This window comes from Schistocerca nitens, chromosome 2 (genome assembly GCF_023898315.1).
Source record: "Schistocerca nitens isolate TAMUIC-IGC-003100 chromosome 2, iqSchNite1.1, whole genome shotgun sequence".
Lineage (NCBI taxonomy): Eukaryota > Metazoa > Arthropoda > Insecta > Orthoptera > Acrididae > Schistocerca > Schistocerca nitens.
The window spans coordinates 1,106,020,234-1,106,308,591 of record NC_064615.1 but is presented as its reverse complement, the minus strand read 5'-3'; the positions used below and the strand labels follow the sequence as shown (position 1 = coordinate 1,106,308,591).

The 288,358-nt window shown below is 43.8% G+C and overlaps 1 protein-coding gene, 1 non-coding gene and 1 pseudogene across 2 annotated transcripts; 2 read left to right on the top strand and 1 right to left on the bottom strand.

Annotated features, from left to right (window-relative positions):
* The first annotated feature begins 85,924 nt into the window (after positions 1-85,924).
* LOC126235575 (uncharacterized) lies at positions 85,925-282,623 on the top strand. Its single transcript, XM_049944292.1, has 10 exons — positions 85,925-85,976; positions 86,332-86,466; positions 91,106-91,489; positions 126,760-126,882; positions 190,930-191,064; positions 235,466-235,578; positions 235,678-235,819; positions 275,189-275,376; positions 281,010-281,159; positions 282,561-282,623. Exons 1-10 carry the CDS (start codon positions 85,925-85,927, stop codon positions 282,621-282,623), a joined length of 1,485 nt encoding a protein of 494 aa, XP_049800249.1.
* LOC126238356 (5S ribosomal RNA) lies at positions 95,375-95,492 on the bottom strand (annotated as a pseudogene).
* Trnaa-ugc (transfer RNA alanine (anticodon UGC)) lies at positions 125,505-125,578 on the top strand. The gene has a single exon. It is a non-coding gene; the product is annotated as a tRNA-Ala (tRNA).
* Positions 282,624-288,358: the final 5,735 nt, after the last annotated feature.

Genomic DNA, 288,358 nt, shown 5'->3' with positions numbered 1-288,358 from the left:
GTGATAACGTGTTTGCCCACCATGCAGTGGGCCAGGGTTCGACTCCCGGCCGCGTTGGAGATTTTCTCCGCTCGTGGACTGGGTGTTGTGTTGTCCTTACAATCACCGATGCGCAAGTCGCCCAATGTGGCGTCGCCTGAAATATTCCTGCACCTGGCGACCGAACTTCACCGGATGGGGCCTCCCGGCCAACAATGCCGCACTATCATTCCATTTTTCACTGAACATTATATCAGTTAAGCCGAAATAATTTCTAAACTGGTAACTCTAGTAATAAACGAAACTAGTGAGAAGTAAAGAAATGCAATTTCTGAATGTGTGGAGTTAGTCTCTTGGAAACATTATGCGGTATCGTCCAGAGATCGCATTAGCACACGAAAGTCGGCAACCCGAATCGACAACAAAGACAATAGCGAGGGCTCGCTGCTACGCGCGACAAGGGAGGCGCTCAAGAATACCAAATGTCCCTCTCACCACAGCAGCAACCGCTGTTCTTACCTCTGAACCCAGTGATCGACTTCAGCTACGGTGTCTGCTACAGTAGTGTATCTGCTGTAATTGTTTGGGGCGTGAGCGGCCTTAGCCAGTGAGAAACTCTGGTGCGTGGACGTTGCGTACTTTGTAAGCGGCTGTAGTAGACAAAGGTGGAATGAATGCTATTGAATGTGACTGCATTTATACATCCTGAGGGAGATAGAAAGATAGAGAGAGAAAAAATGGCTCTGAGCACTATGGGACTTAACATCTATGGTCATCAGTCCCCTAGTACTTAGAACTACTGAAACCTAACTAACCTAAGGACATCACACAACACCCAGTCATCACGAGGCAGAGAAAATCCCTGACCCCGCCGGGAATCGAACCCGGGAACCCGGGCGTGGGAAGCGAGAATAGAGAGAGAGAGAGAGAGAGAGAGAGAGAGAGAGAGAGAGAGAGAGAGGGAGGGGAGGGAGCGAGGGAGAAATATACAGGGTGTTCAAAAAAGAAGATGAAGATGTAGATGTAGATGTTGATGCTACAAAGTTTTATGTTGCCGGAACTATCGATCGCTACGCCACGGCTCGGTTGCTGTATTAACTAATACAGTGTCTGATTTCTAATCATTGCCGATAGATGTCGGTTGTCTTGTGTTTGATTGGTTACCTTCGCATGTGGCAAAATGGCTACTCTGTGACCTAAATCTTTTGTGTTCCCGAGTTCCTGAAGCGTAATTCCAGCAATAAAGTACAAAGGCATTTCATACTGATGTACCAAACTGATAGTCCAAATCAGTGGGACATTCGCAGATGCTATCGACAGTTTGTAAATAAAGGAGTGAGTCATGGCCACTCTGGTGTTTCCGACGGAAATGTCACACAAAATCAAACCGCTTTACACAGTAGTCCTGTAAAATCAAATTGCCGCGGTAGTTGGGAGTTACCATTGTCTGAAAAAACAATTTGGCTTGTTTGAAACGTCAGTTAGTCGCGAAGCAGTACAATTTACAGCTGTCACAGCCACTACGTCATGATGAAAATGCAAACGTGTGACATTTTCTGATGAGCTTCAGAATGCTATTGACAGTGAAGACACTTTCGCACAACGCATCGTGATGAAGCTGCTGCACGTCTTAGTCCGTAAGTAAATAAACACATTTGAATATGTACGGCATTCACCCAAAGTCAGTGCGTTTTGTGCGATATCCCACTCGTCTCTATATGGACCATTGTTCTTTGATGGGAACACGGTTAATGGTGAGCAGTAACTTGTTATGCTACAAAACTGGTTGTTTCCGAGGCTGCACTAGGACAACTTCATGTTTAACAGCTGGCTACCACGGTCGCAATATTTGACGTCCTGTGGTTTCTTTATGTGGGGTCTCATTCAGGACGATGCTGTCGGCATTCTTAGCTGAGTGGTAATGTGTTTGCCTTCCATGAAGCGGGCCCAGGTTCGATTCCCGTCCGGGTTGGAGATTTTCTCCGTTCGTGTAGTGGGGGCTGCGTTGTCCTCATCATTCCCCGAATGGGGTCTCCCGGCCATCAGTGCCACACGTTCATTTCATTTCTGGGACAACGTTTGTGAACAAGCACTACCACAGAACCTAGAAGAGGTGAAGAAACGTATGTGCAATGCCATAAAATCAGGCTTACCAGAATATGGGAAGAATTCGAGTTTCGTTGTAATATTTTTCGTGTCGCAGGTGGAGGACTTATTGAACGTCTGTAATCTAAACTTGAGAGAATCGTAAATATGTATCCTAATTTTCACAGATGTGTGTCTTACTGTTTAATAAATATATCTGTTCGAAAGGCGTATATCCCATTTGTAACACCAAACATATTAGTAAAAGCAGCAACGGTTTTTATGTGTGAGATATTATCTTAAGATCTCTTCTCTTACAACTATTCTGGACGAAAGGCAACATTTTTTGCATTACTAATGTGGGCGAGCCATGTTGGCTTGTCGACATTTATATGGTTCAAGTATCGGATGTTGTGTCAGAGCGGCTCTTGCGACTGAGATTCAGCGGGGCAGTTTTCGTTTTGTCTATGAACAGCAATAATTTCGCAATAGGGTTAGCAATTCGGCATGTAAGTCACCAAGCGGGTTATACTTCTTAAGTGATTTTTAAAGGGACGTCGAAGAACTGGTCTTTGTATCGCTGTGCTGAGGACACCACATGTTTATGTGACTCTAGTGGGTGTGGTCTACGTTGAAAATTTTTATTCTTGAGGTTCAATAATAATTGTAAGATTTTCGCAAATCTTATACTTTTACGTCAAATTCTTATCTTTCGTAAATTCAGTTGCCGGCCATTGTGGCCGAGCGGTTCTAGGCGCTTCAGTCTGGAACTGCGCGACCCCTACGGTCGCAAGTTCGAATCCTGCCTCGGGCATGGATGTATGTGATGTCTTTAGGTTAGTTAGGTTTAAGTAGTTCTAACTTCTAGGGGACTGATAACCTCAGTAAATTCAGTTACATCAAGTATAAGTTTCGTGAGACAACGGATGTGAAGAACCGTAAGTCCTTGCATGAATACGTTGTGCCACATTAAGTAAACTAAATATTTTTCCACGTAATTCAGTCAATGTTTCACTCAGCATTACATGTAAAGAACATTCAAAGATAAGTTAGTCGCCGGCCGCGGTGGCCGTGCGGTTCTAGGCGCTGCAGTCCGGAACCGCGGGACTGCTACGGTCGCAGGTTCGAATCCTGCCTCGGGCATGGATGTGTGTGTGATGTCCTTAGTTAGGTTTAAATAGTTCTAAGTTCTAGGGGACTGATGACCTAAGACGTTAAGTCCCATAGTACTCAGAGCCATTTGATAAGTTAGTCTTTGCATTAGTGAGCTACTTTTTCATCATGGAAGGTAAGTTTGTAACGAGTTCGTCGACGAGGCAGCTACATCACATTCTCGGTCAATGTATATTGATGCCGTGGTATTAACATCTCATCACGACAGACTATAACAGCATTACATATGAATGGAACAAGTCTCGGTATATATCTTGCTAATGTTAGAAAAATTCAATTTGGTTTCAGTAATGGGAATGGTAAGCAGTAGGCAGTATCAACCCTTTCAGTCCTGAATTTTTTCTCGAGGGAGGAAAATTTCCCTTATGCGATAGTGCTCTTATGTGTTTTTTTTAACTGATTTTAGATGCATGATTTATAAAATTATATGTACCCGATTTCAGTGTCCACTTTGAAAATTTTGCTTCTTCTTATGGACTAAAATAAACAATTTTTAAATATTCACTGTTTTAATAAATAAACTTAGATTGCAATAACTGCGATGCAAAAAAACAATAGTATTAAATTGTATACTTTTGTCTAACTAACTAACAACTTCCGTGAATTCTGGCGGTCACAACCTGCTGTACACTACTACATTCACTTGAAGATATTTTCACAGTGACAGCAAACAGGTGGAAGCACTTGAACATGACGATAAGAACGAACATTCACAGATGTGTACGTGTGATCTCCATCGAGGGAAAATATTTCTGTGCATCTAATACACACTAAATATTAGTGCACACAGTTGTAGCCGGAGGGTCTGAAAAGGTTACATTATTTCAGGTATCAAACGTAAAGTCCACTATGCTACCTAAGTACGGGTGTCTGAATAACCTGAACTGAAAATAGAGTGAATTACACGTATTCATGTGGGCCTCGCTAATTTTCGAAGAGGAACCTCATGTAGGACTTAACAATCCAACCGAGTGCTGCAGCACAGGATATAACAACAATAGTCGTTATGCACACATCATACAAAATAGAATATGCTAGGTAAGTTTGTAACGAGTACTTCGACAAGGCAGCTACACCGCATTCTCGATCAATGTATATTGATGACGTGGTATTAACATCTCACCACGACAGACTATTCCGCCGTCAGTTCGCGCGCCTGAATTTCCCCTCGTTCGCGTATCGGTTCACTAGCCCCAGATCCCTCTTGTCTTGCAGATGAGGGTAACAGCACCCCGTAAATCACGCAGTAGTGACATAAAACGGAGATATAGTGCACTTAAACTGAAAAGGTACAAGATCGTAAACGATCACTATATCTGAATAAACAAGTGCAAGTGTCTCATCTTCGAATCTACGTGAAATTCTTTTTTTTTTTTTTTCGCCACAGTGGCACTTTCATGTGGTTCAATAACTTTTTCTCTATGAAACCCTCATTGTATTATACGAAACAAATTTCGATGATGTAGAGCTAATTTCCCACAGAAGATGCGGCTGAATTTTGTCTATAATTCAATGAGAGTTGCTTCTGGTGTACAATGACCTCCCTAGCGTCGAAAAATTAAATTTATTGCTTCAATTTGACATAATACGTCAGAATTACTTACACAGTCCCACTGATATTACACGGTAATAAACTGATAGCATATTGCGGTGAGTTAAGTACATCATTGATTCAATAGTGCACTGAGTTTTTTGTGTTTTAATGCACACACTGTACACGTAGCAGCACGGTACTGTATTGTGTAGCTTACGTCAACACATACAAAAAAAACACTGTACATATGTATTGGTGGCGTAGTGGATAGCACACTGAACACGCGTTCGGAAGTACGAGGGTTTGTACCTGCGTCCGGCCATCCAGATTTAAGTTTTCCATGACGTCCATAAATCACTCCAAGCAGATGCCGGAATGGTTTCTTTGAAAGGGCACGGCCAATTTCCTTCCCCATCCTTAACACTATCTGACCTTGGCTCCGTCTCCAACGACCTTGATATCGCTGGGACATTAAGTCCACTCTTCCTTCTTTCAGTTGAAATGGTGCAAAACAAACACTGCATTTACACTTTTGAACTGCTTAGATAAGTGTCAGTCTAACGTTTTAAGAAGCCTCTCGGATGTCTCAGGGCCGAAACCTTTCTTTTTACGAATCAAGCATCACATATACATATCTGCGATATTACGTGTGTGCCACGAAATGCGGCGTACTTTAGAAATGAATAAAAACCATAAAAGCACTCTATTTGGCATCGATGCCTGAGAAATCGTTTAACCCGATTGTTTGCTTTGTCTCATCAGCTTGAATTAGTTGCGTATTCCGCCGTCAGTTCGCGCGCCTAAACTTCCCCTCGCTCCCGCGTCATTTCACTAGCCCCAGATCCCACTTGTCTTGCAGATGAGAGTAACAGCACCCCGTAAATGACGTAGTAGTGACGTAAAGCTGAGACCCTGAGCTGCAGAAGGATATGTCGATGTTGCATGTGTAAACACAGTTTGCCACAAATAGCCACGGATACACGAGGCAACTTTGGTAACGCTATCTCCTTACCAGAAATAGATAAAGCGTGTCTCGTAACGAAAACGTCCCAGATATTGAATACCTGGAGGAAGACGTAGTAATTTTGACATGTACTCTTGACACGACAAAAGTGGCGGTGGCTGAAGTCTGAATTACCCGCAGCATCCAATCGAATTGGGGGGCATACAGAACTGCTTATAAAAATAAATAACATCTCTTGCGACGCTAGTAGAATGATTAAGACCTTTCTGACACTTAGAATAAGAACGCAACATATACAGGGGAACTCGGGACAGAACGGGATAGCGGGGTACAATGGGAAATTCCTCTTTTCTAGACTCGACAGTGTTACAACCTGTTGTATGGGCATGTAACTATTTCTCCGAATGGAAGTGAGGGCAGCCATTCTGCTTTAGTTTGAAGTGCGAGATCTAAGTGAATTGTTGTCCGTAACGTTACCGCTTGCGTTGTTCTAACGTTTTGTGAATTTCAACGCCAGGTAAGCTATTAATTGTTAATTTTATACCCTAAAAAGACACATTCTCTTAAAGTGCATGGAATTTGTTATACTTAAGTTATTTAATGCGTTTAAATACGTCAGTTATTACACTCCATAAAAGTTGTTAACCTCAAAAGTGCTCTTGGGGCGGAACGGGACGGGGTAGAATGGGATAGTGTCCCGTTCTGCCCCGCCATATTTTGATGCAAGCAGAAAGCAAACCCAGCCTGGATGTTGATGGATGCCAGACTCTCCCAACCAGCTATGTTCGCCGAACAACTCAGCTTTCCAGATATCGCCCGAGGCTGTCATTCCAATCCCAATAATCTGTCTAAATACTCGGCGGACTACAAGCCGAAAATGGAAAACCGTCGTATTAACACATTCTCCTTGTAAGACGGAACTGCAGAAAAGTAGGCCCACGGAAAGGAGGAGGGTGCACAAATATAAACAATGTCAAGACAGAGACGTCAGGTGCAATGCAACTTAAGGCAAAAGTATCAAACTGTACACCCAAAAAAACCAAAACAGAGGACATCAAAGACCTTAAGAAAAATAAAAGGAAGAAGACGATGGAGAAGAGAGAATCAGAGAGAGAGGATGCTGTGTGTCTTTACTGTGGGGACTTCTACTCCGTTTCTAATGAGGGCTGGGTTGCATGCCAGAGTGGGCACACAATTCATGTGCTGGCATAAACAGTGAAGATGAAGAGGAAATACTGACTTGTGACTGTTGTCGAAAGGACTGGTAGTTAGTGGTTTGGTGGTTATTAAGCACTGTACATTTTCAGAATGACATTAAAATATTTTCTTATTTTGAAGAATGATTTTTTAATTGTTAAAATTACACATTCCTTAAGCTGAATTGCCTGTTATACAACATTTTCTCATAGTTTAATACAATATTTATAACTCAGATTCAACGTTTATGCAATAATTTAACAAAAAAATACCCTTATCCCTTTCTGCCCCGTGGGTGGGGCGGAACGGGAAATATGCAAGACTTTCTTTGAAAACTTGTAAAAAATGCAAGATGTATTGTTTTAAGTGATTTTAAAATAAGGTACATTGGATTACACTGATGTGTCGGCAGCTGGGCCAACACCTTGTAGATCGAGGTGGCTTAAAGGGCACGCGAGACTAACGCAGACGGGCGTGAAGTACTGGAACAGGATACGTAATTAATGCTATGAAGAAAAGAACGGAGCTTCTCATATACTTATCTTTAATTTCTTCTTGTACATCTCTATGGTGAACACACGTGAGACTCTAATTACAATCACTGTAAGGCTAATGGCGCCTTGCTAGTTCGTAGCCATTAACTTAGCTGAAGGCTATTCTGTCTCTCGGCTAATGAGAGAGAAAGGCTTCGTACGTCTAGTCGCTAGCTCTGTCGTCCGTACAACTGGGCTGAGTTCGAGTCAGTCTCTCGAGACCTGCCTTGTGGTGGCGCTAGGTTTGCGATCACACAGTGGCGACACGCGGGTCCGACATGTACTACAGGACCGCGGCCGATTTAAGCTACCACCTAGCAAGTGTGGTGTCTGGCTGTGACACCACATACACTACAAGGTGTTTTTTATCACTTTAAAAAGTGTTTCCCTGTGTTCCCTTATTTTATAGAAATTGTTAAACATTAAGTATCCCGTTCCGCCCCGAGTTCCCCTACTGCTACAAGGTATCCATAATTGTAGTTCCAGTTTCAAAAGTTTGTAGAAACCACTGCTCAGAATGAAGTCAAACATGGAAAGTATCATTACTCACGCAAGGGGAGACTTGGTGGAAGAAAAACATTTAATGAAAATTTTACCAATAGATAGCACTGTGAGCGTCTTAACGTAAATGGGGTCGGCTACAAACGACAGATGAATCGCAAATGGTTTGTACTGCAGAGGTGTACTGTTCAATGTGCACCACTGCACAAGAACAGCAGTCAACAGTTGCGGCACTATAAGTTAGGTATTCTCATCCACCACGGAAAAGACGTACCACATCGGTCAGGAAAAATCTGTTTTTAATAATCCTGAGGCCAAAAACAGCACAAAAAGCAAAATGACATCGGTTTCTTATTGTCCTGGGACCAAAAACCGCACATAAAGCGAAATGACTTTGTTTTCTAATTTTCGTGAGACTAACGCAAGACACGTTCAATATACTTTAAACCGTTTTCTGCCTGAAGATAAAATCGAGAAACAGCATGCTCCACAACAAATCTCGTAGATCACGTTCAGAATGCGTTTCGAAATGCATGCCTTCAATTGAGCTACGTTCGTAATAGGAACACTCAACACATCTTGCAGATAACGTCACAGCCAGAAATCCCACGGTTTAAGATAAGGTGATCTGGACAGCCAGGCTGCGAGGAAATGACGGCTGACAATTCTAGCATTTTCGAAATTCCTCTGCAGCCGCCGCTTCACTGGCTGTACAGTGCGTGGAGGAGCGCCATCTTGCGTAGAAATGATCCCACACACACGTCAACGCTGTTGAAGGTTTGTAATGACCACGGTGCGTGAGACTCTCGCAGCGCAGGACTCACCTTCACAATAAATACGGCCCTATGATAAACTATGCCGTCAACCAACAGTCAGCTTTACAGAATGAAGTGGTACCGGTTGATGTGCGGATTTTTCGTTGTTCATATTCTGCAGTTCTGCAGAGTGTTTCGTAGTATTTTGCTCACCGTGCTCGCAGGCGTGTCCAACGTTCGGCCAATTTCCCGTACACTACATGTTTGCACACCACCACTGGACCTCTCATATTTGTGTGGTTACGTCTTCGACGGACTTCAGATCAACTGCTTTCTGTCATTAAGAATTTTGTAATCATTTTCTCCAGACCCTTAGCATAAATCGGACCAATACCTTTTCATACTCTTGAGTGTAGGAAATTCCTGCAAGGCTACTGGTGTACAGTCACAGTTCTTGTAAAAGAGCTTTACTAGCAGCGCGCTATCCTTCATGAAGACAGCCATGCAAACAGAGGAACAACCGTGTGCAGCGTGCCTATTGGTGTTACGGCGCCATCTATCAGTAAAATTTTTCATTAATTTTTTTTCTTGTTCCATGACGTTTCCCCTTGCGACAGGAATATGCTGTTCTGATTTGACGATATTCTGAGCATTGGTTCTCTTTCGACATCGTTTGGAATTGGAACTTTAATTGTGTACCACCTAATTATACAGATATAAAGTGACACATTTTTTAATTTACTGATTTTGCCGAGCTCCCTGATGTACATTATTTTCTCAGGACACTGCCCGTATTACATTGTGTGTCTTAGTGGCATAAATTAATTACAATATGTTTACGCTTGCCGGCCGCTGGTGGCCGAGCGGTTCTGGCGCTACAGTCTGGAACCGTGCGACCACTACGGTCGCAGGTTCGAATCCTGCCTCGGGCATGGATGTGTGTGTTGTCCTTAGGTTAGTTAGGTTTAAGTAGTTCTAAGTTCTAGGGGACGTATGACCTCGGCAGTTGAGTCCCATAGTGCTCAGAGCCATTTGAACCATTTTGTTTACGCTTCAGGATTAAGATCCCTGTGATTTACAATTAGGCATTTAAAGTTCACTCGCCATTACACAATTTTAATGCAATTAATCCACGAGCGAAATTGAATTGTTTCTACAGGCAGAGCTAGGCAGCTGCTTTAGTACGAGCGATTCCTGATAGTACTCTAGTGACATTTGCTCCTACTGAGGACAAACAGCAATTGCTTAGGAAATCAAATACGATTCTCCGAAGTAACACTTCGTCCAGTGTTTATACGTATGTGACTGAGCTGAACTGGAAGGAGGAAGTTTTGGAACACGTAGTGGGTCTGTGTGATATCAACACAATTAGCACATAGTCAGTTCCTTTCTGGCAGGCAGACTCGAATGGACAGCGATTCACACAGTACTTCAAGGCCACACTTATAAATACAGGTAGATTTAAGCGAGCTAGCGTGTCACGAAGGACTTAGTAAAAAAGGAACCGGCAGACTTGTTTGGTTCGAGATGACTGGAATATAATCTTCTCCACCGAAGTATCAACATTAGCGAATCTACTCACAAAAAAGTATTTTTGTTTCCTAATTCGCAAGCAAGGGGAAAGAGACGTTCTCCAGCGATGTTGCAGGCTTAATAAAATAGCAACTTTGGCTGTTTTCCCGCTTTATTAATGAAAGCACTCGGCTTCAGATGCAATCCACAGCAGTGGCGGCTCTTTATACATGCGGACACTCACTTGAAGATGGCTGGACGGTCGCCGGCTGAAGTACGGTACTGTGGCAAGAAGTCAACATGATCCGCCTGCAGTCCTGAAACCTCAAAGAATATTTAATACGCCGGGAAAACTTCAGGAATCACATTCTCAAATTAATTAAGTACAGTGAGCATAAATTGAAAATACGAGCAGTTTCAAAGAAATTCCGTTGGTACTGAGAAAGCGACAAGGCTACACAAAATATGTTTGATTTCTCTTCTAGTGGATTAGTCCTGACGAAAAATTCCAAAAAAAAATTGTTCAAATGGCTCTGAGCACTATGGGACTTAACTTCTGAGGTCATCAGTCCCCTAGAACTTAGAACTACTTAAACCTAAATAACCTAAGGACATCACACACATCCATGCCAGAGGCAGGATTCGAACATGCGACCGTAGCGGTTGCGCGGTTCCAGACTGTAGCGCCTAGAACCGCTCGGCCACACAGGCAGGCTGAAAATCCCACTATACAGAAAAGATGTTTGGAAGGTTACTGCCAACAGCCGTTAAGTAATGTATAAAATGCATATTTGAACTGTCAGCTGTTTTTATTTTAAACCCAAATTCTACCGGTTTCGGTCTTGGATCATCTTCACGGATGAAGGGTTAAAACGGCTTAATCCACCATACTGCACTGGTCATTACTTAAAATGTATGGTGCATGCCCTCTGCATACATTTAGTATTCGGGTGTTTGCTTTTAAAGTACTGTGTCATATATTTAAATTCATGGCAGGTACTACACATTTTAAGTAATGACTAGTGCAGTATGGTGGCTTAAACCATTTTAACCCTTCATTCTTGAAGAAGATCCAAGATCGAAACCGGTAGAATTTGGGTTTAAAATAAAAACAGCTGATGATTCAAACATGCATTTTATACACACACACACACACAATAAGAAATGACCTGAACGAAACTGGAAACAGGGTGAAGAGAGTGATATCGTCATGGTCTGGCAGCTTGTGAAGATGTCTTTCTTCCATTTATTCACAACCGACACTGTTTAATTAAACAGTATGCAAAGGTGATGGATGAAACTGGCTGAGAATCTGCATATCTGAGAAAAAAATTTCCTCGTCTTCGAGCAGCAAATTTTAAAGGTGTATTTGCGTGCCCTCAAATCAGAGAACTTCAGCTAGATAAAAATTTTTAATCATGCGCGACTGACGCAGAAGCGCGAACATGGCAGTGTTTCAAGAAAGTACGAGAAAACTTACTTGGAAGAAAGAGAGCTAAAAATTATAAGGAAGTAGTGCATCAAATGCTTTTCTTGAATTCCGTAAAATAACTTTACCTTTATATAGGATGTAATGTTTATAAGTGCAGATATTTTTATATATGGGGTACCTTCTTGTGTAGAGTCATCGGTGTGTTGGTTTTCTTTCTGTATGTCGAACAGTCTTCCCACAATCATTTCACAAATTTTATGGCCTGACGTCTTGTGCACGGTCGTTAACAGCGCCGGTAAGTGGACTACGCATGTCAGTAGAGACTAACTGTGGTGTCACCGCCAGACACCACACTTGCTAGGTGGTAGCTTAAATCGGCCGCGGTCCATTAGTACATGTCGGACCCGCGTGTCGCCACTGTCAGGATCGCAGACCGAGCGCCACCACAAGGCAGGTCTCGAGAGACGTACTAGCACTCGCCCCAGTTGTACGACGACGTTGCTAGCGACTACACTGACGAAGCCTTTCTCTCATTTGCCGAGAGACAGTTAGAATAGCCTTCAGCTAAGTTAATGGCTACGACCTAGCAAGGCGCCATTTGTACCATTGCATGTATCTCAAGATAGTCTCACTCGTATCATCAAGAATGCTGTATACCAAAGGACGATATAAAAGTTAAGTCTTCTAGTAGCTACGTTCTTTTCTTTATCACATTCATTACGAATCCTGTTCCAGACTTCGCGCCAGTCGGCGTGTGTGTACGTGTGCCCTTTCGGCTACCCGTCTCTGTGGACTGGCTGCCTTGTCAGTCCACTACACTAACCGTTCAGCATCCACACTGTCTCACTCCAACACATGACCTGCTGCCCAGGGGAAAATAAGCATGACTGGCTTTCTCTCGCCACATGCAGTTAGAGGTACTGGCCAATTAAAGCTAGTTATAATAGGTATAGTTATTTGTTTGCGAATGAAGTAAATATCGATGTCAGTACACCGTCTTAAGTCACCAATAAAAATATCTAGATCTGTACGTGTTACAGCCAACAGCAACACCGGTTGCCGTCAGATCACCGATGTTAAGCACTGTCGGGCTGGGCTAGGACGGGTGACCATCAGATCTGCCGAGCGCTGTCGGCAAGCCGGGTGCACTCAGCTCTTGTAACGCAAACTGAGGAGCTGCTTGATTAAGAAGTAGCGGCTCCGCTCTCGTAAACTGGCATACGACATAATGATTCACATACAAAGTAATTCTTGCGGCTTTTCCCACATTCAACCTGAAACTGAATATTTCTCCATTTATGTAGAGTGCTCCTTAACAACTTACGTGTTACAAAATCAAAACTTAAGCATCAAGATACCCTGACAATGCCTGTAGCCGAAACGCCATTCCTGAACTACCGTATCATTTCGTAATTATCTTCAATGCTGTCACAGACCGTGTGAAAATAATAGACAATCGAAGGTTTTTCTTCATACAACTACTTATATTTATCTGTATCATAATTAATCTTAGATATGATCACGGAAGATATATTTACATAATTCAAAATATCGTTTTTGCCACAGACGAAGGGCACACGCTACTGAACACAACGAAAGTATGACCTGAATGGACAATGACGGGCCCTAGTCTACGCTTAGCTACAACAACGGCAAGTGTTACTTCCGTAGATCGTTCAGAGATAATGTCTGCCCCCTTCCCCGCTCCTTGGTCATGTATGGCTAGCCGCAAGGCAGTTCCACAGGTGCAGTTAAGAGACAGGTCCACAAAACAATTCGTTTCAAAAACTGTACCGTTACTGACAGCTGCAACAAGTAGTCTTCTTTTGTCAAAGTCGGAGCCTGACATTTTGTCTTTAAGATCTACTATACGATGTTTCTAAAACTCTAAGATGTTTCTATATAGTGAATACTCCCTGACTCTTTCGTGTGCTATGCTCCGCGAAAGGATAAACTGAATGCACCCTTAACGAGTATTCTCTTATAGCAAGGGACTAGGCGTTCAGAGTGGCTGCGTGGTTAGAGGCGCCATGTCACGGATTGCGCGGCCACTCGCGCTGGAGGTTCGATTCCTCCCTCGGAGATGGGTGTGTATTGTTATTTGGATAAGTTAGTTTAAGTAGTGTTTAAGTCTAGGACCCGATGACCTCAGCAGTTTGGTCCCTTAGGAATTCACACACATTTGAACATTTTTGAACCAGGGCACTTCAGAAAGTAAATTACACATTATTATGGCAGTCCAAGTAACTTTTATTGAAAGCTACAGTTCAATTCAAAGTGACACAAAGACGACACACTATTTTTGAACACAGTCATCAAGTCTGTATAAATAACGGTCGGAACTTTCTACCGGCTGTTCACTTCCTCGACAACAGAAATTCTCTCCTCGATCACGGAGCCGTTGGAGAACCGCAGCATCACGTCCTCATATTTTTAAAGTCTCTTTCCTCCCGATATATTCTTTCATCTCGAAGAAAATGTGGAAATCGCACTGTGCAGGATCTAGACTTCGCCATCGGAATATCCCCAATTGGTGGGTAACAGGTGAAATAGTTGGCACCATTACACTATAGCTCGGTGCGACGCTTCATTTGGTCCAAGTACCGCCAGAGTCTCACCGTGAATCTATGTGCAGTTTTCACGCTTTGCACGCAAGAATGGCACTGAACCATGTACTTCGAGTTGGAGTACGTTTCTAGCTGCCATGCCATTTGACTGCCACACTGTGGTGCACCTGTTATGAGTACCGCACCAGAACTGCGTCCGCAGGAAAGCCGGGACAAGTACTGTCTCGCGACACACTTGTCGCGCGGTTGCCGTAACGTGGGATGACGTGTGTATTTTACTTTCTGAAGGGCCTACGTACAAGCGCGTAAGCTCGAGAATTCTACCTCTTCAGTTTGGCTGTAATCGTGAGGCAGGTAAGCGGGCAACAGGTGGCGTCCAACTGTTGCAGACGCGACGACGGCGCCGACGGCGGACGACGGCTCGGTGGAGCAGCCGCTGCCGCCCCCGGGCGGCCCCGCCCCCGCGGCCCCCGAGGAGGAGGAGGAGGAGGCGGAGGTGAGCAGCGAGGTGTCGGTGCGGCTGCACCAGGAGGCCGTGCTGGAGTGCGCGCCGCCGCCGGGCACACCGCACTGGCGCCACCGGCCCGGCGGGGGCGGCCCGTGGCGCGGCATAGGGGGCGGCGGGGGCGGCGGCGACGGCGGGCACCGCTACGCGACGCTGGAGGCGGGCCAGCTGCGCATCAGCAGCGTGCGGCTCGAGGACGCCGGCCTGTGGCGCTGCGAGCGCCGCGACGCCAGGTCGCACCGGCCGCTGCTCGGCCGGGCCGCCCAGCACCGGCTCGCCGTCACCGGTGAGTGGCCGGCCGCCCCCCATACACTCACCAGAGGGTCAGTAGACTGCACCGCAGGTACTTCTACTGTCACAGCTGACGCAGTTTCTTACGGAGAGTCGTCTCTCCTATTACAATGAAAAAAAGTACCATCCGGATTAGGACTTTTTGTTACCGGCTATCAGCTTCAAGCTGAACTCCAGACCATCTTCAGGTCTGGCGCCACGAACTGCAGTTTATCAACAGTGGTCTAAAACTCGCTGATGATAGACTGCACTTTGCTGATGGCCAACTGTACTTTGTCGATCTACAGCTAAAGATAATCGGTGGACGGTAATAAAAAGTTGCGATCCAGATGGTGTTTGTTTGTACGAGTATGCTATTCTTTTGCTTTCACAAAACACTGTGGTGTGTAAAATGTGTTGACATGGTGACGATTATGATCCATTTTACAGAACCTCTGGTTGTGATTATGTTGTAGAATTGCATACAAAAATGAATATTTAACGAAAAGGAGTGAGTCTCACTGGAAAGCATTCAATGTATGGAGTCCGAGCGTGGATGCTCTCTAGAGTGGCACCTGTGAGTTTAGGTGGTGGCTTGTCAGTGGTTGCTCAGAGAAATATTATTACTAGTCACATATCTTACTGAAGAACGAGCTGAAACACTTGTAGGGACACATTGTAGTGGCAAGAAAAGCCGGGATTTGTGCTCAAGGCAGCGAGTGAGAAGGCACCATTGTCCGGTGATCGCAGCAGGAACGCTGATATCCGACGCTTCTGGTAGTGTGAGTTCCATCTGGGGTATCTTTGCAACTCAGGACAGGAAGCATCGGAAACCGTGGAACTCTACTGTGGTCCTTGCAGAGGAATACAACCCTCAACTGGAGCCCCCACCCTTTCAGCAGAGATATAAAGCGACAGTACACCCGAACCTGCGGAGCTGTTGTCAAACACTTCAGCTCCAAGGAAGAAGGCTGATAGCGGCTGAAAGTAGACCCCCAGGTGCTTCACCTGCTGGCAGGCACTAACCCCACAGCACTGAACATAGGACCAGCTGTAGGCCTGTCGATACTGGAGGCGAAGTGTCGTGTTGCCTGCTTGTACAACGACGTCGCTTTGTGGACCGCCGTAGATCTCTCTGTGAAGATGGTGGCTCCCAGATTGCAATCACGTTGAGTAGAAGGTACGGTCTGTTATACTTTCTCAGTACATGCTTTTTTTATACTGTATCGAGTGAGGTCACTTAGGCCACAACAAGTTCACAGCCGTACCGTGAAGTAAGTGGGACATCTACACCTTTGTGTCCTTGCCTTTCTATTGAATCAAACTGATTCACATTTCACCCCGCCTGGCGACAACACGAGGTAACCACCCTCACACTTCGAAATCCACCCTCGCTACAGGCGGCCCTTGCATAACTTTTGCCCGCATCAGTCTTGATCCGCATCTCAAGCATCCTGCATTGCAGGGAATGTGTCTTATTTTATTTTCACCAGCTGCAGGCTGGCAGCAAAATATGTCTCGCTCCTTCGGGAACCGAGACTCCAGGTTTTGTCTCCTGGTTCCTCCGCAAAACCTTGAGAAGTTGACTTTCATATACAGTTCACTGAACTGCTGTTGGCCTCTAGTGTGTGTGCAGCGTTGCAAGCCGAGCAGTATGCAATGCTCATTGCTTTCGTGCAACAACACTCGAGAGTATACCATATTTATGCAGGACAAGTGAGCGCAATGCTGATAGCTTCGACACTGAGTATCAGGAGAAATTACTCATACAAGACAAGTCAATGGAATGCTCATTGTTTTGGTAACATAATACCTAAAATCGTACTGAAACAAGATGAGCACAAGTTATTGGAAATGTTCAAGGGTAGGACATGTTCGAAAGAACAAACACTATGTACATACATGCAATTTATTTTCTCTAATGACTGTAATGAATCGCAATGAGGTAAACAGGGAAAAGTTTATATGTAGTTAAATATATTAATAAAGGACACTAACATGATTGGTAATGGTATGGGAGCGTTATCAAAAAACTATGGAAGTCTGTATGGAGCCAGCACATAAGTTCTCCTTATCTCAGCATCTCGCGTAATCGAGTACAATATTACATGAAGAAGGCACAAATACACTCCCAAAAGGAGAAACAGAACTTGCAACGAAATGGAATCAAGTAGCGAGTTGTTAAGAATGTGGATGGTGATGGCAACTACGCTTGCACTTAAACAGCACGTGCTAACCAGCACCAAATGTCACCCAGAGATAATGCCGTCCCCTCGACGGAGGAGAGTGTCCAAGATGCAAGCTGACGACCCTCAATTCTTTGCTCTCATAACCCTACATGGAGGGGATGCTGCTGGCAATGTGACGGGAGAGAACTGTTGCTAAATTCATGAAAATACAGAGGAAATCACACGTAACCTCCATAAATTTTCTTACAAGATGAACGTTTTTAACACTAAGTTGGCACTTGGCGACTTCATCATTGGTCAGCCTTATGCACTATGAGCTCTGTCCATGCAGTGCTATTAGGTAAACGATTTTTTTTTTTTTTTGAGCGAACGCAACTTATTCTCCCGCGCTGGCAAGGTGACGTCATGGAACATATTTTTTGAAGCTGCGCAGAAAAGAAGGAATGCCGCTCTGATTCTGTGGTGTGGTGGTGGTTAGTGTTTAACGTCCCGTCGACAACGAGGTCATTAGAGACGGAGCGCAAGCTCGGGTTAGGGAAGGATTGGAAAGTAAATCGGCCGTGCCCTTTCAAAGGAACCATCCCGGCATTTGCCTGAAACGATTTAGGGAAATCACGGAAAACCTAAATCAGGATGGCCGGAGACGGGATTGAACCGTCGTCCTCCCGAATGCGAGTCCAGTGTGCTAACCACTGCGCCACATCGCTCGGTGCTCTGATTCTGTGTGGACTGTAGAGCAGGTGTGGGATACGCTGCCCCTGGGGGTGAAGCCTCTAGCCTCGCTTTCAGTAGCAGCAGACCTGGCTGTTGTCCCAGTCCTGCAAACGGCCTATTCTCCACGAAGTGTGCCCTGTTCACACCAATGACATCCACCGACGGTCTTTCTGCCGACGGAAGAGGCAGGTGCTGCTTTCTCACCTCAGACACTCTGCACCAACGTGCTGCATAAATTATAAATATGCACGGAAAATGAAACAATAACACTTAGCGGTATGTGAGAGTAACATTACATCATCTCATCATCAGCCTTCGTACGCAGCTCGTGGTATAGGGGCTGCCGTTTCTACCTCTAGATCACGGGGTCCCTGTTTCCATTCCCGGCCGGGTTGAGGATATTCTCTGCCCGGGGACTGGGTGTTTATGTTGTCCTCATCATTCCATCATGATTCGTAAAAGTGGCTATATTGAACTGTCTACGGATTGGGAATTTTTAGGGGCGCTGATGACCGCGCAGTTAAGTGCCACACATACCAAACATCATAACAAACCAAACATCATCACACTTCCGAAATTTTGTAGTAAAAGCATCCAACAATGCAAAACTCATCACATAACTTGGGCATTTTGAAATTAAGCTACCTCAAAAGTCCACTGAAGCGAGTAAACGACTCCTTACAGTTGTACATTAGGGCAAACAAAATTGGAAGGCATAATACTGCCTTACTGATTCCTAATTAAAGGCATGGCATGACTATGACTATGACATATATGGCTCTTATTCTCATTGTTTTTGTTGCCAAAAGGTAATAATAATTACAATTGTAGGAATCTTTGTTCCGTGTATGTGTTTACAAGATTAATACTTGGCCTGAAGTATATTGCAGGAGTGCTATATTAAACAAATGGCTTGACAGATGTAAACATTAAACAAAATTTTGTCTTACATAAGGTAAAAACACAGCAGTTTACAACGAGAAAAATTTTCAAAAAAATGTAACTTGGTTTCTATTTTTCTTGGACAGAATTAATAAAGTACTGTCTCTCACATCGGAATAGTTTGCCGATAGCTACAATAATATCAAAGTTTGGCTTGTTAATTTGATTGGAAACAAGGAGTGGAAAAATTAATTGCTATAAACGAGTCTAGTCACCATGACTTAGTGCGTAGTTAGTGACGACTACCAGGTGTTCTTGTGTGAGAAGTGAGCGTGTGAACATTCCCTGCGGTTGTCAAAATATGATAATCCTGAATAGATTCCTATGACAATTTCCAAGTATGAATTGTCTCTTCTGAAGTTGGGTGTGTGCTTTCCAACTGGACAAGTTGTCAACGACCGTGCCGAGTTGGATACACTGTTTCCCGTAATATCACTGAAGTTGTGTCGGGCATAGCCAATACTTGGATGGGTGACGGTCCGGATACGCCGGTGACAATTTCATTTTTGCCATTACGTCAGAAAAGACGGGAGGAATAGTGGCGTAAGTCCCTGATCACCAGTTTTTGCCCCAATACCGTGGATTAAATTCCAAACCTCGCCGTAGTGTTACATGAAACGATGTCATGTGACATTTTTTGTGTTGATCCGTCCATCTGATGGGGATGCTAAGAGCGGCAGTCCCCTTGGTGCTGTTTGTGAGAGTAGCCTGTGTGCCACAACCAGGAATCACCCTCTCCATTCTCTCAGCATCTCCAACATGAACATGGCGCTACATTACACACACACCATTACAGTGACCTACTCGTAAGCGATACACTTACCCACACGACTCATATTTCACGAAGGATTGGACAACCTTTCCCACCAGGAGGCTGAACCCGCACACTGGAGTCACCCAGCCATTCATGCCATAGAAGGCATTGCCGTACTAACTGGACATGTCTGGTTGTCACGCATAGCGACAGTTCTTGTGACTGAATGGTCACCTGCAGTGGTTATGAGTTAGCTGACCGGGCGGCTATCAGCATCCTAAGTTTGTCGGGCTGTCCGCTAATCGTATAGGCGCGCGTGGCCTGTTTTTGTGTTGCTTTATGTTGGCCAATGGCACCGTTAGCCCCTTGTGGAGGTCAGCGGATACCCACCATACCTGCCAGTTGACACACCTTATAAGGCTCTCCGCATCTCATTTGACTCTGAAACATTAGAAATTTCGATGAGCAGAGTACGGCTAATACATACAACCTGGGCACAGCACAGTATAATCCTGTCGCTAGTCTTTCTACAATAATAGAATAGTGCAGTGGGTGTTTATGAGCAACATTAGTACATGTTAATATAAAATTACTTTGACTTGGTTTTAGGCGCTGCAGTCCGGAACCGCGGGAGTGCTACGGTCGCAGGTTCGAATCCTGCTTCGGGCATGGATGTGTGTGCAGCGCCGGCTTTAGGGTGGGGCGACTCGGGCGGTCGCCCAGGACGCCGGGGCCCAAGGGGCGCCACGTACTAAACGCATGTAAAAAAAAATTACAATTTACAATCACCCATTTCGCGAAACTAAAATATTATTCACTCTCATTCAACATACGTCACTAATCTCACGAATGCGCGATGAATTCGGGGTAGCAGAAGAGAAATCATGCTGAATGCAATCTTCGTATTGTCTGCAACCATCCATGTTTGACGCGGGCTAGCACGGGCTCTACCAAAGCGCCTCTCTTATTTGTTTCAAGAACTGCAACAAGGCAGAGCCCATGCAGCCTCACCATCTCTCGTTTACAACAGAAACTACCGGTCGCTCCAAATAAAAGAAAATACAGACTGTGAAATATACATTACATTATGATTTAATTAATACGAATGTATTTATATCGAATATTTGTGACTTAATGACTCATGCACATTAATTAATAGATCATGCAATGCGTGCACTGCATTCATAGAGAATTCTCCCCTAACTTACTGAAATAATACAGCGCCACACAATGTTTGTTAGACTGCATATGTTGGCAGCGCTACGATTTCCACCCGCATGTCAGTAATTGTCAGTAAGAGTCGGAGGCAGCGGTCATGTTTTCGTAGCTGAATAATTGTGAGTGAAACGAGTGTCGTGACTGTGTCAACATTTTAATTTTCTGGTAGGTGCGAAAAACATTTTTATCTTTCAGTTCAGGTTTTTTTCTAGTTACGTCTACTGATAGGTGAATTTCTTTATTTGTTATAGATCGAATATTGTGGTCGCGAAATAGAGCAGTGTCCAAGCAATAATTTGTCAAATTATTAAATCATGCCAGAAAAAAACTTTCTGGTTCAGAAAATCGGAAAAGAAAAGCTGAAAAAGAAAAAGTTCTTGAAGAAACTAAAACGCACATGAATATTTATGAGTACCTTAAAGGAAATTCTAAGGCAAATACTTCAGATATTGAATCAAAAGTCCATGTATCATCAAATATTTCTTCAGACTGTGAACAATTATACACAAAAAATATACAATCACCTACTGAAGGTGATCAAATTGACCAGCGCAGTACATCTTTGCATGAATTCTCTGATATTTCTCCAAGTCAAAATCAACACATGACATCTGTGGTCGATGAAAGTATCAACGTTCTTGCAATAAAAGAATACAATGTTTCTGATGTAGGTACGTGGCCAAAAGTACTTAATGCTAGAGATATAGATCATATTATAATATGTGGACCCTCACAAGTATGTCTAAATAACTTTCCAAAAGATGAAAATGGGCGTCATTTCTCTTCAACTCATTACACAAGAAAACTATCAAACGAAGAAACTATAAGACGACGGTGGCTAGTTTATTCTGTATCAAACGACAGTGTCTTTTGCTTTTGTTGTCGACTGTTTACGCATCTTTTCTTTGTTTGGAACACGCAAAAACAATTTTCTGGAGTTGTTGTAGATGTACAGTGCAGTACTACGCAATATTTTTAGACAATTTCCCAAAACGTGAATGCCCAAACAATATATCACTGCTATACTGACTGTTACGGCAGCGACAGCAGCATGCTGGAGTGACGTCACAGGCTACACAAGACTCACATGGAGCGTCTTAGCGGGCTTTCAGATTATTTGGATTTCATTTCCATTTAAAAAAATAAAATACTCAAATTTACGATAGAAAAAACCATGTTATGATCATAAGATGACGCCATTAACCACTTAAGACGATTTCTAGAAAACAGTCAATACCGTGTTGCAAAGCACTGCCAGGTTCGCTATTTATACAATAAAGGGCGCCAACTGGACGACTCGCCCGGGGCACCTGGATGGCAAAGGCCGGCCCTGTGTGTGTGTGTCGTTAGGTTAGTTAGGTTTAACTAGTTCTAAGTTCTAGGGGACTGATGACCCAAGATGTTAAGTCCCATAGTGCTCAGAGCCATTTGAACCATTTTGAACTTTGACTTGATGATTATTTTTAATTTAGTTACTCATAATTGAAAGAAAATAGCACACAAAAGTTAAAGGCAATTCCTGATTCAGGCAATCCCATTACTTAAACCTTCAATCAAATCTCGTTGTCCCCAGAATCTTGTGTTTAACAAATTATTTCTGCTCAACTATACGCCCGCCCATATGGTGTCTGGAATAAGATGTGTTATCCATTATATCCCAAGACAGTGGCGTTATGTCAGGTTAACAATATTATTTAGTCACACAGATCACGTTTTTCGACACACTATGATTCACCATACCCTTCAAAACTCTGACAATAGCCAGAAACTAATGTTCCCCCAAAGATAGGAATTCACTATCTCACTACAAAACACTCAGCATATGGCTCAGCATAAAGAAACTAAGCAACCTAGTTAGGCACCACAAGAAAAATAGTTTTAAAAGAATGATACCATTCTTTGTTGTCTTCTTCGTATTTCTGAAACAAAGCACAACTAATATCACGATTAACTGATAATTCTTGCTGATGGTGAAAGCACTGCAATATGCTGCATTAGCGAAACAGGCATTATGCTTCTGCAATTAAAAATTACCACGCCATGTGATTTTGTGAGGCCTGGACCTGCAGAAAAGTCTAAAAATGAATGTAAATGGTTCAAAATGGTTCAAATAGCCCTGACCACTATGGAACTCAACTGCTGTGGTCATCAGTCCCCTAGAACTTAGAACTACTTAAACCTAACTAACCTAAGGACATCACACACATCCATGCCCGAGGCAGGATTCAAACCTGCGACCGTAGCAGTCGCATGGTTCCGGACTGCGCGCCTAGAACCGCGAGACCACCACGGCCGGCTGAATGTAAATGAGTGAGGTGCGTCTGTCTCCAGAGCCCTACGCATCGGCTTATTTATACTTCGCTTCATAAGAATATACATGTAGGAAAATAATACTAACCACAAATAAACTTATACTCAGATGAATTACACAAAATAAAGTAAATGTTTATTACTAATAAGGTTGTCTCTGTACATACAGGTACATTTTAAAGTGCTCAACTAAGGTTTGCGGGTGGCACGAGGGTGTTCACGAACTAGGGGACGTAGAGGGACCCTTTGCTATTTTATTCACGCTTGTGTGAATGTCACAACCTCCATGATCACGCCACAGGAGGGCGTAAAGTAGGAGGGCGGGAAGTAGGAGGGCTGAAAACCATAAAAACGTTTTGTTGCTTCGGATCAAGTTGAAGTTTCATCGAATGGTTTCCGACGGTCTCTAGTGTTTCTCCATGTATGCCACAGTAAGAATTAACGTCACACTTCACTACAAATGGGTCAGATCGCGTTCATTGGGCTAGAGCACCACGATATCCTAACTGAGTGGTTGAATCGTCCAGGGTGTGTCATAAGCGCCATTATGTTGCACGTAACACTGTAGTTTTCGAAAGTGAAATGTGTGGAAATTAACGCTCCACGGGAAAGAGTCGATTGACTGATACCTTTTATCCCAACCTCCAGAGCCGCTTTAGTGCCTATTCTGAGCGGCGGTATGTTTGAAATAATGTCCTCAACCACCTAGAAGAAAACTAAGTAATTTTGACGCTCGGCGTCGCGGTTCTGACCTCCATCACTGACGGACCAAGGAAAGGGATGGGATGTGGATAAGGGAAGGAGCTGTACAGACTTTCCGATCGTGTGACACATCGACGGTGGGGGGAGGGGGGGGGGAAGACGTGGAGGTGGGGGGGGCGTGGAGGGGGGAGGGCAGAAATGAAATTTGGTGCCAATGTGACATCGTTAACTTGCTTTCAAGTCTACATGAACTGAGCAATGGCCTTCTTTTCGCATCTTTCGACAACTTGCTATTTGAAGTGTCACGGAATCTAAGTGTGACGCCGCAGGTCTCTACGCTTCTTCACCATTACTGAGGAAGACTGGAGGAACGTTTGGGCGGAGTTTCACACTGCTGAGTCACAATGTGAGAAAATCACGGGGTTTGAAAAAAGTGACCGTTTAATTGTTCAGCGCACTGTGGGATGCTCGTCATGTAGGAACCACTACCAGGTACGACTGACAGGGAAATGTTAGTAGAGAATCCTCACACCGCTTAGTGAGCTGAAGACCCTTCCGGATATTAAAGTCAGTGACAGGTAGAATAAATGAGGCACCGATAGTAGCGGGGAAGTTTATTGTACTCTGAGTGCAACGACGGGCAACAAAATATACCCTCCCACACGTACGAAATGAGCGGAACGAATGAACGTGGGAAACTGGAGCTCAAGCACTTACCGACTGACGCCCGTCGCGAATGTATGAGTCGTCGGTCTTCGCCTGCTATCAATTAATTACTCATAATAAAAATTTGTCTACTTATGGCTACCTGAAATAATTGCACAGAATACAGTGAATAGATTTGTGGTGTCACCGCCAGACACCACACTTGCTAGGTGGTAGCCTTTAAATCGGCCGCGGTCCGTTAGTATACGTCGGACCCGCGTGTCGCCACTGTCAGTGATTGCAGACCGAGCGCCCACACAGGGCAGGTCTAGAGAGAGACTTCCTAGCACTCGCCCCAGTTGTACAGCCGACTTTGCTAGCGATGGTTCACTGACAAATTACGCTCTCATTTGCCGAGACGATAGTTAGCATAGCCTTCAGCTACGTCATTTGCTACGACCTAGGAAGGCGCCATTATCATTTGCTATTTATCTTGTAATTCATGTATCATCAAGAGCGATGTTCACCAATTATGGATTAAAGTAAAGTATTCCAGAAGCTACGTACTTTATTTGCTAGTATTCATTCCGTGTCCTGTTCCAGAGATCACGCCAGCCTGCGTGAGCTTAAACGCGTGCCTTTCGGTCTCCCGTCCATTGTGGATTGGCTGTCTTGCCAGTCCACAACAAGATTAATGTAACTTTACAGCTCCCGTAAGAGGTAATCGCATACATTAATCTAAATGGAAATGCAAGAGCATCGTTTCGATCCCACTCGCAGCATTGGACAGCTGTAACGTGACGCTGATCAATCTAAAAAATTAATGTGGGTAGAAACTCACATCACATTATTTGTACTGGTCGTGTAAAAAACATTTATAAATACTGGAATACTGGTAAAAGCTGAGTACATTGCTAAAGCATTTCAGCGCAAAGGCTATAGTGAGAGAATAGCACAGAAACCAGATGGGCGTGGAAGAAAAAGAAGCAGTGTTTCGTCAGGATTTCGCTACTCACAGAGGGCTCAGACGCGTACTGCAGCGTTGTTCGCTGCGGCGACAGCGACGTCACTGGGTCACGGGGAAGCCGTCGCAGGCAACGGCCCGTCCGTCACCTGGAGGTACCTCTCGCCTCCAGCACTGTCCGTCGCCTGGAGGTACCTCTCGCCTCCAGCACTGTCCGTCCGCCTGTGGCTCTCTCTTCCATCCCTAAAATCGTTGGCTTTCCTTCAGAGGCTGACTTCTGAGAACGTTTGCTGCCCCCAGGTCGCCAGTGTAATTGATGTCGTAGACACGAACCTCACACAGGAAAAGCAGTAGGGTTTACCTTATTAAGCTACCTGGTGAGGATAATTTCGCACGAAGCCTGACAAAGACCATACCCCTCTTGCCTTCGCTGACTTCGAACTTAACGGCCTCCCTCCTACTTTAGGTCTCAACAAGCGGACATTCCTCCAAAACACGCCACCATGCACCCCTTGTTGATAATAACTACGACACTTTTTCTGCAGTCTCCCTCGCTCACGTCACTGGCAGTTTCAATAAAATATATGTATAAATACCCCACTGCCTCAGTATAAAACGATTAAGAATCGAAATAATCGTGTCAGCACAACAGGACAAATGGTCGGATGGTTTGGGGGGGGGGGTGATAGTGACAGAAGCACGCTTGACCACACAGCGTAACTAGCGTTGGGGAATTCTGATATGGTGTAGGTGTTCTAACCAAGCTGAAAGTTGCGTAGGGCTTGCAGTTGTATAATTTATAAAACTATCTTCTGTACTACAAATGCGCAGTTTCTAAGCTACTGCTACTTAGGGTGACTAGACTTACGAAATGGGGCAAACTTTGGTTGCAGATGAAAAACTGAAAGCCCTTGACGTGGTTGACTGCGACACAGACCAGAAATTTCCTTGACATTTTGCGTTACAAATTACTAAATGCGGGATACAAGTGAAAACGAGTTTAGGAATTGAAAATCGCATTGAAAGGAAACATTCATGTGCTGAGTGTAGCCGAGGTACAACCATCTAGTATGTAAGATGAAATACTGGGCTTGGAAGTGGAAGAAGAAGAATCCGTATACAGCCATAGTAATTAATTATGCCATAACCGCTACCAGTTACAGCCTCTGAGCACAGAATTTTATTTATTTGTTTGTTTAACTTAATCAAATGGCTCAAAAGACTGAGCACTATGGGACAATTTCTGAGACCATCAGTCCCCTAGAACTTAGAACGACTTAAACCTAACTAACCTAAGGACATCACACACATCCATGCCCGATGCAGGATTCGAACCTGCGACCGTAGCGATTTCACGGTTCCAGATTGTAGCGCCTAGAACCGCTCGGCGTATCAGGCCGGCTTAACCTGATCAGGTTACGTCCTTCAGGCGCTCTCTTACATCACACCAGGGACTTGTACACAGATTATTTATTTTATCCATCATAGTTAGCTAACAAACAAAAGCAATCAAATCGATTTCATATATGTTTCTCTTCGAAGGCCGTACAGGCCAGAATCAGTAAGCCAGTCATTCAAAATCTCCGTTAGCACTGAGCCAATGATCCCACCGACGCACCAGGTTGAAGATGCTAATTTGGTAGAACACTGTGTTCTGCTGCGTAAAGAAGTTCGCAAGTGCCTGCTGCATATCCTCGTGTGTCAGGAATTGTCGACCCTTCAAGGCCTCTTTTATGATACCGAAGGCGTGATAATTGCACGGGGAGAGAACAGGAATAGAGGGCGAGAGCTGGAGTGTCCCCTACGTGAGTTGGCGTAGCTTTTGGGTTACAACATTTCCGATACTGGAACATGCGTTATCATGAACTTAGCGCAGCATTCCACAACGGTGGTTTGCGACAGGCGTGCTGCCCCATACACTTTCTTCATTCTACCTCTGCCTGTCCTTCGAGGCAGCAAAGAAAATAACAACAAAACGTTGGTCCTGTTTGGACGCAGTTGCTAACAACATCGCCATTGTTCACGTTTCCACATTTACGGCCTCGCACGTCGGACAGACACGAATTCCACACTAATTCTTTGCTTAGTGTCGGTGCTTGTATAAAAGCAACGGAGTCGCGCTACGTTGTATATACGCTGCAGCAGATTCCACTGACACGGAAAGTTTTTGATGGCCCCGTGTACAAAATAGGTCGCCTGAACATGTGTACTAAACTTAACAGTACTAAACAGTAGCAAATGGCTCTGAACACTATGGGACTCAACTGCTGAGGTCATTAGTCCCCTAGAACTTAGAACTAGTTAAACCTAACTAACCTAAGGACATCACAAACATCCATGCCCGAGGCAGGATTCGAACCTGCGACCGTAGCGGTCTTGCGGTTCCAGACTGCAGCGCCTTTAACCGCACGGCCACTTCGGCCGGCTGTTGTCAATAACAGTGGTACTGGAAGATACAAAATGGGCTTATGGTTTACAAAAGTTATTTCTGACGTAATGAGCTCCGTCGGAAAGAAAATTAAGGTAGGCTGCAGCAGCTCAGACGGTTGGGAAATGATGAAGATCTGGTTAGGAAGAAGGATGTACAGTAGAAGGAGTGCGTACAGTAATAAAGGTAGACGATATTACTGCCACAGTAGGTACGTTATTAAAGGCCACTTAAATCTGGAGATGTTATTCCATTTTCTAATATAGTGAGGATTTCTGCTGCCGAGCAGGACTTCGAGGAAGCGGCTGAGGCATGGAGCGGGGCAGAACGGATTTTTCTCTTATCGGAAACAGTATTTCTGCTATGTTGTTCAGGCAAGACCATCACGATGGAGGAGAATATCAGAGGTTGTACAGCGGAGAGCAAGGGCAGATAACCCTTCGGTGACGGTGGATGCCCTCGGACATTGACATGCCACTGTCAGTAGAGTGACGAGACGTCACGTGGCTTGCTGGCCGGTTTCTTCTGCTTCCGACATGGAAGCAGCGCTGTCGAATCGCTGACGACAGCCGTTCGGAGTCCGCTTCCATTGTGAGCTCACTACTGACTTCGTCCCTTAGACCTGTAGTGTGACTTTCTTCGCGGAAATGAGACACGCCGCAGAAACACAGCAGTTACACGTATCAGGCTACATTCCATTCAGAAGGCTGTTGCACGCAGCGACTGTTGTATTGATATACACGAATCTCGCACTAGAATTGGTCTGCTTAGAATCGACGCACCCGAGCGAATAACAGCCGCGCTTGCTCGCAGCGAAGTCGTGGCTTCAGAAATCGTTTCGTTGCACAAAGGACGGAATCGCATCGATAATGCCGCAGCGGTACTAGATTGGACTCCAACCAGTATGCGCGTAGGCAGAAGGAAGCGGGCAGTGTTTGTTTATTTCGTTTATGGATACATTAAGAAACGAAACAGCAGGTTTTTGGATTTAAAGACGGGCTAGTCCACGGGTGCTGAAACGAGCGTTCATGGCACTGTTTGTGGATTTAATAGTAGATGAATGTAAAGTCTTTGTTTTCGAACGAATGTACGCTAGTTGGATGAATTAACAGTGAAACAACAACTTTGACGCCAACTGCCCATCTTTTCCACTTACCGGGGTGGTAGCTGTACTGTAATTGACATGCATTATCAGTACAGACTCTCCCACGTAACAGTGTGTGAAATAGTAAGGAAAATCTATATCTCTGTTTGGGAAGTCTTGCTCAAAGAGTGCATACCGAAATTCGTTGAAAAAGAGGTGGATGAAAAATTCTGTGGGATTCCAAAAGCATACTGTTTAATCTGGGAAATGAAATCCCGTCAACTGAAACAGAAGTCCACTTAACAGTTGTAGAAATGTTTTCATTGATTATTTCAAAGATTTAAATACAATGTTGGCAAAGTACCACGGCAATATCTAATAGTTAAATAATCTATGTATAGATAATTTATTATTTATATTATTATAATTAAAATAATTATTTATATTAATATAATATTTTATATTTAATATAATAAATATAATAAATATTTAATCTTTTTAATGACCAACAAACCCATTTATACTGTATACCTCAAATTGGTCGGTAAACATCATAGTGAGCACTGAATTAATTTATTCCCGAATGCGGAAGACTATTCAATTTATATCGCTAATGAAGCATTATCAGTTATGTTTTCTGTGACTGCAGCACAGTACAGCATTGATTACATTCAAGTGGCTGAGGTAACAGAATTGGTTTTAAACTGTTATTGTTTTGTGAAGATTTGTTCATTTAACGAAAGGGCTCACCCCGGGGAGCAAAGCATTTGCTGCTTGATGGCAATTCGAGTTTTGTATGGCCACATTCGAGCAAAACACAGACACATATTAGTTATCTGTATCATTTCCCTCCTCATTCGGTTTCGCGGCAATACCATCATAAAACTTAACGAACACTTGAAACTATGCAGCTCTCTTCATAATCCTATTATGACACTAGTTACCACACCGGTTCAATATTTCAGGGCATTTCTTTCAGCCCTTCGATGAACGATTCCACTTCCAAACCTGCTGCATCTGTGGCAGGGTTGTGAACGCGCGTGCACTGCCCCATTCACCTAAGCTGCCTCGCGGCGATGTGTGAGACCGATGGGACACAGCAGCGGCCGGCGAGCACAAGTCTCTCGCTGTGTCCTGTCCTCGTACAGAGTTCGCAGCCTCATTGCCGTAGCACTGTGCCCGGCCCCATTCTTTCACAAACACTGCTGAAACGCTTGAGAGAAAGACGCTGGAAGCTCGCGATGATAAATCGATCGTGTGCTTCGAGCCGTAGATGTAATATCCATGTGAAAATGTAGATGAGATCGTAGAAGAATAAAAAAAACAGAGTGAATTAAAGTTTTTAAACATTTTCAATCAATGTTTAACTAAATGGCTCGAATAAAAATATAGAAATGGACTCCTAAACATAAATTCAGGTGCTAGCAAAGCCTGCATGTTGCGCTGTTGTATGTTCTGCGTAGTTCTGAGAGCATTATATTGGAGATAAGTGAAGTCGAACATAGGCAAACTGTTGGTACTCGCATGGTAGGTGCTTCCATAACCAAGATGGCCGAAGTGTTTGGTATTTCAAGAGAAGATGTATGCCGCATGCCAAAGAAAAATCGGAAGATCATCATCCGCTAAGTCACAAAGCGGACGAAAGTATGTGTTGAGCGACAATCGTAAACGGCCATTGAAGAGATTGTGACCCAAAATAAGAAGACGAGAGCTGCAAAAGTATCTGCGGAACTGAATGTCATACTCGCGAACCCTGTCAGCACTAAAGCAACGTGAAGGGAGTCCCATAAGTTGGGCGAACTGGAAATCCAAAACCACGCATTTCTGATGAAAATGTACGTGACAGGATAAAGTATTGCACAAACAACAAAACATACATTATGGTGCGATGGAAGAAAGTCATTTGGTCGGATGACTGTTTTTGTGCTCTGTTTCGAATTTCTGGCAGATGTTAGGTCCGAAGAGTGAAACATAGAGGGGGTTCACCGATGATTTAGACACCTATATCATGGTGTTCCATGGGCCGCATGATTGCTCTACACGATCGTATACTGTCAAGGATTGCCGGCCGCAGTGGTCTCGTGGTTCTAGGCGCGCAGTCCGCAACCGTGCGACTGCTACGGTCGCAGGTTCGAATCCTGCCTCGGGCATGGTTGTGTGTGATGTCCTTAGGTTAGTTAGGTTTAAGTAGTTCTAAGTTCTAGGGGACTAATGACCACAGCAGTTGAGTCCCATAGTGCTCAGAGCCATTTGAGCCACTGTCAAGGATTATGTGCCGGCCGCGGTGGTCTCGCGGTTCTAGGCGCGCAGTCCGGAACCGTGCGACTGCTACGGTCGCAGGTTCGAATCCTGCCTCGGGCATGGATGTGTGTGATGTCCCTAGGTTAGTTAGGTTTAAGTAGTTCTAAGTTCTAGGGGGCTTATGACCACAGCCGTTGAGTCCCATAGTGCTCAGAGCCATTTGAACCATTTGAACCCAAGGATTATGTGATCGTTTTTGCTGATCACGTCTATCCTATAGTATAATGATAGTTTCCCAGAGGTGATGCTGTGTTCCAGGATGGCAGAGAACCTGTCTACAGACCTCGGCTGGTTTTGTGACCACAAGAAGGAGTTGTTGCGTCTCCCCTGGGCCACCTCACTCAGCAGGTTTCAGTATTATAGAGTCTTTGTGATGCACTTGGGAGAGAAGGGTGCATGGTCGCTATTTAACTCATCGCATTCGCCTCAACTTGTCACTGTTTTCAAGCAAGAATGGTATAATATTCCCTTGAACAGCATGCAGGATTCTTATTTATCCATTCTGAGATTGTTGGAAGCTATTTTGAATGTCAACTATTTTGCTACAACCATTTTCGCACTAGTAATGTTTCTGGCGTTTCCATATTTTTGCCCAAACCTGTATATAAAGAGTATCCAAAATACTCCTTATACCGTGGTGACTAAACGTTGTCAAACGTAACGAAATTTCCAGTTTATGTCAATTACTGTACAAATTACAAGGCATTCGTGTAACGTGGAATTAAGAATAATGTATATTCGTATAATATTGCTTTCGTTAGTACGTATCTTAATATGCAGATTAAATAACATCGGGGAGAGGCTACAACCCTGTTTCACTCCCTTCCCATCCACTGCTTTCCTTTCATGTCCCTCGACTCTTATAACTGCCATCTGGTTTCTGTACAAACTGTAAATAACCTTTCGCTCCTTGTATTTTACCCCTGCCACCTTTAGAATTTGAAAGAGAGTATTCCAGTCAACTTTATCAAAAGCTTTCTCTAAATCCATGGAGAGGAAATAAAAGCTTTGAGGGTTCCCGATGGCATTGTAATTCTGTCAGAGGCAGCAAAGGACTTGGAAGAGCAGTTGGATGAAATGGACAGTGTCTTGAATGGAGGATATAAGATGAACATAAAAAAAAGCAAAACGAGGATAATGGAATGTAGTCGAATTAAGTCGGGTGATGCTGAGGGAATTAGATTAGGAAATGAGACACTTGAAGTATTAAAGGAGTTTTGCTCTTTTGGGAGCTAAATAACATGATGGTCGAAGTAGAGAGGATATAAAATGTAGACCGGCAATGGCAAGGAAAGCGTTTCTGAAGAAAAATTTGTTAACATCGAGTATAGATTTGTCAGGAAGTCGTTTCTGAAAGTATTTGTACGGAGTGTAGCCATGTATGGAAGTGAAACATGGACGATAAATATTTTAGACAAGAAGACAATAGAAGCTTTCGAAATGTGGTGCTACAGAAGAAAGGCGAAGATTAGATGGGTAAATCACATAACTAATGAGGAGGTATTGAACAGAATTGGGGGAAGAGGAGTTTGTGGGACAACTTGACTGGAAGAAGGAATCGGTTGGTAGGACATGTTCTGAGGCATCAAGGGATCACCAATTTAGTATTGGAGGGCAGTGTGGATGGTAAAAATCGTAGAGGGAGACGAAGAGATGAATACACTAAGCAGATTGACAAGGATGTAGGTTGCAGTAGATACTGGGAGATGAAGAAGCTTGCACAGGGTAGGGTAGCTTGGAGAGCTGCATCAAACCAGTTTCAGGACTGATGACCACAACAACAACAACCGTACATCTAGTACCTCCTTCCGCGGAAGTCGAACACGCGCCATAACAAATGGACGTGGTCAGCCCATAGAGGGCTGCGTCCGCGGCGGCTCTTCCGCGCAGCGAGGGCGCCACCGCTACACCGCGTGCAGACCGCGGCCAATAGCCGCTCCCTCCGGTTTCGTACATAGGGACCCGCTCTGCCCTAGTCCAGTCAGTCTGGTACTCGTTCTGGATTGCGTCTCTATCTCGGCGGTACTGCGTTCTGCCCGTTGCTCTTTGTTGACATTTGCCTGGCTCTGGTTCCGAGTGGATTTACTGTTGGTGTTTATTGTTGTGGTTTCTACAAGCCTCCGTTGTTCATCTCTTCCTTGTTGTGTCGGTCATAGTCGGCCGTTGTAGGTTGTTATCGGTTGCCGTTGGTCCGTCGTCCGACTCGTCCTCGTGTTTACCCGGTGGTGCGTGCTCCACCGCCGGCGGCTTCCCAGCCTGGCGGCTCCGATCCCGCAGGCCGAGGCGTTCCCGTGGTTGGTTTTGGTTACAACAGTATCTAAACTCATTAACACACTTTAGTTGGACTAAACTTCTGCACGATTCCATGGATAGTTTGAACCATTTTCAGACTGCAAATGTTTTACTTTTGCTACGGAGCATACTAAATTATGGAATCACATTCAGCAAGGTATTATCTGCGTGGCATCTGTGTGACAATTTCAGCGTCACGCATGAAGATTAGTTCGGACATGTCAGTATTACCAGCTTCGCAGCAAAACTCTAATCAAGTTGTAAACCCACGAATTTAAAACATTTCATCGAGAAGCTTTTGTGTAGATAACAATATTACATTTATGTATTGAGTAGGAACGTGTTACAGATTACTACTACATACCTACTTTCGAATGCAAACGTACCTATAGGGAAGAAGAACGCCATTGCTACTAGAAGTTGCAGGAACGCCGACTCTTGAACATAGAGCAGATCCGGATGGCGGTTACGAGGCGGTGAGGCGCTCTGGTAGGTGCAAGTGACGGCCGGAGCAGCGCCGCGCCTCGCCACGTGCACACACCGCTCTGAGTTATTTGACAGCAGGACAAATGACTGCTGCGCACTTGCTGTGTCGCTGCCCCATTAATTTCTCGTCGACCGTTTTAATATCGTTGACCCATGGGAGGGCGCCGGGCGACTTGGATTAAGACCGGCTGTCTGGCTGCACACGCGGCGGGCACGTGCCGCGTCTGATGAATCGCCGCCTGGTCACGTGACCGCCCCGCTCCTCCCCCAACACTCAGCTCCGCCCACGCCCAGTGACTCAGCGTGCAGAGCGCTGGCGCCCCAGGTCACTGTGTATAGGACACGGTATCCACAGCTAACGGTGCGTGGCTGAGGGTACTTCTGGCAACACTCCTGAAGGGATGTGCAATTATTTGATCCACATTTGTGTCCGAAAAGAAGTTTTATGAGTTTCAACTGCGGTATAGTATTTAGTAGTTGTGAGGAACTGCGATACTTCGTTTGTCGGCAGCCCGATGAAGATGTACCTACACCTACATCATACAAGTGAGCCACCTAATGGTGTGTGGCGGAAGGTACTTTCGGTACCACTATCTGATCCCTCCAACCCTGTTCCACTCGCAACTGGTGCGTGGGAAGAATGATTGTCGGTAAGCTGGGCCTTAATTTCTCGAATTTTCTCCTCGTGGTTAATACGCGAGATGTATGTGGGGGGGGGGGGAAGTAATGAGTCGTCCGACTCCTCCCGAAAAGTGCCTCCCTTGTAACGTCTGCCAGTGGAATTTGTTTGGCATTTCCGTAACGCTCTCTCGCCAGTTTAACGATCACATGACGAAACGCGCTACTCTTCGTTGGATCTTCTCTATCCCCTCTATCAGTCCTACCTTATAGGGATCCCAAAGAGATGAACAATACTCAAGAATCGGGCGAACAAGCGCCTTCTAAGCCACTTCCTTCGAGGATGAGTTACATTTCATTAATGTTCTTCCGATGAACTTGAGACTGGTACCTGCTTTTCCCACTATCTTTCTTATATGGTCGTTCCACTTAGAGTCTCTCTGGATAGTTAGGCATAGATATGTTACGGCAGACGCTGTCTCCAGTTGTTTGTCATCAGTAGGATGAGATGCGAGAATGACGACGTTGTTGCGTAAGTTAATTTAGCATTTAAGGCGGCTGGTCCCGGCGGAGGTTCGAGTCCTCCCTCGGGCATGGGTGTGTGTGTTTGTCCTTAGGATAATTTAGTTTATGTAGTGTGTAAGCTTAGGGACTGATGACCTTCGCAGTTAAGTCCCATACGATTGCACACACATTTGAACTTTTTTTTTTAGCATTTAAGCTTAAACACTTCGGGTAACGACACTTAACGAAAATTTGATTCCGAAATGTGACTTTATTTACAAAAGAAAATGAAACTTAATTACGAAAGATAACGTTAACACAACCTGTAGGTGAGGATAATTCAATCTAAGGACGTGATTAATGAAAATTATTCGACTGATAAAATTTTTTACTCCCACAGAAAAGAAGTGTAATTGAGTTCACAACCACTATACATCGAGACAGGTCGTAATCTTTCGTCCATTAGAAATTAATAATAATTATAATATTTATTTCGTGTGGGTCAACGGCCAGGCGCAAGTCTTTCAGTTGGACGCCTCTTAAGCGACTGGCGTTACCCTAACCTATCCTGGAAACCAACCGAAAGTTCAGCATCGAATTTGAACCACGTCTCACTTCTGGCGAGTATCCATGTGGCCGAGAGGTGAATACTAGATTAAAAACAGACTGAAAATTGCGGGGTCTACTCGGGATTTGATCCCCCGACTTCTTGGTTAGTAGGTACTAGCTTCATAGCTAGAATGCTAGGCCCGACCGTACGTTAAATTATACACAGCGCATAATACTGGGAACACTGAAGAGAGGCCAGATTTTTAATTGCATAAACATACCAACGTTCCATAAATTAAAAACTTAAATTGTATTTGAGTGATGGTGTTGAAACGAGTTGTTGTTTCCACAACTCGCAGAACCTGAAGAAGACGACTGGGTTGCAAGTAGAAACGTCGTTCGGGACATGGAGACAGCAGCTCTCCAGGATGCCAGCGAGTACACCGTTAGTCAGGAGAAGAAGACCTGAGAGGCTTTATTGAACTACCGTTGGTGGCACACCTGATTACTGATGTCAACGTACAGGTACAGGAAGTGAACTGCGTCCAGGCAATATGTTTCAAAGCGCGTGAATGAATGTTCCCGAGATACTGACGATGCCTGCCATCAGCTGAGTATTTTGAGGTGAGAAGCAATTGGTCGGAAATGGGCACCGACGTGCGGTGGTGCTACATTTTCAGGAACGAACGGCTAGTGGACCAAGGGTCTCTGTTCCGTGACAGATTACTGCCCGCTGCATCGACAGAGATCGGAATTTGGCTAATGTGGAACGTGGCGGTGGGCGCCTTGAACCTCTTCTTTCCTGTTCCATTCGCAAATATAGTGAGGCACGAACTTCGTTCGAACCACAGTTTCCTTTGTCTTCACTGTCCTTACATGATACGTATGTTGACTACTGAGGTCTACTGACTCGTTCTCCAGTCAGCTTCAAATGCCAGTTCTCTAAATTTTCTCAACGGTGTTCCTCGAAAAGAACGTCGCCTTTCCTCCAGGATTTAAGCATTTCCTCCACTACTGGCCTGTTGACCGAAGCTACTGATAAAAAATCTCGCAGCCCGCCTCTGAATTGCTTCGATGTCATCCTTTCATCCGACCTGGTGCAGATCCCAAACACTCCAGCAGTATGCACACATTGGTCGCTCTAGTGTCCTATACGCGGTCTTCTCTCCAGATGAATCACACTTCCCTAAAATTCTCCAAATAAACCGACGGCGACCATTCGCTTTACCTACTTCAGTCCATACATGTTCGTTCCATTTCACATCACTTTTCAACGTAATGCGTAGGTTTTTAATCGACGTGAATGTGTCAAACAGCACGCTACTAATCCCGTATTACCGGATTATTCTTCCTACCCATCTGTATCAGCCAACATTTTTCTACAGTCATCAAACTAACTAGAAATTTTGTCTAAGTCATCTTGTATCCTCCTACAGTCTCACAACGACGAGACATTCCAGACAACAGGGCATCGTTAGCTAAGAGCCCGTCCGCTCATCTTGTCCACAAGATCAGTTATGTTGTTGTTGTTGTGGTCTTCAGTCCTGAGACTGGTTTGATGCAGCTCTCCATGCTACTCTATCCTGTGCAAGCTTCTTCATCTCCCAGTACCTACTGCAACCTACATCATTCTGAATCTGCTTAGTGTATTGATCTCTTGGTCTCCCTCTACGATTTTTCCCCTCCACGCTGCCCTCCAATGCTAATTTGTGATCCCTTGATGCCTCAAAACATGTCCTACCAACCGATCCCTTCTTCTAGTCAAGTTGTGCCACAAACTTCTCTTCTCCCCAATCCTATTCAATACCTCCTCATTAGTTACGTGATCTACCCACCTTATCTTCAGCATTCTTCTGTAGCACCACATTTCGAAAGCTTCTATTCTCTTCTTGTCCAAACTGCTTATCGTCCATGTTTCACTTCCATACATGGCTACACTCCATACAAATACTTTCAGAAACGACTTCCTGACACTTAAATCTATACTCGATGTTAACAAATTTCTCTTCTTCAGAAACGATTTCCTTGCCATTGCCAGTCTACATTCTATATCCTCCCTACTTTGACCATCATCAGTTATTTTACTCCCTAAATAGCAAAACTCCTTTACTACTTTAAGTGTCTCATTTCCTAATCTAATCCCCTCAGCATCACCCGATTTAATTTGACTACATTCCATTATCCTCGTTTTGCTTTTGTTGATGTTCATCTTATATCCTCCTTTCAAGACACTGTCCATTCCATTCAACTGCTCTTCCAAGTCCCTTGCTGTCTCTGACAGAATTACAATGTCATCGGCGAACCTCAAAGTTTTTACTTCTTCTCCATGAATTTTAATACCTACTCCGAATTTTTCTTTTGTTTCCTTTACTGCTTGCTGAATATACAGATTGAATAACATCGGGGAGAGGCTACAACCCTGTCTCACTCCTTTCCCAACCACTGCTTCCCTTTCATGCCCCTCGACTCTTATAACTGCCATCTGGTTTCTGTACAAATTGTAAATAGCCTTTCGCTCCCTGTATTTTACCCCTGCCACCTTCAGAATTTGAAAGAGAGTATTCCAGTTAACGTTGTCAAAAGCTTTCTCTAAGTCTACAAATGCTAGAAACGTAGGTTTGCCTTTTCTTAATCTTTCTTCTAAGATAAGTCGTAAGGTTAGTATTGCCTCACGTGTTCCAACATTTCTACGGAATCCAAACTGATCTTCCCCGAGGTCCGCTTCTACCAGTTTTTCCATTCGTCTGTAAAGAATTCGCGTTAGTATTTTGCAGCTGTGACTTATTAAACTGATAGTTCGGTAATTTTCACATCTGTCAACACCTGCTTTCTTTGGTGTTGGAATTATTATTTCTTCTTGAAGTCTGTGGGTATTTCGCCTGTCTCATACATCTTGCTCACCAGATGGTAGAGTTTTGTCATGACTGGCTCTCCCAAGGCCATCAGTAGTTCTAATGGAATGTTGTCTACTCCCGGGGCCTTGTTTCGACTCAGGTATTTCAGTGCTCTGTCAAACTCTTCACACAATATCTTATCTCACATTTCATCTTCATCTACATCCTCTTCCATTTCCATAATACTGTCCTCAAGTACATCGCCCTTGTATAAACCCTCTATATACTCCTTCCACCTTTCTGCCTTCCCTTCTTTGCTTAGAACTGGGTTGCCATCTGAGCTCTTGATATTCATACAAGTGGTTCTCTTCTCTCCAAAGGTCTCTTTAATATTCCTGTAGGCAGTATCTCTCTTACCCCTAGTGAGACAAGCCTCTACATCCTTACATTTGTCCTCTAGCCATCCCTGCTTAGCCATTTTGCACTTTCTATCGATCTCATTTTTGAGACGTTTGTATTCCCTTTTGCCTGCTTCATTTACTGCATTTTTATATTTTCTCCTTTCATCAATTAAATTCAATATTTCTTCTGTTACCCAAGGATTTCTATTAGCCCTCGTCTTTTTACCTACTTGATCCTCTGCTGCCTTCACTACTTCATCCCTCAGAGCTACACATTCTTCTTCTACTGTATTTCTTTCCCCCATTCCTGTCAATTGTTCCCTTATGCTCTCCCTGAAACTCTCTACAACCTCTGGTTCTTTCAGTTTATCCAGGTCCCATTTCCTTAAATTCCCACCTTTTTGCAGTTTCTTCAGTTTCAATCTGCAGTTCATAACCAATAGATTGTGGTCAGAATCCACATCTGCCCCTGGTCTTACAATTTAAAACCTGGTTCCTAAATCTCTGTCTTACCATTATATAATCTATCTGATACCTATTAGTATCTCCAGGATTCTTCCAGGTATACAACCCTCTTTTATGATTCTTGAACCAAGTGTTAGCTATGATTAAGTTATGCTCTGTGCAAAATTCTACAAGGCGGCTTCCTCTTTCATTTCTTCCCCCCAATCCATATTCACCTACTATGTTTGCTTCTCTCCCTTTTCCTACAGACGAATTCCAGTCACCCATGACTATTAAATTTTCGTCTCCCTTCACTACCTGAATAATTTCTTTTATCTCGTCATACATTTCATCAATTTCTTCATCATCTGCAGAGCTAGTTGGCATATAAACTTGTACTACTGTAGTACGCATGGGCTTTGTGTCTATCTTGGCCACAATAATGCGTTCACTATGCTGTTTGTAGTAGCTAACCCGTACTCCTATTTTTTATTCATTATTAAACCTACTCCTGCATTACCCCTATTTGATTTTGTATTTATAACCCTGTAATCACCTGACCAAAAGTCTTGTTCCTCCTGCCACCGAACTTCACTAATTCCCACTATATCTAACTTTAACCTATCCATTTCACTTTTTAAATTTTCTAACCTACCTGCCCGATTAAGGGATCTGACATTCCATGCTCCGATCCGTAGAATGCCAGTTTTCTTTCTCCTGATAACGACGTCTTATTGAGTAGTCCCCGCCCGGAGATCCGAATGGGGGACTATTTTACCTCAGGAATATTTTACCCAAGAGGACGCCATCATCATTTAATCATACAGTAAAGCTGCATGTCCTCGGGAAAAATTACAGCTGTAGTTTCCCCTTGCTTTCAGCCCTTCGCAGTACCAGCACAGCAAGGCCGTTTTGGTTAATGTTACAAGGCCAGATCAGTCAATCATCCAGACTGTTGCCCCTGCAACTACTGAAAAGGCTGCTGCCCCTCTTCAGGAACCACATGTTTGTCTGGCCTCTCAACAGATACCCCTGCGTTGTGGTTGCACCTACGGTACGGCCATCTGTATCGCTGAGGCACGCAAGCCTCCCCAACAACGGCAAGGTCCATGGTTCATGGGGGAAGAAGATCAGTTATATGTGTAGAGAATAACAGCACTTCTGTCACACTTAACCAGGGCACTGTTACCTATACCAGTGTCTCTGATGAAAGCTCGACGTCGAGGACAACGTAATGGGCTCTTTTATTTGAGAAGTCTCTGGGTTACTCACATATCTGGGAACCTATTCCACATGCACGTACCTGCTTTAACAGTTTGCACTGAGGCGCCATTTCGAACGCTTTTCGAAAATGTAGGCGTAGGGTATCTGCCAGTTGCCCTCCATCCATTGTAGTTGAACGAAGAATATGTTCAATAGTTCTGCAAGAAATCGGTGTCAATGATATTCGCTTGTAACTTTCATGGTCCGTTTTTTACCCTTCTTATGTACAGGTGTCAGCTGAACTTATTTCAGTCGCTTGTGGCTTTGCGCTGGGCGAAATATTGGTGATATATGCTGAGTAAAGGGCAGGTGCCTTAGAGTACACTTTGTAAAAGGTAATTTGGATTCTAATCCGGCCTGGTGACGTACTGATTTTCAACTATTTTGGTTGTTCCTCGACGCGAGGTATGACTGTTGATACGTTCTCCATACGGGAGTGTGTTTGATGGTCAAACAACGGTATGTTTGAACGATCCTCCCATGTGAACGATTTCTTAAATGTGAAATTTAAAACTTAAGCTTCCTTTTACTGTGTTCTGTGGCTGCACCAGATTGGTCAACGAGTGACTGGATAGAAGCCTTCGAACAGCTTAGCGATTTTACGTATGACCGAATTTTCTCGGCAAGATCATTTGCTATGGTATGACATTACCAGTAGTTGTATGCATTGCGCATGATCTTTTTACAGACTTGTAAATCTCAACTACCTATTGCCTGTCGTCATTTGCGGGTTCTCTTTTCAACCGAAAGGGCAACGGTCTTTGCTCCCTCAGTATCTTTTGAATTTTGTTGGAAAGTGAAGGTGCGTCTTTTCTGTTCTTAATCCACTTACTCGACACATATTGTAACGTCCCCTTAGAAAAATTATAAATTTCTGTGCTGGTAAACCTCTTACGTTATTTGTTTTTCAAAGAGCTGAGAAAAACTGAACGTACTCAGATATTTCTCTCTGTACTTATTCTGATCATCACTAAACTGACACACAATATTTTTAGCGCTACGCAATCTGACTTTCAATAATCCCCACAAGAGAATGGCCCTGACTAACAATAACCTATGCCTTTCATGAATCACTCACCTCACAAACATCTTCGTTACTCGAACTACTGCAACACAGCGAGTGTTATTACTGCCAGCAAAATCAAAGATTCTAACTACGGAAGGCATTATCTACTGATAGGCATAGTTAGCAAAGGAAAGATTTTGATAGAGAACAAACAATGTATTTACCTTTTTAATCTTCAAAAGTCATCATATATATATCAGTTGATAATATCCAGTCTTACAAATTTCCTCTTTCTGACGGACACACGCCCATATCGTCCGCTCTCAAAACTCTGGCATCTCTCTCTCCACATCCACCACTGCTGGTGGCTCACCTCAAACTGCACAACGCTACGCGCTTTTCACATCCAACTTCCCAACACTAAACAAGCGAATATTCCAACAATGAATCCTACCAGCCACAGACTGCACACAGCACAGTCAGTGATTTTCGTACAGAGCGTTACGTGGCGTTACCAACATAAAAACCTAAGCAGCCTACTTACAGTATTTCTCCAGAGCATGATTTACAGTTCGTTCAAGTTGTACCTATAATTCCTCGTACTGGAACTCAATATGGCCATTCATTGTCTAAGTGGGATGCTAACAACTGCTTATCTGCTCTTTCTAGAGGAAATAATCTCCTAACACTCTTGATTTATTTGTTGGCCTTAGAAACCATCGTCTCTCATGACATCATGAATACTAATCCCTCTGTCTACACTGACATCGCCGATAAGGTCATGCTGGAAGGTCTAAAATATTTCCATTGGGTCGGCTTTTCAGCTAGCTGCTCATGACAGTTTTCGGAAAACGTGTTCTAATCAGGTTGTTAATGAGGTAATAGCAAGAGGACGGAAACATTACGTCGGGAATCTGAGCATCAGTGAACGGATGTTGACGTGATATACAATACGTTTATTTTCTTGAAAAGTGTAAAGTAAGCTGCGGAGACGCCCGGATAAACAACGTTTATCAAAGACGAATTCAAGACTGGCCGTTTACCCCGGTTTCAGAGAAGGAGTGCTACTTGGTTGCCACTCACATATTTCCTCCCATCAGCACAGTCAGCATAACTCAGTTGCTGCTGCTACCCATGGGTGGCAAGCACCTGCGGCCAGCTGCCGGCGCCGGCGTGTGGTGTTGTAACAAGGGTGCCGCGCCAACTCGTAATCACAGTCTTTGTTCGATTTATGGTAATGAAAGTGACAGCGTTTACAAGAGTCCCCGTGGTAAAGAGATCGAAATGTCGCAGATCTGTTAAATAATGTTAATACAGTGATTATTCACAGTGTTAACGTATTTCCATGATGCAAGATTATCTTGTTGATGAGAAGTAAAAACCGAGCGTAAGTTTGCGCAAGGTAGCCCCGCTTACTGTTTTCACTTACACTCGCGTTCGCATCAAGTTCCACACGTGGTCTTCTCGAAGCAGCCATCAGCAAAGCGATTGGTTTGTAGTTGCATGTCCTTCTCTCTTACCCTTCCAGCTACATTTTCTTTCAGTATTAAGCAAAAGTTAATTATCTGACGAATTAACGGAAGACTCGACCGCGTGATGACCGGAATGCAGGTGCTGCTAGAGTCTCTAATATCTTACACTTTGTATGAGATTATTTTGCAACAGTTAATGACATGCTGTGTAAGAGGTGGATCCAATATTTTAAGTTTTTTAACAGTAATTGGCAAAGGCAACGTTGTTATTGTATTCTTCAGTCCCAACACTAGTCTGAGGCAGCTCTCAGCTCTAGTGTACTCTGTGACGCCTCTTTTATCTCTGAGTAACTAATGAAACTTACCTCTATTTAAACCTTCCTTCATCTTCCCTCCATTACCAAATCAGCTATTCGTTGGTGTCTGAGGATGCGTCCTATAGATCGTTCCCATATTTTCGTCACGTTGTATCATAAATTTATTTTTTGACCAATTCCTCAATAGTTATTCTATCTACCCACCTAAGCTACAATGTTGTAGTCAAAAGCTTGCCTAAACTAGTTGTAAATAATGAATCAGAACGTGCGAACACACTTTCATTATAGGCGTTACAGCATGTACCAGGAGGAAATGGTGTCTCAGCAATCATTGCTTGTGCCATGCAGAGGTATACAAATTCTCCTGCCTGCCTACGTGCCCGTATATCCGGCCCAGTCATTAAAGCAGCTCATCCTGCCACAACGGAGACTCAAGAGAACATCTGTTCTGAAGCACAGTGGTTGAATTAGGCCAGCTTGAGTTTCTGCAACCCTGGCAAGTTTCACGGGACCCGTTCAGCCTGCTGCACATGAAAACAAGTTGCGCTATCAGTCCAACGTGACTACAGAATAGCCAGATACGTGTCCGAATAGGTAGTTTCATTGCGGATGATTTATCCTAACTCTGGGAGCAGCAAAATGAATAAACCAAACTTACAGGATGCTGAAGAGAAATTAAGATCTGTGGAATATACGTATAGCACTCACGAAACAGAGTCCAAGTACAGCATGGGAAAAGCTGTCGTTTCTTTATGACAATCATAATAGAATACAACACAATAAAACAATAAATCATAGGTATCTCGCAAATCAGATGGTGTAAAAAGTTACTAAACACTCATTCGAGAATCTCGAGTATGTTACAGCATGTTTGCAAATTTGACCACCAGTTTCTTCACTCCATAAATTTTTTGAAAGAGTACAGAAACTTAGTGTCTGACAAATGTGTGCAAATGTGTACTAAGGAACTGAGGCCATTTAGCAAACGTCGAATAACACGGGAAAAAATATGGCTCCGTGGGCGTTAAAACCACATTCTGATGGTTTAAAACATATTGCGAAGAAAGCTTGGTATGAAGAAAAAGCTTCTTCACACAAGTACTTTTTAGAGTAACATAATACGAATAACGAAGTTCGTGTTTGCTAAAATGCATTTGAGAAGTTTAGAATGAACTGTTTTGGCCACTTAGATTGTTTTCAGAGAACCTGAAATACACATCCGGGAAAAAATAATTAATACTGGTATAACTATGGTCATATTTAGCTGTAAAAGACTAATACTTTTGTTGGTGTTGCAATGTAATATACGTCTTCCGATTCTTTGGTACAAAGGATCTCGGCTTTCAGAGATGGTTCTACTTACTACAAAAGACGTGTATTAGAAGTAACGTGATGATGGTTAGAATTGAGAACAACTAATACTAGTCAAAAGAGGGTGAAGTTTCAGAGAAAACCGTTTATATTGAAATAAAAAACTAAGCCCGAAATATTCCGAAAAGGAATAAAAGGACGAGTAAAATCCATTTTCTGGCCTACAACGAGCCAAAATGAATATATATTTGATTGAGACTCGTGATACTCGGGTAAAAAAAGGACTTTTCAACGACTTCGGAGCCCTCTTCATGACACTGCAATGAAAGCGTGCAGAATAAACTGCTACACAGCATAGCGCCGTGAGAAGACGGGCATGCCAACAAGACTTCTTCATATGTAAAAGAAGGTGGAGAGGGGAGAATGGAAAGAAGGGGGTGGATTACTGATGTCTGATGCATCGGGACGTTAGCGGAATCTGCGGCGACGAGTGAAAATGTGTGTAAGAGCGGGATTATTAACCGGAATTTCTTGCTTACTGGGCAGGTGCGTTAAGCACTGCGCCATCTGCGACACAGTGTTATCTCACCTGCGCGGACTATCTGAGCACGACTCAAGGCCGATCCACACTCCCACCTACCCGCAGTCCCTGTTAATTTCATGCGTGCTCGCTACTATGACATTCCCGGCAGAGGTCGGACGTACTCGTCCACTCGCACCGAAGAAGGTGGATCCATTGTGCTTCTAGGCGAATCTATTATATGAATTCGCAGTGTCTGTTCTTTCGGACAGGCAAGCATGGTCAGGTTGAAAGCGGAATGTGTACATCTGTGGTACCATGTCAACCCTTTGGTGAACTCCATCATGAGGGCAGCCGCCACTGCCCCTGCACACCTCAACATCGTAAGTGCGACGCGACGTCTTTGAGACCGTCCACCAGGAGGCGAAGCCAACACGGTATTTATCTGTATCCGCGCGCCATGTGACAAGGAAATAGTTCTGACAGTATTCCGCAGCAGGCAGCTATGTAAGCTGGCGCAAGGACAGCACGAGTCAGGTAGGCTTCGAAGTCCATCGTCAATGACAAACGCCCCTGTCGGAAATCATCATAATTATAGAACTAAGTAAAAACAGTTTCATCCTCAGACTTACAGACCGCGAACTTAGCGTCCAGCCAGTGACCACTGTCGACTTCGTTCCGGGCGATGTTAGTTCCGAACGTTCACTTTGATGTTATTCTCTGACAAGTGTCCTCGGGGCTTGGTGCCGGTCTGACCTTATTGTAATCCACATTTATTTGGTACCTTTGTGTCACTCTCATTGCTGTATTCTTGACTTATTTTCCATACCGTCGAGGCAGACATTTTTTGTTCAATAAACTTGTTATATCGTGTACATTGTTTTTCTCTGTGTCGCCGAATGTGACACTTCAACATCTACGACTGATTGGTTCTGGTTTCAGTCCGGACTGTAATCATACCTCTGTGCACTTAGAGCAACCTCTCAGAGACGTCCATGTGGTAGCCAGTGGAGTTGACGCTTCGTGCACAGCCTCCGGACGGCTGAGCCTCCAGTCCTCGGCTTTATGTGCCAGGTTTCCACAAGGCCTTTGAGGAGAAAGGCTGGATGGTTCCTTTAAGAGAACACGGCTGATTTCTCATCCCATTCTTCCTCAATACCAACTTGTGCTCCATAACTGCTGACCTCATCACCGGTGGAACATTAACCCATAATATTCCTTCATTTTCTATTGCCACACACGGGGATTCCGGAAGCCTAGATCAGATATTTCGTTACGTCTGACGTGGAGCGTATTTCTTTGCTGAAGTGAGTACAACCAAGTGTACGTAATGTTTCCATTGCAATCTCCCGATTTTTCCCTGCATTAGGCCAGTACTCAGAGCGTAAACAACATTATGGGCTGATTTCTAACGTTTTCTCGCAGTGGTAGATTGGTCGAATGTTTTCTGCTGCTCAGTTTTGAGCGAAGTACCCTATCTATTTTCACAACAGATCAATTTTGTTCTACAGATGCTTGAAGCATCTGAACGAAAGAAATAGTTGAGCTGTCGAAGCGATGGAAGTGTGAACTCTGGCGAAAATACGGAAAGAACACAGACAGCCGAGAACTGTCACGTGAATAATCGGCCAACGATGCCGTACGATCATTTCATTTCAATCGCGCACGTGTCACGGAATGCTGAAAAGCGCGACTGCATTGGTGCTTGTTGAACGCGCCAGACGTCCACTAAAGGGTTGCGGTCAAATAGCGACGTAGTGATAGTCGATGCGTTCCAAAGCTACGACTCAGTTTCCGATAACCGCAATAACAGTTTTGGTCTTTACATCTACTTCAGTTCACCAACTTCGTGTAGCTTCAGAATGTTCATCTACTTTATATGTGAAAACACATCAGTTCTTACGCTTCAAAACAGCATTGTATCGCAGCAGTGTCTCATCGTCAAGGCTGTGAGCAAGACTAGACGAGTGGGGGAATCGTTGACATATTCTGCACTGGTTTCGTAGCGTCATACTGGAAACTAAATCGTCGATCTGTAGTGTAATCCCTCTACTGCAGTCTGTATCATGATAGTTCTCAGCATATGTTGCATCTTAACAAAACTAGCAAGGGATCCAGGCATAGCTGGCGCTCTGATACAGTCAAAACGTGGCAGGGTAAAAAAGGGTGAAAATAAAGGGACACCTATTTTGGCTTAGACGTGATCAGTCGATAGCCTCTGAGAAAATGAGGGTCGAAGCTTCGACGTCACTTTATTAGTCCGTCTGCGCAGCCTATAACCGACTTAGTTCGTATAATGGTGGCGAACAGTGCAACTTCCAAATTTTCCACTCCGTGTTCGAAACTATCCTACATTCATTTTTTTTCTATTTTGTTGACACGGAAGTATGTGACATTGATATCTTTTCTACTGTCATGAGTCCGCAGCTCGTGGTCGTGTGGTAGCGTTCTCGCTTCCCACGCCCGGGTTCCCGGGTTCGATTCCCGGCGGGGTCAGGGATTTTCTCTGCCTCGTGATGACTGGGTGTTGTGTGCTGTCCTTAGGTTACTTAGGTTTAAGTAGTTCTAAGTTCTAGGGGACTGATGACCATAGATGTTAAGTCCCATAGTGCTCAGAGCCATTTGAACCATTTGTACTGTCATGAAATACGATGGACGTATTGATAAAACAATAAGAATTTATAATATTATTAGAGTATGTTCTATCACTGACATGGATTAATACGTTCTAGAAAACAGCTTACAACAGCTTTTGTTTCTCTGTGATAAGTCAATGGAAAATTTGGATCACGATTCTAACAAGAGGTAAACGAATTAAAACTGTGGCAACAGAATGTGTACGCAACAACCACGAAATTTCGGGCACTAGTTTTTTTTTTTAAACAGTTTTGTGACCTTACATACAAATGGAGTAGTTTCTCTACATTATTGACTCTTCGGGTGGGACACATAATTATGATGAATGTTTGTCGATGAAATCGGAATACCGAAGTTTACATGAAAAGTAATTCCGCCTAATTGTAAGCCTTTATGTTAACCCTGCGACGTACACTTGTACAGACAGGTGGGGAACGGCATTGTCCTGACGCCGAAATGTTATGTTTTGATCGCACCCGCCAAGGGTAATCAAAGGACAAGTGAAGTAATTAAAATGCACTGCTTCATCTATAATTAACTGCCGGCTCCACCTTTCGAGATGATTTTTCGATGTGCGTAATCTGATGCGTAATTATCACTAGGCGTGTAGCTATTTCAACGAGGATGTTCTTCTGATTATATTCACACTGCCGGCCGCGGTGGTCTCGCGGTTCTAGGCGCGCAGTCCGGAACCGCGCGACTGCTACGGTCGCAGGTTCGAATCCTGCCTCGGGCATGGATGTGTGTGATGTCCTTAGGTTAGTTAGGTTTAAGTAGTTCTAAGTTCTAGGGGACTGATGAGCACAGCTGTTAAGTCCCATAGTGCTCAGAGCCATTTTTTTTATATTCACACTAAAGAACGTGACTATGGCGTACTTGCCTTCGCACGTTGGTCGTGGTGCACAGAATTTTTATACATTGAATGTTTCTGCGGCAGATGTCCCACTGGAGAACTCACTGGTTCCCCGGGAGCAAGAAAGTAGAAATCAAAGCAAAGAGTGGTATAATAGAATTTATATGTTTTTAATTATCCGTTACCGTTAATTATATATTATAATATTTTGTAACGATAAGCTCTATTTTGAATATGATATGAAATGCTCAGTACTTTTGTCAACAATTCCACTGTATTTCACTATGTCGCAAACATAAAAATGTTGAGAGAGAGAAAAGGAATATAAGAGTCGATTTGAACTCGGGGTGCAAACATTTAAGAACAGTGATCGTAACCACTACGCAACCGAGTCACTGAGAAACACAGCGCGCAATCTGTCTGATACAGTCCCTTTATTTTCACCCTTCCTCACAGCCTTCCAATTTTCGACTGTACCTGAAAGCGACCCAAGGCGGGTTCCCCTCGCCAGCAACACCATCAGCGTCCGCCTCACATTTACGGAATTACTATAGTGAATAAGACGCATTCGTCGCGGAAAACAAACGAGTGCAGGGTGGCTGTTTGTTAATTTCGCTTCTGACCCTTTGTAGTTTACAGTAACGAGAGACGCGGCGAATTTTCTTTAGCGGCAGTCCTCCAGCGACGCGGACTCAAAAGGAGGCGGCGACGTGCGCGATGCGCGCCCCTGTTTGCTCTCGCAAATGAGTTTCCCGGCAAACAATTCTATTTGCTCGGCAGCGGATCGGAAAGCGGACACCAGCGGCGGCGGCAGCCTCGCCCCGCCACGCGCTGACAGCGGCCGTCTGCCTGTCTGTCTGTCTGTCAGCAGAGTCTGCTCTGTCCCTCCAGAGGGTTCCACAGCGCGTGGCGTGGCGTCAGCTGCCGCCGTGCTGCGAAAACCTGGCGGCGCACTCGGTTGCCCGGCGCGCGCTGATGCCTCGTTTCCGACGGCCGAATTCCCAGTCAAACTGACTGTAGAACTGTCTGTGGACCCGCACAGTTGAGGTAATCAACCAGAAAACTGTTTAGCTAGTCTTCACATATCCGCCCAGATACTTGCAGAGAAACCTGCTCCTCATACCGTCTAATGATGTCTAGATGCGGATGCAACCACTTAGGTACAGTGGAGCTATTCCACTCGTTTCAACTTTAAGTCCTATACAGCGTGTTTCCGTAACAGTGTGCAAAAATGTAACAGGACATAGAGAATTCTCCACTGACCAATTTGAGACAGGGAACCTGGGGTCGGAGAAGACGGCTCCAGAAGGTATGGACCGCTTTATCTAGCATTACTGTTTTGCAGCTTATTTACAACTAACATGCGTAAAAGTTTAGACGTACATTATTTCCTGCAAGGAAACAAGAATGGAGCATCTAGTTACCAATACGTCATGATGCCGGTTTTGTTTACCTTACATTCCCGTAAGGTGGCTTCGTTGACTGGTATTTCCATAGTTCCATACAGAACGACAGACCCATTCATTAATCACTGCTGTTCATAGACACAGTACAACATGATGGAGCAGCACCGGTACAGTATATCCTGGTTACTTGATTGGAAGGGAGGTCGTATTCCATGGCCTGCTAGGTCACCTGACCTGAATTCCCTTGATTATTTCCTATGGGGATTTCTAAAGTTTGAGACCGCAATGGATATAGAGATGGAATTAGTAACCAGAATTGTAGGTGCCTGTAATGTGATGTGATTCGAAACACACCAGGGATATTTGTCAGGGTGCGCCAAGTACAGTAAAAACGGTACATTCATTGCGTCAGTGATGCTATTTGCAATTAAGTAATGTAAATAAAAAATACACAGTGATATGATGTTCTTCCTTTTATCTCCTCAAGCAGGCTTCTCCGACCCCAGGTTCCCTACCTCAAATTGTTCAGTGCAGCATCCTCTACGTCCTGTTAAATTTTTACGTTCTCTTACGGAAATGGGTGTGAATTCCTAAGGCACCAAACTGCTGAGATCATCAGTCTCTAGACTTATACACTACTTAAACTAACTTATGCTAAGAACAACTCACACACCCATGCCCAAGGAAGGACTCGAACCTCCAGCGGGTGGGGCCACGCAATCCGTGACATGGTTCCTCTAACCACGCGGGCACAAAGCGAGGCAAATACCCTGTATAATATGACACGAAATATTTTAGGAAATCTGTCAATGTGATACAATTATTGTGTGTTAATTGTGAATATATTACGGTACATAAAAAGTCGAAATTCTTTTACACGATAAAAGTATCAAAAAACACCTGAAGAAGGCAGAAATAGCATCACATAAAATGGTGGGGCTATTCCGCCCATCCAAGAGGCTATTACGCCACAGTGTTTGTCTGTATCAAAATCAAAAGCATTTACCACAAGTACACCTATTTCGCCCCTTTGCACCCACATACACCACGAGAAACCATGTGGCACATTGATGAAACTTTATCCAGAGGAGTTACTTGTTTCATATTGTCCTTGGACCATGAAGCAGTTGACTTTATCTTTTGTATATAAGGATCACCCGAAAAGAAACTAAGAAAACGTGTTCACTGGAATTTCGCTGTAAAACACCTATTAAACTAGTCATTTCATTGAGCTGAAGTAGCAGCAACTGCACGGGGCGGAATAGCCTCATGGGGAGACATTTCGAAACACGCGGCATATCAAAACTTTGTGATAAAAGACAGCAATATTTGTTGATGCACACGCTCAATAACGTGTATTTTTTTCAAGCAAGAATAAGAGTTGAAAATTTCGCATTACTGTGGATGGTACACCATAATTTGTTAGCATGTCGCAGTTCACTTACCTACAGAGTTTGTTCTTCTGACCTGTCAATAATGCAACAGAAAACACCCTTACTGCAACCACATGCGACGAGACAGAGGTAATGGAAAAACTGAGGACAAAACAACCGTGCCTCTGTGAGAAACTAGCGCACAGTTGCAACATTTCTTATTTCAGGCGAATCATCCCCGATAGTGGTATAGTCCCGCTGTACCCTACGGCCAATAATTGTAATTTTGTTCGGAGATTAACCTCTCGTTGAAGACATTTCGATATAATTACGAAAATTTTGCTTTTGTCCCACGTGGGACCTTACGTACACTATTGCCGCGCATCTTTTCCTCGAATTATTGTTCTTTCTTCGTTCCAGCCAACTACCGTTCACCTCAGTTTAACTGTCATTTTCCCAACTTCAACTGCTGCCCGTTGCTCGTGCTTTCGTTTCTGGTGTCTACTTTTCACTCCTGCGATGACCTATAATGTGCGCTGGTAAACAAAACTAAAGTATGAAAGTCACTTTCGCGTGATGTGTCAGTGTTAAGTAATTAATACCGTATAACTCGATACACTTTAAACATACATAGAGAAAACGGCTGCAGTATAGCACAGAAAAACACTGACAGAATGGCCCAAATCGCACTTTTGTTCAAAGACAATAGTTAACACTGACGTCACCGCCATTCATGATTGTCTGCCGAACATTACATGTATATGCATACAGATACACATACGTAGATACATATAGCCATATGAAAATTCTTTCTCTGTCTCTACCCTAAGGCAAGAAAGAGACAGACACTTCTCGACTGAATTATCCAAATAAGACGGAAATCGGCAGATGTGATGTTCATGTGCTGACGGGAAAATGACTATAACTTCAGTAAAACTGGATGATTCATTCAACAGAAAGAGCTTCACAAGTTGAGCAACCCAATAACTATCTTTTTGGTCCACTTCTGGCTATACGTAAGCAGGTATTCGGTTCACATTGATTGACGGAGTTGTTGGATGTCCTCCTGAGGGGTAATGACCCAGATACTGTCCAAAAGCGTAATTTAAAAAAACCTACCTGTTACCAACTGTTCGTCTAAAATTGTGAGCCATATTTTTGTGACTATTACAGTGCTATCTATCCCAAAGCGAAAAAAGTGGTCCAACTAAAACATTCATATTTCTTTACGCACTACACGAATATGTAATAAAAATGAGGGTTCCCATTTTTTTAAAAATGCAGCTGATATGACCTATGGCAACGCCATCTAGCGGGCCAACCATAGCGCCATCTGGTTTACTCCTTCAAGCTAGACAAGTTTCATTCTTTGCAGTTTTCTCGTTTGATGCTTATTTCCTGTGATATTTGGCCCGGTCACTATCAATGGGCCACCCTGTATACAGGGTGAGTCATAAATGAGGAAAAATATGTCGAGGACCGCATGCTGCTATGCGTAACACCTGACGCACCGTTGTTAATTTCGTTCTCCTCGGTGTACTGTGTACGTAAAACAAAAACACCTGTTAACCATTGAACGAGATACCGACGAGCCTCACGATCGCGACATGTCATTCATCCATAGACACAACACATGAAACACCAATTAGCTGATGTGTTAGCCAGCGTTTGAAAGATACGAGAAAGAACAAATCCCATCGTAATGTATGTGAAATTGTATCAGAACTTGTGAATCACGCGTTGCCGGTGGTAACGGAGTGTTCATTCGCATGTTATGGAATGTATGTCCCGTAAGCGGAAAGAGTGGTCAACGGCGGAAGTAAGACCGCGGCGCGCATGACGTGTTTACAACACCACTGCGCTGCTCACCCTGCCCGATACTCGCCGTGTCGACAGCTGCGAACGGCCGCGTCGCAGTGTTACTACAGTACCGTCGCATGTTTTACAAACGAGGAATACGCGGACATCCACATCTCCTACGGGCTTGCAGATGTAGGAGCTGACGTTGCAAGGCAACTGTGTCACGAGAGGTTTCCTAGCCGGCGCCTTCCATCCGTAAAAACCTTTTAGTCTGTGGACAGGCGCTTGAGGGAGTATGGTGCAAGTGTAGCACTTCCAGGGTTTAGTGGTCATGGCCGGCCGTCGATGTACAGTGAGGATGACGACGAAAAAGTGTTACAAACTGTTGCGGGAGACCGAACAATAAGCACCAGGTCTGTCGCCACTGCGGTCGGAATGTCACAATTTAGTGTTATGCGAGTACTCCATAGAAACCATTACCGTCCCTTTCGCATGCAGAAGGTACAGGCATTATTTGCCGAAAACTACCAGAGGAGGCTGGACTTATGCAACTTTATCCTACCGCCTCAGACCCACGACCAGCAAATTTCACGAAAAATCCTGTTCGCCGGCGAAGCCTATTTTACGAAGAAGGGTATAGTGAATTCATAATTGCCACGAGTGAGCGGAAGAAAACCCCAACAGCACTGTGATACGGGGGTACCAACAACAATGCGGTGTCAATATCTGGTGTGGTATTATTGATCACCATCAAAAATGGCTCTGAGCACTATGTGACTTAACTGCTGAGGTCATCAGTCCCCTAGAACTTAGAACTACTTAAACCTAACTAACCTAAGGACATCACACACATCCATGCCGAAGCAGGATTCGAACCTGCGACCGTAGCGGCCACGCGCTTCGAGACTGTAGCGCCTAGAACCGCTCGGCCACACCGGCCGGCCTGATCACCATCTCATAGGGCCACATGTGCTACCACAAAGGCTTACAGGAGACCGGTTTCTGCGTTTCCTGGATGCTACATTACCAGAATTATTAGAAGACGTTAGTTTGGCCTCTCGTGTGAACCTGTGGTACATGCATGATGGTGCCCCCGCTCACTTCAGCGGCACAGTGCGACGCCACCTGGACAATGCCTTCCCTTCGAAATGGATCGGTCGTGGATGCCCTGTATCATGGCCAGCAAGATCTCCAGACCTGAATCAACTGGATTTTTTTTTGTGGGGCCATCTGAAATCTGTGATTTATGAGGGAGAGGTTGTTGATGTCAACACCCTTCAACGCAGAATACAACATGCCTGTAATATTACGCAAAGAGACACAGACATGTTGGATCGTGTTCAGCAATCCTTTCTGCAAAGGGTTCAACTTTACTACACCCATCGTGGCCGTCATTTCGAACAGTACTTATAAACCCCCACTGGTCATGCGTTTCCATGTTAGTTTCGATTTGTAGAGCTGTACTGTATTCGTTTGCATTAACTGTCACATGTTACGTTATGTTAACCGGGGACCTAGAAACGACGGAGAGGCCCCTTCCCCGCCGTAGCTGCAGTGGTCCGCATCCCCACGATGACAACCGCAGTGCACTTCACCCCCTCCGCCGCCCCACACCGAACCCAGGGTTATTGTGCGGTTCGGCCCCCGGTAGACACCCCCAGGGAACGTCTCACACCAGACGAGTGTAACCCTTGTGTTTGCGTGGTAGAGTAAGGGTGGTGTACGCGTACGTGCAGAACTTGTTTGCGCAGCAATCGCCGACATAGTGTAGCTGAGGCGGAATAAGGGGAACCAGCCCGCATTTGCCGAGGCAGATGGAAAACCGCCTAAAAACCATCCACAGACTGGCCGGCTCACCGGACCTCGACACAAATCCGCCGGGCGGATTCGTGCCGGGGACCGGCGCTCCTTCCCGCTCGGAAAGCCGCGTGTTAGATTGCACGGCCAACCGGGCGGGCATCTGCCACATACCTGTGTAGTTGCATTTTGTATTCTGCATCTATGAATTCGTTTCTTAAAACTAAGTCTGGGACACAAAAACCAAATTATAAAACATGCATGTACAGTAGTGCAGCCCCTCCTCACGTTCCTTTCCCTATGTCAGCTAGCCGCGATACACAATACCGGCCAGCGTAACCGGTACGAGATAGATGTGGGTGATGTCATTGCTCGCAGTGTCACGCAGACCGTCGCCTGACGCCGCAGGCCTCGCCTTCTCGTGAGCGGCTAGACTACCTGCAACACTGGCTTGCTGTGCCTTGTTGCCGATCTGTCCCCTCGGCTCACAGTAACACCCAGAAGTCTATTTCATATTTCCAGAATTTTTACCATTAAATTGCATTGTCATTTATTGACATAGGAACATTCGAGAAACGAATTTATGTTTGTAGCTCAGTGTGTGACAGTTTGCGCGACATATTTTTCCTCATTTATGACTCACCCGGTACATTTCGTATCTGCTTCTTCATTTGGGCCCTCTAAAAATATGGGAGTTTTGAGTATTTAACACGCAAATTGGTCAGAATTTGGCACTATGTTACTCAGGAGTATATTGCAACGTATATAAGGACAAAAAACTGTAATCATTCTGAAGTGTGCTAGAAAATTAATTTTCCGTTTAAGAATGTTAAATTTCAGGAAATGGGAAGATTGAAGTCCAATTTTGAAAGTGAGATGTACTTCCTTTCTGATTAATTTCCAAAATTTTGCTCCTCAGCATCAGTACTTTCCCGAGTCACCAATGATTCAATACGTCGTATCAAAGTGTCAAATGGGATTTCTGCGTACATGACGAAGTGTGTCCAGGTTTCGTGGTTTACAGAAACCAAACGTGAAGGACTCTCGATTTTCCCCCTGCATCCTATGCACTGGACTGGAAAATTTCAACCCAGATATTCCCATACGCCACAATGATAGTGTGACGGGGCGGCATCTTGCAGGTAACAAGATTTCCCATGACCGTATTTTGCAAAAATGACATGCAATATGGAATCAAAGCATTGGTAGGTACGTTTCTCCAATTCTGTTACCTTCAAAGACAAACCGCACCTTCCATTAACGTCAGCAAATTCACAGATTTTTTCGGCTGTAGTGTGTGTCTTATATTCAGCCCAGTGCACGCAAGTTTTCCAAGGGACATTTCTATTAAGTTTGAATAGGACGTCATGCCATCAGATTATTTTACCTGTAAATCCCAGTCTCACCATCTGAATCAACAAAAAAAATTCTAACCTTCGATTTGGATTGTCGTTACTTAGATATCCCACCAGGCTTGAGATGTGCACACGGGACATAAATTTCTTCAGAATGCGTGGTACAATACTAGCATTCAAATTTCTGTCACGAGCCCCTTACCTTGAGGATTTCTGAGGTGAGCGCTGGAAATTTTCCAAGACCGCAGCAGAGGATTCATCAGTTGTAACTGTATGAGGTCATCCTGATTGCCTTTATACACATCACACAAAGCTCTGTCTACTTCGAATTCCTCTCGCAGACGTGTAATGGTTAACCTTGAAAGCGGTTGTGTGCCATACTGACTTCTCACTTTCACTGAACCGAGGCAACATTCTCAGACATCACCCGCTCCGATGCTGTAAGGCTCAAACGTAGTCCGCTATGGTGAAATCATTTCCTTCTCAATAACTGTGTTGACTAGAAAGAGCGACGATCCTACTGCCACGTGTTGAAGAAAATAATGTTACCTCGTCCGAGAAATTTTACCTTGTAGAAAGGGAAATGAATTCTCCATGGCAGTTCAAATTACGTATACATTTTTTGACGGACCTGGGTACATCCTCCACAGTATACAACTCTACTCTGTGGTTCGTGGCAACGGGGCGCCACACAGTGTGGCAGTGCTGTTTGATCCTGTTACCGTTTCGAATTTGAATGGTGCGAGGGAAACAAACGCAGTTGTTACATTTAGGTGTAATACCGAGTCCGTTGTGGTCACTGTGTAAGATCAGTACTGAAGGAACTTCTCTCCTCGTTTTGTAAAATGGAATTTCAAAAGTTTCCGAAACTTTCTTGTGACGTCTCTCGCTGATGTCAGCCTGCTTAAGAATTATTTTCTGTGCTCTCGCGCTATAACGTTTCTTGGTAACTAAAATGTCTCTATACAAACCAAGATGCATTCGGTAAAGAGTGATCTAGAGACACACAGCTCACTTCAATCGCCAATCAAATTCAAAGCGCTGTCGTCAAAAACGCCTAGCCTTTGCGGCATTCCTTGAATTCTGGAAGATATTCGATGCAGTTCTGCTCTGTTGATTGGTGAACAAAATAACAACTCACTGAACATCGAATCAGATGTTTGACTTCATTAAGGTGATTTTCTTAACGGTGTGAAACTGAAAGACGTAAATGTAAATTCTGGAGCACCCCTAGGAAGTTTGATAGGGGCCGTTGGTGTTTAACATGTGTATGAATGTTACTGTGGATAACGTCGGGAAGGTATGCGAAACATTTTGCAAGCAATGCTGCTGTATGTAAAAAGGTTGCAACGTCAGAGGAGGGTAGCGAAAAGCAGAGCGACCAGCAGAGCGCTGATTACTGTTGTAGGGAGTGGCAGCTGACTACATAAACATAAAATGTTGGGTGTAGGCAGACGAAGACATTCTTTACTGTCCGTTTGCACCATTTATGAAAAATCTCTTGCACAGTAACAACTGTAAAATATGTATGAATAACTAGTCGGTGCGGCATAAAATGGAATGACCACTTAAAACAATTTTAGGGGTAGCAGATGTCAGGCAGAGGTTCATCTGAAGAATCTTGAGGAAATGCAATAGATCACGAAAGAAGTGCCATATAAAACATTTATTCCACTAGTTCTTGAACATTTTTGTATAATATGTGTAGTATGTATGGGACCCTTACCTCGTTGGGTTAATAGACGGGACAGATGAGTTCCAATGAAGAACGGCGCATTCCGACAAGGCAGGCGTTGGGTATTAGAAAGGGGCTCATTGTTGAAATTCTGACAGAGTACTCTGCAGCAAGTGTTGCGCAACGTACTGCTCCCTCTTTCATATGCTCTGCGGTACGAACACGACAAGAAAATCAGAGAAATCGACAGTAGCTGTTCCCACGAAGTCTGCGAGTGGAACAGAGAAGAAGTGATTTGCAGGCTACCAGAAGAACACTAGTCCAAACACCGCAACCGGCTTGCGGGGTCTTAGATGTCGAAGTAGGTGTGGATGCTGCCGAGCTTCCGCTTGCCGTCCTCGCGCTCGCTAGACATACGGGTGGGAAACCGTGCAGTTCTTCTCTGAACACTTTCTTTCTCTTCCAGAGTGGGGTAGGTCCAGATCGATGCTCGATACTCCGCAATTGGTCGACGTCTTTCGTATTTTAGTTACAGTTCCTTTGTATTCTTCCAATACATCAAACATCCCTCTTACCGTCGGCTAGAATTATGTGGTGGTTCCACTTTCGATTGCTCCGCTCAAAAGCCCTATACTTGAAAATTGTGAGTCATATCAGTAACACATCGCTGAACACACTCTCTAACGGTGGGAGATAGTTTCGTCTTTCTACGTACATTGCATTACATTTATTTATGTCAGGAGTCGAATGACAGTAATTCACTTCTAACGATGTTAGCTCTCTACACAGTAGTGCGCCGTCTACAATCAGCCTCATGGACTTCGAGGCTTATCTTCGAGGATCGTTTGTCAGTATCGCAAACAGCGTCGGTCTTAGGAATGCCCGGCGTATCCGCTTCTTCATTTCGATCATCAAACGAGCATTGAAGTAACTGTTCGCGAATAGAAAAGCAATGAAACAGCTCGACAGTCGGGAGGTACCCAGAGTAAAATAAATGTAAATGCCGTGTGACTAGGGCCTCCCGTCGGGTAGCCCATTCACCGGGTGCAAGTCTTCCGATTTGATGTCACTTCGGCGACTTGCGCGTCGATGGGGATGAAATGATGATGATTAGGACACCGCAACACCCAGTCCCTTAGCGGAGAAAATCTCCAACCCAGCAGGGAATCGAACTCGTGCCCTTAGGATTGACATCCCGTCGCGTTGACCACTCAGCTACCGGGGGCAGACGGTATGCGGACATCGTGGATGAGATGCTGTGGGGTATTTCTGATGCCAATCTGTTTCAAAAACTTGTTATGTGTTTTAAACTGAAGGATCTGACTGTTTCTGGAGAACGAAAATCTTCTTTAGGAGAAACAGTGTGGTATTAGCGAATCTGGTGGAGCTCAGCTCTCTCCGTTCGTCCGTGACACAGACAGCGCCATAGAAACCGGCACAAAGGTTGATGATGTATTGTGCTCCTTAACTCCGGGAAGGCATTCGATACACTCTCTCACTATGGTTTAGTGGACAATATACGAGCTTAATTAGTATCGAACAAGGTTCTAACTGCGCTCAGGACTTCCTTAACACGCCGCCCCTACCGGAAGGAAACTGACAGAGTATATCGAATGCCTTCCCTGAGTTAAGAAACACAATACATCATCAACCTGTGTGCCTGTTTCTATGGTGCTGTCTGTGTCATGGACGAACGGAGGGAGCTGAGCTCCACCAGATTCGCTAATACCACACTGAAGATTTTCGTTCTACAGAAACAGTCCGATCCTTGGGTTTAAAACATATTACAAGTTTTTGAAACAGATTGGCATCAGAAATATAGGGCTATAATTATATACATCTATCTGACAATCCTTCTTGAATACGGGAATGACATGTGTTTTACCCAGTGGCCCAAGACAACCGCAACTATAATGACAGCAACTTCTTTAGCACTACCTATATATATATATATATATATATATATATATATATATATATATATATATATATATATAATCCAGTATATAACGTTGAAGGCTCAATTAAGTTTTTCGCAAACGATGCGGTTCTCAATGAGGCGAAATGCAGGAAGACCAGAGTTCGACGACTGATGCAGGGACTAAGAACTGAACTTGTACATTCGGGATAAAGAGCTGAGCAAATGCGCTACTCAACTTTATTTATTAAAGATCATTGGAAAGTGTAAATTCCTTAAGATATAAGCGACCACATAAAAAAATAGTAAGAAAAGCAAGGGGTTACATCAAGCTAATATTTATTTGGAGAAATAGAAATATAAACTCTCCACACAAGAAGTGGCATCCAAAACCCTTCTTGGATCTGTTTTTGAGTACTGGCCACCAGTGTAGCACTATTACCAGATTCCGTTAAAAGAAGAGAAACAGAAGACCCGCCGAAGAGCTTTACAGCCGCTTGGTCTTAGAAGCCTTACCACGGTTCGCGCGGCTCCCCGCTGTCGGAGGTTCGGGTTTTTCCTTGGGCACGGATGTGTATGTTTTCGTTAGCATCAGCTAGTTTAAGAAGTGTGTGAGCCTAGGGACCGATGACCTCAGCAGTTTGGTCCCATAGGGACTTAACTACCACCACCACCAGAGCGTTACAGGGATATTCACACTATAGCGGCAAACGCTACAAGAGGGAAGGCGTGTGTCACGGAGAGGTTTAGTATTGAAGTTCCAGGAGTGTTCGTTCCACGAAGGGTCGGCCACCGTATTACTTTGACACATGTCTCGTGAAATGATGACGACGATAAAATCAGAGAAATTAGAACGCATCCGGAGGTTCACTGATACTCTTCCCTCGCGCCGTTCACAATTGGAACAAAGGACGCCAAAGATAGCCATGCGAGGAGTACAGTCCACAACGCACCGCAGCGTGGTCTGCAGAGTAACGACGTAGATGTAAGACACAGCAGGCGAGCGCCAAGACCGTGGCAGAAGCCAGCGCTGCAGGGGTAACCCGTCTGCCCAGCCGTCAACTTTGGTCAGACGACATGATCCACTTTCCCGGCCTGCTGCAGTTTTTAGATGTAAGAAAAACGCCATCAGACGTATTTCTCATCATGCCTGCCGCTCTTGTAGTAAATTTCAGAGTCGCGTGAATTCTGATGTCAACTTGCTCCCCTGTTGGGAACAAATATGACTTGAATAGTTGGTCTTCATATGTTAACAACGATTCCGGAAGAAATGCCTCTCATCAACCCCAACAAAATTATAATTTTATTTTGTTAAAGAGAAAGAGCATATCAGCTGTCACAGTGATGTATGTATATAGTAAAAAAGCTAACACTCGCACTGCCGTAAGAATTAGCGCTAAACAGTTGTGTTGTTCCATATGCGGTAATAACTCCAGAGTGTTGACCTAGTACTCTGAGTGCATAGACACTACAATGGAACTGACCAGTGGCTTATTTTCACCACGTATTGGGCTTGACGATACACACAAATTACTCGACACACAGAAGCAAATGATTTAACCAATACACAGAAATATAAAGATTACTCGATACACAGACGTTTTTCATAAATAACAAAATTTTGGTTTTTGAGTAAACGAATAAAAGAGAAATATTTTGTTTATATACGAATATAAAAACATGTGCCAAGCATTACCTTATTTGTAATTTTTGAGAACACATGTCTCTGAAATATAGCGTTACATTTATTATTTCATATTCAGTTTTAAATTACTTTAACTGCTTTTCAAATAACAATTATTTCTCCAACATTCCACTTATTTCAAAACTGTATCAGCCCCTACATTTGAAATCGTTGACATTGGAAGTGTTGATTACTAACTTTTAAAGTGTCTTCAAAGGAAAGATAAAAGACAAGTAATTCAGTTGTTATAAAAAGCACTTCCTTGGATGTATATACAATCATCGCTCCTCTTAGTAGTTGATGTCGTATAAAGTTAGCGGGAGTGAAATGTAGTTGTTTGATCATACTGCCGTGATATATAGCTGTAATTCTATTTTAAACTTAGAAGTTTTTTCAGATGACCCTTTATCGCGAAATTTTTGAGTGAAATTACACATGGTGTATTGTTTCATTTACGTAAACCAATTTTTTAAGAGAAAGTATGATTTTTAGTTTGTGGAACAACGGTGAATGACTGTAATCGGAAAGTAGTAAGTTTGAAGGTAATGTGGAAACGTGGAAATTACTGTTTGTGAAGATAAGGCAGTAGATCAACAGATGAATGAATTATAAGCGCGGGCTGTTCTTATCTGAAAATCAAAACCTTAATCGTACTACTGAGATGCATAATTATTCTTCAGAGAGTCGTGTTTTTGTAGAGGAGTTACAAGAAACAGGTGAGTATTGGCAATGTTATTGTGCGATGGTCCCTCTCATTCACTTTGGTTGAGCAACGCTGATGTCACTACTAACAAATGGCACCGTATTTAAAGACATTCCTTCAGTCCAAAAATTGTTTTATGCATTAACGGAGTGGGCAGCTTGACGACAGACATGGAACAAGTTCAGAGGCGCCTGCGAAGATCGTAACAGTCCGATACAGCCCACTCGAAATGTGTAACAGAAACGCTCGGCGAAATAAAATGGGGGTCTTCGGAACAAATTCAACATATTTCTGGCTAAAACATGTCGGCCGCATTGAAGGGACCTGTATTTCATGAAGACGTTGCCACCACTTTGCCGCCGCTATTGTGTATATCGCGTAGAGATTACAAGAATAAGATAAGATGCATAAAGACATTTCCCATCGCTGATTAAGGCAATGGAATGGAACAACGAGTCACTTAGACTGGTCCGGTGTTCCACCCTCCGTACAATGTACAGTGGATTGCGGAGGAGATGTGTAGATGTAGAAGTGAGATTTTAAAGGAAAAACGAGGGAAAAGAAAATAACTTCTTATTTTGTTCCATTAACATTAGTACATTAGTAAATGGCTTCCGCTTATTAAGCCATTAGGTGACAACTGTGTAGCACATATAAAGATACTCTTTTGCAAGAAAGAAAGCATTGGCAACAAAATATATTGACAATTACCCAGACTTTTCTGGTGGTGACTAGACTAAGGAGTTTTAGGACGTTGAAATTAGATCTTCCCTTCAGTCTTCTCGTCTGAAATGCTTAACCGGCTGTAATGGATACCTTCACACGTACTGGCGCCCTGTTTGGCACTTGTAAGCCTAAAAGCTCATATGATGTCCCATCTTCGCGCACCTCAACTCTTTTTCCTTAGCTGAAGGAGAGTAAATAGATTTCGGATCATTCTTAATTCTTATTTTTATAGCGATTTATTAACGAGGAAATTAGAATAAAATGGAGATGGCGTTACATATGCCGAGAATAGAGGTAAGATGAGGCCTATCCGCCATCTTGATCAGTCTTAAAAGTCTGTTTTTATCCGTTACAGCCCTGTGTTATTAAACATATACTATTTGCGTTGATGCGTTGAATTGACAGTCACTTCTAAGTACGTACTTTAAATCAATATACTTTCGTGGAGAAATGCCATCATCAGGCAATTGAAAACATAGTTTCATAACGGCAGGTCTCACTCGTCGAGCATGGTGCGTATCGCAACAGAAATGTATCGACACTCACTCTAGGGTGAATTTTGTAACGTAAAACATCATTGTCACATCTTCGTGGATAAGAGATCCGAATATTAAAAAAAAATCGAAACAAAGCATGGAAGAGATAATCGAAAAAACGCTACAAATTACTGTAAATCACTCAAAATCATATAGAGAACGAAGTATGCCTTCTTTGTCACCTACACGCATAAATTTCGAAAATTACGTGACTTCCTGGAAAGGAAGACTACACAAGTGCGTCAATTCTAACAAAAGCCACAGCGCCGATGCAGAGTGTGGGCTGCGATAATCGCGATGATGAATATGAATTTAGGAGCAGCATTTGAGTACTCATCGCGACTGATGAAAAACATAGAAGACATTGTGCTGAGAAGCATGTGGAAAGCCCCAAGCGCGGCAACAATAAATAACTACACAAGCAGGAGTACAGTTAGCCAGTTAGTTGGTGAAGCGCTGGAATCATCAAGTTCAACAGAAGAAATTACTTTTTCTAATGAGCGGTCGTATTTCTAACATATGATATTCCCCTTTCCAAGCTCAAAAACCCAGTAATGAAATCATAGACGCAAAAAAATACTGAAAATTCAGTTTCCGGCATTGTTACATCAAGAAATTATACTTTCAGCCCATGCCTGAAGAAAATTGTCAGGGAACAAATCAACAGTAACCAATGATCCAGAGTACTTTTTTCTTGATGAAACCAATGACAAATGGACGCGAAAATGAAGCACAAGCGAGGTCGCCGCCTGAAACTGACTTTGCTTTCGTGGGAAAACAGACATGCGCTGCAGAGTTGCAACAATGCAAATTTTGTGCTGTAGCCTAATGCAGCAATACGTGATCGAGTATTTCTGAGCCTTGCAGATCAAGTTCTTTACATATTACCTACACTTTTAGTCACCAGTCAGTATTCTGTAACTTAAAATATGTTACATGCATCTTACACACTATTCAAAGCGTATCTGTGGCACTAGAAGTTAAATACTGATATATCAACGAATTTGTGTCTTATGTTAAAGAAGTCTAGAGAAAAGGTGCTGCCAGAATACAAATTACATAACTTCGTTACCCACCTGCCTCTGTTAACACTGGATGAGTTCCCAACTTTAAAACTATAGTGTTTGTTCTTAGTGATTGTCAGAGTATGTGAATATTTTTATATGTATATGTAGGCTTACACAAAGGTGGGGGGAGGGGGAGGGCAAGAGGGAGCATTTCCCCCCTCCCCCTGGTGTTTTATTCATGTATTAAGTCGATCAGCACCAGTTCTCTGGAAAGTATTAAGTTCTTTGTGTTCTGTGTGAATTTCGATCTTACAGTTTGGCGTTTCTACAAATTTATCTACTCATTTACGTAAATCAATGGAATTTTAAAATCTTGCTCCCACGCACCCACCCGTGAAATATTTCTGCAGGCACCCATTGAAACCTACAGTTAGAGATAAAGGGACGTACAGTGAATAGTTAGGGTCCATGTACCATCATGTATCATTCCCTGTTACTGCATTGTTGACGTAATACCTCTAAAACAAGTAGGCCTTTGGCAATCACAATTTCAGTTAATTAAAACACAGATTGAGTAAAATATCAGATCTCAATAATAGGGCAATAAAACAGGTAGGTCTTGATTAATAAGAGTTTCAGCAAACCGAAATTATGATCTCATAAGTTGTCGTGCTCACTGCTGAGCGTCGTGATCCCATGAACCAAGTGTCTGCATCCTGGACTGTTGCCAGCTTCTCTCAGTGCCTGGTGAAGAGGTAGACCGGAGATCTTCTTGATTTGTTCTATCCATCGGCTCGTTGCTCTTCCTCTTGGTCTCGTGCCCTCGATCTTTCCTTGCAAGATTATTTTCTCTAGATTATCTCCATCTTTTCTCACAATATGGCCAAACAACTGGAGAATTTTTTCGGTGACTCGAAAAGAAAGGCGTCTAGGGATATCGAGTTCTTCAATAATGGACCCATTTGTTGTTCTTTCGGTCCATTTTATGCATAGCATCCTACTCCACCACCAAAGCTCAAACGCATCAATGCTCTGTTTGTCTCCGACCTTGAGTGTCCACGTTTCTCAACCATAAAAGAAGACAGAAAACGAGAGTGTTTCGGCTAGCCGGACATTTGTGCTATTTGTTATTCCTCTGCTCTGCCAGATCTTGTTGAGCTTCTTCATAGCCACTCGCCCTAGCGTGATCCGTCTTCTTATCTCATCTTTACAACTTCCTGTGCTCCAGATGGTTGACCCAGTTCCTTTAATCGACTTGTAGGCTGGATCTGTTCTTCTCGATCAATTATCATGAGTTTGGACTTGCTGAGGTTGATGTCTAATCCATATGCTAGACTAATTTCCTTTATTCTTGTTAGTAGCTCAGCAAGTTCATCTTCGCTGTTGGCTAAAAGCACAGTGTCATCAGTAAAACGGAGGTCGTTGATAGTTCTCCCACCAATTGAGATACCTTTGGTCCACCCATGAAGAGCTTTCCTAATGACTTGTTCTGCATAGATGTTGTACTGTTGTCCAGATAGGACACAACCCTGTCTTACACCTTATGATAATCTGAAGAAATGAGACGTGTCAGCACTTGTCTTTGCAACTGCGAAGTTCTTATCAAGTTGCTATCAAGTGGGGTGGGACAACGAACTCTTCAAGCACCTGCCACAACTTTTCCCAGGCAGCACAGTCAAAGGCTTTACTATAGTCAAGGAAGCAGATGAAAACAGGAACACAGAACTCTCGCGATTTTTTTATTATTTGTCTCATGTTGAGGATCTGTTCACGAATTCCTTTCCCTTCAACAAAACCTGCCTGTCCAGTGGATATATGTGGCTGAATGTATGGCTTAAAACGTTGGTTGAGGATGTAGAGCTAAATTTTACTTGCGTGAGATATGAGGACAATAGTTCGGTAGTTGGAGCAGTTTCTCATAGACCCTTTCTTGCGTTAGGGGGTTAGGGGATGAAGAAAGACTTTGACCAGTCATCCGGCCACTCCCAGTTTCCTATATTCTTCTACACAATGAATGCAGCACATCCATACCTTCCTGTAGCATTTATTTGATCATTTGTCCAGATACCGTCTACACAAGGGGTTTATAATTTTTCAGATGTTGAATCGCATTCTCTATTTCACTGGTTAAAACTGCAGGTTACAAAGTAAGTTGCTCAACTAGTCGATTGTCCGTAATGTTGTTAATTCCAAAGTACAGTTTTTCACGGTACTATTTCCACCTCGCAACAACGTCTTCCATGTCCCCGATAGGGTTACCCTTCCCGTCATCTACCACCCACGTACGAGGATTAAATTCACCGGTTATGCTGCTGATTTTCTTGAAGCGTTCACGTACCTGATTGCCATTATGATGCTGTTCTATTGCATTACAGATATCATCAATAAAATGTGCTTTGTCCTTTACACAATTCCGTTGTATTTCTCTGCACACGTTCTTGTATCTGTAGTGTGGATACCAGTTTTCTTCAGATGGAATCTCTGTTAAGTTAACTCTAGTGTGGACTGCGATATCCAGGGATGTTTTGCACTCTGCTATTGTTCTGACGTCGGAAGTGACGAGGAAACAACATTCTTCATTCGGCCCCATATCTGTGATGCTGGTGCTTCCTTGCCGGCCAGTGTGGCCGAGCGGTTCTAGGCGCTTCAGTCTGGAACCGCGCCACCGCTACGGTGGCAGGTTCGAATCCTGCCTCGGCCATGTGTGTGATGTCCTTAGGTTAGTTAGGTTTCAGTAGTTCTAAGTTCTGAGGGGACTGGTGACCTAAGATGTTGAGTTGCATAGTACTCAGAGCCATTTGAACCATTTTGGTGCTTCCTTATCAAAACTGATCTTCACCAAATTTGCGAGTAGATTCCTTGTTTGTGAGTCTTAGCTGTCTTTCTTCACTCTTCTTGGTATATTTAAGCTTAATGCCCATTTTCATGGATTGCAGAATGTGATCACTATCACAGTTAGCTCCAGGAAAGGTTTCACAATCGAAGACTGAAGTCTTCCAACGTCTTCGCAGTAGGATGAAGTCAATTTGGCTTCTAAATCTATCACCAGGTGATATTCAAGTGTACAGTCGTCATGTTGGAACACTGTGTTACAGATGGACATGTCGTTACTCACACAGAAATCCAGTAAGTTCCTGCCTCCTTCATTTCTCTCGCCAGACAATAAAGTTCAACGACGGATCGTAAGTGCGAATCTTGGGTAGTATCTCCAACTTTAGCACTGAAGTCGCCTTGGATTATTGTCTGTTCTTTGGTAGGGATCTTACTAAGGACTTGCTCCAGTTTGTCATAGAACGTCTCCATCTCCTCATCTGCCGCTGTAGTTGTAGGGGCGTAGATCTTAATTATGTTGAGTCTGCACGGGGAAGCATTCAGTTTGATAGAGATGATCCTGTCATTAATGGGTTTGTAAACTACAACACAGTTGGTCAGATTTCTAGGACACCGTTCTTACTTTGGTCACAACGCCCTGAAATGTACACAGTGTTCCCTCACTGAGTCACGAAATGGCCACTTCCTCTCCAGTGAGTCTCACTAAGCCCAAGAATATCCAAGCGATGCTGGTCCATTTCTCTTTCTACTATGGCAAGTTTTCCTGTCTGAACTGGCCCACGCATATTCCATGTTGCAAACTTTCTTACAGTGTGCAGGGATAATTTGCACTGTGCTGTTGTGTGTGATGTTGGTCCAGTGACTTCTCTCAATCTGCCCCCCCCCCCCCCCCCCCGGAGATCCGACTGGGGGACTTGAAGCTCCGGATAATTTAGAACTGAGCAAAGCCGTGGCGTTCTCATGGGAAAAGTATTCGTGGTGGTTTCCCGTTGCCTTCCACTGACGTCCAGTTCCTGTCTGTTCACCAACTCAGTTTCCGGCTAGCGTTGGTTACCCAACCTTCTTCTGAGTTGCTCGGCTTAACAGCGGCACCACGTGTAAGTAGGAAGTTGGAAAGCTGAGGTGATAGAGGCTAAGAGAACTCCCTTACTCATTTCTCGTAATCGCGTATCACACCCATTGTTTTGCCAGAGTCTCATGGTGTTCGCAGAGACTCCCTTAGGTTATATCCTGAGCCCCAAATTATGATACAACTCTTAATTTAAGTAAAAACGGTGACAGGCAGTCTTTCAGTAATAACAGCTTCAGTCATGTAAAGTTATCAAACAGAGAACAGGCAGGCGTTCTTTAAAAACAGCTTCAGTTAAGTAAAATTACCAAATACAAAACAGGCAGGCCTTCTTTACTCTCAAGATTAACAGTGTGATAACACATATGCAATTTAATAACTAATATCAAAACTTGGCTTTCCTTACATGTATTCTGCAAACACTTAAAGACAAGTGAATTACAAGTTTCATCAGTTTATTCTCGCTGACGAGAACTACCCCACAATAACAATTTACACCACATCTAACAGGCTAATGAACCTATGGTCACCAGTCATCACTGGACAACACGTCACGTAACTACTAGTGCCCAAAGCACCGCTTTAAGGGTACACCATTACGTGCTGTGCTCTCTGCACGTCAAATCATCAGTCCAAACTAGTTATTTTTCGCACAGCGCAGCTTAAATAGCTTACCACGCCTAACGAGAGTTACATTCTTGGAGTAAAAGAGCTTAACAGTGCTAAATCTGCATAGACACCACATATACTAGGGGGATAATCAGTACCTCGTCCTAAGGAAGAGTGGTGCACTCACATCTACACTCATGCTCATAAATTAAGGATAATGCTGATACATAGTGGGAGGTTTGCGGGTTTAAACCACCTCGTGGTCTGACCATGCGGTGCATTTGATCTGCGGTCTTCGCACGGTGGCGCTGCCAGCAGTCCACATACGTAGAGGTGGGTTGGTGCATGTCAGAGTACGGTGCAGCGAGTAAGTGTGCAGACGTTTTAAGATGTGCTAATTGTAACTGTGTGTTGAAAATGGCTCAAAGAACACATGTTAATGACCTTATGAGGGGTAGAGTACTAGGGAGGCTGGAGGCTGGTGAAACGAAGCAGGTCGTAGTACGGGCCAGCCGTGTGCCACAAAGGGTGATCTCAAGATTATGGCTACGATTCCAGCAGACAGGAAACTTTTCATGGCGCTACAGTGCGGGACGTCCACAGTGTACAACAGCACAAGAAGTGGCCACGGAGTACTGCAGGCAGCCTTGCTCGGGACCTTCCCGCAGCCACTGAAACAGTTGTCTCCAGACACACAGTTTACAGACGACTGAACAGACATGATTTATTCGCCCGGAGACCTGCAAGGTACATTCCACTGAACCTTGGTCACAGGAGAGCCCGTAAAGCCTGGTGTCAAGAACACAGTACATGGTCATTGGTACTGTGGTCCCAGGTTATGTTCACGGATGAATCCAGGTATAGTCTGAACAGTGATTCTTGCCGGGTTTTCATCTTGCGTGAACCAGGAACCAGATAGCAAACCCTTAATGTCCTAGAAAGAGAACTGTATGGAGGTCTTTGTTTGATGGTGTGGGGTGGGATTATGATTGGTGCACGTACACCCCTGCATGAGTTTGACAGAGGAACTGTAACAGGTCAGGTGTATCGGGACGTCATTTTGCACCAGTATGTCCGCCTTTTCAGGGGTGCAGTGGGTCCCACCTTCCTCGTGATGGATGATAACGCACGGCTCCACCGAGCTACCATAGTGGAGGAGTACCTTGAAACAGAAGGTATCAGGCGAACGGAGTGGCCTGCCTGTTCTCCAGACCTAAACCCAACGAGCACATCTGGGATGCTTTCGGTCGAGGTATCGCTGCACATCTTCAAACCCCTACGACACTTCAGGAGCTCCGACAGGCGGTGGTGCAAGAATGGGATGGGCGATACCCCAGCAGTTGCTCGACTACCTGATCCAGAGTATGCCAAACCGTTGCGCGGCCTGTGTGGGTGTGCATGGTGACCGTAACCCATATTGATGTCGTGGTACATGCACTGGAAACAGAGGCGTCTTGTAGCGCATGTGTGTCGGGACGGTCTTCTCAACTTATCACAAATACCGTGGACTTACAGATCTGTGTCGCGTGTGTTCCCTATGTGCCTATGCTATTAGCGCCAGTTTTGTGTAGTGCCACGTTGTGTGGCACCACAATCTGCAATTATCCTTAATTAATGAGCATGAGTGTAGCTTAGAACTAGGGGACAGCTCTACTGGGCGCAAGAAAATTTCTTACACTCTTACTTTTAATTTCACTAAACAAAACTCTGGCAGACGGTATCAAAAGGTGACCACGACAATTGAGCTGCATCATATTACAAATCATCAATTCTTTGTTCACAATGAATTTGGCAAACAAACTTTCTGTTATATTTCACGAGGATGTTCACGGCGTGTAACTCTTTCACGGGTACTGCCGCTAATGGCGCAAGACTATAGTTTTATGGCCATAGTTCCGAAAAAAACAAATCTGAACTATGATATAAAATACAGTCTTCCACAAACAGCGCACATGCGTAAAATCAGTAATCACATTCCGTCGTCGGAGTGTAAAACGTCGCTCTAGGACCATTACAGCAATAAACACACACATGCGCGCGCACACACACACACACACACACACACACACACACACACACACACGCACACACACACACACACAGAGAGAGAGAGAGAGAGAATGAACGACAAGATCCATGGCTTGCTATTACCGTCAAGCCAGACACAGAATAACGGCAATGCCATGCAACAACGCCAGAACAATTGACGTGGGCTGCACTCCGTGCCAAGACGTGGCATCAGACACAGGCACACTGACCTCCTTCCGCGCCTGTTGATGGTGCACAAGACCAGCCACACAAAGTGCGCACTGAATTTGTAGCGTCTCCTGCCCAGGTGCTTTCACAGAATTCGTCTAGATCGCTGCACATGCAATAGCACCTCTTTTCACTGCAATATGATTTCCCTAACCAATAGCGAACACTCGCCGAAACTGCAAGGCCAAGGAGCTTGCAGTACCAGCAATGATGCAACAAAATGCAAAGTGCACACCGCTCACAATTTTGCTGGCCAGAGAGTGTCTACGGAAAACCAGCACGAACTGTGGCGGCGACACTGCACTAAAGCACTTAATAGCAGACCTGCGGTGAGACGCCAAACCAATCATCTCAACATAAACGAAAGGTCTCCATTCAGTAAGCGAGTATATGTCTTTGCATCAACGTCACCGCACACCATTTTAATATCCATAATTACTATTAAAAACAGTCTTGATCACGATTTATTTAACAAGGTATTTATTAGTAGTGATTCTTCAACAGAAAGAGGTTCCTACTCAAAGGTCTGAAGATGACCACAGTAGTGGTTGAAACCGGTCACCTTGTTAAATAAATCGTGATCAAGACTGTTTTTAATAGTAATTATTTATAAGACATTGATCACTGCTGTGCCCATAATGTATTTAGTACTGATTCTTCAACAGAAAGAGGTTCCTACTCAATGGTCTGAAGATGACCACAGTAGTGGTTGAAACCGGTCACCTTGTTAAATAAATCGTGATCAAGACTGTTTTTAATAGTAATTATTTATAAGACATTGATCACTGCTGTGCCCATAATGTATTCAAAAGTAATTTTAATATCCTCTGATCAAAGTGACAATTTAACAAATCTTACGGAATCCATAGTGCAAAAGCTGCAGAGCAACGATGTGGACACCAGCGAGTAACAACTGGCTGGCCAGGCCACGCGCGAAGACGCCACTCGAAATCAGCCACGGATTCAAATCGGCCCCGCAAATATGCCCAGCAATCGGCCGCCGGACTCAGTCCCCAAGACGCTTGAGCAGGTGGTCGCCTTGCTGGCCGAGTGGACGGCCCTCTCACACCGTCCTCCTCTCTCCGTTACCACTCCCCAACTCGCCAAGCTACAACACGGCCCGTCCCCATCAACAGCCTCGAGCAAAGATCTTAGTGGCCTCAAACCAGAGGGACATCGCACGACAGTCGAGCTAGTGGCGCCGGGAATGCGAAATGTGACGCCAGCATTCCCGCCATGGCTCACCCATGTTGAGCTGTAGGAAACGCTAATGAACTATCAGAAAAATAAGAATCATAAGATAAACTTTGCGTCCTGCATGCACACTCTTTACTGACAACAGGCATGAAAAACAACGCAGAAGCAGCATTTTCAAAAATAACCATAGAGAACTATTTTGACAAATGTGAAGGATGCTGTTACAGGTACAGGAGAGGGATACTCGAGCTAAATTTGGCAAAAACTTTCTGCTGCGAGTGCCTTGGCTACGATCAATAACGTCGGTTACCTTTTACAACAATGACAACATTCCATTAGAACTACTGATAGCCTTGGGAGAGCCAGTCATGACAAAACTCTACCATCTGGTGAGCAAGATGTATGAGACAGGCGAAATACCCTCAGACTTCAAGAAGAATATAATAATTCCAATCCCGAAGAAAGCAGGTGTTGACAGATGTGAAAATTACCGAACTATCAGTTTAGTAAGTCACAGCTGCAAGATACTAACGCGAATTCTTTACAGACGAATGGAAAAACTAGTAGAAGCGGACCTCGGGGAAGATCAGTTTGGATTCCGTAGAAATGTTGGAACACGTGAGGCAATACTAACCTTACGACTTATCTTAGAAGAAAGATGAAGAAAAGGCAAACTTACGTTTCTAGCATTTGTAGACTTAGAGAAAGCTTTTGACAATGTTAACTGGAATACTCTCTTTCAAATTCTGAAGGTGGCAGGGGTAAAATACAGGGAGCGAAAGGCTATTTACAATTTGTACAGAAACCAGATGGCAGTTATAAGAGTCGAGGGGCATGAAAGGGAAGCAGTGGTTGGGTAAGGAGTGAGACAGGGTTGTAGCCTCTCCCCGATGTTATTCAATCTGTATATTGAGCAAGCAGTGAAGGAAACAAAAGAAAAATTCGGAGTAGGTATTAAAATTCATGGAGAAGAAGTAAAAACTTTGAGGTTCGCCGATGACACTGTAATTCTGTCAGAGACAGCAAAGGACTTGGAAGAGCAGTTGAACGGAATGGACAGTGTCTTGAAAGGAGGATATAAGATGAACATCAACAAAAGCAAAACGAGGATAATGGAATGTAATCAAATTAAGTCGGGTGATGCTGAGGGAATTAGATTAGCAAATGAGACACTTAAAGTAGTAAAGGAGTTTTGCTATTTAGGGAGTAAAATAACTGATGATGGTCGAAGTAGAGAGGATATAAAATGTAGACTGGCAATGGCAAGGAAAGCGTTTCTGAAGAAGAGAAATTTGTTAACATCGAGTATAGATTTAAGTGTCAGGAAGTCATTTCTGAAAGTATTTGTATGGAGTGTAGCCATGTATGGAAGTGAAACATGGACGATAACCAGTTTGGACAAGAAGAGAATAGAAGCTTTCGAAATGTGGTGCTACAGAAGAATGCTGAAGATAAGGTGGGTAGATCACGTAACTAATGAGGAGGTATAGAATAGGATTGGGGAGAAGAGACGTTTGTGGCACAACTTGACTAGAAGAAGGGATCGGTTGGTAGGACATGTTTTAAGGCATCAAGGGATCACAAATTTAGCATTGGAGGGCAGCGTGGGGGGTAAAAATCGTAGAGGGAGACCAAGAGGTGAATACACTAAGCAGATTCAGAAGGATGAAGGTTGCAGTAGGTACTGGGAGATGAAGAAGCTTGCACAGGATAGAGTAGCATGGGGAGCTGCATCAACCCAGTCTCAGAACTGAATACCACAACAACAACCTTTTACAAAAGATACTTACCTCTTGTGAGTTTTCATTTAGAGCTTTCCATACCTATTTATAAAGATTCATTGAGTCATCATATATGCAGTCGCATGAAAAAAAGGAAAACCATGATTGGTTGAATGTTATTTATTTTATCAATTTTTCTGAATGAATTTTACACCTTTTTCTTAACACTTTTGCGCCTTCAACGTCACTTTTTTGCACCTTTTGCTTTCACATTTTTGTAGCTCTAAACATGACAGTAGACAGGCAACGTGTTCATCACACTTTTAGTATGCCATATATTTTACAATAGCGAGTTTCTTTCTAGTGTTATAGTGTCGTACAATTTAACATCGGCAAAATTTGGGAGCGGACGAATTCCGGTGAAAATAGTAGTCACTGAAAGAGGCACACATTCCAACAGAAACTTGACGTGGGCTCCAATTACTACTGATACGTTCACTTTTGTAAAGAGTGTTACAACACACGTAACCCAGTGACATCGTAAGTATACAAGACTACTACATTACACTTTACGTTACAAATGGTGCGAAGTGAATAGAAACCATCCCAACGTTTAGAAATAAGAAGTCAGAGACCACGTGATATCTGTATTCAAATACGTCTCTCGTACAGTAGTCGCTGTTTTCATTTTAAATTATCCATTCTCAGCTTCTTTTCCTGTGCTCTTGCACCACACTATAGTACTGAAATGCCGCTAGCTACTGTAATATGATTATCTCACACATAAGTCGCCTGATGAACATTTGACTGGACATTTAGTGCTTACGCCATATACATCTACGCCGACATCTGCAGGAATACTCTTGTAATTCTCAGTTAATTGCCCGGCAAAGCACTCATCGGATCATCTTCAGACTAATTCTCTGCTGATCCGCTGTCGAATAGAGCGCGGAAAAAAATAACACTTATAAGTCTCCGTGCGAGCCGTGATTTTTCTTATATTATTACGACGATCGTTTCTCCCGAAGTAGATGGGCGTCAACAAAATATTTTCGCATTCGAATGAGAAAGTTGGTGATTGAAATTTTGTGAAAAGATCTCGCTGCAATAAAAACGCATTTTCCGTTAAGAAAGATTAAAATTTATGTAGATAACTGGCTTCAGCAGTGAGATCTTTATAGAAAAGGATTTTTATTTACCAATCGACTGAATAAATATAATTCATACAATTGTTTTAGTGATTGCCACCCTTTCTCGTTTGTCAAGTTCGCCACACTCTCTTCTATTTCGCGATAATACAAAAAGAGCACCCATTATTTGAACTTTTTCATTGCATTCCGTCAGTCCTATCTTGTAGTTAGCCCATCCCGCTCCACAGTACTGGCCAGCCGGAGTGGCCGTGCGGTTCTAGGCGCTACAGTCTGGAACCGAGCGACCGCTACGGTCGCAGGTTCGAATCCTGCCTCGGGCATGGATGTGTGTGATGTCCTTAGGTTAGTTAGGTTTAATTAGTTCTTAGTTCTAGGCGATTGATGACCTCAGAAGTTAAGTCACATAGTGCTCAGAGCCATTTGAACCATTTCCACAGTCCTCCAGAAGAGGACGGACAAGCAGTCTCTTTAGTAGACCTGTTGCATCTTCCACGTGTTCTGCCAGTAAAGCGCAGTCTTTGGTTGGCGTTCCCCACAACACTATCTGTGTGATCATAGCACTTTAAGTTGTTCGTAATTGTAATTCCGAGGTGTTAATTTGAACTGAAGGCCTTTTTAGATTTTTGCAGTTTGTCGTGTATCTGAAATTTAATTGATGCCTTTTCATGCTCAATTGGATATTTTCACATTTTTTATTGTTTAGAGCCAACTGCAACTTTACGTACCATACATATATTTTGTCTGGATCATTTTTCGATTGGTTTTGATCTTCACATGACTTTACTAGACAGAAACGGTAGCATCTTCTGCCAAAAAGGCCGAGAGGGCTGCTCAGATTCTCTCCTAAATGGTTTACATAGATTAGCAAAACTAGGTAGCCCATAACTCCTCCTTCGGAAACGCTATATACCTCTTCTTTTACGAGTTGGGACTCAGTTACTGCAAACAGTGACCTTTCTAACAGGAAATATTGAGTCCAATGGCACAGCTTTGACGAAACTCTACAGGCATGCAGCTTCATTAGAAGTCGCTTGTGAGTAACTTTGTCAACAGCTGTCCATAAATCTCGAAATATGGAATAAAACTGAGATCCCTGTTGATAGCATTCATTACTTCATGTGAATGAAGAGCTAGCTGTGTTTCACAAGATAAACATTTTCTGAATCAATGATGATCGTGTCCCAATAGATCGTTTCCTTTGAGGTATTTCGTGGTGTTCCCAAGTCTTACTAAATGCTATACTATGGGTCTGTAATTCAGCGAATTACTTTGTGTATATTTGTGTAACCTGTGACACTTTCCAGTCTTTGGGTATGGGTCTTTTGGCATGTGGAAGTAGTATATGATTACTAGGTATAGATCTGTTATAGCATCATACTCTGAAAGAAATATAATTCGTATACGATCTGGACCGGAAGACTTTATTAAGCAAGTTGCTTCGCTACAGGAAGATATCTAGATCTAAGCTAGTCTCATTGGCAGCTGCTCTTATTTCGAATTCTGTAATATTTACTTCGTCTTCCGCGGTGAAGTAATTTCGGTAAACCATGGTTATTAACTTCGCTTTACTGTCTCTGTCGTTGGTAACATTAGCATTGGTATCGTGCAATGAAGATATGTATTGTGTCTTACCGCTGTTGTACCTTACATACAATCAGAATATCTTTCTGTTTCTGCCAGGTTACGAGGCAGAGTTTCAAATTAAAATTTTTATAAGCATTTCGCAATGAGGTCCATCCAAATTTCGAGCTTCTGTAGAGAATCGCCAGTCTTAGAATTTTTTAATTCATTTGAATTTGGCCTGATTTTTCTTTGCATCTGCAACAATGTCCAAAACTGTTTTGTGTTCCATGGAGGATCAGTTCCGTTTCTTATTCATTTATGAGGTATAAATCTGTCAGTTGCTGTCAAACCTATTTCGCTGAATATAATGTACATCTGATCTACACTTCGATAGTTTGGAAAGAGTGGCGACTGCAATTGAAGAAGGTATCACTCATATTATCATCTACTTTTTGAAATATTTATATTTTTCGATTATTTTTTGCGGATTTGGATGTTATGATAACCAGTGAACATTGTGTCCGCTAATCCTTATATCCGTCATGAAGCTCCCTATTTCCTCAGGATTATTTGTTCATAAGAGGTCAAGTATGTTTCTGCAACCATTCGGCTTCCTGAACGAATTAAAATAATTTTCGTTAAAAGCGATTAGTAAGATTTCGGACGATGTTTTACGCCCACCACTGACTTTAAAAATGTTTTTTCGCCAACTTAACGCGACCGCATTAGCTGATAGTGTTCTAATAGCCAGTAAATTATATGGTAAAAAAGAGACATTAGTTAAAAAAAAGAAGTTTGCCTTTCATCTTTGTACCACGATTAACAGTAAAATTAGTATAGAGGAAGAAATAAACAAATGAAAATAAGTTGTCAGCCTTCCGTCGTAAAAAATATTTGTTTCCTGCTGCTAGGAAGCGACTATGTCGAATGGGATGAGCTATCTGAAGAGTTGGAGACAGGACTCTGCATGTGTGATATGGGAGGAAACAGTATAAAGTAAACTGGAAGCCGGAACTACTAAAGGTAAACGCAGTCAGACAGGAAACTCCGCTTAAAACCGGTTCAAAGAAAACAGAAATTTGTGAATAGATCCGTTCCCTCCCTCTACTGTTTTGTTTAGCACGAGGCTATTTTTCAGCAGTTCCGCTCATCCCCAGAGGAAGGGAAAGGAAAAGAAAACACTCTCCGATGCTGGTGTGCGAGGTTCTTTTTCCTCGAGTTTCTGTGTCAGTAGGGACGAGACGGCAGGCATACAACCAGGCACGTGCTGACGCAGCTCGCTCTGGTACTAGATGCCGGGGAGCACTCCTGTAACACAGTTACGAGAGCTCAATTTGGAGGCAGTCGGGAGTCTGTCATGGACTGTAATTCGATTACCAGCCTTGACGGCTGCCTTGATGCCTCATTTGTGTTTTAAACAGCAGATCTGCGTCAGAAATCATCATTTGCATTAAACGTGTGCCAAAGGTAAATCGCTTTACGAGCGACGACAGAACAGTGGTTCTCCAAACGAGCAGCGCATGTTGCTCTTTCCTTTTTTTAAATTTTTTTTCCAGCAGTCACATTTCTTTGAATGTGGATTCAGTCACACGGAAAACACGATTTTCATTATAACTACCGGAGTGGAAACTGCAACAGCTTAGCCAGTGTGTTTCTCGTGACAGGCGGAAAAAACAATTGAGACATTCGCATCTGCTCTGCATCGGGTCCAAGCAATCCAATATTCACTTCTGGAGTTGGTCGAGCAGATAATACGGCACGCACAAATTATTGGATCACTTTATTACAACCGGAACGCGATAGAAAATTTAACCTGCAAAAATTCGAAGCCCACAGTAATGTCAGTTATATATTTGTTACTGTCGCTGTACTCCATACGCTTGACACAGTTTAGAATGACAGTCTTTTCTCTGAATATGCAACTCGCTATGATGTTCGATACGATTCTGACTTCTAACAAAACTCATGCTGCTGGATCTGGAGTAAGGTGATGTTGTCGTCGTAAGTGATGACTGCAGAGAGGGTGAGTGGCGCTGTGTCCTCACCTAAGTAATGGAATGTGGAACCTCCTGAGTGGATGTCTACGCTGACATCTCTCATTCTTCGCTGCGTCTGACAGCGACTGTCCTTAGTTGTGGTTGGGCCTCGTTCTCCGGGCGACACCACAGTGTTAATGTTGTATTATGCAACATTTGAGTATGGAAATTGTGGTGTCACCGCTAGACACAACACTTGCTAGGTGGTAACTCAAATCGGCCGCGGTCCATTAGTACATGTCGGACCCGCGTGTCGCCACTGTCAAGATCGCAGACCGAGCGCCACCACAAGGCAGGTCTCGTGAGACGTGCTAGCACTCGCCCCAGTTGTACGACGACGTTGCTAGCGACTACACGGACGAAGCCTTTCTCTCATTAGCCGAGAGACAGAATAGCCTTCAGCTAAGTTAATGGCTACGACCTAGCAAGGCGCAATTAACCATTTGTACCATTGCATGTACCTCAAGATAGAGTCTCACTTGTCTCATCAAGAATGCTGTATACCAAAGGACGATATAAAAGTTAAGTGTTCTAGTAGTTACGTTCTTTTCTTTATCACATTCATTACGAATCCTGTTCCAGACTTAACGCCAGACGGCGTGAGTTGACGCCTGCCCTTTCGGCTACATCACTGTGGACTGGCTGCCTTAACAGTCCACTACAGAAATTAGTAAGTGACAGTTTACTGCTCTTTATTTACTCTACGCCATTACTAAGTGTCATAATATCGAAACTATAATTTCTATAAAGCTAAGGAAATAATTTAGCATACAATCATAAGCGCAGGAAATTTGCCGAAGCCTTCTCTTTCCAGCCCTTTATCAATATTGCTGCTTCGGCCCAAATGGCTCTGAGCACTATGAGACTTAACTTCTTAGGTCATCAGTCCCCTAGAACTTAGAACAACTGAAACTAACCTAAGGACATCACACACATCCATGCCGGAGGCAGGAATCGAACCTGCGACCGTAGCGGACCCGCAGTTCCAAACTGTAGCGCCTAGAACTGCTCGGCCACTACGGCCGGCTGCTGCTCCGGAGAAAACCACAATACAAGGAACACTTCATGTCAGTAGTGGACTCTATATGCCAGTACGTAACTTGTGCGAACTTTTTGAAAAACAAACAGTTTTATATATAGTCCAAGAGTAGCTTTGTACTTACAGGCGATAGAAAGCCAACGTCTATTATGTACCCAGGAAGGAAGTCCATTCTGACATTTTTTTTTTGCTGACCCATGGAAATAGACTGTACTATAGGGAGGTCGCTGAATACATGAAAATTACACTATAGTTGAAATAATATAGCCTGTTCGCCGAGAGTGTGATCAGATCAATGAAACATGTGCCCAGTCACCTTTATGTTTATCTAAACGTACGCATTTAAGAATTTAGCACTACGTCATTGGCATACTTTTTACTTCAGCGTATGTAGTACTTTACTGGTAACAACAACAGATACGTGTCTTTCGAAGCCTATACAGAAGAATCGCCGACCGGTGTAGCGGCCCGGTCTCGGCCGCCTAACCACGGTTCGCGCGGCTGCCTCCGTCGGCGATTCGAGTCCTCCCTCGGACATGAGTGTGTGTGTTGCTCCTACCGTAAGTTAGTTTAAGTTAGATTAAGTAGTGTGTAAGCATGGGGCCCGATGACCTCAGCAATTTGGTCCCATAAGAGTATACCACCACCACAGCTGAATCTATAATATACAGGTGGTGTACAAATTGTATGGGAACACCACTAACACAACATATTACCATACCTATACGGTATTGGAAAACCGTTGACAATCAAAGGAGCTTACAGTCGTCTCGGAATGGGTAAATACAGGTCCTGTATTTTTATTCAAGGGAACCTTATACCATTCTCTCTGCAACGTAGTGGCAAGATCATCTATCGATAATGAAAGTAGATAGCAATCACGCGTCCTTCTCTCCAAAGTAGACAACAAAGGTTAAGTAATATTGACATCTGGTGATTTATGATGTCCAGACGAGATTTGACAATTCATCACAAAACCAGTCCTGTATGAAGTGAGCTGTCTGACCAGGATCTTGTGGTCTTCGGACACGGTATCACCGTTGGGGACACACATTGTACCATCGGTTGGACCTAATCAGCCAGAATGATCACATAACCTCTACAGTTAAGCCACCTAGCAGAGTGTCCATGGCGCGGGGCGTGGGTGGGTGTGTGTGCATGTATAACTGCGCACATGTTCTTGATTCTGAACAAATTCACACACAATGCTTATAAAAGAAAGATGTATCCCAAAATCTGGAATTATTTTTAAATTAAAGGAAAATAAATATTTAATGGGGAGTAAATAAGACGCTAATAAAGAGAGAAGTTTTGAAACTCATTGCTCTACGTTCCCTGGCTAGGTCAAGCAATCGAAAGAACTGAGTCATGGATAGAGAGTGCTCTTCTATTTATTTATATACCGTTGCATGTTCCACATCATATTTCTGTTAATTTACTGAAAAAGTCTCAGAGCCTTTAATAAAACATTAAGGTGAATAAAAAAATGTTCCCATTAAACAGGTTACCTCCGTCTGCACCTGTATCCATTACACTAAGGTTAACAGACATTTTATTTCTATGACTTGCAGATTACCATGCCCTGAAGGGATTAACAACACTTACGTTATTAACTCATGTTTAATTTCAGTAAAGATAACGCATGCTCTATAAATCTTCGTAGCACCGATACTGTGAAATGCCAAACTTTCATAGCACGCAATCCATAACACCAACAGCACCAAGTACGCCAAGCTTTTAACCACCGATATATCGTTTCACGTAATTTTATAATAACAAATCGCACAAAAATGATTTCTTTTCGAGGGATCGTCAGTCTGTAAGGGCCGATCGAAAAATTCCAGACTGAGGGCGTAGCTACAGCGTGTATGCGAAGTAGCGCGACTTCGATGCGGGTGTATAAGCATCAAAATTTAGTCCAGGGACTCGTGTGGTCTTCGTGACCTACCGACAAGCATAACATATATGCTGAAACGAGAACTATGGCATCGTTATTACCAAATGCCTCCAAACAGGACCAACACCCAGTTTTCCTTTTCTTGGTTGCCGAAGGGCGAGCACACGTAGACATACATCGGACATTGAGAAACTGTGTGTAGGGCACGAAAACGACCGTTGTAAAATGACGCGCAAAGAGGTGCTGCTGCCTGGTGACAATACGCGTCCACATATCGCACATGTCGTGACACAGAGTTACGACAGCTCCAGTAGGAGACGATGGAGCACCCGCCCTGTAACCAGATCTCTCCCCTCACGGTTATTGCACCTTCGGTCCCATGAGAAAGGCCTTAAAGGATCAACGATTCCTGTCGGACAAAGATGTGCAGCAAGTAGTTACTGATGCAGCAGGTCACGGTGTGTTACCGAACGGTTCTCTTAAACCCTTTTGCGTCGCTGAGATACTTGCCTCAGTGCTCACGGTGATTGTGATTGGTTGGCTTACCGATGCTGGATTGCACGGGCTTTGAACGGAAACTTTTTGCTCACCTCTTGTATACAACGTAGGATATAATACAAAAATCATCAAATACCTGCTCAGCTGCAAGCGACGTGATTCAGTATGGTGCTTCCAAAGTGATGCTTGTCACATAGAACGCGTCAGGTGATTATGATGACCCCTCATGGCCTTGAAGTATTTAAGTGGTGGATACATATAAATAGAACAGTATTGATGAACGTTAGTGTCCTGGTGAGAAACTATATGTTCTGGAAATGACATTCGTGAAAGAGAGAATTTTACTTCAGAAGCTTTATCTGTGAGCCCCACCTGCTTCAACCGACGGAAAACCATCTCATTATGCCGAATACACTCAGGGAAATCCTCACTGAAGGCAATCAAGTCATCTAAAATGTTTCAAATGGCTCCGAGCACTATGGGACTTAACATCTGAGGTCATCAGTCCCCTAAAACTGAGAACTACTTTAACCTAAGGACATCACACACAACCAGGCCCGAGGCAGGATTCGAACCTGCGACCGTAGCACTCGCACGGTTCCGGACTAAAGCTCGGCTACCGCGGCCGGCCCCAAGTCATCTAGGTTGTGATAGACGAGCTTAAATTTGATATCTGAAAAAATACTCTCTCATTGATGGCAGAAGGCCGCCACTCCAGTTGTGTGTTGAAAAAACCTTGTTAAATTTCTACAAATTGGAACTGGTACAAAACATTGTAATTGGATAGGAATATTCAGACAAGTAAATCTGAGAATATAAATAGGCATGACGGAGGTTCAGTGTGGTGAAGAGTTTAGCCCTACTAAACCAAGAAGTTCTAGAATGTAAATCAGGCATCGGGATGGACTGTAAAAATATCTTTTTGTTCAGTGCAAGTAATCTATAACAAGCCAAACGCTCACATCTCACTTTAGAACGAGAGATGTTGGTAAGGAATATGGAGAGTAGGAAGGTCTTATAATTCTGTCATGAAGCATTTCATCCAAGACCAACTTGAGCTGGTACGATGGTTGTTTGACTGCATTAATCAGTAAACTCAGAATCACACTCGCCAAAAGTTGGAGTCGGCAGTTCATCGGTCAGCACACCCGGATATAACTGATATACATTGCGCAATTGTGCGGCCTGTGCAGTTTCAGTCAGTGACCACTATCAAGCTTAGCTGGCATAAACGGCAAGAAAGTTATACTATTATGTCAGCTAAGCTTGATAATGGTCCTTGACCGAAACTGTTAGCGAATTGTGCAAAATAAAGGACAGCCGAAGGTTTCACCATGACTTTTAACAATTATTTGGCGACTGAATATCCCCACCTGCAAACGTACATCAATCTCTGGAAATCCTCACAAAATTTGTGAGTTCGCATTATACCGAAAAGGAACGAAAATTGCTATTCCCTCAAATCAAGCATAAGGCCTATACGTTGGATAAAATGAGAATCAAGAATCACAGAAACAGCTGAGTGACGAAGTACCTCCGCTGTGAACTTCCAAGTGAAACCCTGGAACTACAATTTAAACATGAATACCCCAACAAGTTCAGTTTACCAGAGTTTTCCATCCTGCAACTCGCGAACACGGTCCTCAATGGGGTTGATCGGCGCAGTGATCGCTACATATGGTACTGTTCTTCCGTACGTAATGACAATGAGCTTCCTGTTATAAATAATGCAGAAAGACACATAACTGGAAGACAAGCAATAGAAAAATCAACAATTCGCTTGCACGTCAAGGGTCTACCCCTCTAACCTTGCCCCTCGACCTCGTGGCTTGTCAGTCAGATTTCTGCCCGTTCCATGGCTTGACACCTGAAAAATTGCGTTTAAAATGGTCAGGGATCCCAACTCTGTAATACCGAAACGTCGTTCTGATATTCTTTTAGTGCCGTCTCCCAATCTCCTTTCTCTCCTTCACATATCCCTGTCTTCTCGATTCACGTACACATAGCGGACGGCCTGAACATGGCGTAGCATGGTTTGTAGGTCCGTGGTCTCGTCACAAACAACAACCTGGACCTATAGTCTGGATCAGTCTGTTCAAAAATTTTATTTATAATCTCGCTTCACCATACAGTAAGCATAACAACTTGACGGTGTGTCTGATATTGTGCAAATACTCTTGTAAAGTTCTTCATTATCTTGTACTCTGCAATAGTTATTCTCAACTATTTCCTGCAATGCTCCGAACGTAAATATTGACGGAATTCATTACAATTATATTGATCCCCCTTGCTGTGCTAAAATAGTGCATTAACTGGCCTGTACGTATTGGGTATAGTGATTTATAGGACTGTTGGCCTCCTCAGGTGTCAATTTTCACGTTGATCCCGTAAATCAGCTAGGAACCGCAGCAGTTGCTGTGTCTGTGCTAAAATATTGACCGACAGCTTTCTAGTCGCTTGTACTGTTCCAGGTAAAGAACTCGGTAGCTTAGCAAACATCTGACGACACTCACTGTTCGTTACGCACGCTTGCTGGCTGTCAACAACTCGCCGATCGATCTGACTGCTATTTTGAATTTCCCTTCCAGGAGCTTCCGTGCTCTTTGCTTCTAATCTCCCTCCTGCACTTTGAGTAGGCAAACATTTCCTCAGTGCGTTCAGAGATGTCAGAAGCTTGTCCTTGTAACTGGCCTATTTGTTTACTCAGTTGGCCGCTCGCTTCGACGCAAAGCAAATCACGCGACCTATTCACGTAATGCATTATTCGGACCTTCAAACGCCTCAATTGCGCGCAGGATGGCTCACCAACTTGAAAAACTGTAACAGCAGAGGCTGTTACAGTTGATTAAATAATGGCGACGAAGTCACTCTCCTGATTGGGATGCGACGTTGTTACAACAGAGTGACGCAATACTTCCTTCACCATTCGCTCTTGCTTGGTACACACCCAAGGGGCTCTCTGGCCCTGATACTACCTTGTCTCTCAGGTCGCTCATTCTCTCATCACCGACCCTGAAACAATCAAATTGTATCGCAAAAATCAGTATTATTAGTGATTAATTATAATAAACCACATAATCTGAAGTAAACACGATCTGCACCACTGTGTAACGGAACGACAGGTAAGCGAAATGACTGGTTTAATTACGTGAGTTATGTTACACAATATTTATGGGAAAATAATTTCACGATAATGGTTCAATTAAAATTGAAATAATATCGGGCATCAGGGGCCATTAAAAAATGTTGAAATAAGCAATTTTCACAACAAGTTTAGTTCGAGTTACACTTGACACTGCGAGCGCTCAAACATGGTTCATTCAGCAACTATTCTGATACGAAACCTGCCTCCGAAAGCTCCTCGTGAGTAGCGGGCAGGCATTGTACAACTGCTGGTGATCTAGCTGTGGTGTCCCTAATAAAAGGTTCAAATGAATGTGAATTCCTAAGGGACGAAACTGCTTACGTCATCGGTCCCTAGACTTATATACCACTTAAACTATGCTAAGAGCAACACACAAACACACATGCCCCAGGGAGGACTCGAACCTCCGGCGGGAGGCGCCACACAATCCGTGACATGGCAAACCACACTGACATTCCGTGCGGCTGTCCCTAATCCACCACACTCAGCAGGATTCCCAACTTGAGCCGCAACCGTGGCTGGTGCTCCTGCCCTGCTGTAATTACGGGCCTGACTGCGTGTTCCGTGTCGCAGAATCTCGCCCGGCTCAAGAGAATCACGCGTGTCGTGCTGCCTTCGGTCGACCGAGCTCAGCTGTCTCGGTCGTGGTGCTAGATGTAGCCCCCAGGAAATTCAAACGCCACGCTGGCACCAGCGGAACGACACAGGGTCAGTCACGGCGCATCTTTCATCCCCCCCCACCCCCCCCACCCCAAACATTTCAGTGGGTGGCTGTTTCTTGATTTGGGACACAAGAGGATATTAGGTTCGCCAACTGCCAATCAAACGACAGTTTTGACAAAAATAATCAATCACAACTGAACAGTTCTAGAATGCATGCTGTATAACAAGCTTGTTGAAAGGTCTCCTCCCTTTCCTGCTTTGCTCAAGGAAGGAAACGTTCCATCGACAGTGCCGTCATTACATACGGAGCACAAGCTCGGATTACGAAGGGATGTTGAGGGCAATGGGCCGTGTATTTTGATAAGAACCATCCAGGCATTTGTCTGGAGCGATGCAGAGAAATCACGAGAAAGCTAAATCTGGATGATCGGATGGGGATTTGAACCGTAATCCTCCTCAATGTGAATCAACTGTGCTGACCACTGCGAAACATTGATCGCTAGCTAAACACTCTCAACTGAAGGAAAGTAGGATTGTGGTTGAAAACAACTTCAAAATGCATGACGTAGTATATTAAGTCAATAGCCCCTTCCGAAAATATAAAAAAATTCAATTTCATTAAAAATTGCCATGCATTTCTTAAAAATAAGTGATTCCCCAAGTGTGAGAAAAAGAAGGAGCACTATACATTTGCTATACCACACAATCAGAACTGAAAAAGTCCGAAAACAGATTAACAGTGCATAACATTGTTAACCTAGGTCGATTCCAAAATCAGCCAGTTATACAATGCTAAATTGTAGGTAATATTTTATCTACATTATGAAACCAAACCATAGAATTAGTCATACATATATCTGCTTCAGTTCAAATGGACTCTTCAGTTTTTCTGTAACGTAACTTATTGGAAAAATTAACAACAATATTGATAATGAAAGTCAATATTGATCACAGACTTACAAAGGTTTATACCAACGCCACAAAGCACAAAGTATGAAAAATCCATTGTCTTATTTGTGATAAAAGACAACCAGAATTGTACTGGTCTGAGGGTTCTTCAATTGCAGATGATTGAAGCTAGCTTTTCTTGAAAATTTTTTGTGGTTATCATATACAAATGTTAAAGTCATAACTATTTTCTGTAGCTGACAAATTTATTCAATATAAAATTGCTGCTCGAGCTGGAGCCATCGATTCATAAATTTACTTCCATGATGAGGCAGCCAGAAGGGTCACTACATAAAATTACATTCACCACGGACTAATAATTAATTGCGTGATTTGCAAATTTCTTTAGTTTGCTAACACACACACACACACGCGGGCGCGCGCGCGCGAAACGAGGAAAATCACATAGCTTACAAGACTGAATACATACTGCGAGACAAAAGGAAAGCTATAGTGGGAAGTAGAAGAATACAGGCAATATATGTGGCTGGCCCATCACAGCAACAAAAAGGCTGAGTCAAAGACTCCACAAAACACTAAAATCTCCAGCCATAAAGATTAGGCTAAGGTGTAGACTATACAAAACTTTAAAACCCTCTCCGTACTCGTTTCGACATCAGCTAAAAATGAGAACATATCGCCACCGAAATTCGCTTTTCCCTCTCCTCGTAATATGAAAAGCACTCAGTAAAAATGTGGCATACAGTGTAGCACGCTGCAGGCATTACAGACCAGGGGATCCACTTAAGGAGGTAGGAAGCCATATGTTAGTGGACAGTATTCAATTCGGAGGTAGATCAGGATTACTTCGTCCCAATAAGTTACTGGCAAAAGGTTCGCCATGGCTGTCTTGCTTGTATCGTCAATCACAGCTCGTTGTTACTGCCAGCCATTCCACGATATCTGACGCAACATTGAAGTAACAATCTGCACCAGAACGGAACACTGTGTGACGTCACGTTCCCTGTAGGCTTCGATAAGGGCTCAAAATTGTCACATGCGCCGGTAAACAGCAGACTGATACTTTCTTCCCCTATGTTGTAGAAAGTACAGATTGTTATGGATTAGCTCGGCAACTTTCTCGGATTCATGTGCTACAATGATTGTGGGTACTAAGGTATTCAGAGCTGATGGGGAACTGCTCGCCCTGAAGTGTCTCACTGGATCGAGTGCCTCCTGGATTAAAAAATGGTTCAAATGGCTCTAAGCACTATGGGACTTAACATCTGAGGTAAACCTAACTAACCTAAGGACATCACACACCTCCATGCCCGAGGCAGGATTCGAACCTGCGATCATAGCAGCAGCGCGGTTCCGGAATGAAGCGCCTAGAACAGTTCGGCCACAGCGGCCGGCCCTCCAGTATCGCTGGAGCACTGTAGTAAATACAATGTACTCTTGTGGATTACCAGTATCCTTAAGATGCGGTCGAGGAACACTGACTAACCATGGGAGTCCAACTGTTTGGAGCCATCAGAATACTCAACTTTAAGACCATGATGCCTATCTAAAATATTAAAAACAAAGACTGAGACGTAAAATCTGGAGTTCAATATCGCTTATAACACGTCAGGTCTGGACGTCCATAGGAGCAGAGGTGAAGATCTGCTACGAACTTTGTGGAAAACTTCAAAACTAGGCACGCCTGTTTTCGTATGTGCGATTTAAATTCCCACAAATGTATACTTTTGACGCTCTTTGAAATATTACACTATAAACCTATTCTTGATTAAGCATATTTCAACTGTGGAACACCATCTCGAGATAATTTATATGAGGGCTAAGTTTTTGTTATGTCTGATCGGTCGTGCAGTTAAAACCGCAATGAAAATCCGATGAAGCTTTGCACACATGTATTATGCAGTGTCTTTAGGATGCCCTTTGAGCAGCTGACGTCTCACGTTTCAGTTTTGAGCTGACAGTGAGCACGTAAAGGTGCCTGGAGTAATAGAGCCTCCCATCAAGTGTGAGTTACGTGCTGAGGGGTTCCGCCTGATTTCATGCATCCCGCATATCATAACTGTCAGGTGTAACTGACAAAGTGCGGCAGAAGTGCAGGAACTTTGAAGCAGGATGTACAGTTTTTCATAATTCAGGCGCTCAGGGAAGGAAGCTGTCCGGTGAGTGGGTCAGGTGATACGAGAAAATCGTCTACATCTACATCCACATACATTTTCCGCAAGCCGCCGTTTGGTGCACAGCTATAGGCACACTATAAGACTGCAACTAATTTCCTTTCCTGTTCCACTTGCAAACAGAATGAGGGAGAAACGGCAGTCTACAAGTCTCCATAGGAGTCCTAAGTTCTCTGATCTTACCTTCGTGGCCCTTGCCCGAAATTTACTTTGGTGGCAAGATGAGAGATTTGCAGTCTGCCTGAGATGCCAAATCTCCACATTTTTCCATTAGCACCTCGTGAAACGAGCGTCGTCTTTACTTCAGCGATTCCCACAGGAGATCACGAAGGATTTCTCCAATACTTACTTTTTATCGAACCTATTGGTAACAAATATAGCAGCACGCCTCTGAGCTGATACTATGTTTGCCTGTAATCCAAGGTGGTGTTGATGCGGAACAGTCGAACAGTGCCAAGAATGGGCCGCATTAGCGCTCTATACGTCACCTCCATTATGTATGACCCATATTTTCGCCAAATTCCCCCAATAAAACAATGACGAGCATTCGCCTTTCATACACTAACCTGACAGGCTCATTCCAATCCATAACGCTTTGCAACGTTATAAATAGTTATTCAGCCGATGTGCCTGTGTCAAGCAGCGCATTACTAATGCTGTATTTGGACGTTTCACGTTTCTTTTCCCCACTCGTCCGCATTCAATCGCTTTTTTTTTTTTTTTTTTCTTTTGGAGCAAGTTTCCATTCATCACACGACCTGGTAAGTCTGGCGAAGTCGTCTTGTATCCCTCTATAGCACTCAAGGACGACACGTTCGTGTACACCACAGTTTCATCCAGTATACAGCTGTTATTTTCTACTTACCCTGTTCGTCAGATCATTTATGTACATCAAGAATAAGAGAAGTCCTATTACTCTCCATGGAGCAAATCAAGCGATGAGGATTTTTGCTAGCACTTACTGTCTTTCTTCGTGCCAATCAATGCCAGGGTGCGCATTGCAAAGTTTTCGATGGGAAATATTTAATCACGGGAGGTGTTTGACCACTGACCATACAGCCCGGACTTGGCCCCCTCTGATTATGATCTCTTTGTTTTTTAGTATTTTGGCACAGACAACGAGCACCAGACCAACCTAGAGAATTGGTGGAAAGCACAGGCCGCTACTTATATATAGGTTCAAATGGTTCAATTGGCTCTGCGCACTATGCGACTTACCTTCTGAGGTCATCAGTCCCCTAGAACTTAGAACTAATTAAACTTAACTAACCTAAGGACATCACACACATCCATGCCCGAGGCAGGATTCGAACCCGCGACCGTAGCGGTCACCCGGTTCCAGACTGTAGCGCCTAGAACCGCACGGCCACTCCGGCCGTCTTAGATGTTGGACAGTCGGTGCAGTGCTACGACAAATGTAGTCAGAGGGGTGACTATGTAGAGAAGTAGCTGGGGTGTGTCTAAGAAGTACGACGTTTTGAAGTTTCGTTGTGATTTCCATTTCACGACTGATCGGACCTCGGAAAAGAAATAGTTCTCATACGGCAGCCGTTTATTCAGAGTGCTGGTGCTCAGTGCTGTGTGTGTGTGGCTGTTGGCAGAGCCGCCGCACGCGGTCTTCCTGGAGGTGGACGGGCGGCGGCTGGACCCGGGCAACGTGTTCCTGCCCGTGCTGGAGGGCTCAGCGCTCGCCGTGGGCTGCGTGGCCGAGGGCGGCGAGCCGCCGCCGCGACTCTCGTGGCGGCTGGCGCTCGCCGGGCAGCCGGACGCGCAGGCGCAGCCGCAGCAGCACCAGCACGGCGCCGTGCCCCTGCTGAGCACGCAGCCCGCCGCGCCGCTGCCCGCCGCGGCCCACGTGCTGCGCTCCGAGGCGCGGCTGGCGCGGCTGCTGCGCGCCCACCACAACGCCAGCGTCGCCTGCCTCGTGCAGCACCCCGCGCTGCCGCAGCCCGCGCTACAGGTCTCGCTGCTGCTCGACGTCCAGTGTGAGTACCACCTGCTGTCCGCCGTCTGCCTCTCTATCTCCACCACAACAGACGGGCAGTGGGTGTTCAAAATATCGTCTGCCACAATGCGTACACGTGGGTGCAAAGTGATGCTAACAAGGGAATCGCCCCGTCGCACACCCCTCATATTTAGTGGTAAGAGAGCCCTGTGGACAACAAGACTGAACACAGATCAAGCATGAAAATAGGAAGAATTACTGCACTGTAACAAAAAAAGAGGCAAAATAGAAACATGTGATTATTCAATTTCTCCAGGCGTATTTTATGACGAAATAAATCCAGGGTGAACGGCCTGGTATGAGTTTGCATAGGACACAATATTTCGGCAATCGACCACGCTGCCATCATCAGGTGCGCACATGATGGTGGCAACGTGGTCGATTGCCGAAATATTGTGACCTATGATCACTAATACCAGGCCGTTCACCCTGGATTTATTTCGTCAAAATAGAAACAGTGAACGGTCCAAAGACATGGGGTTCAATATGGAGCCAAGCTAAGTTGAAATCGTGGTTACGGTTGTAGGCTGCCCCGGAGGGGACCCCAGTTCAAACCTCCCTCTGCCATTTTGTTTTTTTTATTTCGCCGTTCGTTTCATTCAGATTTGTGTCTGTGCCGTGGTGGAACGTCAGTTTACAACAGTGAGGTGTAAGGCAGCGACCTATAATGTCAGCATAAAGGAAGTGGCTTTCAATTGGTAAGCGGAAACGTTTGATGACAAGGTGAGGAGTCAACCGAATACTGCACCGGAAGACACGTCTGGTGTGTCATATACGGCAATACTGTGTCATATGATAGGAATCTCTTACCGCACCTAATTTTTACGACTGGTAAGTTGGTGAGATATGCCTCCTTGCCCAATATAGGCGTTCGTATAAATGTGAATGTGATCACTCCCAAGGAAATGATGAAAATATAATAGTTTGTCACATAAGCTGCAACAAATCAACGCAACAGTCTACTGTCAAAAAACATGTTTTTACTGTTTTTGAAGTTGCGGTCCCTTTTGGAAGTTGACTCTTGAATTCCTTTGTTGTAGCATAGTTCACAATCGTCTATTTGTTGTTTTAATTTGTGTGAGACGTCTACGTGGTATCCCGCTTGTTCCCACTATTCGTCATATTTACTTGCGACGGTAACGTATTCTTACCACATGATTAATATTATATAATCAATGTATAGTATGACAACTGCCAAGACTACAGAAAGAGAACAAACATTCAAATGTTTAAAGTGTTCTGAAAAAGAAGACACGAGGGAGTTTTCCATACGGCTCGCTTACTTGGCAGTCTATCACAGTGGCCAGCTGCCCACGAAACCGCTGCTGTGTCGGGCTGTTCTTTATTGCACTTGTTGTTCTTGGTCCGTTCACCGTTTCTATTTTGCTTTTTTTCACTGTTCAATAAAACTTCATCCTATTTTCAAGGTAGATCTGTGTTCGGTTTTTGACGGGCTATCCACGGGCCACCTTACCACTAAATCTGATGAGAGTGCGTTGGGGAGATTCTCTTGTGTGATTTGCCTCTGATATTCCAGTTCGTCCACCCTTCACATCTCGTAGCTGAATTCATCAATTTTCTTACCTCGCTTGTTCTCCATCGGTCGCGGGCTCTAAGGCTTGTGCAATAACCGGTGCACAGTAAAATGGTAAGTGGGTAGGTTTAAATGCTAGGCGCATTGAGAATCATAAAGTGTTAAGATGCGACCTAACTTCGTCTTATTTCTCCAATCCCAAAATTAACAAAACGATTTCCGAAACCAGTCTATCAGTAATATTCACAACAAGATTCCCAGTGATTAATCATTAGTTCCCGAGCACCGCAAAAGTAACAAGTTGCTTCACACGACCCTAGGGGTCACATGAAATATGTTTTCCGAGTGAACTCTAACTGCCGGCCAGGGTGGTCGAGCGGTTCTAGGCGCTACAGTCTGGAACCACGCGACCGCTACGGTCGCAGGTTCGAATCCTGCGTGGGGCACGGATGTGTGTGATGTCCTTAGGTTAGTTAGGTTTAAGTAGTTCTGAGTTCTACGGGACTTATTACCTCAGAAGTTAAGTCCCATAGTGCTCAGAGCCATTTGAACCATTTTTATTTTTTTTAACTCTAACTATTAATTCCGTCTTTACGTGGAGTTTCGCTTCACGCAGTAGTTCACTTGTTATCACCTCGGATACCAAGGCAATTTTTCAGTAAACTGTCCCGTGATTAAATGAGGTCAGGCTTTATACAAAGATTCATACCTTACCAGTTTGATGCCCGCCCTCTCAGGACCCTCTTGGCACTGATCTGCCATTACTGTCAATAAGCACAGTAATTAAAATTTGTAATTAGTATTTCCTGATGAACTGAGTGATATCGAAATTATTGTTCACGAGTTCTCAGTGCAAGTAACGTAACCAGTAAGATTGGCGCTATACATTAATATTCACACAGTAAATATGAATAATACAAAACTCTCTTCTTGGCACCCATTGTTCTAGGTGAAGCCTCACTCTCTCTCTCTCTCTCTCTCTCTCTCGCTCTGTTCTAGAACGGTACGGCCGTTGCTCACCCGCCACTTCTCACGTAATATGATAGTCTGCCGCATTGTTCGATGAGTCTGCCCTGTGATCCTACCTACTCGCTTACGTCCCGTAGAAAATCTTCTTTTATTGTGATTAAAACATAACAACAAAAATGTAATAAGCGTGGCAGGGATATGGCATAGATGCCACACCGCCTCCACTCTGCTGCGTCCCTCTTCCTCCGACTCCATGCCCTTCACTTTCTTGTACCCTGCATCTCTTGCTTAATCTGTTGCTAGCTTCGTCCCTTTTTAGCGTTTCGTACTTCAGTCGGTAAAACCGTAACCCCTATACCAGTTGTTCTCAACCGGGGATTAATTACCTCCTGAGAGGTGAATTATAAGTTTCTGGGAAGTAAAACTTAAAGTCTCCATTTGTGTTCCGATCACGAAAGTAAATTATTTTTTAAAAGAGTATTGCCATTATCACTATTTCGTAAGGCGATGATTATGCAAGTTACCAGTGATTACATTTCTGTAAAATACTACCATTAACAAATCACGTAACATGGTGGACGCTGTAGCTTCTGGAACAAATGTATCAAAATCGTCTTCCTCAAATAGTCCACCCATTACACAAATACTTTTTACTTTCGACCTTGCGTCCAAACCTGAGACAGATACAGTGCATATGCTTAAAAATATCATGATAATGCTTTCTACGAGTTGTAAATAGTTCCTGGGGATATACTCCATTTTTACTTCGCAACAATAAATTAATTAAATGACAACACAACAGAAACTGTAGGTGCTACTACACAGCTGTAGGGCTTACGCAGTATTATTATTGTTGCGGCTGTGGTCTGACTGACAGCATTGGCAGAATCAATTTTTCTAATTTCTGGCAATTCACCTATCGAGTGATTAACTGACTGTAGGTCTAAGTACAGTGAACACAATTTAATTATGTTGACTCTAAGTGGAAGTGCAGGATGTTGGTGACGCAAGTATCGCTACAGAAAGGTGTGGTGCTAAGAAAACAAGTCTTTTAACAAGTCTCCATCCTCAACGTGGATTGTTAGCTTTCTTATCTGACGAGTGACTTTAGAAAGCACTCGTGATGAAATGAGAATTGCTTGATCATCGTATAAAAAAAAGCACTCCGTCATCATGCCACAAGTGGCCCATCGGGACCAACCGACCGCCGTGTCATCCTCAGGTGAGGATGCGGATAGGAGGGGCATCTGGTCAGCACACCGCTCTCCCGGTCGTTACGATGGTTTTCTTTGACCGGAACCGCTACTATTAGGTTGAGGAGCTCCTCAATTGGGATCACGAGGCTGAGTGCACCCCGAAAAATGGCAACAGCACATGGCGGTCCGGATGGTCACCCACCCAAGTGCCAGCCACGCCCGACAGAGCTTAACTTCGGTGATCTGACGGGAACCGGTGTATCCACTGCGGCAAGGCCGTTGCCCATCGTATAACAAGAGGGAGCAACAAATAAGGAGTTGAGTGCCAATTTTCTCATAGACTCACCAGTCCATGATTTAATGAAACACCTACGGAATCGAAATAGCATTTACCTTTCGTCATTTTAAAACTGAAAGTTTAGAAAGAAGGCCGTGCGGTTAAAGGCGCTGCAGTCTGGAACCGCAAGACCGCTACGGTCGCAGGTTCGAATCCTGCCTCGGGCATGGATGTTTGTGATGTCCTTAGGTTAGTTAGGTTTAACTAGTTCTAAGTTCTAGGGGACTAATGACCTCAGCAGTTGAGTCCCATAGTGCTCAGAGCCATTTGAACCATTTAGAAAGAAAATTGTTTTTCGTTCTCAAGTTTAGTTAGGCGCTTTTGATGGTGGCAGTGGGGCAGACTGCCTTATATCTGATTGGTCTCAGAAAACTTCGGAACCACTGCCTTATAGGACTTCCGTTTGCCTGTCTGTCCTTGTACTAAGGTCGACAATAACTTGACGGCATAAAGAATTTAAGTTTAAAAGTAAATGCTTAAAAACATATGCTCATTTATTACATATATTTTGATACTCGCAAAATCAGTATTCAAAACCTATAGAGAAATATATATACATAATTAAGGTTGTACAGAACATTCAAGTGACGAGTCCTGCTCACAATTGTCTGTTCTTTCTTTTCATTGTCGTGTATTCCTAGTATTATTCCCTCCTCCTTTTCCTTTTGCTTTATCTGTCTCTCCCTCCTTCCATCTACTCTGCAATCTTTGCTGCAGCGCAATTTCTTCGCATTATACGCTCTGGCTGTATTTTCCCAATTCTTATCATTTTTGCTAGCTGTCATTCCTCTCCTACTCATAGCAGTCCCTCTACATCCTTCATTCTGCCACTCCATTTTATATTTTTCCCCACAACCACATTTCAAACAGAATCAACTATTTTTCCTTTCCTCTTTTAATATTCATGATTCATTGTCGTACAATACCACACACCAGACAAACTTCTCTCAGGTCTTTTACTTTGCTATATCAGATTTATTTTTACTATCTAACTGCACATAAAAATGGTTCAAATGGCTCTGAGCACTATGGGACTCAACTGCTGAGGTCATTAGTCCCCTAGAACTTAGAACTAGTTAAACCTAACTAACCTAAGGACATCACAAACATCCATGCCCGAGGCAGGATTCGAACCTGCGACCGTAGTGGTCTTGCGGTTCCAGACTGCAGCGCCTTTAACTGCACGGCCACTTCGGCTGGCAACTGCACATATTTATGGTTCTTTTACTCATATATGTTCTGTTTATTGTCCTCATACAGATTTCACTATCTGACACAAACTTCCTATGGTAAATAATGTCTTCCATTTTTTTTCCTTAGAACCTAGTTATCACGCAGCCCTCATGTTTGCTAATTAACATCATTTTGGTCATCTCTATATCTACTCTCATTCCATGTACTTCCTCCACATTTCAAATACTCTTCACCATATTCTATCGTTTTGTTTTCTCTAATAATGGCAACATTATAGTGCTAGACGAATTACTCTCAGACATGAATGTAATAATTCCAGTTCCAAAGAAAATGTTGGTTTTGACAGGTGTCAATGTTACTGAACTGAATTATAGTCGCAATACACTAACACGAATATATACACAATAAAGGGAAAAATGGTAGAGCCTGTCCTTGGAGGAATCAGATTGGGTTGTAGTGACGTAGTGTAACAGGCAAGGCATTACTGACCCTACACCTTATCATATAAGATTGACTGAAGAATGGATAAGCTACCTTCATAACATCTGTTGATTAAGAGGAAATTTTTGATGATGTGGAGTAATCTACATTCTTTGAGATTCTGGAGCTAGCATGGGTAAAGTTAAAGGACAGAAAGGTAATTTATAACTTGTATGGAAACCAAACTGCAGTTTTAAGAGTCGAAGGATGTTAAAGAGAAGCGATGAACACAAGTGAGCTGTATGGGGTTCTAACGTTTTCCCAATGTTATTCACTCTGTAAAGATATTGTAGTCGACTTAAATCAGGCGAGTCTGAGGGAATTAGATTAGGAAATGAGACTCTTAATGTAGTAGATGGCATCAGCTATCACGACAGCGAAAGTAGAAAGGTTACAAAGCTGAGACTAGCAGTAGCAAGGGAAGCATTTTTGAAAAAGACGAATTTTTTAACGTCTAACATAAAAATAAGTGTTAGGAACTCTTTTATGAACTTATTTGTCTGTAGCGTAGCCTTCTATAGAAGTGGAAGGTGGATGATAAAGTTATACCGCGTCATTCTCTTCATCAGTTTCTTCTGCGCGATGTGCATTTCGACTCCTCTGCTGGTTTAATTTTCAGGATATTACACTGTTCACAGTTACCTGAAGACTGAAGAGAAAAGTGACGTTGTATAACGTCCTAGAAGATTTTATCTTCAATTACAACATCCACCATATCCTACGTCACTCTATGAGATAATATAATCTTTTGAAGTCTGTTGCTGCAGAACAATGCTTAAGATGTGATGCATAAATTGAATAGTTAAAAAAAGGTACCGAACGGAATTGGACAGAATAAGACATTTATGGCATAATTTGACTAAAATAACGTATCCTTGGGCATGAAGGATTCGTCATCTTGGTAATGGAGATACGTATGGGAATAAAATTTTGGAGGGAGGCCAAAGGTCGAATACAGTCAGCACGTTCAACTGCATGTAGGCTGCAGTAGTTATCTAGAGATGAAGAGGCTTGCGCGAGATAGACTAGGTGGAGATCTGCATCAAAACATTTTTCGTGCTGAAATCCACAACTACAGCGACAACTTGTCAATTACCCTTACGTCTGGTTCTATCATTCCACCTGTTTGTCCTAACGCTTCGTTACTTCCTCATAATATGAATTGTAAAAAGTTTTTAAAAATACTAACTACCTTTGTCTAACAAAACTTGCAATAGTTGCCTCATCTGTTTTCTCATTGCCTATGCATACTTTTGGTTTTCCTACCATTCTTCTGTCCATCCAGACTACACCACATCTGCCAGTAACGTGAGGACGATACTCCGCTCAACTCACTCAATCGTCTATTACCAATCAACAAACAGATTAAGTTATTCCTAGGAAATACTAGGATTTTTTGACTTACCATCCTCAAACTCCCGGTTCATTTCTCACGTCCCTTTTCCTTTTCAGAACCCAAACTGTGACTCCCTCCACGAATTCCTTGATAATCTGTAAAATCTTCTGAGTACAAGCTTTCACACCCCATTTGTGATGTCACATATGAAATCAGTTTGGCGTAAAATCTTTAAATTCTTTGGCCTATTATTTATTTGGCACAGAGACTAGGATCTATTTAACTAAATACACTATGGAAGGTAAATGCCCTCGTTAAATATTCTATTAATGAGGTTTGTCAGTTTAGCTGTTACCCCACCTCTACAGTTTTATCACTTTTAGTGGTGTTTCGTCACAGCCCATTGCTTTACTCGTACACTTTATTACTTCCCATCTCAATATCTTTAGTCCAGGATCCGTTTACTCACATTCTACTTTATGTTCTAATCTTGCTATACTAACAAAAGAACACGACCCCATTCCCCTAGCATTGGAAAATAAAGTTTCATGGAATAGCCCGGATCGCCGTTCGTGTCTCCAGAGTCAATAAAGTAACTTACGTAGCATCACAGGGCTATCTTGGATCACCTGGATTGTATTAAGAAGTCTGTGCTCATGCACTATAGTTATGAGGTATTATTTAATCGCCTACGTAGCCAAAATAGGGCTTCTCGCTATACCTCACATCTTTATTACGTATAAAACATAACAATCGGAAGTATCTCCTACAACATTAGATGCCCAGAACGGAAATGTAATTGATACTATCGGCTTGTGTCGTCCTGAAGAGTAACAGTATTGTGAATTTCACTCAACCAGTGGCTAAACGAGGAAGACTATTTACCAGTAACGTTTTTGGCGGGGCACGATGGCCTACGGACATAGGCTGGGGAAATAGAGATGAGAATGTGGTCTATTGGAAAAAAAATTATTCTACTTGTAGCACAAACATTCAATGAGATCTAAATGACCAAGTCTAAGGACTGCTTCATAGAGGTTTTACTAGACGAACAAGTAACGGTAGAGCGAAGACGACGCAACATCGACTTACGTAAACTCGATACTGCCTAGCAAAAAAAAAAAAAAAGGTTCAAATGGCTCTGAGCACTATGGGACTTAACATCTATGGTTATCAGTCCCCTAGAACTTAGAACTACTTAAGCCTAACTAACCTAAGAACATCACACAACACCCAGTCATCACGAGGCACGGAAAGATACTGCCTAGCAGGCTGTCATTTCTATCACTCTGCCAATTTGTGAGTGCGGACTGACATGACCAATACTGCCCGGCGTCTGCACTTTACCTGCCATCTGCTGTATCTGAAATGACAAATTGGTGTTCTTCCCTAGATGGACAGGGAAAAATGATGTTGCCTTTGTATCTGCGGTGAAACATCTAGATATAAAACTACAGAGACTTTCCTTAGCTTCGAAGCTACTGCATATAGGCTGTTCCATTTTACCTCAGTCAGAGCGAAACCTTGCATTTTTTGTAGGGATTCAGTTCCTTGTCGTCTACAGTAGAGTTTAAGTGAATATATCTGCAAACTCGCAGCTGTAATAAACAATTGTTTCCGTATCTGTTTAAGGTCATAAAATCCCACGATTCTGTGATTCGTAACTAGATGTTATTCAAAGGTTAACTCTCAAATAAAATTTAAAACCAAGATAGTACTGTATATTTCGAAGTCGTATATGCGAGGTGTTTTAGAACTTAAATTTAATGTAATTTTCATCATGTTATTGTTTTTCTCAAATACACAATAACTTAAACGGATTAAAAATTGTACCAAATTGATGGGCATTTGACTTAAAAACGGTATTAGTAATCTTTCTTGTGCTATCTTCAGTGGGGAGCTGTAGAAAAAATAAAAGTAGATCGACACGGCGGCAACACCCATTAATTGTGACGAGGCTGTTGTCGGCCGCCTGTTGTTTATGTTTCACCGCAGACCATTGTAACCTAAGCACATCGTAAGTTTAAATACAGCGTCCGAAAAAAAAAATCACAGCACCAAGAACGAGTTGTGCGACTTGAACGAAAGTTGGTAGCGTCTTCCTACATCTGAAAGAAGATGTCTATTCATATTTTGCGCCAGTCACATGCGCTAGAAGCACAACTATGAGGATGCAAAAGAGGTTTGCTTTAAATGCGCATTGTGTGAGTTGAAAGTTGACGGGGAGAAAGCAAAGGAAATAGAAGGAACTACTGTTATTATTTACATCTGGAAGTTTAGCGAAATCAACGGCAATTGGTGAAAATGTGTGCTGGATCGGGAATCGAACCCAGGATCTCCTGCTTATGAGGCAGTTGCGCTAACCACTGAGCGACCCGGAAATTGTGTTTCTACCATCGCGCGGACTACCTCGGCACGCCTCTCGATCGACTAACATTCTAACCCAGCGTCCCTGTCCACGTTCCCCGTCCATGGCTTCGATACTCGCACAGATTGATGAAAAGGACTATAAATAAATTTTAATATTTCACCTTACAAATTTATATTTTTACCCAAGATTGCCGCAGGAGGTCGAAGTTATTTATGCACCCACAATTACGGTAGTGGTTCATTGCCCATCGAGGCGAGTCGGTTAGAAAGAACTGACATTAAGCATTCATGCAACAAACTGTAACGGTCGGTTAGTTACCTTTGAGATTGGACGTCGTGAATTGATGTTAGTCAAGAATGCCATTAAGGCAAAAGCTACAAAGACGCCCTTATCAACACCCAGCGAGTTTGAAAGAGATCGTATAGCAGGGCTACGAGAAGCTGGAAGTTCCTTCTGCGATACTGCAGAATGACTTGCAGGAATGTAGCCACTGTACATGATTATTGGCATCGGTGATCACGGGAAGCTGCGGTCACGTGATACTAGGGAGAGGGAAGACCATTGTGTCCGGCGTGTGGCTGTAGAGCAGCATCTGGAGCGGCGAGTGCAGCAGCGTCTGGAGCACCAGCTGGCACCAAAGCGACACGACGAACTGTCACGAATCTATTACTTCAAGGAAGATCCGAGCCGGACGCTCTGTGGCGTGCATTTCACTTATCGCCGAAACACCGCTGTTTGCAGCTTCAATTGTGTCGAGGGAGGGCAGGATGGAGGTCGGTTATGTTTTCTGAAGAAAGCTGGTTCTCCCTTGGTGCCAGTGTCGGCCGTCTCTGTGGGATAGAAGGAGGCCAGCTGAGAGCCTGCAACCAACCGTCTGCGTGCTGGACGCATATAAAGTTATGGTACAGGGTGCGATTTCGTATGACAGCAGGAGCACTGTCACGGCTACCCCACATACCCTGACTGCAAATTTTTATGTCAGGTTGGTCATTCGGACCTGTTCCGCTGTAATTCGTGAACAGCATTTTATGGGGTGTTTTCCAACAGATTACCGCTCGCCCACATACCGCTGTCGTAGCCCAACATGCTTTACATAGTGTCGACATGTTGTTTTGTCCTTCTCGATCATCAGATTTTCTCCAGATAAGCACATATGAGCCATCATCCGGTGATAACTCCAAAGTCATCCACAAACAACGGTAACCGTCCCTTTATTAACTGTCAAAGTGCAACAGGCATGGAACTACATACCACTAACTGGCAACCGGCACCTGTACAGCCGGTTGAAGTGACCGAGCGGTTCTATTCGCTTCAGTCTGGAACCGCGCGACCGCTACAGTCGCAGGTTCGAATCCTGCCTCGGGCGTGGATGTGTTTGATGTCCTTGGGTTAGTTAGGTTTAAGTAGTTCTAAGTTCTAGGGGACTCATGACCTCAGAAGTTAAGTCCTATAGTGCTCAGAGCCATTTGAGCACCTGTAAAATACATGCATGCATTTTTCCTTGCTTTCATTCAACACTCTGGCGGCTACACCAGTTATTAATGTACTAATATTTCACTTTTGTAACGGCTTATCTCACGCTTACGGAAACCAACGATCTTGCAAAGTTAATCACTTAATTATGTTACTTACACAAATGAATTCTGAAATTTCATTACTCTACTTTAACTACTTTTTGGTGCTTCTCCGTTAGTGTAATTATTAGTTAATTAAATTTTCCATGTGTCAGACAACGGGATCCATAAAATCTAAAACTGAAATCAATGTATAATGAAATGAAATTCAACCCTATGTAAGATCAATATTTATGAAAATTCTATATATACTAAATACACGAATAAAACGTTTTTAAAAACTGTAGTAATTATTGTTACATTATGTTCTATACGTTCACCAACTACAGAGAATCAGCCTCAAAATAAATCGTATTTCACCGAAAACCGTAATAAGGTTCTTGAACTACATGACATGCAAGTTGTCGCGTTAGGGAAACAATGCAAATTTTACAGATTTAGTCAGTTGCAATCCGGCCGGCTGTTGCTGCAACAGTTTTGAGTTATTTTTAATTGAAAAACGGTCAGGGTTGCAGAGTTATTAAATTTCACAGACGCGTTTCAGTCTTAGGGGGCTTCGTCAGATAGTGCAGAACACAAGAAAATAACCCATTAACAAAAATTTGAAGGAGGCCCATTTGTCTATCTTGTATGACTACGCAGATAAGTTAACTAAAACACATATGAAAACTTCCAAAAAAGTAACTGCATATAAACCCATCCGCCGTAGAGCCATAAAAAATGAGAGATGGAGATAATTAAGACAAACAGATTACGATAAAAAGTTACACAGTGTATGAAGCAGACGGGAAATTTCAAAAAATAGTTCAAATACAGAATGTTACCGGAAGTAAACTAGCAGATATCTCCATAGTAGCACAGCATAGGACCATGCTGTATAAACGCGGTACCACAGTACGTCAATTTAGCGCTCTTTCGAGCAAGGTTATCTTACATCTTGTAGTTACAAGTAGGCCGGACCTTACCGACAGTGTCAATGTAGAAACCGGGATTAGCGACCATGATGTCATTATAACAACTAGATTACGAAAGTCAAGAAGGCTAGGAGAGTGTTTCTGCTAGATAGCGTAGATAAGTAGTTATTGACATCTGACTCAGACAGTGAATTGGCATCACTTAGTTCCAGTAACCTGGAAAGAGAGGAATTATGGGCAAAGTTTAAGCAGCTCATGGTCTGGGGAGATATGTGCCTAGTAAGTGGATAAAGGATGGAAAATGCCGATTATAGTTTAATAATGAAATTCGGCGGATACTGAAGGATCAGAGGCTGTTGCTCTTAAGTTTCAAAAGGGAACCCATAAATGACGACAAGCGAAGGTTACTAGAGATTCGTGCATCTGTGAAAATATCTATGCGCGAAGCATACAACTACCACCCTCACACCTTAGCAAAAGACCTGGCAGAGAACCCGAGAAAATTCTGGTTCTATGTAAAGTTGCTAAGCGAGTCTAAGTCTCCCATCCAGTCCCTTGCTGACCAGTCCGGTGTGGCAATGGAAGGTAGCAAAACGAAAGCCGAAGTTTTAAATTTCAAGTTTCAGAAATCGTTCACACAGGAGAATCATACAAACATACCGTCATATGAGCACCTGACAGATTCCCGTATAGACGGCATAGTAATAAGCGTACCTATCATAGAGAAAGAACTGACAGATTTGAAAGCAAATAAATCACCAAGTCCGAAAGGAACCCTAGTTCAGTTTTACAAAGAGTACTCTCCGGCTTTGGCACCCACAACAAAGTCCCTGGCGATTGGAAAAGAACGCTGGTGATTCCAGTCTATAAGAAGGGTAAAAGAACGGACCCCCAGAATTACAGAGCCATATGCTATTGTTTGCTCAGAATTCTTGAACATATTCACAGTCTGAATATACTATATTTTCTTGAGACCGAGACGCTTATGTCAACCAATCAGCATGATCTTAGAAAGCATCGTTCCTACGAAACTCAGCTTGCCCTTTTCTCACAAGAAACACTGCGAACTTTGGATGAAGGGCAACAGGCAGATTCCATATTTCTAGATTTCCAGCATTTGACACGGTGCCTCATTGCAGGCTGTTAACGAAGTTACGAGTATATTGAATAAGTTCACAGATATGTGAGGGCTCGAAGAGTTCTAAAATAATAGACCCCAGTATGTTTTCCTCGACGGCGAGTGTTCATCAGAGACAAGGGTACCGCCATCAGTGCCCGAGGAAAGCGTAATAGAGACCGTTGTTTCTCTCTGTACACATAAATGACTTGGCTGACAGGGTGGGCAGCAATCTGCGGTTGTCTGCTGATGATACCGTGGTTTACGGTAAGATGTCGAAGTTGAGTGATTGTAGGAAGATACAAGACGACTTTGAAAAAATTTCCAGTTGGTGTGATGAATGGCAGCTAGCCCTAAATGTGGAAGAGCGTAAGTCAGTGCGGATGGTAGGCAGTTCAAACTTGTAATGTTCGGATACAGTGTTGTTAGTGTCCTGCTTGACATAGTCAAGTAGTTTAAATACCTGGGCGTAATGTTCCAAAGCGATACGAGGTGGAACGATCGTGTGAGAACTGCGGTAGGGAAGGCAACTGGTCGACTTCGGTTTGTTGAGAGTATTTTAGGAAAGATTGATTCATCTGTAAACGACATCGCATGTAGAACGCTGGTGCGACTTATTCTTGAGTACCGGTCGAGTTTTTGGGAGCCATACCAGGTCGGAAGACATCGAAGCATTTCATAGGCGGGCTGCTAGATTTATTACCGGTAGGTTAGAACAACACGTAAGTGTTACTGAGATGCTTCGGGAATTCTATTGGGAATCCCTGGAGGGATTTTTTGAAAAACGCTATTCAGAAAATTTAGAGAACTGACATCTGAAGCCGACTGCCGAACGATTCTACTGCCGCCAACATTCATTGCGCCTAAGGACCTAGAAGATAAGATACGAGAACTAAGGGCTCATAAGGAGGCATATAGACAGTCGTTTCCCTCTCTCTGTTTGCGAGTGGAACAGAACATTAAGTAAAAGGTAGTGGTACAGAATACCCTCTGCCACGCACCGTACGGTGGCCTGCGTAGTATCTGTGTAGATGCAGACGTAGATGTAAACTATGGCAGACTAGAAATCACACATAGCACAAGTGTGGCGAAAGATAACTAGATAGTTGGCAAAATTATTCGTAAGACGCGTACATGAATATGAAACTGTGTAAAGCGAATAGATACAAATGTATATTTGCGGTTTTTTGAAGCTTTTTTGAAATTTTCCCGTCTCGTTCATACACGGAGTGGATTATTGTTGTAGTCTGTTTCTTTTAATTAGGTGCACCTCTTATTCCTTACGACTCTGTGACACTTGGGTTTTATATCTAGTTCATTTTGTGCAAGTGTTAATATACTTTGAGTTTATTTGTTCGTGTAGTAGTACAAGAGAGGACCATGCGCCTCTATCTCCTTGTTGTTAATGGACTGCTTTCTTGTTTTGTAGAAAATCTGCTGATCGCCTAAAGAACGAAACGCGTCACTGAAATTGAATAACTCTACAACCCAGTCTGTTGAAATCATACTTTACGGAATTTTAACTCGGAAACTAGTAAACACTTACGGGCCAAAACTGAGAAAGTTATTTTCTTTTACTGTAATTGACACACGTAAGAATTATTAATGATTTGAGTTCTGTTTTCCCATTTTTCGTCTGATTTGGAATGGAACACTCATTACCCATTTCCTAAAAGTCGTCTAACCGCGTGCTTAAGGTGCTTACGCTCACCAGTAGTGTGGCAGCTCTCACACCTCAAATCACATTTGGCGCTTCTCTGAAGAAATAATCCCACCGTTCACTTTTCTTGCTCCACGTAATAATTGTAGCACGTTCTCCATTGAACTCAGGTCACTACTTAACTTTACTGTCGAACTAAACACAATGTAACAAAGATAGGTTGATCGAAACAATCGTCGGGGACATACACTGAGGTGATAAAAGTCGTGGGATACCTCCTAGTACCGTTTCGGACCTCCTTTTGCTCGGCGTAGTGGAACTCCTCGACATGGCTTGGCTCAACAAGTAGTTGGAAGTCCCCGCATAAATACTGAGCGATGCGACCTCTGTAGCCGTTTGTAATTGCAAAATTTTACTGGTGCAGGATTTTGTACACGAACTGACCTCTCGACTATGTCCCATAACCGTTCAATAGGATTCCCGTCCGACGATCTGGGTGGCCATATAATTCGCACGAAATGTCCAGAAAATTCTTCAGACCAATCGCAAACAATTGTAGCCCGATGACATGGCTCATTGTCATACATAAAAATTCCATCGTTGTTTGGGAGCATGAATGCCCATGAACGACTGGAAATGGTCTCCATGTAGCCGAACGTAACCATTCCAGTCAATGATCGGATCAGTTGGACCAGAGGACCCAGCCACCTCCATATAAACACAGCCCACCATTCTTGAACCACCACCACCTTGCACAGTGACTTGTTGCCAACTTGAAACCATCCTCCCATAAGCACTTACCAAAGGAAACGTGAACAGTACAAGAATATCCAGTCGTCTAGGGTCCAAGCGATACGGTCTCAAGTCAAGGAAAGGTGCTGCGAGTTACGTCGCGCTGTTGGCAAAGACACTCGCGTACGTCGTCTGCTGCCACAGCCTGGTAATGCCAAATTTCGTCGCACTGTCATAACGTGTGTGTTCGTCGTACGCCCCACATCGATTTCCGCGGTTATCTCACGCAGTGTTGTTTGTCCGTCAGCAGTGAAAACTCTACCAATGCGCCGCTTCTCTAGGGTCGATAAGTGAAGGTCGCCGGCCACTGCTTTGCCCGTGGTGAGAGGTATAGCATGAAATCTGGTATTCTCGGCACTCTCTCGATACTGTGCATCTCGGAATAATGAATACCCAAACGTTTTCCGAAATGAAATGTTCCGGATGTCTAACTACCAATCCACGTTCAAAGTGCATTTATTCCCATCGCGCAGCCATAATGACGTCGGAAATCTTCTCACGTGAAATACCTAAGTACAAATGATAGCTCCGCCAATGCCTTGCCTTCTCTACCTTTTGTACGTGATGCCACCGCCATCTGTATATGTTCATTTCGCTGTCCCATGACTTTTATCACTCCAGTGTACAGTCAACGCAGAAGTCACTCACGCATGGTGTCCGATTTCACAGGACACGTCTTGTGAAGCGTTTCTGTGAGTAAAGGGACTCGAGGCTTACGAGTAGCGCCGACTCGGCACGAGACTGACACCAAAAGCATGGGCAAAAGAAAACGTGGTGATTGAGAAAATGTATTCGATACTCCGTCTCACTACTGGCTGGACCACTGAGAGTAAAATATTGGAGGAATTCGAAACCTACCCAGCCAGCACGAACTACGTGCAGGCAAGAAGACCTACTAGTAACGAAACGTTTTCATCACTCCGAGAGCGCTGAGAGCGACGGAGGTACATTTTGGGAATGCGAGAAACAAAACCTTTCAGGCAGTACCGAAACAGTATTGGAATTACTTTCGATATTCGTTACTGAGTAACGATTGCATACGATACTGAACAGCTCTAGCCCTTCGCAGGCAGCCGGTGTGTCGCGTCGTGTCGCGTGGTGATGGTTGTCACACTTTATTCTCCCTGTACGCGCTTAAATTCTACGTCTTCTGGTCCCTCTACATCACTAACATATACGTTCGCAGACTTAGAATGCTGACAAATATCACTATCATTCTGTACACCAGATAAAACAAAAGTGCCTGCTTCATTCCACGTAATACGACGCCAAGCTCCCGATCTCTCCGTCCCAAAAACGTTTCCAAAAGCTGTCCAATACTACACCTTTAATACCGGCTGGGATGTATCTTGCATTGACAGGGTTTTGATTAAGATTTTTTGTCATCAGAATTCTGACTGGTCGGCAGCAGGTGGCCAGGAATTCCGACCACTTGCAACATATTCATCTCGTAGCAGCTCTTGGACCTTACGTCCACAGTTAATTGCCTGATCTGTTCCAATCTCTTTCCATACAGATATACACTCAACAGGCAAGTCTGGTACCACGTAAGTTATTTCCTGAAGCCTTAACACATGTCCTATTATCCTGTCCCTTCTTCTTGTCAGTATTTTCTATCTGTTCCTCTCTTTGCCAGTTGTAAGCAGAACCTCCTCATTCCTTAGCCCGTCGCCCCGCCTAATTTGAAAAATCCATCTGTAGCACTGCATCCCACACCTACTGAATTTTCTCTTTTTGAGAAAACGGAAGGAGCTATCTGTTTTATTTGCTATAAGCATTCCAAAGTCGAGATGGTATAAATATTTCTGTATTTAAAACTATCGATTTTGACGCACTTTGGTGTTGTCTCCAGGTCTCAAATTTTTTTTGTTATGAAAGTGTCCATTTTAACTCAACTCGAATTGTAATGTGGATAAAAAAGTGCACATTGTAAAACGTTTGTCATAAGTGAAACTACACGTTGCATCCTGTAGGATGACCATATCTAATATAATTTACTAGCACATTATAATATTATCTTTTTGCAGGTTCTGAAAAGGACGTTATTACTAACGTTGAAACCTAGGTAAACGATAAAGTTAACCTGCAACTGTAGGCTGTATATTCTTATATAAATAATTAAAAACATAAAGCACCTTTTGAAAATGGCTATCACCATATATATACATACCACTCAAAAGTTATTGTTAGTCACAAAAGCACCAACACAGCAGCACATCTGTAAACATAAATTGGACATATTCTCAAATATTCTTGAATATGTATTGCATATATAAACAGATGTGCTAGTGCGGACTGTGTTTGTGCGCAAGAGTCATCTTGTGAGCGATTGTTATATATATATAAAATCCCTTTGACTGTTCAGAGATGTCACTAAACCCGCTCAAAGATGTAAACAACCATGCATGAGCAGCCCCTATTAGAAGGAGGGGGTCCGACATCTGATCACTTCCAGTCATTCCACCAGGTTGGAGGTACACGGCTCGTGTTGTCTGTAGTTCAACAATGCCTAGACGGTCAATACCGCGGTTCGTTCGCCCGCATTGTTACTTTGTGCCAGGAAGGGCTCTCAACAAGGGAAATGTCCAGGCGTCTCGGAGTGAACCAAAGTGGTGATGTTCGGACGTGGAGGTGATACAGAGAGACAGGAACAGTCCATGACATGCCTCGCTCAGGCCGCCCAAGGGCTACTACTGCAGTAGATGACCGCTACCTACGGCTTACGGCTCGGTGGAACCGTGACAGCAACCATGTTCAATAGTGCTTTTCGTGCAGCCACAGGACGTCGTGTTACGACTCAAACTGTGCGCAATAGGCTGCACGATGTGCAAGTTCACTCCCGACGCCCATGGCGAGGTCAATCTTTGCGAACACAACACCATGCAGCGCATTACAGATGAGTCCAACAACATGCCGAATGGACCACTCAGTTGGCATCACGTTCGCTTCACAGATAAGTGTCTCAAATGCCTTCAACCATACAATCGTCGGAGACGTGTTTGGAGGCAACCCAGTCAGGCTGAATGCCTTAGACACACTGTCCAGCGAGTGCAGCAAGGTGGAGTGGGGCCGACGTACTTCACTGGTGGTCATGGAAGGCGCCGTAACGGCTGTACGACACACGAATGCCATCCTCCGACCGATAGTGCAACCATATCGGCAGCTTATTGGCGAGGCTTTCGTCTTATGGACGACAGTTCGAGCCCACATCTTGCACATCTTGTGAATGACTTTCTTCAGGACAACGACATCGCTCGCCTAGAGTGGCCAGCATGTTCAGACATGAACCCTATCGAACATGCCTTGGATAGATTGAAAAGGGCTATTTTGGGACGACATGACCCATCAACCATTGTGAAGGATGTACGCCGAAATGCCGTTGAGGAGTGGGACAATCTGCACCAACAATGCCTTGATGAACTTGTGGATAGTACGCCACGACGAATACAGGCATGCATCAATGCAAGAGGACGTGCTACTAGGTATTAGAGGTACCGGTGTGAACAGCAATCTGGACCACCACCTCTGAAAGTCTCGCTGTATGGTGGTACCACATGCAACGTGTGGTTTTCATGACCATCAAAAAGGACTTATATGATGTTTACGTTGATCTCTATTCCAAATTTCGGAACCGAGTGTGTGTGTGTGTGTGTGTGTGTGTGTGCTGTGTCCAATAGCTCGTGCGCCGTCTTTAACACTATATTCAAACTCACTTAAATCTTGATAACCTGTCATTGTAGCAGTAATAACCGATCTAACAACAGCGCGAGACAGTTTTTGCTTTAACTGTTTTATATAGGAGTCGCCGACCGCAGCGCCGTATTCTGCCTGTTTACACATCTCTGTCTCTGATTAAATATGCCTATACCAGTTTCTTCGGCGCTTCCGTGTATATATATGGATACACCCATTTGCAGAAGGTGCTTCATGTCTTTAAATATTTTAGGCATGACGAACCTTTGGTAATGTGCTACTACTTGGCGTAAGCCGTATCTTAAAATGGACCCGATTCATGACAAACAGATAATTTAAGGCCTGAATGACAGTAATGCCTATCGAAGTCGGTTGTTTTAAACAAAAAAACATTTATATGATCTTGATCTTAGGATGTTTTTAGTAAATCCCAACCCTAATTTGTAACGTCATTCTACATCAATACATCCCATACGCGATAGCTCTCGCACTTGGCTGGCTTTGTTAACTTCTGAATCCTGTGGGTGAAATTTTTTCGGAAGTCTGAAGCTAATGAGTATAAAAGTTGACACTGCCCCCTCCTGTACTAACTGCACATATCTACATCGTACTCTATCCTATGACTATGTTGTTATGATTATTTGCAGAGTGAGATCCACAAAAATTTACGTTACTGGAGTGTGAAATTCTTAAACAGCTAATCTAGCACACCAAAGCAGTCAGTGTGGCACTGAAACAATCACACACTTAGAACTGAATAACTGGGGTGAAAGGAGTGGAAGCAATATGGGAATTTTGAACATCGTGATTCATTTGCCATTACGCAAAGACCCTCACCCAGTAACCCCATGCTCGTAGCTTTCTGAATCCCGTAGGCGTTCCGATGTTGATTGCACTGCTGACATCCACATATCGGCTTACCGTGGTGTGATACGATAGTTCTAGTTTCCGCAATATTAGACACAGAAAAACAAGGAACGTTAACCCGATGGGAAATTCAAATACGTCACTTGCTTCCCATTATGCTACTGACGAGTAGTCCACTTGTTGTCAATTACGAGAGCGAGCAAACCAAACTATTGCAGGGAAACAACCCCAATCCAGCGCTTGGTTATGGCTTAGCTACCAAGGGCTGCTGTTTTCGTACCTCGAGAAAGCACAAAGCTTGGGCAGCTGTTCTCATACTATTTATGTATGCTCCAAACTGTTCCTTCACACTCTGGCAATCCCCTTGATTGTTATCTATTAACTGACTCACAGCACTAGCCAGAATCACCTGTTTACACACCTATTCATGGAAGCTCTGGATTGACTGTTTTGAAATTATAGTCCTAGCCACCCTCCGAACGGAACTTCTCCTGGCATATACGTATTACATTAGTAGCATCTCTACGTCTCTTAATCCAAAAAAATACCACGCAGACGAGAAATGCGCAGTTTCTGGAATCTTAAAGTATCTGTACGTCTCCTAATCCAAAAATTGCCGTGTGTTAGTTCAAAAATACCAAACAAACGAGAGCTGCGCAGTTTCTGGAATCTAATCCATAGAAAACTACTCTCATCTCTAACAGAGGCTGAGGTAACCTAACGCGTTGTTTACCCTAATGTCCAGTCGGAACACCTGGCGGTGCTGATTCCCTCACTTGATTACTATCATCTTTCTGCGACATATCTAAATTCAGCCTACTACATTGCACCGATGTATCTGACAACAGCTCACATAGTGTTAATTCTACCTGGACAGTCCTGCCCTCTCGCCCTTCCAATATCGCGTTGCTTACTCCCTCCGTATTTAAGAAAGTCAAATCACTCAACCGGTTCAGTTCAGATGATGAGTGACCCTAGCTTGAAAGCCTTGCAACTGGTAGCAGAAGGGCGCCTCACCGGCCAAAAGTTCAATACACGATTCCATTTCTGCACTGTAGTCAGGGCTGACTGGCTTTCAGCGAATTCGCTGCTCACGTCCCGCAGCTCCCCAGATGATAACCACACAAACGTCCCCGCCATCTGGCGAAGCTCATGCATAATTTGAGTCACTGTAACTGAAGCGACCTCTCTGCGAATGGCAACTTCATAGGCCAACTATTCCTTCTTCAACCGGCATGCATTTGGGACGTCCTTAACTCCGATTCCTGGAAAATGACAATAAAACACCGCAAGGACTCAGAACCGAAAATGTTACTACCATTTTACCAACAGGTAACACCAAATTAACACTATACTCAACCAGATCCTGCATCCAATTGTGGCAAGGGAGACGCTGGGATTGGAAAGTGGTTGTGGCTGTGTGGGTTAAGCTCATAACCAAATGTAATTCAGCTTATTAACAAGTATAGCAACCAGAAATCACCTCTAATAAGAAACTACTGATGAACCCGGTGCTTAGATTAACGAAATATTATTTAACACCTAATGAAACGTAACATACATTTAAATAAACTTAATACATCAGATGCATACTAATACCATAAACAATTTAACAAGGTGGCAGTAAATAAGCCCTTCTGAATACATTCAGAATAAAAGGGAAATGGATTGATGTACACAAATTAAGAGGCAGAGTAGAAGGAAAATACAAGAATACCTCCCAAAAACAAGATATTACATTGGAACCAAATCTTAAAATGCACCAAACCAAAGCTGACCCTTTACTTAACAGCAGACAGGTAATAAGAGAGAGACACAACCCACAATAAAAACAACCATATGAACACTCTGCTGCTCAGAGAGGATAAGAACATGAAAACAAGAAAATCCAACGGCAATAGCAAACAACCTCTCACTGGACACATTTCAATCAAATAAAATTTCTTCAACAGAATACACTAGAATCAATAGTGGCCTCCTTGTGTTTCACAAATGTAATGCATAGGAGACTTATGTAGCCCAGCCAAGACTCAGCTGTGTGGACTACAAGCTAGCACTAGTCACACCAAACACACTTTCCTCTAACTGTTGTATCCGAAAACACACCACAGCAACCTAATCTTCAATACCAGCTGACCTGTGTACCCTGGATCCACGATGCCAAGCACCTTACACCACCCCAACCAAACGGTGCCAAGAGTTTACAGCAACCCACCACCATTATCGGCCATGTTTTCACCATGATGCTCCTGCCACACGCTACATAAATAACAATGTAGAAGAAAACATTCTGGGTAAAGTCTGAAGACCGGTCCAGAACACCCACATTAGAGGGTGGAGTCAGTTGAAGAAGCTGCAGCAATTATAGCTAGACAGAAGTCGACAGATAGAGACGGTTGGCTATGTAAACAAAGTGCAGCTATTAGTGCCTCATGATCATGATAATGATGACACGGGTGAGTACATTTTTCGTGTGTTGGATGATTCCACATGTGTATGTCAATGTTTTAAAGAAAATGGCAAGGCCGCGTGAGACAAATAAATACATAGTAGACCGATGTACATTAAATGAACAAATTCAGTTAACTCGAGGATAAGGCACAAGGGTGGGATGAATCAAAAGAGGAGGAGGAGAAGTTTTGCGTTTAACGTCCCGTCGGCAACGAGGTTGTTATGGATGGGGCACAAGCTCGGATTAGGGGAGGATGGGGATGGAAAGCGGTCGTACCCTTTCGAAGGAACTATGCCGGGATTTATCAATCATAGTGACCAGGCGCGAGTATGAACTGTCCTCCTGCCGAATGCGAGTCCAGTCTGCTAACCACTGCACTATCCCGATAAGTAGGACATCTCAGTTGCCATTAGCCAGGTATACATAGTCATTCAGACAGCTGTAGCACGATATGTGGCTACATCTACGTCTACGTCTACGTGATTACACTGCTATTCACAATAAAGTGCCTGGCAGAGGGTTCAATGAACCACCTTTAAGCTGTCTACGTTCCACCATCGAACGGCGCTCGGGAAAAACGAGCTCTTAAGTTTTTCTGTGAGAGCCCTGATTTCTCTTACTTTATCCTGATGATAATTTCTCCCTATGTACCTGGGTGCTAACAAAATGTTTCCGCAATCGGAGGACAAAACTGGTGATTGAAATTTCATGCGGAGATCCCGTCGCAACGAAAAACGCCTTTGTTTTAATGATTGCCACTCTATTTCACGTATCATGTCTGTGACACTATCTCCCCTATTTCGCGATAATACAAAACGAGCTGCCCTTCTTTGTCCTTTTTCGGTATCATCCGTCAGTCCCATCTGACATGGATCGCACACTGCACAGCACTACTCCAAACTAGGGCGGACAGGCGTGGTGTAAGTAATCTCTAAAGAGACCTGTTGTACCTTCTAAGTGTTCTGCTAATGAATCGCAGTCTTTGGTTGGCTCTACCCACAACATTTTCCATGTAATCGTTCCAATTTAGGATATTCATAATTGTAATCTCCAAGCATTTAGTTGAATTTACAACCTTCAGATTTGTGTGACTTACCGCGTAATCGAATTTTAGCGGATTTCTTTTGGTACTCATGTGAATAACTTCACACTTTTCTTTATTCAGGGCCAACTGCCACTTTTCGCACCATACAGATATCATATCTGTTCGATTTGGTCACCTGATGACTTTACAAGACGGTAAATGACAGTAGCATTTGGAACAATCTAACACGGCTACTGAGATTGCCTCCTATCTCATTAATATAGATCAGGAACAATAGAGGGCCTATAACACTTCCTTGGAAATCGTCGGATATTATTTCTGTTTTACTCGATGGCTTTCCTTCTGTTACTACCAGCTGTGATCTTTCTGACAGGAAATCACTAATCCAGTCGCACAAGTGAGGCGGTATTCCATAGGCACGCAGTTTGGTTAGGAGACGCTTGTGAGGAACGATGTCGAAAGCCTTCTGGAAATCATAAATATGGAATCAATTTAACATCCCCTGTCAACAGCACTCATTACTTAATGAGTATAGCCGGCCGAAGTGGCCATGCGGTTAAAGGCGCTGCAGTCTGGAACCGCAAGACCGCTACGGTCGCAGGTTCGAATCCTGCCTCGGGCATGGATATTTGTGATGTCCTTAGGTTAGTTAGGTTTAACTAGTTCTAAGTTCTAGGGGACTAATAACCACAGCAGTTGAGTCCCATAGTGCTCAGAGCCATTTGAACCATTTTTTGAACTTAATGAGTATAAAGAGCTAGTTGTGTTTCGCAAGAACGATATTTCCTGAATCCGTGCTGACTACGTGTCAATAAATCGTATTTTTCGAGGTACTTCATAATGTTCGAATACAGTATATGTTCCAAAACACTACTGCCAATCGACCTTAGTAATACGGGCCTGTAATTCAACGGATTACTCCTACTTCCCTTTTTGGGTATTGATGTGACTTGAGCAATTTTCCAGTCTTCAGGTACGGATCTTTCTGTGAGCTAGCGGTTGTATATAATTCCGAAATATGGAGCTATTGTATCAGCATACTTCCAGACGAACCTGACTGTTATACAATCCGGACCGGAATTTTTTTTTTTTTATTATTAAGCGATTTAAGCTGCGTTGCGACACCGAGGATATCCATTTATATACACTCCTGGAAATGTAAAAAAGAACACATTGACACCGGTGTGTCAGACCCACCATACTTGCTCCGGACACTGCGAGAGGGCTGTACAAGCAATGATCACACGCACGGCACAGCGGACACACCAGGAACCGCGGTGTTGGCCGTCGAATGGCGCTAGCTGCGCAGCATTTGTGCACCGCCGCCGTCAGTGTCAGCCAGTTTGCCGTGGCATACGGAGCTCCATCGCAGTCTTTAACACTGGTAGCATGCAGCGACAGCATGGACGTGAACCGTATGTGCAGTTGACGGACTTTGAGCGAGGGCGTATAGTGGGCATGCGGGAGGCCGGGTGGACGTACCGCCGAATTGCTCAACACGTGGGGCGTGAGGTCTCCACAGTACATCGATGTTGTCGCCAGTGGTCGGCGGAAGGTGCACGTACCCGTCGACCTGGGACCGGACCGCGGCGACGCACGGATGCACGCCAAGACCGTAGGATCCTACGCAGTGCCGTAGGGGACCGCACCGCCACTTCCCAGCAAATTAGGGACACTGTTGCTCCTGGGGTATCGGCGAGGACCATTCGCAACCGTCTCCATGAAGCTGGGCTACGGTCCCGCACACCGTTAGGCCGTCTTCCGCTCACGCCCCAACATCGTGCAGCCCGCCTCCAGTGGTGTCGCGACAGGCGTGAATGGAGGGACGAATGGAGACGTGTCGTCTTCAGCGATGAGAGTCGCTTCTGCCTTGGTGCCAATGATGGTCGTGTGCGTGTTTGGCGCCGTGCAGGTGAGCGCCACAATCAGGACTGCATACGACCGAGGCACACAGGCCAACACCCGGCCTCATGGTGTGGGGATCGATCTCCTACACTGGCCGTACACCACTGGTGATCGTCGAGGGGACACTGAATAGTGCACGGTACATCCAAACTGTCATCGAACCCATCGTTCTACCATTCCTAGACCGGCAAGGGAACTTGCTGTTCCAACAGGACAATGCACGTCCGCATGTATCCCGTGCCACCCAACGTGTTCTAGAAGGTGTAAGTCAACTACCCTGGCCAGCAAGATCTCCGGATCTGTCCCCCATTGAGCATGTTTGGGACTGGATGAAGCGTCGTCTCACACGGTCTGCACGTCCAGCACGAACGCTGGTCCAACTGAGGCGCCAGGTGGAAATGGCATGGCAAGCCGTTCCACAGGACTACATCCAGCATCTCTACGATCGTCTCCATGGGAGAATAGCAGCCTGCATTGCTGCGAAAGGTGGATTTACACTGTACTAGTGCCGACATTGTGCATGCTCTGTTGCCTGTGTCTATGTGCCTGTGGTTCTGTCAGTGTGATCATGTGCTGTATCTGACCCCAGGAATGTGTCAATAAAGTTTCCCCTTCCTGGGACAATGAATTCACGGTGTTCTTATTTCAATTTCCAGGAGTGTATTTCTCATCTTGGCAGTTGTCCTTCATTGGAATTCAGGAACATTTAGTCTTCTTTGGTGAAGGTGTTTCGAAAAATCGTGTTTAATAACTCTGCTTTAGAGGCACTGTCATCACTGACTTTACCGTTGTTATCGCGCAGTGAAGGTATTGATTGCGTCTTGTCACTGGTGTGCTATAAGTATGACCACAATCTCTTTGGGTTTTCTGACAGATTTCGAGAGAGAGTTTCGTTGTGGAAATTATTGAAACCATCTCGCACTGAAGTACGCACTATATTTCAAACTTCTGCAAAACCCTGCCTGTCTTGGGGATTTTGCGTTCTTTTAAATTTGGTATGACTTTTTCGCAGCTTCTACAACAGCGATCTGACGCGTTTAGTGTACCATGGGCGATCAGTACCATCACTTATTAATTTATTTGGTATATATCTGTCAACTGCTGTCGATACTACCTCTTTGAAATCATTCTACAACTTTTCTACTCTTACGTGATCAGATCGGAAGGAGTGCAGACTGTCTCTTGAAAAGGCGTTAAGAGCATTTTTATCAGCTTTTCTAAATAGAAATACTTTGCGTTTCTTTTTGATGGTTGTAGGAGTTACGGTATTCAGCCTAGCAGCAACTGCATTGTGGTCGCTATTCCTTGTATTCCACACGATACTCACTATTTGTCCTGGATTATTTGTTGCTAAGAGGTCAAGTATGCTTTTGCAACCATTTACGCTTCGAGTGGGCTCGTGAACTAATTGTTGAAAATAATTTTCTGAGAAAGCATTCAGTACAATTTCGGATGAAGTTTTATAACTGCCACTGGCTTTAAACGTATAATTTTTCCAGCGTATGGAGGGTAGATTAAAGTCACCACCGGCTATACTTGTATGAATGGGTACCTATTTGAAATAAGACTCAAGTTTTCTTTGAACTGCTCAGCTACTATATCTCTGAGTCGTGGTTCGGTAAACGACACAGTTAATAGTTTGGTCCGATTGTCAAGTATAACCTCTACCCATACTGTTTCGCAGGAAATATCTACTTCAGTTTCACTGCAAAGCAAACTTCTTCTGACAGCAATGAATACTCGACCACCAATTGTATTTAATCTATCCTTTCTGAACACTGTTAGACCGTTAGAAAATATTTCTGCTGAACTTATTCCGGTCTTTAGCCAGCTTTCTGTACCTATAAGTATTGGAGCTTCAGTGCATTCTATTAGGGCTTGAAGCTCTGTTTCATTCCTAATACAGCTACGACAATTTACAACTGCAATTCTGATCGTTTCTAGAACTAATTTACTGTGTTTTACCTGCCCACTTTTAGATGGACGCCCTTTCTGTGGTTCCCTGAGGCCCTCTAACCTAAAAAACCTCCCAGTCCCTTCCACACACTCCTTGCAACCAATTTAGCCGCTTCCTTTGTGTAGTGGACTCCTGACCTATTAAGCGGAAGCCGGAAATCCACCACCCGATAGCACAAGTCAAGGAATCTGCAGGCTACTCGCTCACAGAACCGCCTGAGCCTCTGATTCAGACCCTCCAAAGGACCACAGTTGGTTCTATCGACGATGCTGCAGATGGTGAGCTCAGCCTTAATCCGTCAAGCAAGACTGGCAGTCTTTAACATTTCCGCTAGCCGCCCAAAACCATAGAGAATCTCCTCAGATCCAAACAACACACGTCATTGGTACTGATACGAGCCACGACCTACAATTTCCCCGCACAATGTACTTTTCATGGCATCCGGAAGGAGCCTTTCCACATCTTCGATGACTCTCCCCTGTATGCAGATGAAGTGCTTCCTTCCTTCCCCTCCTTGGCAGCCATGTTAGTAAGGGGCCCAATTACGCGCCTAACTTTGAAGCTCTCAACTACCAGCAAACCCACCCTCTGTGAACGCCCAGACCTTGCGGGCCGAGAGGCTTCCTCTGGAACAGGTGGACGACTGCATCCGGCTCAGAAGCATTGTCAGCTACAGATAACACCCGAAGCCTATTCGTCAAACGAACCAGGGAGGCCCTACGATCGGACCCTCGGAAAGTTTTTCGCTGCCTGCCAGACTTTGGAATGATCTCCCACTCGACCAGGGCTGAGGGGTCAACCTCAGTGCAGGCAGAACCAAGAGGTGCCACAGCAGTGGACCGAACGGGGGACACGTGGGACCTGGTCGACGTCTCTCGCATCCGCACAGTGATGCCCCTTGGCAGCAGCTTGAAGGTGTGTGACGGAAACCAATGTAGCCTGGAGCTGTGAGCGAAGGGTCGCCAACTCAGCTCGCATCTGTTCACAGCAATTGCAGTTCCTATCCATTACTGCAGTCGCTCTAGTTTGAAGCTCGTAAAAATATACATCAAACGAACGATGTGCTCGCCTTCTTAGTGGCTAGTGGTGGTCTGGGAAGTAGAGCCATTGGCAGCTGACGGGCAAGGGAACTGTCTGTGGTGGTTGGCGGCGATTGGGAGACACCTTCTCGTGGCCAGTCGTCCTTTCCTGGCTGCTGCCCCACTTTCATCCAGCGCAAGGTTCACAGACTTGGTCGGTCACTGCCATAGCCTTCCAACTAAAATCATGTCCCTTGTTTGCGTCTCACTTGTGTGGCGGACGATGGGACATCCTCAGCTCCAGGCTGTGAATTTCGAGAGTGGTATGTTATGCCACCGTGTCGTCAATATGATTAGCTGTTGGACGGGAGGGCCAGGCCGATACAAGTAAAACAATGTAATTTTTCAAATACCGTCCACATTAAATAACAAATTTCAAAAAGCAATGGTCATTCTACACACTACTTCTAATCAATTTACTTGTACCTTGATTGTAAACGTTTTCAAATGGAATACAATATCAAATTCAGAACAAGAATCTTTAAATAGGCGCCACCACAGACAGTCACAGCAGTATCACCCAACACGACCCACAGGAGCGAGTAGTAGGGCAGTTACAATCAAATTAATACAACAGACTAAAAACTAAACTTAGATTTCAAACATACACAGACAAAAAACCCTTCTTTTACCAGAAAACTAAAAAGCTTTAAAGTCTTAAACTGTGGCGTGACAGAAAAGTCATGTAAATATATCTAAATTTACTAAGTTCAGCCCTGACATAAATGGCCATGTATAACTTCAATCTTGACATTGTAAGGCTAATCTCTTTAATAAAATTCCAATATAATTGTAGGAGGACTGTAGTTTGAACGGTAATGGTAACACTGAAGGTATTACAAGTATTTAATAATGAGCTACCGTCAGAATAAATACTGTATTTTGAATGCTACTGGTAACAATGAGTGTACTACAAAATTTTAAAAATGGGTAAACCTCAGAATATATAAGTAATTGTGGTTTAACAGCTACAAGGAATTCGGAACTGCACTTGCTATCTGTGGAGTTACTGTACCGAATTGGTTAACCACAGTTCAGTGACAAATGTCATATAACAGGCTTTCAGCGGCAAGCTACCGTTTGTGGATTAAACTACCTAATTCAGCATGTATTAAACCACCATTACAATGCACCATAATGACTCAAGAATCCGATTCAGACTGCACATGATCTGCACAACATAAGAATCACATGCACTTTTCTACGCTATCGGGATCTTCTAGTCAATTTTCCCAATATAGTGAGCTAAATATTTCTTAAAAATAACGATACCCAAGGTTGAAACAACTTTGCTTTACAAAGTGATAAAGGCCAATCTACTTCGATCGCTTTTACTGAAGCGAACATTGAGAACATTCGCTCAGGGGCTTGGGTTCAATTCATATTCAAGTGTTCGCTGCAAAATACAAAACGTCCTACCATGCATACACCTTGCATTGCATTTATCCAAACTGGTAACTTCCTCCAGATCACAAATATGAACATAAGAAATTACTATTTCAATTTTTAGCATTTCCTATAATAGAGTCGAACAAACTACTTATGTGGCATTTACAGTCATTGTAAAAACTGAGTCACATGCCACCACATCACATAAATAATGCAGCACCATGGTGCTCAACAAAATAGCTGCAGTCTCGGCATAATGATCAGGTGGGTTAATACATGTGTTTTCCTGGCAGAGGCGGTTGACATCAAAGTGCATGAAACTCAGAGCATGGCATGCCAAGGGCCAGAACCCCACGGCACATCCCAGTAACCATGCGCGTGACTTGGTGTCACTCCACGCAGGCTAACAACACAAAATCCACTCACACAGCCACTTGTCAACGGCTGACCGTGGCTCACCGCACTTGCAGTCAGTACGACGGCTCAATTCCTGCTCCATAGCTGAGCCCTCACTCCGCAGCTACCCCCACTAGCCGTTTTGAGACTCTCCTCGCACACCCCACAGAGCTCCCCGCGCACGCCATCTGGTACACCGGCGTGGCGCTCCGTCACACATAACGACTACTGTCGACAAATAAAATGGGTAGGAGTCTGAACGGCGCAGAGTGGAAATGCGACATATTTCTTTTTTCCGTTTGTTACCTTGAGCTTCTGTTTGGTGCAGGACGGCGGATAATTAGCGCCGTCCTTGGAACTCGCCACGAGTAATCTGCATTACCAAAAACCCCAGACACGATACTAGGTTCCCTCAGTTTTCTCATAGAACACGTGCAGCATCATCTGTCGCATCTTAACGAAATATTTACGTCGAGTACTGTACGTGCTACAAATTGTAACAGTAATCGTTGTTGGTTGATGTCTCTCTTCCTCGGTTAGAATTTATTTGTTTATTTATTTATTTATTCATGTCAGAAGCATTTACGATATATAAAATAATGTACAATATTTTTCATGTCGTATGTATATGTATTTACAAGACAATTATTAACACTTTTGCCACCCGGAAGTTATCGACCTTTATTGCATTTGGCGTTACATGCAGCTGATCTTCTGTTGTGCATGTTGCTGGATATTGGGTACACTTGAATGGAAGGTCGTCTGCGTTGCTCCACACTCACGGAGTGGCGGATCCTCTAGGAAACCCCATTTAGTCATATTGCTCTTACATTCTTCCCGGTTGCCATTTTTGCTTGGTATTTAGGCAGTGCCTCTTATATGTTAATGTGCGGTCAAGGGTGACCCCTAGGTATTTGGGATACGTACAGTGTTCTAGTGATGTTTATTCCCAGGTGATTTTGAGGGCTCTAGCTGCCTGCCGGTTTTTAAGATTGAAAGCGCAAATCTGTGTTTTTCCAGGATTTGGTCTCAACTGGTTTTCCCCGTAGTAATCCGACAGTTCTCTCAATGCTTTGAACAGATTCTCTTCAACAGTTTCAAAGCAGCGGGCTTGGGCGGTGATAGCACAATCATCTGCATAGATGAAGCATGTCTGTTCATCTGACGCTGTTGATCAAAACAGTTTACATTTCGTTTCCACTTCATGTACGTACGTTTATATAAGACCAGAAACAAAAGGAAATAAGACTGAGAGGCTTCCTTTACAGTTTACATTTCGTTTCCACTACATGTACGTACGTTTATATAAGACCAGAAACAAAAGGAAATAAGACTGAGAGGCTTCCTTTACAGTTTACATTTCGTTTCCACTTCATGTACGTACGTTTATATAAGACCAGAAACAAAAGGAAATAAGACTGAGAGGCTTCCTTTACAGTTTACATTTCGTTTCCACTTCATGTACGTACGTTTATATAAGACCAGAAACAAAAGGAAATAAGACTGAGAGGCTTCCTTTACAGTTTACATTTCGTTTCCACTTCATGTACGTACGTTTATATAAGACCAGAAACAAAAGGAAATAAGACTGAGAGGCTTCCTTTACAGTTTACATTTCGTTTCCACTTCATGTACGTACGTTTATATAAGACCAGAAACAAAAGGAAATAAGACTGAGAGGCTTCCTTTACAGTTTACATTTCGTTTCCACTTCATGTACGTACGTTTATATAAGACCAGAAACAAAAGGAAATAAGACTGAGAGGCTTCCTTTACAGTTTACATTTCGTTTCCACTTCATGTACGTACGTTTATATAAGACCAGAAACAAAAGGAAATAAGACTGAGAGGCTTCCTTTACAGTTTACATTTCGTTTCCACTTCATGTACGTACGTTTATATAAGACCAGAAACAAAAGGAAATAAGACTGAGAGGCTTCCTTTACAGTTTACATTTCGTTTCCACTTCATGTACGTATGTTTATATAAGACCAGAAACAAAAGGAAATAAGACTGAGAGGCTTCCTTTACAGTTTACATTTCGTTTCCACTTCATGTACGTACGTTTATATAAGACCAGAAACAAAAGGAAATAAGACTGAGAGGCTTCCTTTACAGTTTACATTTCGTTTCCACTTCATGTACGTATGTTTATATAAGACCAGAAACAAAAGGAAATAAGACTGAGAGGCTTCCTTTACAGTTTACATTTCGTTTCCACTTCATGTACGTACGTTTATATAAGACCAGAAACAAAAGGAAATAAGACTGAGAGGCTTCCTTTACAGTTTACATTTCGTTTCCACTTCATGTACGTATGTTTATATAAGACCAGAAACAAAAGGAAATAAGTCTGAGAGGCTTCCTTTACAGTTTACATTTCGTTTCCACTTCATGTACGTATGTTTATATAAAACCAGAAACAAAAGGAAATAAGACTGAGAGACTTCCTTTACAGTTTACATTTCGTTTCCACTTCATGTACGTACGTTTGTATAAGACCAGAAACAAAAGGAAATAAGACTGAGAGACTTCCTTTACAGTGCAGTGTCAAATGTTAGCGAAGGCAGTTGTAATTTCAGTCTGTGAGATGTATCTACTCAATGGAACTTCGCCTTATAGACGGCATAGGTGACCCGCAAATGAAAGAAGTTCCCACAACTGGTTTCCTTTGGCTTCTGATAAGATAATAAGCTGAGAATGTCACTCGTTATGTTGCACTCTGAAATCATACATTTGCGTCATTCTCAGTCCTTGTGACTGACACTTAACATTTAAGTCGAATCAACAAGTCTGAAAATTACAGAGCCTTGTGGCTGGGCGTCCACAGAATGTAAGAGTCAAACGTGAAATTTAGTTAATTATCTGGGATAATACCCTGAAGAGCCAAAGAAACTGTTACACCTGCCTAATATCGTGTACGGACCCCGGGAGCAAGCAGAAGTGCAGCAACACGACGTAGCATGGACTCGACTACCGTCTGAAGTAGTGCTGGAGGGAACTGACACCAGGAATCGTGCAAGGCTGTCCATAAATCGATAACAGTACGACGGGGTGGAGATCTAGTGTGTACATCACGTTGCAAGGCTTCCCAGATATGTGACGATAGTATCTGATCCCGAAAGAACAGTTACCGTAGATGACCATGCACCTTTGCTAGAATGAAATGATGATTAAATGGACACCCTAGCAGCAACCAGGCGTTGATGTACTTCATTGGAGACATGTTGAAAATGTGTGCCCCGACCGGAACTCTAACCCGGGATCTCCTGCTTACATGGCAGACGTTCTATCCATCTGAGCCACCGAGGGCACAGAGAATAGTGCGCCTGCAGGGACTTATCCCTTCCACGCTGCCCGTGACACCCACATTCCCAACATGTCCACACTACTACATTCGTAGTGCGCCTAATAGGTTTGCCCATCATAATCATTACACGTGGCAGATTAATCTACCATGACCAATGGTCATCTAAGGTAACTGTTCTTTCGGGAACAGATACTACCGTCATACATAGTTAAAATATGGCTTCCCGGCCATTGACCTTCTTGTGCGAACGCACACGCTATGCCCGAACTCGTACGGAACTTGATAGATTAATCTGCCACGGGTAATGAGTATGATGGGCAAACATCTATTAGGCGCACTACGAATGTAGTAGTGTGGAGATATTGGGAATGTGCGTCTCACGGAGAACGTGCAAGGGATAAGTCCCTGCAGGCGAACTATTCTCTGTGGCCTCGGTGGCTCAGATGGATAGAGCGTCTGCCATGCAAGCAGGAGATCCCGGGTTCGAGTCCCTGTCGAGGCACACATTTTCAACATGTCCCCAATGAAGTATATGAACGCCTGGTTGCAGCTAGGGTGTCCATTTAATTATAATTTCTTTCCAGATATGTTCAACAATGTTCATGTCTGGAGAGATTGGTGGCCAGTGGAAGTGTTTAAACTCAGATGAGTGTTCCTGGTTCCATTCTGTAGCAATTCTGGACGTGTGGGGTGTCGTATTGTCCTGCTGGAATTGCCCAAATAAGTCGGAATTCACAATAGACGTGAATGGATGCAGGTGATCAGACAGCATACTTACATACGTGTCTCTTGTCAGAGTCGTATCTAGCAGTATCATGGGTCTCATATCACTGCAACTGCACTCGCCCAAAACCACCACAACTTGAACAGTACCTTTCTAACATGCACGGTGCATGCATTGATGAGGTTGTCTCCATACCCTTACATGTCCGTCCACTCGATGCAATCTGAAACGAGACTCGTCCAAGCAGGCAATATGTTTCCGGTCATCAACAGTCCAGTGTCGGTGTTGACGGACCCCGACGAGGCTTAAAGCCTTACATCGTGCAGCCATCAAGCGCGCACGAATGAGCCTTCGGCTCCGAAAGCCCATATCGATGATGTTTCCTTAAATGGTTCGTACGCTGACACTTGTTGATGGCCCAACATTGAAACGTGCAGCAGTTTGTGGAATGTTACCACTTTTGTCACGCTGAACGATTCTCTCCAGTCGTCACTGGTCCCGTTCTTGCAGGATCTTTTTCCGGTCGCAGCGATGTCGGAGATTTGGTATTTTACCGTCTTCCTGATATTCACGGTACACTCGTGAAATGGTCGTACGGGAAAATCCTCACTTCATCTCTACCTCGGAGATTCTGTGTCCCATAGCTCGTACGCCGACTATTACACCACATTCATACTCACTTAAATCTTGATTGCCTGCCATTGTAGCAGCAGTAATCGATCTAACAACTGCACCAGACAATGTTGCATGTAGGAGTTGCCGACCGCAGCGCCGCATTCTGCCTATTTACATATCTTTGTATTTGAAAACGCAAGCCTATACGTGATTTTTTGGCGCTTGACTGTAATATATCAGCCTATCCACCCCTCATGTGGGCAGTTGATTTCGTGGCGGGCGATGATGCTCCCGCCAGCGCAGGGCACACGCCTCAGCTGACGCCTGCCGCCTTGCTGTTGCAGACAGCCCGTCCTTCGCCATCAGCCGCACGCCCGGCTTCGGCTTCCCGCTGCTAGAGGGCATGGCAGTCTCCCTCAAGTGTGACGTCGACTCCAACCCGCCGTCCAGTCCCGTCTGGGTCAAAGGTAAGCCGAGCGCCGAGCACCGCATAGAACCGTAACCCTTTGCCAGTCCCCGCTTTCCGCATGCTGCGTACGCCACCCACAAGCCTGTATTTCTTGATCCTTCACGACCACCTCACACATATTAGAATGAGGATCTTACCAGTCGTTAACATTCTTTTTTTCATTCCAACAGTATCTGACAGGTGCTGCTATTTCCAAGTCTATGCTTTATATGCATCATGTCATAAAAATAGGAAAAGAAACAAACGCCGAAAATGTCTTTCCTGTATGAAGCGTGCAACTATATATTTTGTGGGAGATGACCTGTGAGCAGCTTCCAATGATTTTGTAACCACTAAAAAAGTTTTTTTTTTAACACGAAAGGAGCAGAAACATCAAAAAGTCGTGTGGTCCTAATTCAGAAAATTTTTCAGTTTATGCCATCCTGATCGGTCGCCTATTAAACATTTTATAAAATCTACGAAATCGATTTTGTTTGCGCCTGCATGTAAGCAACACGATGAACAGTTGTCTGAATCGTACTGCCGTCACGCCTTACCAGGCTGTTCACGTCAGTGAGTTCATTGAACTAAATGAACGTATCGACATTTGCTGCGTTAGAAATGATCGACATACTGAGCAGCTGTATTTTGGTTTAAAATCTTGGAGAGATGGTCTGTCCTCAGAAGTGTGTCTGTCTTTCTGTGTCTTGTAGTTTTTCTGCATCTGTCTTCTGAAACCCAAGAAGGACTTATGGATAATCCTGTAGAACAGAATATGAGGCCAAGATCTACCCCAGTCCTTGCTCCACTGCCTTCCACGATTCATCCGTACAGGACATTGGCCCTTAGCACGGTGGAAACTGCCCTCAAGTTGCTGTGGTAACAGGTGAGCGCGACTGTGGAGCTGCCACTGTTGCTTGGGCTAAAGTTGTGAGAAACGTGTTCACTGCCTTAACAGGAGAACGACTGGCAGAGGTCAATTGATCTCTTTTTCATTCTGATATGCGAATTTCTTTCGTATAGATCTTAAATTAAATTTTCCCTGAGACAATTAAGTCTCTAATTTATCTACGATAGCGGTGGAAACTGAAGAAGTGAATTAGAATTTGTGCTGCGGCCGGGGCTCGAACCCGTGTCTTCTCGCTGACTAGGCAGATCTGCTGACCATTACAGCACCACAGCATATGGTCAACATAGCTGCACGAAGTATGATCACATGTAGTACAGCACTTCCCCATTACGTCCAATGTGTTGTTGTTGTTGTGGTCTTCAGTCCTGAGACTGGTTTGATGCAGCTCTCCATGCTACTCTATCCTGTGCAAGCTTCTTCATCTCCCAGTACCTACTGCAACCTACATCCTTCTGAATCTGTTTCGTGTATGCATCTCTTGGTCTCCCCCTACGAGTTTTACCCTCCACACAGCCCTCCAATACAAAATTGGTGATCCCTTGATGCCTCAGAACATGTCCTACCAACCGATCCCTTCTTCTGGTCAAGTTGTGCCACAAACTCCTCTTCTCCCCAATCCTATTCAGTACCTCCTCATTAGTTATGTGATCTACCCATCTAATCTTCAGCATTCTTCTGTAGCACCACATTTCTCTTCTTGTCAAAACTATTTATCGTCCATGTTTCACTTCCATACATGGCTACACTCCATACAAATACTTTCAGAAAAGACTTCCTGACACTTAAATCTATACTCGATGTTAACAAATTTCTCTTCTTCAGAAACGCTTTCCTTGCCATTGCCAATCTACATTTTATATCCTCTCTACTTCGACCATCATCAGTTATTTTGCTCCCCAAATAGCAGAACTCCTTTACTACTTTAAGTGTCTCATTTCCTAATCTAATACCCTCAACATCACCCGACTTAATTCGACTACATCCCCATTATCCTCGTTTTGCTTTTGTTGGTGTTCATCTTATATCCTCCCTTCAAGACACCATCCATTCCGTTCAACTGCTCTTCCAAGTCCTTTGCTGTCTCTGACAGAACTGCAATGTCATCGGCGAACCTCAAAGTTTTTATTTCTTCTCCACGGATTTTAATACCTACTCCGAATTTTTCTTTTGTTTCCTTTACTGCTTGCTCAATATACAGATTGAATAACATCGGGGAGAGGCTACAACCCTGTCTTACTCCCTTCCCAACCACTGCTTCCCTTTCATGTCCCTCGACTCTTATAACTGCCATCTGGTTTCTGTACAAATTGTAAATAGCCTTTCGCTCCCTATATTTTACCCCTGCCACCTTTAGAATTTGAAAGAGAGTATTCCAGTCAACATTGTCAAAAGCTTTCTCTAAGTCTAGAAATGCTAGAAACGTAGGTTTGCCTTTCCTTAATCTTTCTTCTAAGATAAGTCGTAAGGTCAGTATTGCCTCACGTGTTCCAGTATTTCTACGGAATCCAAACTGATCTTCCCCGAGGTCGGCTTCTACTAGTTTTTCCATTCGTCTGTAAAGAATTCGTGTTAGTATTTTGCAGCTGTGGCTTATTAAACTGATTGTTCGGTAATTCTCACATCTGTCAACACCTGCTTCCTTTGGGATTGGAATTATTATATTCTTCTTGTAGTCTGAGGGTATTTCGTCTGTTTCATACATCTTGCTCACCAGATGGTAGAGTTTTGTCAGGACTGGCTCTCCCAAGGCCGTCAGTAGTTCCAATGGAATGTTGTCTACTCGGGGGGCCTTAATTCGACTCAGGTCTTTCAGTGCTCTGTCAAACTCTTCACGCAGTATCGTATCTCCCATTTCATCTTCATCTTCATCTACATCCTCTTCCATTTCCATAATATTGTCCTCAAGTACATCGCCCTTGTATAGACCCTCTATATACTCCTTCCACCTTTCTGCTTTCCCTTCTTTGCTTAGAACTGGGTTTCCATCTGAGCTCTTGATGTTCATGCTGGGATGCTATTCCAATGTCGGAGAGCCCTGGTACTAGTGACATTAATTTTTAATGTAAGTGACTGAATGTAGCGTGGAGGCCGGCGCGGAGTACTGTGGTTAACAGCACTGGCTGTCGGAAGCGCCATGTCGACATGTAGGGCTCAACAACAGGTGCGCAGTTGAGGTGTGTAGCGAGGGTAGCTGAGCATAGCAGTAGACTGCCCTGCACAGCAAAGAACGATGTAGTATGGGGGTCGTTTCCACCCCACTCGAGCGACATTCTTTGCGATGGGTGACGTGACAAGAGACAACGTTTTAGAGAAACAAATGGCCAGTAATGGAATATAATGAATTTGGGGACAGGGCGTCATTCGAATCGGTGAGTCGGCCACTGCTGAGTAGCCAGCCGCAACACGACGGCGGAGCACCGCAGGTCCGCGAGACGACTGGGCAGCGTCATCAGGAGCCTCCGGTTCGATGCCAGGCTGCGTCTGCCGCCGCACCGGGTCCTTCTAGGAACTTTGCTGCCACAGCCCCACCGACCTGTTGCCGTCGAAGCTGTGGCCCAGGGACGGACTCGGCGTCACAACACCAGTCTCCGTCCGCTTCCTATTCGAGAGACGCGGGTCGAGACCCGCCAACAGCAGCCTCTGCCACCTGGGAGGAGAGAGCAGTGGGACCGCCGCCTGGTGTGTCGCGGCTGGCCGTGGCCTTGCATTCGCCAATGGGCCGAAGTACTGACGCAACGTCGGCGGACGCCGTCCTAGCAGCCGACACCAGCTGCTCCATTCAGAGCTCACCAGGAGAGACGTGCCTGCTTCATGTAGACTTGAACATAAAATGAAGATATTGTTAAATTGTTCATAGCGTCGACACTGGTTCCGCACCACCTACCGCATCACCACACACACACACACACCATCTCCTACAGAGGTGCCACTGCAGGGTGCTCCATAAAATAGTCTACTCTACGGATTTTATGAATTTTAATTGTTTAAGGGTATGTTTCATTTTCCTTAATTGTTTTAATTGACCCCCGATCGTGTTTAATGGACAACGTCTCACAGAAATGCATTTTACCGGGTTCATTTACCGCTTTTTTAGATGACAATGATGAACTTCATGCAACATCGCGCGTCGTCTCAGGCGCCACGCCACGGTTCGCGCGGTTATCCCCGTCGGAGGTTCGAGTCCTCCCTCGGGCATGGGTGTGTGTGTTGTCCTTAGCGTAAGTTAGTGTAAGTTACATTAAATAGTGTGTAAGCCTAGGGACCTACGACCTCATCGGTTTTGTCCCATAGGAACTTACCACAAATTTCCATTGAGCACCTGTTTGGTGTCAGTAACAGTTCAACTGGTAGCTGTACTGGATCGCTATCACAGTCGTGGCCACTGGAAGCTGAAAATAAATGACTGGTTGGTAATAGAAACTAAGATTAGGTATTTCCTGAATGGTTTTTCTTATTTGAGGAAAGATGAAAGAGAACAACGGATACTAGCTTTGCAAAAACAGACATAATGTCTTATGGGATAACAGCAATCAGTGATTTCATAATGTTCTGAATGAACCGAAACCGGTGATATGAATAAAAAAATTTGCAATCAAGACGAGATTTAAGTAACAGGATACTAGCTTGGAAGAAGATAACACGCTGCATCTGACGGAACCTTACGATAGTGGAGAATACATCAGACACGTTCTTAACTTATATTAGGTTGTCAAAAGAACTGAAACGCAAGCGTTGGTGGTACTGTGTACGGGACTAGAGGCGAAGTGCCACCACAGTGAGAAAAGAACAAAGTGTATATCATTCAAGTGCTACTAAGGGAAGACTAAGAAAAATGTGGTCAGTCATAGTTCTGTGGACTGCAGTAATAGTCGATGCGGCTGCAGGAAAAAAAAAATCCAGAAACAGCCAATTTCTATAATAACACCAAATTCGCCGAAGGTGTGTACACCAAATGGCACGCAAATGTAGCATAAGAGCCACGACGTGGTGTTGGCTCATACATGTTTTCAGTAACGTTCAAGATTTGGCTGCGATCAACGACCACACCTTAAACAAATTGATAACCGACTATACGATCTCTCAACGCTCTATTATAATGAAAGCTATAAAAGAACTAGTGATAACAATCAGGAATTCTTCTCGCCCTCAGCTGTTCTAGACTCCATACACTTTCACTGCCGATAGGAAGAAAAGGTGTTAAACAAAATATAGGGCTATGGCTTGATAGATGCTGAATGAAACAAGTTTGGCCGCCAAGAGAGAAACGCGTGAAGCCTTGAGCGACTACCGTAGCAGAATACTGTCACACTATCCTTCACACAACCCAAGACTGTTAGTGGTACCAAGATTACTGTCCAGTCAGTAGCGAGTGATACAGGAACTGACACTGAGGATCAGTTCCCTACTCTTAAACTATGATCTACCGTAGACCCCTCGAAGAAGTAATTGAAGTGATCCACAAAACCACCGTTCAATATCATTGGCATCGATTTGTTGTAGAATCTTAGAACATATTAAGAGCTTAAGCATAATGAGGTATCTCGAACAGAATGAGCTCCTCCATGCCATCCAGCATGGATTCTGAAAACATCGATCATGTGAAACACAAATTGCAATTTTCTCACATGAGGTATTGAAAGCTTTGGATCAATATAGTCAGTTAGATGCAATATTTCCTGATTTGCGGAAAACATTTGGCTCAGTACCACACCTATGCTTGTTGTCAGAAGTACAATCATGTGGGATATCAAGTGGAATTCGTGACTGGATTGAGGGTTTTCTGGTAGGGAGAACGCAGCATCTTATCTTAGCTGGAGAATCATCATCAGATGTAGAGCAACTTCAGGTGTGCTTTAGGGAAGTGTGTTGCGGCCCTTGCTGATCAAGCTGTATATTAATGATTTGCAGACAATATTAAATTTATGGAGTTGATCGGTTATCTATAATGAAACTGTCTGAAAGAAGCTGCATAAATGTTCAGTTAGATAAAATTCCCAAGTAATGTAACGGTTGTTAACTTGTTTTACATCTTCAAAATGTAAAACTGAACATTTGACAAAATGAAAAATGTAGTACCTAAACAGTATTTTATTCAGAATAATCTCCATTGCTGTTTATACATTTCTCCCACTTCTCCGGAAGGTTATAAATGCCACCCCAAAAAAACAGTTCTTTTGAAGCGAACCAGCCAGGGAGCCATTTTCGAAATTTTTCACACGTATTGGAGACTTGTTCAGCAAGAGCGTGTCCCAATTATGCAAATATAAGATAATCGGAAGGAGCGAAGTTTGGAGAATATTATGCAAGCCCTTGTATTTCCCAATTGAACCCTCGATCGTTTTTTTGCCTGTTTTGCTTTGTGAGATGGGGCTTCCTCATGGAGCAATATGACTTTATGTTGCCTTTTTCCATATTCCGAACGTTTCTCACGTAATGCTCCATTTCAATCGATCATTTGCTGTTGGTAGCGCCAATGTTAACGGTCTCGCCAAGTTTTAGCAGCTCATAATAGATGAAACCCTTCTGATCTCACCAAACATAGAGCATTGTCTTCTTTCCAAAGCGACTTGGTTTTGCCTGGATTCACCCATGATTTTCAACGCTTAGGATACATTTTTCATTACTTGCCACTATTCGATGGAGAAACAACTTTCTTTTGTATCTGACGAGCAGCATTTCACAAGTGGTCTTTCGAGTTGCTTGCTGCCCTTCATTCAGATCATGAGGAACCCATTTTCCCACTTTCTCCACTTTTCCCATAGCTTTCATTGTTCCGCGAGTTCCTGTTGAGTTTATCATCTTCATCCAATAAGGCATTCATTTTGTTGTCTTCAAACTTTTTCGGTGGTTTCCTGGGCTCGTCGTTTCTCATGTCAAAATCACCACTTTTGAATTTTTTGAACCACTCGAAACACTGTGTTTTCCCAAGAGCATGTTCGCCGAAAACTTTGTCACGCATTCGATGCGATTCTGCAGCAGTTTTCTTCAAATGATAACATAAACCCAATGCTGTCAGCAAATTGTATTTCGTTGGCACAAAACTCGACATGTTTAAGGGTTTGAAACATATACCGATATATGGAACTTGGCTTACTGTGTGCTGACATTTGTCGTAAGCCGTTACAGGAAGCAGATGGCGCTACAGACGCGGTCTGAGGGCCCTACGATGTTGGCTAGCACCATCAATAGGGAAATTCCGGTTTCATACTTGTACACCTGGTAGACGATGTAGACGAAAGAAGGTCTAAAGGTACCAAACGAACAGTTTGCCAAGCTGGATTGTGCAAGAAAGACAAAACTAGAGATAATTGTTTTACGTGTAAACAAACTGCATGCAGTTCATGTCTAACAAGGGAACCTCCCCATCGCACCCCCCTCACATTTAGTTATAAGTTGGCACAGTGGATAGGCCTTGAAAAACTGAACACATATCACTTGAGAAAACAGGAAGAAGTTGTGTGGAACTAGGAAAAAAATAAGCATAATATACAAACTGAATAGTCCATGTGGAAGATAGGCAGTATCAAGGATAATGTGAGCTCAAGAGCGCCGTGGTCCCGTGGTTAGCGTGAGCAACTGCGGAACGAAAGGTCCTTGGTTCAAGTCTTTACTAGAGTAAAAATTTGAACTTTTTATTTTCAGACAATTATAAAAGTTCAGGTACTCACACAAAATCAACTTCGCTCTCCAAAATTCCAGGACATGTTCAGATTTGCTTGGACATATGCAGGATTTGACGATCTACATACGGAAAAATTTGAAAACATTAAAAAAATATGTTTTGACAGAGCACAGGGAAAACTGAGCGACTGTGAAACTGTTGCATTCATTTGTTGCAGTTTATGTGACAATCTCTATGTTTTCATCACTTTTCTGGGAGTGATTATCACATCCACAAGAAAACCTAAATAGGGCAAGGTAGAAGAATCTTTTTACCCATTCGCCAAGTGTACAAGTTAGGTGGGTCGACAACATATTCCTGTCATGTGACGCACATGCCGTCACCAGTGTCGTATAGAATATATCAGACGTGTTTTCCTGTGGAGGAATCGGTTGACCTATGACCATGCAATCAAATGTTTTCGGTTCCCATTGGAGAGGCACGTCCTTTCGTCTACTAATCGCACGGTTTTGCGGTGCGGTCGCAAAACACAGACACTAAACTTATTATAGTGAACACAGACGTCAATGAACGAACGGACAGATCATAACTTTGCGAAAATAAAGTAAAATTTTCACTAGAGGGAAGACTTGAACCAAGAACCTTTTGTCCCGCATCTGCGCACGCTAACCACGGGACCACGGCGATCCTGAGCTCACACTACCCTTGATGTTGCTTATGTTGCAGATTGACTTGTCAGTTTGTATATTTTCCTTATTTTTTTCATAGTTCCATTCAACTTCTTCCTGTTTTCTCGACTGAACTGTGATCAGTGTTCCAAGGCCTATCCACTGTGCCAACTTATAACTAAATCTGAGGGGGGTGCGATGGGGAGGTTCCCTTGTAAGGAAACCGACATACAGAACGTGTACCTGAAATTCTCTGAACATATATAGAGTTCTGCATATACGAGTATGTGGCCTATTAAAACATCGCGTATTTGTTACTATATAAAAGGACAATTAGTGAATAGCTAAGCAGTTCTATGCTATAACATTTGTCATCTAGTATAATATGATGTAATACACAAACACGGGAAGAACAAGTAACTGTACCTTTCCTTTTGCTCATATTTGTTTAATGATTTTGAAGTCGTTTCGCCAGTCACTGCCAGATTATTATTAATCGTATGGCAACTACACATCCCTTTAGAACTACAAATACTATATAATTCAACATGTACATTATTTAAAAATTTACAGACATATCATTTATATAATTTATCTTATATGCTGTAGAGTCCAAGAAGTCCAGGGTACGACTTTTGAGGGCTTTCTTCCATAATTTGTCTGACAGTCTGTCTTGGAAAACCACAGGTGCAGTCTGCAATGGTAGTCTTTCTCAATCTGTATAGTAGGTCACCACATCTCCCTCGGTTGGTCCGTTTCCTTTTATCTGTACTCCATGTACTCCAGGGCAGATGAGGTTCTCTTGGTTTGTTGTTGGTGTGGAGAAAGCTCTACAGCTCTGCTGAAGTATTATTATACCACTCCAGCGTCCAAACGTAATGAGATTGAAGTTTCGGTCTCAGTGGGAGATGTCCGGGGCGATGCCTGTTATTTTGGACAGCAGGATGCCCCTATGAATTGGCACCTGCTAGTTGTTGGATATTTTCTTATAATTGATGAGAAGATTACTCTTTCTTCTCGGGTTTCTTGTGGGCCAGACGATCACTCTCGAAAAATATGTCCAGGTCTCGACTGGCTATAAAATTACTTAAATGATTGCAGTGGAGTCCGCTTTGTTAACGTTCAGTTGATCCACATTTTAATTAGGTCCTTTGTTAATATATTTTCTGTGATCTCGAATTCTTAACGCTTGTTGTTCTCACCTAGTCATCAGAATAACCAAATACCCTGAACTGAGTAGCTGGTGTATCTGCAATATACAATCTAAAATAATGGTACGGAGCTACTACTGAGCCTTGAGGTAGGCCATTGTCGATGACCTTCAGATCACTATTGGTATTGCCTATACTTATCGAAAACGGTCTTTTGTTCACTGTTAAGAAGTTGTGCAGGATATTACACGGTGCAGCTGATAGACCCTGTCTTCACACGGTATGATAATCTGCAGGCATGTCAATAAATACAGCGAATGTCTTTAGTTGTTTCTGGAAGCCAGCTTGTATGTAAGTTCTCAGTGGAAGTACTTCGCCACACAGCTTCGGTTTGTTCCAATCCGGCATGTTCAACACGAATCTTTCTGAGTACCTCGACACCTATCTACTATACAGCAGTCTCTCAAGTTATTTGTACATTATACTCAGAAGAACATCGGACTATAACTTTGAGATTTGTTGTCGGTTCACATAGTTTTAAGACGTCAACGATCTTCGTCATAAATCGTGTAATAGATTCTGTTTGCAGAATGCTGGAAAAAAATTGGGCTACTCACGTTTCAGCATATTTATCACAGTGTAGATGGAATTCTGGATGTATGCTATCGAAACCCAGAGCACCAACTCACTTAGTGTCTTGTAAAGCAGTTGAAATATCTATCTTATGTAATGAATGGAAGAGAATATGGGCTATGATGTGAACCCTTTGCCATCACGTTTTTCAGTTCTCACTTCATCTGGATGGAGTCAGGTCGGGAAACAGATAGTTTATATGTTCAGACGATATTCGAACAACTGTATTCTGTTTTTTTTCACGTTCTTCTTGCGTAATGGTGATTAGGCTTTTCTCCTTGATTGTTTGAAGTCAAATTTATTAATAGTGTACAGCCATTTCTGGCGGCGCGTGGTGTCAAGTCCATGCAGAGGTTCGTCAGCTAATTCTTGCTCTCCAGATGAGAGAAAGTGCTCATTCATTTTTTCCCTGGCCTCAGTTCAGGAATCTATTCCTCTTCCGATAACCTCTGGAGATAAGAAAGTGTCCGAAAAATCATGCTAGTAGTGAATTTACTGGATCGATTTTACTATTGTTTACTGTAGTTCACATTCCAGAGACACAAGAGGGCTAACTCCATCGCACAGCCCATGGAGCGCAAACATAAGTTCCTCCGTTGTGCGGCACTGTGAGATAGGCCAACGCAGAATATAGGTGAAAGGTCAGTTAAGAACTAATTCGTTGCTTGCATGACTTTTTCGCTATTAATCTGTTCCTGTATTTCGTGCGCCTATCTTGTATATCTTCATCTTCTTCTCTCTCTTTCATCGAACCTAGCCTTCCTCCTTTTTCTCTCTGCCTTTAGTCATTCTCCTAACCCTTTTCGCTCTTCACCGCCGCGTCCGTGTTCCAACACGTCGGTGCGACATTTGCTCCGTTTTCACGCGCAATATTCCTCGTAACAAATGACGGGCGTCCGCTAATGCGGTCATTCCCATTCCTCCCGGCGAACGCTTATCCGAACGCGCCCTGGAAACGTCGCACATTCGTTTTCTGCAATTAGCGCGTGCGTGGAGCGCTCATAAATCCCGCCCGTAGCGTTCATTAAATTGGAAACCGAGGCCGAAAAAGGAGCTAAAAGCGCGCGGCAGAGATTAACTGCTGGCGTATCGCGCCGCCACGCCCCCAGGGCTGGCGCAGCACCTGCATCTGACGCGGCTTCCGCCTTGCGGCGTAGCGTGCACTGGCTGCCGTCAACACACGGCGGCCCTCGGCGCCCACTAGCATTCATGCCTGAAGGAGCTGCGCTACTGCTACAACTCGCAAACGGCCCAGCTGCACCAGCACAGTGGAACCTGGCGTCGCAAGGATTTGCACGTATGAATCTGTGGACATTCCGAACTTTATTCCTGAGTTACAGACAGGGGTACATAAGACCGCTAGAAAAGTGCAGCCTTGTCTTTTAGATTGTTGTTGTTGTTATGGTCTTCAGTCCTGAGACTGGTTTGATGCAGCTCTCCATGCTACTCTATCCTGTGCAAGCTTCTTCATCTCCCAGTACTTACTGCAACCTACATCCTTCTGAATCTGCTTAGTGTATTCATCTCTTGGTCTCCCTCTACAATTTTTACCCTCCACGCTGCTCTACAATGCTAAATTTGTGATCCCTTCTTCTTGTCATGTTGTGCGACAAACTCACCTTCTCCCCAATTCTACTCAATACCTCGTCATTAGTTATGTGATCTACCCATCCAATCTTCAGCATTCTTCTGTAACACCACATTTCGAAAGCTTCTATTCTCGTCTTGTCCAAACAATTTATCGTCCATGTTTCACTTCCATACATGGCTACACTCCATACAAATACTATCAGAAACGCCTTCCTGACACTTAAATCTGTACTCGATGTTAACAAATTTCTCTTCCTCAGAAACGCTTTCCTTGCCATTGCCATATCCTCTCTACTTCGACCATCATCAGTTATTTTGCTCCCCAAATAGGAAAACTCCTTTACTACTTTAAGTGTCTCATTTCCTAATCTAATTCCCTCAGCATTACCCAACTTAATTCGTCTACATTCCATTATCATCGTTTCGCTTTCTTTGATGTTCATCTTATATCCTCCTTTCAAGACACTGTCCATTCCGTTCAACTGCTCTTGCAAGTCCTGTCTCTGACAGAATTACAATGTCATCGGCGAACCTCAATTTTTTTTTTATTTCTTCTCCATGGATTTTAATACCTACTCCGAATTTTTCTATTCTTTCCTTTACTGCTTGCTCAATATACAGATTGAATAACATCCGGGAGAGGCTACAACCCTGTCTCACTCCCTTCCGAACCACTGCTTCCCTTTCATGCCTCTCGACTATTATAACTGCCATCTGGTTTCTGCACAAATTGTAAATAGCCTTTCGCTCCCTGTATTTTACCCCTACCACATTTAGATGGTGGTGGTTAGTGTTTAACGTCCCGTCGACAACGAGGTCATTAGAGACGGAGCGCAAGCTCGGGTGAGGGAAGGATTGGGAAGGATATCGGCCGTGCCCTTTCAAAGGAACCATCCCGGCATTAGCCTGAAACGATTTAGGGAAATCACGGAAAACCTAAATCAGGATGGCCGGAGACGGGATTGAACCGTCGTCCTCCCGAATGCGAGTCCAGTGTCCACATTTAGAATTTGGAAGAGAGTATACCAGTCAACATCGTCAAAAGCTTTCTCTAAGTCTACAAATGCTAGAAACGTAGGTTTGCCTTTCCTTAATCTTTCTTCTAAGATAAGTCGTAAGGTCAGTATTGCCTCACGTGTTCCAATATTTCTACGGAATCCAAACTGATCTTCCCCGAGGTCGGCTTCTACCAGTTTTTCCATTCGTCTGTAAAGAATTCGCTTTAGTATTTTGCAGCTGTGACTTATTAAACTGATAGTTTTGTAATTTTCACATCTGTCAACACCTGCTTTCTATGGGATTGGAATTAATATATTCTTCTTGAAGTCTGAGGGTATTTCGCCTGTCTCATACATCTTGCTCACCATATGGTAGAGTTTTGTCTGGACTGGCTCTCCCAAGGCCGTCATTAGTCCGAATGGAATTTTAGATCAGTACACTTATTTCAGCCAAAAATGCTCCCTCAGCCTGTGCGAATCAATTCTTTCTGTCCTCCGTGTGTCGTCCGTCATTTTGCTTTCAAAGTACGAGCAGCCATTCACTTCGATTACATCGCAGTCGGCAATTTTAATGTTAAGGTTATCGTTCATCACATTTCCGCTACTCTTCATTAATTTACTCTTTCTTCGCCTTACTCGCAATCCATATTCTCTGCTCAAGCACGCCGTTCACAATTCTTCAAAGATTCGAACTCCCACGCATAAAACGGTTTCAGATGTCTGATTCTTTACACATGAGTTAATGTATTAAATATTTGGCGTTAAAGTTGTAAAACGCCTGTCCCTGAAGACGCAAAACCATTATTATGTTGGTTATTTAGTTTCGGATTATTCGCGCATACACATATGAAAATGTTGGTTTTCAGATATCTCAATGTTTATGACGTCATACACACATCTCCTAAAGTATATATCATACACTGACGTAATTTTTCAGGAACATGGAGCGGTACAGGTAAACACTGCTTCCAAAATCTGTTGCGAGCGGAGTTGGTAGTACAGAACTAGAAAATTAGAAACGACATGCGTGCGTGATACATGAACAGCGAAAATGTAGTAAGTGATGATTTTGATTCTTTTCATTATTTGGTGGGTAACAAGGATGTCAGTGAGAAAAATTTTCGAAAAGATTTAAAATTGCGGTTAACGTTTGCAGGAAGTTCCTAAGGGCTGTCAAAAATGGTTCAAATGGCTCTGAGCACTATGGGACTTAACATCTGAGGTCTTCAGTCCCCTAGAATTAAAGCTACTTAAACCTAACTAACCTAATGACATCACACACATCCACGCCCGAGGCAGGATTCGAACCTGCGACCGTAGCGGTCGCGCGGTTCCAGACTGAAGCGCCTAGAACCACTCAGCCACACCGGCCGGATAAGGGCCGTCATTCTCAAATACTGGGTGAATGAAGGGTAGGTAATTTGCGCACTTCGAGTTAAGCTGCTTCAAGATATACAATGTCTCTTATATTTATGCTTGCCTTATACCTTCTAATGACTGAATTGTGATACGATTTAAAATTTTAAATTCTGCCAGTAATTATATGAATCACAGACAAATCAAGATAATGTTTCCCCTGGAAGCCGTTAGATAGGCAACCTACAACAAGTTTTTGTGCGCCGTTCGCCGTTTCAGACGCTCCGTTCAGTTTGAACCTGTAGGCTGTCCTAAGTTAACTCTGCAGGCCCATTAAAAATTTGTGAGTGAAGCAGCCGATATCGTCTGCGAACCCCACACCCAAAACGAGTATTCTGAGCTACAGTAAAAACTTACTTTGTTTCTCGAAACTAAATAAAATGAACAAAACTATTAGCTTCGTGAAGGGATCAGTTCCACAAGGTACAGTTAGTTCCTTTCTTTCTAATGTCTAGTGTCTACGCACTAGAACTGCCAACATGCAGTACGAAATGAGGTCGCCGCATCCATCTCGTCGCATTCACTAGTCATGCACTCCAGTTTGAATAGTATTGGTTTCTTCGCGGTGTACATCTTTAAACCGTGGGCACATTTAAGTCTTCAATCAATAGACTCTATTGGTTCGCATACAACCATAAAATCTTCACCTGTATTCTGTCATACGTGTATGCCAGCAGATAGAAATGCCTTAAGAGTTCTTCTTCTCTCGTTGTCTTGGTCGTTTCACTTTTATTCGACACACATCTAGTCTCGTAGCGTACCTGTAGTCATAGATCAGTGTTAGCCGCCATCATTTGCAAAATTTCTCGTGCCTGTGGTTGGCTAAGTATGCTACGACCGCAGGGGGTACAAGTGTGTTATTGCTGATTGTTGGTGAGTTTAAGTTGCGGTTCCCTTAGAATGTTTTCAGTCATCAGTGATGGTAAGCACCCTGAGAGAAACACATTGCTACCACCCAGCCTTAACGTTTTACTTCCATTCAGTTGTGCTTGTGTTTCAAACTATCTTTTCTCGAATTTCACTATTTTTTAACGTACAAGCTAAGCTTGTTTGTCGGTCGGTCGAGTGCCTGTCTTGTGCGTTTTGCGAAAAAGACTCACATAGACTCACTTTCACGTTCTGTCATGGATTACAGATGAAATATCTTTGTACAACGTTATGAACCACTCGCCGTGAGTTTTCGCCTAGTATAACGCTATTTTCACAGACTAGTGTTACCCTCTGGGAGGGTTTTTGTCTTTGACCATGTGGTTACCTAACGGACAGAGGGTGTCGAACATTAATTTCGTATAAGTGGCAATTGATAGAAATACTTAAAAGGCTTTACTTTGGACAGAATACATGTAATGAAGGTCATGTGAATGAAACAACAGACGATCGCCAGCCTAATTTGGCATAATAATTTGAAATATTATATTCAAAGAATTTAAATATGATTTTGAAAAAGTGATTTTCATTCATTCTTTTGCAGAAATCAGTAATCACAGGAAAACAAAGGTACTTTACACATAATAATAGTAGTTACTATAGCAATCATTAATCAACTCTGCCCTGAGGTGTTACCACAGTACAACCTGGACTAAAGTTGGCTACGAAAAGATTCGTGATTTAGCTAACACATACATACCACGAATTAAATTAAATAATCATACATAGACACATTTTTATACTCTCATTATTAGAATGTCACATGTTTCTTTTAATAGCAATGAAATTCCCAGTTATCTTTTAATTTGAGAAAATATTATTTTGGAGGCCCATAAACTGTTACTTTCTCTACAGGCAAACTCTGTGATTATTTTATAAACAAATTGCAATTTACTCAAAACTAAGCTTAATTGAATTTAGAAAGTAGTTCATGGTAATAATCAATGCAAAATTATGTTTCATGTAAGTTTAAATTATGTGCCTTTTTCATCACCTGTGAAGCAGTTATTTTTACATTAACATTTACACACTCTGGCACTGATCTTTTGCACATTCATTCCGTTATTCTCCAAGCAGCAAGCCTTACAAGAGATGGCTTTTTGATGAAGCTCAGTTAGTCTATCACCACGCCCCCCCCCCCCCCCTCCCGCCTCATTACAGCAGTTCCTCTGGAAGATGTTTAACAATGCGTAGCTGAGATTGTAGAGTAACACTGTGCTACATTTGTATCAGAGATGTAGCAGTCGTGTGAAATATATGTGCAGCGTGAACCAAAGTTCCCGTTGTCGGAGGCCACAGCGCTGTTCGTAGCATACAAATAGTACGAAAATGTTTGTGATAAAATTTCGTCCAATGCGTAATTTCGATAGAGTACTGACGAACGAAGGCAATCGTACGTACAGCAGACATCATAATTCAGTGCTGTCTAAATGTGCTGCCCAGATAGTGCAGGGGGAAGAGCTTTGCATTAGAATAATCCGAGAGTTCCATTTCGGGTCTGGGTGTAATTTTTCCTTTTTTGTTTTCTAATTTTGATGTCCGTGGTAATGCTACATTCTCTGTTTCTTAAAAGAAAGTTAGTCTACAACTGCTTTTTCTTTAGTGTTGAATATAAGAAGTATTCGACAGAAATGTCAGCAATAATGATGAAGCAGAATAATCGATTAAAAAGAAAGTAACTGTCATAATACACGAGTAACTAGAAAACTAATCAATGTGGAGATACATACTTTTTTTTGAGTCATCAACCACCTGACTGGGCCGCGCGGGATTAGTCGAGCGGTCTGAGGCGCTGCAGTCATGGACTGTGCGGCTGCTCCCGGCTGAGGTTCGAGTCCTCCCTCGGGCATGGGTGTCTGTGTGTTTGTCCTTAGGTTAATATAGGGTAAGTAGTGTGTAAGCTTAGGGACTGATGACCTTAGCAGTTAAGTCCCATAAGATTTCACGCACATTTGAACCATCTGACTGGTTCGATGCAGCCTCCCACGAATTGCTGTCCTGTGACAACCTCTTTATCGCAGAGTAGCATTTACAACCTAGATTCTCAATTATTTTCTGGGTGAATTCCAATATTTGTCTTCTTCTATCATCTTGTCCCTCCTTCTTGTTAGTCTATTGGACATATTCCTTTCGTCTCCGATTCTGCGCAGAACCTCCTCATTCCTTACCTTATCAGTCCACCTAATGTTCAACTTTCGTTAGTAGCACCATACGTCAAATGCTTTGATCCTCTTCTGTTCCCGTTTCCCACACTGCATGTTTCACTATCATACAATGCTGTGCTTCAAATGTAAATTCTCAGAAATTTCTTCCTCAAATTAATACCTACGTTTGATACTAGTAGACTTCCGTTGGCGAGGAATGCCCGTTTTGCCAGTGTTATTCTGCTTTCGGTGTCAAGCTTGCTCCGTCCGTCATTGGTTATTTTTCTGCCTAGGTAGTAGAATTCCTTAACCTCATCTGCTTCGTGACCATCAATCAAGATGTTAAGTTTCTCACTCTTCTCATTTCTGCTACTTCTCATTACTTTCGTCTTTCTTCAATTTACTGTCTATCCATATTCTGTAAGATAAGTACTCATTAGTACATCTACTCATTATAATGTTCATTCCATTGCGCAGTTAATGTAATTCTTCGTCAGTTTCACTCAGGACAGCAATGCCATCAGCGAATCGTATCACTGATATCCTTTCACCTTGAATTTTAATTCAACTTGTCGTAGGAGCCCCTCATGTCCCGTACAACAGACAAGCGAGGTGGGCTGCCGACCTCCTTTCAAGAGCTCATATCAAAATGTTGCCACTGAATGTAAACATCGACAGACTTTCAGCATAAGCACGGCACTACTTCATGAAAAGCCATGTGACAGACATTCACCAATTGGAACAACTTAAAGTGTAGCATTCCGCAGAATCGGTGTTATAAGCACGCCAGCAGAATCAGACCGACAGTGTGTACCTACAGATTGGACAACTCCGTCCAATACCTACATCGGCTCTATCCTTGTAGACGCTAGCCGTAGTTTTATCTAGTAATTTGTATCCTGTTGGACGTAACGCCACTTTGTAATTGTGTAGCGTAGTGTTTGGGTCATTAATTCTTTTCGTTGCCTTATAGCTTTTATCTGGTTTTTGCCACCCCAAGAATTATTGTGTTTCTTGTTGTTCTTGAGTTTGGAAATTAGTGCACGCCAAGAAGGCGTTTTAGTTAAATAAAGTGTGTTCAAAGTTGATCGTTAGTTCTTTCCCGCCGACCGCACCGCACCTTTCATTTATTTCCATCATTGCTTCTTTGCTATGCAGATTGAACACTAGGGGCGAAAGACTACTGCATACTACATTCGGTGTCAGTGGACAGGCGTCATTTTTTTACTATACTGTCATTGACAGCAGGTGTTAAGCCGCGTTCATACTGGCCGCAATGCACGTCACATGACGCCACATCACGCCAAAACGCTCCACAATGTGTATCAAGTGGCGGCATTAACACTGGCCGTCAACCGGCCGTCAGCTCATGTCACGTCACCGCCCTCAAGGTCTCCAGTGAAGCAAGTTTTGACGGCGTCATCGTCCGCTGACACCGAAAATTACGTATTTCGTCGCTCTAACTCCTGTTATAGTAGGGGGTGTAATGGTCTCGTTTCTTCTTAATCTTCATTTTACTACGAGGCCTGTTCAGAAAGTAAGCTCCAATTGATTGCCAAATTGAAACCACAGTGAACATCAGAAATGTTTTACTTGTAACAATTAGCTACACCTTTCAGCTACTTCTCTACGTAGTCGCCGTTCTGACTTAGACTTTTGTCATAGCGTTGTACCAACTTTTCAATAGCCTCGTCATAGAAGGCAGCCGCCAGTGCTTTCCGCCAATTCTCCACACTTGCCTACACCTCGTTGTCTGTGTCAAAATGTTGTCTTCAAAGACAGCGGTTCATGTGACCAGAGATGAAACTCAGGGGGAGACAATTGCGGACTGTATTGTGGGTAATCTCACATTTCCATTTGAAAACGATGCAGGAGCATCTTCATTGCCCCTGCAGAATGCGGCTGAGAATTGTCTTGAAGAAGAAACAGCACGACAGTTATGTAATGTTAGCTGCATAGCTTCAGGCGAAATTTCTCACCAGGCCCTCGTACTTGGCGGCAGACACTATTTTCTAGACATCTTTACGCACTCACTGCGAGCTCAGAAATGAGAAGAGCGACGTGATGCTAACTGGGGTTATACTAGAGACACTACCCAACACATCTGTGCAAAGCTTTATCGGATTTTCATAGTCGTTTCCATTTCGCGACCGATCGGAGCTTACTTTCTGAACGCCCCTCGTACTATGCTTTGTTTTAGTGACAAATGTGAAATGTATCATGGCGACTTACATTTTATTCTCCACTGGGACGTCTTTGCACAACATGTGGTGGAGTACCACACCATTTGCGACACTTCTGTGCGTCACGGCACCGAGCAGAATAAAACGTGTCTCGTCCGTCCAAAGAATGTTCCCTGGCCACACGTCATCCATTTGAATGCTTGCCAAGAAACGAACGACAAAGTCACGACATTGTAGCCTGCCTTCCAGGCTTCATTCTTTACGCAGCACTATCTTCTAGGGACACCTGTGTAAACTGAGCCCCAAAATCTTTTGAAGTGTTGACCAGGGGAGAGGGAACTCCAGTGACACGGAGCACTGGCTGCAGAATTAGAAGCTTGTGTCTGCAGGGTCGTCTATAGTTACAACAATTTCAACAACTGCCCTGCTTGACCACCAAATTCACATGTTTCTTCAAATTTCTTGATCATATTCTTTAGTCCATTTACCGACACGGCTGTTACTGGCTGCAATAGTCCCGCAACGTATTGCTTACCACGAGTGCACAGTCTTCCTTTGCAATACCCATTGCGTTTCGCAGGGAAAACTTCAACCATCTTAACACGTTACATCAGCAGTCACATCACAAAAGAGATAAAACGCGTCACAAAACGTCAAAAAACATATCGACATCCAAACAGAAAACATTCCACAACTGGTGGCAGATAGTGAAACAGTTATTCTTTTTAGCATACGCCGCGAGCACACTGATTCATGAACATACCTACGATGTTTCAGCGACAGCGATGCATGCGATGCTCGGAACATCGACACATTAATTATAACGACCTAGTATACACATTGACGAAAAATGGAACACCAAGAAGGAGTCTTGCGACATACGTTGTTAGGTGTGTTCCTAGACCTGAAATATGTCTACATATGTTTCGCGCCAAAGAGTGGTGATATAACGCCACTGTGAGGACGCAGATTGTACTTGCTTTAAATATACGCTGTAGCGGTCATGGACAGCTTTGGCATTGGACGTTATGAGTTGCTGTTAGTCAAAATGGGACTGACACTTCGGCGGGATTATTGGAGGTCACTTCATGTTCCAGACAACTCGCTCAGACTCGGAAACTGCTCGATGTACAAAGATAGAGCGCACGACTGTGCCTCATCGAAGAGCTGCACTATGTTTCCATTTTATCAATACATCACCGAGTTTGACCGAGGTGTTGTAATAGGGCTACGAGAAGCTGGATGTTCTTTCTGCAGTACTGCAGAAAGACTTGACAGGAATGTAACCACAGTACATGATTGCTGGTAGTGGTGGTCACGGGAATGTAGAGTCGCAAGAAGACCGGGCTCCGGACGGCCACTTGAAACTTCCGCGAGGGACGACCATCTGCAGCAGCAAACTGGGCAACAGTAGGTGCCACAATGAAACAACCAACCGCTACAAATCGGAGAAACCATAGGATGCCAACTCCAGCGTCATCCACGAACGGCATTAAGCGTCCTTGTATTGAAAGATCAAGTGCAACAGGCGCAGAACTCCATGCCAGACTCTGACATCCGGCACCTGTACAACACAATGCATCCACGTTTGCATGCTTTCATTCAACATTCTGGTGGTTAAACCGGTTATTAGGGTATCAGCATTTGATATTCGCAAAGGCTTATCTAGCACTTACATTAACCATCGATCTTACACCGTTAGTCACTTAAATATGTTACCTAGACAAATGTATTCCCAAGATTTCATTACTGTGCATTAACTATTTTTGTGGTTTTTCCGTCAATGTATTTTAAATAAAGAAGAAATGTCGATTTACAGTGTATATTTTGAATAGCAAATAAAAATCGATATTTTGAGATGTTGCTTAATTCTCAGCAATGTACTTTACAGAACTGATCAAGAACATAAGATATGAAGTTTGCTTTGTACATTAATAAATTTTGTCTTTGTTAGTTCCGCAATTCCGACACTTTTTGTATCAGAGATGGTAGTTCACAACCTGAGCTTGACTGTTTCGTTATGGGGTAAGTGAATCAAAATGACGTTACGTGACATGACGGACAGTATAAATTTACCCTGTCGTGACTGTGCTAAGTCATAACGGCCAGAGTGGGTTGGAATTTACAGTAAAAATACGTAGAACATTTTACAACGACAATATGCACGAGAATGCGCGTACTTCGGTACTTGTTACAGTTTTCTTTAATGAAACAGGCCTCATAGGAAAGCTAAAAACTAGGGTAAGACAGAAAGTGTTGGCTTGCCAGGTTTCTCTCCCTCTCTCTCTCTCTCTCTCTCTCTCTCTCCCCCCCCCCCCCTCTCTCTCTCTCTCTTTTTTCTAATTGCTTGTCGGTCGGTTTGTGTGAGGCGTTTCACAACAGAGGCAGTGACGAACACACGTTTCAGAACTGCTGAGAAAAGAAGTTGCAGCTACGTCATCCGTGAATTTTCGTCGAATTTCCTTCCTCGCTGTCTGCGGTCAAGGAGGGCAACCTCTGTAGCGTCGTCATCTGTTCTGAGAGCGACGGACGGGCAGCGGTCGCCGGCGCTGGACAGCAAGTAGCGTCTCCAGGCTCGAGGCTGGAAGGGTTCCGGTCCGTCGAGCTGAGCACCACGCAGCACAGAGCCTGCCTCTGCCTTCACGAAATAAAAGGGTTGTGGGAGGGTGGAGGGGGGGCTGGGCAGAAACCTGCCCCACCAAGAACACAGAGCTGAGAGACAGCGGACGCAGGTGATGTTCCTTGCCTGGCGCTCAGTACGCGTGTCTGCCGTCTGTCCGGAACCACTTTGGGACTGACACTTCGGCGGGATTATTGGAGGTCACTTCATGTTCCAGACAACTCGCTCAGACTCGCAAACTGCTCGATGTACAAAGATAGAGCACACGACTGTGCCTCATCGAAGAGATGCACTATGTTTCCATTTTATTTTTATCAGCGGCAGCAAATTAGTAAGACGATGCGTGGAAAATTTACGATAACACATTTTCAGACGACGGTATACACTGCTGTCCAAAATTAAAGCAACAAACCGTGTTTTATTCACGATATAATCAACAAACTGCCAATAGCTGTAAGTACGCTTGTATTCTGCACGGAAGATGACATAACAGTCAACGGACAACGACACCAATGATGACGTAAGGGCACCTATCAAACGGAGCCTTGTTTCTTGGGTATTCCCACATCTACAATCCCCGTGCACACAGTCACAAATGGTGCACTATAGCACAGGGAAGACGCCTACCAGAATCTCTGTGGTGGAGGGCCGTAGGAAGAATGGAAGCAGAACAGTTGCAAACTGATGTGGCCCAGTGGCTTCATGTGAATTGTTCTGTTGTTTCTTGCATGTGGCAGCAGTTGTTTCCCAAACCAGGGCAGGGCCGACCACGTGTGCTATCAGAAAGAGAAGACCGTTATTTGGCTGTAAGACTACGACAGTACCGCCTTAGTACTGCACAGCAGCTGACCTCAGCATCCACTGGACGAGTTGTGTCGAGGCAAAGGGTATACAGAAGCCTTTTCAGAGTAGTCAGAGACCTACTGTATGTGTACCTCTGATGCGTCCTCACAGACGGGAAAGTCTAGAGTAGAGTCGTCAACATGCTACCTGGACTGCCGAACTTTGGGCTAAAGTCCTTTTCACAAATGAGTCCTGATTTGATCTGGAGAGGCGACGGGTTCGCTTCTGGAGGCTACGTGGATTACCATTTCAGCACCAAAACATTGTGGAAAGAGGTCCATATCGAGTAAGATCCGTAATGGCGTGGCAGAAATTTTGTTGACCACTCTAACACCTCGTCATGAAATTGCACAGGTGAATCGGCAAGGTTTTGACTGCTTTCAGGTATCGTGACGACATCTTGGGACCTAATTTGCAGTTGTTGCGTGGTGCTCTAGGCTCAGATTTCGTACTGATGGACGATAATGCTGGACCTAATAGAGCACGGGTGGTAGATGTTCTCTAGGAAACGGAAGATACAGCATGATGGTGTCGCCTGCTCGCTCTCCAGATTTGAATTCCATAGAGCATGTTAGGGATGCACTAGAGCGGCGGGTTGCATCAGTCAGAATTCGTCAGCCATTTCCAAGGCTTGCGAGCAGTTCTGTTGAAAGAATGGGCGTTATTGCCTTATATTGTAATTGGTGATATAATCACAGCATACCCCGTCGTTTTCAGGTCTGTATTGCTGCCACAAGTGGTCACACCACATACTGAGCAGATTAACTAATTGTCGTAAAGTGTGTGCAAATTTGTGAAGGGTGAAAAAACGAAGAACATTTTTGTCTACCGCTTTGTATGTTGCTGTTGTTTATAATGTGTTTTCTTTACATTGTTATTACTTTGCTATCACGTGTTTATTCAGATTTGTTTCAAAATAAACTCAACTTTTCATAATTTTCGTTTGTTGCTTCAATTTTGGACACCGGTGTAGAAATTTCGACGCACTAGAAACGATATCTTTAGCATACACCATATTTTCAACTGCTGCAAACCAGAACGCTGTAGCGGATCTCTAACAGCAGATAATTTGACTCAAATGTGATTCATTCCGCTGCGCTCCTGCTTTAAAACCCAAGTGGTTGGCCGTTTGGTTACGTTGAGCAAGTCAGAGTGTTACGTTTGTAATCTACCTGTTTCTTTGTGATAAAACTTTGTACTTAACTGCAGCGTAGCTAAAATGCTACACCTCGTAATCAAGATGAAGAAATTTATCAAGCTGAATGAGAGGAAGTATAGTGCTAACACAATACACTACCTCAGCACTGCAACAATTATAATACAAATAGTGAGAAGGATTTCTTTTACGCGATTGAGACTGAATTCCTGAAATGCTGGAAACAGCCTTCTTATTATTAGTCATAACTTACGATAGTGTAATTTTTCTGTGCAGATAATTACTTCAACCGCACCCACCGGACATTCAGCTGAATCTATCTGTGCATCTATTTCGCCATGAGAACAGAAAAACTGCCATTACTGCCATCGATAATCACTGATGCTTTTACTGACCATGTCAATGTCGTTATTTATCGAGGTGTCATTTCCTAAACCGAAGAAGTTTTCTTTAAATAAACGCAACGCTTGTAACTGACGGTTTTCTTACTGCTATTCATGGAGGGATATTAAATCCTTAATCTCCACCACCTTTTTCAATTTGTCAGTTATTCTGACGTTTCGTCTATGTAGTCGAGTCACCTCCTATTTTCGCTTTGTCATGGCAGGCGTTTCATCATCAACAACAACAGAATGTACGCGAGTATGATCAATAATAGTTACTGACTTTGTACGGATCTGACATGCGAAACATTCCTGGCGGAGAGAGTGACATATAAGATTTCCATGGAGTAACATTTGACTCATTTGCCTCTCACACTGTTTAGTGTCACACAAGAGAGAGTAATAATAACAAATGAATTCTTAACCTCGCGACTGTAAGAAATGAAAACATACAAAATGTCAGCTCGAAACGAAACATCCGACAGGACAACGAGCTGCCTGAACATGTAGCGCAGAGCAAGCGGCAAGTCGTGAAATAGTGTTGGGGATGAAGGCCTGGTAATAAATAATATGTGCTTGCTGCGGCTACACAGCAGTTCTCGTGGGATGGGCCGTATTCTTGGCGTGCCTTCTTCGTGCGTCCCACACAATTACTTCTGTCATAGCTGTCAATCGTAAAGTAATTCCAAACAGAGTTTAATAGAATGGCACAGTGTCGGTGGTCTCCCTGCCTCTATAAACGTTGTCACACATAACGCATCCGCTCTGCACTTCGAAGAAGCTACACCGCCAGTTCTAGTTCTCCTGTGCCCTGTGAACTGCATTACGTTGTAGCGGGCCACACGCATGATCTTCAAACTGCCTTACGCAGTTTCGGGACACACGTATGCGTTATCATTTTCTTTTAATTGCGATCGAATGCCGCTGTCTGTCTTTGCAGGATATAGAGTCCTTCTAATAAAATCTGTTAATACTGCCTCCAACCTAAATGAACGTATGCCACTCATTCGAGAGACAAGCGGCGCTTATATTGAACACTAAAGCTAAGGATCAAGCGGAATTGCATCACGTAATGGCGAACGTAGTAATTCACCACAACCAAAACTCAAGAAATATATTTACCATCGATCATTGCAGAAAGTCTCTACCATCTGCAACCCTACACGGTACAGTCATAAGATTTTCTTTTTCTGCAAGGACCTTGGAGGATAATGCTGAAACATCACTTGACTGGACTGAATACACAATTGCAGTAAGTGCAAATTCGTAAAGAGGTGTGAGCGTCGCTTCGTTTATAGAGAAATATATAAAAAATCTGTACCCAATCCAGTTAAAAATAAACTTGCAGTATAAACATATTTCATTTTGGCTGATTCTGTTTTTCGCTCTGTTATGAGAGCTAACGCCAGCTGAACTGGCGTTGAATGGTTGTGTTTGGTTGGTTGATATGGGAGAGGGGATCAGACAGCGAGGTCTTCGGTCCAATAGGATGAGGGAAGGTTGGGGAAGGAAATCGGCCGTGCCCTTTCAAAGGAACTATCCCGGAATTTGCCTGAAGCGATATAGGGGAATCACGGAAAACCTAAATTAGCATGGTCGGACGCGGATTTGAACTGTCGTCCTCCCGAATGCGAGTCCAGTGTGATAACCACTGCGCCACCTCGGTCGGTGGATGATTGTGTGTTGCACGTTTGTGGCGTTCGCTATTGCGACCATATCACTTCCTCCTACGACCAACCATCAGGGCTACGTGCCGATAAGCCCAGAAACGACCACAACAAACTGCGTTTGTTCTGTCACCCTCCCAGTAAGTGTACTCACTTTACTCATCGTTAATTCTTGGGCTGCTATCTGAGTAGGACAGCAGAAATAGTCGTTCTCAACAAAGTAAAGTACTCTCTAGACCAGCATATAACACAGTCATCTTCTCAAACCATTTTCTACTTCGGAGCGCCCTTCCTGTAATTATCAGCCGGCTGCTGTTTCCGAGCGGTTCCAGGAGCTTCATTCCGAAACGGCGCGACTGCTACTGTCGCAGGTTCGAATCCTGTCTCGGGCATGGATGTGTGTGATGTCCTTAGGTTAGTTGGGTTTAAGTAATTCTAAGTTATAGGGAACTGATGACCTCAGATGTACTCTGAGCCATTTGATCCATTTTTGCAATTATCAGAGAAATTAAGTAACCTTCAAACTTAAAAAGACAGATAATGGTTCACTTTCCATCACAATACGTCTCTTTTCCGTATAGTTGCCGACACGGTGGCCGAGCGGCTCTAGGCGCTTCAGTCCGGAAGCGCGCGACCACTACGGTCGCAGGTTCGAATCCTGCCTCGGGCATGGATGTGTGTGATGTCCTTAGGTTTAAGTAGTTCTAAGTCTAGGGGACTGATGACCACAGATGTTAAGTCACATAGTGCTCAGAGCCATTTGAACCGTATAGTTGTCTGCAGCTGACTCTTATCTCCCGTGTAGTCGTCTAGGGTTAAAGTATGTGCCTGGAAAACGAAAGGTCGCAGAATGGAAGTCTAGAATTTTCACTCTGCCTTTAATATAGCTATAATATATCAACAACGAGAAGATGCACCAGCAACGACACGCGGTTCCAATTCATGTTAAACTGTGGGCCCCTTCGCACACTTAGAATCACTGAGGTAGGTTAGGGACACGCAAGTTGTCCAAGTAGCGTTCAATTGGAGTTGCATCGGACCCGTGAGCTACACGGAATTATTATTATTGTTGTTGTTGTTTTTGTTGCTGTTGTTGTTGTCGTTGTTGTTCTACCTGTAGTGTATTGAAACAGATGTAGCTGACCAATGTCCGAGACTGTTCCACAGTAGAGTGCTGATTGGGTAAGAATTTTTGAACTACGTGAAATAAAATCGACAAAGTTTCCGAACTGCTTGCGTTAGGACGTTCGAAATGGAACGGTGGCCGCGGGGCATGATGGTAATTAGTATGCATGTGTGTGATTTAGCTTAGCGACGAAGCCCACTTTCATTTGGATGGATTCGTCAATAAGCAAAACTGGTGTTTTGGGGAACTGAGAATCCGCATTTCGCGGTCGAGATGTCTCTTCACCCTCAACGGCTGACCGTGTGGTGTGCAATGTCCAGTCACGGAATAATCGGTGCGATATTCCTTGATGACGCTATGACTACCGAAGGCTGCCTGAAGGTTTTGGAAGATGATTTCATCCCCATTATCCAAAGTGACACTGATTTCGACAAGATGTGGTTCATGCAAGACGGAGTTCGACCACAGGACAGTGTTCGACGTTCTGGAGGACCACTTTTCGGACCGCATTCTGGGCGCTGGCATGGGCCCCGATTCGCCGTCATATTCACCGAATCTGAAGACATGCGACTCCTTTCTGTGGGAGCTGTATTAAAGATAAGATGTACAGCAGTAACCCTAAAACCATTGCCATTGCCATTGCCATTCAGGAAGTCATCGACAACATTGATTTTCCGACACTTCTACGGTTCATGCAGAATTTCGCTATTCGTCTGCGCCACATCCAATGATGGCTAGCGTATCGGACACGTCATAATCTAAACCCGAATATTTGTAGTGACGTTTACATATGGAATAAAGTGTGTGCACGTTCTAGCTTGTAACTAACTTAAGTTTTCTGTCCCATTTAGTTCAATAATTATCATCCTGTAGGTAGACGGAATGAAAGAGGGGTAAGACTGATTTCGGTAGCTTGTTGTCTTTTAGGTGGCTGTCATCTCTAAAATACGATCACTGTATAACTTTCGCGCTTTGGATGCTCTGGAATGAAAGGAGTGGATACCTCCAGTAGCATCCAAGTTGGTCTGCGTGCGTGTGCCAAAAATTCTGTAGTGGTCACCTGCTTAATACTTTCTCGAGAGGCTAGAGAACTGCTCGTATTAGGTGAGCGGCAGACCGTGTGAGCCACTTAAGCCAAAGCTGGTATAAAACTTTTGTTATTGTTTTGAAATGAACGTTTATTTGAACATTTGTTTTTATGTATGTGTATGTACCACTTCAAACTGTTAATAAAAGTGGCAGTTATCAGGGGCCACAAAACAATATATACTTTTGTACTGAAAAAAATATGATTTTGTGTTTCAAAAATTACTGTAATCTCTTTATGTATCAAAAGTACAGTATTACAAATAAATTAAGGAAATTAAAGTAAAAACTGACAACAGAAACGTAAAACTTATTACAGAACATAATATTTCGATTCTTTCACTTTAAACTAGTAAGCTGAACTGAACCTACATTTCGAAGCTGAAAAAAAAACTGTGTTCGTTGTAATGCAATGAATCTACTGTGTCTTCACGTAGTTTATGTACACGACACTCAGAACATTCACACTACACACAGTTTTCTTCATGATGCCATACAACTTATTTAAACCTCCTTTGCAGTGTAGTTCTAGGGACATCAAAACGACCGGTGGCAGCCCTTTCGGTCATTTCCCCTTCCAAAACACTTGAAGCCGCTCGCATCGTAGCATACTCGGGCTACTCCCCTCAATCCTCACTGGAGGACTTCTCCCTGAATCCTGGCATCGTACCCTAAAAACACCTCACGACTTCGGAATGGCCTTTACTGCCCGCCTGACATCGCACATTGAAACAAGGCGGAGCAAAATATTCAGCGGAATTGAATTGTTAAGCTACAATATACATTAAGCTACTTAAATATTAAATACCAGTCTCCTATTAGAGCACAAATATTGCAAATATGTTCGTGTTTATTTAAAAGATTCTGACTGAAAAGTGGGTATCAGCTGTCTCACTCTGTCTTCCTCTGCGCCTTTAAAAGATTTCCCAATAATTTTACGGCAGCAGGTCATCTAACTCATATGGAGAGAAATGTATCGGTCTATAAAATTTAGATAGTTTACTCATTAGGGGTAAGATAGATACTGCCTACAGGAAAATTAAAGACACCTTTGGAGAGAAGAGAACCACTAGTATGAATATCAAGAGCTCAGATGGCAACCCAGTTTAGAACGAATGGAAAAAGTGGTAGAAGCGGACCTCGAGGAAGATCAGTTTGGATTCCGTAGAAATGTTGGAACACGTGAGGCAATACTGACCTTACGACTTATCTTAGAAGAAAGATTAAGAAAAGGCAAACCTACGTTTCTAGCATTTGTAGACTTAGAGAAAGCTTTTGACAACGTTAACTGGAATACTCTGTTTCAAATTCTGAAGGTGGCAGGGGTAAAATACAGGGAGCGAAAGGTTATTTACAATTTGTACAGAAACTAGATGGCAGTTATAAGAGTCGAGGGGCATGAAAGGGAAGCAGTGGTTGGGAAAGGAGTGAGACAGGGTTGTAGCCTCTCCCCGATGTTATTCAATCTGTATATTGAGCAAGCAGTAAAGGAAACAAAAGAAAAATTCGGAGTAGGTATTAAAATTCATGGAGAAGAAGTAAAAACTTTGAGGTCCGCCGATGGCATTGTAATTCTGTCAGAGACAGCAAAGGACTTGGAAGAGCAGTTGAACGGAATTTACAGTGTCTTGAAAGGAGGATATAAGATGAACATCAACAAAAGCAAAACGAGGATAATGGAATGTAGTCAAATTAAATTGGGTGATGCTGAGGGGATTAGATTAGGAAATGAGACACTTAAAGTAGTAATGGAGTTTTGCTATTTAGGGAGTAAAATAACTGATGATGGTCGAATTAGAGAGGATATAAAATATAGACTGGCAATGGCAAGGAAATCGTTTCTGAAGAAGAGAAATTTGTTAACATCGAGTATAGATTTAAGTGTCAGGAAGTCGTTTCTGAAAGTATTTGTATGGAGTGTAGCCATGTATGGAAGTGAAACATGGACGATAACCAGTTTGGACAAGAAGAGAATAGAAGCTTTCGAAATGTGGTGCTACAGAAGAATGCTGAAGATAAGGTGGGTAGATCACGTAACTCATGAGGAGGTATTGAATAGGATTGGGGAGAAGAGAAGTTTGTGGCACAACTTGACTAGAAGAAGGGATCGGTTGGTAGGACATGTTTTGAGGCATCAAGGGATCACAAATTTAGCATTGGAGGGCAGCGTGGAGGGTAAAAATCGTAGAGGGAGACCAAGAGATCAATACACTAAGCAGATTCAGAAGGATGTAGGTTGCAGTAGGTACTGGGAGATGAAGAAGCATGCACAGGATAGAGTAGCATGGAGAGCTGCATCAAACCAGTCTCAGGACTGAAGACCACAACAACAAGATACTCAAGTGAAATTGGAATAACGCGAAACTAATTTTACACCTCTCAACGGATTTTACGTGCAAAATAGCATTGCATATTATTCAATACTACAGCATGGGGGTCCAGATGATAACGGACAGACTTTGTACCATATTTGAACGTGCTACGTCACATTATTCGTTTTCGCCTGACACCGGATTTCATCTGCGTATTTTACAGTTATAAGTAGAGTAAATTTGAGCCTCTGTTTTTTGGAAACAGATGAGGATATGAGCAATATTTTCAAAGCTGTTCGAGATCGAGGTCTTAGGAATACATCCTAAAAATTACTGCCATTTTCTGTGCATAGCCATTTTGGAATCCGCGGCTGGCTTTCGATACCCAAGGAACTATATTTTGGCGTGTTTCTCGACAATGGATAAAGATTTTTGAAAACGGGGAGATTGCTCTTCTAGATAAAAGCCTACATAATATACCGTTAAATTTTGAGCAGTTTGCTGCGGTTATTTATTTAGGTTTTCTCTCATAACGGATTCTATGTGTAGTTTCGAACCTCGTATCGTGGAAACGGACAAGTCTGTCAATAAAATTTTCAAAGTTGTTCGCGAACAAAGTTTATGAAATAGTTTCAGGCATTTGGTGAGCATAGCCGTTTTGGTCCGCTGGCGACGGCGAAAATTTAGTAAAAAGAAAAAAAAACAACCTTTCTGTAGAGGCACTACTCATGAACTAATGGTGCTTCCGTAGGTCTCGTCAAATCCATCGCAAACTACAACAAATGCAAAAAGAACCAACCGATTTGCTGTATTTGCCTAAGCAGAAGAAAGTATGTAATATTCAGGCTTGCTATGTAGGACAGTGACACTGAGCACGATCCTTGTGGTGCTTTTATATATTGACCCTAGTCCAAGGGCTACCCCAAATGCTTGACCGAACCTTTGTATAACCAACAGAACCCGAGTTATGAGCACCGGAAAATCCTGTTTTTATGCGCGGCGTTTTGAAACGTACTATTTACGCATGCCGTCGCGTACATCCGACTAGTATCATAATATTTCTTTTTCCTTTGAACAGTATAAACCGAAGCTGTAAAATACACCGTTCACCTGCTTCGCCACTCAAAGGCAGATAAAATTTTATTTGTGGCGCAATCTGAACAGCTACATCACCCAAGTTCTAGTAGGTGCGCTTTACTGCAAGCACTGCGTGCGTTGGATGTCTAACGGCAAACCCGAGAGACAGGAAATGGCCCATACTTCCGGCCGGCCAGTAGTAGCAGCCGCTCCTCTAACTTCCTTCAACTGTCCCAGGCGGCAGCTGTTCTGGGAGCCAACGTACTGAGTTACACTTTCTCACTTCCCTTCTGTCAACTTTGCGTGTACGTGACAGGATCCACTGTGCAGTCGTCTCGCTGCAGGGGAGCAGAAAGGGAAGGGAGACGCCCATGTGCGCATAGGACTCGGGCTCTGAGGATTCCATACAAACTTGTGCACATACCGGGCTATTATAATCAAAGTGCTGGTAGCCAGTGAGGTCCAGTGTGGGCTGTAATTATGGTATAGCAGAGAAACTTGGTAGACATGCTAATGAGTTAACGCGATTTTTAGTTCAAATTTTGACCACCAGGAGCAAATCTGGCGCTGTAGAGAACCTCGTCGTCGTCTCCGGTACTCATATTGAACAAAATGTGTGAGCGGCGGTTAATTTCAAATCAATATTACGCCTTTGTCACTTGTTTGATCTTTTCTGCCCACATTCAAATTGGTTCAAATGGCTCTGAGCACCATACGACTTAAATTCTGAGGTCATCAGTCACCTAGAACTTAGAACTAATTAAACCTAACTAACCTAAGGACATCACACACATCCATGCCCGAGGCGGGATTCGAACCAGCGACCGTAGCGGTCGCTCTGTTCCAGACGGTAGCGCCTAGAACCTCACGGCCACTCCGGCCGACTGCCCACATTCCATTCCTAATCCACTACATATGGAAAAAATTTGCGTACAGGGCGCGGCAAATAAAAGTGGCTCTGAGAACAGGAAAAGAAGAAACACAGCAGAGGAAAGGACATGCTGACTGTAGCAGATGTTGGAAGTGACCACCATTCGTTTTTTTGGAATTTTTCGACCCCGGTCGGCAAGTTCCTGATGGTGGATCGAAGCTGTAGCTCTGTTGGAATTGCTGCAGTCTCATCCAAAATGTTCTGCTGCCGTTCTTGAGGGCTGTTGCGATACATTTAGGCTAGGCACGCACAGGCGATTTTTCAGTCGGCGCGACTTAATAATCGCTGTCGCGGAAGTACATTGTGGTGCGCACACAGCGGCAGGAAAATCGCAACTACTCTCAGTACCAGCATGGATTCCATCGAAACAGCCTGTTTGGTGGCGCTTTTACTACGAAGAAGAGCGAGAAAACAGCGCAAATGTTACTGGGTGCATCCGATTGTAAGTCAAAGACTAGTGAAAGGGCAGTTCTACAAATTACACGATCAATACTATCGAATGAGTAAGAATAGTTTTGATACACTGCTTCAGACAGTAGTACCGAATATAACAAAACAAGATACGACATGGAGGAAGTGTATACCACCTGAGGAGCGCTTATCAGTGACTTTGAGGTGAGCACACATTATTTCATCCAACAGGTTTTATTGCCCTTTTACATTATTGATTAGATACAGCAAGAGAATCATTTCATTCAACAATTGTTGTTGCCATTTTACATTACTGATCAGATACATCAAGAAAATCACTACTGCTAGTCGAAACTGGCGAACTTGTTTCATGAGAAAATTGCAAGACCATGTCGTGCATAGATACCTTGCAACTGGAAAATAGCTTTCGCTCATTACACTACGAATATCTACTGGGAGCCACTACAATCAGAGAAATTGTGAAGGATACATGCAAGCGGTTGTGGCAATGTCTACAGCCAATTCATATGGCAGAAAAAACTGAAAATGATTGGAAGATTATTGCCAAACAGTTTTTAGACAGAACTGGCTTTCCAAATTGCATTGGTGCTGTGGACGGGAAACATGTGAGACTAAAGAAGCCTGCTGACAGTGGCTCAGAGTTTTATAATTACAAGAATTATTTTTCGACAATACTTTTGGCCGAAGTGGACGCTGACTATTGTTTAACTGTGATAGACGTACGGAGCCAATGGGGATTCTAATGTGTTCAAGAAATCCAACTTCTATCAAAAACTGAAATCTGATCAGTTAATCATTCCAAATCCTCAAAAATTACCACACGATGAGGAAGGGGAGCCTCAACCTTTTAATTTTGTAGGAGATGAAGCATCTGCACAGTCTAGACATATTTTGCGGCCGTACTCGAAGAAAACCTGAGAATGAAACAGCGTGTTTTTAGTTATAGACATTGTCGTGCTCGTAGAATGTTGGAATGTACTTTGGGGATTTTGGCTAACAAATGGAGAATATTTCTTCCGCGTATGGATGTGGATATTGATTTTTCAGACATAATCATAAAAGCATGTTGTATTCTGCATAATTTCGTAAGACTATATGACGGTGTACGAACTGAGGACGATTCGTACGAATGCCTTCTGCAAGGCTGTGAGCCTGTAGGAATAAGAGCTGATGCGTGTGGTAGGCAGATAAGGGATTATTTTGCAAACTACTTTGTGACTCCACAAGGATCAGTATCTCGGCAATATGAAAAAATTTAAATTGTTGTAACTGTGATGTCTACATGAATGAATGAAATAAGTGAACCATGAAGCCGGCCGCGGTGGTCTCGCGGTTCTAGGCGCGTAGTCCGGAACCGTGCGACTGCTACGGTCGCAGGTTCGAATCCTGCCTCGGGCATGGATGTGTGTGATGTCCTTAGGTTAGTTAGGTTTAAGTACTTCTAAGTTCTAGGGGACTAATGACCACAGCAGTTGAGTCCCATAGTGCTCAGAGCCATTTGAACCATTTTTTGAACCATGAAATACCTTTGTTAGTCTTTTCTGGTCCAGGCAGTTCAGTCCAGTTCCCAATTAGGCTGCAGCATACTTCTCCCCATAGTTTCTCTTTCAAATTGCGATCACTGTATTCTTTTAACTTCCTGTTGTAAAGAGCTGGTCGCTTTTCTACTTCTGCAATTAGTCTTTCTGAATCGACAACACAACCTACAATGTCATCCGTAGCGCAACTCCCGTTATCAGACATGCTGCTGGCGCACTGAACTTGTGTGTATGCAACACAGAGCTAGAGCGACTGACTGAAATCGCGTCTCTGGTGCGCGCGGGCCGACGCCAGTGCTTGTGAATCATTCCACACCTGCGACAATCGCGTCGCGCGTCAAATAGGGCCGGTTGCGTCTTTTAAATCGCCGCTACTTTTTTGTCGCACGTGCGCGCGCTCCTGTTCGAGCCACTGCGTTTCATTCTTGCGACAAACAAATCGCGCGACGGAAAATCGCCAGTGCGCGCCTAGCCTTAGACTTGAGGGATTCCCACAAAAATTAGTCGCACAGTGACAGAGCAGGTGAAATGTGTGGCCACCAAGGGATGAGACCACACTGACCACAGCTAACAACTCTGTCAGGCGTGAAGACTGTGTGAGTGTGTCTCAAGATTCGGCCGGCTGTATCGACAGTTGCTCCGTCCTATTGGAAGTAACTCTAGGATTGTGACTATCTGCATACACTGAAGTCCTACCGTATCCACTACTTTTATTTGACCCACATTGAACGTCTTCTTTGCATTCACTAGATTTGCATCTGGTGGTAAAAATTGGAAGTAATTTTTTCAGTGTAAATTGATCCTGCATTAACGCATTATAATATCTGCCAAGTGTCACTGCCATATATAATTACAGCCCACAATTTATCTCCGTGAGTAACTGTGCTTTAATGAAAACTACCCGGTAGACAATAATAATAATTTCGTGTGGCGTGCTGGGTGGCACACGCCCTTCACTGGGTGACCAATTCTGGAAGAGTTGCGTGTCGCTAACCTACCCCAGTTATACGAACGCGGAAAGGGTTCCGCGACCTGTCAGTTCCCAGACACGCGCTTTACCTCTAAAATACACTGGAGTCCAAACTTAAACCAACGAACCACTGTTTCGCGTAATGAGTATAATGAAGTGTATAATCATACAAAAATGTCAACAAACATCCATATAATTGCGTTCTGGACGGAAGATGACATTACGGTTAACGGACAACCACTTCAGCGATAACGACAGGGCACCTGCCAAGTGGGTAGTGTTTGCCGGGTATACCCACATTCGAAGTCATTGTGTACACAGTCGCAGACGGTGCAGTATGGCACAGAGAAGACGCCTAGTAGACACTTCGTGGTGGGGGGGCTGTAAGAGGAATTGAAGCAGGAGAGTCATAGAAGGATGTGGCCCGAAGGCTTACTGTGAATCGTCTGTCCTTTCTCGGGTGTGTCGACAATTTGTAGGGACCGAAACAGTATCCGCAACACCCCAAACAGTATCCGCAACACCAGGGCCGGGCCGATCACGTGTGATATCAAAAAGAGTTTTTGGTCGAAGGGCATGGCGGTACCGCCTTTGTACTGCACGGCAACTGGCACCTGATGTCGCAGTATCCACTGGACGTGTTGTATGGGGACAAACGGCGTACAGAAGGCTTCGCACAGTAGCCTTTACTGTCGGAGACCTTCTGTATGTGTACCTCTGATGCGTCTTCACATAAGGAAACATCTATAGTGGAGTCGTCATCATACCACCTGGACGATCGAACAGTGGGTCAATGTTGTTTTCGCAAAAAAAAAAAATGGTTCAAATGGCTCTGAGCACTATGGGACTCAACTGCTGTGATTATCAGTCCCCTAGAACTTAGAACTACTTAAACCTAACTAACCTAAGGACATCACACACATCCATGCCCGAGGCAGGATGCGAACCTGCGACCGTAGCAGTCCCACGGTTCCGGACTGCGCGCCTAGAACCGCGAGACCACCGCGGCCGGCAAAAACAGTCGTCCGACCAAATGACTTTCTTCCATCGCACCATAATCTATGTTTTGTTGTTTGTGCAATACTTTATCCTGTCACGTACATTTTCATCACAAATGCGTGGTTTTGGATTTCCAGTTCGCCCAGCTTATGGGACTCCCTTCACGTTGCTTTGGTGCTGACAGGGTTCGCGAGTATGACATTCAGTTCCGCAGCCGGCTTTTCGCAAAAGAGTTCCGAATTCGTCTGGAGAATAATTCTCGGCGCATTCGCGTCTGGAGCGTATCTCGAACACGATTTCGGAATTGAAACGTTGTGGAAAGAGACCGATATCGATAGGCATCCTTAATGGTGTGGGAAAGGATTGTGTTGACCACTGGAACACCTCTTCATGAAAGTGTACGGGTAAATCAGCAAGGTTTAACTGCAGTCAGATATCGGGACGAGATCTTCGGACGCAACGTGCTGTTATTGCGAGGTGATGTGGACAAAGATTTCGTATTGATGGACGATAACGCTCAACCTCATAGAGCACGGGTGGTTCATGTTTTCTTCAAAACGGAAGATACTGCATGCATGATGTGGCCTGCTCGCTCTCCTGATTTTAATCCCATAAAGCATGTCTGGAATGCCCTAGGGAGACGGGCTGCATCACGTCAACATCGACCAACTAGTCTCCAAGACTTGCGAGCAGCGCTGCAGGAATAATGGCCGTTATTGGCTCAAAGGACTCTGAGCACTATGGGACTCAACTGCTGTGGTCATCAGTCCCATAAGAACTACTTAAACCTAACTATCCTAGGGACATCACACACATCCATGCCCGAGGCAGGATTCGAACCTGCGACCGTAGCAACAGCGCGGCTCCAGACTGGAGCGCCTAGAACCGCACGGAATGGCCGTTATTGCCTTAACATGAAATTGATGACATCATTCATAACATACCCTGTCGCTGTCAGGCCTGTATTGATGCCACAAGTGGTCACAACCCATGCTCAGCACATTCATCGGTTGTAGGAATGCGTGTGCAAATCCGTTAGTTTGGAAGAAACGAAGAACATTTTTGTCTACCGTCATGCAAGCTGCAGTTGTTTACGATCTGTGTTCTACACATTGTTTGTGCTTTACTATCACCTGTTTACACTGTTTTGTGGCAAAATAGACGCAACCTTGCAAAATTGCCGCTTCTAGTTTTAATTTTGTACACCAATGTATTTGACATAAGTGCCCGTACCTTTTTATTGATTGTCTTGAAGGGTTTAATTTTTTTTTGTTTTCAACACCAACCGGCTGTAAACCTCAGTATTTGACATCAATTTCAACTTTGTACCTCTGCCCGTTATTGCGTTTCAGGAGTTGTAGAAATACGTCTCCAAAGCCCTCGATCACAATACAGCAACCTTATCAGATTGACAGAAGCTGGAGAACAAATAAAAAAGTATTTTCCGGCTTCTTTCCCTTTAATTGTGCTGTGAAATCTTGTTTCTTGCCAAATTTCATGATAATAATTGAAAGGGAAGTATCCGATAGGTTTTGTTCAGTGAGATTGCGAGTATTAAAATATGTGACATAGATCGCTTCATCCTTCGACTGCGTTAACTTAGAAGCTTAAAGGTTTTACGCTTTCAAGGGACTGTAGGCCTTAGTATTTGACGTAAATTTCAACTTGACATCTCCACCCTTTACTGGGAAAACAGGGAACAGACAGACAGCAAAATGATCATGTAATGATTCCGTTTTACTGAATTATTACGGTACCTTCCAAATAAAGAAGGGAAGCGCTTGCTCGACAGTAGCTCACGCGTGGAGCGACCAGCCAGGGCTGTTGTTTGGGAAGCGCAATACGACGGCGAGCGAGTGGCGACCGTGGCAGGAACGACGCACCTGCCGTGTCCACAAGTGGGACGAGAAGCGCGGCGCCGGCTCAAAGTGCGGCCCTGCCCGCCTCCAGCGCAGCTCTCTGGAAACCGCCTGGAGTGGACTGGACCGGCCTGAGCCCGCCTGAGCTCGGGTCGCAGAGCGCCGGCCGGGCCGCGTAAACACGGCGCGGCGACATCAAAGGCACGGCTGAGGGCGAGGGCAGGGGCGGCTCCTTGCTCTGCTCTGGGGGCGCGGCTGCGCCTCCGCCGCGCGAAAACTTGCCTGTGTGTGTGTGTGTGTGTGTGTGTGTGTTTGTATGTAGGTGGGTGAGTGGGATTGCCGATACACGGGCGAGCGACCGAATGTGCAGGTGGCGTGGCCTTCTGCGCGCCTCTGTACATGCCTCCGGAGTTGTTGAACCACTTGCACGGAGCGACACTGGTGCGCAGAAATGTTCCTCCGGGGGCCTGAGGTCTTCGTGGGAGGAGCGAATTTGTATATGTTTCCAGTCTAGCCGTGTAGCATAGCTTGCTGTAATCTGCGACTTGCGTTACTAGGAATTACTTTAAAATCTTAAGCATGGCTGCAGCAGCAACTCTGCAAATGTAATACATGGAATAAAATCAGCCACCAGTTGCGGAAGGTAGTATTCAAAAGCTCTTGACCTGTTTCAGCCCATATGAATGGGCTTCCTTCAGAAGTCTTATTACGTCTTACATACTGATCATGATGTGCCGCCAATAGGCTTAGCCACAAGCCAGATGGCTGTTTTTACGGTTTGTCAGTCTGTTGGTGACACATCATGATGAGCACGTGAAACGTAGTAAGACTTCTGAAAATTGCCCGTTTAGTGGGTTGAAACCTAAGTCAAGAACTTTTTACTACTATGTTCCTCAATTGGTGGCCGTTTTTATTCGATATATTAATTAGTTGTAATATACAGGACATTTATAATGAAACTCACTACTTGTGAAGGCCCACATGAAAAATAACTGATTGTAGCACAATGAAACTCTGTGGAAAAATTTGTAAGGACATGCGGAAGAGAAGTAACAAGTAAATCGATGAAGGAAACACGTTTTAGTTTCTACATGAGGGTTTAACATTTGTTAAATGCGTACCGCCAGCCGCGGTGGCCGAGCAGTTCTAGGCACTTCAGTCCGGAACCAAGCAGCTGCTACGGTCGCAAGTTCGAATCCTGCCTCGGGCATGGATGTGTGTGATGTTCTTAGTTTAGTTAGGTTTAAGTAGTTCTAAGTCTAGGGGCTGATGACCTCAGACGTTAAGTCCATAGTGCTCAGAGTCATTTGAACCATAACTACGTACCATTTTTGCGTTCCAGGTTACAAAACGTTCATCAATCTGACGACCACTTTTATCGACGACAGCTTGGAACAGCATGGTAGATACGATTTCACGACTGTTCGAAGCGCTTTCCGAACAGTGGGTCATGCGAACTTCAGCTGTCGTGACACAGATCGTGCAGTGCTTGAAGATCGCACACTGCGTCCAGCATTCTCAACCATGGCAACTATAACTCCTTCAAGAATTTGTGGCTTCCGGGAGCAATACCCAAGCCTCCAATTAATTCTAAATTCTTAATGATGTTCTTCAGTTCCTATGCGGAAAGAGGATCTCTCCATACTTTTTTTTTTTAATGTGTCGATACTCGCGAAGAGCAGCAGCACTGCTTCTGTTGTTTTGATAAAACAGCTTAATTAGAAAAGCCCTGTTCATCTTGTCCAGACCCACGTTGTATAGTATTGTATGTTAACCGGGGACCTAGAAACGAAGGAGAGGCTTGTCCCCGCCGCAGCCGCAGTGGTCCACAACCCCACGACTATTACCGCAGTCCACTTCACCCCTCCGCCGCCCCACACCGATCCCAGGGTTATTGTGCGGTTAGGCCCCCGGTGGACCCCACCCCTCTCCCCTAGGGAACGTCTCACACCAGATGATCGTAACCCTATGTTTGCGAGGTAGAGTAATGGTGGTGTACGCGTACGTGGGGAACTTGTTTGCGCAGCAATCACAGACATAGTGTAGCTGAGGCGGAATATGGGGAACCAGCCTGCATTCGCTGAGGCAGAGGGAAAACCGCCTAAAAACCATCCACATACTGACACAAGTCCACTGGGCGGATTCGTGTCGGGGGCCAGGCACTCCTTCCCACTCCTGAAAGCCGTGCATTAGACCGCTCGGATTACGGGGCGGGCAGACTCATGTTAATTGTCTGCAACGTATTTGTGCTTGTGTTTCGACTCTACGCCTCCATACCAATACTGGCGCGTAATGGCAACTCATGGCACTAACACTACTAACAACGCAAATCCTGGAGCCCACAGTCTGAACGTGTTTCGATTAAAGTTGGGTACTCATACGGTAAACAATTTTCCTTCTGCATAGGTTCAAGTAGCGTGTTGTATGGTTGAAAAAACTACGACCAGTCACTTTTTTCACAATAATTTATTTTTTCGTTATCACAATGAGGCTAATTTCTCCGTCATCAGATATTATAAGTTAGCTTGGTATACGACAGTATGTGAGTTGGTGGAGAAAAGGAATGTGAAAGCGAAAAACTACCTGAAGTGCCTGGCACCCCGCAGGGATTCCACTTCTTTACGAGTACCAGTCCGCAAAACGGTCACAACTGACCCACTGACGTCCATCTGCGGTGCTGCTGCTGGATTTCCCTTCCCCCGATCCGTTGACGTCAGATATCTACCTCTCAGCTCGACAGGGGACTCTGAAGTGCGTTGTCTTATACTGCCCTACTCAGAGGAAACTGAAATTGGTAGAGTACTTCGTAGAGCGATAGAGTCTCGTATTAACAGAGCAACCATACAACCATACACTTCTCCCAATACATCCTTTGGGCAGGGCTGCCACAGAGCCATCGTCCTTCTAGGATACCCATCGAACCCCACGAGTTTCTAGACGTAGCGACAGCCGCATACGTTTGCAGTATTCCCCGATCCCTTGCAACCGTTTTTAGTGTGAATTGGTATCAGCGTGTTGGATGCTGTGGGGTGCAATTACAGCCCAGCCTGCTGTAAATTCAACTCGATGCAGATCACGTTCACAGTACGAGGAGAAATATGACAGCTGAGTGTCGATCAACACCTCCTAAGATTTTTTAAAAACTATGATAAGATCAGACTAAGTGCGGAAGCAGCAGGGGATCGCCTGTAAACTCGAAGCAAAAAAAAAAAATGAACTAATTTTCATAATTGCTGCAATAACATGTAAAATTTGTCCATTTATACGTAAACAGAAGAAATCTAGTATATTAAGAGGTAAAGAAAAAAGGAGAAACTTTACAAATAAAGGAAGTTTAAGGTCCAACGTTCTGTCGACGATGAAGTTATAAGAGAGAGATGCACAAGTTCGATTCGAGTAAGGACGGAGAAGGAAATCCTCTTGGCCTTGTATGAATTAGGAGAACCATAGAAAACCTAAATCTGGATGGCTGAACGAGGATTTGAACCACTACGCTCCCGAATGCGAGTCACCAAAGAATTCTACAAGTGAGCTGCATCACCCGCCTCATGTAACGCTGCTCTGACCTGCACAGGGATTTGATGTGACTGCAGTCGTTCTGCCGATGTCCTGCTACACAAATGGATCTTGATTGGGAATTTTCTCTTCCCTGAGGAGTTTAACTCATGCGGTCATTGGCCCAATTCTTGTAGCGCTTCCCTTTTAAAATCTTAAGCATGGCTGCAGCAGCAACTGTACAAATGTAACATATGGAATAGGGATCCCATTTTCTGGTGTTGAAGTTGGTAAAAGCAGGTTCGGTCATATCGTGGATGCTACGAAGTGTCCAGTTCGTCCGAGCGCTTGGATTTTCGGGTTTCGTGAGGCCTGCATTATGTCTGCAGACAGATCACGTAGTCTCGCAGCGGCGTTTACAGGGACGCAGAACACCGACAATTTGGTGTATGTTCGCGACGCGCACTGCCGTCATAGTTGTTATCGGGTGATAAGAAAGCTTGCCGTCTGTTAATGTCATAAGAACAACCTCGGTTTTTAATTCTTTTTTGTTCTTAAATTACGAAACAGTTAATACATTTTTGCATCACAAGCGTTAGTACAATATCATCAAACATGAATGAGCACAAAATAAATGTGAACGGAGAAAAGACTTGTGAATCAAATGAGGCACCCTAACTGCAGCTTCCCTGACGAAAATATTTCACGTACAAGAAGCGTGTACATGCAAAGTGCACTTCCGAGTGCAAGACGACCAGCAAACCATGTTTCCATTACTTCGATACCGAAAGTAGTTAAACAGCTACAGGTATTTCAGTTATTGAGTCTTGTGTTGTTTTACACTGTCTATCAGGTCAGTGGACAATGGTAGACCTTCGTTAAACTGATTTGATAGCCAAAGGTGAAGAGGCTTGTACAGCACGGAGTGGCGTGGAGAGCTGTCTCAAACCAGTCTTCAGGCACCATCAACAACAAAAATGTAGCAGGTTAGACGGTTAATCCGTTCCTACCAGTAAACGTCGCCAATTAAACCCGCGGAAAAGCTCGTCACATAGTTTGTCTCGTACGTCGCAAACCGCCAAGAGTGTGAGGTTCGCATCGCGGGAACGAACGTGACTCTTTCACGACCGCCATGGAAGCTCCGACGCACCCATGAAAGGAAGGTGTCAAATGATTATTTTCATTTGTGCCAGGAGAAATCAATGTAAACTTCAGTTATGTATTATTTTGGACTGTTGTATCACTTCCTTTAAGGAAATTCAAACTGACAAGACTTGGGAAGACAGTCGGCTGTGGTGTAGTTTAAGATAAAACGTCTCACCATTGCCTTCTACCAATTTCCGAATAATGTGGAAAGCCTGTCGCGTATCTATAGAAAGGCTGTGCTTGATCTTAACGAAGTATTGATTTACATGTAAATCTACATATATACTCCGTAAGCCACTGCACAACGGAAGTTACCTCGTACCGCTACCAGTCATTTCTTTTTCTGTTCCACACGGTAACAGAGTGAAGAAAAATGCCTACCTATCAACCCCACATTTCTCAGATTATCTTTCCGCTCCTTACTTGAACTCTAAGTTGTCGGCAGTAGAACCGTTCTGCAGCCGGTCTCAAACGCTGGTTTTCTAATTTTTCTCAATAGTATTTCGCGAAAGGAATCTCCAAAGTTTCCCATTTTTCGCGGGGCATATCCGTAATATTTGCTTGTTGTTCGAATCTACCGGTAACAACTCTAGCAGCACGCCTTTGAATTGCTTCGATGTCCTCCTTTAATCAATCTGGTGAGGATGGGCCGCACTAGTGTTCTATAAACCATCTTCTTTATAGCTGAGCTACACTTTGCCAAAAGCTTCCCAATAAAATGAAATCGACCATTCGCCTTCCCTACCAACAACCTGACGTGCTCGTTCCACATCGTACCACTTAACAATGTTACACCTTGGTATTTGATCGACGTGAGTGTGTCGAGCAGCACACTGCTAATGCTGTATTCGAACGTTGTTTTTCCTACTCACCCACATTGTCTTCCATTTTTCTACATTTAGAGCAACCTACTGCTTACCACACCAACTAGAAATTCTAAGTCATCTTGCATCCCCCTACTGTCACTCGAGGATGACGCCTTAAATCACACAAATTTAAAGCCTGACAATTCAAATAAATACCCACCAATTGCAATTACGATCAACCTAAATTACAATTATCACATACGTCATCTTGTGGTGAAGGTTAACCAAAGGCGGTGTTTTGTTGGTTGAACATTAGAAGGTACAACAGGTCTGCTGAAGACACTGCCTCAACTACGCTTAGCCTCCCTGCTAAGGTACTTCTGCGCGGTATGGGTAGGAATGACGGAGAACATCGAAAAAGTTCAAACACTTTCCTCTTGTTTTGTATTACAGCGAAGTAGGGGACTGAGTGTCACGGGTATGATACGCCAGTCAGTTTGGCAACCATTCAAACAAAGACGTGTTTACACAGCCGTTTTAACAAAGGCGTTTGTCGTAGCGGCGAGAGGTTTACACTAAACTTCAATCTCCAGAGTTGTCCTCCAAATCATTAAAAATTTTGTTGGCAAGCAACATTACAGGGGAAACTGTGATTGTAATAAAATAAGAGAAGTCAGAGCTCAAATGGAAAAATTTAACGCCCGGGTTCCCAGGTTCGATTCCCGGCGGCGTCAGGGATTTTCTCTGCCTCGTGATGACTAGGTGTTGTGTGATGTCCTTAAGTTAGTTAGGTTTAAGTAGTTCTAAGTTCTAGGGGACTGATGACCATAGATGTTAAGTCCCATAGTGCTCAGAGCCATTTGAACCACTTTTTGAAAAATTTAAGTTTTCGCTGTACAAAATTAAAATGGGGAAAAAACAGACTGAAAGTCGTTCGATGAAGTCTCTTCCAGGTACTTAACTGTGAATTTAAAGTGAGCATGTGGATGTACGCCACAGCATAATTAGCGAACAGCCCAGATTCCTGCTCAGTTTGTCCGTCAGATCGTTTATGTAAACAGGGAATATGTGCGGTCCTATCGCACTTCGCTGGCACACTCCAGACGATGCCCTTCTCTCAGACGAACACTCTCTGTCGAGGACAGTCTCAGGGGTTATATTATTTAAGACGACTTCAAGTCACTCACATATCTGTAAACCTAATCCGTAAGCTTGGACGTTCGCCAGCAGTCTGCAGCATGGCACCATGTAAAGCATTTTCCGGTAAGAAAGGAATAGGGAAACCGTCTGTAGCCCTACTTCCTTGGTTATATGTTCAAGACTTCCGATGATATGGATATTGGGCTGTAAGTATGCGAGTCCATTCTCTTACCTTTCTTCTACACAGGAGTCACATGTGTTACTTTTCCGGTCTTGTGACTTTGCGCTGGACGAGAGTTTCTGGATAAATGTAAGCTAAGAAGAGCCCAATGTCACAGAGCACTCTATGCAAAAATAGAGTAGAATCTCACTTGGACCCGGCAACTTACTTATTTTCAATTCTTTCAGTTGTTCCTCTACGCCAGAGATGTTTATTACTGAGTCATTCATACGGGAATCTGTGCGATGGTCAGCGACAGTATGTTTGTTCAAATGGTTCAAATGGCTCTGAGCACTATGGGACTTAACATCTGTGGTCATCAGTCCCCTAGAACTTAGAACCACTTAAACCCAACTAACCTAAGGACATCACACACATCCATGCCCGAGGCAACATTCAAACCTGCGACCGTAGCGGTCACGTGGTTTCAGACTAAAGCGCCTAGAACCGCACGGCCACACCGGCCGGCAGTACGTTTGTACGATTCCTTAAACGTGAAATTTAGGACCTCAGGTTTTCTTTGCTCTCTTCAATTGCCACACGAAAATGATCGTCATGTGACTGGCTGGAAGCCCTCGACCTGCTTATTGATTTTACGTGAGACCAAATTTTTTTCGACTTCTAGGCAACAACTTTCGCTAAGCTATGACGGTGGCAGTTGTGTACGTCTCTCGTCGATCTTTTTACACGCGCACGAATTTCGGCTAACATTTACCTCTCGTCGCTTGCTCTTTCATTTTGAACCGATAATATGACAGTTCCTGTTTCATCATTTTAAGAAATTTATTATTACACCACATTGGGTCTGTTCCATCCTTAATCAATTTATTTGGCACGTATAACTCCCGAGCACGACTTACAAACTATTTAAACTTTGCCAATAATCCCTCCACCTCCACCTTAGTGGAAATAAATGATATCCATTCATCAGTTAATGGTGTCTCACGAAGAGCATATGTATTAGTAACTTAGCTATGTGGCGTCCATTACATGAATTCATTTATCGGTGGAGACAGATTTTGATGCAGGGGCTCTAGGCGCAGCCAGTGTGAAGGTATGGAAACAGAATTATGTGAAAAAAATTTCATGAGTGCAGGTTGTTTCCGATCCTGTTACATTTTTTCCTGTGCCAAATGAGTAGCTACCGCAGAACGACAGCCGGAAAAGGAGAAAAGCAGAGATGTCAAATACAAAATTGTTTGGGGAAACGAAATGGAATGTAATATGTATTTCAGGTTTGGAAGCCACGGTACAGCCACGCTAGAGTGAACCACTTCTGAAGTGAGAGAAAGAAAAGACATCACGTCCCGGGAAAAGCTCAGCACAATTGTATTGGAGGCGAGCGAGCAGACAAACACTGCCCGTGGAACACAAACAGCACACTCTTTTGTTTCCGTGCCTACAAGGCATTCGAAACGAGCTGATGAAAGTGCCACGTTCTGCGGGGAAATTCGACAGCCGAGCTGAAAATGGTTTCGGAATGAAAGGAAAGTGTGCCTCATGGAAAACACATGTAAAGCGTACAGTGAAAGAGTGTTACAAAATGCTTATGTTTGGCCTAAGGACAAATAAAAATGCAACATAGAATGAAACAAAATCGTTGCTATTAGCACGGCCCCTTATAAAGAATCCCTTTTCTATTCTGAAGCCTAAGCTTCTTCACAGAGGAACATTGGAGAATGCTATGGAAATACACGCAACAGATATGGCGTTAAGAAAGCAGACCAACTTAGTTGTCAAAGCAGTTAACGCGCCAGCACAGTGGTGCCTTGTTCCGTCTCGCGTTGAACGAATTATTTTACACGGAGCGAAAATTGCATTTTGCCAGCGCTAGGAATGAATGTATTAGAATTTTTCTTTGGCCGTGTACTGCTGGGTGTACACTACCATGTACACTACCACTCCTGCAGGTATTGAGACAGTCTGCAGGTTCGTCTCCTTTGAGATGGAACAGGGCGAGAAAGGTTGAGGTGCGCCACTGCTAAGAAACATAGCTCGATGAAACTTGGACCATATATTGAAAGAACTGCTACTGCGTAGTCCTAGTAGAGGCAACCGAAGGAAACGCGCAAAAAGACTAACAGAAATGACTCTCTTATTCTAAGGCAGTAGTTGTATTGGAGACACCGTGATATGTGATAGTAGACTGGACATTATAAAATGTGGGAGATGGTTGTTCAAAATGGTTCAAATAGCTCTGAGCACTATGGGACTTAACATCTGAGGTCATCAGTCCCCTAGAACTTAGAACTACTTAAACCTAACTAACCTAAGGACATCACACACATCCATGGCCGAGGCAGGATTCGAACCTGCGACCGTAGCGGTCACGTGGTTCCAGACTAAAGCGCCACAACCGCTCGGCCACTCCGGCCGGCATTATATTGGAGACAAGTGAAGACGAACATAGGCAAATTGTTGGTGCACGCATGGTAGGTGCTTCCGTAACCAAGGTAGACGAAGTGTTTGGTGTTTCAAGAGAAGATGTAAACCGCATCCAAAAAAAGTGAAGAACATCATCCGCTAACTCACCAAGCGGACGAAAGTATGTGTTGATTGACAATCGTAAACGGGCATTGAAGAGATTGTGACCCAAAATAAGAAGACGAGTGCTGCAAAAGTATCTGCAGAGCTGAATGTCGTACTCGCGAACCCTGTCAGCACCAAAACAACGTTAAGGGAGTTCCACAAGGTGGGAATCGCAGGGTAAGCTGGAATTCCAAAACACGCATTTGTGATGCAAATGTACCTGACAGGATAACGTATCGCACAAACCTCAAAACATAGATTATGGTGCAATGGAAGAAAGTGGTTAGGTCGGATGAACGTTTTTGTGCTCTGTTTCGAATTTATGGCAGATTTTAGGTAGGAGGAGATGGTTGTTAATAGCACGTGTGATCAGTAGTTACAGCAGTGAATGTTGCGTAAAGTGCTCTCACGCTGACCATAAAGTTGGTAAGGAGTTCTGGTGTTAGCGCATTTCAATCCTCCACCAGCGAAATTGAGAACTGACGTATGGTCGATGGTGCATTTGGACGTCCTGCATTATGTCTCCCCAGCAGACGCCACGAGTGCTAGATTTCAGCCGGGGAAAAGCTGCAGGCTACTCGATTCACCTAATATCTTCTCATTCCAGGAGCTCTCCCAACTGTTCCATTCGTTGCGGTAGAGTATTGCCATCCACAAGAATAAAGGCAGGTCCGAAAGCACCCCGGAAAAGACTCACAAAGGGGTAGCAGTACAGTGTTACAATTACGCTGACGCCTGCCAGAGTGGCCGTGCGGTTCTAGGCGCTGCACTCTGGAACCAAGCGACCGCTACGGTCGCAGATTCGAATCCTGCCTCGGGCATGGATGTGTGTGACGTCCTTAGGTTAGTTAGGTTTAAGTAGTTCTAAGTTCTAGGCGACTGATGACCTCAGAAGTTAAGTCGCATAGTGCTCAGAGCCATCTGAACCATTTTTGAATAACGCTGACCGGCAACAGTGTCGTGTTCAACGTCTCGGAGGTCAGTACGGTAATGCAGTGTTATGCCTCCCTAGACCGAAATTTGTGGATCACCAAAATGATTGTAAACGACGATGTTCCTGTGTGCACTTCGTTTTCCCAAGTCGCGCCATGAAAATTCGTGGATCACCAAAACGATTGTATTCGATGATGTTCCTGGGTGAACTACGTTTTCCGACCTCTCTCCATATCAGGGTACGTCCAGAGACACTACGGAGAATGAACATGCTCTCGTTGGAGAATATATTCCAGAATATATTCCAAAATTGGAATCGAGAACAGCTGCCAAAATAAGTAACGCAGAAGTAGATATCCTCGGAGTAGTGAAGCAACTTAAATCACCTACAAAAAAGCAAATCTTCCGGTGTAGACTGTATACCAGATACGTTCCTTTCAGTGTACGCTGATACAGTGGCACCATACTTAACAATTATATACAACCGATCGCTCGACGAAAGATCCATACTCAAAGACTGAGAAATTGCACAAAAAAAAAATGTGTGTGAATTACTAAGGGGCCAAATTGCTGAGGTCATCGGTCCCTAGACTTACGCAGAACTTTAACTTACACTAAGAACAACACGCACACCAATGCCAGAGGGAAGACTCGAACCTGCGGCAAAAATGGCCGTGCAATCCGTTACATACCGAATCAAACCGCACGACCACTCCGTGCGGCGGGAGTTGAAAAGGTCAAACGAATATTCCAGGAAGGTAGTAGGAGTAATCCGGTAAATCGCAGGCCCATATCATTAACGTTGGTATGCAGAAAGATTTTGGAACATATATTGTGTTCGAACATTATGAACTACGTCGAAGAGAACCGCTTGTTGACACACAGTCAGCCGTCCGGTGTGGCCGAGCATTTCTAGGCGCTTCAGTCTGGAACCGTGCGACTGCTACGGTCGCAGGTTCGAATCCTGTCTCGGGCGTGAATGTGTGTGATGTCCTTAGGTTAGTTAGATTTAAGTAGTTCTAAGTTCTAGGGGACTGATGACCTCCGATGTTAAGTCCCATAGTGCTAATAGCCATTTTTTTTAATACACAGTAAGCACGGATTTAGAAAACATCGTTTTTGTGAATAACGACTATTTCTTTATTCACACGAAGTGTCGAGTGTTATTGACAAGGGATTTGAAATTGATCCCGTATTTCTAGATTTCCAGAAGTCTTCTGACACTGTACCACACAACCGGCTTGTAGTGACATTGCCTGGTTATGGAATACCTTCTCAGTTATGTGACTGGATTCGTGATTTCCTGTCGGAAAGGTCACATTTCTTAGTAACTGACACAAAGTCATCGAGTGAAACAGAACCGATATTTGATGTTCCCGAAAGTAGTGTTATAGTACCTTTGCTGTTGTTTATCTACACTCCTGGAAATGGAAAAAAGAACACATTGACACCGGTGTGTCAGACCCACCATACTTGCTCCGGACACTGCGAGAGGGCTGTACAAGCAATGATCACACGCACGGCACAGCGGACACACCAGGAACCGCGGTGTTGGCCGTCGAATGGCGCTAGCTGCGCAGCATTTGTGCACCGCCGCCGTCAGTGTCAGCCAGTTTGCCGTGGCATACGGAGCTCCATCGCAGTCTTTAACACTGGTAGCATGCCGCGACAGCGTGGACGTGAACCGTATGTGCAGTTGACGGACTTTGAGCGAGGGCGTATAGTGGGCATGCGGGAGGCCGGGTGGACGTACCGCCGAATTGCTCAACACGTGGGGCGTGAGGTCTCCACAGTACATCGATGTTGTCGCCAGTGGTCGGCGGAAGGTGCACGTGCCCGTCGACCTGGGACCGGACCGCAGCGACGCACGGATGCACGCCAAGACCGTAGGATCCTACGCAGTGCCGTAGGGGACCGCACCGCCACTTCCCAGCAAATTTGGGACACTGTTGCTCCTGGGGTATCGGCGAGGACCATTCGCAACCGTCTCCATGAAGCTGGGCTACGGTCCCGCACACCGTTAGGCCGTCTTCCGCTCACGCCCCAACATCGTGCAGCCCGCCTCCAGTGGTGTCGCGACAGGCGTGAATGGAGGGACGAATGGAGACGTGTCGTCTTCAGCGATGAGAGTCGCTTCTGCCTTGGTGCCAATGATGGTAGTATGCGTGTTTGGCGCCGTGCAGGTGAGCGCCACAATCAGGACTGCATACGACCGAGGCACACAGGGCCAACACCCGGCATCATGGTGTGGGGAGCGATCTCCTACACTGGCCGTACACCACTGGTGATCGTCGAGGGGACACTGAATAGTGCACGGTACATCCAATCCGTCATCGAACCCATCGTTCTACCATTCCTAGACCGGCAAGGGAACTTGGTGTTCCAACAGGACAATGCACGTCCGCATGTATCCCGTGCCACCCAACGTGCTCTAGAAGGTGTAAGTCAACTACCCTGGCCAGCAAGATCTCCGGATCTGTCCCCCATTGAGCATGTTTGGGACTGGATGAAGCGTCGTCTCACGCCGTCTGCACGTCCAGCACGAACGCTGGTCCAACTGAGGCGCCAGGTGGAAATGGCATGGCAAGCCGTTCCACAGGACTACATCCAGCATCTCTACGATCGTCTCCATGGGAGAATAGCAGCCTGCATTGCTGCGAAAGGTGGATATACACTGTAATAGTGCCGACATTGTGCATGCTCTGTTGCCTGTGTCTATGTGCCTGTGGTTCTGTCAGTGTGATCATGTGATGTATCTGACCCCAGGAATGTGTCAATAAAGTTTCCCCTTCCTGGGACAATGAATTCACGGTGTTCTTATTTCAATTTCCAGGAGTGTATATAAACGATTTGGGAGACAATCTAAGAAGCTGTCTTAGGTTGTTTGCAGATTATGATCTCGTTTATCGTTTAGTAAAGTCATAAGAAGACCAAAACAATTTGCAAAACGATTTTGAAAAGATATCTGTATGGTATAAAAATTGAAATTGACTCTAAATAACGTAAGGTGTGAAGTCATCCACACGAGCGCTAAAAGGAATCCGTTAAACTTCGTTTGCACGATAAATTAAAGGGAATGAATTCAACTAAATATCTAGCAAATACAGTTGAGAACAACTTAAATTGGAACGAACTCTCAGAAAATGTTGTGGGGAAGGCAAACCAAATACTGCGTTTTATTGGCAGAGCTCAAAGAAACTGTAACAGATCTGCTAAAGAGCCTGCCTACACTGCGCTTGCCCGTCCACTTTTAGAATATTGCTGCTCGATGTGGGATCCTTACCTGATAGGAATGACGGAGTGCATCCAGGAAGTTCAAAGAAGGGCAGCGCGTGTTGTATTATCGCGAAACAGGGGAGAGAGTGTCAGTGAAATGAATCAGGACCTGGGGTGGACATCACTAAAACAAAACCGTTTTAGGTTGTGACGGGATCTTCTCACGAAACTTCAATCACCAACTTTCCCTTCCGAATGCGAAAATATTTTGTTGGCACTGACCGACGTCAGGATAAGACATGATAAAATAAGGGAAATCAGAGATCGCAGGGAAAGATGCAGGTGCTAGTTTTTTGTGCGCGCCGTAGGAGGTCGGAATAATAGAGAATTATTGTGAAGGTTCTTCGGTGAACACACTGCCAGGCACTTAAATGTGATTTTCAAGGTATCCACCTAGATGTTGATGTAGATGGAAAAGTGTATGCAACCTCATTCCGCTCTGGTCCAGCCCTAAGCAGTTGGAAACTTCGCAAATCTTTTAACACGGTACATTCACCAATCAACATTATTCTGACACAGTATTCCTTCCTCATTTGCGTCTTTTGGGGCTTGGATTCGGCGCTGACGTCACTTTCATGGACGGGACTACGCGACCGCAGTGTACAGCGCAGGTGCAGGAGCTCTTGGAACGATAGGATACTAGGCGGACAGTGTGGTCCACGCGTTCCTCCGACTTATGTCCCATCGAGCACTTGGGGAGACTATTGCAGCACATTCACATTCACCAGCAGTTATGAACCGCACCGGTGTATGAATGAAACGTCGTAGTACGAGAATTCCTTACCAGACTTGTGGACAATTTGAAAGCCGGCCGAAGTGGCCGTGCGGTTAAAGGCGCTCCAGTCTGGAACCGCAAGACCGCTACGGTCGCAGGTTCGAATCCTGCCTCGGGCATGGATGTTTGTGATGTCCTTAGGTTAGTTAGGTTTAACTAGTTCTAAGTTCTAGGGGACTAATGACCTCAGCAGTTGAGTCCCATAGTGCTCAGAGCCATTTGAACCATTTTGACAATTTGAAATCACATTGCTGAACATGCGTTGTGATCCGTGGTAATCACACAACTACCTGAGAACCATGTCCCACCTTTTGTAACGTCAGGGGACTATCACATTCTAACAATTTTCTTTGAATAAATGTGATATTTCTGTTCATCTCAATGCGTATTTTTTTAATCACTTTCCGTACTGTACTCTAACGTACTGTACGGAAGTAGCTCTTTCTTTGTATGGTCCCAGTTTCCTCGAGCTATATTACGTGGCAGTGAGTGACACATCATACGAAAGTATTACAGGTAAAATTTTATTGTCTGAAGTTGTGTTGGGCTTACTTGTCGACTGGTCGTGTTATCTATGGGAAGAAACGAACAAACACCATCCGCACAGGCTTTAAACGCCCAAAGGTACCTACCGACCGCCGTGTCATCCTCAAACCTTAGGCGTCTCCAGATGCGGATACGGAGAGGCATGTGGTCAGCACACCGGTCTCCCAGACGTCGTCAGTTTTCGTGACTTCTCAGTCAAGTAGCTCCTCAATTCGCCTCGCAAGGGCTGAGTCCACCCCCTTGTAACAGCACTCGAAAGTGCTAGCGAAGCGCGACAGCACTTCGGATATCTCACGGAACCCGATGTTACTACTGCGGGAAGGCAGTTCGCACGTCATCTCCGCAACCAACTATAATACCTAATACGCACTTAATGGCGGTGTATACTACACTCAAACACGAAATTAAGTATTTTCTATTTCAATGAGTTCTTCGATTATTTTCAGTTGCTCTCAGTAAAGTACTTTCCTACCCCCATTTTGTTAACGGATCGCGATGTTTAATCACCTAACATACATATATCTCTGTTCCACCATCGCAGCCGAGTGATCAGCGCACATGGCTGGTGTGCGTAGGGCGCGGGTTCGATTCCCGGTACACATATGTGTTTTTCTTTGGTGGTAAGACTAGTACGAGGTGCGCTCACCTCATGACGGCACTCGAGGAGCTACCTAACCGAGGAGTAGCTGCTCTACGGAGTGGAAAGTCAGCAAAACGGCCAGGAGATGTGGTGTGCTGAACACTTGTTGTCCCTCTGTACCGCATACCCGTGACTCCGCAAGGCAGAGGATGACACGGCGACCGCTAGACATACCTTGGGTCTTCACGGCCTCCACGAGGAGCCCCTTTTAAATTCACGGCAGTGGTAAACAGTCGGGAAACCCGTAAGCGTGTTGCAGGACGGGTTCGCTGATACACAATTGTTGAGAGAAAGGAAATTCTCGTAGGTACTGTGTGCCGTTTCCGAGTCAGCTATTAATGAAGTCAGCCAGTCAGACCGTTGAGCGCGAAAATTCAAGCAGCCCGCCAGACACAATTAGTGTCAGTTGTCCTCATAGCGTACATTAAAGGTCACGTGACTGCTCAGCCTACGGTACAGGCTATACCCTTACTATCGTCCCATGTCCATGGTTTGTATTGCTCTCTTATTGAGTTTTAGAAAACTGATGAAGGACACGGCGACATCGTCTTTGGCGGGCAGCTTCAATTTGCGAGCGACGACATGATTGCCTAACCACAACGCTAATTACCTCAGAAACTGCGCATTGTAACGAAAGTTTTCCTTAAGAAATATTTCTCAGCCAAACATAAGCTCCACAAACCTTACAAGCTTTTCAGATTGTTTCTTACCACCCTATTAATCTCTGTTAACTATTTCCGAACCACAGATAACAGTCCTTCAATCCTGTACTGTTCACTAATTAGTTTTTTCAGGGTATGTGAGCAACTGATTTAAACCTCCAGCAAGGCACGTACCCGACTGACTCTCTTCATAAATATTTCAACAAATATACAAAAGTCAATTTTTACCTTTTGTCTTCAAAAATCATTTCGGCTTGTTTATTACACAAAATATACAAAACACTATTACTGTATTACCTTTTGTATTCAAACGTCACTTCACGTTGGTGTGTTCAACACAAAAGAATGCCGGCCGTAGTGGCCGTTCTGTTCTTGGCGCTACAGTCTGGAACCGAGCGACCGCTACGGTCGCAGGTTCGAATCCTGCCTCGGGCATGGATGTGTGTGATGTCCTTAGGTTAGATAGGTTTAATTAGTTCTAAGTTCTAGGCGACTGATGACCTCAGAAGTTAAGTCGCATAGTTCTCAGAGCCATTCCCATTTGTAACTAACCTGTTACTACGGGTTATTCCTTATTATTGGGAATGGAAATACTTATTGCTTATGAAATTAACTTGAGAAGATTAGGGTCGCCACCGTCTCTAACCATACAACTAATCGAAGGTTTGGTCGAGTCGGAAAATAAATTAATTTGATCACAAACCAAAAACTCACAAAAATGCAAACGTTGTGAGGTCCTCACAGCGGATACGATGTAATTAATAGTATTTTCCGTGCACTGTTCACGACAATCAAACATTTAAAATAAAATAGAAAATGCATGAACACTGCATAAGATCAGCTCCCAGCAACACACCTGAAAATATAACTTAATCTAAAGCATTTGATATAAAATACAAGAGGAGACTAATCACTGGACCTGCGCATAAGGAAACGCATTGGATGTGCTAACGGGAAAGCTACGAGGTGAGTGGCTTAGGTGCAAAAACGTAATCTAGGAACACAAGAGAAAATTGTAGGTAGAATCATTTATTCCTAAGATAAGGATGTGAGGCATATACACGATTCCTGATAACACGTGGTTTGTGGAGACACAATTTCTAGGTATAGTGCCAAATTCCAACAATATCACATCACACAATCATGTTAACATTATCTGAAACAAACATGAGATCGGACAGTTAGTGATGCCGGTAGCCCAACAACTATAATGTTCTACCACGTGGTTGGCTCCCCACGGACGAAAGACACATAAAGCAAGGAAAATTTACGAGAAGGCAAAGCTCTAAATATTTCTAAAGGTGAAAGCTTATGCAGGCACAGTTGAAGGCAAACAGACATTCATACAGAAGCGAGTGCTCACTTCTTATCGACACCTTTGTGTTGCGCTCTTCCGGCGGATCCAAGTCTGCTACAGAAATTTGCTAAAAGAAAAATCTGCCAAAGTTTAGCATTCCTTGCTGCGACAAGGCAAAGAAATCTTCCAGATTTGAAAAGCGAGACCAAAAGCTAACAGCTCTCCCCTCGCCAAGTAACAACGCGCCACGCGGTTAGTCTAACTCACCCTTCTTCGACTGGAGCACAGCTGTGGACGCTTCCCGTACCGGCGGCAGACTGCCTTCGCGCTTCTTCTCCAGCCTCTTCCACGCTCCGCGTGGCCCGGAAAACCCAAAGATGCCATTTCCGCCACCAACCTAACGCAGGTGGATTTCTCACAAGTAGCGGAAACCTTTTTGCCTACTTGACCACTACGCGAGTTGGCTATTCTGTACAACTGCTGCTGAATCTGTACGACTATCGCACACTTTCTGCAGCAGACTACGCCACCGTCTAGCAACGTGACACACAACCACATTCATTCAATCACGCCACTATGAGAGTAAAGAGAAAAGAGAAACAAGGAAAAGAAAGAGAAATACTTGTGAAATTGGGCTACCGGACTAATGAAAGGTGGCTACAGGACCCTTTCACATTCTTTACACAAAAGAATGCACTCCAATGCTACGTAGTGAGACTTTCAGTAACAGCATGCATAGTACTGATTACAACAATGATATTCAATACGGGATACATCATACATCTCCTAACTGTCGTCGCAGAAGAGTTTTCTCAGCCTTAGGCTTTTTCCAGTAGAGGACAGGTGAAATATAAATCCAGCGACTCGAAATTTTTGTGCAGCACGAAGAACAGTCGTCGGCGCTCGTCTCATTACCACAATGTTCTTGCAACAAAGAAAAAAAAAACAGTGTTCGTTTTTAGTTTACATACTTACAGAGCTTACGGAGAATTTATAGGTACATCTAAATTTCTTTGAATCCACGTTTGTTCCTGAAGTAACAGCATTTTAGTCAATATTTCACTCGATGTTATTAGAACATGTTAAATATGATTTCAGCTAAAATTTCACTACTCTAGCTGTAACAGTATGGAGATAGACTGCTGTTTCGTTGCGTAAACAGGCCTAAAAACATCTTTTCAGCGAATGAAATGTTTTCTTTCTCGAAAACTGCTAGTCTTACAGCTACAAAATTTTTGCCGGTGTTTCATTATAGTATAAAAGTTATAAAAATAATAATACAACTTGGGAAAAATTAGTGATCATCTGCCTGCTAGCCTCTGAGTGAAGACAGTTTCGGTTGAAATGTTTTTTTTATTTTTTAGTAATACTATTTATACGTTTCGCCCTTCTCAGGCAGCATCATATAATGTAAAAATGTAGCAGAAGAGACTTCCTTCGTCAATTGCCACAACAGGGCATAAATTAAATATAGACGTCATCTTGATAATGCACCGCATCCACTAGCTATGCGGCCAATAAAGTATTCGAAAGTTGACGGAATTACTAGAGAAAGAAGCGAAAGGGATGAAAACAAAAGACTAGAGTAAATGACCAGCGACATATGTTGGCATAGCTGCCAGAATGCAGCATAGGCGAGAAGTCGAAGTAAGGTAATCGCCATAGGGCCTAACGTACCATGTGAAACACAGATCCAAGTAAAGCATAAAAAAATATTGTAACAGTGGCTTAATAAGATTATCTTGTTAATGAAATGTATTGCACAAACAGAGGAGTGATGATCAAACGTGAGAGTAAAACGAACAAAGACGTAAATAGAGCAAATATGTGATGCAGTCTGTACTATGTAACGGAAGGGCAAATATACATGCGACAGGCGTTCAATAATTAACGTAAAATCTTATCAAATAGAGTAGATTAGGTATTAGGTGCTTCTGGCGGCTCCTGCTTTCTGGATTTACTAATTTCAAGCTCTTCCAGTAAATCGAGAGCATGACCTGTTTGCAATGTGTGTAAAGTACGCATACTTTTCTCAACGTTGTCCATAATATGGCCGGTTTCTGGTAAGTGTAACCCAAAGGCAATTTTGATACTTGGCTGTATATGTTCCTTAAACTCTACGTCAAAAGAGAGGCCGGTTTGACCGATATATTACTTATCACAAATCATTACACTAGATCCTGTATACACCACAGCAGTCAACATTGTCATGCGCGCTTCTCGGCTTACGTTTGAAGTTGCAGGGTATTGTTATCGTAAAACGGCCCTGACTTTAGATTTATGATAGATTTCTCTATATACTTTCCGTAAGGATCCTGAGTGGTGCTCCCTCTGAAATGTTTTCCGCACCCACACATAAGAAACCCGGATGATTCCAACAGTGTATAACATCTCTCGTGTAAGGCCCAAAAGAAGGAGTGAAATGTGTGTGTGAAGAGGTGCGGCAACCTTTGCATCGCGTGACACGTCAGTGGTGGCTTTGGGCAAAAAGGTCGTGAAATTGGGTGCTAATGTGCGATCATTAACCCACCTCACAACTCACGTGAACTCCTGAGATGTGGCCACGTGTCGACATCTTCGCTGTCTGAAACGTCGTCGAGTCCGAAGGTAACGTCCCAGTGCGCCACGCTGTCGGCATCTTCGAGCCAAATTTCAAACTTATACGTCACAATCCGGAATAATTACGGTGTTTCGAAGATGTGAACCTCTAATTCCGTTACGCAGTGTGTCATTCGACGACTTAAGAAAATCTGTGGAAGTGCAGGAGATAGCTTGAACTCTTTCTAGATAATGGAAGCAGAAACAGAAAAAGATAGCGATGGTTCCGTTACATGTTGCATTATCTGACGTCTGAACCCTTTCCTCCATTCTTTCCAACTCTGTTAGAAACGGTATCAGTGAAGTCACAAGTGCTGCAAGTATGCTTACTCATTGTACTGTTGATAACGAAAAGCCCGAGAACTTCCATAATTAAAGACGAAACTAGTGACAAGGAAAAGCATGAGAACTTCCGCAATTAAAGAAGAAATTAGTGATATTTACGATAAACTTTGTATTTCAACTATGTTTCGATTGCTGATATTGCACCTGATTCAAAAACATTAATCAGATGGAAAACGTTGAGAGAATGCAGTACATCGGCGTCGAACAGCTGCAAGTACGACATTATTGTTCATATTTTTTTAAAAAAAATTGTAATATTTTATTGAAACTGCTAAAGCAGAAGTAGACACATCTTCTTTGAAGCGAAATCGATACTGAAACTCTTTGGTAAGATTAAAGTGAATGTACATATTAAGAAAAAGGTTGTAATATTTACTTTCAAATGTTGTCAAGATATCTATTTGTAAAAATTATTAAATGTAAAAAGGTGCTATAATATAATTATGTATGTAATACTTACTGGCACTCACTTAGGACTGTATGAGATATGTGTAGTATAAAAGATGGAGTAGTTCCGTCAGGAACGGAAAGCTGTGTAAGCGTAGGAAAAGGTGGGAGCGGAAACGTTTGGAGCGCTTTTGCGGGCGCGAACAAACTCAGTCGGTGGCCAGTGATCTTAGTTGTTAGAGGCAGCATAGTGTGGAGTGCGCCGTATTGTTGCATCTTGTCTCGGTTGGAAACTGCAGTTTATCACGGCCTGGTATGGGAAGAAAAACGGGCTGTTTATTATAAGATGGATCATCGCTATGAAGTGGAAATAAGGAATGGATAACTGCTTTTGGCCGTTCTGATATTAATGCAGTTGTTGCTACCAACAACAGCGTCGCTGATCACAGCTTACAGGGTACGACATTTTAGCTATGTATTATAGCGTGTGTCAGGAAGTTGAAATGTGCTTTAAGAATAATAACCATCATCCAAATTAACAATTGTGTCCACCTGGTAATTTATCCCGGTCATAAACCAAGCAGGATCCTAACCAGGTACATGAAAATTCCGAGTGACCACTAATCAGCCAAGACTGTGAAATCTTTAATATACTGTTGGCAAATCAGTGATTAATCAGTGAAATAACTGATCGAAAGAACACCTGAGAATTTCATAATTAACATTGCTATTTCTTTCTGTGTTAAAATGATTACGTAACGTTATGCCAGATTCAGAGACCACATTAGATAAATTGTTTGCCGCCGGAGTGGCCGAGCGGTTATAGGCGCTTCAGTCTGGAACCGCGCGACCGCTACGGTCGCAGGTTCGAATCCTGCCTCGGGCATGGATGTGTGTGATGTCCTTAGATTAGTTAGGTTTAAGTAGTTCTAGGGGACTGATGACCTCAGAAGTTAAGTCCCATAGTGCTCCGAGCCATTTGAACCATTTTTGATAAATTGTCTGCTGCTTTCACATTACCTATTAATGAAAGGAAATACTAAGTTGATGATTAATGGTGATAAATAGAAACGTTAAACAGTTTATAGTGAATCAATGAAATGTTGAGTACCAAATACGTTGGTTAAGAAACCCCCCATGTCCAAATTTACTTTTTCTTTCATGAAATCAGTCTGTTTGCTTAAGCAATTGGGTACTGTAGTTTTGTTTCGAGGTGCTAAACTTTTCCTGTATTGCTGAACCATCTTTTATCTAAATCTAAAGGGAAGTCTGTAGGGTAAGTAGGGAGTTGCAATCTTTTCTGCAGTCCTACTCAGTTCCATTACGTGTGCCTAATTAGATTAGCGAATAGCAGTGTACCATCAACATATGTTGTTGTTGTTGTTGTGGTCTTCAGTCCTGAGACTGGTTTGATGCAGCTCTCCATGCTACTCTATCCTGTGAAAGTTTCTTCATCTCCCAGTACTTACTGCAGCCTGCATCCTTCTGAATCTGCTTAGTGTATTCATCTCTTGAGCTCCCTCTACGATTTTTACCCTCCACGCTGCCCTCCAATGCTAAATTTGTGATCACTTGATGCCTCAGAACATGTCCTACTAACTGTCTTCTTGTCAAGCTGTGCCACAAACTCCTCTTCTCCCCAATTCTATTCAGTACCTCCTCATTAGTTATGTGATCTACCCATCTAATCTTCAGCATTCTTCTGTAGCACCACATTTCGAAAGCTTCTATTCTCTTCTTGTCCAAACTATCTATCGTCCATGTTTCACTTCCATACATGGCTACACTCCATGCAATTACTTTCAGAACCAACTTCCTGACACTTAAATCTATACCCGATGTTAACAAATTTCTCTTCTTCGGAAACGCTTTTCTTGCCATAGCCAATCTACATTTTATATTCTCTACTTCGACCATGATCAGTTATTTTGCTCCCCAAATAGAAAAACTTATTTACTACTTTAAGTGTCTCATTTCCTGATCTAATTCCCTCAGCATCACAAAACTTTACTCGACTACATTCCATTATCCTCGTTTTGCTTCTGTTGATGTTCATCATATATCCTCCTTTCATGACACTGTCCATTCCGTTCAACTGCTCTTCCAAGTCCTTTGCTCTCTCTGACAGAATTACAATGTCATCGGCGAACCTCAAAGTTTTTACTTCTTCTCAATGGATTTTAATACCTACTCCGAATTTTTGTTTTATTTCCTTTACTGCTTGCTCTATATACAGATTGAATAACATCGGGGAGAGGCTACAACCTTGTCTCACTTCCTTCCCAACCACTGCTTCCCTTTCGTGCCCCTCGACTCTTATAACTGCCATCTGCTTTCTGTAGAAATTGTAAATAGCCTTTCGCTCCCTTTATTTTACCCCTGCCACCTTCAGAATTTGAAAGAGCGTATTCCAGTCAACATTGTCAAAAGTTTTCTCTAAGTCTACAAATGATAGAAACGTAGGTTTGCCTTTCCTTAACCTTTCTTCTAAGATAAGTCGTAAGGTCAGTATTGCCTCACGTGTTCCAACATTTCTACGGAATCAAAACTGATCTTCCTCGAGGTCGGCTTCTACCAGTTTTTCCATTCGTCTGTAAAGAACTCGCGTTAGTATTTTGCAGCTGTGACTTATTAAACTGATAGTTCTGTAATTTTCACATCTGTCAACACCTGCTTTCTTTGGGATTGGAATTATCAAATTTTTCTTGAAGTCTGAGGGAATTTCTCCTGTCTCTCTCCCAAGGGCGTCAGTAGTTCTAATAGAATGTTGTCTCCCGGGGCCTTGTTTCGACTCAGGTCTTTCAGTGCTCTGTCAAACTCTTTACGCAGTATCGTGTCTCCCATTTCATCTTTATCTACATACTCTGTCATTTGCACAATATTGTCCTCAAGTACATCGCCCTTGTACAGACCCTCTATATACTGCTTCCACCTTTTTGATTTCCCTTCTTTGCTTAGAACTGGGGTCCATCTGAGCTCTTGATATTCATACAAGTGGCTCTCTTTTCTCGAAAGGTCTCTTTAATTTTCCTGTAGGCTGTATCTATCTTACCCCTAGTGAGATAAGCCTCTACATCCTTACATTTGTCCTCTAGCCATCCCTGGTTAGCCATTTTGCACTCCCTGTCGATCTCATTTTTGAGACGTTTGTATTCCTTTGTGCCTGCTTCATTTACTGCGTTTTTATATTATCTCCTTTCATCAATTAAATTCAATATTTCTTCTGTTACACAAGGGTTTCTACTAGCCCTAGTCTTTTTACCTACTTGATCCTCTGCTGCCTTCACTTCTTCATCCCTCAGAGCTACCCATTCTACTGCGTTTCCTTCTCCCATTCCTGTTAATTGTTCCCTTATGCTCTCCCTGAAACTCTGTACAACCTCTGGTTTAGTCAGTTTATCCAGGTCCATCTCCTTAAATTCTCACCTGTTTGCAGTTACTTCAGGTTTAATGTACAGTTCATAACCAATAGATTGTGGTCAGGGTCCACATATGCCCCTGGAAATGTCTTACAATTTAATACCTGATTCCTAAATAGCTGTCTTACCATTATATAATCTGATACCTTCTAGTATCTCCAGGATTCTTCCATGTATACAACCTTCTTTTATGATTCTTGAACCAAGTGTTAGCAATGATTAAGTTACGCTCTGTGCAAAATTCTACCAGACGGCTTCCTCTTTCATTTCTTACCCCCAATCCAAATTCACCTACTATGTTTCCTTCTCTCCCTTTTCGCACTCTCGCATTCCAGTCACCCATGACTGTTAAATTTTCGTCTCCCTTCACTACCTGAATAATTTCTTTTATCTCATCATAGATTTCATCTATTTCTTCATCATCTGCAGAGCTTGTTGGCATGTAAACTTGTACTACTGTAGTAGGCGTGGGCTTCGTGTCTATCTTGGCCACAATAATGCGTTCACTATGCTGTTTGTAGTAGCTTATCCGCACTCCAATTTTTTTATTCATTATTAAACCTACACCTGCATTACCCCTATTTGATTTTGTATTTATAACCCTGTATTCACCTGACCAAAAGTCTTGTTCCTCCTGCCACCGAACTTCACCAATTCCCACTATATGTAACTTAAAATTATCCATTTCTATTTTTAAATTTTCTAACCTACCTGCCCGATTAAAGGATCTGACATTCCACGCTCCGATCCGTAGAACGCCAGGTTTCTTTCTCCTGATAACGACGTCCTCTTGAGTAGACCCCGCCCGAAGATCCGAATGGGGGACTATTTTACCTCCGGAATATTTTACCCAAGAGGACGCCATCATCATTTAACCACACAGTAAAGCTGCATGTCCTCGGGAAAAATTACGGCTGTAGTTTCCCCTTGCTTTCAGCCATTCGCAGTACCAGCACAGCAAGGCCGTTTGGTTAGTGTTACAAGGCCAGATCAGTCAATCATCCAGACTGCTGCCCCTGATACTACTGAAAATGCTGCTGCCCCTCTTCAGGTACCACACGTTTGTCTGGCCTATCAACAGATACCCCGCCGTTGTGGTTGCACCTACGGTACGGCCATCTGTATCGCTGAGGCACGCAAGCCTCCCCACCAACGGCAAGGTCCTTGGTTCATGGGGGGGGGGCATATATTGTTATCGATGCAGAACAGTAGTCTAACTACTGTTATTTGCCATACCTCTGAACTAATGACTTATTTGAAGAAACGAGTTAAAGTCTGATGCTTATTCCTTAGGTTAACACACACGGTTATTACACTTGTTTTTGCGGGTTTGCTGTCCTGATAGATACTGTATTTCTGTTTGTTACCTTGCTTTTTATTAACAGTATAGTATAAGAATATTACAGTTCGCTTTGCATGACAGTATGTTTTGTAAACCAATTAAGAGAATACAAAATACACGCAGGTATTACATCTGGTTCTACATATCAGGACAGTAAATAACAGGCACAAACAGGGAGGAATATTACACAAGCAGTATAAAATATAGCCTGGTGTATTTTATGTCTCGCAGATGTTCTCGCTGTTGACTTGATCCCCTGTGTTGTGCAGATGACGGCGCGCCCCCGGTAGCCCAGTCCAACGACGGTTTCCTCAACTTCAGCTCCATCAGCCGCGAGCACATGGGCTGGTACAAGTGCACCAGTCGCGACGCCAGCTCCATCGGCTACTACCTCAACGTCATCTGTGAGTACCTCACGATACTGCCTCGTCCTCACAATTGATCGCCGAGCGGTGTAGGCGCGCCTTACCTCGGTTCGCGCGGCTCCCCCCGTCGGAGGTTGAGTCCTCCCTCGGGCATGGGTGCCTGTGTTGTCCTTAGCATAAGTTAAAGTTAGATTAAGTAGTGTATAAGCCTAGGGACCGATGACCTTAGCAGTTTGGTCCCATAGGGACTTACCACAAATTTCCAATTTTCTAACAATTGATCAATGAATTTCATACTATTCATTCAGGATCTATTTGAGTATATCACACTACTACCTCAACTTCGGATGAAACCCACGCTACTATCTCAGTATCATTTGTACCTAAAACAGTCACTTCAATCTCGAGTGTGAGTTTCTACACTATCGAATCAATGTTATAATATAACAAGCTTGTACAGTTCCGCACTGTCACCTAATAAACCAAATTTGTGTGTACGGAATACTGGACCAGATTACAGATTTGACCTAAGGCATGCTTGGAAATACACGGTCCAGTCATATTAATATGGTCACCGCCTATGTTCGACGTGAACGTGCACTGATCACTCACTGATGGCAGGTGCTACCACTAGCAGTGAAGTATATGCACTGAAGCACCAAAGAAACTGTTGTAGGCATGCCTATTCAAATGCAGAAACGTATGAACAGACAGAATACGGCACTGCGATCGGCAACGCCTATACAAGACAAGTGTCTGGCGCAGTTGATAGATCGCTTACTGCTTCTACAATGACAGGTTATCAAGATTTAAGTGACTTTGAATGTATGTGGCGTTACAGTTTGCGCACGAGCGATGAGACACAGCATCTCCGACGTAACGATGATGTGGGTATTTTCCCGTACGACCGTTTCACGAGTGTATCGCGAATATCAGCAATCCGATAAAACATCAAATCGACGCCGCTGCGGCCGGAAAAATATCCTGAAAGAACGGGACCAATGACGACTGAAGGGAATCGTTCAACGCAAATTTCTGCAGATTTCAATGCTGGGCGACCAACAAGTGTCAGTGTGCGAGCCATTCAACAAAATATCATCCATATGGGCTTTCGGAGCCGAAGGCCCACTCGCATGCCCTTGATGACTGCACGACAGAAAGCCATACGCCTCGCCTGGGTCCGACAACAACGACATTGGACTGTTCATGACTGGAAACAAGTTGCCTGGTCGGACGAGTCTCGTTAGAAATTGTATCCAGCGGATGGACGTGTACGAGTATGTAGACAACCTCACGAACCCATGGACCCAGCATGTCAGCAGGGTACTTTTCAAGGTGGTGGAGGCTCTGTAATGGTGTAGAGGGTGTGAATTTGGAGCGATACGGAACCCCTGATACGTGCGGATACCAATCTGACAGGTGACACATACGCAACGACAATGTCCGATCACCTGAATCCATTCATGTCCATTGTGCATTCTGACGGGCTTGGACAGTTCCAGCGGGACTTTACGACATCCCACACATCCAGAATTGCTACAGAGTGGCTCGAGAGACACTCTTCTGAGTTTAAACACTTCCGCTGGCTACCAAATCACCAGACTTAAAGATTATTGAGCATATCTTTGATTCCTTGTGACGCGCTGTTCAGAAGAGATCTCCACCCCTTCTTACTCCTACGGATTTATGGACAACTCTGCAAGATTCATGGTGTCATTTCCCTCCAGTACTACATTAGTCGAGTCCACGCCACGTCATGATGCCGCACTTCTCCTTGCTCGCGCGGGCCCTACACGATGTTAGGCAAGTGTACCAGTTACTTTGGTTCTTCAGTATATAAAGCATGACGTTGAGTGGGAGGGGGGGGGGGGGGCTCAAATGTGGAAATGCGGGAAACACTGCAGAAGTTTTTGTACAACGGAAACTGAGCGATTTGTCTGACGTCGAAAAGGGAATGATTACTGGCTTTCGGGACAAGGGTGAAAGCATTTCTGAAATGGCTAACTTGTGCCGTCGTGGTTAAATTACAGTACACTGTATATGGCAAAATGGCACTATCAAAAACAGCTGTGGAAATGTGTACGGGCGAACAGACGTGCATCTATTGAGCAGTTCACCACGCAAATGAGTTAAGGGGCCACCAACAGGGCCTCCCCAACGACTGTTGAGCAAATGTTGCTGCATACGGGCCTCCACAGCAGGTGGCTGGTCCATCCAGCCGTGCCTACTGCTCTTCATCGGCAGCGGCTGGAATTTGCACGACTTTACCGTAGCTGGACGCCCACTAAGTAGCGACAGCTGGACTTTTCCGATGGGTCATGTTTTATGCTCCATCAGACAGGTCGTCGGAAGGATCCAAGCAGGAGGGAGCGCTAAGGTCTCGGAAATATTTTCGTGACGTTACCCGGGTGACCTCGTCATTCTGGAAGTCACGGAGGATCAACAAAATTATGGGTCTATGCTTCAGAACCATGCCCACCACTGCATGTAGTTTATTTGTCCTCGGCACGACGGCATCTACCAACAAGGCAATGCAACATGAAAAACATCATTTTTACGCCAGTGACTGTTAAACTTTTTATTTCCAGTATTGCAATTTCGGCCTTAGGCCATTATCAAGTGCAGATGTTTTGGCTTTAAGCCATGACTACTTAATGCAAGCTGACACATTTGTGTCATCTTGTATAGGACAAGGAACTGGAGTCGAAATGGCTCCACATTCCAGACGGTACCTTCCACAACTTCACTGAGTCCCTTCCTGTACGTCTTGGTGCTGTCCGCGCTACAAAAGGTGGTTACTGAGGCTTTTGACAGGTGGCGAGATTTAAATGACCGGACAGTGTAGAACACAACATGTCATTCCTAAGGGAGTTAAATCTTTAGTAGACGCAAAAATAACATTGGACGTACCGCAAACAAGTGTTATAGGTCGGTTGGTCTCCAGAATATGCATAATTTTCCTAGAGGATGTCAGAAGGTCCATGAGGCTGTTCGTACATGATTCTCCAGTATACCGAGAAGTAACAATGTTAGTCAATTGTGCCGATATGAAGAAAGACCTGCAAAGTAGCGATGTTTGGAGCAGGTATTGGCAATGTAGTCTCATCACAAATACAGGGTGTTACAAAAAGGTACGGCCAAACTTTCAGGAAACATTCCTCACACACAAATAAAGAAAAGATGTTTTGTGGACATGTGTCCGGAAACGCTTAATTTCCATGTTAGAGCTCATTTTACTTTCGTCAGTATGTACTGTGCTTCCTCGATTCACCGCCATGATTTCATACGGGATACTCTACCTGTGCTGCTAGAACATGTGCCTTTACAAGTACGACACTAGATGCGGTTCATGCACGATGGAGCTCTGCACATTTCAGTCGAAGTGTTCGTACGCCTTTCAACAACAGATTCGGTGACCGATGGATTGGTAGAGGCGGACCAATTCCATGGCCTCCACGCTCTCCTGACCTCAACTCTCTTGACTTCCATTTATGGGGGCATTTGAAAACTCTTGTCTACGCAACCCCGGTACCAAATGTAGAGACTATTCGTGCTCGTATTGTGGACGGCTGTGATGCAATACGCCATTCTCCAGGGTTGCATCAGCGCATCAGGTATTACATGTGACGGAGGGTGGATGCATGTATCCTAGCTAACGGAGGACATCTTGAACATTTCCTGTAACAAAGTGTTTGAAGTCACGCTGGTACGTTCTGTCGCTGTGTGTTTCCATTCCATGATTAATGTGATTTGAAGAGAAGTAATAAAATGAGCTCTAACATGGAAAGTAAGCGTTTCCGGACACATGTCCACATAACATATTTTCTTGCTTTATGTGCGAGGAATGTTTCCTGAAAGTTTGGCCGTACCTTTTTGTAACACCCTGTATATGTAACCTATTGGCCATAAAAAAAGGGTGAAAAGACCCATCATTGTATGATCACACGATTGCCGAACTTCAAACTAGCCGTGGGAAAGACAAATGGCAGGTTGAGGAAGAATTCTCAGGAAACCTGCCTACCTCTCGTCGTTCTGGTACTATTACCACGTAGGATGGATTGATGAAAAAGACAAGATGGGCAGAAGAGCAGCAAGTTTCTTCAGAAGTTCGTTTGGTAACCATGAAAGAGAGAGATGTTCACCTAACTCGAATGGCAAACTCTACAAGAGACGTATTGCGAATCACTACTTGATTTACTGTTGAAATTCCTAAAGCCTACGTTCCTAGAAGAGTCAGCCAACATACTGCTTCAACCAAAGAGCGTTTCGCAAATTGCTCATGAAGGGAGGTCTAGGAGAATTCTAACTCTCAATGAGATTCGCAGATTATCGTTCTTGCCGCCTATCATTTGTGCGTGGTATAAGCGATGCAGGACGCAGAAGCGGTACGCGGAGTACTCTCACAGCCAGCGCCATTACTCGGATCTAACAAGAACTACGGCAGTTATGAAGTCAAGGGACTGTGTGCTGACCTTCACTCGTCTCTGGCTACGACGTATTTTTAAGTCCTTGGACGATCCTTAGTAGTATCCAGGTACCGACCCACATTCGTAATACACAAGTCAGAGGATCTGTGAGAGAAGATACTGCTGTTCTTGTTGCAGTAAATCTCGAGCCACATCGTTCTGTTTGAAGAACTGTGCAGAATTGGGGTGAGCAAACATACCGACTGCGGAATTCTACATGTTACTTGTTTACGTTCTTATCGCATCCATATTCGTCAGCGGTTTATCGAAGATGATATCCAAAAATGAATCACATTCTACACCAGTTTCTTAATCAAAATCATGACTGCCACATGTCTTACCATGCACCGATGATACCTCTTTCAACTCTAACGGCGAGATAAATATACACTATGGTCGCTGTTGGTCATAAGCAAACCTCACTGACTGCGCCAGCAAGTCAAACAGAATGTCTGGAATACAGACACCAGTGACTTCATCCATGATACAGTTACCTGACTTCATTTTTTATCTACATCTACATGGATACTCTCTAAATCTCTCTTAAATGCCTGGCAGAGGGTTTATTAACCACCTTCACTATAATTCTCTATTATTCCAATCTCGAACAGCGCGGGGGAAAAAAACTAACACCTATAACTTACCGTGCGAGCACTGATTTTCCTTATTTTGATCGTTTCTCCCTATGTAGGTTAGCATTTGGAGGACAAAGTTGATGACTGAAATTTCGTGAGAAGATTCCGCCGCAAGGAAACCGCCTTAGTTTTAATGGTGTCCATCCCAAATCCTGTATCATGTCCGTGACACTCTGTCCTCTATTTAGTGATAATACAAAACGTGCCGCACTTCTTCGAACTTTCTTGCTGTACTCCCTTAATCTTATCTGGTAAGAATCCCAGACAGTACAGAAGTACTCCAAAAGAGGACGGACAATCGTAACGTAGGCAGTCTCTTTAGTTGATCTGTTACATTTTCTAAGTGTTCTGACAATAAAACGCAGTCTTTGGTTTGCCTCTTCACCGCAATATTTTTTATGTCCTTTCCTATTCAAGTTGGTGGTAATTAATGTTCGTAGGTATTACGGCCTTTAGATCTGACTCATTTATCCTGTAACCGAAATTTAACGGATTCCTCCCAACACTCATGTGGATAACATCACACTTTTCATTATTTAGGGTCAGTTGCAGATTTTTGCACCATACAGATATCTTTTCTAAATGGTTTCGCAAACGGTCGAGGATTAAATGGTGAGCAGCGCTCTCGATGTACCCAAAATGCACTAAAAGACTTAGTAGAAGTAGCAACATAGTTGTTTAGTTGTTAATGTGGTTGATGGGTATCAAGCATATACAGTATTTCTTTTTTGACTAGGAGGCAATTAGGTAAACTAACTCTTGATCGACGGATTACTGACTAAATCATCATAGACTCCAGATTTAACTTCTCTCAATTATTTTTTTTAAAGGCGCATCTAAAGCACTGTGCGTCAACGGTGTCCTAAAATCCGAGGTGATATGAAAGAAATCTAGAAGCATGTTGATCGCAGTTTCCGTCAATTTTTAATGCGCCGTATAGCTTGGTATTTGCATTGTTTTCTTTTGTCGTCATAGCTGAATCATGAGTTATGTAAAATCAAACCTGCGCATTAGTACAAAATTCGTTACGAAATGAGGAAAGCGGTCCCATGTTTTGAAACGCTACTGAAATAGTTTGATAGTATTGTGAGTAGTCTCCTTTTTTTTTCTTTTTTGGTCCGTGTAAACATTTTTCAGTACTAATTAGAAACAAGGCGCTATTTGGTGTACTGCAAAATGCCCATACCGCCAAACACAAACATTAAAAATAACACGAAGATGCGAGTCGAAAGTGAGTGGAATGCTGCCCGTCATTTTAGAACATACGATAGATTCTGCACGATATCCGTCCTCTGTGAGTCAGTGTGCTGATGACTGTCTCCTCCTATGCCCCAACATAGTTAGGTGCACCGAATCTCGCTTCATGGAACTTTTTAGTTATTTTATTTTTTTTATTAACGATCTTGTCAGACGATAGGCAGATAATCAATGGAGTACGGTGAAAGAGATAAACGTTAAAAGCAGGTGTCTCACAAAAGTTTCATTTTTTCCTTGCACAGCTTTGGCACAGGCCGTAACAAAACTTAAGGATTAAAATTTTATAGTCGGTGAAAGATATTAAACACTGTGTTTGAGATAAGGGAATAATGGTCTAAAATGAAAAATTCATGTGGTAAGAGGTCTGCAGAAATCAATGCGTGAGTGGTCCGTGTTTACAAGCAATTCACATTTCATAACAACTGCCTACTGCATGGCACTTGTCTCGCTACTTCGATAAACAAGTGATAGTCGTCTGTTACTTAACGCACCCCAGAGCTTATAACAGTTCTCACAGGAACTTGTAGGCATTGAATTAAAGTGTGGTGCAATGGCATGTAGTCTCCGGAAAGCGAAACAAATGTGCAGAGAAAGGATTGGAAACAGGCATCATCGTGTGACAACATGAGCATTCCTAACGTGTTACCTGGTGACAGTTCTGTTTGCTTCGTAGCGGTTCCATAGAGTCGTCTACACACAGTGTTTCTGCGCTCCATTTGGCCGCCGTTTTCATGTGAGGGCGCTGTTTGCTAATATCACCGGATATGATTCATATTGCGAACGTCGGCCCTTTTATACGCCTAATGGAAGTGAAAGCACATCAAAAACAATAAATCGGTATCGAGTACCTCTGTCAACACATTCCGCTGGAAGAGTTAACGAACTTTGTTTTAAGTCAGAATAAGCACAATTCCAAATTTTACAGGAAGCATACTCCTTCTCTCCGCTTATAACTAGCAGTGTACCTGCCATTGCTGTGCTATGTATTTATGGCAATCTTCTGTTATTCAATCTCCTCCTTCCCCCTCTCGATGCCACTCTCCGTTTTCACGCCCTTCCTGTCCATCTCCTCGACACCCTCTCTCCATCCGCTTCCTCTGTCCATCTCCTTCTACCCCTCCTTCGGTCCATCTCCTCCTCCTCTCCCTCTCTGTATGTCTCATCATAACCTCTCTCCCTATTCATTCCCTCCCCATCTCTCTCTGTCAACTTGCTCTCTCCTCAGTCCATCTGCTTCTTTCTCCTCTGCTCATCCGCTTCTTCCCCCTTTCATCTCATCCTGTCATCTCCAGGTAAATTCCCTCCATAAACTCTCTATGTCCTTCTTCTCCTCCCACTTTGTCCATCTACTCCTATCCCCTCTGCCTTTTCATTTTCTCCTCTACCATCTCTTTGACAATTTCCTTCTGCCTTCTCTGTCCATCTGATTCTTCCTCCCCCCCCCCCCCAACCCCTTATCCATCTGCTCCTCAATTCCATCTCCTCTTCACCCTGCCAATTCTATCTCCTCCTACTCCTCTCTCTGCCCACCTATTTGACACCCCTCTCAATCCTTCACCTCCTGCCCCTCTCTCCATCCATCTTCTCCTCCCACCCCTTTGTGCCCATCTCCTCTTGGCGACACTTTCTGTCAATGTCCTTCTCCCCTCTGTTGACCTGCTTCTTCACTCTCTGTCCACCTTCTCCTCACTATTCTGATCCCATCTCCTACTTTCTATGTCTCTCTGCCCACTTGCTCCACCCCACACTCTCTACCATCACCAGCTGCCTCACCACCCTCTGTCTCCCCTTATCCCATGTTCATCTCCTCCTCCTGCTCTCCATGTCAGAATGCCCCTTTTCCTCACTTTTGTTCCTCCTACAACTTCACCTACCACTTCTCCTCTCTCTCTCTGTCTCCTCCACCTATGACTCTATTCATCTCTCCCTATCTATCAATTTGTCCATTTCCTCTTTCTGTGACAATATGCTCCTCACCCCTCTGCCCATCTGATCCTTCTCCATCTACTCTTCTCCCTCCAATTCCCGATCCTCTGTTACTTCAGGTCCCATCTGATATACATCTCTTCCTTCCCCTCTCTCTGTCCACTCTCTGACCCTCCCTTCCTTCCCCTCTCTCTGCCAATCTCCTACTTCTCCTGTCTCAGTACATCTCTTTCTACACTCCATCTTCATTTCCTGTCCATCCTCCCTAACAATTTGTCCCTCACCCTTCAGCTGCTGTCCCTCTTTCCTTCCTACCTCCTCATCCCTCAAATTCTGCTCTCTCTTGACCCTCTCACATTATCTTCCTTCCTACTTCTGTTCATCTCCTCCCACATCTTCACCATGTTCATCTTCCTCTACCTCACTCTGTCAGTCTACCACCCCCAACACATCTGATCCTTCCTCCTTCATCTCCTCCTCCACTTCTCCAATTTCATCTCCTCCTCCCCGGCTGTCAAGCTGATCCCTCCACTCACTATCTGTCCCACTGCTCTCTCTGTCCTCCTCTCCCCTCAAATTTGCCCAGCAGTTTCACTTCCATGCAGCTCAGTTTTGATCACGACGTATCTTTTGAACTGTCTACTATACAATGATATAATTTTGCAAGTGTATCAAGAGTATATGTGGCTACTGTCTGTGATCGGCAGCTTTCATGCATCTCATTGTTTATGGCGTCGTATCTCCTGTGTCGTACTCTAATATATTTTTCCAGGTACATTAGGTTCATGTGCATATTGTCTCCAAAATATGTTGGGAATAGAGGTAGTTGTAAAGAAGTAATAAATTTCAGTGTGTTGCATGACGTGGCTGTTTTTCACGTACCTCCGTGTTTATAATGTCATACCTCCTGAACTGTGTGTCGTACAATGATATAATATCTCTGCCCCCTTGAATGGTATATGTGAATACTGTTTTAAAATTGCGTTGTAAATGTAGTTATGATAACAGTAACGCTTTTTGTATTCGCCGGACATACTCAGGGCATCTTTTAGCGAGCCAAGGAGCGCTTTACTCTACTGACTGGCGGAGGAAATACACTTTTGATGATGCGTCTTTTCAAAATCTTTTCTATCTTAGAAGCTGTGCCTCCATCATGTGGTAGGAAAGCAACGCGAATCTTCTGCTGGTTCCGGTGAAGGCCTTAACCTTACGGCTCGACGGATCTGTTTGTCAGTGTTGCCACTCTATTTAAAAATCGCTTAATGAAATCCATCTCTTACGTCAAGATTTCCATTTCCCAGGTTGTATAATTGAACTGGACCCCCGTGTTCTGGTTTGTTGGATGACTACTCGTTGCATGTAGATACTGGTCGATATGCGTTGGTTTTCCTGTACACACTGTGTCTCAGTGTCTCATCGTCTTTAGACTACTACGTCTAGAGTCGGAAGCCCCAGACTGTGGCAAAGTCATGCCGCCGCAATATCCCTTTCTTCCAGGAGTGATAGTTCTCCTAGGTTCGCAGGAGAGCTTCTGTGAAGTTTGGAAGGTAGGAGACGACGTACTGGCGGAATTAAAGCTTCGAGGACGGGTCGTGAGACGTGCTTGGGTAGCTCTGTTGGTACAGTACTTGTCCGCGAAATGGAAAGGTCCCGATTTCGAGTCTCTGTCCGGCACACAGTCTTAATCTGCCAGAAAGTTTCATATCAGCACACACTCCGCTGCAGAGTGAAAATTTCAATCCAGTGACAAACATTTTGAACATATTGATGGAGAGGCCTTGAGGAGGGGATTATTACCCAAAGTCACCAATTTATTTATGGAAGATTATATGAAGTTGTCTTCTGATATCTTCATTTTTCTGTGGATCACTTCTATTTACTGTTTTAAATCTTATTAGTAACCTCAATTAAGACCTCTATATACGTTCTCTCTTACTCCTTGTGATCGTGTAGATCTCATTTCCTATACTAATATCACAATGGCTTTTTCTGGGTAAGTTTAAGTGATTGATTTTTAATTTTCTAATGGGCGAACCACACACTTTTGACATCTTGCGATTCTGTCACCATGTTTCTGGTCTGAAAATAGGGGGTGGCTCAATCCAAATGTAAAAAATGCTATACTCTTTCCCTTGGATTTTTCAGCAGTATTATTTTTGACGTAGCTGTCACATGCCGCGTGTACCCATATTCATAACAGAGATCGTATTCTTTTGGAGACAACTGTCACACACATATCGAAGATCATGTCGCCATATGAATAGTACCTGATATAAGTGGTTCGTAAGCTGAAAAGCAATACAGCTCTTTCTGTGTGTAGCCTGATGATGAATCCACTGTAAATAAGCTTTATTTTTCTTTACCGCCCCAAGCATTCAGTTTCTCAGAACCATCGTATACTCTTTTCATGTTTCTTGAAATGTTTAATGAGATACATGCACGACGCATACAAAATAGATAAGTAATAAGCGTACAGGGAAACTGTTGTGTCACGGACAAGAAAGGCAACACCCATGATACTGTGATGTAATTCTGTGGAGTACTCCAGTCTTCCCCTTTTTTGTTTCGAATGAAAGATCTGTCGGAAGCACTCGATCAGCTTCGGCTCGATTGCTGTAGTCGTAAGACTCTTCGTTCATAATAACCTAAATTTACACTAACGAAAAGTTGGTTCTGGCCTAACGTAATATATTTTCATCTTCAGCATAAAATTTCTTGAAATTATTCCTCACTTTTAATGCGAAATGGTTCTGTCAGTTCTTACATAGGTCATGAAGTTTCTACTTTTGGTTTCTTTTTAAGAAATATACCCAAAATAATATTTACTGAAAGTCAGAATCTTTATTAGTCGCCGGCCGCGGTGGTCTCGCGGTTCTAGGCGCGCAGTCCGGAACCGTGAGACTGCTACGGTCGCAGGTTCGAATCCTGCCTCGGGCATGGATGTGTGTAATGTCCTTAGGTTAGTTAGGTTTAAGTAGTTCTAAGTTCTAGGGGACTGATGACCACAGCAGTTGAGTCCCATAGTGCTCAGAGCCATTTTCTTTATTAGTCGCAGTGACAGAACAATTTGTGGAAGAGTAACTTCCATGAACTAATCTCACCAGTACACTGCTTAGCTAATTTTTTGACACCCTATTTAAGAAGCTTGTTGAAACAGTTACTGAATTGACTCTATCACGCGACCAAAAATAACTCGGTACTAATTACATCTAGGAGACGATATTTTCATTAATATCAGTTAACTGAAACAACTATAAAACTCAATCGACAACTATCAAGATACTTTGTCTCGACTGAATCTGATTTCAGATTTGCAGTCCTCCAGTCAATTGCCTTCTCCATGATTTGAAATTATGAGCAGGATAATTTCAATAAAAAGACACACTGTAATTGTGATGTGTAATCTTTACTTACTAATTACCAATGACGTCACAAATTATCGTTACAAGAGAAACTGGTTCAGCTGAAAGTGGGAAGAGGCGTGATTCCGTAGAAACTGGCATACTAGAAGTACAGTACCACATACTGCTCAGGCTTTCCCGTCCGTTATTTTTATGGATTATCTTAGTGAACAGGCGTGTAGGATTTCCTCCTACCTGTCCTCCTGTCCTATGTGAGGCTGTCATAGATTTTGTCCCTCTACGTAGCCCTTGTCTCGCATTAGATTCTTCAGGGGACGTAAACCGGCAAGCTGTGATTCTAACAAGTGGTGCTGCAGGCAGCTAATTCGTATAAGCTCTGGGATGCCGTTACGTTGCATACGTTTTCGAACGCCATAAAGTGATAACAGTTTTAAATTATGAAGCGATTTCTCTCAAAAAGTTAATAAAACCCGAGAGCTAAGTAAAACCGACTGTAAAATAAGTACAGGCGAAATTGGCATGCAGCTGAAATCTCCTCCTTAAATCGTAAAATTTCGTGGGTCCTTCGTATGTGATATGTAAGTTAACAATATTCATTTGCTTACTGAGTTTACTGATTTACTGAACAGCGTTGTTATTGTAGTGAAGCTCTGATTACCCATTGGTTCCTCGTAGTACCAGGTATGCCAAAAGTGAACATAAATCGTTAATATTTGACAAAGTATAATTATCGGTTCGCCCCAAAATACTCACGATTCCTTATAAATCAAATGCCGACGAGATGCATCCTCAAGGCTCGCATTCCTCTGACCCTCCCTCTAAATTCGCGATCGCTATATTGTGTGGTTCACCCCTTACCACTGCCTTCGAGGGAACCAGCTTCCTACTGACTGCCGTCCTATACTGCAGCACTTCTGTCATCTTCCGAATTCTAGTAAAGGTAAAATTTGGAAAAATAAATGCATTCAAAAACAAGAAGAACCTCACATCAAAAAAATGGTTCAAATGGCTCTGAGCACTATGGGACTAAACTGCTGTGGTCATAAGTCCCCTAGAACTTAGAACTACTTAAACCTAACTAACCTAAGGACAGCACACAACACCCAGCCATCACGAGGCAGAGAAAATCCCTGACCCCGCCGGGAATCGAACCCGGGAACCCGGGCGTGGGAAGCGAGAATGCTACCGCACGACCACGAGATGCGGGCAGGAATCTCACATCTTATCGCCTAGTCTGACAACAACACTGATAATAAAAACAATTACTACCGCTGCCCACTGCGACACTGGATTCCACTAGGTGGCGTTACGGGCACGTGATGTGGTAACAAAAGTATGTCAGCGGAGCAACACGGAGAGGGGATCACACTAGCGGAGATATGGGCTGCAAATGAGGAAATTCATTGAAAAAATGGAATTCGACAATCAGCACATTATCATCACACAGAGCCTGTGAACGAGTACCTCGAAAACGGTGAATCTCATCGAATGTTCACGTGCTGCTGTCGTGAACGTATACGGAAAGAGGAAGAAGGCCAGTGAAACTAGCAATAGGCGGTAAATGGTTTGACGAACACGACTCTTCACAGAACTTGGAGTTCTCAGGCTTGTCTGCCCTGTAAAGTAGGACAGATGGTGATCTGTTGCATCTCTGCAGGAAGTGTTTTAGATCTCACTATTGTTCGTACATTCTTGAACATGGAGCTCCGCAGCAGAACACCCCTACGCCTTCATACGTTGACACAATGACAACGTCAGTTGTGACTGCAGTGGGCACGTGACCATCGGGACTCGACCTCGATCAATGGAAACGTGTCGGTGATTCGGGCGAATCACATTTTTGCTATGTCGGGTCGACGGTCGCCTCCACAATCGCCGTCATCGAGGTAAACGGCGGCTCGAAACGTCTATTGTGCCACGTACCCGGGCTGGTGGGAGCAGTATTATGTTAGGCGAACCTGCGCTTGCATGAGACCTGTGGTAGTAATGAATGACACGAACCATCTGCAGACCTCCATGCTTGATGTCTACCCCGACGGCGACGTCACTTTTCAGCAGTACAACTGTCCGTGTCTCGGAGCCAGAACCGTGCTACAGTGGTCTGAGGAGCATTATAGTGAACTCACGTTGATGTCTCGGCGACCAAATTCGCGTGATTTAAATCCAACGGAATCCATCTGGGTCGCTATGGGGTGACATCACCGCGTACGCAAATCATCAGCTCGTTATTTACGTGAACTGCATGACCTGTGTGTAGAGATCGCAGGCTGCACTGCTCCACAAACCTACCAACGAAATATCGGATTTCTAATACTCAGAATCAGTAACGTATTTCGTTCCAAAGACGGACTAACAAGCTATTAATCAGGTGGTCATAATGTTTTGGCTCAAGACTGTATAAATACTTGCTGTCTGTGTGTCGCTTGACACATCACTGTATTTTCGTTTTGAATGAACGCATGTTGGCAACACTAATGACACTTAAATTTATGTTTCTGATTCTCCTGCAAATAAAGAATGAAAAAGCAACCCGTAAATCCTGCTCTGCAACTATGTCCAATTCGCGCATACTACAGTCTTCCGTCCGGTGCAGGCACTGCATAGCGGGGCGCACGTTGTCGAAGAGCAGAGCATCCTTCTTCGGACGGGTGAATAACGATAAACTGGAGTGGTAGTGGGGACGGCGGCTGGAAATGGGACTCCGACTGGCACTCGCTAGAACTCTCGTAGGAATGCTCTCGCACATACCTTGCCCGCTGGCCTTTTTTTTTTTTTTGTCATTTCATTCCCCTTCGCGGGGGCGGCAGCCTGCGGTAGTGTTTACAACAAAGAAGGTGAACAAAGACGGCAGAAACTTTTGAGTGGTGCTGATGTGATGGACGTGACGTTGACTGGCGAGCTGTTCGGAGACGATGAGTTGCATAGGATAGTGCCAAAGCTTTTACTTGATGAACAACATCAGGTAAGGTCGCCATTGAACCAAGGATGAAGACATCTGCCAATCAAGTGAAGGAGGAGAAAATGTTGTGGGTTGTGTGCGGGAGAGGGATGTGGTGATGGGAAGGAAGGAAATAGTTATGCTGCTGTGTGAGACTGGATGTTTTGTATTGGGGGGGGGGGGGCTACATTGTTGAGTGAGAACGAATTAGAAGAGTGAGTCGACTGGGGGAAATAGGAGGTGAGAGTAGCTCTGATAGTAAGTGACATTGGTATTTTAATGGAAAACTGAACCGGTAGCCGCGGTGACCTGACGCGAGATATTTGAGGGTTGGAATAGATGGATATTTTGAAGGACAGTGGTAATAAAATGGATGACGTCTTTGGAGTTGGCAGCAGCACGTGAGAAGATGTTGGGTGAAGCGACGTGTCAATGGGGCGGACCAGGACAGTCATTTCAGGCTGTGTTTGGAGGGGGCGTGTAAACTGTAGGAACAGGAGGGATAGGATTGACTGTTGTGTTAAGGACGGATGAGGACTGAAGTTTAGAAGAGTGTTGGCACAGGTGGTTAGGTTTGCTGTGGGGGGCAGGTGGCATGGCTTCTGCAATCAAGAGATAAGAGATGATTTTAGATATGGGATTTGTGGCAAGGATAGGCTTGTGATTGGGATAAGGAAGGTTCTGCTTCGTGTTTGCGTTGATAGATGTAGGTTGCAGAAGATGATATGTGATACTAGGAGCTTCCGAAAAGAAAAAGACAAACGTGGATCAGGAAAGTGGGTCTGGAAAGCTGGCGAATACAGAGGGCTGTTCGGATATTGCAGTCGGGATAAGAACTGAGCTCCCACTCAACCTCCCCAGCTGTGCTCTGTGATTCGTAGGATCAAAATGGGTCGAAAGTGAAGGAAGGTAATCTGTGTGGTAGGTGGCTCGGAAGTCAGGACCAGTGGACTTGATTATTGCTTTGTAGGGTGTTGTGATATTTTGAGATCTCAAATGTACATTTTATGTTGAGAGATAATGTTGGTGTATTGAGGCGTTTGACATCTAGACCAGCCGGCCAGTGTGGCCGTGCGGTTCGAGGCGCTTCAGTCTGGAACCGCGTGACCGCTACGGTCGCAGGTTCGAATCCTGCCTCGGGCATGGATGTGTGTGATGTCCTTAGGTTAGTTAGGTTTAAGTAGCTCTAAATTCTAGGGGACTGATGACCACAGATGTTACGTCCCATAGTGCTCAGAGCCTTTTGAACCATTTGAACATCTAGACGTGAAATGATGAAAGAATGTGTTGGAGGAGATGTCGGGGATGGGACGAAAGTGGACTCCATGGTTTCTGATGTGTAGGGTTGGTGTGGGAGTCTTTTTCCGGTTCACAGATAGGTGGAGTACCTGTAGCAGACGGTTTGCAGGGTTCGTTGAGGATGAGGTATCGTAGGTTATAGGCTGTGGAGTGGAACAGGTTTTCTCACGGCTTTTCTTTTTCGTATTTGGAGCTGGTGGGGTTGAGGCGGTTGAACATGTGGATGATGTAGTCACATTAGTGACTTGTGAAAGGTTTGATATTAGTGTGGCTGATGCAGTCACAGTAGCAATGTATGAAAGAGCTGAGTATTGGTGAAGCAGGTGTTGCTGTGGTTGCTACTTCTGGACACAGATGTGATGATGGCAGCGGCAACGGAACATCGGTCAGAGAGATGACGCTGGTGACTGGTGCAGTTCTAACGTTGATGCCAAAGTTGATGATGGCAGTGGCAGCGGCGGCAACGGAGCAGCAGAGTGTGCTGGAGTGTCGTCATCCGCAAATGAGGAGTTAGTTAAGTATGGGGATGTGGCGTGTGTGTGAGTAGGTAAACAGCTTGTATCATCTGATTAGTGGGGAAAGTCGAATAGGTGGAAGAGCAGGAGAGGACAGTGAGTAGAGGGTAAATTTGTAAGGGGAGGTAGGTTTGGGGTGTAGGTGTGAACACATGATGTGGACATCAGATTTGTTGGCAGAGACAGTGGCCGTTGGCTGGCAGCGACGATGTTGCCTGGGTTCAAATGGTTCAAGTGGCTCTAAGCACTATGGGACTTATCTGAGGTCATCGGTCCCCTACACTTAGAAGTACTTAAACCTAACTAAGGACATCACACACATCCATGTCCAAGGCAGGATTCGAACCTGCGACTGTAGTAGCAGCGCGGCTCCGGACTGAAGCGCCCAGAACCGCTCGGCCATAGTGGCCGGCTGATGCCTGGGAATCTCTGGCGATGGCCAGTGGTGATGGTGAAGTCTGGCTGCGACGGCTGGTAGGAAGGACTGCCAGCAAAGACAAAGAGGGGCCGCAATGGTCAGCTGCGAAGGCGCTGACAGGCGGCGATGGAGATGTCACTTGTTAATCCATGTGGTGCGTGACGTGAAACGGTGTTCTGTTTTGCTAGAGCCCTCAGCAGTAAGTAGCTAGAATTCACTGGTGGGCTGACTTCGCCTAGTGAGTCGCTCATTCAGCGTAGCTTGTGATGTTTGACGGAAATCTAGCGTGCAGGAGCTGCGACTCACAGTCACAATTATCCTAACCTCAATATCACATCGGACACGAAGTGGGCGTGTAAATGTGGACGATACAGCAGCTAAGGTCAGTACACCTACGGGAGTTGTGAATATGGGTATCTACTGGGTTTCAGAAAATTAGGCTTGCTCAGGTCTTATCTGTCGTTCCCACGCTTGACGCAGCATTGCTCCATAGCGATTCCGAAGGGGACCCTTACAGTTTGTTCTCGCCCCTTCAGCCGACGAACCGAATTTACGAGCTGAGGAGTATTCGTTGCAGGATTTCAGTTAGTGGTGAGACGGTGCAGAGGGTGAGCCAGCCAGCCCGGAAGATGACCTCCCTGGGGGCAGGCAGGCGCGGCGCGGAGCGCGCCGCCCGCTCGCTATCTGGTCGGCGCGGCTGTGTGGTCGGTGGTCGGTGGTCGGCGGTCGGCGGGCAGTTTTTATTAGCGCTTCCCAGAATGAAATGTGCAACGGACCGTGATCCGTGGGCTGGGCTGCGCCGCCAGGCGGAAACAATCGCCGGAATACGCCTTGCCTCGTCCCATCCCCCCCCCCCCCCTTCCATCTTCTCATCCAGCCACCGCCACACACCTTCGGCGTCGCCACAGGCCTGCAGCTCGCGTCTCCGCGTTTGATGCGCCTCGGCGACACAGCCGCTTCGGAGCCTCTTCCTGCTGCGGGCAGGCGCGTCCAGAGCCGCTCTGTCGTTGGTAGGGGCCTGTGGCCAACGGGTCTGCGCAAGTGTCTGCAGGGTAGTACGACTTTGATGAGCCTGTGCCATTTTTTAAACTTACACGAACATGTGGTATCTGTTCTTACGGACATGTCTGTTCTTTCGGATATGTCCAAAAGAACAGACACCACGCGTACGCGTAATCTGATTGGCCTGGATGGGCAATGGATCCATCTTCTTCAGTGCGGATGCAAAAATACGCCCGAACTCCTTTGGTAATCTCAGGGAGCGAATATGGAGGAAATGGACAGGGGCTGCAGATAGGTGGGGCTGGATGGGAGTGTGGATCGGCAGTGAGGCCCGCCGAGATGTGTTTTGGAAGACGCAGTGGTCAACGCAGCTGCCTTGTCAGCAGGCATCCTAGAATCGAATCCCAGTCCGGTACACATTTTTACTCGTCGCCGCTGATTCTACGTAATCTCTGTACGAAGCTGACGGCAGTGATCCGCTCCCTTTCCTTTTCTTTCTTTTCCTCTCAATCCTGCATTGACATGTAATTTTTTACCTCTCAATAGATATATGTGTGGCAGCAATCTGAATCAGTTTCTTACTAAACAGGAAACTGAGGGCAAGACAGGTAAGTAGTTCATTAGAAAACCATTTTTTACGATAAAAATAAACATATAAATTCTTCAGATATGTTGCAAAAAAAATTCACAGCACTTTTCGTTTCACCTGGTATCGACGACCCTTACTAAATTATAACATTACACTGAAAAAATCCGTACTTACTTGTGGTACGTACGGGAAAACACTCTCGAATTTGTGTGCTCTCATTTGCCAAAAACCCGTTTCGATATCTCGATTGGTTTATTGTATATGAGGAATAATGTGATATTTCAGTCTTGCTTTACAATATGTGATATTTTAATCTTGCTTTAAAATTTACGCACGTAGGTGGAAGTGTGTCCACTATATAAAATATATTTTCTGAATAGTAGAGCTCTCCCAAGCTTAAAGAAAATTTCAATTGTTATGAGGGCGTGCTGAGAAGTATCGCCTTTGAATTTTTAATGTGAAAAACTTAATATTTCTCAGATGAAACAAACGTTATTAACACTAAATATATTTATTCTTCATGTCCACGTATTTGCAGCCGTCTGCCACTAGACGTAATATGGCAGTTGTTGTTGTTGTTGTTGTTGTTGTTGTTGTTGTGGTCTTCAGTCCTGAGACTGGTTTGATGCAGCTCTCCATGCTAATCTATCCTGTGCAAGCTCCTTCATCTCCCAGTACCTACTGCAACCTACATATTTCTGAATCTGTTTAGTGTATTCATCTCTTGGTCTCCCTCTACGATTTTTACCCTCCACGCTGCCCTCCAATGCTAAATTTGAGATCCCTTGATACCTCAGGACGTGTCCTACCAACCGATCCTTTCTTCTAGTCAAGTTGTGCCACAAACTTCTCTTCTCCCCAATCCTATTCAATACCTCCTCATTAGTTACGTGATCTACCCACCTAATCTTCAACATTCTTCTGTAGCACCACATTTCGAGAGCTTCTGTTCTCTTCTTGTCCAAACTATTAATTGTCCATGTTTCACTTCCATACATGGCTACACTCCATACAAATACTTTCAGAAACGACTTCCTGACACTTAAATCTATACTCGATGTTAACAAATTTCTCTTCTTCACAAACGATTTCCTCGCCATCACCAGTCTACATTTTATATCTTCCCTACTTCGACCATCGTCAGTTATTTTTCTCCCCAAGTAACAAAACTCCTTTACTACTTTAAGTGTCACATTTCCTAATCTAATTCCCTCAACATCACCCGACTTAATTCGACTACATTCCATTATACTTGTTTTGCTTTTGTTGATGTTCATCTTATATCTTCCTTTCAAGACACTGTCCATTCTATTCAACTGCTCTTCCAAGTCCTTTGCTGTCTCTGACATAATTAAAATGTCATCGGTGAACCTCAAAGTTTTCATTTCTTCTCCCTGGATTTTAATACCTACTCCAAATTTTCTTTTGTTTCCTTACTGTTTGCTCAATATACAGATTGAATAACATCGGGGAGAGGCTACCACCCTGTCTCACTCCCTTCCCAACCACTGCTTCCCTTTCATGTCCCTCGACTCTTATAACTGCCATCTGGTTTCTGTACAAATTGTAATTAGCCTTTCGCTCCCTGTATTTTACCCCTGCCACCTTTAAAATTTGAAAGAGAGTATTCCAGTCAACATTGTCAAAAGCTTTCTCTAAGTCTACAAATGCTAGAAACGTAGGTTTGCCTTTCCTTAATCTTTCTTCCAAGGTAAGTCGTAAGGTCAGTATTGCCTCATGTGTTCCAGTATTTCTACGGAATCAAAACTGATTTTCCCCGAGGTCGGCTTCTACCAGTTTCTCCATTCGTCTGTAAATAATTCGTGTTAGTATTTTGCAGCTGTGACTAATTAAACTGATAGTTCTGTAATTTTCACATCTGTCAACACCTGCTTCCTTTGGGATTTGAATTATTGTATTCTTCTTGAAGTCTGAGGGTATTTCACCTGTCTCATACATCTTGCTCACCAGATGGTAGAGTTTTGTCATGACTGGCTCTCCCAAGGCCATCAGTAGTTCTAATGGGATGTTGTCTACTCCCGGGGCCTTGTTTCGACTCAGGTCTTTAAGTGCTCTATCAAACTCTTCACGCAGTATCGTAGCTCCCATTTCATCTTCATCTACATCCTCTTCCATTTCCATAATATTGTCCTCAAGTACATCGCCCTTGTATAGACCCTCTATATACTCCTTCCAACTTTCTGCTTTCCCTTCTTTGCTTAGAACTGGGTTTCCATCTTTGCTCTTGATGTTCATACAAGTGGTTCTCTTATCTCCAAAGGTCTCTTTAATTTTCCTGTAGGCAGTATCTATCTTACCCCTAGTGAGATAAGCCTCTACATCCTTAACCATTTTGCACTTTCGGTCCATCTCATTTTTGAGACGTTTGTATTCCATTTTGTCTGCTTCATTTACTGCATTTTTATATTTTCTCCTTTCATCAATTAAATTCAATATTTCTTCTGTTACCCAAGGATTTCTACTAGCCCTCGTCTTTTTACCTACTTTATCCTCTTCTGCCTTCACTACTTCATCCCTCAGAGCTATCCATTCATCTTCTACTGTATTTCTTTCCCACATTCCTGTCAATTGTTCCCTTATGCTCTCCCTGAATGTAAAACCTCTAGTTTAGTCAGTTTATCCAGGTCCCATCTCCTTAAATTCCCACCTTTTTCCAATGTCTTCAGTTTTAATCTACAGTTCATAACCAATAGATTGTGGTCAGAGTCCACATCTGCCCCTGGAAATGTCCTACAATTTAAAACCTGGTTCCTAAATCTCAGTCTTACCATTGTATAATCTATCAGATACCTTTTAGTATCTCCAGGATTCTTAAATGTATACAACCATCTTTTATGATTCTTGAACCAAGTGTTAGCTATGACAAAGTTATGTTCTGTGCAAAATTCTAACTGACGGCTTCCTCTTTCATTTCTTAGCCCCAATCCATATTCACCTACTATGTTTCCTTCTCTCCCTTTTCCAACTGTCGAATTCCAGTCACCTATGACTATTAAATTTTCGTCTCCCTTCACTACCTGAATAATTTCTTTTATCTCATCATAGATTTCATCAATTTCTTCGTCATCTGCAGAGCTAGTTGGCATATAAATTTGTACTACTGTAGTAGGAATGGGCTTCGTGTCTATGTTGGCCACTATAATACGTTCACTATGCTGTTTGTAGTGGCTTACACGTACTCCTATTTTTTATTCATTATTAAACCTACTCCTGCATTACCCCTATTTGATTTTGTATTTATAACCCTGTATTCACCTGACCAAAAGTCTTGTTCCTCCTGCCACCGGACTTCACTAATTCCCACTATATCTAACTTTAACCTATCCATTTCCCTTTTTAAATTTTCTAACCTACCTGTCCGATTAAGGGATCTGATATTCCACACTCCGATCCGTAGAATGCCAGTTTTCTTTCTCCTGATAACGACGTCCTTTTGAGTAGTCCCCGCCCGGAGATCCGAATGGGGGACTATTTTACCTCCAGAATATTTTACCCAAGAGGACGCCATCATCATTTAACCATACTATAAAGCTGCATGCCCTCGGGAAAAATTTCAGCTATAGTTTCCCCTTGCTTTCAGCCGTTTGCAGTACCACAACAGCAAGGCCGTTTTGGTTACTGTTACAAGTCCAGATCAGTCAATCATCCAGACTGTTGCCCCTGCAACTACTGAAAAGGCTGCTTCAGGAACCACACGTTTGTCTGGCCTCTCAACAGATACCCCTCCGTTGTGGTTGCACCAACGGTACGGCTATCTGTATCGTTGAGGCACGCAAGCCTCCCCACCAACGGCAAGGTCCATGGTTCATTGGGGGAATATGGCAGTGTATAACGTAATGATGCCGGTGTGTGATAATCAGAGTCCTGTAACGAGTTTCGAAGAGTTTGTCCACACATGCAGCGCCCTATTCCTCAGCATGACAATGCCGGGCCACACATTAGAGCTGCCATAGCTGTGAGTTTGCGACGCTTTCGATTCAATGACAACGATCATCCTCTATTCTGTCCCTTGACCCCAACTCTTTCAAAGAATTCACTTCGATAGTGATCAAGCAGTACAGGGAGACGTGAGGTTGTGGCTTCCTCAATAAAGTCAAACATTTTACAGCGGCAGTATCAACACACTGTCGTCTTGGTGACAGAAATGTATTTGTCATCAGGTCACTGTGTTGAGGAATTAATGCGCAGACATGAAGCATAAAGATGTAGAATGCTAATTATGTTTGTTTTATACACGCATCAAAACACGTTTTGCGTCACCCTGGTTCCCAAAACTCTAGAAGGTAGAGGCATTCATCTTCATGGACGACAGTTCGCGCACCCATCGTGCACATCTTGTGGATGACTTCCTTCGGGACAACGACATCGATCGATTAGAGTGGCCAGCACGTTCTCCAGACCTGAACCGTTTCGAACATGCTTGGGATAGACTGAAAAGGGCTGTTTATGGACGACATGGCCCACCAACCACTCTGAGGGATCTACGCCGAATCGCCGTTGAGGACAGGGACAATCTGGACCAACGGTGCCTTGATGAACTTGTGAATAGTATGCCACGACGAATACAGGCATGCACCAATGCAAGATGACATGCTCCTGCGTATTAAAAGTACCGGTGTGTACATCAGTCTGGACCACCACCTCTGAATGTCTCGCTGTATGGTGGTACAATATGCAATGTGTGGTTTTCATGAGCAATAAAAAGGGCGGAAATGATGTTTATGTCGATATCTACTCCAGTTTTCTGTACAGGTTGCGGAGCTCTCGGAACCGTGGTGATGCAAACCTTTCACGACGTGTGTGTAAAAAACTTTAAGACTTTTCGTAAAAAAAGATTCGTGGAATTTACTTTTCACCACACCCTCGTAGCTACATTTCGTATATAGCAGTGTCTAACGTAACACGCACTTAGTATAAATCAGTAATGATCTCTCATTTTTTTCTGGGGTATTGAAATTTTGTGCAGTGGGTTACAGAATTTCGTAATATTACAGTAACCGTGACCATAAACGAAACGGTATGGACTTCATCATGCAGCTGATGAATGAAGCTTTAAAATTCGAGAGAATAACTATTTTTCACCTGTTTCTTGAAATTGTTTGAGAAACGTTGGAGAACCATCGGCAGGAGTGTGACAGTTACTTTGTCTCACACAATCTCCAGCGCTCTCTGTGATACAATGTCTTTCAGACTGTGACGTCAGGCGTTAACAGGACTGCTCAATGGGCAGTGCAGATAGAATTCAGAGACTCCTACGATGGCTATCAAAGAAAACATGCGGCACCCCCTGCAGTGAGACGGCTAGCAGTAGATGGAGACTGTCTGCTAGGGACTTGTCGCACAAGCTGGTAAGTGAGCTTACCCTGAATCTTACTACGTGTGAGACAGGCTTTCGTGGGGCCCGCAGCCAACGTGTAGAGATCGTGAGTGGCTCTGTCTCGGAGAAGGGAAACTGTAATGAATTTCTCGGACTGATATTTTTTATCTTAATCCCTCACTGGATATACATTTCCCCCATATGTATACGAATTGACATAAATTATACTTTCCTTCAGATGGGTGTAGAGGCTTAGAAAACTAACGCATACAACAGCAACTTGTGTTATACTCCACACCCTTTCACAGCCATATGTGCTGCGGGGTTGGTCAGTATGGCACGCGAACCACGGAGTTGCAGTCGGCAAAAGCGTATTAACAGACACTAAAAAGATTCGGCTTCTTTTCTTAAAGGGAAGTTTATTTCCTGTTCATTAATCCACAACCTAATCACTGCTATTTTTCCTCTAGTCAGTAGTATTTAATGAACACACTGTATTATGCGAAATTTTGTTTCCGTCCTACACGATCTGTGGTCAACTTTTGGACATCTCTGCTCTGTCTGCTGGAAAAGGCTGCCTCCAGTACGGTAATAGATAAAAAGGGTATCCTTTTGCGAAATTAGACAAAGGCAAATTAGGTGAAATATTCGGCTGCTGGGTCTCCAAAGTTCACAAAGAATGTGAGTTAGTTCCACAAGAAAGAGTACGCCATAATTTTAAATGGAACGTCCGCAGCGATATCTCTGGCAGTGATCTTATGATCTTAGATCTGTAATCAGTGAGATTTTGCACAGTGTGTAGAAAAACAGCGTGAGAGTTGAATGTTTTGATTTGTCGGTGACATTTTGAAATTTCTAATTATCTGATGCGTCACGAGGCACTGTTTCTTGTAAATCATCCAAAGGGACCAAGGCTTTCATATGGAGCAGCTGCTAAAATTCTTAGAATCTCTAAGACATTGTTGGCGAAATGGTTTAGACCATATTTAGAGATCGGCATGAGTTACCGGAGAGAGGGCTAAGGTTCCAAGCTATTGTCGATAATCGCGGCGATTTTATCAACTGTTACGTAATTGTGAGACTAGTAATAACATGTATTTTCACGTAAAGATATATTTACAATAGCGTCTTTTATTTCACTAAATTTGAGTGGGCGCGATGGAGAGTTTCCGTTGTCAGCATGGTTCCACCTGTTAGTATTCCTTGCCGATCCGTGTAGGCAACACGCCTTTGTGTGCGGTGTAGTTACTTCGTGCTTGCCTGTGTTGTGCCTGCGTCACAAATGCATAGTGGATAACGAATATCTCCAGGTTATCCACTTAGTACTGGTTCTCGATAGTTTGTTACTACGCCTTCACACTTCCGCGAGTCAAACTTTTGATTTCAAAAACATGGACTAACATGTCGAATAGCATGTTTCGGCGGATCGTAACTGTTTCGGCGGATCGTAACTTCTCGTTATAATGTAATGTATCGAAGTAATAAATTGGTGGTCGCAAACGCTGAATGGCATCGGAGAAGGATCTGAAATTGAACAGCTATGGACGAACGCAATGGACGAAAGGGATTACAACCAGCTACTAAACGGAGAACGGTAGGAAGGAACGAGAAACCACCCGAGAAAGAACGAGACCGACCGAGCGACGCAGAAACGGGAACAAGACTGGTCCGAAGAGAACGATGAACGACCGTTCCTTGTGTTCGTTCCTCGTTCGTTCATCTACATCTACATCAACACAGATACTCCGGAATCCACCGTACAGTACGTCATTCCCTTTCCTGTTCCGCTCGCAAATAGAGCGAGGGGAAATCGACTACGTATGTGTCTCCGTATAAGCCCTAATTTCTCGTACCTTATCTTCTGGTCATTACGCGCAGTGTATGTTGGCAACAATAGAATCGTTCGGCAGACAGCTTCAAATTTTCTCAATACTGTTTCTCGAAAAGAACGCCGCCTTCCCTCCAGGGCTTCCCATTTGAGTTCCCAAAGCCTCTCCGTAAAACTTACGTGTTCTCCGAATCTACCGGTAATAAATTTAGGACCCCGCCTCTGAATTGATTCGTTGTCTCCCTTCAAACCGACCTGGTACGGATCCCAAATACTCGAACAATACTCAAGAATAGATCGCACCAGTGTCCAGTATCCGGTCTCCTTTACGGGTGAACCACTCTTTCATAAAATTCTGTCAATAAACCGAAGTCGACCATTCGCCTTCCCTATCACAATTTTCACATGCTCGGTCCAGCTCATATCACTTTGCAACGTTACGCTCAGATATTTAAACGACTTGACTGTCTCAAGCAGGACACTAGTAGCACTGTATCCGAATACTACAGGTTTGTTCTTCCTACTCATCCGCATTAACTCACATTTTTTCCACATGTAGGGCTAGCTGCCATTCATTCCATCAACTGGAAATTTTGTCTAAGTCGCCTTGAATCTTCCTACAAGTTACGAGCACGGGGCTGACAACCAGAGCCACACGCCACTGTTAAGCACTAATGAAGGACTCGGTCCCTTACTTCGATTGCACATAATTCATTAAGGGCAATCCAACAGATTTATTTCAAATAACACAAATGAAGTTACATTTGAATCTGTCTGACATTAAACAGGAATAAGAAAAAACACTTTCTAAATCAGCTGATTTAACGCGTGAAGCGCGAGTTAAGCCAATAACCAGCTAAACTAAACAATTCACCGTACTTCAAAGAAAGAGAAAAACGAAATTGAATCAATACACCCCACTGACAAATATCCAAAAAACCTTACAATACTACTCAAAAGAATACACTGAAGTGAGGAACAGTCGTTCACCCAATAGAACACTTCAAAATGAGTTCAATAACACAGCTGCGTGCCCCAGAAAACAGCAAGACACTACATACACTTGATTTGACGATTAACAAATACTCATTAACACTACGCCACTCCTGTTTAAAGTGCAGTCTCCCAAAGAAACAGGCTCTTATTCTGAAAGAACAATTTTTTTATATGTTTAAATTACAGCATTAAGGAATTCCAAAAGATGTCTAGGCCCCAACAAATAACACAGGCTAAGAGTCAGGCTGGGAGCACATCCTACGAGATCTTGTTCACACTATGCTCACCACAAACTGTACACATTCCGGCCGAACATCCACTTGCGGTGGATGCCAGAAGGACGAAGCAACCAACAGGCCCACGCCGTGCTTCTCACTCAGGCACCTCAATTTGTACAAACATCTAGGCCAACACCAACTCCGGACTCCCCTCTCACTGTGAGGCTTGGCACAGTTTACATGAGATGCCTTCCAGGCAACCAGTAACCGCCGCAGGAGTTTCACGATTAGCAAACAGGCCAGCGTAACAGACATCATACATGTGGTTACGCCCGAGCCACAGCTCCGCCAGTCTCACCGGCCGCCCCAAACCGACTGCCTCTCGCCGTCCCGCGCGCCCCAGCGGAAAACGCAAAGATTCTCATGCCCGGGGACGCGCCAAAGATAACAAGCCGATCGCTGATGATCGACCAGCGATCTGGCTCACTACAGTCTCACAATTCCGACGCCTTACCGTACACCACAGCATCCTCAGCGAACAACTGCAGATTGTTCGCCAAATTATTTATCTATGTAGGGAACAACAGCGGTCCTATCACTTTTCGCTGAGGCACTACTGACAATAACTTTGTCTCTGATCAACTTTCGCCGTGGAGGACAACATACTGGGTTCTGTTATATATACGAAGACAGTAACTTGTTCTCGAAAAAACAGTTACTGTTGATGACCGTGCAACTTTTCCCTGGAATAAATGACGACTAACTGACAACCTCAGCTGCCGACAGGTGTTGTTGTTATACCTCGATGTGGACAGCTGAAAATGTGTGCCCCGACCGGGACCCGAACCCGGGATCTCCTGCTTACATGGCAGACGCTCTATCCATAACAACAACACCTGTCGGCAGCTGAGGTTGTCAGTTATCATTTATTCCAGGGAAAAGTTGCACGGTCATCAACAGTAACTGTTCTTTCGAGAACAAGTTACTGTCTTCGTATATATAGTTAAAGGCTACCCAGCCATTGGCCTTCGTCTGTGCGAATGCGCACAGGTTGCCCAAACTCTTACGGGAATCGCCAAAGCGTGCGCGAGTAATGGGCAAATGTCTATAAGGTACAATACATACGTAGAATTGTGGACAGTTGGGAATGTGAGTCTCACGGGAGGCGTGCAAGGGATAAGTCCCTGCAGTCGCGCTATTCATGTATGTCCTCGGTGGCTCAGATGGATAGAGCGTCTGCCATGTAAGCAGGAGATCCCGTGTTCGGGTCCCGGTCGGGACACACATTTTCAGCTGTCCACATCGAGGTATAACAACAACACCTGTCGGCAGCTGAGGTTGTCAGTTAGTCATCATTTATTCATGGGTTCTGTTACTTAAGAAGTCTTCGAGCCAGTCAGATATCTGTGAACTTATTCCATATGCTCGTACCTTTGTGTACTTATTTAATCGTACGGCTAGGGCGCGAGTCGGGCAGACCGTCCGCCGGGTGCCGGCCTTTCCATTTGACGCCACGTCGACACCCGCAGTCGATGAGGAGGAGAGGATTATGAGGACAGCACAACACCCAGTCGCTGGGCGGAGTAATTCCCCGACCCAGCCGGGAATCGGACCAGGGCCCAGTATAGTTCGCAGTATATCATGTGAGAAAAGGGGAATCTGAGTTTCGCACGAGCGATGCTTTCTGAAAAGGTTCAGTTTGGTAAACTGTTCCTTTCGATGCGTTCCTTCGTGGACGACCCACCCCTGGCGAACGTCTTATTGAAACTGCAGCAGCGTGACTGATTTGCCCGTCGTTCCCAATTTGAGTCCTGCATCTACGTCCGACAGGCTCATTTCCAGTACAAATTACTTCATAATTTAGTTTCAGATAAAGGACGGAAATTTTTCCCCGCCGTCGAGCCCGGGGGATGCGCGCGGAGGGTGGAGGTCGGCAGTAGTAGTCAGCCAGCGGGTGCCAGGGAGAACAGCAGGGTGCGGCCAAGTCGGGGAGCGGCTGCCGAGATCGGCCGCGCGGTGTTCGGTGTTTACCACTGGCGCCTTCACGTGCAGCAGGCTGCTCGCTGCGAGACATTAGTTGATACACTTTATTGTTATTTACCTTTCATTTTGTTTCTGTTATTTCTACCGGTAGGCCTGCACATGGCTCAGGAAGTACACACTGAGCCATTAATTTTCAACGGCAGGTTTAAGGAGTCAAAATTAGAGAATAGGGAGCGCATCTAGATGGTTGTAAAACAATAAACTGGTAGCCAAGATCGCAGGGATTCTTTTTATTCTACGATTACCGGTTTCGGCGAAACTAAAGCCGCGATAATCGCATCTAGGGAGGATAGAAAACACTATAAAAGTGGGCTTGGATTCCTGTTATATAACATGTATAGACATAAGTTTAGGTACATACCTTAGGACACATACAGGTTATAACATCAAGGCAGACAATGGTGATATTAACATTTGCCTAAAACTCGCAGGCATTACAATATTCTCATACGTAGCACATAGGCGTCCAAAAGAGTTGACATTATAAATGTTAAGTGTCTCCATGACACACAAGCGCAAGACAGGTGCTGCAGCAACTCCGGCTCTATTCTTACACTACAGGCCGCGTCGCGAGATGGCGCTAGCAGAAGAGGCCAATGACTGTCACAGCAAGCGTCATAACAGGCTCTGCGTGTGTGGTAAGACTACCTCATTAGGGCTTGTACATAAGTCTGAGACTGCCGAGTTACACAAGTACACGTCTGTCTGGTCATATATAAAACCTACCAAAAGTCATATATAGATTTAAAAACACTGCAGGGTTACACAACTGCATATCCGTCGGGTCTTATATTGAAAAACATACCAATAAAATACACATTGCGTATGAGCCTCTGGGTTTTGGTCTTAACAGAACCACTTAATATAAGAAGTACAACTATGTGGCAACCTCATGTAAATGAACCACAGTCATCTAACAAAACCAATGTCAAAAAGTTATGCCACCTTATGTCGACTATATACTTATGTAGTCGTAAAAGACCCCCTTCTGTAGTGTAAGAGGCGGTCACCGGACCAAAACCAAGAAAACGTAAAACGGAAGGGGGGTGGGGGGAGGGGGGGCTGCATATGGCCCTAAAATAGGACATTCTCCCCATTAGGGAATTACAATTGCACGTTTCACCGAAACAAATGCATATATCGATGTATTCGAGGAACTGAGTGGATTATTTCAAAATACGAACGATGAAGAACAATATGAATAAGGGAAGCATGTTTCTCAATCTCTTAAAGATGTTTTGTTGAGCCATTCTTTAAAAAAATGCGTTTATATCGAATGAAGTTTTCATAAACCTTTCAAAAAATGCACCAACGAAAAAAAAATCGCAACACTAAAAGGAGATATGCGGCATAAACGGAAGTTGGTAGGCGTGTTTCGACATCTGAAAGATGATGTCGATTCAGATTTCACGGCAGTTACGTTAGAGTTGCATTAGTAGCTCTACTATGAGGATGCAGCTAAGGTTTGCTTTAAATACACGCTGTAACTGTCTTGAGATTTAGCTACATTTGAGATTAGAATTGATGTTAAATTGATGTTAGTCAAGAATAGCGTTAAGGTGACAAAGGCGCCGCTATCAACACCTCAAAATGTTTTAACGAGGTCATGCAATAGGGCTACGAGAAGCTGGATGTTCCTTCTGCGATACTGCAGAAAGATCTGGTAGGGCTGTATCCATTGCACATGCTTGCTGTCAGCTGTTGTCACGAGGATGTACCGTTGCAAGAAGACTGGTCTCAGGACGGTCACGTCGCACTACCGACAACACAGACCATCGGGTTGGATGTGGGGCTCTGGCGCATCGCACTGCGTCCGCAGCAGCACTCTGAGAAGCAGTTGGCACCACAGCTACGCAACCAACCGTCACAAATCGCTTACCTCAGGGACAGCTGCGAACCAGAAATGCTGAAGCGTATATTCCACAGATCCCAAACACGGCCATTTACCACTTCAATGGAGTCAAGCGTGACCTCATCTGGAGGACAGGGTGGAGGTCTGCTGTGTTTTCTGACGAAAGCTGGTACTGCTTCGGTGCCAGTGACGGACATGAATTGGTTAGAACGAGAAGGAGGTAAGTTGTGGGCCTACTATCAACCTGCCTGCGTGCTTCACACATTGGACGTACACATCGAGCTGTGGTTTGGTGTGCCATTTCATATGACAGTAAGAATACTCTCGTGGTTATCCCACTCACCCAGACTTCAAAACTCAACGTCAATCTGTTGATTGGACTTGTAGTGCTGACACTCATGAACAGCATTCCACGGGTTGATTTCCAACGGGATAACGCTCGCCTACATTCTGCTGTTGTAATCCAGCTTACTCTACAGCAGGGCCGGCCAAACGCTGCACAGTGTGCAGACGTGCGGAAGTGCTGCACATGTGCGCACGTGTGCGACAGCGACATCTGTTATTAGACATGTGTCCTAAAAGAACGGCGGCGGCTCCACTTCCCTGTTTATGTGGTACAAGCAAGAGCGCAACATACCCAGTCTCGTTTACCCCTGGAAACTGTAACCTTAACAGAGAAGTACTGAGAAATGGCAGGTACTGTGAAAAAGCAAAGGACGGGAGATCTATGTTCCCAGTCGTTTAAAAATGACTGCGAACTGCAATTCTTTTTTGTAGCCGTTGGTGAAAACTCACAGTGTTTGCTATACCGCCGAATAATGGGCGGCCAGCGTAAGTTTTCAATTGAAAGACACTACAATACATATCAAAAAGACGAGTGTAGTGCACTCAAGAGAGGAGAACGGCAAGCAAAATTAAATGTCCTTAAGAAAATGGGTGAGACACATCAACTCAATTATCATTTCTCATGATCAGTGATAAACGTGTTTGGATTTATTCTTTTCATAATTAAAAATTGTTTACCAACTGTGCATTATTGCCTCATTCTGCTCCATGTTACATTATTATCAGGAAAGTTGGTCATTAAACCGATCGTTCCAATGTATACTTACATTTAGGGTTTTTTTTAATGTGTGAAGGGCTACGCTGAGCTGAAGTCGATAAAACGTAACATTCATCTAATTGTCGGTTATTATGCAGATTTCAGACTGAGCTGATGAAAGATGTAGCAATAATGGTATTGAAATAACAGGTGATCATCGAGAGATCTGCGGTTATCATTCTGTTCAGAGGTCAGTGAGACAGAAATTATGTGGGTGTAACTGAGGGCAGCGAGAATTAGTTATAGGAAACCTTGCATTAGTTTAATGGTATTTGAAATCAACAATAAGGTTCGTTGGAAGTCGCTAAGTGCTCTCTTTCTTAAATACTAAATCAGAAACATTACTCGTATTTACGTGCCGTCGGTCAAGCTGTCTTAATAAAAACCCACGGTTGTTAACTGTATTACTTGTCTTACTGGGTTAAACTGTTAACATAAAAGTAGACGTCTCAATAAGTAGACTGTGACAGTATTTTAAATGCTTAATACGCGAAATACCTTCCCATGATTGGCTTGCAAGCTTTGGAAAGAGCACTAGAATGCGCCGATACAGAGTATCCCAGCAAGTGGATAAAGCGACATCTGTGCGTAGAAACATGCACTACACGAACGCTGACGGCTGCGGCGTGCACGCTGTGACCCGGAAGTTACACATGTGCAAGAGCACCGCACGCGTGCAGAATTTCTGGCCGGCCCTGCTCTACAGAGTATCATATTGTGTTGACCTGCTCCATCATCGGATCTGTGTCCAATCCAACACATATGAGACGTCTCCCGATAACTCCACCGTCATCCATAAACAGCATTATCCGTCCCTGTATTGATCACCATATAACTCCATGCCACAATCTGGCATCCGACACCTTTACAACACAATGCATGCTCGCACTCAACAGTCTGCAGGCTACAGGGGTCATTAATGAACCAGCATTTAACATTTGCAATGGCTTATCTCGCGGTTACATTAACCTGTGATGTTGCAGTGTCAATCGATTAAATACACTGAAACGCAAAAGAAACTGGTATAGGCATGTGTATTCAAATACAGAGATAGATAAACATGCAGAATACGGCGCTGCGGTCAGCGACCCCTATATAACACATTAATTGTCTCGCGCAGTTGTTAGATCGATTACTGCTGCTACAATGGTTATCAAGATTTAATTGAGTTTGACCGTGGTGTTACAGTCGGCCCACGAGCGATGGGACATAGCATCTTCAAGGTAGCGATGGGAATATACCCGTATGACCATTTCACAAGTGTACCGTGACTGTCAGGAATCCGGTAAAACATCATATCTCCGACTTCGCTGCGGCCGGAAAAAGATCCTGCAAGAACGAGACCAACGGCAACTGAAGAGACTCCTCCAAAGTGATAGAAGTGCAATCCTTCCGCAAATATCTGCAGATTTCAATGCTGCACCACCAACAAGTGTCACCGAGCGAACCAGTCAACGAAACATCATCAATGTGGGATTTCGGAGCCGAAGGCCCGCTCGTGTACCCTTGATAACTCCAAGACACAAAGCTTTAGCCTCGCCTGGACCCATCAACACCGAAATTGGTCTGTTGATTACTGGAAACATGTTGCCTGGTCGGACAAATCTCGATTCAAATTATATCGAGCTGATGGACGTGTAGGATTATCGAGGCGACCTCATGAATCCGTGGACCCTGAATGTCAGCAGGGGACTGTTCAAGCTGGTGCAGACTCTTTAATGGTGTGGGGTCTGTGCAGCTGGAGTGATATGGAACCCTTGATACGTCTAGATACGACTCTGACAGTTGACACGTACGTAAGCATCCTGTCTGATTACCTGTATCCATTAAAGACCATTGTGCGTTCCGACGGATTTGGGTAATTCGAGCAGGACAATGCGGCACACTATACGTCCATAATTGCTACAGACCGGCTCCGGGGACACTATTCTGAGTTTAAATATTTTCGTTGGCCACAAACTCGCCAAAAATGAATATTATTGAGCATATCTAGGATGCTGTTCAGAACCCCCCTCATCACTCTTACGGATTTATGGACAGCCGTGCAGGTTTCATGGTTTCAGTTTCCTCCAGCACTACTTCAGACATTAGTCGAGTCTATGCCACGACGTGTTGAGGCCCTTCTGCGTGCTCGCGGGGAGCCCTACTGAATATTAGGCAGGTGCACCAGTTTCTTTGGCTCTTCAGTGTGTGTTACCTAGAGAAAAGTATTCCCGAAATTTCATTACTCTATATCAATTACTATTTGGTGAAGTGATTTTTTTTCTATCAATGAATATTTTATGTATCTGTCAGTTTATAGACGCAGATAAAGTAAAAATTCATCCAGTATTATGTTTCTCACCTCAAATCAAATTATCGACTATGTACCTTCAGTATTATAACCCTCTGTGTCACGCGCAGTTACGTAAACCGAGACAGGCTTTTAAAAGACCTACAGAAGAATCAGGATCCTAGTTCAAAAACATTAAAGAATCCTCTCCATTTCTCGGTCAATGTAAGGAAGATACATTCTATGTTCCTTCGGACTCTGGGAAGACGATAACTGAAACTTCTCTGTCGGCAGCTGTGGCCGAGCGGTTCTAGGCGCTTCAGTCTGGAATCGCGCGACCGCTACGGTCGCAGGTTCGAATCCTGCCTCGGATATGGATGTGTGTGATGTCCTTAGGTCACTTAGGTTTAAATAGTTCTAAACTCTAGGGGACTGATGACCTCAGATGATAAGTCCCATAGTGCTCAGAGTCATTTGAACCTTTTTTTGAAACTTCTCTCTGTATATTGCAAGTACCGTATGGGAAATGATAAGAAATCAACTTAGCCTTTCAGTTAACTAATAGGAATTCGACAAGGTAGGGCCATTCTGTCAACTCCAAATTTAATCTTGACACATTCATATGTTTAAGCCCTCTGATCATCTCGTTAGTAATCAAAACTAATTAGTATCACGCGGGTGCATTCCGTGCTGTTTGTTGACTAAAACAGTGAATACATTCATAGCGTTTGTTGTATGAATATACTACAAACCATGCTTTGACCTTCTGGCACAATGAACAATGGAAAATGAGCCAAATAACATTCTGTTCAAAAGGAGAATGAATCACACCATTAAAACTAAATTAGTGCTGGAGAAACACATCACACATGGAAAGAAAAATTGTTAAGCTATAGTCCATTGTGCTACTGAATTACGTGCACAGTTTGGAGAAATGACTGATTGAATACTAAGTTGGGGGGAAAATATGAAAGAAAATTAATTCCGCCCGCAAGAAACAGAAGAACCTTTACTCGTCTCACAGCACTCCCTAGTTATTGACATCCAGCCACGTGATCCACCAGATATAAACAGTGGCTTGAAACTGGAAAACTTACTTAATCTCATTTTATAACTTACTAAGCTTCAACAGCATCTTAAGGTATTTTCTTATATCTGACCAGGAAAAGCAGGTAATTTATCGAAAATCAACAGTCAAACACTTCCACAGCACGTTGAGCAGTGAAAGGGGCGCTAAGAAAATCGTCTTGTGAGTTTACTAATCTGACCTATTGCCACGTGGTTCAGTGTACAAGGAATGTGGAATGAAATCATACAATTAGATCGTTAATTTATAGGCAGTCAGTAACCGAACATCTCCGCAACATTTTGAACTGTGAAAGAAGCACCATGAAACAACAAACAGGTCGTTCCCGTAAGAGAATGCAAAAATGTAGCAGGACATAGAGAATGCTCTACTTTTCCAGTTTATGTACAACTAACATGCTTACAAGTTTACTCTACTGTGCCGTTTATTTACATGTACGGGTACACTCTTTATCTGCTGCGAGGAAACAAGGATGACGAACCTGATTACCAGGAAGTGATGATCAATTTTTGTTTGCTTTACTGTCCATAAGATGACTGTGCTGTGTCGTATTTACATTGCCTCATGACAGAATGTACTACGAATCAACGGCAGCCCCCTTCATTACTCAACGCTATTCAGAAACGTACACTACAATACGATAGAGCAGTACCGGTACAGTATTTCCTGGTCGCTGGATTGGAAGGTGACGTCCTATTCCACGGCCTGCGAGGTCATCTGACCTAAACCCCCTTGATTTCCTATGGGAAAATGTAAAGTGTGATTCGAAACACAATAGGAATATTTGTCAGTTTGCGTCAGAATCTTGTTCTCCGATGTCATACTTGCATTGAGATCGATAGCCGTCAGTTTCAGCACGTTTCGTAAGATACAGAACAAATAGTACGTTCATTCTGTCAATAATGGTATTTTCAGTTAACTATAACTAATGGAAATAAAAAAGTAGACAGAATTTAGACAGTAGACAGTAGTAGAATTTATTCGTATTATCTCGTTAAGGTGGCTTACCCTACCCCTCGTTCCCCACCTCAAATTGTTTAGTGGAGCATCCTTTATGTCCTGTTAAATATTTGCACGCTCTTCCGGAAACACCCTGTGTACTCATTTTATAGAATACTTACGGAGACGTCCGCAGCTCATGGTCGTGCGGTAGCGTTTTCGCTTCCCGCGCCTGGGTTCCCGGCTTCGATTCCCGGCAGGGTCAGGGATTATCTCTGCCTCGTGATGACTGGGTGTTGTGTGATGTCCTTAGGTTAGTTAGGTTTAAGCAGTTCTACGTTCTAGGGGACTGATGACCATGGATGTTAAGTCCCATAGTGCTCAGAGCCATTTGATTACGGAGACCTTTGTCCATATAGTCTGGCATACGTATAAAATGGAAACGCCAAAAAATGGCTCTGAGCACTATGTGACTTAACATCTGAGTTCATCAGTCCCCTATAACTTAGAACTACTTAAACCTGAGTAACCTAAGGACATCACACACATCCATCCCCGTGGCAGGATTCGAACCTGCGACCGTAGCGGTCGCGCGGTTCCAGACTGTGGCGCCTAGAACCGTTCGGCCACTCCGGCCGGCGTGGAAACGCAATTAGATGGTTAATTTGTAGGAAGTGAATAACTGACCAGTCACCCTGTGGTGTAGTATACAAAGGAAGTGGCATGAAATCAGAGACTAAATCATTTACAAACAAATAACTGGCAGCGCACGCCGGTTTGAAGTAAACGATCTTATGCCAGGTATATTGCCGTTGTTGATTTCCCCGCCTCCAGAGAGGCATTTTGCGTGGAAGTTGTGCTGTGGCCACGAGAGGGGGCGGCCTGGACACGTGACTGCCTCGAGCGCCTCCGTGGCTGTGCTGGTAGCCAGAAAGGTCGGGGCAGCACGCAGTCTCTGCACGGAGGCCAACGAGCGAGTGCTGAGCAGAGCCGTGTGCGAGATTTCCGAGCGAGGCTCACGGGAAACACGGGCCCCACAACGAACTTGTGACGTCCCACAAGTTGCCTTGCCTAGGATACATCGTGAATACTCGGGTACGTCTGGGGCCAAGTGGGAAATCACTATGTCACTGAAAAGGTACCCGATGAAGTCCTTTAACTTTGTCATGTGTTGAAGAAAGCGCGGTCTATTTACAGGCGCTACTACCAATTACTAAACTGGTCAAAAATAATACTTCGCTCTCCGCCAAAAATGGTCGCTGCACCTGTAGCGTCACGTCCCATATTTCCTTTTGACCTCGATCCCAGGAAGATGATGTGTTGTGGGTCTGTCAACTATACGTCACTACAGACTGAATAGGGTGCGACAACTTTGTGGATCCTGCATCCTCGTGTTGCGGTTGGTGTCTTTTTGTGGTCAGACAGACAACGGTCCCAGTCGAGGTGGAGAAAAGGGCTTTTCCAAATCGAAAAGACCACTATCTGATTGGTTTTGCAGCTGATGGTTGCACACTGGTGACTTTATGGTTTATAAACTGCACTGTGTGTCTTTTGTGGTGTGTACTGGGTGCCTTCGCCTATCACAAATGTTATTGTATAACAATTTGTCGTTGTTTATTGATGGCACATAGGACTGCTTTGTTTGCTGCACCAAGAGCAGTTCTGTTTGTTACCTACTACTGTGAGTGTGATTAACTGTATTAGTCACAGAAATTTTGTTTGAATGACACATTGTAACTGCTTTCTCGTTCTACAGCGATAATCAGTTGTCTATATTATAAGTATTTGTTAGGATATATGTGCAAGTAGTTTGGTGGAGTGCTGTGTGCAGCTTGTTGTGTTTGCTGCTCGTCACAGCAGTCATAGTGTGTCGATGTGTTGTCGCGGTTTATGTTCTTAATAAAGTCTAAAACTTGTTTTTCCATCTATAAATGTTTTGTTACTGATGTTATGTCACATATTGTGACTGTTTATGCCCAAGAGCCCAGCAATTACTAAAATTGTTGTTTGGTTCTCTAAATTACGGCATAATTTGGAATTTCATTTTTTACTTCATGGAAGATACAGGGTGTTTCAAAAATGACCGGTATATTTGAAACGGCAATAAAAACTAAACGAGCAGCGATAGAAATACACCGTTTGTTGCAATATGCTTGGGACAACAGTACATTTTCAGGCGGACAAACTTTCGAAATTACAGTAGTTACAATTTTCAACAACAGATGGCGCTGCAAGTGATGTGAAAGATATAGAAGACAACGCAGTCTGTGGGCGCACCATTCTGTACGTCGTCTTTCTGCTGTAAGCGTGTGCTGTTCACAACGTGCAAGTGTGCTGTAGACAACATGGTTTATTCCTTAGAACAGAGGATTTTTCTGGTGTTGGAATTCCACCGCCTAGAACACAGTGTTGTTGCAACAAGACGAAGTTTTCAACGGAGGTTTAATGTAACCAAAGGACCGAAAAGCGATACAGTAAAGGATCTGTTTGAAAAATTTCAACGGACTGGGAACGTGACGGATGAACGTGCTGGAAAGGTAGGGCGACCGCGTACGGCAACCACAGAGGGCAACGCGCAGCTAGTGCAGCAGGTGATCCAACAGCGGCCTCGGGTTTCCGTTCGCCGTGTTGCAGCTGCGGTCCAAACGACGCCAACGTCCACGTATCGTCTCATGCGCCAGAGTTTACACCTCTATCCATACAAAATTCAAACGCGGCAACCCCTCAGCGCCGCTACCATTGCTGCACGAGAGTCATTCGCTAACGATATAGTGCACAGGATTGATGACGGCGATATGCATGTGGGCAGCATTTGGTTTACTGACGAAGCTTATTTTTACCTGGACGGCTTCGTCAATAAACAGAACTGGCGCATATGGGGAACCGAAAAGCCCCATGTTGCAGTCCCATCGTCCCTGCATCCTCAAAAAGTACTGGTCTGGGCCGCCATTTCTTCCAAAGGAATCATTGGCCCATTTTTCAGATCCGAAACGATTACTGCATCACGCTATCTGGACATTCTTCGTGAATTTGTGGCGGTACAAACTGCCTTAGACGACACTGCGAACACCTCGTGGTTTATGCAAGATGGTGCCCGGCCACATCACACGGCCGACGTCTTTAATTTTCTGAATGAATATTTCGATGATCGTGTGATTGCTTTGGGCTATCCGAAACATGCAGGAGGCGGCGTGGATTGGCCTCCCTATTCGCCAGACATGAACCCCTGTGACTTCTTTCTGTGGGGACACTTGAAAGACCAGGTGTACCGCCAGAATCCAGAAACGATTGAACAGCTGAAGCAGTACATCTCATCTGCATGTGAAGCCATTCCGCCAGACACGTTGTCAAAGGTTTCGGGTAATTTCATTCAGAGACTACGCCATATTATTGCTACGCATGGTGGATATGTGGAACATATCGTACTATAGAGTTTCCCAGACCGCAGCGCCATCTGTTGTTGAAAATTGTAACTACTGTAATTTCGAAAGTTTGTCTGCCTGAAAATGTACTGTTGTCCCAAGCATATTGCAACAAACGGTGTATTTCTATCGCTGCTCGTTTAGTTTTTATTGCCGTTTCAAATATACCGGTCATTTTTGAAACACCCTGTACTTCTGTATTGATTGTGGGGAGCCCTACTTAATGATCTTTAAAGGCTACAGAAATACTTTCTTCTATTGAAAGTATATGACTATTATGTTATCAGAAGTATTTTGATGTTAATATAAAGTAAGTGTTGAATTGAGCTCCACATTTACACAACCCCCTGCCCAAACAACACTCTACCTAAGTACTAAGCTACAAAAATCCTCTAATTCAAGCATTTTGATAGCACTCGGAAACACGTATGGAAGATGTACCTACTTCTCACACTTGTATTCTAGCAGACGGGATTGTTTTTCCTACTTAATTGCATTAACTTACATTTTTCTACATTTAGATCTAGATGCCATTCGTCACACCAAGTAGGAAGTCTGTCTAATTCATCCTGCACCTTACACTCACTAAACGATGGTAATTTTGCGTAGACTACAGCGTTATCACAACTGCTGCTCACCCTATCTGTGGCGTCAATGATGTTGTAGAGACCGAGCTCTGTCGCACTTCCAACTGACACTCCTGACGATATCCTTGAACGCGATGAGCAATCATCGTTCGGGAGAATGTACTGGGTTCTACTACTTGAAAAGTCTTACAGCCATTCATGCATCTGAGAACCTATTGCATATTCTCGAACCTTTGTCAGGAGTCTGCAGTGGGCCACTTATTCAAAAGCTCTTGGAAAATGTAAAAATACGAAATCTGCCGTTTAGCCTTCATCCATCGTTCGCAGGATATCGTACGACAAAAGGACACGCTGAGTTTCGCACTAGCGATGTCTTCTTAATCTGTGTTCGGTTTTTAGACAGAAACTTTTCTGTCTAAACGAAATCTATATCACAAGAACGCTTCTGCTGAAACCGGATCGCAGAACCTGGTACAGCTTGCAGTACTCGATTTTCAGTCTTTCACGTGGTTATTGACAAAATTTTAAAACATAAAAATCTATCATAACCTACTGCTTAAGAGGTATAATCTTACATTACGAATTTGACTCAATAGCTAACATATTACAGTGAGAAAATGTGTGTTTATCTTGAGACAGCGAAACTGACGGTATCGATGTACACGTACTACGTTCATACAGTATTTGAGAAACAAAACACCAACTACTTCTAACAAAGTTTTCACATAATTTTAAACCTTCAGGAAATTTGTTCTCGCTGTCACCCCAGATAGAATCACGAAAAAGGAAAAATGTTTGACGCTTAGTGAAGTTTCGTTCTTTATGCGAACTTCAGCATCAAGCGTGATGTTTTGATTTATTACTTCTTTACTACTAACACTGTACGCAACACAGTTTGCATATAGTGTCTACATATCACACTCCATCTAGACCAATAATGCAAATAAAAAATGCAATACTTGAGAAAAATTGACTACGAGAACAGAACTGTATGTCCATATTGCTGTTGTACGGAATATAATGGAATTTGATTGAATTTTCTCATTTTGATATGACCGAAGGATCGATCCATTTTACTTGCTAAAAACGTACACCAGCCACCATTTCATAAATATTTTTTGGTGCTGATTTTTATCCACATGACAACTTCGCGTGAGATATAACGTAAAACTAACACGTTTCATAACAAAAAGATTCTTATGGCCCGAATATGGCAGCAAGGTCTGTCGAAACCGGTTGTTTTAAATGAAAAAAAGTATTTATTAGAGTTTGGCTGATGTACGATTTTGGTATATAATGGAATGTATTAAAAAATATGTACACTGCTGGCCACCGTAAATGCAACACCAAGAAAGACAAGAGCTAGCACAAAAAAATTTATTTTGTAGATAACATGTTGACCAAGTATCAAATGATTACGTTTACAGACGTCTGTGACATGTGGTTCCTGCCAGAATCAGTAGCCAGAGTAGCCACCATTGTTGGAGATCACCGCTGCTACACGTCTCGGCATTGAGTCAAAGAGACGTTGGATGTGTTCCTGGGGTACAGCAGCCCAAGCAGCTTCCACACGTTGCCAAAGATCATGTGGTGTGGCAGCTGGGGATGTAATCTGGGTCAGTCGTTGAGCAACCATGGACCACATGTTTTCTATCGGCGAAAGATCCGGAGAGCGAGCCGGCCAGGGAAGCAATTCAATCTGGTTATTGGTTCAAATGGTTCAAATGGCTCTGAGCACTATGGGACTCAACTGCTGAGGTCATTAGTCCCCTAGAACTTAGAACTAGTTAAACCTAACTAACCTAAGGACATCACAAACATCCATGCCCGAGGCAGGATTCGAACCTGCGACCGTAGCGGTCTTGCGGTTCCAGACTGCAGCGCCTTTAACCGCACGGCCACTTCGGCCGGCTGGTTATTGACGAAGAACCTTTGGACAATGCGTGCCACGTGTGGTCGAGCATTATCCTGTTGAAATATGGTTGTGCCTGAGCCCTGAAGGTAAGGAAGGACAACTGGCTCCAGCACCTCGGATATGTAGCACCGGCTATTTAAAGTACCGGCAATGCGTACTAGAGGCGTGCGAGAGTAATATCCAATACCGCCCCATACCATAATACCCGGTGCAAGACCAGTGTGGCGGTGCATAATGCAGCTGTCCAGCGTCCTCTCTCCACACTCGAATCCGACCATCGTGGTGCTGCAGACAGAAGCGTGCCTCGTCAGTAAAGACAACGTCATTCCATTCTGCCGTCCACACCCGTCTGTCATCACACCATTGGTGACGGAGACGTCTGTGGTTCTGCGTCAATGGTAGACGAAGCAATGGACGTCTTGCGGACAGACCACTCTGCTGTAAACGGCGTCGAATGGTACGCGCAGACACTGGATGATGCGTTACAGACGTAATGTGCTGTGCTATGGTTCGGGATGTCACTGAGCGATCCGTCACTGCCATGCGCACAATTTGCCTATCAGCACGTGCAGTGGTGCACCGAGGTGAATGCGATCGACCACGTCGGTCCGTCGTACCCTCCTGCATCCAACGGTCACATATCCGCATTACAGTTGTTTGGTTTCGTCCACCACGACTAGAGATTTCTCTGTATGATAATCCACAATCTCGGTAAGCCACTATCCTTCCTCTGTCGAACTCGGATACTTGATCAAAAGATGTTCGCTGTTGTCTACGAGGCATAACTGATCGTCTTGTGAAACAACCACAGGGTAAACACACGTGCCGAACGTACACTCGTCGAAATCGCTAAGCCTTAAATGGCGCTATGAGGTGGCGCCACAGGCGCGCGTGATGTGCGTCTGCGCTGAAATTCTAATCAGTTGCATATCTCATCGCTGCAAACACATGGTGTAAATTTCACTTGATTCGGATGCTTCCTTCAGGGTGTTGCATTTACGGTGGCCAGCAGTGTAGTTGAAACATAAAGGAAGCTTATACTATTTCAGTATACCTTGTATAGAATTCTGTAGTTCGATATTCCTGAGTTTTCACATTTTTGAGGTGTGTCACTCTTTTTGACAGATTAAGATGTGGCACTGAATGTATGTGCAAACTTACATCATTCTAGGATGTATAGTTCAGGATATAAAACGTCATAAACATTAAGATGCGTGAAAAAGTAGCTTCTGCTGAAACGGAGCGCTCAGTACCCAGCGGATACTGTTCCAGTGTTTGATAACGAGAGTACTTAGCAACTTCCAACAAAATTTAAGCATAAATTCAGAACTTTCGTAAACGTTTTCTCGCTTAAATGATTAACGAAAAATATTTAATGCTGTAACTCATTTAGAATCGGACGTTTCAGGCCATGTTACGCATGGGAGTTCGATTCTTTAAGCACTATGGGACTTAACATCTGAAGTCATCAGTGCCCTAGACTGAGAACTACTTAAACCTAATTAACCTAAGGTCATCACACACATCCATGCCCGAGGCAGGATTCGAACCTGCGACCGTAGCAGCAGCGCGGTTCCGGACTGAAGCACCTAGAACCGCTCGGCCACAGAGGCCGACTACGACGTCAAACGGACTGACTTGGAGCAGGAGAGGCACCACAGGAAATTTTAATTTGCACTGTCTATACTTTAGAAATAAACTCGTTAAACTTTGTCAGCATGACAAGGGAGGATTGAGGATTCACACTCATAGCAGTGGAAGTTCTAAAACACAGCAAAGTAATTTTTTTTTACATGTGAAATTTCATCATCTTTTCATTTACTAGCTGTATTTGTTGTTATAGGTACAATTTTCTTCATTAAGTAGGAGAGGATCTTCGATGAATTTGGCAGAGCATGCAAGCCTCACTTAAAGGTGTATCAAACTCTAGAATTTATTTAATTTATGAAAAAATGAATGAGCTTTAACATTTTGAACTTCATGTTTAGAAAAAACTAAAATTTTATAAATAATTATCTCAATTTTTACCACAGTTTTTAATTGATGTGGAAAATTCTAGAGCTTCATATACCTGTATGGTTTGTATGCTGTGGAAAATTCATCGAAGAATCTCTCTTACTTATGACGAAAAATATAGCTACAAATGCAGCCAATAGTAAGTGAAGAAATGATGAAATTTCACATGTAAAAAAAATTATTTAGCTATGCATTTGAACTTCCACTGCTTTGAGTGTGAATCTTGAATCCTTCCTGGTCATGCTGAAAAAGTTTTATGAATGTATTTGCAAAAGTATAGATAGTGGAAATTAAAATATCTTGCGGTGCCTCTCCTGCTCGAAGTCAGCGCGTTTGACTCCCCCCCCACCCATCCTCCGTAAAGAATCAGGGGTTTGTGATACGAGCCTAAGTGTGGACACGTTGTTTTGCTCTGCAGATGACGGAGAGGCCGGCGTGGAGGAGGACGCAGCAGGTGGAGTCGGCGGCGGTGGCGGCGGCGGTGGCGGCGGCGGCGAGGCCATGTCGGACGAGGGCGGCGGGGGCGGCGGCGCGGGCGGTGGGGGCGGCGGCCAGCAGGTGGAGGCGGCGCTGGGCAGCGCGGTGACGCTGCAGTGCCCCGGCGGCGCGTGCTGGCGGCGCTACGGCGAGGCGGTGGGGGCGGGCCCGCAGCTGTCTCTGGAGCGCGTGCTGTACCAGGAGGCGGGCGTCTACCGCTGCGAGCCGGACCGCCGCGCGCAGGGCCTGCTCGACCGCCGCCGCGCCGCGCTCAGCGTCCGCCTCAACGTCACCGGTCAGTGCAGCAGCGCGACACCGGTCTGCACTCTCTGCACTCGCAGAAACTCACAGAGACCTGCCCGCTTCAAAACTTATTCCTTCACAGGACTCGATATGTGGGCCTTGAGTCACACTGTCATCACACTCTTCCCAAACCTTGCGAAACACGTCGGATGCGATGGAATCTCACGTAGCAGCGATCCACTTGCGTAGTAGTGGCAAGGATTGTGGGAGGGTTCGGACGAGCACTTTGTCATTAACATCAACCCGTAAAGGAAATCACAACAATTTAAGTCGTCTACCTGAGTGGAGTACCTCCACTTCAGCTCGTCAACAGCATCCACACGGTCATCCTCCGAGCAGATGTTTCTTTATGTTTTCCCGAAGAGCCAACTGAGGTGCTGCACCACACTGTTACGAGAATTGACGCTGAAGTCATGAGGAAAACATGTCGAGGTAGTAAACGCCTGTGAGGTTTCTCTCCATGAAAAAGACAGGGATTTAGAACTTCTCTCTCAACTTTGCGAGACACATTGACTTTTCGCGAATGTCTTCCATGTTCAGCGACGAGATGCGGGTTTTCTGTTCTCCAGAAACGGACATTGGGCCGACTAACTTTACAGCTGTTGTAAAACGTTCCTTCGACACTACGAGGGGGCACAAAAAAAAGAAAAAGGAATTATTTTTTAAAGGCTATATATTTTCAAATTGTTTACAGAACAACCTTATCCTCTTCCTCTTACTTTCCATTACAACTAATAAATCTATCCCATTGGTGCCTCCATCGTTCGAAAAATATTTCTTAGTCATCTTTAGAAATGGCTGACAGTTCCTCCATTGTTTTTACTTTACTTCTTTATTGTTGTGAAATCTGTGTCCCTTCATACCCCTTTTCCAGTGTGAGAATACGTAAAAGACACTCGGAGCCAAGTCAGGCGACTAAAGTGCGTGGGGCCGGGGAACCATGTAATTTTTATCCAAAAACTGTCTAACAGAATGGCTCTGTTTAGACGGGCATTCTTGTGGTGGAAGGACCAGACTTCTGTTGCTACAAATCGGGTGTTTTTGGAAGAACAGTGTTGTGAAATATTGTTAAAACTTCCAGATAAAGGATTTGATTGAGCTGGGGGAATAAACAATGTATAAACTACGCCCTTGGCCTGAAAAAAGCAAATGAGCATTATTTCAATGTTTGATTTGACCTGCCAACATTTCTTTTTGGATGGGGTGACGATGACGTTCAAAATTGAGTTGACTGTTGTTTTGTTTCTGGTTCGTAACCATAGCACCTCGGCTCATCACCAGTACCGGTAATGAAGTTTGACAGAAATTTGGAACAGTTTCAAGCTGTTGTCTGACAGCACTCGACGTTCCTTTTGATTCTGTCAGAACCCGAGGAACAAACTTTGCAGCAACCCTTTTCATTCCCAAATCACCCGTTAAAATTCGGTGAAGGGAGCTCCATGATAACCCACTAATCTCTGATAGTTGATCAATTGTCTGTCGAAGGTTGTGAGCACAAGCTCCCGAATGTTTTAGATGTTTTCGTCGATTGAGGCAGTTGACTGACGTCCAGAACGAGGTTTGTCAACAATCGACATATCGCCGTTTTTAAAACGAGTAAACCACTCGCACACTTGAATTTTTCGCATAGCGTCACCTCGGTGAGCTGTTTTCAACTTCATAACATTTTCAGCACCATTTTTACCGAGTAGAGAACAAAATTTCACAGCTACGTGTTGTTCACTTAAACTTGTCGTAATAAAAAATGAAACAAGAACAAAAGAGTGCTAGTACAAACAATCACTGCAGATGAGCAGAACAATCCAAGTCGACAACACAGGCGGGACTGTACGGGCAAAGAGTTGCGCTCTACATTGCTAGCGGCAGAAATGCGTACTACACAGGCTCCGCCCACAGCATTGTTACTCCGGTTTTTGCGTACCCCCTTGTAAAAATTAACTGTCCAACACTGCGTTGCCACTGTCCATTCTTGCCAACATCTTGTCGAAGAACTCAGATCGTGCTGCACGATCCGGTCACGAGTGCCTGGGCCAACTACTACCGTCTCATATTCAAACGCTTACGGGAAAGACCGCTATATGCTCGACGTGCTGGCTTCTGTGGGCCTCGTTGATAATCGGCTCGAACGAGGTCAACAGTCAGCTCCGACACAGAACACCGACCACTACTTTTGCCTCTCATATGCTTCCCTTCACTTCATATTGTTTGTACACAGCTTGTGACGCAGGAATGACGACATATGGATTTTGGGTCTGGCCGTTGAACCGTGATTTATTTTCAAAGAATATTCTTAAGAATTTGTTTTATTTACTAGCGATTCATCAAGAACACTAACACATTTAATCACACTATATATACATCGAAGTACTTGCCAGGGAGTAACTGATGAAATCATAAGCAAATTCCTTTTAACAAATGGTAATTTTATTCACTTTAATAGTGCCTAAAGCATTTTTTAAAAAGAAGCAGATTTAAAACAATAATCAGAAAGCACCCTCTAAATATCAAGTTACAATTTATTCGGAGGCAGAAAGAAACAATCTTTGACTGTATGAGATTTCGGGCAGATAACCTTGCCGCTCCTTTTGACAAGGCCGTAGTTACGACTGCTCACAACAGCCTCTGAAAGACAACACCGGTGCAAATCTGCAACACACCAGATTACTTTATACTAAAGGTTTTAACAACCTACACAAGCACACAAACTATGCACCCTCCGTAGAAGAGACAGAAATGGTACAAAACACTAACAATTAAAATATTAACTTTACCACCGAAGTTGCAACTTGATTTTAACTTCTAAGAAAATGATCATTTAAATAAAAGTCTATTGTTGTGAATTGGCAGGAGCCAATTCACGGGGTTTGGAGGAAGCCGAAAGGCACGCGTTTACGCTCACGTAGGCTGGCGTGAGGTTTGGAAAATGACAAGGAAATTAGAACTTAGAAAAACGGACGCAGATGGTGAAATACTTAACTTTAATCCAGAATTGGTGAACATCGGTCTGACTGTACATGCATCCCAAGATAAATAACAAATGATAATGGCGCCTTGCTAGGTCGTAGCAAATGACGTAGCTGAAGGCTATGCTAACTATCGCCTCGGCAAATGAGAGCGTAATTTCTCAGTGAACCATTGCTAGAAAAGTCGGCTGTACAACTGGGGCGAGTGCAAGGAAGTCTCTCTAGACCTGCCGTGTGGCGGCGCTCGGTCTGCAATCACTGACAGTGGCGACACGCAGGTCCGACGTATACTAACGGACCGCGGCCGATTTAAAGGCTACCACCTAGCAAGTGTGGTGTCTGGCGGTGACACCACACCTATAAAATGCAATCTTATATAAAATTCTACAAGGTTGGCAAAACAAGTTAAGATGCTCTACAGTACAAATGGTTCAAATGGCTCTGAGCACTATGGGACTCCACTGCTCTTCAGTACACAGATACCGCCTCTCAAGATGATAGGCAAGATCAAAACATATTTCAGGTTAGAGGCCGTTACACTCCAAGCAATAAATCCGTTAACACACCAAATCCGACAAGCATGACAGAGGCAGGGAGATTACCGAACAACCCGAACCGCAGGTTGCTCTAACCCTCCCCTACTCCACAAGGGAAAAACGGACCATCCAATTTATAAACAACCACCACCCCGCGGGTGGGCAAACGGAGAAGAATGGTGGTACGACCCCCAAGCAAAACGGCTGGTGACACCATCAAGAGAAACAAGTAGAATTTAACAAGAGTAAATGAGACAACACATCACCAATCACTTAATTTCTAATAAACTGCGATTTGTCGAGAAGACCTGGCGCAGCATCCTCAAATCGCTCTCGCGAACTGTCCGCTGCCAGCCACTTCAACGGACGCAGGAAGGCGCGCCGATCTCCCGTGTCACGGCGTCGCAGCTCGCACCAGCCAGACCGATATCGTGGTTTGACTCCTGTTGCTCTCCTGTCGAACGCGAAGCCACTACACCTCGCTATACGGCGCGGCCCACTGGACTCACGTGGCGACCTCACATGCGCCGACGCTCAAGACGGACACGTCATCTAGTGTCCCAGTGCGCGACCGACCAACCGATCGATCCAACCGCCAATTACCATTGCCTGAGAAAACCCAGTGTCAACAAATGGCTCATCACTGTTTCTCTAGAAGCTGCCTCTCTATTCCTTTCGATGATGTACACGCAATTTTGTAGTCGTTTAGTAAGATTCCTCACCTACGTCTGAAAATAGACGTCACCAGGAAGCAGCGGAATACATTTACGAAGGATTACCTTAATACTGCACACTGGCAGAATAACGTGGGAATGAAACAAAAGTACCGGTATCCAGATTCGCCGCAAGGACCTTTTGCTTATGAAACAAACCCTACGCTCACTCAGCTGGGGACCGAGCGAGGTGGCGCAGTGGTTAGACACTCGACTCGCATTCGGGAAGACGACGGTTCAATCCCGCGTCCGGCCATCCTGATTTAGGTTTTCCATGATTTCCCTAAATAGCTCCAGGGAAATGCCGGGATGGTTCCTTTCAAAAAGGGCACGGCCGACTTCCTTCCCCGTCCTTCCCTAACCCGATGAGACCGATGACCTCGCTGTCTGGTCTTCTTCCTCAAAACCAACCAACCATCACTCAGCTGGGGACTCCTTGAATACTAGGTACCATACGAAGTATATAAGCGGGCCTAAAATTTTCAAACTCGATTTTCTCGAAAAATATGAGCTTCGTTGCTTCGTGTTTACATACGTTGAGGTCCTAGTCCTGCCCTATATACTCCGTCAATGTGAATCGAAACGGTGAAGGGAAGTTCGTATGGTCCCTTTGTGGGGTACGGAAACGGAGTAATAATCTGAATAAAATTCAGAAACTGGAAACAAATAAATAGTGCTGCACCAGCAAGAAAGACAGTAGGCTCGTTCATACAGCTTTGTTATCAGCGGCCGCCATTGATACACAAAATCTGTCGAGTTCTCTTACAAGGGAACCTCCCCATCGCACCCCCTCAGATTTAGTTATAAGCTGGCACAGTGGATAGGCCTTGAAAAACAGAACACAGATCAATCGAGACAACAGGAAGAAGTTGTGTGGAACTATGAAAGAAATAAGCAAAATATACAAACTGAGTAGTCCATGCGAAAGATAGGCACCAGCAAGAAATTCTGGGCTCAGTAGCGCCGTGGTACCGTGGTTAGCGTGAGCAGATGCGGAATGAGAGGTTCGTGGTTCAAGTCTTCCTTCGAGTGAAAATTTTTATTTTTAATTTTGAGACAATTATCAAAGTTCAGGTACTCACACATGATCAACTTCGCTCTCCAAAATTCCAGGACATGTTCAGATTTGCTTAGACATATGCAGGATTTGACAGTCTACACACGGAAAAATTTTAAAACGTTAAAAACATATTTTGACAGAGCACAGGGAAAACTGTGCGACTGTGAAACTGCTGCATTTATTTGTTGCAGTTTATGTGACAAACTCTTATGTTTTCATCACGTTTTTGGGAGTGATTATCACATCCACAAGAAAACCTAAATCGGGCGATGTAGAAGAATCTTTTCACCCATTCGCCAAGTGTACAAGTTAGGTGGGTCGACAACATATTCCTGTCATGTGACGCACATGCCGTCACCAGTGTCGTATAGAATATACCAGAGGTGTTTTCCTGTGGAGGAATCGGTTGACCTTTGACCTTGAGATCAAATGTTTTCGGTTCCCATTGGAGAGGCACATCCTTTCGTCTACTAATCGCACGGTTTTGCGATGCGGTCGCAAAACACGGACACTAAACTTATTACAGTGAACAGAGACGTCAATGAACGAACGGACAGAGCGTAACTTTGCGAAAATAAAGAAAGTAAAAATTCTCACTCGAGGGAAGACTTGAACCAAGGACCTTTTATTCCGGAGCTACTCACGCTAACCACGGGACCACGGCGCTACTGAAACCATAGGTTCCTTTCTGTTGCCTATCTTGCGCATGGACTACTCAGTTTGTATATTTTGCTTATTTTTTTCATAGTTCCACACAACTTCTTCCTGTTTTCTCGAGTGATCTGTGTTCAGTTTTTCAAGGCCTATCCACTGTGCCAACTTATAACTAAATCTGAGGTGGGTGCGATGGGGAGGTTCCCTTGTTAGAAATAATCTGGAGAACTTTGTCCGAAATCTTTAATTTTAGATCTGTTGCTGTTTGAACACAATGCTGTCGCAAAATACAGTGCTTTGCTTTTTAGAATGCGACATATATCTTGGTCAGATGTCTCTCGCAGCTAAAATACGTCGTTTTGGAGTTTCGGAGGATTTGGAAGAAATTCATTAAAACCTTATGACAGCAAGTGTTCCGGCTTGTTAATTGAAGCGAAGAGCAGATACGAAATATCCATATCGACAGCTTTCAAAGATTGTCCAACTTTGTTTTCTTTACCACAGCTTTGTGTTCCAGATTGTTAATTTAAACAAAAAGTAGATACAAAATATACATTCCGACAACTTTGAAAAGTCGTTAAACGTTTTTGTTTTTATTTTTGAGCTCAGGTCCGTCCCGTGCAGGCATTCAGTATTATTTCTTTCACACTCAAACACGTGCAGTCTCTGCTACGTTATAGTATGAGATTCACTACATTTTCTTCTGCTGCTATTCGATTCTTTTCCTCTTTTCTTCATTTGCAGATTACTCAAGGTTTCTCACTTACCGTAATACTTTTTTGGCACCTTACAAAGTTAAGTGCAATACAAAGTTGTAATTCACAAATTTCCATTGCGACGTGCTGTTTTTCCTCTTTTATCTCTGCCAAGAGACGTACGCAAGTTTGGAAAGATGTGCAGAATCTGCTACATACGGAAAGTAGATAAATTCATCCAATTCCTGGTCCAAAAATCCTTCGTACGTTGGTGTCTTTAATCTGATATAGTTCTTGTCCCGTAAATTATTTCACTTTAACATAGCGTGAATGTTCCAAAGCTGTGAACGCCTCAGAAACGTAATCAGTTAATTTCTAGTCTTTAAGAATTGCGAATCGTGATTAAATACCAACCTTACTTTCTGTCTGCCCCAATAACTAAATGCCTCTTTCCCCATTTTTACACCTGTGTGAGTTCAATATTGTCTCTGGAAAACGAGAAATGTCTCTCGGTATTATGTCATACTAGATATATAAGTTGATCATCAAGTTCAAAGCTCCTTACTTCGTTGGCTTGTAACTAATTATGCCCGTAATGTATCTCTGTTACTGTAGAGAGTATCAAGAGACCCAAATCAAAGGCCAGTGGACAGTTTTCACGAGGAAGCTAGGCCACAGAGGTGACAGCATCCACTGCTGCCATACCTTAGTAAACAGGTAGAGCCACAGCTAATACAGTAAACTGCACTTACTGCTCGCAGAGCGCAGCGCTCTCAGGCACAACCCGGTTCTCTCCCTCCCTCCCTCCCCACCCCTCATCAGCTGCACCTCCACCCCCACCCCCTCTCCCTTTTTCTGCGCGAGGCTCGCTGGCGGCCCGCCAGACAGTCATCGCAGCTGTTTCCGGATCTGTGCCGCCTGATTAAACAGCAAACTCGTTTACGTCCTCCCTCCTCCAGGGACCGGCGACTGCTTTCAACAGGTAATGGCGAGTTTCTCTGCACGCCGAAAAAACAAAAACTCTTACCTTCTAGAAAATGACATGGTGGCTTCGGGACGCAGGGACGTAAACGAGATTCCTTAAAACACACTCATAAGATTACGCTTCAGGCTTTCAAAATTTATTCCGTCACTCACACACTTCGTTTCGTTAAATCCTACAATCAAAGGAAGTCTTATCGGATGTGTAATGTAAGCTGTAATTAACAAATGCTTCTGTAAAGTATATCAACAGTCCACTGTGGCTAGTACTTCTCGTAACGTAGGGACTACTTCCAGATTACCTCCAGATAAGGATCTCTCCTCTGTAAATTACAAAATACTGGGGGAAAGGAACATTTATTGTCATAGTTAAAGGTAGTAAACATTATTCGTTCTGCGGAGCTATGAACATAGCTTATTTTGTTTTTCTCGAGAGAGTTGAAATTTTCTTAAGTATGACATCAATTTTTTTCTGTCATGTAATAGGTGATTTAAGACGACATATATATAAATAAATTTCAATCCAATTTCCATTATTATTAATTAGACATCTAGAAACGTCCATGGTTTTACAGGAGCAATACAACATCTTCTATATATCTGACTGTATTCAGATAAATGTTACGGTTGCGAAATGTTCATTTAAGTGATGTGTTCCAGCGAGTGCCCATTTTTCTGACTACACAAGTAAATTCGCATTATAAGAATCTGTATACGATACATCAAATTAATAGTTTCATTGAGCGACAAGCTTAGAGGATGCGCTGATTGAAATCATCTCTCGTTATAGCGTTAGGTCGCCATTTTATAGGCAGATCAAATTGCACAAGAAAACCAAATATTGCTTACGTACCATCGTTTCACGTGCTCTGCACGTGTGAAATAACGCGGAGCCTTTAAGAGTTAAGTAAATATCATAATAAATTTCAGTTTTATCTGTTTTGTGATCATATCTTATTCATCTTCGAAAAGTCTTGTTTTTTATGTATAAATGATACAAAAACAGCTGCAGTGACATTTAGTGCGTTCACCATGTGTTTGGTGAGCCAGCTGTCGTCCATCTGGCTACCCTGAAAACGACCACCGCACTTCAAAACGTGTCACTATGTTTTTAAAATAATTTTCGCATTATTTATCCCTACATAAGTCGTCATCAAGAGAAATTTGGTGATCGAAAATTTGAAAGAAAAACAACCCGCATCGACAACGACAAAGGCCTTAGTTTTAAATATTTGCACCCCAAATGACTTATCATATGGCAATCTGTATCCTATCTCACGACAGTATAAAACGAGCTGTCCTTTGAAATTTTTCGGCGTCCTGCGTCAATCCGATCTGATGAGGATCCCATACCTCATTGGAATTCTGCGAGGACGGTGTGGTGTAGGCAGACTCTTTCACGAATCTGTGGTGTCTTTTCTTTTAAGCGTTCTGCCAATTAAACGCCGTCTTTTGTTTGGTTTCCCCACGATATGTTCCACATCAATACTGCAATTTAATTTATTCGTAACTGTAATCCCTGTATATTTACCCGAACAGGCAGATTTTATGTTTGTGTGACTTGCCGCGGATTCCTTTTAGTAAACATGTGGATGACCTCAAAATTTTTTGCCACTTTTGCTCCAGACAGACGTCCAAATAATTTTTCAATTGATTCTGATCTTATATGCTTGACATTGTTAATCTAGGCAGCGATCTAGATTAATGTAGAAGTACAGCATCAAACAGCCAAAAACATTTATTATTCTCGACCGTAATAGCTATGTTTCTGAATCGTGACTGTGTGGGACAATTATTTATTTTAATTTCTGCTGCCAGTCATTTATTTTATTGTGTTTTCTTATCTAACACAATACAACGCGTTTCGAACATTTTCTGTTCATCTTCAGGCGTTTATACATACATACATACAAATAAATGTTACTTAAAAATAAACAGTCTTGAACTACATTAATTTAGAACTCTTTGTCCATTGTTTGTTACTGTAGCGGCTGGTGCGACGTTTGGGGGCGAGGAGGGGGGCAGTGGATGGCTAGAAATCGAAATCAGTGATGTCTTCTGCTGGCTTCCTTCCTTGTGGTTGACTATGTATGTTATCACAGCGATTTCATTTACAACACTGTTCAGCAGTCTTAAGCCAGTGTTAACTCAAGAGATTCAAAATGTGTCAATGCAAATAATTGACTACAAATCTGTCAGTACCAAGAATATCGATACAAAAACTCGATAATCGATACAGACACACATGGTACAGTCCGCCATCTTGTGTTGTGTGCATAATGTTTACATGTATGTCGAAGTAATTTTTGCAGTGAATTACGTTGGCAATCAGTGACAAAATACAATGTGCAATAGTGTAATGTTAATCAACAGCTCTGCCATTACACCAGTGATGCAAGAGAAGCAGCAAGATGATGAAATAGCTGTGATATCATGTATAGTCCACAACAAGGAAGAAAACCAGCAGAAGACATCACTAATTTCGATTTCTAGCCATCCACTGCCCATCTCTCCCCCCCCCCCCCCCTCCCCCAAATGCCACACCATCCACTACAGTAGCAAACAATGGACAAAAAGTTCTAAATTAACCTAGTTTAAGACTGTTTGTTTTTAAGTAACATTTCTCTGTATGTATGTATGTGTGTATAAACGCCTGAAGGTGGACAGAACATTTTCAAAACGCGTTGTATTATGTTAGATTAAAAACAAAATAAAAAAGTGATCGGCAGCAGAAAATAGAAATAAATAGTTAGCCATAACCCTATTGGTCAGAATTTATTGCGATGCCAGGTTCCAGCAAACTACGTTGCCATCATCGAATCTGTAAAGCATAGACCAACATATTCATGCACAATGGTCAGATGTAAAGGGGCGTAACACAGTTTAACACAACAATGGACTGTACCATGGATTATAACATACCTTCTGCAGAGCATTTCATTGACTCTTGACAAAATGTATCTTACATAGTTTCATATCGCAGAACGATATTTCATGAAGATTAGAACAACACTGTATCAGCAAGTCAGTCATAAAATAACTATTAATATAAAACAACGTACATATTACACTGTTTATGCAATCTAATATTCGTACATTAGCAGAATTAATACTGGTTTTGTTCTTCTGATGATTTTTATAGACTGTAAGCGACTGCGTCAACTGCAAACAATGGTACTCAGCATTTCACCAACATCGTTTTCATGGATTACCAAAAGCAGAGAGCCTGTAACACTTCCTGGGGATTAATAACCTATTCTCTCTGGATTTTTTTACCATAGTTCAAGACAGAGTCTCGGTGTGGAAACTATTAATAACAGGTCTCATTGAAGTCTGCGATAAATTACGAGCTTCTGTATAATGCCAACTTTGGGGTTTAGAGGTCTTTGAAATTTGGCATGCTCATTTCATTGCTTCTGCAACACCATTGGTACGATTCTAGTTTACCATGGGGAATCAGTTGCATCTATTTTACATTTATTTGGTATGCACGCGGGAGAACTGAAAAGTAATGACCCCAAATTTTCAAGTGACAACTCGTAAAGTTTTTTAAATAAAACAGACATTGATAAAAAGCTTTCAATAGCGAAGAGGGCATAAATTCGTCTTCAGTTTTGACTACCGGTTTTGACAGATGTATCTTTCAACTTCTGGTCTGTAGCTTAACGCATTTATGACGTAAGAGTCGAGAACAAACATTGTTTAACATGTCAAGAAACGGAAATGGAAGCGTTACATTTACATTCCTTCAGAAATTTTTTGTTACAAATTGTGTTTTCCTTATGGTGGATATAAAATAGCTCATTATATGTTTGTGAGAAATAAAATATTTACTATTAAAAAGCACCTTGAGCACATGACCATGACGGCACACAAAGCACTCACAGATGATTCTTAATTCTTAAAAATCATAATATACAATAAAATGCACATTTACTCATCCGTTTACATTTGCGTGAAATATTATATACATTGAGGATTTACCTTAGACGACGTATATGGTGCAACTGGATGCCACTCTGTCAAAGATAAAGTATGTGCAGCGTGTTACATCCACTAAATCGCTCTTTCATAGGTACTGTAAAATCAAACCGTACCTTATTCTCTTTTAATATTTAGAAATAACAAACTTATGTCAATAGAATTTAAACATTGTAACGATTACCAAACTGTATTGTATTTGTACCCGAAACATATTTTACATTCACACATGTCCCAGAAGGTCTTATTACTACATGTGTGACAGATAAATTTTGATATTTATTCTGCTACAGTATATTTCTGTGTTTTTGTGGCGTGTGCATGTCAGCAACAACAAAACTACACCATGCAAAGGCGCAGGACGCACGCGCAAGCCACCAACAAGACAGCAATCATCAAAGAAAGAGGGTCGGGTATATAGCGTAAACGTCACATGAACACAGACAACCGGATATCATAGTGTATAGACCCAGCAGGGAAGTTTAAGGGGATGGGGGAACCGGAGTGTGCAAATTCAATTTTCAGTACCTACAGAGTGCTTACAATATAACTTCAGAAATAATGAAACTATGAAGTAAGCAGGTGTGGGGGGGGGGGGGTGAGGGAATTGCCTGATGCATAGATTTAGTAGATACCAACAATCTACAAAGTACGTGTAAACTATTTCTTGTAGAATATTAAAGTTTTGAGATATAATTTTTCTCAATGACACTGTATGATAAATTATATTATATATAATTACTGTAGATATGTGCAAGTAAGATTCCGTTGCTGAGGATTGTGCACACATACGTATAAACCAAGTTATATTTCATAAAAATAAATAGTTATGCACATCAGAGTAATTTCCATATAAGTAGTAGCATGTGACACATAGCAACAAAAAATGGAATGCATATTATTTCAGTAATGCAGGTAATTATAGCAGTGCGACCAAAACTAAAAATGTAAGTCATCATTTAAGAGTAAAAAGACTTAACAAATGAAAAACATAAAAAGTACAGTCACTTCAGGTTATAAGTCTCAACGAGTGTTTCAATGGGAATTAAGTGAGGGATGATACAAGCATGCTCATAACAACAGTATACAAAAAGAGGGGGTGCATAATATAACAGGATGACATACCTATAAAACGTATATGTGAACAAAAATGTTATAGCATGGCACAGCTAAGTCATAAATGTATAATAACATGGCGACAAAGATATAAACATACTTGTCAATAGAATGTCATGTTAAGTACTTACTACGTTAAAATACAACCAAAGGTAAATTTCAGGTTCAGATGAGGATAATGTAAGTGGGTTATCATGAAGAGAAGAACCACAGGCACAAGTATAGACTATGTGGTAACGTGAAAGGCAAAACATGTGTATTGAATTTCTCAACATGAGGAAATTTAGTCAAAACAAACGCTATTAACTTTCTACACCCTTATTCTTCGTGCATAGATATATACAGCCCTATGCCGCTAGAGCACTCCAGATTGTAGTGTGTAACAATGCGGTGTGTAAGGTAAACGTATCATCGCGTGAGAAACAGTATGCTGTAATTGTGTTTCGAAGAGTCGTCCACACATGGTGTATTCTCTCCTTCAGCAAGACAGAGACAGACTACACACAAACACTGTGACATCTGCAACAGTCTGACGCCATGGGTTCACTGTCATCGATCTTATCCCAAATGGTTGTGACTTGGCCTCATTCGATTTCCATCTGTTTCCAAAACTTACAAAATCTTTCGCGAACTTGACTTTGATTGTGATGAAGCGGTACAAGCAGAGGTGACGTTCTCGTTCTGTCAACAAAGTCAAACGTCCTACAGTGGGAGTGTCAACGAAATGATCTCTTGTTGGGAGAACTGCGTTTGTTGCCTATCAGCACTTTCCTGAGTTTAATTTTCTGGACTTGGCAGACATGCACACAAGTTTTTAGGAGCAAACACCTCATCCACAAGTTAAATACAGACGAAGGAGGCAGTTCAAAGAGGGGAGAAGTGTTGTAGCAGTTCTTGTACGACATGAACATTCATTTATTTGATATCATTAAATACATACTTTATATGTACAAAGCATAGTGGATGTGTCTAAATGTGTATGTCTGGTATCTCCTCTCAAGCCCCTGGATCGATTGGCACCAAATTTAACACAGGAACAGCAGTTCTCAACCAGGACTGTGGGGTTTATAATCTCCTAGCTCCAATAGCGGTGTTTTTTCTACTCCCTGACGTATAGGTTGTCCTGCACAACAGCTTTATTGTGTAAGAACATTAAGGGGAGGAGGAAGTGGGCAGAGAGAGGTCAGAAAGGCGAGATGCATGAGGCAGGAGGCGGGTGTGGATGTGTGATGGACATATGGAAAATAGAGAGGAGAGATGCAAAGAGAGAGGGGGAGGAGGATATGGTGAGAGTGGAGTGAAGGAAGGTATGATCAGAGAGAGGGAATGGAGAAAATAAACGAAGGAAGGGCGAAGAATAGGTGTGTTGAATACCTGCGTCGAACACATATGCAAGCGAAGCCTTGGGAAAAAGGCTAGCCTTCTGTAAAATGAATGTTACTAAAACTCTCTTTACTCTTAGAAGTGTGGCTCTGTAGCGGCGACCAGGACAGTAGATTGTGAGTTGTCTTTTACCAGTACAATGTTTACTTAAACGAGAGGTTAGAAGATTGATGATTACTGTTATTTAGTTTCCGGCACACTAATTAATTAATTTCATCACGAAACAGAGAAAGCCGTCAATACAGGCTTCACTGGAGTGCACCCACTCAAGTACACAACTGAGGGCCAACGGACAGCAGAGATCAGACGTGACTCCTTTCGCAATTCCTCTCACATTGCCTCTGCCCCTCTGCTCCCTCCCATTCCCCACCACACCTACTACACTGTCTGACGCAATGCGAGCTAATGTAACCTCAATGGCCATCAGTCTCTTTCCCTTTATTATGTATAGCGCATCTGAATATTCAGAAGCCCGTTTCTTTGATATTGGGGGCATTTTTAGGGGTCCAAGAGCCACGTTGTTCTAAATGAAATGGTTCAAATGGCTCTGAGCACTGTGGAACTTAACATCTGAGGTCATCAGTCCCCTAGACTTAGAAATACTTAAACCTAACGTAAGGACATCACACACATCCATGCCCGAGGCAGGATTCGAACCTGCGACCGTAGCAGCAGCGCGGTTCTGGACTGAAGCGCCTAGAACCGCTTGGCGACAACGGCAGGTCACGTTGTTGTTCACAATGATTGAACCGTAACCAAGCAAAAATAAATGGCAATGTTTCTGTCCACAGGAGAACTTCGTCTTTGCCACTGGAGTGCTAACATAGAAACTACAAAGTATCTCCCTCCCCAATTGCAAACTTCCACCTAAGATTAACAGAAAATCTTCCTAGCATACCAATCTATCGATGTTCCCCCTCTGTTTCCTCCAGCTGACGTATCATATTAATTCGTGAAAACTAGTCACCAAGTAAATGATTGAGAGTTTCTGTCTTTCCCACTGAAACATTTTCTCCACGAAAATACCATTTTAAAGTTGAAATAGGTCTCATATTTGAATAATTAGATAAATATATAAAATTTTTGATTAAAAAATAATGATTTTTGGTGTAAAATCTAATCACGTTTTCGTAAAACTCAACCATTTGTAATCTTCTTCAGTAGTTAATTAACACATTAAAACGCCTCGGACTAAACCTCCAACGAAACAACGGAAAAATCATCTGTTAAACGTCCAAGAAAAAGCTCAAAATAAACTAAAACTACCAGCCGCCACAATATTTGGATCACGTCCCTTCGCCAGCTTCACGTTTACAAAGCTTTAATCCCATCAGTCTTCTTTCATGTCAGTGTTGCCTGATTTCCGTTACACCAAAATATTACCAATGTCTCCAATTTCACCCTGCCTGCATATCATACTAACACTTCGCCTCCATACTGTATCTCGTACGAATCTTTTAAGCCCCCTCCCCCTCAGTCTAAAAGGAACGTCCTCCGGTTTCGTACCGTTGTTTCATCCTAGATTGTCAACCCTAGCAGTATAAGCTTTTCTTATAACATATTTTGCCAACGTCCCTGCACACTCTCCACATCCAATTCCAAAGCAACTTAACAGCTCTACCTCAGAAAGGAATCCATCCAGAGATGCCCCAACCTTCCCAGGATTACGGGAACACCCTCCATGTCACGTCTCCATCTCTACCGACACTTTCCATCCCTCTTTCTCCAACAGCTTCGTTTCAGTTCCTCCTGCTTTCTAAAACACTCTGTCTGCAACAAATGCTCCTCACCTGCGGTCACACCGTGTAGACTGACCCTAAAAAGAGCAGTGTTACGTATTTTATAAGGAGTGTCGTCAATTTAAAACAGCCCGAAATTTTCAAATTCAGCTACCGTTTTGAATAATTTTTAACATGTGCATATTTTATTCTTATTACTTGCGTGTGGACCCTGCTGGTTCCACCAGACATTTTAGATTCCTCTTTTCCTCGTCTTCTGTATGCTCTCATTTTCTACCCATGATGTAAATTTCTTTCTGCAGTCATCTTGGTTGCTGGTGTTCTTGGAATAATTCCATTCCTGTCAAAACTTCGTGACTGAATAGCACCTGCACCCAACTTTCTCAATTCACTATTGGATGTATTCCAATCTTTCTTTTAACCTACAGTTTCACAGTATTGTCTCCTACAGCATCTTCTTCTAGTATGAATGTTATATGCCCTAATGTCTTAACACAACCCCTATCATTCTGTAACTTCTTGTTGTCCATGTTCCTTTCTTCACCGATTCTGCACAGAATATCCCCATTTTTATCTTATCGATCCACTTAATTTTCAATGTCCTTCAATAGCACCACACCTCAGATGCCTCGATTCTCTTTTTCCCTGGTTTCCTAGAGTCCATGATTGCTTATAATATAATTCTGCACCCTAAACTTACATTGTCGGCCATTTCTTCTTCAAATTAAGGTGATGATCTTATGGCCAGGAATTCTCTGTTTGCGCGTCTTAAACTGCTTCTTACGTCCTACTTGCTTCGTCCGTCATGTGTTTTTTTTTTTTTTTTTTTTTCATCCAAGGTAGCAGAAGTTCATAACTTCGTATACTTTATGGAAACCAGTTTTGACGTTAAGGTAATTGTTAATCTCATTTATGTTACTCCTCATTACTTGCATCATTCCTCATTTTACTCTCAGTCCGTAGTGAGTGCTAATTAGACTGTTCAATCCATTCAACAGGTCCTGAAATCCTCCTCACTTTCAATGAGGACAGCAGTGCTATTACCAAGTCTTACAACTGATAGTCTTCCACCCGTAATTTTAAACCCCTCTGGTATCTGTCTTTTATTTCCGTACATTCATGCGTTAGACCCTTTTCGTTCCTAGCACCTAGTTCTTCATTTTCCATTTTTGTATTTCCTGCTGGTTTATATACGTATTGCATACTACCTGTCTTTCTTCCATAATTAACTCCTATTTTTCTTAGGATATGCAAAAAACTATACCATTTTACTTTGTCGTATCCTTGTTCCAGATCGGGAAATCTAATGAAAGCATCTTGATTATTTTCAAACTTGGCTTTCATTTTCAAGACCAACGTCAGAAATGGCTCTGTGGTTCCCTTACTTTCCCTAAAGCCAAACTAATCTTCACCTAATTGATCAGCGGCATTCTGCGGCATTGTTCTGTAAGTTACTGTAGTCAGTAGATTGGACACATGAGCTGTTAAGCTGTTTGTGCTCTTGCTATGTTCGGAGTTTTATGGAAACCAAAAAATGGCTGCCATTAAAGTAAGTGTCCAAGGAATAGAAAAGCAACTGGAATCACTCAACAAAGGAAAGTCCACTGGATCTGACGGGATACCAATTCGATTCTACACAGAGTACGCGAAAGAAATTGCCCCCCTTCTAGCAGACGTGTACCGAAAGTCTCTAGAGGAACGGAAGATTCCAAATTATTGGAAAAGAGCACAGGTATTCCCAGTCTTCAAGAAGGGTCGTCGAGCAGGTGCGCAAAACTATAGACCTATATCTCTGACGTCGATCTGTTGTAGAATTTTAGAACATGGTTTTTGCTCGCGTATCATGTCGTTTCTGGAAACCCAGGAATCAACATGGATTCCTGAAACAGCGATCATGTGAGACCCAACTCGCTTTATTTGTTCATGAGAACAAGAAAATATTAGACTTCCGGAAGGCGTTCGATACAGTTCCGCACTGTCGCCTGGTAAACAAAGTAAGAGCCTACGGAATATCAGACCAGCTGTGTGGCTGGATTGAAGAGTTTTTAGCAAACAGAACACAGCATGTTGTTCTCAATGGAGAGACCTCTACAGACGTTAAAGTAACTTCTGGCGTGCCACAGGGGAGTGTTATGGGACCGTTGCTTTTCACAATATATATAAATGACCTAGTAGATAGTGTCGGAAGTTCCATGCGGCTTTTCGCGGATGATGCTGTAGTATACAGAGAAGTTGCAGCATTAGAAAATTGTAGCGAAATGCAGGACTATCTGCAGCGGATAGGCACATGGTGCAGGGAGTGGCAACTGACCCTTAACATAGACAAATTTAATGTATTGCGAATACATAGAAAGAAGGATCCTTTATTGTGTGATTATATGATAGCGGAACAAACAATGGTAGCAGTTACTTCAGTAAAATATCTGGGAGTAAGCGTACGGGACGATTTGAAGTGGGATGACCATGTAAAATTAATTGTTGGGAGATTCATTGGAAGAGTCCTTAGAAAATATAGTCCATCAACAAAGGGGGTGGCTATCAAAACACTCGTTCGACCTATACTTGAGTATTGCTCATCAGTGTGGGATCCGTACCAGATCGGGTTGACGGAGGAGATAGAGAAGATCCAAAGAAGAGCGGCGCGTTTCGTCACAGGGTTATTTGGTAACAGTGATAGCGTTACGGAGATGGTTAGCAAACTCAAGTGGCAGACTCTGCAAGAGAGGCGCTCTGCATCGCGGTGTAGCTTGCTCGCCAGGTTTCGAGAGGGTGCGTTTCTGGATGAGGTATCGAATATATTGCTTCCCCCTACTTATACCTCCCGAGGAGATCACGAAGGTAAAATTAGAGAGATTAGAGCGCGCACGGAGGCTTTCCGGCAGTTGTTCTTCCCGCGAACCATACGGGACTGGAACAGAAAAGGGAGGTAATGACAGTGGCACGTAGAGCGCCCTCCGCCACACACCGTTGGGTGGCTTGCGGAGTAGAAATGTAGATGTAGATGTAGATCCCTTTATACGATAGTTTGATGATATGTCTTCACTTTCATACATTCTGTACACCAATTTGAATAACCGTCTGGTGCCCATTTCTCCCAATGATTTTAGAAGTTCCGAAGGGATGGCCTTCATCCCTTCTGCTCTGTGTGGTCTGAAGTCCTCAGAAACTCCGTTAAACTCCGGCTGTAATTCCGGACGCTCTCCGGCTTCCGTATCGACATCCGGCTGCCGGCGGCTAATCACCTCGCCGATTGGCCGTAGACTACCGCCGGACTGCCGGGCCGCTCTGGCCGTGTCCAGGCGCGGACACGGGCTCGTCTGACAAACACGGGCTTTGCCGCAGTCGGAGAGGACGCGAAACCGGTCACATTTTTCATTAATGAAGGGCTTAAAACGATGCGGTATTTTTTTTCCACCGATGAAATGTTAAAGCCCGTGTACGCGTTCGGAGCGGCAATTAAAATTTCTCAGGCATGCTTTTCGGCGTATGTACACTTCCGCTACTGCGGATGCACTAATGAACGATTTCGAGTTCGGAACGGGCTGTGCGAGATGAGTGCGCAGCGCCGCCGCAGACCGCAGTGAATGTCCACTGGCCGGCGCCACCGGCAGTGCAGGCTCAGCCGCGATTCGCCGCTCCACACACACGCCTGCCGTCGCGGGTCCTTTTGAAACAAACGTCCAGATTTAAGCTACGTATGCTTGCGATCAAATAAGCCAGAAGGCGTAATTAGCACTCAACTGGAATTTCCAAAATCTTTGGTGGAAGTAGGAATCAAACGGTTATTCAGGTTGGTTTCTAGAATGTGTCAGTCAATAAATATCCCATGAGATATTCGAAAGAGTGGCATCCACATAATCGAGAAGGTAGCAACGGTAGAGGAGTACGTACACGATCGCTCAATTTCCTTAATAGCACATCCATCCAGGTTGTCGACAGCAATAATATTCAAAATAGGGAAAAGAAAACAGCAACTTTGGCATTAGGAAAGATAAAGACACAGAAGAGAAAGTTCTGAAGTTACCCTTGATAATGGATGCAAGACGTAGAGAAACAGAAATTATGAAAGGCGATCCCCTCGGCTTTCGAAAAAGTAGAGGCAACACATAGTTATGATGTTGACATCGTTAATTAAATCAAGACTTAAGAACAATCAAGACTTGTTCACAGAAATTATCGACTAAAAAGTTCACTGAAAACGTGAAATGTTGGAAGATGTTCGAAATTATCAGGAAAATATGTGTAACTGTACTGTCTGCCATCGAGTTCCCCTAAATTGCACGCAGCACCGCATAACAGCCACGCTATGAGGGAAACAAATCAGCAGCCAAACAGGCGAAGACATCAGGTAAACACGACGAAGATTCCAGTCGATTAATAGGAACCTTTTCTTGCAGAGGTCGCCGCGACATATCCGGCCACGGATTCCTAAGCCGGGTTTCTATTGGCTCCAGCTCTCTATGTAGGCCCGGCCGGTCGAAGGCAGACCAGTCGTCGTTCGCTGCTAATGGCAACAGCTACAGCAGGGTCTCCGAGAAGATATCACCGAAGCCGCTGTACTACACCGCCGATCGAAGTACCAGCCGACCGAGAGGAACCACATCTACGGCTAGATCGACGGACGTCTACATCTTATTGTACAGCCGGCTATTGTATTGTAGAAGAAGTTACGTCAATAAACTGTTGGAGAATACAACAGTAACATACAAGGAAATGTGGGTAAAATACAATGCGTACGAGAAGCGAGAGGGAGGAATATGAATGGAAGACGAAGAACGAAGTGCTCGAGCCGCACGGATACGCGTGCGTGTAACGCGACTGCTTCTAGGACGGGAAGGTACGCCACTCTCCGATCGATTACGACCGGCGGCTTAAGGACGGGGGTCGGTCTGCCAGCCAACCTGTATGTGGTTTTCAGGTGCTTTCCCACATCCAACAAGGTGAATACCGGGTTGGTTCCCATGTTCCATCTCAGACACACTCTGCCCCAACATTTAGAACTCTTTCTCACACTTGCATCAAAATTTGCTCAGTACACAGCAAGTTGGGTACATTGTTTCTGTCCTGAGGAATGAGTAGGAGACTGATGACTGTAGCTTCTTGGTTTCCTTAAACAGTTAATGAGAACAGGCAATACCAAGTGCTCCAATTGAAAAGGTTGTAACACGGGGAAGTAGTCTTTCGCCAATACTGTCAATCTATACATCGAAGAGCAATGGTGGAAATAAAAGTTCAGGAGTGGGATTGAATTTCAGGGTGAAATGATTTCGATCATAAAATCTGTTGATGACATTACTACCTGCAGTGATACTAAGGAAGAATTACAGAACCATTTGAAGAAATTGGTCAGTCCAATGAGAACACACTAAGGAACGAGAGTAAGTAAAAAAAAAGACGAAAGTAATGATGGATAGCGGAAAGAAGATGAGCCAGAATGCTACCGCCAAAATAGGAGACTACGGACTAGACGGAGACAAATAGTTCTGCTACCTTGGAAGCAAACTTATACAAGATAGGTGAAGCAAGGACTTAAAAAGGGAAGTATCACGGGCAAGGATGGCATTCATGGCCAAAGGAAGTCTATTACTACCAAATATCGGCCTTAATTTGAGAATTAAATTTCTGACAAAGTACGGCAGGAATTCAGATTTGAAGGAAGTGAATCATGGGCTGTGGTGGAACAGAGAGAGCAGATAACTGAAGAGCCTGAGATGATCTCCTATAGAAGGATGTTGTAAACTTGTTCGACTGACAAGAAAAGAAATGATGCTTTTTGCAGAACTGGCTGGGAGGGTAACATATGAAAAACATAGAAAAGACTAGACAGCGTGAGAGGACATCAGGTTAAAGCTTCCATGGTATTTGAAGGGCTTGCAGGCGGTAAAAACTTTGGGGGAAGACAGAGACTGGGACATATCCAGAAAATACTTAGGGAGGTAGAGTGCAAGCGGTACCCTGAGATGAAGAGCTTGACACAGGAGAGGAATTCGTGTGTGAAGTCCTCAGATTTCACAAAATACCGACGAAAAATATAGTGAAATGGTTTCACGTATTTTTCCAAAATGCTTGTTAATGTCATTTGCTCTATCTACGGAAATTTACGTCAGTACACATTACACTTCCATCAGGCCGCAAGACATTTACGTCAGTTCCCAATAAATTTACAACAGACTCGGATACAGTGCAATTCATTTTTGTCCCTTTTTTGCCTTGTTGTACCATCATGCTATAACTATCTGTGCCGTTCTATCACAGCAGAGGGTGAGGTGGCCAAGAAGCTCAGACCGCACGTCTCATTAACTCTTCTGAAATTATATAACAGTGTTACTATGGCACCTCTGGAGGCCAGGTAGAAGTGTCACTACGCATTACCACCATTACGAAGCACAAGTGTCCAGAATGAGATTTTCACTCTGCAGCGGAGTGTGCGCTCATATGAAACGTCCTGGCAGATTGAAATTGAGTGCCCGACCGAGACTCGAACTCGGGACCTTTGCCTTTCGCGGGCAAGTGCTCTACCATCTGAGCTACCGAAGCACGACTCACGCCTGGTCCTCACAGCTTTACTTCTGCCAGTACCTAGTCTCCTACCTTCCAAACTTTACAGAAGCTCTCCTGCGAAGTAGCACTCCGCACTATCCTTTCTTTCAGGAGTGCTAGTTCCGCAAGGTTCGCAGGAGAGGAAGAGGCGTGAGTCGTGCTTCGGTAGCTCAGATGGTAGAGCACTTGCCCGCGAAAGGCAAAGGTCCCGAGTTCGAGTCTCGGTCGGGCACTCAATTTCAATCTGCCAGGACGTTCCATATCAGCGCACACTCCGCTGAAGAGTGAAAATCTCATTCTGGACACTTGTGCTTCGTAATGTTGGTAATGCGTAGTGACACTACTACCTGGCCTCCAGAGGTGCCATAGTAACACTGTTATATAATTTCAGAAGAGTTAATGAGACGTGCGGTCTGAGCTTCTTGGCCACCTCACCATCTGCTGTGATGGAACGGCACAGATAGTTATAGCATGATGGTACAACAAGGCAAAAAAGGGACAAAAATGAATTGCACTGTTTGACATGGTGCCGCAGATGCAAGGGACGCGACATGGACGACGGAAGGCCCTCAACTTCCTGAAACCAAATTCATTCAACAGTGCCCTGTCCTTTCGTTCTAGAAAACAGCTCAGAGTGTGACCATATAAATAGTTACGTTACACTGATGCGGAAAATAATTGAGTAGTGTGATCGTTTACGCTCGTTCATAGGTAAAGCGGGTGGCACACGACGGTTCATTGGTAGGATACTAGGGAACTCCAATTAGTCAATGTAACATGTCTTTAGATCACTCGTGCAAACCATTCTAGAATTCTGCTCGAATGTGTAGCACCTGTACCAAATAGGACTTACAGGTTTGTTGAACATAACAGACAAGGTGCAGCACGGCGGGTTGGGCTCTCGCTATCCTTTAAACTGTGTCCACCTACTTGGATAGGCTTCAGGTTGTCTGCCCCTTCACTCTGCGATGGTGGATACTAGTTTAGCCGACAAAAGCAGCGCTGCCGAAAATCCGCCTAAATACCTACGACGGAAACGCCACATAACTCAAGTCCAAGGGAAGTTGGTGAAAGTTAGCTAAATTGTCGAGTATTTGGGACCCTTTAATAAGTACTTTGAAAAATAACTTAAATTTCTTTGATTTGATTTGTTGTCTTTTTTTTAAAAAAAGGAAAATCGCTATCAAGTCCGTTCTTAATATCCCGACATTAATTGTGCAATGTTGCTAACTGTTTGCGTGAAAAGTTCACACCTGCAAGCAGCCAGAAGATATTTAATTCGTCACGACATTTTAAGCGTTCTGAACAGTCGCTGACCGTCGACTACTTGAGAGTTAACAGATTCAGTCGTTCAGTAGGCTTCTTGCAAAGAAGTGTACGCCATAATTTCTTGTCCTCTGCACGAAACACGCCACACGGAGTTTATGGACGACACGAAATGTTCACACGTGAATATCTCCTTAAATAAACCACTCACAAGTCTCGCGGTTCTAGGCGCGCAGTCAGGAACCGTGCGACTGCTACGGTCGCAGATTCGAAACCTGCCTCGGGCATAGATGTGTGTGATGTCCTTAGGTTAGTTAGGTTTAAGTAGTTCTAAGTTCTAGGGGACTAATGACCACAGCAGTTGAGTCCCATAGTGCTCAGAGCCATTTGAACCATTTTTGAACCACTCACAAGGCCCAGACTTTCACAGAACACTCAATACAATAGTCGCTCTTCGTCAACGAAACAACAGAGCAAATATGGGAATTTCTTCTTTTTGTTATAAATATGATCAGCGTGGTTTAATGCAGTTTTTACCGGAAGACGTCCCAAATTGACTATCGACTCAAAGATCTGAGGCAGAAAGCCCCACACAAACGGGTGAAATGCTGGGTTCCTAATAGGCAGTATGTTAAGTAGCCAATGAGATCATCTCGAGTACTTCTATACTCGCGGTATTTCTGTCAGCCAATCAGATTACCACAATCAATTTAGACTATAAATCACGTAATTCCGACCCTAAATAAAATGAAAGGAAAATACGATTGCTTTCCATAAGATAATTTAATAATAAATTGAATACTCCACGCCGCTTCTGGCTGCCTTAACAAGATCAAGCTCACTCGGACATACGTCAGAAATTCCCCTAATGCATAACTTTCTTACACATACATTTACATAGTTTTAATAAAATATTACGCTCTCACTCTACGTATAATCTCCATTCACTCTCCCAGTCTCTCCAAAACCCTCAAACAACCAAAATAGAATAAAATAATAGTTTTCCAGAGTACTTTTAATTACGTCAGACACCGGTGGTAATGAAACTAAGAAAGCACCAGAAAATTAGATTATGTGAACCTATCCTCTTGGTTGCAGTTTCAATCGATACTATAGATGAACACATTGCAGTCCCTAACTCTGTTTCACAATGCCAGCCCAGTTATTATGTATTTTAGGTAAAAATTTATATCTCCGAAAGTATTGGATTATTTTTGAGTTATCCATAGAATTTGGTATACAAAATGTCAAAAGGAACGACTAGTATTCTACAGTACTTCGTCAGTTTTATAGAGAGTACCTGTCACGTATTGCACGCTGCGTTAGGCAAATACACGGCTCGCTCGGCCCCGCAGGCAGCGTCAGCTGCGCCACCGTGAGAACGAACACCTGCTCTGCTCCTGTGTCCACAGCACGCTGCGCTATCATTGCAAGCTGACAACTCTTAATAATAGTTACGTTACAAAGGGCAGCACGAATGGTCACATACTAATTTGACCCGCGGGACAATGTCACAGTGATTCTGAAACAAACTGCCAGACACTTAAAAATAGTTAGTTCAAATGGTTCTGCGCACTATGGGACTTACCAGCTAAGGTCATCAGTCCCCTAGAACTTAGAACTACTTAAACCTAACTAACCTAAGGACATCACACACATCCATGCCCGAGGCAGGATTCAGACCTGCGACCGTAGCGGTCACGCGGTTCCAGACTGTAGCGCCTAGAACCGCGCGGCCACACCGGCCAACACTTAAAGATAGTCACAAACGAGGAAGCCTATTTACAAAGGTTAAGTATCGGCTGTAAATGGTGACTCAAGGAGTATTAAAGAAACCTCAATGTATCTGTCCCATAGAAATCGGGCAATTACTTTGATTACACCGAGCACAGACGTGTTCAGACGGGTATTTGTTCCGCACTCAGGACGTGAATGGAACTGGAAGAAGCCCTACTATTTCGTACAACGGAAAGTACCCTCTTTCATGCACTTCACAGAGGTTTTTTTTTCTTCTCCATTTTGTTCGCATTAGTTCGTTGCATCTGCTCGGGGCGGACGTCGTAAGACAGCCATTGAAGTTCGTTGTTGATCTGTTAACTCAGTTTTTTTTATTACAGAGGGCACATTACCCTCTGACCGAACACGCTGAGCTACCGTGCCGGCATAGTGGGTTCGGGCGTGCAGATGTAGATATAGACGCAGGTGCAGCTATTTCTTTGTGGGTTGTATTACATCCACTGATCATCCTTAAGCTACCTCTACACGGGAAGTGAAAATTTACGTGGACTCGGAGAGCAATGAGTTTAGGCACAAAACGCAATTTCACATTGTAACTCAATTGCGTCCGTGAATAATACGTGTAGTGCTGTGCAGTTTTCTTCAGTAAGCTACGAAACGATGTCAACTAAGAAAGTGCTGTTCCAAAGGACTGAATTTAAGATAAAGAAGAGCACATCATAGTTTTTCGTACAACATATTACAATAATATGGAGGTGGGGGTACACCAGTGCTGGCCTCGCGTTTAATGATTGTAACCACTCTAAAATGCGTAATTTAATTATGTTTTGCTGTCTGAGTATTGTGGAGTCAGTGAGAGAGTGTACGGATGACGTATGTAATGTGCGGATATTTTATTTTGTTAGGAAGTATGTAAAACGTAGAGACGTACGTGACGAATGTTCAGTGTGCAAGCTTTTGTATAAAAGCAACCAGAAGCAGTTTAGGTGTTAAAACAATGAGGAGTCATTTGTGGGGATAATTCGGATTGTGTTTCATGTAAATTAAATTTGGTTTCGTAAATTGAGAGTTTCTTCTATATATTGCTTTCTGTAATTATATCGGATGTTTTAGGAATCATCACTATTATTTGAGAGATGTAGTAGTTATTTGTGCTACAGTTCTGTGTCTCTGGGAGACACTCGGGAACTGTTTTACAGTGCAGGTCAATGTGGAACCACGCCAAAAATATTTTTGTTAAGATGAAGAAAATCTTGCGTTCTGTTCGTTCTTTTGTGGGAGTTTTGGAGTGACTACAGTTTTGAATATTGATGTGAATGTCTGGAAATTTTAAGTAACTTAGATTGGAAGTTATTTGCATGTGAACTTTCTTGTTGTTCTTAAAACTGAGCATGGCGTGTTTAGCGAACATAGCTGTGAATAGCTGTAGATCAGTGACTGAACAGAACTTCCGGCTGCTTTTGTGTAATACCTTTGTAGTAAAAACAGTAACTAACTTCTACCGATAATAGATAAGGCAGTAAGTACGGACTTGATAGCCATTTTCCACTTGCTTTGGATGTACTAAAGCCTAAGTAAGTGAACTTTAATCCTTTTCTAGCAAATTACTCAGCATCCCGCAACCCCGATATTTTTTTAAACTTCCAGCACCTCGGATCTATGGGAGGACAAAACGGGGTATCTGCCCCGGGCAGCAATTTCAGGGGGCGTCAAATTCATATTCTTGAAAAATGGTTCGAATGGCTCTGAGCACTATGGGACTTAACATCTGAGGTCATCAGTCCCCTAGAGCTTAGAACTACTTAAACCTAACTAACCTAAGGACATCACACACATCCACGCCCGAGGCAGGAGTCGAACTTGCGACCGTAGCGGTAGCGCAGTTCCAGACTGAAGTGCCTAGAACGGCTCGGCCACACCAGCCGTCCATATTCTTGAAGAAAAAAAAAAACCTTGTTTCACAAAGCACCTGGCATTCAGTGCAAGTTCGTCTATCGATTATTCATATTGTGCTGAAACACATCTCTGGTGTTTTTAAATATTTTTGAGCACATTCTAAGTTCATTTCTGAACCAATCATAAGATAATTTTTGAGTGGGTGTATAGCGAACGCGATTTCACTGTCAGGGGAATCCGCATGCAGAAATAAAAAAATCTTTCCCAGGGAGGGGGATATAGGTTTGATGGCTTCTGTTACAAAATGTACACGTTTAAATTCCGCTGTGAAAAAACCGGTGACATGCTATGGAAGAACGCTGCGTGAAGAGACGTGGCGCTGCACTTGGCACACTTACGATCAAATAACATGTCTTACATTTTCTCGAACATTGTCAAATTCTTCAGAAAGATGTGGGCTACAAAATAAACACACTTTTGAAAAATATATTTTTGTTTTGATGTCCCATCCCTAACGCTCAAGGGGTGTGGGAGAGCCACGACTAAGGTTTTTGCCCGTTCGGAAATACCGTAAATCCGGGACCGACTTTCAGATGCCGCTTTCAAGCTTGCCTTATACGGTCTTTGTCTGGTGAGTATTTACCAAGTGTAGAAGTATAAAACCGGAAATTCCCTATAGACGGTGGTAGCCGCCGGTGTAGGGCGCGTGCGACCGCGCCTGCAGCGCCATCTGCTGGCTGCAATGGCTGACGACGAGCGTCGCCACACAGTAACCCAAGTTTCGTACATCGGTATCTGTTTCATACCCGTAAACATGTCGATTTTTGTGCCTACGAACTACGACTTGCGGACAGCATTGGTTTTCTGTTATCATTTAAAGAAAACTGCTGCAGAATCGCATCGAATGCTCGTCGAAGCTTTCGGCGAACATGCTCTTGGGAAATCGCAGTGTTTCCAGTGGTTCAAAAAATTCAAAAGTTCAGAAGTGGTGATTTAGACGCGAGAAACGACGAGCGATGGAAACCACAAAAAAGTTCGAAGATAACGAATTGCAGGCCTTATTGAATGAAGATGATACTCAGACTCAACAGGCACTTGCGGAACAATTGAATGTGACGCAGAAAGCCGTTACTTTTCGGTTGAAAGCTATGGGAAAGGTGGATAAAGTGGAAAAATGGGTTCCGCAGGAACAGAGTGAAAGACAGCAAACAAACTGAAAGACCACTTGCGAAATCCTCCTCGACAGATACAAAAGAGGGTCGTTTTTCCATCGAATAGTGAAAAATGGATATATTTTGAGAATCCTAAGCGTCGTAAATAAAGAGTGGATCCAGGCCATCCATCGACATCCACTGAAAGACCAGATTCCTTTGGAAAGGAGACAGTGCTCTGTGTTTGGTGGGATCAGAAGGGTATCATCTATTATGAGCTGCTAAAACCTGGTGAAACTGTTAACAATGATCGCTAACTTTAGCAAACGATCGATTTAAATCGAGCATTACGTGAAAACCGACCGTAATATGGAAAAAGGCAAGACAAAGTTATATTGCTCCATGATAACGTGCCAGCACAGACAGCAAAACGTGTCAGGAAAACTATCGAGACGTTCAGTTGTGAAATACTAGGGCATGCGGCTTATTCTCCAGACTTGGCTCCGACCGGTTGTCATTTACTTGCATCACTGGGACACGTTCTGCTGAACAACGCTTCAGTTCGTATGAAAATGTACGAAAATGGCTCACTGGCCGGTTCGCTTCAAAAGAAGAACTGTTATTTTGGCGTGGCATTCTTAGCCTGCCGGAGAGGTGCGATAATTGTATAAATAGCAATGGAGATTGTTTTGAATGAAATATTGTTTATCAGTTTCGAACAACATACGTGTAATTATAGCAACCAAATCCCAGTTTCATACTTATACACCTAGTAATCGGTGTTTCTTCAACTCTGCTTTACAGCTAGTATCTACTAAGTCAGGGTGAAAGGGAACAGGGATCAAGAAGCTTACTGAGGTAGGTGGATTGAACTGTTAGAGGCACAAAGAACGAACTCGCAGCGCCACATGAGTCAGACTAATTTTCCGACCAAATAGTGACGGTTATCTGCGTGTTATCCTTCTCCTCGCTGCTGCCGGTGGATACGGCGGCACATCACACGTGAAGTCTCACACTTCGTCCTTACACCCACTGGCTCCATGAAGTCCGTCGCGAACACCGCGGCAACACTGCGGCGCATCGTGACAAACAATACCTCTCGCAGGCATGGACGCAGCCGCTCGCCCACCTCCTCCACCTCCTACAGCGCCTGCGGCGCGCGGTGCTGGGTCGTGTCCTTCGCCCCTGAGTAGGCGGGCAGGCGGTCGGAAACTGCCGCCCGTGTTTCATGACGAAGTCATCGGCTTCGGCGGAACAGGTCACTCACCGAGTGCAAAGTGCGATAGCAGCCGCGGTTCGCTGGGACCAGACTGAATAACCCATACGCTGCGTGCCGTGCACCACTTCCCGCCCACCCGCTACAAAGGCTCTGCGCCTGACGGCACTGCGGTAATTTTCGACAAATGGTACAACAGCGGCTGTTGCGGTATCGAATCAATTTAGCCTGCATTTTAACTTTGCTTTGAAATCACTATAGAGGGTGTAACAGGTGAATGTGCAGATATTCCTATCGGTGAATGAGGACGATTAACTGACCAACATACATCAGTATGCAGACCAATGTTTTTAGGTTGGATAGTACCTCCAAGTACGTGTGGCAAGATCAAGCCATTAATGCTTATTGTCTCTTGGGCAGTAGATTTGGTGTTGAAGCGTGGATACATTGATGCTAAATAGTGAGTCTATACTGACATTCAGTTAGGACCGTGAAGAAATATCAGGCACTGAATTATTTGACGTGTTTGTGGGAAGACTGTTAGACGCAGAGAAAAACAACCAACACACAGATATATCTAAGTATTAATGTACCACATATAACAATATCTGCACTTATATGCATTACACCTTGTATAATAGGCATAGGCCGTTCGCCAAACTAACTAGCAAATCGAAATTTTCTTTTCTTTGTTACTCAGCCAGAGTAAGATCAGTGTGCTCGTCAAAAGTAAAACATATTCGAGACAGTAATGGAAATGTCGTGACAATCACCCAAATGCTGTATAACTATCTGATGAAAACTGTCACTGACGGATCGAAAATTATTGATGAACAGTATGTGGGCAGCCCCTTGTTTAGTCTTGATCTGCAGGCAGGTACGGTCAAACTCCTTCGCTCAGAACTTAACAGTCTCTAGTGTTTACTGCAAAGCAAGAGGCATTTGTGGGAGCTCTCCAGTTTTCCATGCCACTTGGAGAGAACCAGATATTAATCATGTATGACATTTCGAAACTTAATAAATGATACACTTTACTTGAGATAACCCTCTTTATTGGCCAGTAGAACAACTAAATTGATAACTACTGTTGCGTACGATTTTGTCGTCCCATAGTAAACATCGCACGTCCGGCGACGGTATACACTATTATGCTTGCGCCACGTTAGGTAGCAATGTACTGGAACTTGAGAGAACGGCCTTTCCAGCGTTGGTCTTTCGTCACTTTTCCGAAGGATAGCTGTGGAGTGACCTGCTCCCTGAGGTCGCAATAGCTGAGAGCTGAGCTGCGTGCGCACGGAACTTCGATAAAGTTCACCAGTTTCTCCAACGATTATGTGAAGGTTCTCACAAAATAACAAGACACTGTGGACACTCACTCTCCCGTAAATGGAACTGATGTTTGAAGAAGAAGAAGGAGAAGAAAAAAAGAAAAAAGAAAAAAATGGCCAAACCTGTAAGTTGCACCCTTGTACTGCACCACGAACGATACTTGTACAATGTCTTCAGCACATTGCTAGAGTCAGTTTGTGGTCAGACCGCTGTTCTGTGTAGGTGTAACTGCATTATATCGAAGCTCAGTGTGGTCGAACGTGGGCAAATCGAAGGGACTCATATGGTGTGCACTTTCTTAACCAAGGCAGCAGAAGTGTTTGGTGTTTCAAGAGGCATCATATCAAAGATTATTACCGCATATGTGGAGAAACATTGTCGGCCTTAAATGACAACTGGGACGAAAGTGTGTGCTGGGTGATTGTGACGAACAGACACAGGAAAGGATTGAGAAATAAAAGGAAGAACAGGAATTTCAAAACGACTTGATGCAAATTCCTATAACATGAAAACGTGATTCTGGAGCCATAAAACCTGGGCTATGGAGCTGTAAAGGAAAGTCAGTTAGTCAGACAGTCCTGTTTGATAGTTTCCAACTGTAAGGTGGCTATAAATTCTCACCTTACAAGCACTCATCCACATAATTTGCCATGAACTGCAACCACAATTAGATATCAATTGATAAGTCGTACATCGTATATACAGGGTGGGTCATCTAACGTTACCGCTGGATATATTTCGTAAACCACATCAGATACTGACGAACCGATTCCACAGACCGAACGTGAGGAGAGGGGCTAGTGTAATTCTTTAATACAAACCATACAAAAATGCACGGAAGTATATTTTTTAACACAAACCTACGTTTTTTTAAATGGAGTCCCGTTAGTTTTGTTAGCACATCTGAACATATAAACAAATACGTAATCAGTGCCGTTTGTTGCATTGTAAAATGTAAATTACATCCGGAGATATTGTAACCCCAAGTTGACGCTTGAACCCTCCGACGTTCAGTTGCGTGTTGTAACAAACACGGGCCACGGGCGTTTCATAGGACGTGGAGGACGCATAAATTGGCCAGCCCGTTCTCCTGATCTTACACCTCTGGACTTCTTTCTGTGGTATACGTTAAAGGAGAATGTGTACCGTGATGTGCCTACAACCCCAGAGGATATGAAACAACGTATTGTGGCAGCCTGCGGCGACATTACACCAGATGTAATGCTGCGTGTACGACATTCATTACGCCAGAGATTGCAATTTTGTGCAGCAAATGATGGCCAACACATTGAACATCTATTGGCCTGACATGTCGGGACACACTCTATTCCACTGCGAAATTGAAAACGGAAACCACGTGTGAACGTGTACCTCACCCCTCATGGTAATGTACATGTGCGTCAGTGAAAAAGACCAATAAAAAGGTGTTAGCATGTGGACGTAATGTGCTGTTCCAGTCTCTTCTGTACCTAAGGACCATCACCGTTCCCTTTGGATCCCTACGTAATTCGGTGCTCTCCGATACACACGATCGAACAGCGGAGGAGTGGTACTCAAGCGTCAACTTTAGGTTACAATATCTCCGGATGTAATTAACATTTTACAATGCAACAAACGGCACTGATTACGTATTTCTTTATATGTTCAGATGTGCTAGCAAAACTAACGGGGTTCCATTTAAAAAAACGTAGGTTTTTGTTAAAAAACATACTTCCGTGCATTTTTTTATGGTTTGTATTAACCATTTACACTAGCCCCTCTCCTCACGTTCGGTTTGTGGAATCGATTCGTCAGTATTTGATGTGGTTTACGAAATATATCCAGCGGTAATGTTAGGTGAATCACCCTGTATAAATATTTAAAGGAGACTGACATTGTCACATACGCCTTGTAAATAATTGTTAACGCTTATTACATGAAAGGTGACGGAGTATCTTTATTATAAAAACAACGTAATGAATGGATGTGATGGAAGAACGTAATGAATGATTGCCTATACTAATAGAGGTTGGAATGACAGTGGAAATGAAATGGCAGGCGGAACTCATGCCCTTTGTGGAAGGCCCACACAGGTGTGGTGGTCCTGCTTAAACAGGGGAAGTAGCAACACGGACATTGAGACACCTGAGCGCTGGGGCACAATAGAGTCGCGACCACCTGCTATTGTAGTAGCGCCAGAAGGATAACCAGATAATACTTCCGGACTTTGCAAATCTTGGACGCAGGTGAGAGGAACGAAGAAGCAGCACCTCGGAAACCACACAGGCTGCGTTATTTCCAAGGCTTTTTACCCATAAGCATACCTTTGTATGAATATAGGTATTTCCTCGCAAACTTCCACACCACCGTAGGTCGTCTTTGAAAGCAGTGTCTTCTAGAGTTTGGCACATAGATATCAGTCATTTGACGTTACTGGTATTAGACTGTGCACTCATAATAAGGGGCAGAGTTGGGCAATTGATCAGTAATTTTACTTAGGAAATGTAAACTTTCTTATATAAAGGTACTTTTTAATCTACAATAAATATATAAACAGGAACAACGTTTATCATTTAGTAGGATTAGTTGCCTTCATCATGCATTTATGCTTAGATTGTAATTTATAGAATAAAGAGATCCTAAGATCTGCTGCAGTTGATAGTTAGACAGGTCCAAATCTGCATTTTAGCGTTTTTTATTTTCCGTTGTGCACATTCATTTAACACCCGCCGGGAGTAGAAACTTGGACAACTTCTGACCGAGTTTAAGTTGCAGAAGTGAAACATGGTGGGAGTTTGGTGACAGAGATATCGTCGTGTTCCATGAGCTCCATGCTTAATGTGTGAGCTCGTATCACTGCTAAGGATTGTCTGAAAATTCTGTCTCATCTGGTCCATCACGTGGTGCAATATTTGGTGATCCTGTGTCGCAAGAAGACGGGGCCCTGGTTCACAACGCTCACATACCCAGGATTCGTATTGTGTGCATGATTATGAATTTCCCCATCTTCCCTGGCCACCACAGTCACCAGATCTCAACATAATTTAGTCTTTGTAGTCTACTTTGGGGAGAGGGGGGCGTGGGCGCTATCCAGCTCCATCATCGTTACCCAACTTTCAGGAAGAATGACGCGATAGTCCCTTGAAGACCATGCAGGACATGTTATGTATCAATTCAGATACGACTTCAAGGTGTTCTGAATGGCAACAATTTTCCTACACCGTATTCTTTTTCTTCTTCTTCTTCTTCTTCTTATACTGGACACACAAACTGCAGCCAGTCCTTGGCCTCAATCTTTCCAGCCTTCCACACCTTCCGGTCAGCTGCATCCTCATCCTCCAGACCCAGTATCTGCACGTCTTCCATGTTATTAACGTTGCATCTCGATCTCATCCGTCCTAGTGGTCTCATTCTGCCGGCTTCGCCATCCATCACTGCCATTAACACCTTGTTCTCTCCTCTCCCCCTCGCATTTCCATACCACCTGAGTCTTTTAATTTTCACACTCCCTACGATGTCAGGCGGGCGTATAATTGTCTGAGCTCTCTGTTTTTCCTTATTCTCCCTTGGTCATTTTCTTTCGCTGGTCCATATATTTTTCTCAGTACTTTATTTTCAAAAGTGACGAATTTTTCCCCTCTATTTTGTCAGAGTTCATGTCTCGCTTGTGTAGCAAACTGTTGGTTTGATGATGGTCTGATATATTCTTATTTTTGCCTCTCTGGAAAGTAATTTAGATCTTATGATGTTATGTATACCTCCTAGGCATCTTTCCCTGTCTTGAATTCTTGTTACGATCTGTTGCTCTATATGGTTTTGTTGGTTAATGTTCACGATGAGATAAGTGAATGTGTCTGTCTTCTGTATTGTTAGGTTAATGATTGTTAAATGATTTGGTCCTAACAGAGCTCTTCTTCCTATTACCATGAACTTTCTTTTATTTTCATTTATACTTAGACAAACTTTCTATCTCCTTCCGTGAGTACAGTTCCCATTTTCTCCAAGACTTCCACGCTCTTTCGTATGATCACAATATCATCTGCGAAAGCTTGAACATTTATCATTTTTCCTATGCTGATTCCCGCAGATTCCTGTGTTACTCTACTCAGGATGCTATTGAGTGCCAATTGAAGAGGGTTGATGAAATGACACCTCCATGTCTCACTCCTGTTCTTACCTCTAATGTTTCTGTACTTCCACTCTACACTTTCATTCCATCACACACATTCTAGTTAGATTTATCAGCTTGTCTGGTGTCCCACACTGCCATTATCATCCACATATCCTCTCTCACTATACTATCATATACTTAGTTTAAGTCTACAAACAACAGAAGGTATCCCGATTGTGCTCCCAGTTCTCTCACCTAGTATTTGTCTTACTGTGAATATTTGGGATGAAAATGTGTTTTTCATGTTTCCCTACTTTTGTCCAACCCCTCTAGGTCACGATTGCAGAGGCATCTTGTACAAAGATAACGTCACAGAGACCTCAGAAGTAAGGAACAGTGACCGACTTTAAGAAATCAAAAATGTACCGCCTGTTGCAAAAGAAAAAGTTTTGCATCACCCTTGTTCCGATAGTTTCAGAACCTGTACAGAAAATTGGAATAGAGATCAACATAAACATCATTTCCGCCCTTTTTACTGCTCATGAAAGCCACACATTGCATGTTGTAGCACCATAAAGCGAGACCTTGAGAGGTGGTGGTCCAGATTGCTGTACACACCGGTACCCCTAATACCCAGTAGCACGTCCTCTTGCATTATGCATACCTGTATATGTCGTGGCATACTATCCACAAGTTCATCAAGGCACTGTTGTTCCTGATTATCCCACTCCTCAACGGCAGTTCGACGTTGATCCCTCAGAGTGGTTGGTGGGTCACGTCGTCCATAAGCAGCCCTTTTGAATCGATCCCAAGCATGTTCGATAGGGTTCAGATCTGGATAACATGCTGCCCACTCTAGTCGAGCGATGTCGTTATCCGGAAGGAAGTCATTCACAAAATGAGCACGATTTGTGCGCGAACTGTCGTCCATCAAGACGAGTTCCCCGCCAATATGCTGCCGATATCTGCACTACCAGGCGGAGGATGACATTCACATACCGTACAGCCGTGACGGCACGTTACAGCCCCACATTATGCCACATCAAAAGAGCAGGGAACCTCTCGCTGTACAGTGCGTCTAAGGCGTTCAGTCTGGCCGGTCTGCCCCCTAACACGTCTCCGACGATTGTCTGGTTGAAGGCATACGCGACATTCATCGGTGAAGAGAACGTGATGCCAATCCTGAGCGGCCCATACGGCATGTTGTTGGGCCCATCTGTACCGCGCTGCAAGGTGTCGCGGTTGCAAAGATCGACCTCGCCTTGAAAGTTGGGAGTGAAGTTGCGCTTCGTGCAGCCTATTGCGCACAGTTTGAGTCGTAACATGAGGTTCTCTGGCTGCATGAAAAGCATTATTCAACATGGTGGCGTTGCTGTCAGGGTTCCTCCGAGCCCTAATCCGAAGGCAGAGCCATCCACTGCAGTAGTATCCCTTGGGCGGCCTGAGCGATGCATGTCATCGATAGTTTCTGTCTCTCTGTATCTCCTCCATGTCCGAACAACATCGCTTTGGTTCACTCCCTGGCACCTGTACACTTTCCTTTTTGAGAGTCCTTCCTGGCACAAAGTAACAATGCAGACGCGATCGAGCCGCGGTATTGACGGTCTAGGCATGGTTGAACTACAGACAACACGAGCCATGTTCCTCCTTCCTGGTGGAATGGCTGGGACAGTACGACTGCCGGACCCCCTCCGTGTAATAGGCGCTGCTCATGCATGGTTGTTTACATTTTTGGGCGGGTTTAGTGATATCTCTGAACAGCCAATGGGACTTTGTCTGTGATACAATGTCCACAGTGAACGTCTATCTTCAGGAATTCTGGAAACCGGTGCGATGCAAAACTTTCTTTTTACGTGTTTATAAACCAGAGATGATTATGTTGCGTACCCAGTGGCGTCCCATACTGTCGCACCAACAACCGGGGGTCGAGTGACAATAACGAATGGTGTCTGCAAACACTGTTCTCATCAAGGCCGCAACACAATAGCATGTCCATTCTTATGCAGCACGCAGATCCAGGACTCATATAAAAGGTGGCATGATGCTACTTACGTATCCTGTGTTGTTCGGAACGCTTCTGATGGTTCAAATATATCTGCAGCTGCAGCAAGTGTAGCAGCAACAATAGTTATCATGCTTGCTGTTCATAGTACTGCAGATGTTGTACTGTCTATGTGAGTAATTGTCTATGTGAGTAATTGTCTGACTCCAAACAACCCTATTTATTACCAAGGCAAGAACTTCAACAAAACTTTCGCTGAGTACGACAAGTGGCAAAGGTGCTGTTGCTATTGTGACTAATCCTGTGCCTATTGGGATATTCCCAATGTCGTCGCAAATGTACACACAGTTGTCATGACCATGCCTATGGATAGAACGCCGCACTTGAATGGGTTGCAGGAAATGAGTTGAATGTAGGGACTAATTAGTCTGTGGAACAGTAGAGTGGACACTCATGATGGCACAAAAGGACAGTCGCGACCAATGATCGTACCTGCGTCATCACTTTGCATGCAGATGGCTAGTCAGCCGAAGTTGTCGACGTATGCACTAGAGTGAGAGTGATGTGGTGCAGACATAGAATCAGTGGCAGTTGACAGGTAGTGTTGAGAACGTCCGCCGCACAGGCGTCCACGTTCAACATATGCACAGAAATAACCGTGGGCTAAATGACCTGCAATTGAATTCGACGTTCCAGGAGGTTACAGAACGTGATGTACCGCTTCAAACTGTTATGGCACGATTGAATGCTGTGAATCTTCTCGACGACCAAGGCGAGCACTTTGTCGTACACCACAACAGCACGGACACCATTAAAGGTGGGCTAGAACACATGCGGAATAGACGTCTCAGGTGTTCGCATTGGGTGTTGTTTACTGGGGATATTTCGATCTGATTCTATGTCTGCATCACATCACTCCGGTGCACACGTCGAGAACTTCTCCGGTTGACAAGCCTTCTGAGAATCACAGGCAGGTAATATCGAAGGTCTCCAACATTGTGTCCCACATGTGGAACAACGTGGTGCTGGATGATGCTCTGGGATGAAATAACATTGGACCATCGTGCAACTCCCGTGGTTATTTAGGGTAGTCCCACAGCTCTATAGTATGGGGACAAGATTCTGCAGCCATTAGTGGTAGTAATCGCCATGAATACTTCCCTACAGCAGGCTAGCATCACCAGAATGGAGTGGCCTCATTGTTCCCCAGACATGCACTCAATCGAATGCGTGTGGCATCGATTCAAGCGAACTGTTCTTGGACGCTGACAATGACCACGGTCTCTGCGCGACTTTTACCCGAACAGCTGTTGAAGAGTGAGGCAGTTTGCCGCTGGGCTGTCTCGATGATCTTATCGCTGGTATGCAACGACGGATTAATACCTGCATCAGAGCAGGTGACATTCCACCAAATGACGTCGCTCACGTGTGCTATGACAAACCCCCCTGTGGAAAGAGACGAGTCTGTCGTTATAGATTTTTTTCATTTTATTTTATTTTTTCGGTTTATGGTCTGGGCACCTTGTATATGAATAGACACGCATACTTCAAACCCAATTTCTGCTTTCTCTGCCACGAATTTAGAAATTTAGGAGTGATGCACAACTGTTTTTGATATGCGTACATAACACTGCGGTACACTACAGTACAGACGAGTGAACAGCATATCTGCCCTCTCGGGTGGTTCTCGCTTGATTAAAGCCCTCCTAGACCCATCCGTTCCATACTCGCATGGTAGTCGTGGGACCCCGTCGAAACCAACGAACAGGATTATTTCGGAAAGGAAGACTGCATCCTTGACAGGCCACGAATTTGGACGTGTTTCACGAGTTGCGGTACTATTTTCTCACAAGAAACTAACTTTCAAATGCTATATATGATTGACAAACTCCATACACACACTTTCCTTGTACACAGGTACTGCATCCGATTACAGCTGCCTACTTTGCACATTTGACTTGTATTCGAAAGCATGTAGCACCGTCTGTGCCGATTTGAAGTTTGTTGCCTGCCACTTCCATAGGAGTGCAGTTAGTGCAGTAGTGTGCGTCTGTGGCGCCAGTGCGCCTGCGCCGGCCATAGTGGCCGTGCGGTTCTAGGCGCTACAGTCTGGAACCGAGCGACCGCTACGATCACAGGTTCGAATCCTGCCTCTGGTATGGATGTGTGTGATGTCCTTAGGTTAGTTAGGTTTAATTAGTCCTAAGTTCTAGGCGACTGATGACCTCAGAAGTTAAGTCGCATAGAGCTCAGAGACATTTGAACCATTTAGAGCCAGTGCGCCTGCAGCTGCCGGCGGGCTGTGTGTTGCAGGGGCGCCGGTGGTGCACCCCAGCAATGCGACGGTGTCGGCGCGCAGCGGGCAGTCCGTCACGCTGCGCTTCGAGTTCTGCGCCAACCCGGCGGCGCAGCGCGCCCTCTGGCTCGTGTCGTCCGCCTCCACCGCGGCGCTGCTGCGGCCCGGAAACGCCACCGGCCGCCTCACCGCCCACAACCTCACCGTCAGTAACTCCCTGCTCTACTCTCTTCTCTATTGCAACGTTTCCCTCACCTCAAAACTTCTCTGCACTCAACTCGCAACTTCTGTTCCTCTTCTGTTCGTGTTGTTTCCTGCATTTTCGAGCACAGATTCATCATCTTTTTGTGCTGTGTTTTCCTTCCTCCTGTCCATTTAGTTACTGACTTTTTGCTTTGAAAGACTTCATAATTTAGTATTCCATTTTTTAAATAGTTTCTTTCTGTTACTTACAGTCCTTTGTTGTTGCTTCTTTCCATTCTTTCTTACTTGTCTACTTCATACTAATGTTCGGTTATTAAATTTACTATTCAAGCCTTTAAATAGATAAATTCTATCGATTCCAATTATTTGCCATTCTTTCTAATTTCCGTACTTCATGCAGTTATTTGCTTATTTAAATGTACTATTTCAGTCTTTAAATAGTTTCTTTTCACCATGTACAATTCTTTGTCAGTTTCCTTCTATTTATTATTATTTCTTTGTATATCTAGCTATCAATATCTTTTTGTACCTATTTCTGGTTAAAGCATAATGCCTTTCTCTCCTACTATTTCTTATATCTGTTTCATATCTTCCTAGCTCAATCTGATACTTTTGCAAGGCATTTCAATTCACTAATTAATTTTATTTTACCTGAATTTCTATGTATTTTAGTTAACTTTTATATTTTTTACGAAATTTATATTTTTCACTAATTTCTCTATTTACCAATTATACTAGCTACTCTTATCAGAAGATGTATATTTCATGAAAGTATTGCAAAATCAGCTGCGAAAGATGGGTATTTCACTGTGCTTCCATTCTATTCCTTCTTCCTATAGGTGGCGTGAAGATGGAATTAGGCTAATTACCACGCAGACAGAGTCAAACAGACAGTTATTCCTTCTGCAGTCCATAGGGCAATGGAGCGAGTTGAAATCTTAATACCTTTCACAATGGGAGGTTCCTTTTGCCAACACTGGAGCTTGATTTGTGAAGCATATGAAGTCTGTGTACGCACGCACACGCGTGAGAGAGAGATAGAGAAAGAGAGAGACAGAGAGAGAGTGTGTGTGTGTGTGAGAGAGAGAGAGAGAGAGAGAGAGAGAGAGAGAGAGAGAGAGACAGAGAGAGAGAGAGAGAGGGAGGGAGAGAGAGAAAGTGTGCGAGAGTGTGCTTACCTATTTAGATCACTCAAAAGCGAGGTTGTTGGCGTCCTTGCTAAAAGAGTCTGACACGAATCTTCGAAGGTCGTTCAGTAAATAGTGCTCCACAATCTCTTTCGCAGTATATATATCTGCTGAAGAAATGGAATTTGGTGACAATATCCGTCAATGTTCTTTGACATTTCATGTTTTTCTTCATATTCTCCGTCACGTTCTATGGCCTTACTCCAGCATTGTGTGCGAGTATGTATTCCATATTGGTAAAGCTTCTACCCTGTGCTCATAATGTAAAGGAACGAAGATTAGAGGTTAATGTTCCATCGACAGTGAGATCATTAAGAGACGGGGCACCACCTCAGATTACTGAAGGATGCGATTGGAACACGCTTTTGCCCTTTTCTGAGGAACCATACCAGCATTTGTCTGCAGGCATTTTGTAAATTCACGAGAAACCTAAAGCGGGATGGCTGGACGCGGATTTGAATCGTCGTCCTCCCGAATGTGAGTCCGGTGTGGTAACCACTACAACGCCTCGCTCTGTGCCGTGGTATGTTTCCAGTCCAGGAACTACACTGTCATCGTCGTCAAAGTGTGTCCCACATACAGAATCCTAAGTGGCCCAAACAGATGCGAGTTGTGGTATGGGCTATAGGGTGGACAAAGCAATGATTTCCAACCAAATTTGGCGAGGCCCCCGACTTATGAGACTTTTGTGTTGACACATATTCTCGCGTTGGAGAAACATTTAAGATTCTTGTCAGACGAACCACACTGTAAGGGGTTCTTGAGTTTGTTCAGAGTCTTCACACAAGCCTCTGATCTACCCTAATGGCAACATGTGCACGAGAATGACATTATCACTAGCCCAAAAGATTGTAAACGTAACTCCTCCACCAGATGGATCCGTCTTCAGTTTCTCCTTTCTCGGTGACTGCTGTTGATGCAACTCCAGTGAGTACCTATTTATTTCCGGCTAAAACAACCTGTGACAAAAAGGCCTCTCCATCGGCCGCAAGCTGCTCCAAGAGTTCGGATACCATGGCTTTGCTTTGAATCTAGTTGTCTGTTGTGAGCATTCGTGGAACAGATCCTGAGCACACCTTTCAATATCCAAGAGTATCATTCATTGTACATGCAGTTACAGTGCTCGCTGATAGCTGTGGATACAGTTTTCGAGTTGCGGTGCGTGTATCTGCACTAATAATGGCATCAACCCGATTCCCCATGTCGGGAACAGTGGCCGCATCACGATGTCCCTAACACGGCATCATGGAGCTCAGTTTATCCACTTCCTGGCGCTTTAACTCTCTTTATCCATCACCCAGAACTACCCCAATCAACTGCATCGTTACGATACACTGGAAATAAATTTTTATGGTTAAACACCACGGATTCTCTTTCGGCCGCCAAGTACTCAAATACGTTACGTTTCTTGAAAAGAATGTCTTGCGTAAACGCAGTTCCGTGGAAGAGGGTATTCTCCTGAGGGCTATAACGTCAGGTTCTGTCTGTCCAATCGCACATTAGAGAATCAAAATCACTAGAAGGTTGGAAAGCCCTAGCCTTAATATTCCAAACATTCTTGATTAGGGGAGAGATCCGGAGAAATTTCTGGCGAAGGTAGGGTTTGGCAAGCAAGAAACCAAGCAGTAGAAAGTGTCGCCATGTGCGGGCGGGCAGTATCGTGTTGAAGCGCAAGAAGGGCAACAAACGGGGCGTACAATATCGTCGACATAGCGCTGTGCTCTAAGGGTGCCGAGGACGATAACGGAAGAACACCTACTATGAAATGAAATGGCACTCTAAGCCATCACATGTGGTCGTCGCTCCAGTTGGCAGTTTACAGCAAGGTTGGTGTAGCACGGCTGTATGGGGCATCTCCGAGGACATCTTCGGTAGTCGTCGTGGCCTGGAATGTCATCGATTTCAGTGGAATTGTCATCAGTGATGAGTCTCGCTTAGAACTGAGGCCCGATAATCAGCGAACACGTGTGGGGAGACGCCTGGGAGAGTGGAGGTATACCAGCCCGACTGTCACCCACCATACGGCCCGACAGCGAGGAACGATGGTCTGGGGTGCCATTCCATTCCACAGCACGAGCCCTCTCGTTGTCATCCGTGGCACCCTCACAGCACAGCGGTACGTCGACGACATTCTGTGCTCCATTTGGTTTCCATTCATGGCAGACCATCCTCGGTTTATGTTTCAGCAAGTTAATGCCCGCCTGTACACAGCGCGAGTTTCGATTGCTTACCCTAGTGCTTGCCAAACTGTACCTTGTTAAGCAAGGTCACCCTGTCTTTCGCCAATTGACAACGTTTGAACCATTATGGTGGTTGGGTTGGGTTGTTTGGGGGAAGAGACCAAACTGCGAGGTCATCGGTCTCATCGCATTGGGGAAGGATGTCGGCCGCGCCCTTTCAAAGGAACCATCCCAGCATTTGCCTGGAGCGATTTAGGGAAATCACGGAAAACCTAAATCAGGATGGCCGGACGCGGGATTGAACCGTCGTCCTCTCGAATGCGAACCATTATGGGCAGGGCGCTCCAACCATCTCGAGATTTTGACGATCTAACGCGCCAATTGGACAGAATTTGGTACGATCTCCCTTAGGAGGATATCCGACAAGCCGAGTAACTTTGTTATTGACTTACTTAATTTCTGATGCTCTTTCTCTTGAATCAGTCATCCAGTTTTTCTGAAACTGTGATCACTGTTTTTCTATACGTGTACATCACATCTACCGATTCCGTTCCATTCGGATAATTCCTTCCACGTTTCTTTCTTTTTTTCTTTTCTTTTATGGTGGACTGCCTTTTGTCTAAGGAGAAGGGGCATTATTAACTGAAGGGCCTCTTGGGTTAAAAGAGTTAAAACTATAAATGCTTGAAATATATTGTCACTTAATATTACGATCACACCATGTCAGTTTCAAATGCATGCATGGAGACTTTCAAACCTAATCATCAATAATTGCAAAGTTTGTAACTTAGTCGCAGATGTAAATTTCTTTGGAAATAAGCCACTGCCTATTTTGGAGACAGTTTTATTGGAACGTACCATTAGATACATTCCTTTATTCAGTTGCCTACACGTTTCATTCCACCTTTTGTGTTTACATGCCGCGGAAGTGTCTGGTTTTGCAGGCCGACGTTACGATTTAGATGCGCGGTAGCGGTCAGTGTACGAGACCCTGAACCCGCCTATACACTCTTTCATTTTATTTGCTGACATTGACGCAGTAGGTGTGTGGCAGTCACAACCTCAGGGAAGCGTGTTCTAGGGCTAGAGCCCTCGCCTTGTACGGTCAGCGATACACCCCTCCCACCCCCCAACTCAGACTCACACTCTCCACACCCCCTGCTACGCTCACCAGGTAGCAGGTACGTAGTTAGCTGTGACCATAATGCAATTTTCGCTCTCCAGCGGAGTGTGCGGTGGTATGAATCTTCCTGGCAGATTAAAACTGTGTGCAGGACCGCACACAGTCCGCTGTGCAGTGAAAATTTCATTGTGGAAACATCCCCCAGGCTGTGGCAAACCTATGTCTTCGCAATATCCTTTCTTCCAGGAGTGCTACTTCTGCAATGTTCGCAGGAGAGCTTCTGTGATGTTTGGAAGGAGGAGACGAGTTATGGCGGAATTAAAGCTGGGAGGGCTGCTCGTGAGTGGTTAGCACAGTGGACTCGCATTCGGGAGGACGACGGTTCAATCACACGTCCGGCCGTCCTGATTTAAGTTTTCCGTTATTTCCCTACATCACTTCAGGCAAATGCCGGGATGGTTCCTTTGAAAGGGCACGGCCGATTTCCTTCCCCATCTTTCCTTAATCCGAGCTTGTTCTCCGTCTCTAATTACCTCGTTGTCGACGGGACGTTAAACACTAATTTCCTCCTCCTCCTCCCTCCGGCTGCTCGTGAGGCGTGCTCGGGTAGCTCAGATGGTAGAGCACTTGCCCGAGAAAGGCAAAGGTCTCGAGTCCGAGTCTCGTTCCGGCACAGAGTTTTAATTTGCCAGGAAGTTTCAGCGGCGCCCATATTAGCTGAGCTGGCGCAGCGACGCAGACTTCGACGCGGCCACAGGCGTGTGGACCTCCAGCCGTGCAGCTTTTTACGGTTCTATTTCCGTGGTGGCAGGGGCGGCTTTCAACAGTCAGCAGTTTGTATGATTATATCGTGAATTATACACAGAGAAATAGCGGTTTGTTTCTTTAGTTTTGGAAACCACTGTATATGGATTAACAGAGCGTGTATGTGTTGTGTTACGGCGTTGGAGTAACCTGTGGCACTTTCTCAAGTGGACACAGTCTGCTTCTTCTTTTGCGTTGTATGACGTACACCGCCACACTTTGTAAACAGTAAGGAGACAAAGATGGCATCTAGAAAACGGTTGGCAGCAGCTGACGATGTGCCTACAGAGATTTTTCTGCGATGCCGTGTGTTACGCTGTTTTGCGCGGGCGCGTTGCAGGCCGGCAGTTCGCCGCTGTGCCGCGAGGCGGCTCTGACGCTGGCGGCGGCGTCGCCGTCGGACGCGGGCGAGTACTCGCTGGTGGTGCGGTCGCCGCGCGGGCTGGCCGAGGGAAGCGTGCTGCTCGCCGTGACGCGCGCCTCCGGCCTGGCGGCGGCGCCGCGCCGCCTCTCCGCCCCCGCCGCCGCAGCCGCAGCCGCCGCCGTCGCCGCCCACGCCGCGCTGCTCGCCGCCCGCCTCGCCGGCGCCGGAGCATAGCCGCCCCCGCTCGCTCCGACCGCCTTCCGGCCTCCCGGCGGCTGTCAGTCCTCCGACCGCACAGTGACCGCTCCGCGGCCGCAGTCTGGCAGCGCCGCCCCGCCTACGAAAACTCTGACAGAGGCGAAGGCTGCAGCGGCAGGATCCACACTGGGCTGCGCCCAGCCTTCTGTCATCACACGACGTCCTGACCTTTATACGAACTACACCCAGCGATGACTGTATTCTCGTCTCCAGCAGACACACACTAGTGGCCAAACGTACACACTCCTGTGAAAAGTCGAGACTGTCAAACAGTTTAGTACCACCGTCAGGGCCACGTATACTTTGTAGCCAGCAAAGATTCTACTCTTCCCATCCTGTACTCTAGTCTCAGAGTAAAACACACAAGTTACTGGATGGATGTTAACGACAGATCAGTAGAACTTAGAAATCGATTCTCGACTACCTACATTCCTCTATAAGATTGCATTTCCTGTACTTTCTTTGTATACATGCCGTTATACTTTGAAAAACAATTACACTCGCTACTATTCTCACGTTACAGTAATTTTTCGTATGTCCATGTGGTTACTCTAATATAAGCGTATCATTACAGTCGCACTTAATGTTTACATCTACTGTACAGTCCAATAGCCGCCACCGTTCCTACAACCTGTAAAATAAAACGGGCTCGGAAAACACGTACAATAGGACTGTCGCGGGACTGGCCATTGTTAACGAATATCGTCACAGAGCCGGCATTGCGCCTCTTTGCGTGGAGATTTCGCCACGATGCTACTATTCTTAAACTCTTGCACAAGCGCGCCGTACATGTTTTCCGTGAATTGTATTTCGCTTAACACTAGACAATGAACATGTTGTGTTTTATCGTGTGCATCATGTTGTGCCGCATTCAACATGTCGCTAAACGTGTATACACCCATCACTACTAAAACGTGAAGTACTCGTGATAGAGCGTACGAGAGACGCGTATACGCAGACCTGTCACAGAAACCCATTGGCTCATATAAGTCACAGTTTCCAGCATTTCCTGCGATGAGTAGTCCTCCTTTTCATTAACGAGGGTGAATTCTACCCAAGTCATAAATATTTCAGAGCCCATATTTATTTTTCCCGGCCTGTACACGGTGTTCAGATGAATTGTTCTGAATATGTGAACAAAACTTTCATTTTCGCAGCTGTGCCTACACGAATTCTGCTGTCCCTTTTCCTAAAAACTAGTCTTTGACTTTAGTGAAACAAAGAGACACATATAAACTTTTTAATATAAAATGGCAGTGTTTCTTTTAGGAAATCTGTAATATCCCTCAAGACATGCTGATAGCTGTGCAGCAGCCTATGGCGTCTGGTTAGGATGTTATACTGGAAGAGATTAGACAGAAAGAGATGAGACAACTGACCAGGGAACGGTTTAGTTTACAGTCGGTTTCACGATGTGACTCACGTTCTCGTGATTTCTTCAACAACATTATTGTAGTAGCATAGGAAAGCAGCTACTTTCACTCTCCTGACGTCCTTTCCTCAGGGAGAATTCCGCTGTGTGATTTTTCATTTCTCCAGATTATCTCTCTTCTGATCTACTGCATCACAGTCCACATTTCCGTGGAGTCTATCTCTGGTGTTTACTGAGTATTGAAAACTATATATTAATCGGTATTTTTGCCATTGTTTCACGGGTGTCAATGAGCAACCTAGTAAACAAGGCAGCTGAATAATTTCGGACGATACCGTACGTCTTCTAACGAACTAACGTTCTCTTTCACCTGTAATTGGACTTGTGACGCTCTTTTAATTTTCTCTCTTAGTAAGCTAGAAGTTAACCACGAATCATCTACCAGGTACGCTGCTTACTGGATTAGTAATTCATTTCCGCTGTCAAAGGAGAAAAAAATCGAACGAGGCGATGTAATACTCGCGCTAGACAGCGCAGAAGATCCCATCCTAGAATAGAGATGTTGTTTAAAGTGACTCCCCTAAATCGATGATGCTGAATTCTGGGATGTCACTTTGAGTAGGACACAGTCAAACTATAAGCTTATTTGTCCGTCGCTGACATAGAAGATCGCAAACCTTCTTTCCATACCGTCTGGGCAAGCTGTGCACTGACTACAGTACATGTAAAGCTTACTGGGACAGGTTAATTCGATTGTAATACTGGCAATTAATGTTGATATTTCCCATAACTGACAAAAAATACAGAAATGTGAAGTTTTTTGACCACCCACACACTCCTGAGAGTGGCACATTAACTAATTTGCAATTACGCGCCCCAATTATCGGCAGCTACGTTGATGAATACTCGGTATCTCACAAGGATAACTAAAAGATCAAGAATACTATACAAGTTGTTGGAAGTGGCCAAGCGTTGGTGAAAATCTCGCTTCTGAGCACACAAAGAGCTCTAAACGCAGAACTCTGCATGGAACGCACGTTGGTGCACAGCTGCGATACAGACCGTTTATCTCCCGCGCTGTACCTCGTCGTGTAGACAAAAAAATGCGCAATCTTACACCTATAGTGAAGGCAATCAGTCATACTGGCCCTATGTCGAAGATACCGATAATTCGGATGGATCTGCCGTCACCGAATCACAGAACTCCCAGTATGAGGCAATTTCAGTTGAAAGTTGCTTCTCAAACTTCCACGCCACAGGGCAGCGCAAATCCTGCAAGTCTCACAACAATTCTCCCGTCTTCCACGCGTACGAAAACGCGGCGAAAGAATACTCAGTTTCGGCCAATGTCGAACGCTGTAACATCGCCGAAGTACCTCCAACGCCATTTCTGAGATTCTACCCAATGATCGAGTAGGTCATATCGTCCCTAGGCGAACGAAATTCCCGTCTTCGCCACGTGCTGCTCAGCACAGGTGGCTTCGGAGGCCGGGCGGGCTATCCCCAAAAGCGCCGTATTGTCCCGCGTTTCCGGTGACCACGACCTGCCGCCTACGGCGGCCCGGCGAGCTACGGCCAGCTGCAGACTTCATATTCTACAATTCTCAACTTCAACACTTTTCACCAACGCTTTTAGTAAGTAACTTAATCATGCAGACATGTAAGGAATACTACTCGAGAGTGCCTCATATTCATCATAATTCAATAAATTCATGATCTGATTCACTTGCCAGTCCCTTCATTATTAATACTAATGATGGCAAGCTAACGCGTAAGTTCCCAAATCCTGCACCTTACAAAACTCTTCTGCGAGACTTCGATCGGATCTTCCCAATGGGCGCATCTTTCTCAATAGGCGAACTCCAGTTCCCCCCTTTCCTTTTTTATGAAGAATGAAAAATGGAATCCTTAACGTTTGTAATACACATATCTGTCATTTAACGAAGAAGGCGTTTTTCATCACATAAGTGCCCAGGAAATCAGATCAGCAGCCATTGTTAGAACAGCTAGCCACAAATTGCAAGTCATATGTTCCAGTGGAGGGAGTGTCTTTTTCGTTGCACTATGTGCAGACTCGAAGTGAATAGAGTGACAATATTCTGTCTCTCTCTCTCTCTCTACTGATAGTTTTGCATCCTTTCTTTATTTACAGCAGTTGCATATTGCTACTGTTCCTCCCAAACTACAAAACGTCTCCTTGGTTAAAAATGTCTCAAAAGCAGATGGAACGGCGGTATAGCCATGTACTGTGGAATGTTGGTTAGCCAACACCTTCCCTCCTACCTTGTTATTCATGATCGATATCTTTGTTTCAGAAAATGTACCTTGCTAGGGGCTGTCAGTTACACAGGCCGAGTTAAGACTAGATTAACGCTACTCTACACTTTTCATGCCCGCTATTTCAGGACAGGTGCGCCAGATATCACATCTCATATCTGTTGGTCGATGCTCGTGCCCACCACTCAGAAAGCCGTGATAGTTTCCACGACGATTACATGTTCCTTTGGTCTGCCACGGCTCGAAGGAATGTTTCCGGTGTCAGAGAGGTCGGTATTTTACTCCCAGAAGAGTGCAGCCGTAGCGTCATCCTTTGCTGAGGAAATCGAAAGTCACGTTCTGAGACCAGAGACAGAAATGTTGCTCGAAACGCCGCCGCACGAAAGAGAAACGTCATTTGCAAAAGAATTAACACATTGTATCGTCAGCTATCTTTAGATACGCAAGTATCCTATGGTACAGGCAGATGAAACAATAAAATAAATTAAAACTTTGGCACTATTTAAATAATGTTTGACCAAAGAATGTAATACTTTATGTTTAACAGGACTTACCGCTGTACTGGCATAGTATAAGATGCAATGAATGAAACTGAAATGCGAATGTTGTAAATACAGACTTTTGTAGATAGTCAGTGGCTATCCGTGCCGATGCAAGAGTCCTAGCCATTAGTCAGGCCACAGAGTCACTACACGATGATGCACTCGTACCCCCTGGTGACGACTTACGTCCTCTGCAGAAGAAATGGGTTGTGTACACTGTGACCATACCACATTCTTCGTCATCCCTCCGTATCCCTTCTTCACAATTACTCAACATGCCTTCCATCGCAGTCATTCTGTGTTCCTTTCTTCACAATTACTTGCTCTGCCCTTTTTCGCGATCACTCAATGTCCCCTCATTCAGAATTACATGGGGTGCCCTTCATCGTGAGCACTCCGCATCTCGTTGTTCGTAATTACTCAGCCTGCTTTTCTTCGCAATCAATCTGCGTCCACTTCCTCATCATTATTCGGCTTGCCCTTCATCACAATCACCCTGCATCCACATCTTCGTCATTACTTGACTTGGCCTGCCCTTCTTCACACTTACTCGGGCTGCCCTTCATTGTAAACCCTCCATGTCCCCTTCTTCATGATTACCCTTTCTGCCCTTCTCTGCGATAATTCCGCGTCCGCTTTCCGCTTCCCCTTCATCACAATCACATTTCCCATCATTAGCGATTACTCGTCTGGCCCTTCTAACCCTCTGCTGTTGATCATTGTCTTTCTGTTTCCACCCCATATGATCCAAAGTTACCAGCTTATTCAGTGGAAATGGCTGAAAAATTCTGGGAACTATACATAGCACATAATGTGTCAGGAAACCAAGCCTTGTTTGAGCTCCGAATGCTCTTAAGTAATCGTCATCTGTAAAGAAAGATGTAACGCTTAATTCAATTCTTTGACTCCTTATACCGCAAAACAATGTGGTTTTATCAGTCCTGAGCAGACTAAAAAGTCGTTCTCAGACGAACGCTGAATAGGCAGTTCCTAACAACTAACCAATTTTCCATTATATATTACACTACCTTGTCTCAGCTTAATTGAAGTACTCATCTCGTTGGTCTAAAGTCTAAACTGTGCAGTACTTCCAGAAAATGTCACATTAACAGGTCAATGTACCGACATAGCCTCCACAAGTTGAAGAGTCTCCCTAAGACTCCTACTTGCCTCCATGAGAATCATAGAATCATTTTCCTCCTTGAATCCATACTGAAGAACTTCTTTCTTTTGTGTCTATCCAGTTTACTTTTCTCTGAATAACTCTAGTTCCGTCAAAGAAGCGTACTAGTAATGTCTAATGCACTAGTTTCACGATGTAATTCTTCTGTCAACTGTAAGTGTGACATGATTTTCATGCTGTGCAGGTAACGTCATGGCCTACAGAAAATGGAGCACAAATCGTGGATTTTTAAGATAATAAACGGCAATTTCTGAGGAATTAGTAGCCACTAGGGGTATGACATTTTGGATTAATTTTTTTTTGATATCTGCCTAAATGTGTACGTGTAAATGCTTCCATGGCACGTTTTCGATTCTGGTGTTTTGTTAGTTCATAATAATTGCTTGTCTCAGATGGCACTCTGTTTCTAAATACTTCTACATGAAATCAATGTCACAATTCGCTCCTTTCCCTTCCTTCGATAGCGAGCGACGTCGAAAACAAAGGGCGAGTAGTGTACAAGCCATTGTAGTCACAAACAGCCCGAATATCATTTATCGACCTACGAGGGGGCAGGGAGAGTGTACTTCGGTTGCTGTGTATGGATACTTGCCTGGCTACTTGCCTATTGTGGGGATGGAAATGACAAGTAATTTTTTTCTCAACAGTTCTGAAATTGTCCCCATTTTAATTCCTTGATTAAAGATTCTTTGAAATCAGATAACTAACAATGTAAATAACTTCAAGGACACTCTAGTATACGTTTTACGGTTTGGAATACACAATTTAAAAACATTTCGTCATTAATTGTTACGGTGATATTTTTTAAGATGAACTGGTCCAGATGAGAAAAACGCAAAAATGTCGAATGACACACATGTCCACGTAATAAAGGAAAACACATTTCCTTTCCGTTTGAATCCATCAATGGTCCTCGCTTATTGTTAGCGTGAATTGCGTTTGACTTGTAAAACATCCTTTGGAAATGCTACGAATATTCATTGACAGACCGTGCAATATGACTGTTATTACGGACAACAGTAATGAATTCTGCGTGCGCACTGTTCAGTCATTTCCCCAGTTGACGCAAAAATGTGCGTTTAATGGCGCGTGTCGCAGGGCTGAATCAGTATGCCGATTGTAATGGCGGGCGCGAGCTCTGTGCGCTGCGAGCGGAAACCCAACTGGCAGTCCGCCGTCGATAAACAAGTGGAATATTTATGAGTGCGAAGTGGGAGGGAACCAGCGACACACACACGTTTAGGCGTTCCTTTGTACGCACGTACAACTAAAGAGACCGTATTATTTCAGCAAACCGCTGTTTCGAAAGTGGAAAAACCACAACTCAATAATTTCACAGTGTCTTCAGCCACATTATTTGAGAACTATGAAACAGCATTTGGAGGGAAAACCATCACAAATGAGCTATGGGTTGTTCCCTTATCACATCATTTCACAAGAGACAGCAACGTTCTGGTACCGGTACTGCAAAATTTTTACTCTATAGCCTGCAGCTGTAAACGTTTGTATTTATTTCCGTGGTTTATATTTCGGAACATTAAAATTCCGTGAAACTATCGCTACGCAATTGAATTTCTTCGTACAGCATAACAAGTAGAAGAAAAGGAGAAGACATCTTTTTCCTTCATTTTGCACCAGTTGCTAGATGAAATTTCGGTCGTTAATTTCTCTTGGGAAAGCTTTCCTTTTGGTA

Coding starts and splice junctions, on each gene's coding strand:
- LOC126235575 (XM_049944292.1), top strand. CDS start 85,925: ATGGTTCATTCAGCAACTATTCTGATACGAAACCTGCCTCCGAAAGCT. Junction 126,883..190,929: donor CAGTCCCGTCTGGGTCAAAG/GTAAGCCGAGCG, acceptor TGTGTTGTGCAG/ATGACGGCGCGCCCCCGGTA. Junction 235,820..275,188: donor CGTCCGCCTCAACGTCACCG/GTCAGTGCAGCA, acceptor TGTGTGTTGCAG/GGGCGCCGGTGGTGCACCCC.